This window comes from Cinclus cinclus, chromosome 6 (genome assembly GCF_963662255.1).
Source record: "Cinclus cinclus chromosome 6, bCinCin1.1, whole genome shotgun sequence".
Lineage (NCBI taxonomy): Eukaryota > Metazoa > Chordata > Aves > Passeriformes > Cinclidae > Cinclus > Cinclus cinclus.
Window position 1 is genome coordinate 26,612,550 of NC_085051.1, and position 288,358 is coordinate 26,900,907.

General features: G+C 38.3%; 7 protein-coding genes across 13 annotated transcripts; 3 read left to right on the top strand and 4 right to left on the bottom strand.

Moving 5' to 3' along the window:
* Positions 1–3,953: 3,953 nt before the first annotated feature.
* ZNF106 (zinc finger protein 106) lies at positions 3,954–33,277 on the bottom strand. Of its 5 annotated transcripts, XM_062494925.1 has the most exons (20): positions 33,224–33,277; positions 31,875–31,936; positions 27,554–27,751; positions 21,847–22,462; positions 20,861–20,930; positions 19,129–19,283; positions 18,968–19,028; positions 18,297–18,638; positions 14,148–14,925; positions 13,698–13,753; positions 13,079–13,224; positions 12,651–12,785; positions 11,615–11,731; positions 10,954–11,145; positions 10,245–10,307; positions 8,715–8,834; positions 8,171–8,242; positions 6,917–6,988; positions 6,137–6,283; positions 3,954–5,230 (listed from the first exon to the last, which is right to left on the bottom strand). In XM_062494925.1, exons 1-20 carry the CDS (start codon positions 33,275–33,277, stop codon positions 5,174–5,176), a joined length of 3,513 nt encoding a protein of 1,170 aa, XP_062350909.1. In that variant the 3' UTR covers positions 3,954–5,173. The 5 variants fall into 5 exon arrangements, with proteins under 5 accessions (XP_062350909.1, XP_062350910.1, XP_062350911.1 ...); XM_062494926.1 differs by lacking the exon at positions 27,554–27,751; XM_062494927.1 differs by lacking the exon at positions 27,554–27,751 and having other exon boundaries at positions 14,148–14,670; positions 18,288–18,638.
* Positions 33,278–42,257: 8,980 nt separating this feature from the next.
* Positions 42,258–61,935, top strand: SNAP23 (synaptosome associated protein 23). 3 transcript variants are annotated; one of them, XM_062494935.1, is made up of 8 exons: positions 42,258–42,351; positions 49,692–49,797; positions 50,339–50,380; positions 51,650–51,698; positions 52,093–52,210; positions 55,629–55,781; positions 56,325–56,469; positions 58,978–61,935. In XM_062494935.1, exons 2-8 carry the CDS (start codon positions 49,741–49,743, stop codon positions 59,041–59,043), a joined length of 630 nt encoding a protein of 209 aa, XP_062350919.1. In that variant the 5' UTR covers positions 42,258–42,351; positions 49,692–49,740; the 3' UTR covers positions 59,044–61,935. The 3 variants fall into 3 exon arrangements, with proteins under 3 accessions (XP_062350919.1, XP_062350920.1, XP_062350921.1); XM_062494936.1 differs by lacking the exon at positions 42,258–42,351 and adding an exon at positions 42,628–42,701; XM_062494937.1 differs by lacking the exon at positions 42,258–42,351 and adding an exon at positions 43,721–43,742.
* Positions 61,936–64,316: 2,381 nt separating this feature from the next.
* Positions 64,317–69,721, bottom strand: LRRC57 (leucine rich repeat containing 57). The gene is made up of 6 exons (XM_062494934.1): positions 69,668–69,721; positions 68,827–68,991; positions 67,516–67,651; positions 66,224–66,492; positions 65,571–65,756; positions 64,317–65,018 (listed from the first exon to the last, which is right to left on the bottom strand). Exons 2-6 carry the CDS (start codon positions 68,908–68,910, stop codon positions 64,977–64,979), a joined length of 717 nt encoding a protein of 238 aa, XP_062350918.1. The 5' UTR covers positions 68,911–68,991; positions 69,668–69,721; the 3' UTR covers positions 64,317–64,976.
* An 89-nt stretch (positions 69,722–69,810) lies between these two features.
* HAUS2 (HAUS augmin like complex subunit 2) lies at positions 69,811–74,395 on the top strand. Its single transcript, XM_062494933.1, has 6 exons — positions 69,811–70,086; positions 70,266–70,358; positions 71,992–72,061; positions 72,855–72,987; positions 73,613–73,721; positions 73,859–74,395. The coding sequence occupies exons 1-6, from the start codon at positions 69,811–69,813 to the stop codon at positions 74,006–74,008; spliced, it is 831 nt and encodes a 276-aa protein (XP_062350917.1). The 3' UTR covers positions 74,009–74,395.
* Positions 74,396–89,862: 15,467 nt separating this feature from the next.
* STARD9 (StAR related lipid transfer domain containing 9) lies at positions 89,863–170,783 on the top strand. The gene is made up of 33 exons (XM_062495368.1): positions 89,863–89,949; positions 91,180–91,296; positions 115,741–115,857; positions 117,820–117,852; positions 117,941–118,002; positions 118,471–118,583; positions 123,822–123,891; positions 126,144–126,216; positions 127,100–127,167; positions 128,092–128,189; positions 128,408–128,596; positions 129,007–129,104; positions 130,672–130,749; positions 131,481–131,555; positions 132,041–132,220; positions 135,510–135,561; positions 136,432–136,569; positions 137,370–137,452; positions 138,465–138,568; positions 140,662–140,709; positions 147,683–147,873; positions 151,049–151,529; positions 152,417–163,594; positions 164,422–164,619; positions 165,769–165,952; positions 166,403–166,549; positions 167,197–167,302; positions 167,876–168,018; positions 168,248–168,312; positions 168,400–168,605; positions 168,996–169,075; positions 169,476–169,634; positions 170,682–170,783. Exons 1-33 carry the CDS (start codon positions 89,863–89,865, stop codon positions 170,781–170,783), a joined length of 15,123 nt encoding a protein of 5,040 aa, XP_062351352.1.
* Positions 170,784–176,088: 5,305 nt separating this feature from the next.
* On the bottom strand, positions 176,089–206,425 carry CDAN1 (codanin 1). Its single transcript, XM_062494922.1, has 28 exons — positions 206,330–206,425; positions 203,036–203,736; positions 201,290–201,514; positions 198,412–198,605; positions 197,872–197,991; positions 196,916–196,994; positions 196,402–196,522; positions 195,279–195,388; positions 194,508–194,597; positions 193,371–193,446; positions 191,192–191,400; positions 190,445–190,559; positions 189,500–189,643; positions 188,722–188,888; positions 188,145–188,226; positions 187,371–187,460; positions 186,260–186,314; positions 185,124–185,257; positions 184,328–184,431; positions 182,723–182,872; positions 182,249–182,312; positions 181,681–181,759; positions 180,570–180,727; positions 179,533–179,640; positions 179,091–179,154; positions 177,808–178,010; positions 176,992–177,099; positions 176,089–176,229 (listed from the first exon to the last, which is right to left on the bottom strand). The coding sequence occupies exons 1-28, from the start codon at positions 206,423–206,425 to the stop codon at positions 176,107–176,109; spliced, it is 3,969 nt and encodes a 1,322-aa protein (XP_062350906.1). The 3' UTR covers positions 176,089–176,106.
* A 13,085-nt stretch (positions 206,426–219,510) lies between these two features.
* TTBK2 (tau tubulin kinase 2) lies at positions 219,511–271,692 on the bottom strand. The gene is made up of 14 exons (XM_062494923.1): positions 271,624–271,692; positions 267,675–267,822; positions 262,037–262,110; positions 260,957–261,097; positions 259,527–259,631; positions 247,425–247,490; positions 246,767–246,859; positions 245,647–245,772; positions 242,641–242,798; positions 241,472–241,688; positions 239,866–240,077; positions 238,091–238,691; positions 220,976–222,243; positions 219,511–219,979 (listed from the first exon to the last, which is right to left on the bottom strand). The coding sequence occupies exons 1-14, from the start codon at positions 271,690–271,692 to the stop codon at positions 219,511–219,513; spliced, it is 3,747 nt and encodes a 1,248-aa protein (XP_062350907.1).
* Positions 271,693–288,358: the final 16,666 nt, after the last annotated feature.

The following is a 288,358-nucleotide window of genomic DNA, read 5'->3' on the forward strand; positions in this document are numbered from 1 at the left end:
AATTAGTTTAATGGAACCAAAAATAAAATAAACTGCATTTTGTCCTAGGTTTTTCAGTTTTATTCTGAAAGAACAGATGAAGATGAAATATTAAGCAGTCTTCCATCATTCTCCTGAATATGCAGCAGCTTTTAGAGTTTATGGCAAGTGTGAAATTAGCTTAGTATCTCAAATATTTGCCAGTTTACTACCGGAATACACTAAAAAAAAAAAGGGCACTTGAAAGGTTCCCCTTGCTCTCAGCTTAAAGGATGACAGGTTTTCAAGGTTTTTACCCGTACAATATAAAAAATGGAAGGAAAACCAAAACATACAAGGAAGACAAGACTTTGTCAGGAGAACCTTTTACTTTGTTCTCTATTGGCAAAAAGCAGCAAAGCAATACACTAATGTAAAGCAAAATTTAAAAACAAATTGTAGCATCCATTCAAAGTTACTCCAGTGAGTAATACACTTAAATGAAAGGTCACTAAGAAGCAGAAAACCTTTTGACTATAAAGTTCTTCGTTTGCTTTACTCTGTAACTTACTCTGGAAGAGGAAGAAAATCCTACCATTTATCTAAAGAGAATTTTTTCTCCTTCAACTGTTTTTTTAGCCCACATAATTTTTAAGATGACTGGAAAACTTGGAGCCCTGGCTTCCAGTCATGCCTTACCACCACCAAGCTATTATTTTTCCATACAACTATGGCAGAGATGCTTTTAGTTGGGATGTTCATAGAAAAAACAAAATCTATCAGTCAAAGATCAAAACTGGGAGTTTCAATTAGCCATTCAATACTGGTCCTTAGAGCTCTGGTGAGTGAACTACCAATAAGCTCTAGAGAACTTCCCGTGCAATGGGCCATGAAGCAAGGCAGGCAAGCACATCTGGGAGGCATCAGTTGAGTAGACAGTTTCATTTCCCTGCCAAATTACTAGGTTTGAGGTTCCTGCATACCTGTAACATTCTTGCCAGTGCTGAAGCTTCAAAGTGACCAGTCTGATTTTATCCAGCACTCAAGAGAACAGGAAAAAAAAAACAGAACAAGTCAAGTTCTACCAAATCCTGTGAAAGAATCATTCTATTTAAAACAAAGGAGAAACAGACAAACTATAACAATATAAAGAACTTTATTTTTTTTTCATTTCTTCTTCTGTCGTGTAAAGTTTCATTATTACACTACAGCTTTGTACCAAAGTGAGAGAAGAAAACCACGATCAATCTGTGCACGTGTTCTACACAGCTTAAATTATTAAATATTCAATCAAGTTGTTTTATTCCACTTCCATTCTTTAAAAAGACTGTTTAACATTACAGCAAAATGAAATCTGAGAAGCTGGCAGGTGCAAATAACAGAATATATACCTACACAGATTTTTGCTCTTTGAGGATTCATTATTTTACAAAGAGTAGCTGAAACCATTTCCTTATCCTCCCCCTCACATATTCTGCAACTCTGGACAACTTAGACTGCTTGAACTGTAGTACCATAGAAGCTTAAGGGAAAAGTATTTTCCCAACAAAAATATTTCCCCTGTAGTTTATTGCAAGTTTGCTGTTATCATTTACCTTGATCCAGCATGATTGTACTGTTTGAAAATGTGCATTAAGAACTGCACTACTTCAAACACACCATACAGCCAAGCTCCTGCTATTTTGCAGAAGCCAACTTATGTGCTGATAATATGTCTACTAATTCACACAAGGTGACACAAGGTAAGCAGAAGCCTGGATATTTGATGCATATTTGTACCAAGAGATGCAGTTTTCTCTCCATCCCCTTCGACATACAGAAGCAGCAGTGTTAGGCCAGTGTGTTTTGCACTGCCAGACAGCTGTTATTTTTCTCTGAAAATTCAAGGAGAAAAGGAGAAACTAATATAGACTAATCCAAAAAGGCCCCTAAAGGGCTGCTGTATGTAATCAGATATAGTCAGCCATACAGCAAGTCCAGAACTTGTTTTTTAACACTTGACTAATTAAAAATCCACAGCTAACCACAAAATAAATCCTCACTCTACTCACTCTTCCACCCACAACTTTTACTTGCATAAAGAACAAACCAAAACCAAAAATACACACTCCTGAAACTGGCTTCAGATGTGCAGTACTAATTTTCATGCAAATATTACTGTGTTAAATGTCACAAACCACTCACTTTCCCAAAGTTATTACATTCTTCAACTAGAGGTATATCAGGAGTCAAAAACCCTAAGTTCCAAGACCAGAGAGAATCTGATTAATGAATACCAACAAACATTATTTTGGCATCTCTCTTCTGCAATTGCCTCCAGGAGAAGTCAATGGCCGGTTGTGAAAACTGCACCAAATTCCAGCTGAACAAATAGGAAACCTCTCCACAGAACTCCACAGAAGCCCAGGGATTTCCACAGCTGCACAACTTTATAGCAAATTCTTTTAAGATATCCTCATGACAAAACAGTACAGCACTTTCCTCTGAACGCCTGAGGATTTTAAAAAATTGTTTCTTATTTATGAAGCAAAATTTTTCACTCATGCAGCTCTGCTATTTTCCCACCTCTTACTTATTTTAGGGTTCTTACAATGTATCTGAAATGACCTACAAAGTAGCAAAAGACACCACTGCTAAAGTTGGACTGAATAAATATATATTTTTCAGGAGTATTGTTTTCAAGACAGCTAAGGAAATATCACAGACCACACAAAAAGAAAGGCCGCTTCCACCAACTAGAAAAGATAAACCCAACAAGCAAATGGGAATGCAAATAAAGTGTAGTAACTATGTTTGTTGCAATAGCTATTGATAAAGATCTTTATATGCTCCTGAAAACAGCAGAAAGAATGTAAAGAATCATAAGGAGAAGTAACAAAATCTACTCTCACACAGATTTTTCAGAATGCCACTACTGCCCCACAGGCTCCTCCTCAGGACACACCTCCACACCTTCACTTGCAGCACAGTCCACAAAGGACAGCTTAGGATGCCCACCCTGTTTATGCCACACTTACTGCTCCCTCACTGTGGTTCAAAAAACTCCCAGAACTCCTGAATATCAACACCTTTGGAAATGGTTTAAGTATTATGCAGTCTTCTGCTTTCAGGTCATGAAAAAACCCCCAAAAATGCTCCCAGACTTTAGAGCATTACACTCTCCATCACAAAACATCTATACTGCTTAAAGGCTTCCCTAAACTTGATTCTCTATTGAATTGCTTCATCCACAGCCCACAGAAAGAAAGATTAAAAAAGCCCAACATCAAACCCACAAACACACATCCCCCAGAAACCAAAACAAGAACACCCTCAGAACAACCTGAGGTCTGAGCCACATATTGGGGCTTTCTGCTATCCACAAACAGCTTAATAAAAAGTAAACAAACAAAAATCAATCACCACAAAAGCAGTAGAACCTCAGAGATTCCCATGTCTCTGAAGTAGGATGTTACAGCATCTCATTCATTTTACTCCTGTCTCACAAAAAATATTCATTAGTGTAAGAGCAATTCTGCTTGTCTGCTAAGATAATACAAAACCAGTGTGTTCCAGAGAAGGCCCTGAAGTTCCTTGATTTGATGGCAGTGGAACGTACATGGGCTTTCCTGAATCATTCACTTTCTTAGCTTAAAAAGGCTTCTTTACAGCCAAAGAACGAGGCTATAAAACTTATTTGGTCTGTGGCTGACAAGTCTGAAAGTGGCTGTGAAAAAGACACTCAGTAAAAACAGTCCACTCAGGTTTTATTGAAAAGCACTGGCTTTGTGTATAAGCAGCTCAGTTCGCTGTCCTCGCCTTCTCTTACAGCTGAGGAAAACTTCTTATTTTATCGTGAGCAGCAAGTTAGGCAAAAGTGAACACAAAGTCCCTTGCTAGATTAGTCTCAATGTTAAGAGGGTTCTTCACTAAATTAGTGTCATTAGGGGAGAGAGTGTCAGAAGGGCATTTCACCGAGCTCCACAAGGTGAGGCAATCCTGCTCAAGGGGACACCTGCAGGAGAACCTTGACAAGTTCAGTCTTTTCTTCTGCACTGGCCTCTCTGGTACTTGCTGTGCATTAGGAGAAATAAGACTTTTACATGTGATATGCATTTCATATCCTCAGCTTCTGCTTGAGCACTTTAGACTTTAAAATCCTGCTCCATTCTTTCCAGTTGAGTTTTTGTGAACTTCATATAGCCCAAGCCAATTATGCTAGTTCACAACAAAAACAAAACACTACCAAAGTGGATGCACTCAGACACACAGTGCCTCTGCATTTCTCTTGGTTTGCTATGCCATGAGGATATGGGACTGCAAAACTCAGTCACTAAGATTCCATAAAACCAGCAATCCAATTTTAGTGTTTTATCAAGACAGCAGCGGCGATTATGCTGCACTTTAATTAAAAGAAAAACAAACACCACTTACTTCTTTCCCATACATTAGGACCTGTACTGAAAAAGACAAAAGATTGCAAAGCATGTGAGTAGAGACGTGGCTTTGGCTGCTTTGCTGCTACTGGCATCTCTCTCAAGAAATAACCACTTTCTTCAAAATAAACAAAATACCTCAAGAGGCATGGTATCTATCACTGTATATATTGTGCCAGTTACAGCAATTTTTACACAAGGAATAAAAAATAAGTTACAATTAACATTAAAAAATTAATTTATTCCAGTCTCCATATAATAACTTTTCTTTTTATGAAGAAAGTAAAAATGTACACTGGATATTCAGGTTACATTGTTAAAATTTGTGATACTCTGGTTTGCAGAATTTTATTTAAATCAGCTAAAAAATTGGATACAACAAAACCAGACACATCTTCGACACTTAACAGGCTTCAAGCTGAGTTTGCAAACAGCAGCACCTATTGTAATCTAAGTTTTCAACACCCCTTTGGACTTCCCAAAGACTATGCTTCTTAAAAAAAAAAAAATAAAACCACCTGAAAAAAGACAACAAAAAACCAAGGCAGACAAGAGGAAGGAATATTCTTGTCCAACAATGAATTAAAAACTTGCAAGAACTTGGGCTAAGTCTTAATTACCAGCCTTATTTCTGCAGAGTGCAATACAATCTGCAGTCTCCGTAGCAATGCATTTCAGCCCCATTCAGTTTTTGCATTTCAAGTGGGAAAACAAAGACGAAAGACTGGAGTAAGAAACTGATGTTATTTGGAATAATTCTGACATACAAAATTACTTCCCAATGTGGGAGGTGAAAAGCTTCATGAGTCAATCCTGCTGTCATCCTCAGCATGTTTTTCAATGTGTCCTACAGCATCCTAGAAAAGAACCAGAGAAGTCAATTAAAAAAAAAATCATTATGATCACCACAAAAAAACTCACAAAAAGCTTTGCCAAAGATTCTAGAAGCCTCAGTGAAAGTGACATTCTAGATAATATACATTCATTTGGCTTAAAGCTTCTTAGAAGATTAATATTATCATTGTCAAGCTATTAAATCACATCCAGATACATACAAATTAAATAAACACATCACATCCAAAGCCAGCACTTAAGGAGAAATTAAGAATTCTACTCTTGGTTAATTCTTGAAGAAACTTCCATCCTTCCCCTATTTTGGAAAGCATTCAAAGGAAGGCAGTTTATATTGCCAAGGACTAAAATGCAGATTTTACCTATCAGTCTATTGGTAACACCTCTCCTTATACTGATCCCCCAATCCTTTCCACATCACTTAATCCAACTCTAATGCCTTCTTCATTTTTTCCCCATTCTGTGCCAATTTTATCCAGAATTTTATGCACTACTTATTTAAAGATTGGTTTTGCTAACAATCTCATATGAAAATAAACAGCAATGAAAGAGATGGCAATGGATAAAAATTAAAAGTGAAAAACCTATTTTCAAGGCAGAAATCTTATTTCCTTCAAAAATTTCCTAGTATATTGAGTTGAATATCTTGAGTATTTTAAGACTTCTACTATTTCCATGTAATATTTAAGGATCAGACTGTATATCAAATTAGCATAGCTGCACAGTTCATCTGCCACGGGCTGAACTGAACCCTGTTAAGTCTTGGATGACTGTCACCACATGCAGCTAAGCCTGCCAAAGCTAGAATAATTTAACCCTTTTTAAGAGAAGTAGGATCAAGTCCCATAATTGTGGTGATAAAAAGTACTTTGTATTACCAAATACAGCCATGTTATTTCCACACCACTTACCTGCTTGGAACCTTTCCTGGAAGTAAAGAAAGCATCACAGTTCTTCCAACGGCATTTCAGGGTCTGAAAATTTGGATTTGTGTGGTCAGTTAGCAGGTGTTGTTTCAGATGGTCCACAACTCCAAAGATCAGTGAGCATCCATGCCACTGGGAGAAAAAACAACACACTGGAATAAGCCAGGGAAATACAGTTTTTGCTAATGCTTTCACAATATTCTTCCAAGACTGTAAGCACACCTGCCAACTCTTGTAAATTTTTATCTTATTCAATTTTCATTTTCAGTGGTATTTCCATTTCCAATTCCTTTAATTACAGCTTTACAGAAATTTTTTCTGCTGTTATCCAACTCTAGATCATCAGCAGGAATGGCAGGAGAAAGAGAAGAATTAAGGCTTTAGAAGATTTAAGATTACCTGTGACAAAATAATTTGGAATTTATTTAAACTTATCTAGCACAGTAAATCAGCTTCTCTATGTCACTCAGCCAAAGTTTTTGGCATTAAACAGTTACACATCTAATAACTCCCAGAAAGAACAGTACATTACAGTAACAACTTGCCCCAAAGTGCACATATATATATACACACACACACAGAGCAATGACAACAAAAAAATGAAGCTAGTGATCTATAACCAACTGATATGTACTTTAAGAATACATACACATTTTAATAAATAATGAACTATGAAAAACCTAAGGTCAAGATACCCAGGACTAAGTGACTAGAGTCACCCCCAGAAAATTCAATAACAAAGGCTAAAAACAATTTGCTAATTACCCAGCATCGATAATTTTGCATCAGATTAAGCCTCACAGCTCTGACACTGCCATCATAGCATCCGGTGTAGATCTGTAAAAGAAACATTTATACATAAACAAGCTGGGAATAAAAGAAAAAAAAACCCAAAAAACTAAGAAGTAAAATTTTGAAGGAGACTTCAGTGTAGCTAAAAACAATGAAATATCAGCATGCAAGGCTTCTACATTTAAAAAATAGGTATAACCAAATTATCCTAATATTTGCATTCATAGTTCACAAAATCCTACTAATGAGTAAGAAATGCTTCCATAGCCTCTATTGCTGATAGTGTCACGTGTGTAACAGTAAGTTTAAATTATGGTACTATCCACTGAAGTTAAAGAATATGTAAGTGTAAATGTCAAGTTGAATGTATTTCCAGGACTAAACCAGTTACAGGTATATCAAAAAGGATGGAGAGGAAGTATGTGGAAGAACATCAGAATTTCAGAAATACTTAAATGCAGATCCTTTAAATCATCACTAAACTTCTCATTTGAACCCTTCTTCAATTTGAGAATGCCCACAACAGACCAATGATGGGGCACAGTTCAAGCCTCAGGTTGGACCCACTTGCGATGCAGTACTTAGGCATAATATATTCCATTTAGCAGGAAATCTGTTCCTTTGAACTTAACTTTTGGTTACTACAGATCACTACTCTACCTTTCATTTTACAACCTCAAAGAAACTTTGCTGCAAATTCCTAGGCATGCAGACAAGTAAGCACTTTTAAAGACCATTTTAAGAAATATTTATCCAGAAGTGCTTCTGAAATTTATCTTGCAGGCAGATGCATGAAGAAACCTGTACACCTGAATCAACTGCACACCTTTGATTATGTTCTGTCAAAGGCTGCTAGAGGTTTGGCTGAGGGTGACGTTTTTCTCCAGCATTTGAGTGATTCCCTTTAGTAAAAGTCAAACACGACTGATACTTGAAAAAGCAGAAGTATTTTATTATTTCTAGTGTCCTCACTGTAATCATAACTGCAAAAAGAACTATTGTTTTAAGACTACAGTAAGCTGAACAGTGATTTTTTTTCCCAGACAATAATATTACGTAAGTATAAAGCTGTTAAAGCCACTCGATTTTTTGACTGAGAACAACTTGGAAACACAGCCAAACAGCAGGCTGATTTCTTTATCTGAAGAAATTAAACTGCCTCAGCCTCATATGCTCCTGTGGCAATTACAATTTTCTCTTTAAGAACAGTGAAAAGAAGGGAGTTACCATGCTCTTATGGATAGTCATACACATGATCATATCTGTGTGTCCTCCATAGACTTGCAAGCGGTCATGTGACTTGAAAGAAACAGAAACAGACATTTAATAGCACGACACTTTTTAAGAGCCATTTTTCACAGACATGTAAAGGATAATACTTCCAAGAGCAGTTTCCTTGGTAGCAACTAGACTGCTATGGTGGATTCCAAATTTTACAGCCACCTTGAAAGCCCAATTTTGCTTACATTGCTTATGGGAGTACTTTTGTCCAGCTAAGCACTTGTTTTCTCAGCAGACAAAGCTAACATTTTCCCACTTTTCTGAGCTGTCATTGTCTTGGAATAACCCCGGTTCTAAAAAAAATGGTTTAGGTTATATTCTTTAAAACCCATGTATTTTGATTGGTGAGACAACTATATACATATTGACTGACTGGAAAAATAAGGATGGGCTAGAGACCAGAAAGTACAAAGATGACTTCTAGTTGACTTTAAAATCATGAATTAACACATATTAGATAAAAGTCATTAGTAACCACCTCTTTTCCTACCTGTAGTTCATAAACACGAACAAATTTATCCAGACATGCTGTCACCATGACTTTCCCAAGAATGTTCACAACTGTTACTGCATGGTTATGGCCCTTATAGATCCGTACCAGCTCTCCAGTCTGCACCAAGAAAAAACAAAGGTAAATATGTGTTTGGTTTGTTTTTTCTTAAACGAAAGAACAAAATGGTTTTACCTAACCCATATAGGGTAGCTAGCTTCAGTGCTCACTACTCAAAAATGGAAACACCCCTTATTACACTTCCATTCCCTGTGAAGGCACTTAAAGATTATGATCAAATACTACTTATCCTTTTGTTTTCCCATCCTAACACAGAGCCATTCCAGTACAATAGAAATTCATGGGTCTGTGTAAAGTTCTCTTTCTTCCCCTCTTCTGCTTCTGAACACGAGCCACCAGGACCAGGGAAGTGATTCATCCCCTGTACTTGACACTGGTGAGACCACATCTGAAGTGCTGTGTCCAGTTTTGGGCCCCTCAGCTCAGGAAGGACATTGAGGTGCTGGAGTGAGTCCAAAGAAGGGAAAGAAGCTGGTGAAGTGTAATGAGAAGCAGCTGAAGGAGCTGGGGTTGTTTAACCTGGAGAGGAGGAGGCTCAGGGGGGACCTTATCACACTTTACAACTCCCTAAAAGGAGCATGTAGCCAGAGAGGGGTCAGCCCCTTCTCCCATGCTACCAGTGACAGGACAAGAAGAAATGGCCTCAAGCTGCGCCAGGGGAGGTTGGATACCAGGAAGAAATTATTCACAGGAAGGGTGATTAGATTTTCAAATGGGCTGCCCTGGGAGGTGTTGGACTCACTGTCCCTGGAAGTGTTTAGGAAAAGACTGGACGCTGACAATTCCATGGTCTAGCTGATGTTGTGGTGTTTGGTCACAGGCTGCTCCCTGTGATCTCAGAGGTCTTTTCCAACCTAATTGATTCTTTCTATCATAAATTACATATTCCCACACATCCTGAAACTAGTACCATGCTATTAGCAGTATTAATGTAACCACAAGGATCAGTTAGCAAATCCAGCTAAATACACAGAAGTATACTCTTTTTATGTCAACTAAAATTTCCCTCTGATCAGTTTCTTAATCTAACTTATTGCATAACTACATGAATGCTTCTGCTAGGACAAAGGTGAACCATCTAGCTTGGAACACAGTATTCCTGAAGTTCTTCCAGTAAAATAGAAGCTTTTACCCCACCAGAATATCTCACATGGCTTTTCTCTGAACCTTTTCCAAATTATTAGCATGTTCATAGTTATATTTCCAAAAGCAAGATTCCCAGATAAAAAGGCATTGTCTATCATGTGACAAGAGTCAGCAGATTTATGTAGCCTCCTCATGCCTCCAGAGCTACCTACAGTGCATAGTCACATTCACAAAATCATGAGACTTCCTTTTCTGGAAGCGATTTGCCTCACCAGTCAAATATTCTGGAAAAACTGACTTTATAGCAGAGAAATACAGTGCCTTAGCAGCAAAAGTCATTCCATTTTTCCGTATGAGACTTACATGGATGTTGTGGGCATGGACAGACTGATCACTGGAGCCACTGAATACCAGATCATTCACAACCTTAAAAAAAATAAAAATCAAGACTATGAAGGAAAAAAATCAGAAAAATCACGCAGAGTTCTTCACATAAGAGCTAGAAAATGTATTACAATGATTTTTGGCATTTGTCAACTGACATAAGAAACTGTTAACTTGCAGCCCAACAGGCTAACTCATCCTACCTATGGATTATTCTCATGGACAGCTCAGCAGCAAATCCGGGACCATGCAAACTGAATACAGAATGCTGCTCTGCAGGTGCTCAGTAAACCCCAATGTTTCCTGCAAATTTCAGATATGCTGCATGCTTATATGGTGCTCATCTAAGAAAAATGATGCTCCTAACCCCTAACAAGTGACAAGAGGAAACAGCCTCAAGCTGCACCAGAGTAAGTTTAGAATGGGTATTAGGAAAATTTCCTTAACTGAAAGGATGATCAAGGCTGCCCAAGGAAGTGATGGAAATCACTATCCCTGAAGAGTTCAAAACACAGACATAGATGTGGCAGCTGGGAACATGAAATATGGCAAGGAAAAAGAGACAAATTTCCCTACCAAATTGCTCAGTTTTTGTAATTCAAAACAGAGAAATCCTCTTATTTCCTGTCACAATCTGCTCATCATTTTAAGCATTCTTTGTCCAAAATGTATTTTCAGAGACACTTGCCTTCATGCAGAGAATAGTCTTGCTGTGACCTTCCAGTGTTCTGAGAAGCAGCCCATTCCGCGCATCTCGCACGCTGATGGTGCAGTCATAGGAGCCCACTACCAGCAACTTGCGTGCTCCTTCCTGAGCTGTGGCTAAACAGCTCACTGCTCTAGGGCCATGGCATTCAAAGGTATCAACCTGTTTATTATTCTGGTGGGGGAAGAAAGAAATGGTATTTAAGATTTAAAATTTCGCTATGACACTGACTAGACCATTGAGTCCTTCTGGTGTTGTGCTTGTTACAGTATCTGACTTCAGTTTAATAACACAAAATAGCAGCAGTAAGAATTGCATCTTAACAATTAAGTTTCCAAATCAAATAAATAACTCCTTATATTATGTAGGCAAGGAGGAAATTTAAGGAATAACATAACAATACAGCACCTAAAAGAAAGGTAAACAAAAAAGACATGTAGATAAGACAGCTTCATGTACAGACAAAATAAACAACCGAAAGGGGCCAATAGTGACCATTTATACCAAAATACATTCATTTGTTCATTAAAAATACATTTACTACTGTAGACAAAGAATGGAAAGAAACACAGAGGAAAGAAACACAGAGGAAAGAAACAGCATCCCAACAGGCTTTCAGGTGCCAATATTTAAACAAACTAACCTTTATGCTGAAAGTAACCACAGTGCCATTTGCAAGACCTGCATAAAGGATCCGCCATCTACTGTGTAAACAGAGCACCCGATCTTCCAATTTAAACTGTTCCATGCACTCTTTGGTCTAGCAATAGAAAGAAGCACTTAAATATTTTCATTAACTGAAAACAACTCAAGAAAAAAAAAACTGTAAAGAATGATGATTTTAATTTTTAAACCAACAGAAATGGAGAAAAACATTTGAGAATCTGGTGTCACGTGGCCGTGTGATCCTCATTTTAATCAGGACCAACTCTAAGGCTTGACTGTAGTTCAACAACTAGTCATAACCCCAAATACTTGGTTCTGGTCACAACCTTTCAACCTTTAATGTGCACAGAAATTTAGACTACTGACTATATATATGTGTGTGTATATACACACACACACACACACACACACACACACATATGAAAATTATCTCTTAAAGGGTTGAGGATTCCCCATTGTTCCCCACAGGGAACTTAAGGGTTTAAAACCTCTGGCATTTTGCTCCCTGAAGCAGAAACTTGCTTTCTAGTCCTTCAAGTCACAGGTTGGGCAAATCTTTTTATTATTTAGCCTCAAATATCCAGCTTCAGGAAGCCTCAGTCTGCTCTTTCACATGCCTACAGCATAACAGATACCTGTTCTCTCTATGATTGCTCTAAAGATAGAGCAGAGAGCAGTGCCTTCCATAAGCAATGAAGTTAAAAATACAGGAAGACAAGTAAGATTCATAGCCAAACAGCTACCCTGCACTTTGGTGTTCCCAACATTTGGGGATTATGTCATGCTGTTCTGGCAAAAACTCTACTGACAAGCAAGTCAATAGATTAGAGTAGTAAATCAGTTAATGGTTTGTTTGGTTTGAGGATTTTTTCCCCACTCTACTCTAAAGAGGTATGAAGTGGCTGGTGTTCGTGTCCAGATCATATGGGCTTAAAAGGCTTTTAAAATTTGTATTTGTAAATAAGCACTTGCACAAAATGCAGCATCTGTAGATCAACACAGAGTTAGAGTACCTTGATATTGTAACAGTTGATAGTGTGGTCACTTGAACCAGTGTAGAGTGCAGCATTCTTCCCATTGGTCTGAGTGACCAGAAGGCAGTTCACTTTCGAAGTATGTCCTTCAAAGATGGCCACACACTTCCTGCTCTAAAAAGAACAGCATAGAGTCTGTCAGCATAAAGGCCCATAATACCTCTTGGGATATGCACCTAACAGAAGAGGGTAGGGCAGCTAAAAAAATCAGGATACATGTGGCAATTTATCTCCCTCTCATAGGGAGAAGGGGTTGGGGAGGTGAAGAGTGGTTTGAAGAAGAGAATAGTATAAAATTAATTAGGGGCTTGAAAAAGCAGCTGCTTCCTTTACTACACAGTAAGGCATTACAAAAGACAACTTTGTGACTGAAATAAATGTATCACCACTCCCACAACATTACTTACAACAAGATTGTAGGCACAAACTGTTTTGTCTGCTGAGCAGGTATACAACAAATTCCCAAAAATCTGAATAGCATTCACTGCAGCCAAGTGTCCCTCAAAGGTTCCCTCAGTAGGTTCTTCATCCTCACCTGGCTCCGAAGACACTTCTATGGGACAGAGACATGTACTTTCAATTATGAGAACACAGTCAAGAAAGCACACTGCTGTGGTTTAACCAGCAGAACTATTTCCTGGACTCAGTGCCTTTAAGTTAAATTGTGGATTCCAGGAGGACTGTGAATATGACAGAGGGCAATATAAAGTGCTAAAAATACCTTCATATGACTAAGTCCAGAATTATCTTTAAAATTAAAATGAGATTGTAATATTGTTTGTCCTAGAGCTCTACAGAGACTGTGGAGCAATAGTATTCATGTGGGAGGGGCAGGGGGATGTGGAAGAGTCAAGACACAAAGCATGCAATGTAAGATGGTGTAAGTGAGTATATGTCACTTCCCACTTCAGTTTTGAGTGAACGCTTTTATCTTCAAGCCTATGGAAGTAGGCTGATCAAAATTTAACTCGAAGTCCTTCAAGATACTACAGACAAAACATCAGAATGAAAGCTTAAAAGATATACCTGAGGAGTTCTTTGATCCTTTTAGGGATGATGTGAACGATTGTGTCTCAGCCACACTGCAAGACAAAAAGAAACAGTAGTAAGACTGGACTTCGCATGTTCATTTCCAGACAGAATACTGGGGTAATACTCCAAAACACAAGACTCTACGCTTCGTAGAAAATATGCTGTGACAAGTAAGCTCAAAACAAACTGGGCAGCCCTGTTCTTGTATTAAGAGAAATTAGTAGGTAACAAGACACATTCACTTGTTGACCAAAAAAGCCAAGTCAGTTTTTATTTTCCCTTTTATTTCACTCCTGAAGCCACTGATGTAACACTTTCTGAATGAAAAAAAAAAAAAAAAAAGAAATGAAAAAAAGTAAAAGAGGGGCCTCTTATGAATACTATGTAATATTAATAATTTCACTTCTCAGAGTGAAATAATTTCACAATCCACAATAAACTCACCTTATTTTCCCATCATTTGTATAATTTGTGCCAATCTCACTGGTGGAGCTCACTTCATCATAACCAGAGCAAGATGCCTCTAGGACTGCTTGATCCACAGAGTTGCATGAATCCCTCTTTGATGGACTGTCTGGTTTCTCATCTCCTGACTCTGATGAACCAACATCAACCACCTCACACTGAGGTGCTGAAACTTCCACTAGTTCCAGAGAAGCATCACTATCATTCCCATTTTTGTTCCTTGCTGCTTGAGCAGTAACTCCACCCTCTTCTCTTGGTGGAGTAGATGTAGTAACTTTTTCTCCTTTAGGAACCTTTCCACCCTTGACTTTCCGGACAGGCTTGAAGTCAATCATATCCTGCTCTGTATCGCTGTTGTCTGGCACATGGGCTGCCCTCAGAGTTTTCTTCTTCCTCAACCTTCTCCTCCTTCTATTCCCTTTCTCTGCTGGGACTGCAGCCGCTGTTAAGTGTTGCTCAGATGGTTCTGTTGACAATATGGGGGTTTTATCCACTGGCATTTCTAGAAGGACCGGATGCTTTGAAAGAGAAGTGCTACTCTGATCCAGTAAAAATCTTTCAGCAACGGTATCATTTACTTCTCTCTTGCTGAAAACAGACACTGAATGAGGAGAAGAGTTCTCAGGAAGTCCAGACTGTCCCATGTCTGCAGCAGGCTTGTGGACATCTTGATTAGTGTGTTGGAAACAAGTTGCCAGCCCTGCTAGGGATATGGTCGCAGTGATAATTGGATACACTGAAGTTTTCTGGTTGGTCTCTTCTAAAGAAAACAGCCTAGTATTACATTCAATCTGTACAGCAGTAATTATTTATGCAAAGTGTCCCTCCCTGTATTTTCTGTTGACACTTAATTGTGTAAAGTACATATTCCTACATGTTGAAAACTATGTGCACACGTAGATCTGCTATTTCAGTCAGCTGTGCAGCCTTTATAAAACATAACTGGGGAATAAAATGTTTATCCATGTACATAGAAATAAAAGAATGGGGCACATCATTTAAGCTGCTGGCTGGCTATACGCTTTTAAAGTTCTGACAATCTTTGGTGAATCCTACATTGTTGACTTAAGATACCACCCCTTTCAGTGTGCTCCCTTACCAGCTGTCATGACTGCTGTAGAAATTACATTAAACAATGCACTGTACAGCTTGAAAATCTTGGGCTTAACCCATCTGAATTCTTACAGCTATTATAACAGTTATTTCTACCAAGTTACTTGGACCTTACTCAAAGTGGCAGTTATGCCACTCTGCAGCACTGTACCTTATCCTGGGAATAGCAGCACTGTAAGCCATGAGGGTAGGCTTTATTTAGTTAGTTCCGTTAGCTCATCTGTGGTGGACTATGCAATGGGATCAACACACTCTCCTTGCCATTTAATTGTGACTGAATTAATATAAACAAAATGATCCAACCTCTCAGCTGAGATAGATTAAGGGCAGCATCTCACAGCTGTTCCCACTCCCTAAAATTCCCCAGTTACACGTCCAATAAGTACAATCCAGGACAGGGTGTTTCAAGGTCACTGCATTTCTGGGGCAGGATCACACAACGCAAATGGGAAGTTGGCAGTATCTGAAACACTTCCCTCCTCCAACCTCTCAGAAGCCAGCAAGTTACACTAATGCTTGGCCAAAAGCACATTAAACATCACAGGACAAATCTGATGCTTTGGAATTACGTGTTTAGAAACAGCTAAAATGAGAACGTATCTTGCCCACACCTTCCTCAGATGGGGAATTCCAAGATAAAACTAGAACTTGCTGACAGCATAGGATATGTTGCATTTAAAGTGAATTAACTGAAATAAGCTTTTCCCTGGACATGTAACTGTCATGCACAACTGCAAAACCTGCTAGAAAAACCTCTGTTTGGAAGAGATGAATAATTAGATGAAGTTGGAACAAGTTACTGTGTTGAATTATACTGGGAAGAAAGCACACAAAACTTTAAATTCTGAATATGCCTGTAATATCATATGCTACTCATTTCCCACTGGAAAGGGGAAAGAAGTAAGTTGGTCACTTTATAACAGGAAAATAATAGCAACCAGCCACTTAAACTGAAATTTCTAAACACCAAAATTATTAATTCTCAGCACTTGGAGTGCTGTGGGTATTAGAAAAAGAAGCAGAAATCACCATAGCAATGTAAGATGACAGAATCAATCAGTTCCACAGGTGGGACACACTGCTGTCATTTAGGGGAAATCAAATGCAATCAGCTCCCTCAAAGCAAGGCTGAGCTAACCTCAATGGGAAGCTGACAAGGTAAACATTCAATCCCAAAAAGTAAACAGTCTGCCCCACAGTGAATTCCTCTTCCTCAAATTACAGAATTTACCTGAAGGTAAATGCTTATTTTCCCCCAAATTACTCAATTTATCTCAAGGCAAACTCATTTTAAATGTAGAACATAGAAGTTCATCAATACAAAAACTACGGTAACTTAACAAATGAACATAAAAAATTATTGCTTTTAGTACATCAAAACTAAGTTTGTAGGAAATGGAAAAACAATGCGATTAAAACCTTTCAAAAGTAAGTATTTAAGTAATAAATGTAGCTACACACTGAAGGTTCATCTTCAGAAGAAAAAAAAACCCAAAAACCTCTTCAACTTCTCTCTTGTGAAGTTTTGAGATTCTGCAAGCAAGACACTTCATGCCACTGCAGCTAGTGAACACTTAAATCTCTCCTTAGAGTTGGAAAACTGAGAATAAAAATGACACCGATACAAATAAAAATAAAAATTCCACTGATGTTTAGGCACAACAGTATGGCATATGCCAATAAAAACAGAAAAGCAAAGGGAAGCTGGTGGCTTCCTAAAAGTTGAGTCTTAACAATGCAAGCAAACAAAAAAGCTGATTCTTCCTCTGCCCCAAGTTCACTCTAGCGAATACCCCTAGAGCCTCACATTCCTTGTCAAATCCTCCAAAAAGAGATGAAGCAAAACCCAGAATAAATGTATTTTTGTACATTAATGTACTCTAACAGAATGGAATACAGGCAATGCAATGTTGACTAAAAAAAAAAAAAAGGCACAAAAACCACTACTTATAGGCCATTCTACAGCTGAAGCAAACTAAAAACCAATAAAAAAAGCAAATTCTTTTAGTTTAAGAGGTCTAAACTTCAATTCAGCCAACATTCACCTTTTGCTTGAGGAAAAAAAATGCTTAGAAAGGTAGAGCATGACTTTTCCCAATAGTATTTTGTACCTCAGTTGGAGGGGGAAAAATTGTGTTGGCTATCTTTAAAAAGGATTAATCTTTCAAATGTTTTTTCTCAAATTATCTAAGGTGTCTGTTATGGCAGACAACTGTCATTAGAGTCACTCTGCTTGACTTCACAGGCCCTTAAGAAAGCATGGCATGAGGTTTTAATCTTCAATCTTTACCTTCAGTCACAGTAGCAAGTTGCAGAGGAAACTACCAATAGCATTTAATCCTTTGACCACAGGCTGAAGTGCACAAGTTTTATGGGGTTTAAACTGTCTAAATAAAGAGTTGGCTATTTCAGCTGTAGTCATAAGACCTCATTTTGCTGAGGCAGGAGCTCTGCCCTTAGCAGTTCAATTAATTCAGCAGTTTCTCCTTCAGATAAAAGTAAACCCCTATCTTCAATGCTTGCCCTCCCATTCCCCTCACATGTGTGAGCAGTGCCTAACAGTCAATTAGCAGAAGATGGATTGTTACTTCTAATATTACAAGTCATACTCTTTGTGCTTATCCAGCAGAGCCCAAGAAGAACACAGAATAATCTTGATGTAGCTGGTCATAATTTTTTAAAAAATATTTTCAGGCACATCTTTTTCCTTTGTGGGCAGACTTTTTACTACCAGTCCTCATTTAATGATGCAGACTAGAAGACAAAAATTATAGAGGATTCTCAGGTTTGTTGGTTTGTGTCAGTTTTGGGGTTTTTTTTTAGTTAACTAAATTATTCTAGGAAGATGTAACCTTCAAATTCATGTTTGTTCTATTTTCAAAGCAAAACCAGGAAGTTCTACCCAATTTAATGAGAGTTCAACCCTGCCTGACACACCGCAGGTTGAGACACAATTTACATTCTTTTTGGGAAAAAAATAATTTCCTTATTTTCTTAAAGCGAAACTAGAAATACCTTCATTCTGTTCCACCTCTTCTGTTTGTGGAGCACATGGAGAGCTCTGGAGCACAGAATCCACATTTAGTTCTGTGCTTTTTGGAGACACAGGTTCTCGTTTAACTTGCACTGAGGAGTCAGGAGTATCAGAAGATGTACTGCCAGAAGACTGGAATGGCGAGGCCATGGTTATGGGAACAGAAGCTACTTGTGGAAGTACAGAGGAAGACAAAGTGTCCAAAAGGGGCAGGAGAGAGCCTGAAGGAATTGAGTCAGCTGCCATTTGAGATTTGCTGTTTTGTCTCTCAGATAGGGCACTGCAGGAAAGTTGCTCTGAGAGTTCAGAAGGTTCATATGTTTCTAATGGCAAAAGAAGAGATACATTAAACAAACAAACAAATAAATAACAGAACAACAATATTTATATTTTACAATAAAATTTAGTGATGCCAGGAGCTCATTTCTTGTGGACAAAGAGTTGAGGAAAAGAAAAATTTGAAAAAAACCACACTAGAGGGGACTATCAAAACTGACAGTTCACACTTGACAATAAAGTCCTCATTTTGAGAGTACAATTTTATTGTAGCTTATATGAGCAGATTCAAGTTACACGCAATTTTTAAAAGATTCTGAGTTCAAAGATTATGAGAGTAAGCATTTCACTGTTGTAGCTCTATAGTATCCTGTACCTTGTAGCCCCTGCAAGATCTGGATTCTCTGACTTCTCAGTGTACTCATTTCCATAGTTATCTGCAAAACAGTTGTGGCTTGTATCAGTCCCACTGATTTAACAGGCAGTTCTTCATGCTGCTAACTTCTAGCTCAGACAGTTTCCAAAGCCCACTGTTACCTGTTGCTTTAACACGAGGAACCGTTGAACCTCAACATAGGCAGCCTGCAGGGCAGCCCTCGCCTGCAAGAGGCTGCTGTCCACACTCTGCAGGGACTTGCTTAACTCTTCTTCCCTCAGAGAAATAGCCAACAACTGGTCTACCTGAGAACGTTCTGAAAAAGAAATAAAATGTAGGGTCTAATTGCACTGAACAGTACATTAAGATGCATTACTTGTGTTAGCACAATAAGTAATACCACCTCAGAATGGAAACATGACATAAATTAGGCCAAGCATTCAAGCGTCGATAATTATACAAGCTGAAAAGGACAGGACTAGACACGTCTACATGGGTGAAGGCCAAAGTCAAGTATTATCCTTAAAGGAATCTCAACCTTGACTCTAGTAATTAATTCCATCACAGCTTTGCCAGCACTGATTTAATTTAAATAAATGAAGCAATCCTCTTCCACAAAGATTTTTTTATTGAAGTACATGTGTATAAGAAGTACAAATACACACCTGCCATTAATGTAACCAAAAAGGCAAGGGCAACTTTAAGCTAAAAAAGATTTAAATTATTCAGTGAATGCAAAGGCCAAGGACAAGCTTTTTTGGAGAAAAACAACCCAATGATTAAAAAAACCAGCTTACTACTCAATATAATTTTGGACCATGAGACCGGTGTTTGCAACCTCTAGAGAAAGACAGCACTGTACTCAGTAGAAGATCCTCCTAGACCATCTGGCATTACAGAGATTGTCCAAACAAATTTCCATTTGGGCACTGCTAAATTGCATTGAGGTTATAGCTTCCTTTAGCAAATTTACTACAACAACAATCATGTTAAAGCAAAGTAATGGGAAAGAGATTTTACTAAGTAGAATGTGTTATTAGTCTCTATACCAGACACTGGTCATTGAAGACAGAGGCTGATAAAATCCCCCACCTTTTCAAGTAGAGAAATATTCATTCCCACAGAAGAGTCATATTATTGCCCTACATTACAAACAACTCTTAATACAAATAGATAAGGAAAATAAGATAAAGGGTACATTTGAAAGCCATCTTCTGAAGCACAAAGCTCCTAGAAATGATTTAGTTACCAAAGAAAATATTACGCCTAAAACGCCATGGCTGGATGCTTCATTTTGAGACATGGTGATGAGGATGTTTCAGGAATGTTTGAGAAAGATTTGTCTAAGGCCAGAATAAGAGTTTTCTTGGTCAGGAGCAGGAAGGAGAGAGGCATTCCACACTCATTTCCACTAAGGACATTAAAAAATAAGAAGTATTGCCAGAAATGTCAAAAACAGAACACAGACCAAATTAAGCAGAGTACAGTTTTTCTGGTGAGACCACCCAGAACTAGGAAGGGAAAGCTGCATGGCAAATTAGAAGGAAGTTAATTGGGGGCTGCTCCCTAAAGAACTTCTATCCAAAGAGGTAACAAACCTCACTACCCTGTACAGGGGGAAAGTAAAGGTCCCATTTGTACAATCAGGAATATGAACTGCAGGCAGAAATGATGCACATAACCTTCTGTTAGAAATAACTTATGATAAATTAAGATAAAGGTCTTCAGAGAAGAATGTGTCATAGATTTGTGAGCAGTCCACACTGCAAACTTCAGTAAAAGTCCAAGAAGCAGCATAGTAACATTAAAGAACTACTACTTCAGCCAAGTCAAAATACTACTGGGTGTTTACAGCCTCTACACCACATGCACACATGTATGATATTCACTCACCTTTTTTACCTTTGATTTTTCTTCTTTTATTCTTTCTTTCTAGACTAGGGATTTCAGGAGAAGATCCCTCCTGCAAGTAAAATCATCTATTAAAAAGTAACAAGAATAATTTTGCCTAAATCAAGAAGTCGAGCTTCCATCATCTTTTCAATCATTAGTTGTAAGCACAGAGAAAAATCCACAATTTGCTTGCACACCCTTGTACAATTCATCATTTGCTCTGCTCTTAAAAGAGGAACAACAACCTCCCTTAAAAGAGGGAGTGCCGTGTTTTCATCTCAACCAGGAAGAAATATTAAATTTGCCAACAGCCTTCTTCTTGCTCAGATGTTCAAGATCGCACTTGAATCAGAATTTCTGCTCTACAGTTTCACTTGAAAGTGTAGAGGATTAAACAGTGAGGAATTAAAATTATTGCTTTCTGCAAAGCCATTTTGTGAAATTGATCAACAAGATTTTTTTAACCTTTGGGTAAGTCTAAGACTGGACTGTGAAATAAATCCAGATTTAAGGATAGAATTTTAGGTATACAATTTTAAAAAATGTTTTTATTTCCTTGCTTAAAAATAAAACCAGAAGCATCTAAGGAAAATAAGTTTATACTACAGGCTAGCTTACATTTAAATTGTGTTGTGAAACACCATGGTTCTTGCTAAAAAAACATAGTACTTCCACAGAAATATTTTAATAGCTCCTGTTTATCAACATAGCATGCCAGGTACCGAATCAATTAAAGATTTTATCAATCAAGATTTAATCAATTTTTCATTCCTACTAATTACAAAAAAATTATCAAAAGTCCTGCACTGTGAAAGCAGAAATTTAAAGAAAATTAAGTCAAACAAGAAATTAATTTGATGTTATCAATGTGCAAGACTATCAGATGGGGAAAGTCCTCCTTGCACAGATCATTCCAAAGCTGAATGACCATTGACAGGCAAAGAACCTTTTCAGCACATCAAAGCTGGACAGAATCACACACTTACTCCAGTTGCTCTTCGCTTCTTTCCAATTCCTTGGCTGTCATTCTGTTCAGTACCGGATGTGCAGCTACTGTCTGTAGCTGCGTCGATGTTATTAGACACTGCCAGAAATGAAGTATTATTTGAAGTTGGATGATTTTCTTCTGAAATCTCTAATACATTTTGTTTTTCAAGAAGAGGCGTTTTCTTCTCTGGGCTCTCCTGGTCTTGCTCTATGAGGCCCGTGATCTCAGAAGTGGCCTGTAGGCTGTGACTTCTCCTGCTAGCCTCAGTTCTTTCAGACATAAAAGGTAACAACGCAAGAGGTGGTGTCTCCTCTTTCTGACCAGCCTCAATGTCAGTGCTTGCCTCATATCCAGATGGCATATGATGTGAGTGGCTGGCTGCAATTACTTGCCTTTGCCCACTTTCTTTAATTTTGGCTTGTTCGCTGAAAAAGCTGTAAGCAGAAGGATTTCTGTCTGCTATGACACTGCTTTCAGAAAAGCTACGTTTTCTGGCTGAGCCAGACACTGCTAAAGAAATCCCTTCCCACTGGAATCCTTCTAGAGTAGACGGATCAGATTCTTCACCAAGTTCTTGCTCATTTTGAACAAGAGGCACCATTTCTATACCAAACCTTTAACAAAGATAAAAAGAAAAATAAACAAGTTACAAGCCTGCTACACATAGAGAAAAGCTTCCCCCTTGCTCAAATGTACATTACTGCTTTAAGCAGTAGGTTTAATACCATTACACTGGTACTCTGTGCTTTCCACCTCATCTGGCAATGGAACATCTCCTGTATATCACATAACCAGACTTGGTGGCTAAGAGCTGGCAGCATGGTTTTCAAGTCAGAAATCATGTTGCTATAAATTATTCCCAAGCAAGGCTGGAATAATCAAATGTGACATGTATTCAAAACACTTCAAATACTTCAGGTTTAAAGGAAGTTTCAAAAATGCAGTATTATATGATTGCTTCCTTAAATACAAAAGCAAACTGCATATCAGAATAAAAGATTAACAAATGAAGAGTGAGCATTTACACTGCTTGCAGGACTGCAAGCACATCTTGTAGTCCTAAATAAATGAGGAAATAGGCACCTGTCACAGCATTGCTCCCATCCCGATTGTATTATTACATTCTTCCACTACTAGAACTTGAAAGGAAACTACACTGTTACCATCCACATTCAGATATAAAAGCAACCATTATGAACTGATCAGAATCTTTTCTGAGCAGATTACTTTTATTTATCTGTGGACGGACATTCATTCATAGCATTCATCAATCAATAGAAACACTGCATTATTTGCAAAAAATTGGCATCATTTTCAAAAACTGCAAAAGATCATGGTATAGCAAGCTTCAGCATGAACTCTCAGTTTAAGGATTTTGGAGTTAACTTCAGATACGGTAAAAAACAACCCTCCCCCCTCAGCATGCCCTGAGAGGCATGGTTAGACCTGAAAGCTACCAACCTTGGTAAACCTTTGCCAAGCTCCTGTTTCTTCTTGGTTACCTGCTGGATGACCTGATCCCAGTTAACATTTCGCCGGGAAGCACTAAGAATCTGCCTGAGGGTAGGTTTAAGCCCTGACTCCTTCTCTGTCTCGCTTTTCCGAAGGCAATTCACATTCCGAATGCGACGTGCGTTATTGAGATTGGGCTCTGGGAGATGTGTCCCGACTTTGCTCTTCAGACTGATATGCCGTGTCAGGTCTCTTTGCAGAGAAGCAGGCAGGCCAAGTTTGCTTAAATCTGAAAGAAGGAGGCCTCCTGACTGGCTTCCTCCTTTTTGAAGCTCATTATCTGAGGGATTTTCAAACCCTTCTATTTCAAATTGACCATGTGACTTGACACACTCTTCATTCCCTTCCCCGTCCCGTGAGGCTTTCAAATCCACATGCAAACGGTCCTGACTGCTTGATGAAGAAACTGTAGGTTCTATCCGAAACGTAAAATTTTTTAGCTGAGCAGAAGCAATACTTGATGCAGATGGCTTTTCATCATCTTTTTTTCCAGAGGTGGTAGTTTTACCTTCAGGAGTGTCACAGGGTAAACAAGAACTAACAGAAGAACCCAACTTTTCAACTCTTGCTTCTGACTTCTCACTTCCCATTAAATCATCACCATTCCCATCTTCTAATGAATGTAGTCTGAATTCCTTCTTTGGCAATGCTTTCCCAGTTTTTTCCCTATTCTGGTCACTTGTATCTTTGCAAGAGCATAAGGGAGTGTTTTGTAAGGAATTGTTGGACTGAACACCTTTGGGATTTTGTTCTGCTTCACTTAAGTTATTAATAGGCTCTCCAAGCTTGCTACGAAGCACATCTTTGTTGTCGTGTAAGTTACCAACACAAGCACCATGCAGCTTTGATGAATAAGAGAAACTGTTTGTTCCCAAGTTCACTGCATTCAAATGATTCTGCTCTTCTCCACTAGTTGAACATAACAGAAGCCTGACATTTTTTAAGAGACTGTTCGTGTCTTGCTTTGTCAAAGATAATTTCATATCTGTGATATTCAGAAGAGGGGATTTCAGTGATGGCATCCTATTACTTCTGCTATCATCTTTGTCAGGCTTTTCACCACTGGGAGAGTCTTTCATAACCTTGCAAGAGTCAAGGTGATCTGAGGTTCCATTAGAAGGGGAAGATGATTCACGTTTAAGTTTTGAAAGGCTAATACTGGCTTCACAAGTTTTTCCTTTCACTGATGAATCAGTAAGAGGCGTAAGAACAGAATCCATTTTATCTACATTATCTTCACACCATGGTTGCTGCTCTGCAGTTTTCTGGGATGGGTAGGGAGTCCAGCGATATGTTTTATCTCTGGAAGGACTGACACTTTTCCCATTGGCTCTTGAAGTTTTGCTTTCTGTTTGTTTCAACGTACCAAAATCCAATACCCCCTCAGTAGCAAGCTTATCACTAGTAAAATCCAGACAGTCATCCCTATTTCTCTGATTTCTGTATGGCAGAACATTGCCTTTCTCTGGCCGCTGCCATGCATACCTTTCCTTACTGTACATATTTGGCTGTGACAGATAGCTTTGAGAAGATCCTGAGTTTCCAAAATTCCAGCCATTTGCACCATGAGGTTTCCAGTTTCCTCCATAACTCTTGGAATTCCAGCTAGAAAAATGACCTGTTTCTTCTGAGTGCCAAGTAGGATTTCTTTCCCTGGCACCATGATGCCAATTTGATGTTCCTCCTCCCCGCCCACTTAGATGCCAAGCATTTCCAGAATTCCCATAGTTTTGTCGATTTAAAGGGCTTCCTGAAGCATTCTGGTGCCTCCCAAGGCGCCCCCTTGCACCACCTGAATGTCTGTTTATATTAAGGTTCCTCTGAGAGTGTGAAAATTTGCCTTGTCTAGGACTAACATAATCATCCTTTTCCCACTTCCAGTCCCTTTGTGATGCATTATGATGCCAAGAAGATTGATCATAAGCTTCTCTTTCTTTGTAAGCAGCTCTATCTTCTCGCCTTCTCTGTGATCTCCTATCATCACATTCTAATTCTTGGTTTGCACAACTTGGTTCAGTTTGCCTACAAAAGAATTGAGAAAAGCCTAAATTCTGATGCTATTCTACTAAAATCCAATCATGAATTTTATTTGCACTGGGGAGAAAATATTTTAAAAAATATTTACTATAAAAAGAAACAAATACTTTTTCAGCATCTCTGCTGTGCAAACTTCAGTAATGTTTGACTTTCAAAACTAATGTTGTACCTTCACTTAAACATGCTAATTTCAAAATTTCTCTTACAAGAACAACTGATGTGGTACAGGGACAGTTCAATAGACTAATTCTCAAATATTTGTCTCTACCTTGAAAAGTAATATTCCCTTATATTTACTATTGGACTAATAAGAAACTAATAAAAAGAAAGCTTCTTTATAAGATCTTCATAATTTGATCTATCTTAGTAGATAGAAAACTCAATAGTGCAATAATAATTTTTTCTGAAGATTATTCTGCTCATGTTAGATGGTGTAACTAGAGTGAACTGACATAAAACAGGAAAGTTAGGCTGAAAACCCCTTATCCTTCCTGGATGGAACAATTGACGTGATTGCTCTGTTTATAAAGGTTAAGTTAAAACACAGATGTAAAACATCCGCAGAAGATGTACCTAGCTACAAAAATAATTTGTCTTCTTTTAATCAGGAGACTGGAACAGTCCACAGCATGCAATGCTGAGTCTGTATGAGCCTCCCAGCAGCACTATCAACTGCCCTTTGGATAGCACTTGTGCTTGGCAACTTATCACAGACACGTGGTAAACTATCACATGTACATTTAAAGATAAACGCTACCTTAACAGCTACAGCTATTCCCAGGGATCAGCAGTCTAAACCTTCTAAATATTTATCCTACCAAATGAGAAGTTTTCATTAAAAGTATTTTCCAGAAACTGATCACAGAAATACATCCATTCTAGATCCCTGGACAAAAAAAAACAGTAAACTTTCACATTACTACTTAAAAACAATTGATTTGAGTAAACTGAAAATTCCTATTGTATCATACTTCATGTTTTTGGTACATTCCAGTTCTGCTAAAAGGTTCACTAATAACTGCTCTCTAATGGAAAACAGTCTACTGTGCAAAATAATCTGAGTTCTAAAACAAGAATTCCAAAAAAACAATGTCTAAGTGATACAGTAAATTTTAAGAGCTGACTCAACTAGATTACGATCTAATGGAAACAATTTTGCTAAATTAGTAACTTAATCCTTGTACTTTCTGGTTTTCTCCCTCTCCAAACCAGCACCCAGCAGACAGATTTTCTATGGTTTAAGTTGCCTCAGAACAACACTGCACTGACAGCATTATTCCTTTTCCATAAAGCAAAAAGGACAAAGAGACATTTTTGCTACCTGCATTAATCAGTATTAAACCTTACCATTGCACAGTGCAGGGACATACTAGTATGACAGAGTCATGTCAAAACCTAATAATCTCCATAGATTTCAACATCTGGAAACACTAATTCAAATTTCTAGCCACAGAACACAAGAGCTTCTTTTAAAAATTACATGCCCTGTTAGTACCATCACCATGCCATAAATCTAATCAAATAATACACTCCCAACTGGAACATCACGCAAGCAACGCACACGTGCAGACTGCCATGTAAAATTAAAGACAAGACTTAGTACTTACTACAGCCTTCTATTTCATAGTGAACCACTGAAACTATGTTTAGCTAATGGCAAGCAGCAAGGTAAAACAGGTAAGAAATTCCATTCAAGGATTAGGGGATTTCAGTGTGACATTTGATTTCAGTGTGGCATGACACAATAATCCAATTCATTTTATTAAAAAAATGTTCAGTTTCTTAAAGGCCAGGTTCCTACAGACAACCTCCACCATAAACAATAGCAGCTCTACTGTCCATTTATTAAGCCTTCAGTAAAAACCTATCAAACATTAAAATAAAAACATTAGGGTTCTCACAATACAACACTGTTTTTACCATAATGGAGAATTATTGTATTTCTGTACTAGTAGTAGAGGAACAGGACAAGAACATTCAGCAGAGTTGTGTTTGCATGTTGAAACTACAATATCCACACAGGTCTCTTGGATTGTTCTCACAGCAAGTACACTGGCTACAGGCAGTTTACATTTTGTGAGCACCTAATCCTCGGGAGTGCATCTTCGCTGTGTTAAAAGCAATTCTATGATCCAAGTGGAGAAAGGAAAACTCACCAGTTCCGTTCCTTCTTTTGCTTGATTAGTTGAATGAGTTCTTTGTCAAGGTATTCTTCTTCTGCCTCTTCTTTCTCTTCCTGTTTTCTGTCATGGGCATCAACAGTCTCTTTGTGCAGCTGACTGGAGATGTGCTTGGCATATGCTGACAAACCCACCACCGTCACCCTGCACACCCGGCATTCATGGTTGCTGTCCCTAGGAAGAGAGGCAGAGGGTGGACTTTCAACTCTGCCAACTGGCATGGCAGATAGCTCTGGTCTTACTTTGTTTCCTCTGAATGTGCTTGAGTTCAAGGCAACTAGGTTTTGATCAGTATATTTAAAATATTCAAATTCTCTGGCTTTTTCTTTCAAGGTTTAGTTTTTTGATGGTTAGTTTTTAAAAGATTTTTTTCCAACAATCAAGAGGTAAAGGACTTGGTAATAAAGCTGTGTTAACTGCGAGGAGGAATTCTTCTTGAATTGTTGTACTCAAAATCTATTCAGAGGAAACATAGTGAGCGAGGAGGCAGAATGAAAGGCTTCCAGAGCTAGTAGGAGCTCTGAAGCCCATCCATACTGCCAGCTGCACTGAGGAAGCCTGGTGACAGCTTCCACATTTAATCCTTGCCTTGAGCCTTCCCCCAGTGAAATTTAGAAAAGGGAGGAGGGCAGTACATGGATACAGCCAATCCTGATACAACATAACCTAATCTGGGACAGCTGAGACTGCTGCCCGGAATCCAAAGACTCCACAGCACAGTGATGATGGCAGGGTGTCTTCAGTTCACTGTACTTTATTTGGTTCAAGTGTGCACGAGGTTGGCTTTCTACTTTAGAGGACTTATCTTAAAAAATATAGAAATAATTTCAGCTGGAGAAAATTGACAGCTGTATCAGACAAATGGCTTTACTCATGTTACTGGATTAAGGTTGTAAGACTAACTTTTTTTTCTTTTTAAGAAATTCATATTTCTAAAACCACAACATTTGTTCTTCTGACAAACTCTTTCAATACTCCAATGTACTTAAAAAAGTACATTGTTAGCTTCCTAAACAAGGAAAACATGTTCACCAGATTTAAAAAAAAAAAAAAAAATTTAGCAGACCATAGCCCACTACAAATAACTCAGCAGGACCAAGACAGGATTCACTGACTGCCTCCACAATGCTTCTTTCAATTCTGCCAGTTAATTCATAAAAGCAGAACTGTATGTCCCCATGGAGCACTTGACACAAAGGTCATAGAACAGAAGCATTATAATACAACACACAGTTCATGACTACTGTCAAAAAAATGGGATCCAGAAAGGAAAAAGACAAACATGAATCCTTTTTTTTTAAATGTTAAAAAAAAAAAAAAGAATCAAAAGAATCAAGAGAAAGATGAAAAGATGTACATTTACTCAAGGTATTAAGGCAACATCCTTATTGGAGTGGTCAGTCAAGTGTCATCAGCTATGTTTTATTTATCCTGGACATCAGTGGTTTTCCCTACTAACATAGCTGAGATATTTAATCAGTGCAGACCCACCTAGAGAGATGGCTTTATTTTAAACAGCTTAAGTATTAAAAAACCAGAATTTCTATGCTTAATTTTTCTGTAGGTTGTAGCCTAATTAATTTCAGAATAAACATTAAGATAAATTTCATTTATGATGTCAGTAGCTTCCAAATTTAGCCTGTACTTTCCAGAACTATGTGTACTTGATTTTGTAGACCTCACACTCACTAATAAATATTCAAAGCCCATATCCTATATATTGTACTTTGAGCTATCTTATTAATGCCATAAAGGTAACCAAACCAGTATATTTTACTAATGTCATTGGAAAAATCCTCTTCACACTCATAAATGGCACAGCTATGCATAGCTAATAAGACTTATTTTTAACTTAGGTCATCACACAAGGCAAACTGCAAATAGGAAGTTGGGTTCTCACTGAAAAAGATGTTTTGACATAACCTTCCACTTCACTCACAAGGACTCTCAATGATAAACACACCACAGTGGTTCTAACGTGGCAGTAATTAAGGTTTTGAAGAACAATCCACATCCTTCATAAAACCCATGTTTCAATTCTTTCATAAAACTTTTACCATCCTCATTTATAGACTAACTAACTAAATGCAAAGTTTTATTTACTTTGGACAAAGCCAGTGAGTTAACAGCTGGACTGATGACAAAGAACTTGTTTCTATCACTTCTAACTTGCAAGTTATTCATTACAAAACTGTGGTTCTTGTACCAACTGACAGCCTGAAAAGACAAGACTTCTCTGATCTGCTGTTAATCTATAAGAGCCTAAAGAAAAAAAAGAGCACTTCTTTTCTTTATGAACAACTGCTTTAATTGAAGATAAACTGACTAGGGAGTTCAGATAGCTACACTTAGGGGAATTTAGATTTCCTGCAGTTCTATACTTTTCCTATACCCATTAATGCCATCCAGAACTAGCACAGTCCATGATACACACTGACCATGTCTACACATTCCCCTACTATACAGGAAACACCACATAATCTTAGTTGTTCAACAAGAGGACCAAAAGAAGTTTGATGCAAACCTGACAAAAGCATTCTCAATATGAAGACATCCAAGAGCTTTATTTACTGCATGTGTACTTCAGACTGTAGACTCAATGTCCCTTGGAACAAGAGCACTATTTCACTTTCAACTAAAAACAAAACCCAAAGATGCTACAAGCTTTGTACTTGGCATCCAATTCTCCTTACATATCACACAGAGTAAGACTTCAAGAAAAGGAGAAGAGTCTTAAAACGTTTCCCAAAAATTATTCTAGCCCTTGAGATTGCTAAGCTAACTTCAAAAGGAAAAAAAAAGTAGGAATCAATGTGTGCATTTCCATTACCTCTTCCAGGCAGTAAGTCTGAAATGTGACTGCTATTTGGATATTAATTTCAAGGCAGTAAGATGCTGATACTCTACACATTTCAATGGTAATATCCTCTGTTACACAATTCAGCCACACTCATGAGGCTGTTGCTTTTGCTTCACATTTTCTTTTTGAAATATATGGCTGTAAAAGACTCCTAAAAATCTTCTAATTACATTTAAATGGGAGAAAGAAGAAGGGGCACAAGAGAGAACAAAGCTGCTATTGCTCAGTGAAAAATTAAGTTCATTATTTTGAGAACAAGCATCTTCTATGCATTCTTCTGAAAGAGTAATGAAGACAGTTACATTACTAATAAAAAATGTAATGATGATGAAAGAAATTTAACTTAACATCAGTCCTATGGAAATGGAAAACCAAAAACTGTCCAACCATTTGCAAGCCACTGCAGACACAATATACAGCTTCTAGAAATCCATGTAATTTTCCAGAGCCATAACTAAAAAAAAAAAAAAAAAAAAAAAAAAGCATGTAGAAGGCCAGAAGAAAGATGTCAAAATAAGTGAAATTGCAGAATCATTGTCAGAAGAAGACAGTGCAGAACAGAAGTGCTCCACAAGTTAGCTGACCAGAAGCCAAAAGCCACTTTCCAGTGCACAGAGCATTCTGGCTTTTCCCCATGCATATAGGGTATCTTGACAAAATTAATCCCCCACATCGAAAAGAGGATTACTTTTAATCCTTTGAAAGGTGTTTTAAACAGATTTGTTATTTGTAAAAGTTTGTGCTGCAAGATGATTAAAAATTAATTTGTAGGTCAAATACTCAAGTATTCAACAGCATCTGATCTCTGTGGCTACCTCAAAATCCATACACCTGAAATCACTTTTAAGTGTACTCTGGTTGCAACCGAATTCCCTACTATTAGGATGATATTTGAATATCCTTTAAGTCCCCTTTCTACTTTCTAAAGGTTCCAAATAAAACAAGGAAAGCTTAAAGAAAACACCATCCAGCACGGTTAGGTCTCTTAATCAAGCAAATGGACCATGGTGGCAAATGACAATCACACTAGTAGGTACCATTCTGACAGTGCTTTTAATTTTTCATCATTGAAAACTTAAAAAAAAAAAAAAGAAAAAAAAATACCACTATTCCTAATTCTGCAAAGGCAGAAACCTAGAACTTGAAAAAAAAAAAGAAGAAAAGAAAAAAAACATGCATGTAACTGCCAATGAAGTAGTTTTATTTCACTGCAGTCAAAGCAAATGCAGGTGAGCTTTCTTCCACATTAATTACCTCCTGAGTTTCTGACATCATGGGAACACATTCATTGCCAGCTGTACAACAAGGCATGCTACTAAAACAAAACATAAAAGTAAATTGTGCAATTCAGCTTGTATGGGAAATAGGTCAGGAGCTCTTCCAGAAAGTAACATACAAAATGGCACAAGGAGGAAGGATGCAAGATTATTCTCATACCTTCCCTTCAGGTTTTCCAGTTCTCTGTGGTGAAGCATGCTTCTCATGTGCTCTTCCATCTCCTTCAACATGCAGGGGGGAGGAAAACAAAAAAAAGGTCAAAACAAAATGCTGTCTCGTGTCTGAAAACCTAATTTTTGAGAGTTCTCCTGCCTTGCACAAGGGTGTGCTCTACTCCTATAGGGCTGCAGCAGCTGCCATTCCTGTTTCTGTGACTATTAATGCACAAGAAGGCACACCTGCAGGAAGTTATGTTACCTCTCCCAAGAAGAACACACATGTGAGTCATTAAAACTCAACACAATGGAAGCAGAATTCCAAGAGGAAGTCAAATAACAGTGCATATAACAAAGTTTATTAGACTGATTTTTGACAAATCACTGTTGAGAATCATTTTAATTAAAAGTCTCATTAATACTACTCTTCAGAACCACAGTACTTAAATAGTTACCCTGTGCAATCTGAGCAATTTCTCTGCATTTGTATTATAAGACAGCTGTAAATTCATCATCACATACTATTTTATTCAGCTAGATACTTTAGAAACCGAGATGTACATGTCAGCTTGTTGTTTACAGCAGCCCTGATCCATAAACTGCAGAAGTGTTACAATTATTTACTATTGAAAGGGAACTGCCAAAAGAGAAAGAACATTCATCACTTAGCAAAAGGAAGCAGTCCAGATGATTTAACTTCCTTTCAATGCTTGACCAAAAGTGTTTGGAAATCTTCAAAGACCAGATACTCATCACTGTCCTCTTTAGCCCTTGAAATCCTATCTGCAAAGGGAAAACCTTGAAGAGTTCTGTGAATTAAAACACTGGCATTTGCCACATGTCCACATGCCATGTAGCTAAACAGTACATGAAGGCCCATTAAGAAACACTCAGTTTCAATGCAGTCTTTGCATAAATACACAGCATACAGAAGACAGACACCAAGTTGACACATTCATGAAAACATATGCTGTGCAACACAGTTTCATTTGGTTCTTCCATATGGAAACACAGGCCACTCAAAGGAATCTAAAAAATAGTGTACTATAGCATTCTTCCCATATCACAATTTACAGCCAAGTAAGTGTGAGTGCTTTTCACTTTAGTAGCTTTATAAAATAATATAAAAAACCTCACTATTTTTAACATTCAGAATCAAGCATACTGCACAGCTCACTTCAAGAAAGATACTCCAAAGCACATGTAAATATATTCTTTAATTTGAGATTGACTTAGGGAATATATGTATTTGGTAAAAGGAAATTGTACTTTGCAGAATTTTAAAATGGAAGCATTTCTCACTCATACTTTGTGTTAATATCTACTGATACATGTCAAGCACTAATTATTTACCTTTTTTGAGTTGTACACAATGTGACATAATGCACATTTTCGTTGCTGAACCATGCTTATGACTCTGGAAATATCTTATTCCATACCTGCAAATAAAAACAATTTTAAAATAACCACCATTCAGGATTACTTATTTTATTAAATAAAGTAAGCAAAGTTACTGTTCATGAAAACTCTTGTGCTGATCTTAAGAGAATACATGCCTCTCATGCATCATGCAGAGTTGATATTCTTCAAAAAAAAAGATAAGGTAGTTTTGAACAGTCACCTAAGACATCCATCATAAAAAGTAGCTTTCCTTTTCTTTCATTTTGTTCCTCGTCATCCAAGGCATAGTACTCATTCAACAGCCAGAGATCTGTAAGAATCTTCTCAGCTACTCAAATCAGATTAACAAAACACTTTTCAACTAGGATGATGATGGGGAGATAAGGAATTGTGAAAACCAAGCAGGGCAAACTCACATCTTTATTTTAGTACATAAGACCACTCAAAGAATATATTTAAGGCCCTAGGAAAATGAAACAGAGGCTATTTATTATATCAAAGACCACTACTCTTCAAGTTTTATTGACCCATTTACTCACCATAAAATAAAACCTGAAGTGATTTACATTCAGTATTTCTCTCATTAGCCTCTCTAAGATGTACACATATGTATGTATGAAGTTACTCAATTTAGACAGCATTTTGACACTAATCTACTTGAGACTTGCATATATACAATGAAAGCAGTGGCAGGTCAAATTAAATGCCGTGTTTTTTATCATAATGTTTAACTCATAAGGAGTGCAATGAAATTAGAGAGTCTAGGTTATAATACAAAAACAGGTATGTCTGCTTAAATTACAGGGTATAATCCTTGCACTTTTCTTTCTCTTAAAATACACTAAAATGCAGAATGATTGAGCATCATTGTCATTTTTTATTGACTTGGCAGAGGCAGTTCCTAACCCTAAATTGGAAACAAATATATTTTTTTAATACTTGTCATTTTTGTATTTGCACAGAAAAATACAAATCAAGTTTTGCTATCTCACTATTAGGCAACTTCAGAGCTAACTTAGCTAACAGCATCAAACTTAACCTGCAAGAGGCTTCCTCAAGAACTCTTCTTCACAACTGACCCTACAAAGTTAATTCTAATTACTCAATATTGACCTTCTCTATCAGGGGCATCAAGACCTCCAAATCTGGTACTGACTAGAAGCTGTGAGCTAAGGGCAGGAACAGGATTTTTACCAAATCCAGATTACCTCAAGTAAAACCACAACCCTCTAAGTCCAAGACATAGTTATTTGACAAGTTACTCTTTCCCTACAGATGTGCATGTCCATTTACACAAGAGGTACCACCATCTGTCCAGGTTAAAGAGGTAGAAATTGAGAGTTGCCATAGCCTTTTCATCATTAGACAACAGAGAAAGAATTTTCTCCCTAAAAAAAAAATCCACATCATCATACTAAAACAAACACACTGAAAACACAGCAGGAGATTCAGTCATCTTGTGTTCCCTAACCACCATTCTTGATCTTCCTGACACACCTGATAAATGTTTAAATATGCATTTTTTAGCTTCATCATGGGCATCTGATATATTTGAATCATTAGTAGCAACTATTTATTTGGACACATAATCCCCAACAAAGGTATAAGATTATTCAAAACTTTGCATCAGCCTGCATATAAATTTATATGGTATCAATGACGTCCATGCATGCAAAAGCACCTGCCTTCATGGAAGGTCAGGATACAAAAATACTATCTTTTGGAACAAATTATTTTGAAAGCATTTAAAAAGATCATAACTTAATTTTAAGCATGTTTCAACTGAGACAGCAGTTACGGAAAATTTAAGGTAATATGAGTAGAGACAGAAAATGAGATATTGCAGACTCCTGATTCTCCTGTGAGTTATTAGGTGAATGTAGCAGCACATCATCAATATACTGTTTATACACAGCTCTGCGCAGCTGCAACAGATCTAAAGGAATTATTAATGATCACACACAAGTGACAAATATTTAGATGCCTATCCAACATAGTACAGCTGGCTTAATGCAATTAATATGGAAGTACTCATGGAAAGCAAGGCTGCTAATCCCTGCACCAATTTCAGACACTTCCTTTTGCATTTAAATATTCTGTACTCCCCCAACATTCTTCACTGGCACTACTTTGTAGTTTAGTGGAGTAATACCCTACATGCGCACAAGATCTTGTTCAAGATTACCCAAGTATTCAGAATATATAGTATATATTCAGTATATATACAGAATTCCTTCTGCACTGGGCTGAAAGCAGCATGGGACTTAAATCAGGAAAAGCGGGCCAGTTAGCACGGAATATTAAAAAGCTTCCACCAGCAGAGCTAACATTACACCTGTTTTGGCTAATTAAAACATATAGTAACTATACACGATCACAGGAAGAGCTTTAGGCAAACTGCCCAATCAGCTGGGCATTACTTATGACAGAGTACTAAAAATACTACTAGAATTCAAATGCTATTGGATGTCACTATGAAAAGGGAAACTTTCAACTCTATAGAGAGAAGCCTTCAGAGGCATGGATTCAGAAATAAAGAGATTTGGTAGATGTTACAGGGCCTGGGAGAACACAGACACACATTCTATTTCCAGATCACCTCTTGACTTGCTGTCTTACATAGATATAAACCACTTTCCATCATCCTTAGTTTTGTCCCAAATGCTGCTAAACCTATAAGCCTCATGGTTCACTTTAATTGAGTACTTCAATTTTACTGTAAAAGAACTTCCATGAAGTAGTTTGAATAACATAATAAATCAAAAGTATTTCCTAATCAACAAGAATCAGACAGCTTTTAAGCCATGTAGTCACTGCATTTCATCTCATCATATACTGGTCTGTATAATCTCAAAACTTTCATGCTTCATGAAGAAACTTCAGAAACAGAACTCTCTCTAGATAAAAGGAGGCAGATTTGAATTCTTAAAAAAAACCTCCACATACTTCAAGCTTTTATCAGCTTTAACACCTTTTGCTTTTGAAATCATTAGCTTGGTGTGTAACACAGAAAATTACTTTTTAAAGGACTTGAGAAGGAAGATGAGCTACTTTAAAAAATGAGCACACTGCAAAGAAAGATAAGATTTTTCCAAAAATACCCCACCACCATATAAAAAGAACACATCTTAAGAGCAAAATGTTTCAAACAAATGAGATGTTACAACAACTTAGTCATTTGAGGGAGTTTAACTGTTCCATGGGTGATTTATTCATTTGTTTTAAAGGCAAGGGATGCATTTTACTACGTGATGTAAACGCAACCTGCCTGTAGACTGCACCCATACAGAGCTTGTAAACACCACACAGTTTTCATTAAACTAAGCAAGTCTGATACAGAGACTTTGGAGAACCTTCCTCACAACTAAAAGTAGTCTACAAAGAAAATTAGGCATTAGACTACTTCCTGCTACAACATCCATTCGTCCATAGTTATTCAATCTTACCAGATAACATACATTAAAAATGTACGTCAAGATTAAATCTGCTACAGATTAGTGGCTGAACACTCTGACTATATAAAACCACCAGTGCCATGGAGTGGGGTGTGCAGCCTGGCATTCCAGCTGCCTAGAAATCCTCAGGAGGCTTCAACGAGATCAGCAGTGCTAGCCTGTCTAAAGGCATAGCTAAATGCTGCATGTCCCTACAGAGAGCAGTGGAAACTCAACACTTGAGAAGAACAGGAGGCTACCACTTCACCGTGTAGAATGCCCTGCAGCAACATGCTGAGCACATGTTCAGATCCTTGTGGAGATGTCACTACTCAGTGCCTTACTGACTTCTCTCCTGCAGCAACCAATTGCACACATACCAGCTGAACTGTAGAACAGTAATAATACACAGCCCTATGCTCCAATTTCATCACCTTCAGCAGAATTTACATGGAATAAAGCACCAGCATTCACAGACTATCTTCCAAGATTCATTGCCCCTGAAGCATCTGAATTCACCATGCATCCCCCACTAGACCACAGCTTCTACTAATTACCTTAGTCCTCCTTCTGGGCCCATGTGTGAGGCACTAACTTTCCTTCTGAGATGTTGACCTGTGCAACCAACCCAAGCAACAAACAAAAACTTAAGGACTTACTAACATTAAGTCATGCCAAACAGCATGATTCTCCTCCAGCACTCTGTCAGGCACTGTACAAACTACTTTGTAGCTGGCTTTTTATTTTTACAGGGCAAAGGAAAAAACTGTATTACACTCCAGAAGTTAAAATACTTATACCAGAAGCAAAACTTTTAAGGTAAATTTCTCCCTGCTTTCCAAGATTTAATTTCATCCATGTGAAAAACTAAGGGTAGTCTAGACCCCTGAGCACTGAAGCAGCACCACTACACAGTAAATGTTATAACTGGGCAGACAAGTACTCAACTGTTTTGACATCAAGCCAGGAAAGAAAATTTATTTCACAGATCAAAGATCTTTAAGCTCCTGTTTAAAGCAATAAAATTTACCTCACTAACCGGCCTAGAAAACATCTAGCAGACTGTTTGAATGCTATCCCATGAGTATGGCTGGGATTTTTACAATATGCAGGGATAGTCTGCTGGAGATAAGGACACTACAGAGAAATAGCCTAGACTAGCTAAGGCACAGACCACCTGGCAGGAATACAGAGTTTTCACCAACTTCTATTTTCGTTTAATGTAAATCTAAGGACAGGGCACAGACAAGAAGAACATACACACTTTAAGCCACAACCAAATCACATCTTTCCAACTCCTGTACACAAGCAATGCTAATAATTTCCTAATATACAAAGTAAGTTTCCTTACTGTAAATCAAGATGATTTCTCCCTAGCGAAACTAAAAGTCTCATTCACAAGAGGTTTCCCCACACCCTAAGATTCAGGAATGTATTCTCTCCAAACTGGAATGGAGAGCTGTATGTTGTCATTTTTGCTGTATTATTGCTGTATATTGTCATTTAGAACACCTAAAATCCACATACCTGGGAAGCTTCTGTTTTCTCCTACACTCCCTTTTTGGTTTAAGGCATATGCAAGTTTTGTTTTCTTCAGATGTTTTCCTCAGACATCACATTTCCTGGGCTTACTAAAATAGCTATCCCCTTTCCAAACTGCCCAAAGCACTTTAAATGAATCGTTCAAAGCAAGACACAGTACTCCAGCTAACACCCCTATAAGCACCCTTAGGAGAAGGGAGCTGTCTGTGTATCCCTACTACTATTACAACCTCAAACATAATTGATAATCACTGAGACAAAGTCTTACTAAAAAGCAACATAGTGATCCACAAGATGTGGGGAAAACAACCTAATTAAATATTATGTTTAAATATTTTAATATAATAATTTAAATATTTATGTGACTTACAGAAGAATTCACATCAGCTTATTCTGGCAACCTTGCACCACTTTATAAAGGGTCTTCACTATACAGACCCTTATAAGAATGACAGAGATACTCATCACTTAATTTTACATTTACTTGTGACATTTAGTTGTATCTTTTTTTTCCCCTTCCTAGGCAATTTAAGATCATAATATGCTTCACAGGTATGCATATATGACGTCTCTTTCACTGATAAGAAGGGAAGAACAAGGACTCAAAAGCCACATCAAAACAGATACATCCCATCTATTGCAGTTCCACAGAAGCAGGTACCTGGCCTTGTCAAAATAACTCAGACTCCCTAAAAAAGATCTGTAGATACAAGAGAACAAGCAGGGAGAGTATTCTGTAAGTAACTGGGCTTCTCCCATTTATAGTGTCATTACAGTCTATGAAGAATCACTGGAGAGTGGTATGAAGCACTCAAACCAAGGCACTCCAGTCACTCCCCAATATAAAGAGCCTTAATGCCAAGAAAATTCAAGATGCAGATCAAAGCCATTAAGATAGTAGTCATTAATGACCAGGTAATAGAAATACAGGGCTGTGCCTAAATTATCGTATCTCTGTAATGCACTTTGTCCCAGGGCTGAACACCAGCAGCTTTACCACAATAGGACCAAAATGTAAAATAGTCTAGAACTTGATGATAGAAACAAAAAAAAACTTACATTACAAATATAAAACACAGTATTATAAAAACAAAGAAGTTACTCGTAAGGTACAGTATCCTCTTATTTTGCTAGAATCAGCTCAAGTCAGATAACACCTCAAATGTTATGACACCATCTGGTGGCAGACTTCATAGAAGAGGATTACCAGATGTTAAAAAGAGATTTAACATTTTAAATTTGATTCTGAACAAAGTTAAATTTTATCCTGGATAACTTATTATTTTTTTACTACAAATTGTAGTATCTCTGTACACAATTTACATACATTTAGAGGATAGTGACTGCTGTTATGTTGTACTGGATTCACAGCCCTCCGGGAATTAAGATGTCCTTAGCTGACATCTCTTCAAATATGTGACATTTTTGAACATTGAGAATATAAGCTATCTGAAGTTTGGTCACAGTGACCAAACCGACTTAGGTAACACACAAACATAATTTGGGTAAAACTGATGTCTTGTTCCAAATTGAAAATGCCACAGTACAACACCTATTTACACCTATTTAGCTAACTTTACATACAAAAATCAGTCATTAGTGGAACATACAAAGTAGTGCAAGTGCAACTGCCTCACACTGCCAGTTCAGCTGAAGTCAAGCAAGGACTTCAAAAAAAAAAACCAACAAAACATAATTCACTTGCTTTTAACAGGAGAGACTTCAGGATAGCAATCTATTTTCCAAGGTAAAAAGTTACAGAAACACATTGCATTGGCCTCAGAGCCTGCAACAGTAATCCCAAATACTGCAGTGCTAATGGGGATAAGATTCTAAACTTCAGAAAATCTATTGATCAATTTTTTAGAAGGATTAAGTGTTTGGGGGTTTTTTAAGGCCAGGATCTCTCAGTCTGGAAAAACAGTCAGTTAGTTTAATGCAGTAATTGAGGCTTAACTGAAAGAAGCACCAAATAACTGAAGAACAGCAGTAAGAAGCAGAGATATAGGAAATGCAAGCCTGGAAACTCATGTTGAAAACAAAGTCCACAAATTCTCAGTCCTCTTCTCTCTCAGGTCACACTACCTCAGAACCTACCTGTTCCTTAAAGTTGCACTTCATAAGGTGTAGGACAGAAGGTGAAAATTTTTTACTTGCATGAGAAGACTGTCACCAAACTTCCATCAACGAAGAATACTGAAGTATGAACTTTAATCATCATGCCACTTGTATCCAGTGTTTCATAAACTTTTACGAACTGATGTTCACATGCACCCCTGAACAGTTCTTAATATGTTTGGATTTGAACTACCCTGTGTGCAATGATGAATGATTACCTCCAAACAACTCATATTTCATCATAATACTATGACCTGTTTCACAATGTCAGTCCCACTCCTTTTAAATCGCCAGATATTTGTCATTAGACTCATATACTTTCACTACAACACATTTTCAGATATTTGCTTATGAGGAAGGCAGCTAATCAACTCTACTCAGTCACGCTTCATCCCGCAAACACTTCTGGCAAGCATGAAGAGGCAGCAGGGCAGCTAAACACCTGGGACAGCGCCCTCCACTCTAAAGAAGCTGTTCTACAGCAGGGCATCAAAATCCAGCACTAGGGGATGTTCACAAGGCAAGGCAAAGCAAAGCGCATGCCCGCCCCAAGGCGATGCCCGCTGCCGCAGCCCCTCTAGGCCGGGCTCGCCCTGCTGCCCTCCATAGCCCACTCACTCCCCATCGCCCCCAGCCGCCGGCCACCGCGCTCCCCAAGCCCACTGCCCCGCACAGCCCCGGTACTCACGGATCGCACCCCTCTCCAGGGCAGCGGCCCGGCAGCCCATTCCCTGTGGGACCGAGGAACCCCGGCCACCACCGCCCCGGGACCGGTGGCCGCACGGCGCCCGCACCGGGCCCACCCCGCAGGACCGCGCGCGGTTTGGCGGGGCCACAGCACAACCCACCAATGGGGCGGCGGGAAGGCGGCCGCGCTGCACGTTGGGAGGCACGCCTGCGTGCCCCCGGGGCATGCTGGGAAATGCAGTCCTGGCGGCGCGGGACAGAGGCGGACAGTCCACAGGCGAACGAAATTCATGGCGAGGGCACCGGTACCGGCAAACTGGGGACATTTACCAACAGGCAGTGATAATAGCCGTCATTGGTTTTGTGTGTGAATGAAGCGCTTTAAACACGCATAGTGCCACGTGCTCTACAAATCAGAGGCAGTAGACGGCGGGTACCTCAGCAGCGAGACGCCGTGGACATCACGCTGGGCCGGACCGGCCAGGGCGGCTGCGCCTGGGAAATCGGCTCCAGGGGCGATTTTTAAGGCAGGAGGAGAAGGGCACAGGCTGTGCAGTGTGCATTACTCCACCGGCACCTTTCACAGACTCAAAGTCCGCAGGGGCTTGGAGAATCCCGAGATGCTGAGAGAGAGGAGGGAAACCAAGACCTAGCTCTGAGACCGCAGGAGTTTCACTGGAAGAGGGACTTTAGGAGCCACGTAAGCTGACGCAGGTACGGGATCTGACAGCAGCCTCAGGAAAGAAATCCGCACCCGAGAAAGAATATACCACAGGAAAGGTTGCGCGGCTCAGCCACAAAGGATGAGGTCGGTGCTTGCAAACAGCAGCTTTCCCTTTCTGCCCTCCTTCACGCTGGTCACAGAAGGGGGCTGATACGCATCGTCCTAGTAGAGAGTAGTAACCGGATAAAAACCCCACTGATACAAATAGCGCCACTTCTGTGCTGCGTTGTTTGCTGCCGCAGCTCCGGGCAGCACGGCCGGACCGGGGGCCGCCACACGGGCAGCCCACAGCCGGCACTGACACCCCGCACACGCCACGCTTCCGCACCGTCTGTCCCAAGGGGAGGGAAGGAGGCACAGCCGCCCTCGCGGGGCGCCATGCTGGGTGTACGGCCGGTTCCCGCCTCCTGCCGTGTGAGGGCGCCGGGGGCGGCTCCTTTCCGCTCCACACTGGGAGTGGTGGATGAGTGGGGCGGGGCCGGCCCCGCTTCCGGGGCGGCGGGGACGGGCGGGACATGGGAGCTTAAAGGGGTGGCTCGGCCCGGCGTGAGGGAGCGGCGGCGGCGGCGGTGCCGGTAGGTGTGTGACGGCTTTGGCAGCTTGCAGTGCCCCGGGTGGGGCGGCGGGCTGTCCGTTCCGTGTCCTCCTCCGTGCCTTGTAGCGCCATGTGCGGGGCGGGCTGCGCTGCGCTGCCGGGGCCCTCTGTGGGGCGGGGCGGGCCTGGCGCGGTCCGGCCGCGCTAGCCCAGAGGTTGCTGTTCTGTATCGGCTGCGCGGGGTAATGGGGCGCAGGGGGTTCGGGCCCAAGTCCTCCGAGCCCCCACCTCAGCTGCGGGCTGCGCCCGCCCCCCGTGTGCAGAGAGGCCTCGTGGATTCGCCACTGCCAGGGGCGGTAATGCCATGTCCGGGTTGTTTTTATTTACTTGGTAAGAGCCCGTGAATTGCCCTGTTAGGAGAAAACCCACTTCTTATTGCTTCTTCTTAAGTATTGTGTCCTGCTGCCTTTAGACTGATCTGTAAGATGCTGTAGCGTTAATGTAGCAAACAATAAGCGTCGAAGAGCTTTTGTGCTTCTTTCACATGTACGTCTCGATATCCTTGGTCTTTCTGGGAAGCTACTGACAAGTCAGCTTTATTTTTCGCTTTTTTTTTTTTTTTTTTTTTTTTTTTTTTTTCCCCCCCTTCTCTTTCCGTTTGACTTAATGTGGAGTCAACACATGACTTGACACTCTTAAGCAAATGACCTAAAGAAACTTCGGAAATTTCTTTATGCAACCTCTCTAACTATTTGCTTAACTTTTTTGTTGTTGTTCCCTTAAAAAGATTGCTAGATGCTCAGTGTTCAGAACTAAGGGTGTTGGTTTACTTCCCCTTCATAAACAAACGTGATTCTGTGCTGTAGGGGGAACAGCGATGTAGGAAGGTGTTTAGGGACAAAGGAAAAGCCACTTGTGTTATCAGTTGCTTGCTTGATTGATCTTGAGATTGCCTAGTAGGCAGTCTATGCCTGACCTCCTCTGCTCTGCAGTTTTGAAGTAGGTTATTCTATAGCACAGTTTGTGTCTTTAGGAGAAATGGAATTTGTTATTGTCAGTAAGTGGCTCAGAGTTTGACTGTGAATTATATTGGCCAGTACCTGATTTGAAGGAGGTTTCACGAGGCTTTTTCAGGGACAAAAATGAGATGTCGAGGTGAGTGTAGAACTGAATGCAGTGCACAGAGGAGGTGGCGTTGGTAGTGCCTGTTCTTTGTGCTATCACCTCTATGCAGTGTGTTCAGGAAGCTGATAAGAGAAAGCAGGAAGCATGCAGAGTAGTGTCTTGGTCGTGGGCCTTGGCCTCTTCCTCCAGGGTCACAGATGCTTTTTTCATTTATCTTGTAGACATAATCATCTGGATGAGTACATTCTGGTGCTGTTACCTTGTGCCACCCTACATTAGCTGGGCTGAATTTCAGCTAACTAGCAGGTAGGATATCTGTTTGTGTTAAGGAAGGGTCTTAAAAAGCCAGCTTTTCTGTATTAGTGTTATGAAAAATTTGAAAGAACGAAAAAACCTCCATTGCTAAACACAAAGCTGTCTAATAAGCTGTCTAATTTTGACTTTTGCAAGCATGCACAGGAAATTCATACTTAGCATTCACTTATCTAAGAATATTGTTTCATTAATTCTTCCATCTTTTGGAGAAAGCATCAGCTCTCTTTACAATAGTAGGAACTGAGAGCATCCACAATCACCTGAGGCTGTACCAATTCACTGACAGCTAAACATACACCTCATGAGATACTGAATTTCAGTCAGTTGCTGCAACAGCAGGGTTCTATCACCAGCTAGTTCCTATCTTTATGGTAAGAAGGCATAGGCTGTATTTCTCAATCATACTTGTAGATGTACTGGATAGGCTATTTCCTTCCCCCCTCCCAGTTTATAGGTTATCAGTGAAGGAGGATCAGAAGTTTGTGACACTGATTAAAAGTATAAATTCACAGCAGAAGGGGTAGGTGCGAATAGAGGACCTTCAGATGGTAAGTAAGGAACTAGTTTATGATATGTAGCAAATGTAATGGATATATGACAAATTTCTGAAAGGCATTCAGCCTATCAGTGGGAGAAAACTGCTGCTTCTCAGACAGAGATGCAGGACAAAAATATTTTTCAGGGTGGGTCTGTGAAAGTGCTAGTAATCAAAACAATATTCATCTGGTGCAAGTAGACCTGTCTGGCTTTAGAAAACTTGTTGCTTTTGTCAGCTTCTCCCTGTCCAGATGTGAACAGTGTAATTGGAGTTGAACAAGCACTTGATTAGGCCTTGTGGCACCCTGCAGTTAATTTAAGTTCCTAAAGATCAGTAAGGGTTTTGAGTACTTTGGACAGCACAGCCTTAACGTGCTGTGACTGTCATAAAGCAAGGAATTAAGTTCTCTTTTTTTCTTAGCGACAATAAGCATTAAAATGGCTTCTTAGCTGAGTGCTGAAGAAAAACATATTTAAATCTTGTAACTTGCCTACTATGGCTTTCATTACCGTGGAAGCATCTTATAAATCCCAGAAGATTATTGGTATTGAAAAAAACCTTGAAAATGCTGTGCAAAGTCACTTTGTAATGGCTTTTGAAAATTGTTTACATTGGAAACTCAGTATGTTGGTATAAATAGCTGGCTTCCAGTAGGCAAGTAATTCTGAATGAAAATGAAAACACTTGCAAGAAAAAACCCTTAGTGGTGCAGTGGAGTATATTAGGCCAATGAGAGACACAACAACAGAAAGATTTCATGTTAATTTTTTGCTGTGTGCTCTGGGAAGGTGGGTGGTAGAGGTGATTATGTTGTTGCTGGCTGCATACAGCAATGCTTTGATTTCAAGGGTCTTTCCATTCAAATGCTTTATTGCCTCCTTTACAAAGCTTTTAATGTTCCTGTTGTCAGGAAACCCAGCCAGTGAAGTGCTGTTGGATGAAGTGATACTTCTGTAGCTTTCTGATCACATGCAGATATTTAAAGCTGAGGGTGTGTGCAACCAGTCAGGTCACCATGGATACCTAACACTGAATTTCCTCCCCTCGAACTATGAAAGTTCTGCTTTGGTAGATGTTAGCTCTCGGTTCAGTAGCTGGGGTTGAGACAGAACTCAGTGCTTGGGACTGATCCACCTCAAATGTGGCAATGTGAGCAGTGCTTTGCCCAAGCAAAAATTTGTACTGTACTCTCACGGGATCACCCTCCTGCTAATAGAGACATAGCCATAGCTCACATCAGTCTGTCACCTTCCAGCTTTTGCAAGTTGGACAAAGAACTCACTAAAATGCTTCAGCTCTTCTGTGAGTGTTGATTAACAAAATTAAGGTCTCTAAACCAGTGATGCTTTGAATGGACTATGATAAAATCAGTGCAGAAGTGCATGTTGTGTCCCTCATTATTTTGCAATAACCTTTGCTTTGTCTTTTTCTCAGTTCTCTTCAACCTAACAACTTCACATAGGAGAGTGAATTGAAAGGTTTTCAGAGCTGTGATTAAATAGATAGTAACTGGGAAAAAAGGCTGTGCAGACTTAAGTTTGTTTCCTCTTGTTTAGGAGGTAGAAGTAACTTAAGCTTAATCCATCCTCAACTGTCTTGGGCGGCAATGTCAGTGTTATGATAGGTATTATAGTGGTGAGTTTATAGGATGGCTTTTCCCAACATGAGTAGTCTTGTGAAGAGATCTGAAACTTTAGGTTGGAATTGGAATTTCGAAGAACTCTTTCTGTCCTGCACAATCTCCCAAATAAAGCATGGCACTAAAAATTAGGTTCTTATGGTTTGCTGGCCATGCATTTATTCCTTTGCTGCTCAATGAATCTTCCTTTTTATAAGGCAGTGATAGCTAAGGAAATGAATGTGTTGTAGTCTGTTTCCTGGTAGAGAAGTTTAATGAGCCCAGTTACTTCAAGAAAAGGTTTTTGTCACAAGTTTAGTTTTGCATACTCTGCAGGTATCAGATCTTCCTGTGAAAGGGACAGAAGGGGAGTTGTACTGAAATGTGTTTAACTGAGCAAATACTGCAGAAAACTGATAATAAAAAGTAAACAAAGCTGACATCACATCCTTCCTTAAAGGAGTACTGCTTTGTAATGAGGCACATTAGATTCTTGTTTAAAACTTGCCTGTCTAGAAAGAAAACCAAACAAAAATAGCAGAATAGTTTTAATTATGAAATACTTTCATAGGCTGTTGTCTTTTTTTACTTCGGTTACTTTATGGCTAGGATTTTTTAAATGGTAAGGAGAGGGAAAGCAAAGAAAAGACATTGAGCATCAATGTTAAACTAAATGCTTGCCTTAGCAAATGTTATCATAGCCATATCAAATTTTCTCTGTATATTTTTTCTTCAGTAATCTTAATGCCTCATGTATAAAATAGTTTTGTCATATACCATTAGCATAAGAGCTGAATACCTCAAAGGATGCTTTATGATTCCTAGGCAGAAGGATGGGGAAACAAGTATCCTTTCTTTATGTATGTATACTGTGTTTTGTTGAACAGCTGAGTTATTTCAATACAAATGGCCTCATCTTGGCTGTTAAAATTTCTTTTAAAGTATCTTGCATGAAAGGCATCTCCTGTGTTCAGCTATTCCAATTGGGCCTGCAACTATTGAGTGTGTGTTTACGTTTTTCAGAAATAGCCTATTTTGGAAATGTTTTGTTTGTTGTGTGCTTTTTTTAATGTTTTAAACTCCTGTGTAGTGAGAAGTTTTTATAGCCTAGGGAATGTGTTTCTTTTCTGCCTTATGACACTAATTGCCTCTCCAGAGCTACCATGTAGGTTGTGTCTGTGCTTACAAAAGCAGTGCTGCAAACTAATGGGAATAAAACTGTGGGGTTTTTGAGTCTAATGCATTTGACTTGGATATTCACCTTCAAAAAGACATTTGAAAAGCATGCTTTCTTATGCCCATCTTCATAAGGAATTCTTAATATGGCTTGTTTTACATACCGTAATGGCAGTGTCTGAAGAGTAAAGGTGGGTGAGCTTGCCAGAAAGTCGAGAGAAAGAAATGTTACTTTTCAGTGACATAAGATGTCAAGAAATTATCAGAGAAGTTCAGTAAATAGTTGAATCCTTTATCTATGCTAAAAGGTTGTCAGAACGTTTCTCATAACCAAGTGTTCTAAATTGTTTTACTTAGCTTACTCACACAGGTAATTTATCCTAGCAATTTATATGAGCCATCACTTTAGATTGTTTTCATCTCACGAGAGGCAAAGCACTACAGGTGTCCAAATATGAGCATCAGAAGATAAGCACGTGCACACCTCAGCTTTGAAGAATCCTGGAAGTAACTTTTTTTCCCCCCCTCTGTGTTGGAAGGGTTTTTCCTTCACATCTTGAAACTGGATTTCTTCATTGTTAGGTCAATTTATAAACAGTTTCAAGACTCAATACTATTGATTTAGGGCAAAAGTGAGCGGAATGCTGTGCCTTTCTATAGAACTTCTTGCTGGTTGGCAGTGGAGGTATTCAGGCAGATAAGAGCAAGCTAGGGAATCACAAAGCCTGTCTGTCAGCTGTTGGAACTGGTTTGATGATGACACAAAACTGGGAGGAGTGGCTGATACCCGAGGGCTGTGAAGCCCTTGAGAAGGACCTCGACAGGCTGGAGAGGTGGGCAGGGAAGAACTGTCTGAAATCCAGCCAAGGCAAACACAAGGTCCTGCACCTGGGCAGGAATAACCCCAGGCACCAGCACAATCTGGGGGCCAACCTGCTGGAGAGCAGCTCTGCTGGGAGGGACCTGGGGGTTCTGGTGGACAACAAAGTGCTCCTGAGCCAGCAGTGCCCTTGTGGCCAAGAAGGCCAATGGTGTCCTGGGCTGCATCAGGAAGATCATTGCCAGCAGGTCCAGGGAGAAGATCTGCTCCTCTGCTCAGCCTTGGTGAGGGCATCTGGAGTGCTGTGTCCAGTTCTGGGCTCCTCAGTACAGGAGAGACATGGAGATTCTGGAGTGGGTCCAGGGGAGGGCAAGAAGGATGAATGGTCAGCTGGAGCATCTCTTTTGTGAGGAAAGGCTGAGGAAGCTGGGCCTGTTCAGCCTTGAGAAGAGACAACGGAGAGGGCACCTCATCAATGTCTATCAGTACCTGAAGGGAGGGTGTCAGAGGATGTCGGGCTCTGCTCAGTGGTGTCAAGCAACAGGACACAAGGCAGAGGGCAGAAACTGATGCACAGGAAGTTCCACCAGAATATGAGGAAAAGCTTCTTTACTGTGCAGCTAACTGAGCACTGGAACAGGTTACCCAGAGAGGTTGCTTAATCTAATTCAGTGAAAATGGATGCTTTCCTCCCTGTCTCAGGTTTACTGGTCCTTAACTGTGCAAATCAGCTTGAAGGGCGTTCCCAAATTCAAAGCTGGGACTGCCTCAAGTAAACCTTATGAAAGGAGCTTAAGTCTGTGAATGGAAAGATTGACTGTACACTGAAATTGGACTACTGAGTACAGTTATTTAGAGGCCTTGTGTGAGAATATCTACTCGTGTGGAATGTCAAGGAGGGAAATTTTGGGGGGAAAAATATCCTCTTATTTCTCAGCTTATGTGCTATCTCATTAAATTCTTGTAGAGCCTGTGAACTCTGTTTTTCCATTGCTAGGAATGCTGGCTTTATTTCCATTCCTAAAACAGAAATGCAGACTCTTAGCTCTGAAAAACCTGTCTCTGATAGGAATACACTTATTGATGGGATTGTTTATTTGCCTTGTATTTTAGACAATATATGTATATTCTGTTTATAACAAAAGGTAAATCATGGTGTGTTGGGACTTCAGTTATGACCCTGTGTTTATTATGAGAAAGGTAGATTAGAAAACGTTTGCTACAGTTGCTGACGTACTAGTTAAAACTTTTGTGGATCCTCTTGCTTTTGAGGAATTCACCATACAATAACAACAACCCTTTCTAGAGTGTTACTTGGTATGATTTTGGGTGGTGTTTTGTCTGTGAAAACATTTCATCTTTTTCTGGATATTGAAATTGTCCAATGAAAAGAACATTGAAAGTTTATTCTAGTAACTTAAATGTCTTAATTAATTTCTAGATTCCTGGGCAGATCAATGTGTTTTTCCAGCACAGAGAAGCTTGTTATTTTAAGACTTAATTTCTTGGTTTTTATCCAACTAACAGTAGAAGCTTTTCAAAAATATTTAGGAAGCCAATTCTTGGAAAGAAAACTGCTTCATATACTGATTGTTCTTATATTTCTTTTAGCTCCTCAGTTAGGTCATATCAGCTGAATAATTATTTTAGTGTCTCTATTCCTAATGAAATGTTTTGTGATGCAGAATGAAATGTATAGGCTCTCATTCTTTGAACTACCTTCTAGTTTCAACTCAAAATACTGATGAAAGGGTAATTCTGATGCTTACTTGTTATCTGTTATTACAGGGGGAAGGTTCTCATTAACGTGATTACTTACAAGTAGCATTTCCTCATCATGGATGAGCTATCACCTGAAGAAATTCAGCTGAGGGCCAACCAGGTCACTGATGAGGTAAATACTACAGGAAGACATCTGGGAATACAGTACTTGTCCAACAAGATCAGAGTATCTTTTAAAAATAAAGGCAGACCAGGATAATGATTCTGCAAGGTTATAGCTGACTGTTGTAAATTTTCACTTTAGTTGGTGAATACTGGAGTGAAGACTACTCCTAAAAATAAGAATTAATTTTAACTGCTGAATTTTAAAGTCACTTACTTAACTGAATACTGACCACCCAGTCCTGGTTACTGATATGATAGAATTTGGTTACTACAGCATCGTTAATCATACTGATACTTCATGGTTTTCTTACTTATTTAAAATTCATTTGAGTGAATAATCTTTTATAATGACTTTCCAAGAAAAATAATAGCAAGGACTAAAAGCCAAGGAAAAACTAATGTGCTGCCACTAGCATGTATTAAATATAGACGAGGTGATGATCCTTTTGTATGCTATTGCCTTACTACAGTGAACTGGCAGAGAAGACTTTTAGACACTAATGTGTATAAAAGCAATTAATGCACTTATATAAAAATTCTCTTTCTAGTCTTTGGAAAGCACAAGGAGGATTCTTGGCTTGGCCATTGAGGTAAGAAAAAGCTTTTGAATTCTCTGGATTTATTAAGTATAAAAAGCAGCATGTTAACTGTCACAGAGTGATTTTAAACAATTTTGTCTTAAGACATATGCACTTCATCATTAGAAGCTGCTCCTTTGATTCAGTAGTAGCGTTAGAATGACATAACCTTAATGATTTTCACATTGTAACAGATTGCAAAAGAATCAATATCCTTTTTTACTTGTTTTAAGCAAAAGGATCTAATCTTCAAATGCTATGGGTTGGTTGTAAAAAGTCTTCTGGTGGTCAGTTATGTCTTTGGCTGCTGCATAATTTGCTTTTCATGACATATTTGGTCTTAGTCTTTTAGCTCACTTTGTGAACAGTGTGGAAACATTTTGCTATGAGGACAGTAGGTGTGGGTTGGATGGGGTAGTAGGGTACAACTGCTCTTGGTTCTAAACGAGTAATTCTACACCCATCTTACAATCTGTTCATCAGTTTTAACTGATAATGAAACTGTTCACACCCTTTTACATGATTTGAAACAAGTCTGTATTTTGGGTTTATCCAAATGAAGTTGTATGAGGATCTACTCTGCACAGTTCTGGCTTGCTGAAGATGCTACTGTTACCAGAGAGGCATTTGAATCACCATAGCCTGCTGAATACTCCTCATACACAAGTGTTAAGTACATATTGTGAGCTAACATAACTTATCTTGGAGTCGTAGTTTGGTGATTCATTTAATGCTGCCAGTTTCCAATAAAGCATGGGTGGAATTTGCATGCTAGATCCAAGACTGAGCTCTGAGAGCTCAAAGAGCTCTAGTGTAGTAGATTCCTCACTGCTGAATTCTTAGGAATGGTTTTGCAGGCTTTGGTTTGCTTGCTTTCATTCTGGTTTCCCAGGACTAAAGGCCTTGTAAGCACTTCCAAAGGATGTAGAGATGAATGAACCAAATGCTACTTCTCAAAATGAAGCACAGCTAGGCTTACTTTTCTAGGAGACACTGTCGTAGTTCAATCTGAGTATTACAATAAATATTATCATTTTGTTATAATGTAAGAAAAACCTCATAAAAGCACCATGAAAACCCAACTTATTGAGATAGTGTAACAGGTAAGGTGCTTATCAGCCTAACTTATAATTTGAGATTTCTAATGGCTTTACTACTGAAGTTATTTAAAGTGCAGTGTTTTATAATAAAACTTGCTTGGCTTATCAAACTTGCTATCCAGACATTCTGATTTTGTACTGCAATTTCATTTTATATCTGCAACTAAATTTCTTTCTGCAGTCCCAGGATGTTGGCATCAAAACTATTACCATGCTGGATGAACAAGGAGGTAAGTTCTTCCAGTGCAAATCAGATTTTTCTAGTTGGTTATTCCTTTATTTGTAATATTTAAGGGGTTTTGAAGTAGTTCAGAGGTAATGATAGTTACAGTGTAATACAGTTCTGCTACAGAAGCTGCTTCTTTCCATGTAACTATCTGCATTTATTCCAAAAGTAACAACAGAAATGCTGCTCTAAGGATAGGGAAGATATTTGCAAAGTAGTAACCAAAACCTCTCACTGAATTTTTTAAAAATTAAAAAAATCCTAGAAGGCAGGAAAGAAAAAAGTTGTTAGTCTTGGTATAAAGACGGAACTGAAACTTGTTCCTGCTATGAAGAAATGCTAGTTTTCCACACCTTCACCCAATCCCTGCTGATTCAGGTTACTTGTTTCTCTTCTAGAACAACTAAATCGGATAGAAGAAGGCATGGACCAGATAAATAAGGACATGAGAGAAGCTGAGAAGACACTGACAGAGCTCAACAAATGTTGTGGGCTCTGTGTCTGTCCATGTAACAGGTCAGTTATATTGGTACTTGGGCATGGAGTTCTAGAATATTCCTAATATCTACTGTACCAGGAGATATTAACTCATAAAAGAGCTAATTGAAACATGCTGAATCTCTACCAGAGTTGATTGTTTTGGTTTGTAGAGCTGCATCCTTTTATAACTGTATGAGTAACTGAGGTTTACTTGTATCTAACCAGACATTGTGCCCCTTTTACTGTAAATATAGCTGCTATGTAACATCCTGCACCATTGTGTCCTAATCTCTTTAAGGCTTTAGTAGAAGACTGTCCATGTCTATGCAGATGAGACCAAACTGGACTGCAAATAGCTGTATATAAGTGCTTGTCTTGTTAGAAATCTGATTCCAAAATTATTTTTTTTTTTTTTTCCCCACAGCAGTACTTTTGTACTAATTTACAAGCAACACAACTTATGTTTTGGAGAAGGAAATTAATATTGGTTCTCTAAGCATTTGAAAAATATTAATGCTTTAGGGACGGTGAGGAGAAAAGAGCAGACACTGGTGTTAGAGCTTTTAATCTCTTCCCTAGTGACTACATAAATTCTTGCAGACCTGCTTCACAGTATCTATAACATCAGTGTTATGACTGCCATATCTAAGTCAGTTGAGTAATCTAATCTTTAGTATGGCACTTGATTTGTACTTTTAAACAAATAAATAGCCCAAACAATGTCAGAATTATTTCTGATTATGTCCTAGCTTTACCTTTAAGCAGTGAAGTATCAAATTGCTTGTGTTAATTGGATGTGATCATAGTCCTTCCAAATGAAGGAAGCACAAATTGAGTATGGCAACTGAAGTGAATAGTGCATGCATTTGTTGGTTTTTACTCTTTAGTGTGAGTAAAACCAATTATCATTCAGTGGAGAAGTAGCAGAAGTTTTGGTAAAAACCCCTTGGAGTAGCTGAGTCTACTTAACCAACAGAATAGTACTTTAAGAGTCATTTAGGATAGATGTGAATGTGAGTTCTAAGCCTGAAAGTCTTAGAGCTTTAGTCCCTTGAAAATGCAGTTGTCCTGACCTGTGGATAGGTCTACTTACTGCTTTATATTAGCTGGTTCAAGCTAGTGGACTTCGAACATTTTGACACACTCAGTCTGTTTACTGAGTAGTTGGTAGTCTTAGTTCACTGAAGCTAAGCAGCTTATTGACACTGAGCAAGCTCAGAATCTGGAAACTATTGTAGCACTCCAAGTACACAGATAGCGAGAACAGAAATAGTTGTGTACCAAACTGAACAGTAATGTACAGAAAAAAATTGGATAACTAGAGGACAAGAGCAAACAAGAGAGTGAATGTCTTTGATATACTATTGGTACAGATTTGTTTGTCAACTAGTCACCTCCATAGTTTTTCATATTTTTCAGAAAAGCATGAAGCTAAATAAGTCAAATCAGAACACTTGCTGAGTTATTGTTTTGTTTTTTTTTTTTTTTTAATTTCTCCTAGGCTTAGGTAATTTATAAAAGCTTTGTGAAAACAGAAAATACTGGTAGTTCTGTTATGCAATCTATGTACTAATAGCAATTTACATTTTTGTTGATCTTTACTACTTTCTTCTCCATTCTCTCCTAACACTGATGCTTGCTTTCTAAAAATGAAGACTAGGATAAGAAGCTGTATTCACTTAAACTGATGAAAGTGGATTTTAGGACAAGGTCAGTGTTAGTAGTGCAGATGCATATTTAACCAGCTGTCTGAAGTGATGTTTCTATTGCATTTGTGCTTGCATGTGCATGATGTCTGTCTGCATGCTGTTCTCCTTGTGACTGTGATGTTTTGTAACACTGACGTGAATAGAAAATGTCCATTACTACCGAGGGTATTATTAGCTGTGGAAATGGTGAACAACTGCTTGAGCCATTGCTGGTTTGACAGGTTGTGTAAATTGCCTTAGTTTTGCAGAAATGAAATTTGAGAAATGTGACTGTATGGTAATTTGAAAAACAGCTCTTAAAAACAGGTGGTGAGAGGTTTTCTTCTTAACTGTGCTTACTTTGAACAATAGTTCTTTTCCTAGCTGCCTACTTCAGAGGTGCAACACAGGTAATTAATTTTTTGTTAATGAAGTCCTCACAGTTGCCTCTGGCACCTAAGACTTTGCTTTTCCAGAAGCAAATCATACAAAGATCTCTTCTGGTTATGGCTTTAATAATATAACACTCAATCTAGTTGCAGTAAACCTAGAGATCTTTAGGCCTGTGTATGTACAAGGAGCTAGAATTTACTAGTTTAGGTTTCTTCAGGGTTTTGTTGGGTCCAACATTTCCATTATGAGCTGAGAAATGATTCTATTTTTTCCCCCTCAGTATATTCATTCTAGATTGCTTATTGTAGGATCTGACCTATGAAACATAATTTCCCATATTGAATACATAAACACCAGTAGAATGAGGGGGAATATTTGTTCATTGCGGCTAATTTCACAACTCTTCAACCATGTAACATCCAGGTTACTGAAAGGGCATCGTATCTCTAGGAACTGATTGCCTGTGATTACAAAGTTAGATGTACTGAGAGATACAGCTTTCCTTTCACAGGTGTCTAAAGAAGCAGAAAAATGGCAGTGTCTGGATTGTCTAGCTTAAACTGAAAATACCACAAAACGAGGTGAACATGAGAGTAATCTCAAAATAAGATCTTTAAGATTCATGAGAAAAGACCCCAATTTAGATAAGTTTTTGTTAGATTTTCTTTCCCTCTTGCTTTTGTGGCTCTGCGATTCTTGCGATTGCTTTGTGCCGGTGTGCTTTCTTGATTGGTTTTTTTCTCCTATGAATTACATGGAAAAAGCATAATGGTAAATTGGTTTATTTATTTAACAGCGTTAGTACAGTTGAATTGCAGAATAAAAGAGCTACGTAAACATGAGTACTGTTAGTTCATAATCAAAGTTAACATGAGAAACATGAACTTTTTCTGTTGCCAAGTAATTTTTTTAATGTTTGATAAAAAACAGTAGCAACTAATGCTTTTCTTGCATAGTATAGGTATTTGTTTGAGGGAGTTCTTGCATTCATCCTCATTTCTTCCTGAAAGGTAACTAATATCTTGACTCTAGATTAATTCCTGTTGTAAATGCAACTCTTATTTTATGACAGGATAAGCTTTCCTGTGACTGTCATAAGCTTCTGTCCTCTGGTAAAGTATTGCTTTGAGCAAATGACTAGTCTTGTATTAAAGCTTAAGACCAAAGTAATCACTGTCCTTAGAGTAACTCACTTGTGTTTGTACTATCAAGATACAAGACATTATTATATAGACAAAGCTTTATTTGTACAAAATTTAATCTCTTTTGGTCACAAGACAACTGTTTCTGAAAACTCTAGATTAATACTGAATTTCAGTCAGGAAACCATATTTCTGATGTAGTGGTTCAGATTTTTTGCTTTTATGGCATAGGACAAAGAACTTTGAGGCCAGCAAAGCATACAGAGCAACCTGGGGAGATGGAACAGAGAACTCAGCAGATCACGTGATATCCATGCAACCAAGAAGTATAAATCGGCAGCAGCCTCAGACTTCTGGAGGACCAAGTGGTGGATATATTACAAGGTTTGCTTGCTCATATTCCTCAATCTCAAATGCACAAATCCTGTTTCTAGTTGTCAGCTTCTTTTGGATACGTTTTAGGTCAAGTTGCTAAATAGAAAATTTTTTACTATTGTTTAGAGGAATTGTGAAGATGGCAGATACCTACATCTTCAGTTGTTGTGCTCAGCTTACGCTTCATTTTTTTATGTAGTGGTGGTATTGTCAGTCTCTTTCTGGTTGTGAGAACTATAAGGCTTAGTACTCAGTTATTGAGGGTACTGTTAAAAATATCAAGGCCTGTTACTGTCATAAAGTATATTTGAGAGAAGCTAATGTCTTAAACTTGTGGTGACTATTTTAATTTTAAAGGTTATTTTTGTAGTAGTGGCTAGCTTATCACCCTTTTTTGGTGAATGCTTGCTTGAAATACAGGGAGTTTTAAAAGGGGAGAAACATACCTTGGTTTTGATGCATGGTGTGACAAACAAGTTCTACTAAAGTAAATCTGGGCTAGATAAAAGCAAGTTTTTGATTCTTGACACATTGCCTTGTTTGTTTGAACAGGATAACCAATGATGCCAGAGAAGATGAAATGGATGAAAATCTTGCTCAAGTTGGAAACATTCTTGGGAATTTGAAAAACATGGCTTTGGATATGGGCAATGAGATTGATGCCCAGAATAAACAAATAGACCGGATAAATGTAAAGGTAAGTGTCAAAGGTGTTCTCTGCTGTAAATTCAGAAGCTGTAACTGACAGGTTATTAGGAATGTGTTCGCTGTTTTTGCAGCAAATATGTGGTAAGGTTATGCCATTCCCTAGGTTGCAGTGATTTGAATAAGAGATACACCTTGATATGTACAGTGGTATATAGCTTAAAATTCAAATGCTTGAGTGTCAGGAAACCTAAATACACAGCACAGATAACTACTTACTCTGAAAACCAATAAACTTCATGGGATCAAAAGTATAAACATTTACTGGAGGTATGCCTGGGGGACTGTTTCTCACAGGAAGTCTTTTCTATCTTGTGATACAGAATAGGTGTTTTTAGCAATAGCAAGTCTCTTCTGGAAATCCTAAAAAGTCACTATAATGGATGTAAAGTAAAACACATGGAATTAATTGCCCTAATGCTGTGGACAAATTAATACTGGAGCTGGGGACGCTTTGAAATAATGGAGTATGTAGGTGCACAGGAAAATGGTCTGCACATGAAGTTAGTCATAGTAACTTCTTTTTTCTTTATATATAATTTTATTACATAAGTGTTAGCTTCTCCAAACAGATTAAGCATATATAATATGTTTTGGGGATGTTTCTTTCGAAGGGCAGCTTAATGAGAATGCTAAGTATTTTAGAAATGCCCATATTCTGAAATGAGTAGAAGTTATTTTATAGGAATCTGGTTGAGAAAGGAAGTAAAACTTCTAATGAGTAGTGTGTATTAAAGTAGAAGTGAACACCAGTTACTGTGAAGTTATAGTATTAAGACAAAATGGGAATTTAAAAATCTCACTAAAATGTGCAGTAGGGTTAAAAGCAAGAGGAACAGAATTCCTCTAGTTTGACAAAAATGCTGGTTGCACCTGTGTCAGCATCTCAATTTTTGTCTAGCAATTAAGGGATTGTGGTATTGATAAAACAAATCATCATAATTATATGGAGGATACCTTAACTGTTCCCTGAAATTGCACAACTGATTACCATGTTAGAAAAGTCAGACTGTTTAAAGTACACTAGAAAATTTCTTGGGAGTTTAAAATGAGGTGTGAAATTCTTGTAACTTAGGAAGTGGATTGAAAACTGCCTGGTTGCTGCAAGTGGGAATTACTCTTTTTAGTAACAGTGTTTCTAGCAGATTCAAGCATCTGTTTGGCCTAATGCGCTCTTGGTTTAGTGATTTGAATAAATCTTGCTGCTAAAGTCTTACTAATTATTAAAATATGGTGCATACAAGTTAGAATTGCTTTGCAAGCCAGAATAAAAATGAAAGTGCAATTCCTGGCTTTGAGACTGGCAGCTTGTCTCAGGATATTTAAACTAATCCTTTTATGCTGATAACTTCTTTAATGTAGTGAACAGTACAGAACCAAACCAAATGTCTGTGAATCTCCAAACAACAGTGTCATGTACAGAAACAAGGAGCAGTATTCAGCTCAACTTCAGAATAGAACTGATACTTTTATTTTTTAAAAAAATTCTGACTCACCTGGGAAATAGACTTGTCTGGGTGAATTTTGGTAGTATCGTGCAGGACTCTTAGTCTGAATAAACCCATAATGGAACTTACATGACTGGATTTTTCTTAGAAGAAGATCTAATAACTAGATAAGTGTTTCCAAAGCGTTGCTAACAAATTAGAGTCTCCTTTTTCTATAGTAGGTTTTTGTCCCTCCTCTCCCCCTGACCCGAAAGGCAGCAAAGAGGGAACAGGGGGAAGAACTTGAACTGCAAGTGTGTTCTGCCTAACCTATTGCAAGACAAAAGTGTGAAATTACTAATACTTGGCACAGGTTGAGCTTCTTAGGAGTTCCACTCAGGGTGAGGGCAGAGGCTGGTGTTGTGCTTATTATACTTCCTGCATATTCCCCACAGCACACTGCATAATTGGGGAATTACTTATAAACTCCTAATCATACCTTTCAGTGAAACTATATTTTGACATTTGTTCAACCTAGATACCCTGACCTGACTTTTCATGCTTTACTATATGCTTAAATTAAACAATAATCAAATCTAAAGCTTGTTCTTATAAATACCATATTGTTACAGCACTAGGACATTGGAAGGGATGTGAATGAAAACTATGGATTTGCACTAAGCAGAATAAATCTGACTTCATGCCCATAGGCTCAGTTTTGACTGTTACTTCTAGATCAGAGCATCCTTGTTGCTCTGTAGAGGTCCTTAAGGTGTCTAAACACTGCAAGAGAATTTTTATTCCCTTGTTTTCTTAACATGCTTCTTGACTAGCTGAGACAAGCTGCTGTGTTTTGAAAGTCAGCTAAAGAGTAAAACCTTTTTCTCTTGGTTGTTTCTTCCAAAATTGACAGCATGTGCTGTCTAGGGGAACAATTACTTCCACCATATAGAAGTTGCTCCCCTTCTATCTAGCACGATGATGATACGTTGCAATTCAGAATTTCAAGTCAGTTTGAATTTTTAAATTGTTTTGCGTTGTCTGCAAATGACCTATGAATTTCTGTCTTCCAGGCTGATACAAACAGGGATCGCATTGAGCAAGCGAACATCAGAGCCAAGAAACTAATTGCAAATTAATGCCTGCTGTCATTAAACAATGACAGCCCCTCCAGCTGCAAGCCACCATATTCATGGATCTGTGAAACTTTTATTCTGAAATAAAAGGGGCTGGGGAAAATGAAGCAGTACCCCTTCTGTAGGGATTAGTTTTCTTATATTGCTTCATGTAAACATGGCCTTGACTCTAAGAAAGCAGCCAACTTCCTTCTACTCATCTGCCTTCACTTTCTTAAAACTGCTCAGGGCTTAAAGTGTTAGGGCTTTGAGAATCTTCTTGCATGTTTTATTCCCCTTCCCAATTTCTTTTTTTTATTTTTAATTTTTTTTATTTTCCTGCACCGAAAATTCAGTCCTTTATTTAAGTTGAACAAGCAGGGTAACCTGAATTCAGTTGTGGGAAGTCGGAGAGGGCACTTTGCACTGTTTGAAATACCTCATAAGTTGAGTGTCTTCACTAAAATAGGGACTAGGTGAACATTGTCTGATTTGTGTCTCTGGCATCTAACCACAGTCTTACAATCCAAACCACACGATTGGTTTAGAGTTGACTTTGTGAATCACAGAATTGAAGAGGCCCATTACTTGTAGCTTGTGGATTGAGGGCTTTAAAACACTTCTTAACCACACGAACTTTAAGGTAATGGTAACCAGAGGGATAAAAGGTTCCCATTTCTTTACTGTAAATTGACATCGGTTTAGATGCCATGACTAATCATGCTGCATTATTCTGATATTTGTTGTGTGTATATATATCTGATCTAAACCCCATGCACACAAGTAGAAGATAAAACTATCTCCCCAAGGTATTTACTTGATAGAAACTTTTACACCTCTCATCTAAAAGTTAACTTTTCTTTGAATGATGCATCTGAACTGGAAGAAACTGAGTAGAAAAGCATGCAGTTTGCTTGCTTCCCATATCTTATTTTCTCATGGTAAATTTTCACTGGAGTTCAGTTAATGCCTTTCTCCAGTGCAAAATAATGATTGAGATCTGGTGCAGAGTTTGTTCTCAGCAGTGACTTTGGGGGTGCTTCTTAAAACTACCAAAATCAGAGAAGGTTATTGTGAAACTTTTTTGTCACAAGTCTGAAGGAAGCAGTAGTTATTTAGGAACTGTATGCTAGTTCTAAATAAACTAGTTCTAAATAGATTCCTGGCTGGTTTATTATTGCACACTTTGGGACTAGCAGTTGGAAATAGTAGATATCCAAGTTGCTTGCAAATAAAATGGTCTTACTTTGTTGCAGAATAGAGGTAAAGCACTCTCCTATGAAGAAAAAGTTTGTTTTTACTGTAATAGAAAAAGATTTTCTTGAAATCTTGATAGTAACAAAATTGCAAGTGACTTAGATTATTGTAACTCCACCCAGTAATATATTATGCCTGTTTTAAAGCTGAAAATGATACTTTAGACTAACCTGTGATACTTGGTGTTGGATGGCAGAAATCTTCAAACCAGATTGATAGGAATAATTAAAACTGATAACATTATGGGGTGCTCTTTTGAAGGACAGTCCACAAATACCCTGTAGCCACTAATATTGAACTCCAGAGTCAGAGATTACACTAATCCACCAAAATACAAGACAGTGTTTAAGTGTTCTGTTTTCTTTTCAGTTGAAATACAGTCAGTGTTACTAGTACATTTTCAGTTGGCTTCCAGGACAACTTGATATTTAAAGAAAAAAGAAGCAAAATCAAGAAATACACGCACAAAAACCCAACCAAAAAAAAAACCCCAACAACTGACCAAAGGATGGGGCAGATGCATGTGAAAATAAGCCAATGGCAGTTTACCTTATGTGAATAAGGTAAAGTCATTTTTAGGGGACTAGATACTTGGGTAGTGTGGGTTGGCTTCTCTCTAGCTTCCAGTAATTGTTGGAATGCTAATGAATGTCAAAAGCTCACTAGCTACCCAATCACTGAATGAAGATTATGTGCTTAAAAATGCAAGTAGCAAAGAAGTACTTTTAAGAACATAGTATAGTAAACTTTTGAAACACCCACCTGCAGAGGGACTTTGTATGCCCTTTTTCCCTTCTTAAAACCTTCAGATTAATTTAAGGAATGTTTGCTGCTAGTTGCAAAAGCAAAGTATATGTTAATTAATATTATTGTCTCCTGGAACAGAAGAGTGAAGTGGTTACCTTATTCTGCTTAGACAGTGCAAGCCTGCTCTGTAGCATTTGGACATTATAAACATTGGAATGTTTTTTCCCTTGCCATTGCAAGTCCTTGTTCTTGACTTGCCTGAGCTCTAATAAATGAGTGTTTTGTCTGTTAAAATGCTGTGATTGGTATATCAAAATTGTATTATTACAGTGATTACTACGTGAGGAAATAATTTCTGAGACTCTTTAGTATTATAAAAGTATCAGTACAATTTTCTGATGCAGCAAGAGCCAAATCTCTGAGGGAAGTGGTGCCTTTATGTTAGTCAAAGACAGTTTGCTTCTTGGATGTCTTACTGTTGTCTACAGAATAGATGCTTAATTTCTGTATCTATGGTATGAAATTGACACTTGTACATCTTTGTCTGAATGCTATTAAGAATGAAGGTTTACAGTTTCTGCTTTTGATTGTTAAACTATATATTGTGCACAAAAATACATACTTTTATAACTGAATGTGTTTTAAAACTCCTTTCTCTTAGAAATGTCTTTGTTTAGTTTCCTGTTCTTGAGAAACTTGGCAGAACTAGTTGCTACTATGCAACTAGGAAGTTCTTTTTCTATTTTTATTTCACAGAAATCCCAATGCTAAGAAAAGAATGGGTGTGGTTGGGAGGAGTATTGAGGTCTTAACACTCTAGTTTTTGTCTCTGCATCATCAGTGTCTCTTACATTCAGACAATGAACTGTGTCCATCTCTTCTCCGAAACACCATGACCTACATGGGAATGTACTTGGGGATGATGAAAGAGCAAAGTCAAATAAAACTTATAACTTAAAAACTTAAAGCTTTCTAGTTAAGTACTGGTAACAGATGCCTAGCAAATAATTAGTCCAGTAGATGAAATGTAGTGATTTAGCCTACTGTAAATGCACTTTCATTTGTGAGGCAGTTTAAATTGTATTCTCACTCATACCACAACCTCAGATTCCCAGAACACTCTTAAGGGGGAGGAGGTATGGGGGGGGAAATAAAGACTTCTGTTGACTTGCAACAGTTGTGAGCTGTAAGAGACTAGCATACCTAGGAACAGCTTGGAAAAAGTACTTCTAATGTACTATTTAATATACTAGGAAGCCATTTCCAGTAACTAGGAAAAGAACCTAGGAACAGTCTGCTTACATGATTATTAGGAGGAGGCAGCACATGTCCCATGGGTACTCTTAAAGGACAATAACTGGTAAATTCAAGCTAGTCTACTCCTTGATAAAGGACAGCTCTTTAGCACAGCAGTAACTGTACTGTGAACTGCAGCCCATGCTGCTTGTACAGCTCCTTGCAGAACTCAATCCTGTGAAGGCAATATGCTGGAACAACTCACTGTTCACACCACAAGGACTGGCAGTTGCTAATTCACCTTTGCTGCGCTTGAAGCAATGCAGTGTCTAAATGCTGGTGGAAGAGATGGATGAAATGGGTGCCTTACTGCAATGGAAAACTGGAGAGCAAGTGATACAGGTCTGAAACAAAATACACAAGTGGTTTATATTGCTAACTCAGGTAATGTTCTACCTCGGTAATTCCAAAATTAAAAAGCTGCAAGAATAATTGTGCACAGAAATAAAATTCGTTTCTAGTTTCACTTGTTGCAGGGTGGGGCTGATGAAGAGGGAAAACAGGAAGTATAAAACTACTAATAGGTTAGAGTGCTGAAATACCTAGAACAGCATTCTACTATGTGACTTAGTCACAGTTCATTTCTGTGAGTTAAAACAGGCAAGGACATCGGTCAGCTATTTTTTCCTTGCAACGGAAATAAGTCTTCCTCTGTTCTGAAACAATTTTAGTTAATTAGTACTAACTCAATTCCAATCAGTATTTTATGTGGTGCTTTCTTGATTTTGCTCAACAAAAGCTTTGATAGCTGTCATAACTCCAAGGCAGTAAAAGTGCCTAACACTGAGCAATTGAAAGGTTTCTAAAATATACTAGAAATCAAAAAAAAGAAATGTTAACTTACTTAAATATTTCCCACAATAGTAAGATTATTTATAGCTATGCTAACTCTGTAATTGTCAATGGTTCTGCTCTACAGTCTCTTACACATTGTTGAATAGAAAAGAACCCTGATAAACATGTTAAATGAAAGAAGCAGGATCTCTGAGCACAGGTACTTTCAGCTAAAAAAATGGAGAACAAAAATGCCACCACAGCACAGTATTGCCAAGTGTGTACATATTGATGATAGATCACTCCTTTGGTGAATGCAGAGGGGGAATCTGCTAACTGCTTATCTGTTCTGTTGATGTCTCATGTACAGCAAAGCTCTAGGAAAAAAAAAAAGCTTGTATTTCAAACAGGATTTAGGTATCAAGTAGAAGGAGCTAAGATTTAAAATAGGTGTGGAGGCATTATTCACTACTTAATTCACAGGTTCTAATATGTGGAATCTATTAGTATGAAGTTGAATAGATTTCTGACTACAGGGCTTTGCATTATGGTAACACATAAGGGTTCTTAAAGCACTTCCCTGGTGATGTCTTGCAAAACAAAGTAGTCTCATAAACATTGTCAGCTGTCAGCTACTTCTGTCAAGAAGCTAGTAGGTTTTTTATGAAATGACAGATGTAGTGGGGATTCTTGAGTACAACTGGTTCCCTGTAAAATGCTGAACTGCATCCATTCTTTGAACAAGGATCTGATGCCCCCTAAAACACTCTTCTTCTAAAGTATTACTATGTAAGAATGGAAATAAGATGGCAACAGGGTCAGGGAAATAAATATCTATCTGAGCATCTCACAAAAGAACCACTTATTGTTAATCATAATTATGGGTGTAATATTGAAGTGTAGCTGTTACTAACAACTGACAGACACAAGTAGCTAAGTGAAGGCTTTCAGAGACATCACAGTACTACTTAATAAAATGACAACAGTTACACGAAATAAACTTGAACTGATTTTTTGAAAACAATTTACTAAAATATACATTTTCCTTTTCTGTATAAGTTACATAATTGCATACATTTTTAGATCTTTCTAGGTGCTTTTGGTAATAAGGCAGCAGCAGTGGGCTGACAACTAAAACCTTCAGCATTGCTCTGTACACAAAGAGTCAGTGCAAGGATATATTTTCTAGCAATATACATTTTTACTGAATACACTGAAGATGAACCTAATTTTTATTTGATACAGCTCTAGTAAAAGTGGATTGTAGTGCAATTCTTGCTTAATGGGAAACGAAAGCATGTAGGGTAAAATATAAATTAAGGATGGTCAAACCACTATTTGTTTACTGGAAGCTGTTAATAAAACATTTAACTTAATCACAACTATTTGTGCTTCATTAAAAAAAAAACTTACACAAATTATAAACTAAAACCTTATCTATAAAAGTTCTTCTCTACAGAACAGTGCTTACTGCAAGACATACCGTGCTTTGGTGGTAGGACTTCCATGTGCCATCACAGAAAAATGTTTCCAGAAGAAATAATCCTCTTACAAATCAACAGTCAGCTTCCTGACAAAAGGGAACTGGCAACTTTGAAATGCTTGTTCCCTTTCTCTGTGAAAGAACAAGCCCTGACAAAGGAGAACATGTACTGTGTTAAAAGCTATTGTGGCACAAAAATCAAAACTGGCCCCTAGGCAGGTTCATCAGTTCAATACCTATATTCTCTAGTTCAAGTTTATTCAGTGTGGTCTTAACAGGCTGTTTGAGACTACTAGGAGTACTCTGATCATTTCCTTCATCAGTCTTGGTTAAGGTCAGTGAAGCAGATGCTTCTCATCTAAATCGTCTCACTGATAAATATACAGGGTCAGAATAGTGATCATGCAAACTTCTTCTTTGTAGCTGTAAATCGTTCCATGTACTACAAAGAAAAACCAAAGATTTTTTTCAGAAATTAATAGAGGATTCATTACTACTAAGAGCAGCTGAGCTTCTGCTCTCACACTCAAAAACATTCTGCATCTAAAGCATATTTTTATATCCCAGACATAACTATTAGAGCTTTAATTTCAAACAAAGACACCCCCAAAACATTTCTGGCATTTGCTGCAATTCATATTAATGGTCAAATCTCCAGTGTTAAGGATAAACTAATATGAAATACTTGACGAATGCTGTATAATTTGAAGCATTTTTTTGTCGCCTCAAAGTGAAGACACACTTGTCATTATTAGCTACCCTTCAAAAGATGCTGATGATGAGACACAGACCCCAAATCCTACAAGGAAGTTATCTTTGAAGAACTCCTGGAGTTGTTTTCAGGTTAGTTATGAATCCAGTAGCAATGACAGCACCAATGGACTATTTAGTGCTTTTATTCACTGGCATTAATGCTTAGTATTCTGAGTAAGGACTTTACCAGGAGTTTCTTTTTTTAAAAAAAGACAACCCCAACACAAAACAAAACACAAACCTTGTCGTAACCTTCCAGTTCTCTGAGTTTCTTGATTTCAAAGAGGTTGCCTTCTACTGCAAGCAGTGAAATCTGGGAATCACTGAGGATACTCTGAGGCAGCATGCTGAGTTCTAGACAGTTTTCTTCTAAACGCAAGACCTTGAGGCGGGGACAGTGGGAGATCTGCACTGAGATCTGGGAAATCTTGTGGAAATAAAAAGAAAAGAGAAATGGGATTAAAATGGTAGCGATCCATGACTATTAAGTGATCTGTTTCCAACTTACACAGAACACCTACCACATTGTAAATATAATCTACATTAATAGAAAGTACTTAAAAACAATACGTAAGTAATGAATTATCAAAAATCAAAATAACTTCTTTTTATTCCATGATGACAAGCGACCTACACATCTGTTTATCATATTCCTACTCCATAATTGTTCAAATACTTTACATGACTAAATTCAGGATTTTTTAGTTAATCAAATCAGGCAGTTGGATGTGTTGGTACAGAAATTCTATTTATGATTCCTCATTTGTATTGTGTCCAGGAGATGTCTTTTAGCTATAAAGTTCTGATGGTCTCATCTTATGTTCCATGGCTGTACTAAGTCCAAGATAAACCATGTCCTAAATCTACATTCTCAAAACATCTCAGTTACCAGACCTGATTCTGATTCAAATTGAGCTCGATAGCCTGCAGTTCTCCCACAGTGTCAGGGACGTTTTGAATCTGGTTTTTTGAAAGATCCACCACATCCAAATGGCGAAGACCAGAGAGTTGTGTAGGCACAGTCCGAAGCTGATTTCCAGAAAGGCTCAGGGTTTTCAGAGCTGAAAGTTGTCCAAATGCAGCTGGTAGCTGCCTCAAGTGATTGCCATTCAAGTGCAGTGTTTCCAGTTTTTTCAGTTTACACAGGTCCTCAGGTAAAGCAGCTAGAGAAAAACGAAAGAATAATATATGACCTAAAGAGCAATAAAAATTCATACCCATTTAATTCAAATAAGCTTCTGCAGGGAGAGCAGTGCTATATTAAGTAATTTCTCACTGAATTCCTCCCCAATTTCCAGTGAAGGCACAGATCCCTGCACAGAAACTTCAGCCCACAGACAACACATGCTTTTTAGCCATCATCCATAAATGTATTAAAAATAATCTGCAGACAAGACAGACCTTCAAATCACAGTCCGAAATCACTGTTTGGAAGATTTTAGCCTGTCAGTTATAATCCTTACTAACATTCTGCCAGTGTGTTCCATGACACTTGAAATACCACAAAAATTCACAGCTTCATCTTAGCCCTTTAAAAGTATTACTCAACTTCAATAGAAGTAAGTTAGGAGCTAAATCATACCGTGTCATACCAGCATACAAACATCACCAGGTAAGGCTGCTGGCATCCATTCATCCCTCTTTCCACCTACATGTGTGTCTAACCTCTAACACCCCTATGCTGCACTATAGACTCTATAAGGTTTGTTAATTATCTTTGTTTTTTTCAAAAAGACAAAAAATACATACTTAATGCATAAAACCCCTGAGTTTCTTCACTGTGATTTTTCCATAATGATGGATGTTTGTTCAACAGAAACAGTAACAACAGATGAATGGTCAGCAACACTGTCTACATGTCATCTTCATTACCTGTTCCCTAGGCAAGTACTAAACTATCTGGCACTGTCAAACCCTCGTGTCAAGTCAAGACACAGCACAAAACCTCTATGGGTTTAAGTAGTCATTTGTCATTGCAAAATTGATAATAAATGAAGCAGCAACTAGTTTTGTAGAATTTATGATTTAGAGGTTTTTATCCTGTACATGAATTCTGAAGATTTCAGTTTAGGTGACTAAACTCCCCATTTACATCCTATGAGAGTTAAATAATTAAATGTAGTTTTTGATAGAGAAAACTAGTTAATATTTTAAAAATCAGTGGAGATATTAATTAGCAGGCATACTCAGTTTGTTGTTGTTTAGAGCAAGGCTCTTCAAAAAGGAAAATTTTCCAATGAGAGGTGGCAAGAGCTCTATTTTGTTGTTCGACAAGTCTATTGTCCGTAAGTTGCTTGCTAGCTTCTGCAGATCTTCAGGAAACTATGGGGGGGAAAAAGATACAGCATTTAAAGAGTTGATACAAATTTAAATGTTCAAGTTGTACAATTAAAATTTCAATTGTCTGACTGTTACATACTGTCATATGTATCACAACGTCCAATCAGCACAGTGTGATCAGCAAATTTAACACATTTTTAAAAATATTTTTTCATCTGGGGAGGGGGAAGGGGGCATAAAGAAAACACTAACATCTAGAAGGAGTAGTTTTTCATCCAAATAAGTAAAATTAAAAACATCACACTTTCATCCTCTTATGTGCTTCTCTTAAACATGCCAGACATTTAAAATACTCTACAGCCAGTTAGTAACTCTATATTTTAGCAGAATATGATGTGAAAAGTTTTTTCCTGCTTTCCTTTCTAAATAATTATGTATACCATTTTCCTTAGTCTTATTTGCATCCCATACCAATGTGTTCTTGAGTCAGGTGAATAAAAGAAAAACCTGACAATGACAATCAAGGAGTCCTGGTGAATAAGCCAGTGGTTTTGATCGTCCTTTGGCTTGACAGACAAGAAGTGAAGAGAGGAGGTAGGACAGTGGAAGAAAGTATGTTAGAAAAGGCCTGGAAAATTACAGCAATGTAGAGTAATTTTTGGCTATCCTGTGAATTGTTGCTTGACTTACGGTTCCAGGACATTCTGTGTTTTTCTGCAGTTGAATCTAAGTTATGATAATTTCCAATATAATAAACTTTCAGGATGCTTGCTGCCAGCCCAATGAACAGCCAGTACAGACTATTCATATGTCTACATCTACATCTACTATTCATATGTCTACATCTACATCTAAATCAGACTACCCACATGGCTACAATTAAATACAACATAAGTACCTAAATGTGACAAATTGTGGAGTATCTTTCTAAGTTTATAATACAGTTATAAAATTTTTATTGTCCTCCCCAAATTTACAGCCATTTTCTAAAAGCACAACACCGTAACTAGTATTTATTGAACCTGTATGCATTATAAAGCATAGGCTCATAATCATACAGATAAATCCTCAATCAGAAGACAAGGCAAGCAAAGATGAGGGAAAAAAAAAATCTTGAAATATTTTCAGTGACTGCTTATAAAAAATACATGTATGACAATAAGTGGGAATTTCTCTCCAGAAGTGCCAGTCAAACACACAAATAGCCATGTTATTACCTCAGTAAGTCCTTTTCCTGTCAGCTGAAACACACCAGTTTTCTGTGCTGTCTCCAGGTGGGCTTTTAGTGCACTATTTCCCATCTTAACAGTTCTCTATCAAGCACACGGAGCCCGAGCAATGGTGTCAGCCAGTTTTACTCTGGGCTAGAGAACTGCAACTCTCTGTGTAAAAGCAAACGTAAAGTCAATTTATGTGCACTGTCCCCAACACTACAAGCATTCCGACACAATGAGCAATTCCACTACTGTGTTCTCATCTCCCTCATAACTAAACCTTAAAAGTCTAAAGGTTTACCTAGACTAAGGTGTCTTTCTTACAGCAGTTTGATTACTGAAACTATGCAACAAGCACAGAACTAAGTGGGAAAAGAGCACATTTTCTGTATTTTTCCTCTTTTGAGGCCCGGCAGCATAAGGAGGTACTCCACGGAGACGGGCTGTGATATCTGTGGCATCTACCAGCGCTACTGTGTTATTTGCTTTTTTTGAGACCTTAACTCTATTGAGAGAACCGACTCCTCCGCCGTGCCAATTAGCAGACACACGACACCCACCTCCGTAACCCCAGCGGGGTTTAATCCCAGGGCGCACGGGTCACAGGCCCGGGATTAGTGCCGGGCTCGCAGCCGGGCGGCGGGAATGAAGCCTGGGGGACAGCTCATCAACAGCCGCGACAGGCGATGCGCTCCGCTCCGCGCCGCCGCGGGCGCCCCGGCAAGGGGCGAGGCCGGCACTGACCCGCGGGAGGCCGCGGTCCCCCCGCCCCAACCCCGCCCGGCTGCTCCGGCGCGACCCCCGCACCGCCGGGAGCCGCCGAGCCCGGCCCGGCCCAACCAACCTGTCCGGGCGCCGCTGGCAGACGCTCCGCGGCGGCGGCGGAGCCCCGGCCCGTGCCCCGCGCTCCGCCCTTCCAGAACCGCCGCTCCGGCAGCGCCCGCCCGGAACCGGACGCGTGTCAGCGCCGTTCCTGCCACGCCCGCCATGGCGGCGCCCAGGCGCTCCCGCTCCCCGCGGGGCGCCAGCGTTGTGTCCGTGGCGGACGCCAGCCCCAGCCCCGGGCCCCGCGGGGCGGCCGAGCCCAAGGTCGGCTGCGATTCCGAGATCGATGGCCATGCCGAGCTGGTGTGCAGCTCGTGGCTCGACGTGGAGAGCGATGAGGAGCAGGGCGGCGGCGCGCCCTGGCCCTCGCAGCCCGGGGAGCGCTCGGCCGTGGCCGCGCTGCTGGAGCGCTGCGTGGCGGCGGGAGCCGTGAGCCAGGTACAGCGGGGACAGCGCCGCCGGGCAGCGTCACTGTCGCCTTGTTCTCGTGGATGAATGGTGCTGTGCTGCGGAGCGCGGGAGAGGAACTGCTTTAAACTGCTGGGAGCCGTTATGGAGCATTTGCTCGGTATGTTCTTGCTGCTGATTGCATTTTTTCTGTTGTCTTACCTTCAAAGGAGACCTTGGATTTAACTTGCAGAAGAATGCCATGCTTTCCGAAATTCTCAGAGATGGAAGAAATAGTAAACATGGAAGCTGAAATCAATGAGGTACAGCCCTTACTGTTGTCAGTGTACACACAATACTTTGATACGTGGAGGTAATACAGGGCCCCCATGAAATATCAGACTGCCACGTGTTGTTTCATGTTTTGAGGGGTTTGTAACAGTTTGTTAACAGCTGTTTATCAGTTGGCACTTTTTTCCCCAGTGGACTGAGTTGTCATAAAGAAAACAAAACTATGAAAAAAAAGTTTAATGTATAAGTAGAAGGATTCATCAGGCTGCACCTTTGACTAAAGTGTTACCTGAAGTTTCTTGAAGAAACTGGACAATAAAGAAGAATTTGTAGAAGAATTTGTATCTATAGGCAATTTTGTTGGTTAGCAGGCAGTAACGTAAGACATTTCATCCTGCCTTAATCGGCTGTTGCCTTGTATTTTGTAATGTTGGTTTAGACACTACATAGACTGTGAAACTGCTTTGTAAGAGATGTAAGTAGGAGAGACACGGGTTTGAAGAGTAGACTATTCAGTGATTAAGGAATTGGCAGGAGAAGAGCAGTGGACACAGCAGAAGGATGGAATACCTTCCAGAGGGACTGGGCAAGCTTGCAAAGTAGGCTCAGAAGAATCTCCTGAGGCTCAACAAGACCAAGTGTGGGGTCCTGCACCTGGGTCAGGGCAATCCCAGAAGTGAGTACAGACTGTGAGATTGGGAGCAGCACTGTGGAGAAGGATTTGGGGTTTCTTGTGGATGAGAAGTTGTACATGACCTGGCAATGTGCAGTCACAGCCCAGAAAACCAACCACGTCCTGGGCTGCATCCAAAGCAGCATGGCCAGCAGGGGAAGGGAGGAGATTCTCCTCTTCTGCCCTTGTGAGACCCCACCTGGAGTGTTGTGTCCAGGTCTAGGATGCTTAGGACAGGAGAGAAGTGAACCTGTTGGAGCAGTTCCAGAGGAGGGCCATGAAGATGATCCAAGGTCTGGAACGCTTCTTACAAAAACAGACCGAGAGAGCAGGAATTGTTCAGCAGCCATCCAGTACTTAAAGGGAGCTTAAGAAAAGAGGGAGAGTGACTTTTCCCACAAGCAGATAATATTAGGACAAGGGAGAATGGTTTTAAACTAAAAGAAAAGAGATGAGATGAGATTGATATTAGCTATTAGGAAAAAAGTCTTTACAGTGAGGTGGTAAGACACTGGAACAGGTTGCTAAGAGAAGTTGTGGATGCCCCATCCCTGAAAATGTTCAGGGCTGGGTTATAGGGGCTCTGACTCTGAGCAGCCTGGTCTAGTGAGTGATATCCTTGCCCACTGGCAGGGGATTGAAACTAGATGATTTTAAGGGTCCTTTCAACCCAAGCCATTCTATCATAAGTTTTCTGGTTTAGGAATGAGTTGCAGGGTCTGTCTTTTCCAGCACAAATCTCCAAATTATTTAAGTAGGTCTTTTTAAACAGTCTTTCTCTTATTGATCAAAAAAGTCCCACCTAGTAGTAGCAGCTCTCCAGAGAGCAGGGTAACATGTTCCTGTGCTAGTGCTTGCTGTCTTTCACACACGTGCTCTCCCTATGCTGCCACTTTCTCCCTTTCTACTTCCTCCTCCACCCCAAGAGAGTCAACAATGTTAGAATAAGTATGTTAAAAATGCATTTTCATTTGATGTTGTTATTGTTGTAGATAAAACTGAAAACTGAAATTATGCAGTTGGAGAATGAGACAGCAGACATTACTCACCATTTTTACTTAGGTAAGTGCAGTTGTACTGTAGAAAAACCAAGAGTCTTAAATTAGCAGCAGATTAATGTTTCATCTGAGTACATGACAGTTCTAGAAGCTATTGCAGCGGTCATCTCTGAATAACTTGTTAGAGGTGGTAGGTGTTTTATTAACACCTAAAGCATGTTTCCGTACTATTTGAATTTTCACTCTGAACTGTCTCACAGAAGCTCCATGTGTAACTCATTCTCCAAAACAGTGTGGGAGGTGTGGTCAGCTCCCCGGGGTCAGTGGATCATCAGTTCTGAGATCATCAGTAGCCATTGGCCTGCATGTGCTACTCTGCTTCTTTTCCAGAAACTCGGTGTATTTCTGTTGGATCTCTGTCCCCCTAAACTTACTACATTTTTAATTTAACACTTGGAGAGCACATGCATTGATTCCTTTATTATTATGCATTTTGTGCACTATGGTTTTATGTGTGCTTAAAAGCATTCTAGCTTGCTGCTGTTGTGCTAGAGTAGTGAAATCTGTTGTGATACCTCAGTGCTAGTATAGGTATAGTTGACTTAATATCAAAGAAAATTTACTTAAAACTATAGATAATGTAATTACAATTATATCTATCCCTAAAAAGTAAATATTGTGACTTTGAGTGTATGCTGATACTAAATCATATATCTTCCAAGAAAAGCCATTCTGATTAATGCCTCTTGAATGTAAGCTGTCCACTGTAATAGATCAGTATTTTCCTTTCAGTCTTCAGGAGAAATTTTTCTTTTGTTTTAGCAGGACAATAGGTTCAACTTTATTTTATTTTATAGGGAAAAAGTGTGAGATTTTGCAAGATATGAACAGGCACCTGGAAGCCATACTGAAAGAGAACAGGAATCTCAGAAAGAGGTTGATGAAACACAGATGTCAAGAAAGCCTGCCTATTGAGGCTACTTTTCACAAGTAGGTACACAGAAAATAATTTTTCTTGTTTGCATGAGTCCCAATTAATTTGAACTAACAGACAGTAAAAATCATATGTTTTCAATAATCTTTCCACTGATGAAAATAGACATAAAAAATTGTATCAGAACGTCAGGTAAAAGCTGGTGGTTTACTCACTGATAAATTCATAGAAAGGTAGTGATACATATTTTATGAAACCTTACTAAGATTATAGGTCTTGTCTTTAGAAGACTACAGAACAAGTTATGATGTATTGTTTTGAGCAAATGTGCTTCTTGCTGGATTTGTTGCACTTCTCCCAAGCAGGAGTTGTTACTGTAGCACTGTGTGTCTTCCTTCCACTGTTGCTTGCTTAGAACTAAGCATGAATGATTCCCAGACATGCATAGTGCATGTTTTAAAAGGGTAGTCCTTCTTCATACAATCTTAAAATCTAGCCCAGGTAGATTTACTGAAGGAGTGGCTATTCACGTCTGTAATTCCTGCCCTGCTTGTTGCTAAGAGTCATACAAGAAGTGTAATTGCAGAAAAATTGATTAGATGGTTAGGAACTTGCATAAGAACTTTTAAGTGTTAAATTCTTGTTGTTTAGCACAACTTTTGAGCTCATTTTTGGTTGTAGGTGTATAGTAGAGTTGTTGACTGAGGCTGTGACTTTCATTGAGAAGCTTGAAAGCCATTTGCAGTCTGTGAGAAGCGTCCCTCAGATACCAGATATGGTGAACAATATGGTAAGTAGTAAAAGAATTGAGATGGCTGTCTTCTCCAGCATGAAAAATGCAATGCTGTTTGGTTGTTTAGGTTACTTCTACGTCCCGACAGACTGACGGGATGTATGGAGACTAAATACAACCCTTTTCTGTTTCAGGACACCACTTTGTCAAAAACAGAGGTGCTCATGATAGAATTGGAGGAGCTGACACAGCAAATACTGAAATGGAAAGAAGTGCAAAAGGAAGTGTATTCTAACCATGTGTGCAATACTGCTGACTTGGACTTCGGTTTGTCTTTAATCTAACAAATCATTTTCCTCAGATAGGATGACTACTCAAAGAACTGCATTCCTAGGGTCTTCTGTGAAAATTGCAACATAGGAGTCTTTTAATCCAACAGAGACTTTGTAAATAGTTAAATTTCTGTTATTAAGTAACAGTTCTCCAACTGTTTACCAAAACAAAAAAGGACGATGACCAGTAGATCATGGGAAGAGAGAGTACTGAGAAGCCTGTTAAGGAGTTCCTGTTTGAAATAGCTGGATAGGAGTCCCTTGTAGCCTGTATCTTCAGTGGAAAAGTGTATTGATATTTTTTTGCACTTGCTATAGTATCTTTATTCATTTTTGTAAGCATCTTGATAAAACACTGTATTTTGTATGTCACCATAAAACTTTAATAAAAGCACTAGATTTCAAAAGCTCAGTCTCTTGTTTTTAATTATGTTTAAAAATCATATAATTAAAATTACAGAGCAAAGTCTTAGGTCCAAGCTTATGCTTCTATAGGAATTCCTATCATGAAATTTAATTAGATTTAAGTTACTCTTTATTATGACTGGTGTGGTTTTGTTTGGGAAGGAGGAAATTGATTTGGTAATATGTGGCACGTCTACTGATTTGCAAACCATGCTTCAATGGTAGTGATAAATATATTTTTCAGATTCTATTTTTCTGTTGCTTGCCCAATTTTTGGTGTCCTACTTAGAATAAAACCCTTGTTCCATTAGTAAGATTGACAGTTTATCAAAAGCATTGATTGTTCCAGTTTGTAACCCTCAAGAAGAGGCTGGTTGGTACAATGTCACCAGTAAGACATCTGTAAACCAGGACAGTTGGTTTACTTTGGAGGGTGCCCAATTTTGTATTCAGGATAAAGAGTAGACTGAAGTGGTGCAGATGTATTCCTTTCTACCGCTGTATTATTTGTTATGTGAACATCCACCTGATGATTTCTGTTGCTGAAATAAGAGCATTTTGCTTTTGCAAAGTAACCACTGGGTGGCCCAGTACCACAAAGTTCACGGGTTTGTCTGATTATTGCATATAAACTTAAAGCAGAATTAAGGAAAAAATCTTTGGCTCTTTGTTGATCACACTCTTTTATGACTTACTTGTATTTGGTCTATTTTACATTTTAACTTTTCTGAGAATCTCATTTTAATCTTTGCAACCATTCTGCAGAGTGTGATAACAAGACATCCAATTTAACAATTCTCTAGTATACTGTGTAAGCTGTAAGTGATTTTCCTCTGCTGCTGCTGAGAAAAGAGCATAGAAACAATTTGAATTAGGTTTAAGCAGAATGTCACTAGGTAGAATCTAAGAATATAAAGTGGTGTTTGAGTCCCACAAACATTAATGGAGTCTTTGTGTCAACACTTGCTCTATGTCATTACAGGATCTGAGTCCATGTCACTGTTGTTTCAGATGTGGAAATGGTCTTCCACACACCTGCAGAGAACCTGACATTTTTATTGAAAATGTTTTGCACATTCTGTGACATGGGAGAAAACAGGACAATAGGTGATCATAGGTTGGGACTCAATGAGCTGAGTCTTTCCCAACCTAATTGATTCTGTGATTTATGTGAATCAACATCCTCTACATCTGTTCTAGGCTTCGTCTCTTACTCTCAGTGTCTTAACAGTGCTGACTTAGATCATGCACATTAAAGCTGTTGTAATTTAATAGTTTTAGTGCACAATGAAAGCATTCTAGTCAGTTTGTTAATTGGAACTCTTTAAAATATGTGGGTTTGCCATATCCCAAAGAGTTGAGCATATTTTCTTCTTTTACTGTATCTATTTTGAAGAGTTGACTGGAGTTGGTAGAGTTTATCTAATTGCCATTTGCCAGTGATGTGTCCATTCTTTAGAATGATTTAAAGGGATAACTCTATTAAGTATACAGCAATTGACACCTTGTAGATATTCATTTTAGCATCTCTGCGGTGAATGGAGTACTGGGTCCCAAGGATCTATCCCATTCTTCACTTGGGAAAACTTCTGAAATATGGTACCTTTTTCATTTAGATACAACACTTGTGGAGTTTAGGTCAACCCATCTCATGAAAAGAACTGTACAAGTTCAAAAAGTACAAAAAAGCAGTTAAAAGTCAATTTAAACTGAAGTTGTTTAAATATAAAAACGACATAGGACTCTAAAACTCCCATATATGACATTCCGATATAACTCAGTTTATCATATTTTGAAATGCAAAACCAGAAGTCCATTTAAAAATTGGCAAATGGAATTGTCAAAACCAGACAGGATTTGCCTATTCAGCCTGGCATCTTCTTCATGCCAGTGCTCCTTGCTCTTGCATCTTCCAGGTAACGTCAGTAGCTGACAGAGACAGTATCCTAAAAGAAATTTTTAAAAAAAACTTTCAGTGATTTTTATATTACTCTAAGTACAAAACTTTTATCAATGCAGCAACTAGATAATGAATTCAATTAAAAGTTCTTTGGAAGTTTCAAAATTTTCTCTTAGATCCTAAGTACGACACACACGAAGATGGGATTTTTCCAAAGGCAGCGAAAATACTTGAGACCTCTCTTTTAGCACTTAAATTCCTGTCAAATTAATGTGGAGGGCTTACAGTGCTCGTCCCTAGTGGCGCTTTAATGGCGGCACCCTTAATCGGGCTGGCGGCACTGAACTCTTGGGTGAAACCCGCGCCGGTTTGCCGCGGAGCTAAATAGAATTTGGGGGAGAGCACGAAATCCCGGTCTCTTTCTGTGGGAGTGCGGCTCTCCCGGGCAGACCCGCCTGAGGCGGAGAAGCGCGGTTTGGATGCCGGAGAGGCTGCGCACGGCTGCTCCGGGCAGGCTTCCCCCGGAACGCTTGCCCTCCGCCCGGGGAACTTTCCGAGCATTCCGTCCGCGGGGCTGCCTGGGCCGGGCTCTCCCCTGCCCTGCCCTGCGGGCCGGGCCGGGCCGGGCCGGGCCGGGCGGGTCCGCTCCTCCCCGTGCCGGGCGGGGGGCGGGATGAGGGGCCGGGCGCGGGCGGCCGCAGCTGCCGGGCGTGAGCCGAGCCATGGCCAACGTCAAGGTAGCCGTGCGGGTCCGGCCTCTGAGCAAAAGGTGCGGAGGGGCACGGGAGGTTCTGGGCAGCGGGCGGTGGTGGGGAGCCGCTGGTCTGCCGGAAAATCCCCTGGGACTGGTCCTGCCAGCCGGGACGGGATCGCCGCCCTGGGGCGGCTGAGCCGGGACTGAGGGAGGGAGGGAGGGACGGCGGGCGCTGGGGAAGGAGCTCGGCGGTGCGGCAGGAGGAGCGGCAGCCTCTCGCCGCCTCGCTAAGTAGCTTGGAAAGTTCGCTTAGAAAAGTCACCCCCTGGAGCTGTTAGGCTGACTTCCCTCTTCCTGAGCTTCCCCAAACCAGGACAATTGTCATACAAGTGTCCAGGAGTCTTCCCTTCCCCTCTGTCGTTGCTGTTTTTTCCAGCGGGAGGCAGAGCCGGATATTCCCATTGTCGCTCAGCCCCGCTCCCTCCCCGGCTTGCTTGGCTCCGGTGGAAATCCCAAAAGCTACATGTTACAGCTTGAAGACAACTCCCACAAACAAGAAGATGCCGCGGCACAATGCTCTGGTGTTATTTGTATATAATACGTGCTTAAAACCTTGCAGACCTTGGAAATTCGGAGCGGAAAAGAAAGAGAAAAAGCGAGCAGCCCGAATGTCAGCCCAAATGTTACTCCTCCTGCTAGAGAAATGCTATAGCACTCCAGACAGGATGGTTTGAAAAGTAGTACAAGCTCCGAGGGCCAGTCTTTGATTTGATGCTGCCTTTCTTTTTGGCACGAGTCCCTCACGTTGTCTTCTGACTGCACGGACTTTTGCGATAAATAACTCCTTCATGCAGTAGAGAAAATGATTCTTGAAGAGTTGCCCAGTCAGAAAACTAGCCTAGTCATTTAGCCAGAAGTACACTAACATGTTTTGGACTCCTTTGTTCTCATTTGGCCATGGTTTATTATTTTATTTTATTTTCAAAAAAGGACACCAGAGGACTTTGAATAAAATTTAAAATTCCACCAAAAGCATGCCTGCTAGTATTAATGGAAAAGAGAAATGTGCAAACTAATTTACAGGTTTTCAACACATTTTGCCTTTAAGTCAAAGCTAATTGATTTTACAAATACTCTGTCCATAATTTTGTTTAAAATCATGCTTTGGTTATATAGCTCTGATTTGTTGTACAGCTGTGAATGGAACAGATTTTAATAGATACTGGCCTATTTTAGGAAGAGTTGTAGCCTTCAAGTAAGCTCAGCTTAATCTTTATTGCTTGGTGTTGCCTTAGTGGTGGATATATTATTTGATTTTTATCACTATCTTCCCTCTCACTAGAGAGCGTGGTGTGTTGCCCCACATCTGTCTTAACATTTTTCCTGGATGGGTAGCTTTAAATAGTGCATGAGAGTGAATATGTCATTAGAGCAATAAACAGCACCTGCAATTGACAGATAAGGTGTGATAAACAGGAAAACCTTTGGTGTAGTCAGTGTGGGCCAGCTGTTTGGTGAGGAATGTAGTTTGGAGAAGAGGGTAGGATGGCAGAGGTGGGCAGCTTCTTGCACATGGGAGGAGTTAATCTGAGGCTGAAACAGATATGTTTATGTGAAGATGAGAGTGGAAACTCAGGGGGTAATGCAGGGAGAAACTCTTAAGTAATTCCATCTACTCAGCTCGTGATGGTGTAACAGCTGGGATGGGAAGGTAGGCAAAGATCAGTCTCATGGTGTTTGACCCCAAAGGCAATAGGCCAGTTGCTCCTACTGTGCTGCCTCAGTTGAGGTCAGCAAAAGCATTTTAAGTTGGATTTTTATATTTTATAAATGGGAAGAGGAAGTGGTTGTATATTCTCTGTGAGGGCTCTGACATGAGACCTTGGTTTCTAGCCTTGAACAAAATTGTTCAAATTTAATGGCTTAGAGGCAAATACTAAATATATGAAGACTTCAAGTAACCTCGAGAGACATTGAAAAAAACTCTCAGGGTTAAAGGTCTTCTCTCTTCCAGTTTCTTATACTGTTTCCTTACTGTCCTCACACAGATCTCTTGCTATCTCTATACTCACACTCTGCAATTGCCTCAACAGGGTGCCCATATTGCCACAGCTTCTATGATCTTTTAGGTGTTTTAAAAAGGAAGACTTCCTGCAGTAAAATTTCAGTTAAATGGGATTGAAGTACTGTAATTTGTGCACTCTCAGTTCCAGCCAAAAACACTAAACCTGGCTTTTAAGAGTATCAGAAATTGAAAAGCTGTAGGCAAAAGCTAGAACTCATGGGTCAGTTGGTTCTTTCTAGACTATCATTCAAAGTTCCTCACTGCTGCTGTTCATTTAATTTTTGAATTTACAATGGCAGATGAACATTGGTTTTGCATCTGAAAATTTACTGAAAATTCAGATGTTAAAAAGTGTTAATGCAGGAGCTGTCAACATTTTTGTTATTTAGCATAAAGCAAAGAGTGGTCTTTTTGTTCTGCATCTGTATGGTGTCCATCACAGTGTGTTCTTTAACAGAGAACTTCTGTGGCCAAATAATCCATGACAGATATAAAGCAAGCATAGTTCCACAAAATGCAGACATTTTCCCATTGCCTGAAGTTTAAACAGCCTTTAGCCAGTGTTCTTCATAATGCTATCAGTCATTCTGTAACAGACTAATTTTTTTTTTTTTTTGGTCACCATAATATAGTATTGGGCATAAATTCAGTCAAATATTTTCCCCGGAGTAACATTTAAAAGTCTTTATTAGACATTTACTATTCTAATACTAAAAAAAGATTTGTTGCTTTGTGGTTACATGGATGCTTGCTCTATGTAAATGCATTTCCCCCTTAGAATGAAATATGGAAGCCCTGAATGGGTTCATTAAATTGTCTATAGCCATAGGTAATAATCAGGTATTAAACAGGAACCGGGAACTGATGAAATCCCTTTATGGTTTATTTCTGGACATCTTAATGCTTGGTCTACTAGATATCAGACTTTGGTAAAGAAAGTGTAATGTTGTTTTCGGCTGTCAGTCAGAAGATGTTGATGGAAACACTTTGAAAACTAGCATGTAACTATGTGAACTAGGTATGTTGTTCCTCTTTCTTTTCTGATTGCTCTGTGGAAGATGCCAACGCTGCAGTCTGCAGTGTGGTGCTATGGTAGGAGACCTTACCCTCCAGACTTGGAAATGGTGTGACTGTCTGCAAAAGTATTCAAGTATTTCAGTACTGTGTCCAGGGCTCTCCTTGTGCCTAGGTAGCTCTCTTAATATTGTGTTGTGTTGTGTTTGTATGCTACAGAAACCCCTGCAGTGTTGGACATGTCCTTTTACTTTTTTATGTAGTCCAGCAGAAACAAATGCTAGTTTTAAATGCTGCTAGGTTCAAACTTGTTTGTCCCTTTGCTGTGATTGCACTTATTGAGAATTCCAGCTCTGTTTTAAATAAGAAGGGGGTGAGGGGGCTGTTCGTGCATGGGACCCCTCTGGGAGGGGAGTGACCCACATGAGAAGGGCAGTATCGTGTTGGGACCAGGATGGAGGACAGCTGCCTCATGCCTTTCCCTCCCTGATCCACTACATCTTGTGCCCTCTATCCAGCTGGTCTCAGTTCATTTGTGTGTACCCAGGATTCAATCTGTTATCACAGTGTAGTTTGAGAGCTGTTATGTAGGTCAGAGATAGGAAAGAAGATTTTTTTTTTTTTTTAAACAGTGCTCTATACCACATGGAAGAGTCTCATGCATTTCTATAGGATTCTTTCCTTAGCATGCACCAGTGACTAGAAGACATTACATTCCTTCATGAATTGTGGATTGAGACCTGGATAAAATCATTGACAGAAAATTTGTTGTAAAGTTGTAAAAGTTATAATGTTATTAGTTAAAAACTTGACACTGAGACATTCAGGTTACCTTGTGAGGCTTTTGGAAACTTTAAAGTACTTTGCTTCAGGGATACTACCCTGAAGTTTTGGAGTTACTTTAGTTATGAGTAAAACGTAAGATATACTCTGGTGTTGGAAATATCATCTCTGCCTTTCAGCTGATTCTCTGGTCTGGAAAAGGAGAGGGCTCTTACTCGAGAGAGTCTTTCCTGGTGTCTTTTCTAACTCACAAATTAACCTTCCCCTCCTCTATGACCCTCATAGGCATGTCACCTGAAAGAATTGCTAAACAGATGGATTGATCCAAAAGCTGCCCTTTCCTTTTCTTCTGCTTTGCGTTGTTATTGAGCTGTAACCTGAAGCCTCCTGCCCAGCTGTGTATTCCCCAGTCTCCATTCTTGACCTTGTCCTCCACACTCTGGCAAATGAAAGCATCAAAGAAATGTCTGAGTAATCCCACGTGGCAAAGCTGAGCCACACTTCCAGTTGTGCAAGTGTTTACTATCACAGTCTGAGCTGCAACAGTTGTTTTCCTCATTACTGCTGCTCTGCATGACATTTTTCTTTAATTTCCTTCCTGCAATGCAGCAGTTAATGAGGCTTGAGGATAGTATGGGAAGGAGGAGTTAAGCTTGAGGTCCAGAGAACTCAGGTGAACAAGCCCATGCCTGGAAGAGAATTTCAGGGAAAGTTTCTCACTCAGAGTTTCCAGAAGATGGCTTGGAGTGGGAGGCTGACCTCAGCAGTGTGCTGAGCATAGCTTCACTGAATAGCTGAGAAAGGACTTCAACTGATGGGTGCATCATGATGTATTTTAAATCTATTTCTATTTAAAAGGAAAGCTATGTGGAAAAATAAAATTACTTTCAGATAATTTTAGAAATTTTGCAAAATAAATCACTATTGGTTTTACTTTGTTAACTGATCTCTGCTGTGCTCTATCTCCTTTGTTCTTTGTAATCATATTATAATAAACAAAGGAAGGATTATTTTGCAAGGAATACTTACTGCTGTTTTATAGACTGTGCTGTTAGCTGTTCTACATGTTTGTGTGTAACCACAAGAGCTTAGATACAGCAATGTGGTCTACTGCTGACAAGAGTGATAACTTGTAGTAATGTTTGTAGAAAACATTTGTTGGGGGACAACATTCCTTGACTCTTGTGCATAACAAATATTAAATGCTTTATCAAAATAAAATTAAAGTAACAACAGATTGGAGCTTGTTGTTGTTGTCTTTGAATATTTTCGTGTGTATATATATATATATATATATATTCTTCACGACTTTGCTGCTGTTGCCCTCTCACACATAGATAAATGGCATACTTTTATCTACTTGTATCTGCTGTGGTAGTTGAGTGAGTGTTGTTCCTCTGTATCCCTCTGTTACAGAACAGGTTTTTCTTCGAACAGTGATAGTTGAACTGTGTCTTAAAAGACCTGGGTTTTGGGATTGGTACCTGATGCTGGGAGAGAGCTGTCTCAGACCTCCAAGAGTCTTTTGCTGTTTGAAAGTGTGAACAGCATTGTTTAAGCATTGCTCATAATTTCTTTGCCACAGCAGAACTAGGATTTTTAAAAGAAAAGTTGAGATTTTAATTTTGGTTTTGTAAAGAAAGTCTCTCTCCAAACAAATGTATTTTAACATTTGTGGATCCTATTAAGGTTATATTGACATCTTTTCCCCCCTCTGTCAAGTTAGCTATTTTCTTTTACTTAGTCTATTATTTAAATTTTCATTGAGCTATTATTGAGATATCATTGCTCTTTTCTCTTAGCATCTGTACTTGGAGTTAGCAAGTGGTTTCCATAAGCCACATCTGTTACTTTATAAATGGTACTGCATCAGCAGCTTTTCCCAGATGTATTTTTCTTGAAGTTGCATGAACCAAGTTTTCTAAGTTTGATAAAGGGCAGACCTTCTAGCTTCTTAAAAGAGCAGAACTCTGCATGACCCTGAGATGGGATCAGTTGGTCAGAGCATGGTGCTGATAACTCTGGGGTTGTAGGTTTGATCACTATATGGACCACTCACGTAGGAGTTGGTCTCAAGGAATGAAAGCTGACTTCTGTATCCACATTCTGGATTGCATGGAAAACATGGCATTTTTACAGGATTCCTTTGATGCAAAAGCAGGATTTATACTATGTCATTGCTCAGTAAACAGCTGTGAAATCAAGGGTGGATGAAACTTCACTGACTGGACTGTAGCTTTGTTTTAAATCCTTATTTCATGCTTCTTTAAATGCTGGTGGTGTGACAGATGAAAAAGACTCTTTCCTCTCCTCTTCCCTCCTCTCCTCCATGTCTCTGCATGAAAAGAAAACATCATTATTCCACAATTCAAAGCACTTCTGTATAATGAGGAGTATTTCTGACTTGGATGTATCAAGGAAGATGTCTCATGTTTATATCTGCAGCAAATGTTCATATTTTTATTACTATATAGTATTTACAAAGGAGAATGGGGAAAACCACACAAAAATAATAGTAATCACTAGGGCTGGGGATTTTTGACTTTCAGATTGTGTTAGGCATTATGAGAGCCAATGAAAGCTCCATGCAGCTGGGAGTAGCCTCAAAAAATTACTTGAGCAGCATGTCTCATATAGCAGCATGCTGTCTTGGTGAACTCTGTGTACTTGGCTTCAGTAGAGAGTTTAGAATTATTTATAAACATCTGTTCTGAATTTGGTCAGAGGATTACTGACCAGCTGTGACCCTCCCATTTGCAAGACACAGTGGAACAGTTTTGACTTTAAAGATAAATATCCAAAATGGTATTGGGTAATAACAATAATGAGAAACATTGATAATTAATCTTAGATAAATTTACTTGATTGATGATACTTTATTTTTACATATTAAAAAATCCTGCATTGGCCCAAGTGAGGATGTTCTTACTATTAACACCTTGACTTTGGCAAGTCACAGCAGTGGGTATAAGGATACATATGCTGGAGTTGTGGAGGGATGCTGTGTTTGGGTAAGTTGTGGTTCGAGGTACCTTGACTTGTCAGTAGAGAGCAGAAGCTCTAATGGATGAAAGCTCTGACATTCTCTACAATTTTGGATGGAGCAGCATGTATTCTTGGTGGTGTTCTTATTGCACCCTTGGTCTCCCAACAGTTATGTCCTCAACCCATTTTCCTGGGACAACATTCTCTGAAGACTGGCAAAGATGAGAATAAACCCTGGCCAAGGTTGGTCAGATGGCAGCTTCTCAAACACTTCTGCCAAGGCTGCCAATAAACAAGAGTCAGGGACACTGTATAACATACTGTTAATGGAAATAAAAGATAAATCTGACTAACTGAAGTTTTCCCCATAAAATCTTTAGACTTCATGATCAAGGGAATACTTGGACAAGATTTTCTTCAGGATTATACATAAGCTGCTACTGGCATGGTGTTTGCATAGGTGTGCTATTAGATGGAACAAAGTGTCCCCAGGTACAAGTGGTAAATGTCTGCCTTATTTATAGGCTGTCATAGGTATGGGTCACATCCTGGGAGATGAGTCCAAGAGACAGCAGGAGTAACTGCTGGTATACATCCTGCCACAGAAGGCTACTTTTCTTTCTGGAAGAGCCTCTGCAAGAGGGGAGGGATTGATATTCTTGACACACGGCTTTTGAGGGGCTACATTTCAATACAGGTTGAGATTGGCTTTGGAGTTAGCTTGACTGGTGGGAACTGGCAGGAAAGCATTAAGTTATTTACATCATTACTTGCAATGATTACATTCAGGGTTATTTTTGAAGCTTCTTTAAAAAATAATTTAAGAATTTTCTTGTACTTGAGTTGGATATATTGGCTTTGATATGTTTGATTACTTTGGTGAGTACTTTGCTGCCCTGTATTTGTAGAAGCTGTTTTGTTGCATGACATGCCTACTGCTAATGACTACAGTATTTTTGCTTTATCACGTGTACATGTTCCTAAAACAAACAGGCAACTTTTTAAAAGTCAGCTTCCTTTGTTCTCCAACTGCCTGTCATTTGAGAGGGTGGAAGAGAAGGGGAGCAAATTTTAAAATGTATAAAAACCCAACTTCCCCCTTTCTTTCCACTCACTGCTTCCTCCAGCTCTGCATACCTCCTTGCACTTCTGTGCTCTGTGTCTGAACTCATCTCACTGAGATTCAGCAAGCTATGGAAGTGTTCCTCTCCAGGGTCTTGATCCTCCCATGATTCTTTCTCACTGGCTCATTCTTGCAGTGCCTTTGTCCCTGGGGAGTGGCATTTGCTTTACATCTTGAAAGCAAAAATGGTTTTTCATAGCAACAGCAGATGGTATGAGATTCCCTTTGGGCTGCCAGTGTTTTCTGGACTGCTGCAGCAGCTTTGTTTCTGCCAGGTCTCTGTTGTAGCTCCCCATTACAGCCCTGCCACTCCATTCTGTACTTATGTCACTGTTCTATTGCTGGGTCTGCATTTCTCTAGAGCTTTCTGTGACTGAGAAGATGCAGGTCTTTCCTGGGACAAGCACCATTAAGTGGAGTTTCTACAGCTTTCTCTTTGTACAGGTAATTTGTTTTCATGGATGGTGATTTAGGAGAGCACTTTCCCAAACACAGAATGCATTTTTCAAGAAGTCGGGGAGACGAGAGGATGGGGAAACCAAATGTTAGGACCACAGTGACTTCTGAGCAGCAGAAGTCAAACGTGTTACTAGAGAAGTGTAGTTTCAAGTTGATTTTATTGGTACAAAGAACACAGGTCTGTTGGTTTTTTTTTAATAAATGCTTTATCATTCAAATGCAAGCTGTTGCACTTGTGCGTAAGGCTGTACTGACAAACAGGTTTTGCTGAGAGAGCTTTTGTAGTGTTTGCAATTTGTAGTTAAGGTAAAAATATCTAGAACAGCTATGAGCCTGTTTTTCCTCTTGGGCTTTAGATAGGAAACTGTACTTTCTTTCCCCGAGTTCTCTGTTTTGTACCTAAATGAAGCATGATATAAATGTGTATTTACAGAGAGTTCAAATGCATAGTCTGTAGAGCTGGCAGCTACATGTTGCTTTGTTCTTGCTCCCTGGTCTCTGGCTGTAAGTTGCAGCAGAAGGGAAGGGTCTCCATTCCCACCACCACATGCTCCTGCCCTCTCTTGCCTTGGCTCAGCAGGTTGTGTGACTGCTGAGCTCAGTGCTCTGGAAGGGCTTGAGAGTCCTGTGACATCTTGATTATTTATTTTGGTGTGGGGTTTTTTTTCTCCTGATCACAGCTGATCTGAGTCATTGCATGGGTGTGTGATTGCTAGAAAGTAGAAACATGTGGGAGGTTGGAGCAGCAAAGAGAAATTGTATCTTTCAACAACAGTCTGGAGTTAAGATAAAAGTCTGGATGGTGTGAATATGCACCCAGAGTTAGGGGAAATTTTAGTTCTGTTCCTGTTCTCTGGAGGCTTTCATGTTTTGTGAGACTCAAAGGTATTTGATTGCTGCATTAAGTTTTATGGCTTCATAGTGTGGAATCTTTGCTACCCTCTGGTAAAAGGTGGCAATGTCATTTTATGTTGTTTATATTTTGCTGGGTTTGTGTTTATTTCAATATAAATAGATATGTAAATGTAAGTATACATTTTTTATATTGAGAACTTTTTTGTATCTCAAAGATTTAATGTTTGTAATTTCTTCTTTAGTAATGACTGTAGCCTGTGAAAGCATCAGTCTATAAGAACCCAAAGAATAAAGTCACTTTTTCATTGCGTTATGTGTAACACGTGTGGACTGAAGGCAGTGAGTTTCATGTAATTATTATAGCTTGTTGTTGAGGTTCCCTTACTTCTGCAACTAGAATACCCTGGCATTTAAAGAGATTAAAAGCTTTTCCAGATTTCACCCATTTGAACACAAATGTTCTATTCACGAATGCCTGTTTCAGGCTAGGTTGCCTAAAATTATTTCTTAGCTTCACCCAGAACAGTTCAGCTTCTGCAGGAGATAAGGTTATAAAGAAATTATGTTTTAAAGCATATAAAAGCTACTTAGGGGAACCTTTTGTTTGAATTCTCCAATTGATTTTAAAATTTGAAATCTGATGTGATTCCCCATTTCTGCCCAAATTCTAAATCATTAAAACCCTTTAACATGCTCACTGAAGACTTGTAATAATGTAGCAGGTAAACATTTTAAGGAATCTGCTTTTTCTCAGCTTGAATTCTCTAGTGTTGATCAAATCATGCTTGCATCATCCCCTTAAGTAAAAAAAAAAAAAAAAACAAAATAAAACAACACACCTCATTGTTTGAGCATTGCTTTAACAAGTTGAGCTCGGTATTGTCCAAGTCACAACTGAAGCCCAGGAATGGGACCTGGGTACAAGGTCTTTGCTCTCATTTATTCTCAGCAATCTGTTTACTGACCTCTGCACATGTCCAGGAAGAAACACTAATTTACTTGTGGAGTGTACAACTAAACTTGGGTTAGACACTGGAAGAACTGACAAGAAGAGCAGGTTTATGTATCTTTGGAGCAGAGACATCAGCCTATGACAAGCTACAATGCAGTAGGAGAAGGGACACAAGACTTGCAGAGCAGTTGTAGACTGCTCTGGGCAAGATAGACATGATGGCAGTGAGAACACAGCAGATACATGTAGGGAATGATGTGTGAGCATAGGAGAAGGATAGGAACTCAGTGAACTATTTAGGCTGGTAAGACTGGAACATTAAGGACTGAAAATTAAGGATGCTTATGGGATTGGGAAGCGGGATATGGCCAAGATAATACTTGGTTGGGCAAGGAAGGAAAGAATATGTATAACTGAAGTAAGCTCTCTCCTAAACAATCCCTCTCATTTTCTCTGTCTTCTGCTGTTGTCAAAATGTTGTGAAATTCTGTGAAAATGTCCCATTGCCTCTTAAATTAGATCTGCTGTACAGGGTAATTGTCAGCTTTGTCCATTAGCTCACCTGGCAGAGATTTGTACATGGATATCAAAGTCCCCTAAGTAACTTACACTGGAGAGCATTTGCTTGTCAAATCATCTATAAAGCTATGCGTGTCCAGGTTAAATGCATCAGTTTCACATTTCTAGCTTAGGTATTTACAGTCTGTGTCCTTAGGCACTGTTCCTTGTTCATTTGTTCTTTAGGGAGCCTTATGAGCCCTCCATTCTGTACTCAGCTGTAAGCAATGCAACATTTGGTACCCAGCTGTACATAATGTGTTTCCCTTTCTCTTGGGATCTGACTTGGGGCTCAGATGACTGATGTGCTGAACAGCTGAATACTCACAGCTTAACTAAAATCTCTGGGAGCTGTCCTTGTATTTTCTATGTGAAGAGTCATGTGTAAGGAAGTACTACAGGAAATATGAAGTTCAGTCTGTCTCAAGGAGGGTACCTCAAAAATCCGTAATGTGAAGCAAGACACTTTAAGGTAAAGCATTATTTCTATGTGTGAAATGGGAACAGGTATGCTCAGAAATATGCTTACAAACTCTTTATGCTTGGAAAGTTCAAAAACCACAGTGATTGTCTTCATTGCGGCCTTAAGTGTCCTAAGATATTGTTTTGAATCTTGTTTTGGAGCAGAAAGGATGGGGTAAAAACTGAGAAGTAGAGAGACCCAAAGGCAGGAGATAATGTGCTTTGGACCACCTGGAAGTTAGAACCCTCAGTGAAGGCAGATTGTAATTGGCGGGGGACTAAATACTTCTGCACACATATAAAGGAATCTGTTAAAGGTCGAGGGCCAGGAATGGGCAGTTGTCAGCTGGGTTGGAATTTTCCAACTCTTGTTTCATCTTGCCTAGTTTCTAACTGACCTCAGGATACTGATCCAGCTGGTTATCAGGAGATATATATACATCTAACCCCAAATGGCAGTGTGTCTTCACCTCAATTTTGATAAAATTTAGCAAAACCGCACTAAGGGCAAAATTGGTTTTATTTCTAAACCAATTTCTTACACCTTTACAAAGCTGTTATTAGGCTTCATCAAAGCTTTATCAAAAAATTGCATCTTACAAGATTTGTCAGTATCAGACCACAAAACAAAATATAGAGGAAATATAAAACACCTTTGTCTTGTTCTTCTTGTTCTTAGCTTCTTAGTGCCAAAGTTGGAGAAATAGGACACTGATCTCTTCTTCTTCTTCTGTATTAAAAAATCCATGATAATTATTGTGAGGGATAAATAAAAACATCCTTATCTTCAGGTAGCTGTTCTGCAGTCAGCCCAAAAATAAGATTAATTTGGTTTGAGGTGGGTTTTTTTGTTTGTTTTTTTTGTTTTGTTTTTTTGGTGTTTTTTTTTTTTTTTTTTTTTGTTTTTTTTTTTTTTTTTTTTTGTTTGTTTTGTTTTGGTTTTGTTTTTTCTTTTGTTTAGTCAACATCCTTCTTTCATTCTTTCCTAACATGACTCATTTTGGATGTGGAAGTTGTCTGTAACAGCCAGTCATAGCTGCTTCCCATGACAAGTTTAGACACTATATATGGGTGCATGGTCCTTTGCACTTAAATCCTGTCCATTTACATTTCAGGACAATTTTTTTCTTTATTGTTAGTTTGGCACATTTTTTTCCTTAAGAGTACTTTCTTTGAGGACTACAACAAACATATTGGATTAAGTGGGAAAAATCAGACGGTGCAACCTGATGCTTCCTGTCTCTCACAGTCTGTGACGTGGATGGATCCCTGTCCTACAAAGCACAGCCAGTCTACCAGTGCTCCACTCTGCTTCCTTGTAAAAGTAATTTAAAGCAACAACTCTTAGATATAAATAAAATCCTGACAATGTATTTGGGAAAAACACTTCAAAGCTTTTCAGTCACCACAGTCTTGGGTTTTTTCTTTAGCCCCTTGCTACTGAGATGTCTGAATGCAGATCTGCAAATGGTATTTCATGTCAGAGTCTTATCTGTTTGTATCTGTTTCATAGCTCTGATTTGCAGTTTTCTAAAATAAACACAAATTTCTGAAGTTTAGAAATTTGACATTCACCTTTCTGTTTCTTTATATTTTAAATGGATTTTTAAAATGTGTTCTCTTTCCAGAGAGAGAGCAGAAGGAGGGAGAGTGATTGTAGAAGTTGATGACAAAGTGGCAAAAGTCAGAAATATAAAGGTATGCTTTTTGTTGGCTCCTCTTTCCCATATAAGAATCCTGATATCCTGATAATTTTCTCTGTTTTCTTTGGCTATTTGATCATTCTAATAGAAATATTAAGGGAGAAGTTTAAACTGATACAACCCTAGAAATATTGCAGTGAAAGTGTGGGGAAGGATTGTTTTGGTATGGGGTTAGTTCATGTGTTTTGAAGGGGGAATTGGGAAGGGATGTAACAGGTAGTTGACTTGCCTGTATGTTGTATTTATTAAAGCTTCTGCAATTCTGTTGCATGCCAGCATTCAAAGCTGTTGGTAAATTGTTTAGGATTTTTGCATATCTTACTAACATCTGGATAATTTCCTTCCCTGTGTCTCTCCTCCTTTCATATTTCCCCTCAGAGTTCAACTGATTTGCGTGAAACAGAGCAAATTGTGTAAAACTACACTTCAGGCTCTGGTAAAAGACTGCAAGAATAAACTGAATGTAGTCATCATCTTCCTTGAGAGCTCTGGAGCCTGCATGCTTTTCTTCTGCTTTAATTAGTGTGAATGTTGAGGTTATAACAAAGTTACCAATTAGATCAAAATTATATGTATATGGTCTCCTTCTTTGAGTGTTCATAAGCTTATCTGTTTTATTACCCATACTTGGGCAAGATTATATGGAAAGACTTATACAATTCCTTTAAATTCAGTAATTGTTGGCTGCTGTGCTAGAAAGGCTTCACTGTCATTGTTAGTAGCCCATAAAGGTAAAGTTTGGATTATGCAGTCCCAGTGACAGAAGCATTAGCTTGCAACCACGACAAAGCAAAGAGGAAACTGGGGAAGAGACCTGCATATTCAACTATGCAGTGGGAAAATTGTTTTCTTCTTATCACCTGGGGCCTCATTTCTGTGATGTGGTTCTCTGTGAAACAGAACAGGAAAATAGCAAATTGTTTATAAAGCTTTCCTGTCAATACATAGAATTTATGAAGATTAGCTGAATTATGTCTGTTGCCCATGTCTTGGGGAGCCTTAGCTGTAGTTAATGAACTCTTCAGTAAAAATGATCTAGCAGGTTTGTCATGGGTGTCTCCACCTCACTCTAAGCACCAAAGAAAATTGAATAAAGAGGTTAAACTCTTAGTCATTCCTTTTCCACAAGACGGATCCTAGATCAACTTCCTGTTAATTTGGAAAATGCTTCCTTTTAGGGTCAGCTTCAGAATGACTTGATCTGTCTTTTTCCTTTTATTGTCAGGTTGACAGTAGACTTGATAGCAGTTGGGACTCCAGAGAAAAAACTGTGGCCTTCAGCTTTGACTACTGCTACTGGTCAGTTGATCCTGAAGATCCAAAGTATGCATCTCAGGAAATGGTGAGTGATGCTTCATGTCCACATTTCCATCCCATTTTGTCCTTCATAACCACATCTTCAGGAAGATATTGAGAGTAGAATACATGACATCTCCTATTTGCCCCCATCTTTTTCTTAATTTGTTTGTAAAACCACTGTACTCAGTCCTTTTGTCTGAAGTAAGTGCAGAAGGAATGCAATTCCCTTGTTTGTCAACCAATGCACACTTTCCTTAGATATGTTAAGTTTGGTAGTGATCATTAATGGTGATAATCTGAGGACTCTAGCTTAGAAATGGGAATTTTTTTCAGGAGCAGGTATCAGGATCTAGAGTGAGAAAGCTGTGAAAGAAAATAAGAGTGTTGAGGTGATTCTTCTGAGAGGATTAACAGTGAAGTAATCACATTTCAATGGTAGAAAATTTTACCCTTTTGTTCAGAGATATTTTCCTTGATAAAGCATCATAAATATCTTGTAACTAATGGCAATTCCTCCTATGTTATTACAACTCTGGTAATAAACAGAGGAATTATTAAATCTACAAATAAATACAGTGCAAAGCTACCCAAATATTTCATTATATAAGCATACATATTTTGGCATTAAAATCAGATTTTACTACTGTTTTTTTCTTTAGAATTATACAAATTTCATTTCTGTCTGTTGTCAGTGCTACTGTTCCTGAAATTTTGACCTGTATAATTGTGTTGTTTTTCACAGAGTTTATAGGAATAACTTGGTCTTAAATGATAAAGTTTGTATTTCTGGTAGTGATGAGGACAGGATTGTTCTTACTTTTGGGAGTCAATATTTGAAAAACTGTCACATTTGGCTATTACCGTAACTGTAGATGAAGTTCTCCACTGTGCTTTATTTCCTTACTGGTACAGTAGTGTGGAAGATGCTTTGTGAACTTGGGGAGTGTATTTAGTGTTTAGAGAAGAAAATTGTCTTTCTGAAGTACTTGGCACTAGTTAAACTTCTGTTTTAGGGATCACAAAAACCAAGTCTTTAACTGTTTGTTCTGTTTGGGTTTTCCCCCAGCTCTGCTTGCATTTTCTTGTTTGTTTTGATTTTGTGTTCTCTGTGAGTTTGTCACATAATACAAGTAGAAGCTTGCTTCTTAAAACCATTGACAATATAGTTGGCTTTCTAGCTGGAATAGTTTAGCAGATGAAATGCTGATAAATCCAGCCTGCCAAGTCAGTTTTAGCTCTACTCAGTGAGAGAAATTATGAGGACTGCCAAGTGGAAAACACAAATATTGGCTACAATTGTAAATTTTTGTTCTTGTTGTTATTAAATAAAAGTGTGACTGAAAAATAATGTAAAATGCAACAGTGCAGCTTCCTTGCTGAGGTTGAGTAGCTATTTCAGACGCTGTGGAGAACTTTGTGTTATCATGCAATACAGTTTTATCTGATAAAAACAGTAAGGGGGAGACATGAACTCCTGGGCCATAGAAAATTGAGAAATGGGCAGTAATGTCTTTTCTGATGCCTGATGCTGACTGAAAGGACATCCAGGGCTGCTCTGTGTGACTGTTGGGTCACTGAGCCTTAGACGCGTCTTACGTGAGATAAGGGAAATCAGAAGATGGACTGGTGTTTTGAAAGGCCTGGAGCCATGAGGGAGTGTCTTGGGCTTTTTGCCTGTCTTTGTAATTGTAGGACCAGCGAAATGCACTTCAAATGTCCTTGAAAAGAGGCTGCTGGGATACTGCAATTTTGCCATGCTTTTGGGCATTTTTCTGCTCTCTTACACTGCATGAACGAATTTATTGTACTAATGCCATGTTTGGAATCATTGCTTCAGTGCTGAGCTGACAACAACGATGTTATCAGCAGCCAAAGGGGGCTCAGTACCACTGCCATCCTGTAAAAGCTTTCTTTCATGAGCTGACCTTGGATTACTTTTCCCTTGAAGATGTCCTGCCAGCTGTTATCATATGTGATTGGTATATTAGTTGAGGATGAAAAGGAGATAAAAGTATCTGTCTTGAGATTTGTTTTTGTAGAATGTTGTCTTTTAGTAAATTTTTCTTCCCCCTCTAAATTAATGTATAAAAATCAAGTCTTCACAGTTTCTTTGGTTAAGGAGTCTGTGATAGTGCAACAGTAGTGGAAGGGTTGCAAATCCTAGTGTTTAAGTAGGATTTTAAAGAAACAACTCTGCTTCTCTGAATACTTCTTGCACTTTCTTCCAGACGTTGACATTGTACACTTCAGATTCTTCTCTCTTGCATTTGAGACATGTACACACAATACATTTTATTCCCTATATATTTTGATCAAATACTTCCCAGGCACTTATAAGAGGCTTAAGCCACATGTGTGTAAGTACTTTCAAACACTGTTCTTTCTGTGCCACCTGTATTTTGTTGGCATTTTCCAAAAGGAGACTACATGTTGCCTATCTTGTATGTTTTTCCCAATACATTCCTATAAGTGTTTTGTGGGTTGTTTTTTTTTTTTTTTAATTAGGGAAGGTATTTTTTCACTTTAATTTGGGAAAATCAGACCTTGCAATGCAGTTAACTGAGAAGGAACTGACCAATGTAGTAAAATCTGTAATGTTCATGTGGCAGATTATATGCCTTTACTTTTATGTTTTTAATAGCATTAAAACCAGAAGTGCTTTTCCCTTCAAAAAGCTGGACCAAGAAGTCAAAAATATGAATTATTTTTAAGAAGTGTTATTGTATGCATATTTTTAGGGCTGAAATTAAAAAGTAATTATTGTGTGTGTATATGTGTATATATATATATATACACAGAAATACTATATACAGAAATAATGTAAGCCACCTTCTGTCTCTGGAAAGAGGAAAGTTTGCTAAATTAAAAACAAAGTTATTTTTGACTACTTGTAGAAAAACCCATCACTGCTGGTGCCTGGGAAACAGGCTTCTTAGCAGATATGACCTATTGGATAAAGGTTGGTTTTGCAAGATGGCTTCAGGAACCCATGGATACTGTTATTTATGATTATTCTCTCATTTGAAACATTTGAGGACCTAGGTATGAACCAGTGTTCTAGTTTCTTTATTTTTCTCCTAACTGTAGTGAAATATGAAGCCGCATACTCTTTCTAATGATCATCCAGTAATTTGTAATCTTCATTTATAAGTCCAGTGTAAGTGGTTTGAATTCCTAGATTTCCTTTTGAAGTTGTATAAATTCTTCACGAAATATAAGATTTTTGAAATAAATACATAAACATTATTTCATCTTCCAAATAAGCTGAATTTTACAATGTGACCTGTGGTTTTTAGGGAGCCACTTTGGAGATCCTTGGGCCTGTTCCTTTTGATTTCTTATTGGGAAGTTGAATGCTTTGTGTTGACAGTGAGCTGAGGTTTTCATCCTCTTTCACTGAAGAGCAATTCTACCTTCTTGTTTTAAAGACAGTTGTTTTTTCCTATGTGGATTTGTTGATGTATAAGCAGAGTAAGAAATCAAGAACACCATAAGGGAAGTCTTGTTGGCTAAACCAACCAGACCTATTAGCCACTAAGGGAAGAGGAAAAGGAAACAGGTCTGCTAAATCCTTCTAAACAGGGAGAGATTTACCAGGCACCAGGGTTACAGGCCAGAGAGAAAGAAAGAAAGATCAAAAAATTTGTGTGGGACCAGAGAAAGAACAGGTAACAAATAAATATGGAGAAAGGATAGGGACAAAACATTTGTGCAACGCATGAAGTGAGAAAATAAAAGAAATTCTAAAATAGTATAGGCATTTAGGAGAAAAAGGTCATACATGTTTTTCTGATCTTAACTCTAGAATTTGCTACATGGGTCTTCCATCGCTGTAAAGGAGTGAATGGTTTTCCAAAACACCATTGTCAAAATACAGTTATAGTCTTAAAAAAACATCCCTACATCCCTAGAAATACCAGAGGGAAAACAAAACAAACCACCCCAATAAAACAAACAAAAAACCCCAAACCCACAAAAAAGTGTAACAGTTCAGGTGTTGTTCCTTGTCCTGCCAGTTTAAAGACAAGGTGTAGATTTCCATTGTCACAGGTTGATGCAAGATTAGATCAGTCTCGCAGAGGGAAAATGCTGATTGTCTACACCTGGACTTTGCCACTTGCAAACAATGAAGTAGTTTTGTCATGTCTCCCTGTGTTCTTGAACTATGGGTTTTTTGGGAAGTGATTTTGTTTTGGTACAAAACCCTCTTTAGTAAAGGGGGGCATTTTGTGTGATTATTGCTTCCTTCCCACTCCCTTCCTCCCCAGATGTCTTCAGGAACCTGTGTGTAGTACAGGAATGTTTTCTAAAGACAGTCTTGGAAATCCATCACTCTTTGGCCATTATATAATTATGGGACTATCTTTTCCTGGAGATTCATGACGTATTTTCATTTTACAGTAAAAAGGCTGTGTGATAATGTGTGATAATGTTATTTAGGGTTATAATTTTTATTCTTACAGGTAGACCTGGGCTTGCTGATTCTTTCTGTTTGTTGAATGTGATAGCTATTATGTAAGTGCTGGAAGACATTTATGGCTGTCTCAGAAACAAACATCTTAATTTAAACTTACTCAAATTTTTGTCTGGCATAGAACAGTATGTTTCAATCTTTTGAGCTTCTCTTGTAAAACCTAAAGTAGCTCTTACTGAATGTTTCCCCAAATCTGTTTTAGCTCCACTAAATAGAGAAGGTTTAAAAAATTCTGCGAAACTCACGTAACTGCTCATTTAAATCCTACTGATGAAAAAATACATTTCAGCTTGACAAAAAATATTTAAACCATAAGGGTATTTTGCAGAAGAGTAAGAAACACAGGAACACATGCAAGCATTAAATGTTCTTGTAGCTGGTTGCTATAGCTTCAGTGCTCAGCTTGCCTGCAGCCCCGTTTCCCATCCGGGTATTGTCGCGCTCAGTACCCGCGGTGGGCAGAGTGACCCACAGGATGTGCCAGCAGCTATTTACACACACAGAGCTGCCTCAGATAGCTGGTGTGGAGCAATCTGTTCCCTCTGATAACAGCAGCGTGCTCCATGACTAACAAGCTTTGAACGGTAGACAAAATGAAATCCAGAAATGTGTTTAAAGTTCCCAACCAGCACTGGTTTCAGTGGGATCCAAAACTCTGACTGGGTTTTCCTAAAACGCTTTCTGTAGTTTAGTTTTTGGTACCTTAGTGCAGTAGTTTAATGAAGATGATAGTGTTTATAAGGGATATAGTAATTTAGATTTTAGAAGTTTTTCCTCAGGCTTTCTAAAGAGTTAAATAAATTACATTCATATTGGTCAAAGAATTTTACACTTCTGGGCTTAACCTGAGAAGGGTGTCATTTTGGTTTGACACAGTATGTTCGGTTTATGCCAGTGTGAATATTCCTTCAGTCTCTCTCTGAATGTTATAGTTTTCAGTAATACTGTGACTCTCAATGGCCCTTCTAAGATATATCCATAAAAGCCCTTGACCAAAAAGGCTATGGCCAGACAAAAAGATAACTCTCTTTGAGGTAAATCTAAGAAACGTAAGAGTGCACGGAGGTTAAATAGCTGAGTAATTGCATACTCCTGGATATTTTTCCCTGAAGGAATACACTGTCTTTTTTGAGGAGAAGTATCTGCCTATCAAAGAAAAAAAAAAAAGTATAGTTTTTAAGATTTTGTTACAGAGTTCACTGTATGTGGATGTTGCACTGTCCTGTGTCACATGTGAAGAGTATTATCTTAATATATCAGGATGGTTTTACAGTAAGAAAGCAGTAAGAGTATAAAAACAAATCTAATTGCAAATCTAGTAATTGCTTGTAATTTCTTGACCTTCTCACCCTGCACCTTTCTATTCTTAAGCACTGATTTACTAATGTGTAAATGAAGGAATAATAATGATCCTTTTTTTGGTGCACTTCCACTGTGCATTTGAACCACTGAGTTTTAAAAGATCAAAAGCAAAACATGTTCAACTAAAAGTTGTTTATTTCCAAACTTTATATAGCAAGTAACACAGGCTCTCTTTGCCTGTTGGTCCATTCCACAGGTGTAGCTGTGGAATGTAACCTTTCTCTTCAAACACTTTATCTAATGATTTCTGTCTTTGGTTATAAATATATTAATTGGAAAAAATATTCTTTGGTCTGAAGGCAGAAATGGGGATTACTGATGGCTCATGTGATAGAATGTATATGAGCCCTGTAAAGAGTTTTTTTCATTTCTTATTTGTTTAAAAAGTATCTTAAGTGCTTTTCACCATGTCTGGCTTCACAGCTTAGTTGGGTTTTATACTATTTCCAGCTAAGAAAAGTTGTTGGGGAAAGGGGCAGACAGGCTTTTTCTTTAGTTGCTTGTCAGAGTGTAACTGAAAAGTGAATAAAGAAACAGATGTTTAGGATACAAGGTTTCCAATACGGCACTAAGTTTTTTGGTTTTTTTTTCCAATGGATTTATTTGCTTTAAATGTTAACTGCAAAAGCTTAGAAAAGTTACCCAACAGTATTGTTTGGAAGGAAAATATTGCAACATACTTTCCAACTCTTCCTGAAATTAAGTCACTGAATTCCTCTTTTCTTTTATTTTTTCTTTTTTTTTTATTTGTTTTTTTTTTGTTTTTTATGCAAACAAAGTCATGTTTTGAAGTACTTTACCTGAGAGACCATTCCTCTCTAGGCTGAGCTTGTGGCACTTCCATGTCTCTGTGCATTTCCTGCATGACTCAGTTTTAAATTGTCTTGTAAATTATCAGGACAAAATCAAAATCTGCTATCTGTGATATGAACCTAATTATAAAAAATATAACATAATAAACTTCTAATTTAAATATCTTGAAAAATTCTTCAGTTTTTTTTTCTCTCTTTCTTCTCCCCCTCCTTGTCTTTTAAAAGAAGAGAGAAAGAGAAAGCAGCAACAGCTGTGGGTGTAAATGGCATTTTCACACGAAATATTTGAAAAGCAGTAAACATTCCATCCACAAGATTTTTTTTTTCTCCAATCCAGAGTGAGAAAGCAATGAAAAGGAGAGTGTGCTATAAGAAAAAGGGTTTTTGTGCAATAATTGGATCAGTATATAGTGGATTATGATGGAGGCAGGGAAGCCACCATGAGTGCATGTTATAGACCTTCTGCCAGCAGCACAGCTGCTGTGTTCAGTTTGTGATCGAATAAGGTCATTCTTTCTGACTGTACCAAGACTTCTTTGCTGAAAACTTCTCTGGGAGCTATTGCAAATAATTGCAAACTTCAAAGCAGGCTTTGATGGAAGACAAAAAGAATCAAGTTGATTTTCAGTTTATTGTGGCATTGAATGAATTGATAGAAATAGTTGTATAGTTGCAGACACTCATAGGCAACGATGGCCTAAAGCAGATACATTTCAAACATGAAGCCTAAACTGCAGTACACGAGAAAGAATTAAGCTGAGGGAAAGCAGTAAACTGTTTAACAAACAATGAGATGAGACATTTTTTGACTGTTCAATCTGGTAATGCTCATGCTCACTGATTGTTTCCCTGCTAGGCACTGAGCACTGCCTACCAGATGCACAGAGCACATTCTTTACCATAGGCACTCAGTATAACCCATTAAATAATGTTGAAAGGGTCTGTAAGTGCCTTCAGCAATTTTAAAAAAGAGTCAGGTTCTCTGGGTTGTCAGGTGTTGTGCATGTTTGCAGTGAACCTGCACATTTGCAGTCTTGGGTTACTTTTACAAACCTTGTGATTCTTGCATGTCTTACAAGTAAAACCAAGAACTTGTATAATCTGCAAACTTTCTGAAGTCACCTGCAAAATATGCTTATTTGGACGGACAGTATTGTTAAAAATATATTAACTGTGGTTAAGATGTGAGATACAGATGTTTTTAAGAAAAAAATCTCTTATATAGATAAGCTATATGTGGATATTGATTGTTCTTTCTTACTTGCAGATGGACATTTGCAGTTTAAATTCTGCTATGTAATCCCACCACAATTTTTCCTCCATGTTCATAAAATAGTGGCATTTTTCCCTTTCTTTTAATCTAATATAAGGACTATTTCCTACTCTTTCTGTTTTGCAAACAGGTTCCCTTGTTCCTCTCTAAGGATTTCCACAGCATGCTACTCACAGAAGGGAAGGTCATATTCATGGTACTTACAAGGTTGCAGATTGATCCAAGATTAGCCTTTAACTTAGAGTCTTTAATTTAACATATCAATGCTGTGTGAATAACTTTGGTTAGACATGACTTTTGGGAGCTGAAATTATTGAAAAATTAGTCTGAACTTCAGCTAAGTCTCCAAGATGATGTAGGTCTGTAAGTTCTATAGTCACTGGATAGAAGGATGTTGATAGACTTTTGCTGGGAGACTGGGCCAGGTTTGGAGATTTTATTCCCTGGGTGTGAGGTTTTATTTTCTCTTAGCAGCTTCCTTATGAAGGATTTTCTTGGGCAGGACTGTGCTAGCATTGAATAGTGAAATACGTTTATTGCAACAGCTGTGATTGAGTTCCACACAGCCAGTTTATTTATTTCTGAAAATGGGGCATGTTTCTGACATGTTGGAGGCCTGATATTGGACTTGCACATATAAGTAGCTGAAGTCTGCTAAACTTAAACAATGTGCATGTGTCAAGTTTCACTGTTTATTACACTGTTTGGTACGATCAGCACTTGTTCCTTTTACATTATAGCAAACAGCAACCCTTCCCTTCTATGAAAATTTGTGCTCGCTTTATTTATCTTCAACAGTAGCTGACTTTTATATTTTTCTGTTAACTAAGATATGCTTCAGGGAGATATGTGTGTGTGGCCTTGAACACAAATGGAAGGAATCATCATTTTGGCTGTTATCTGAGCACTTGCATGTTGACTCCCTATTCAGCTTTGTTTTTAATCAACAAAAAAGCCTGCCCTTGAGACCTTGTGTGTGAAAAGCAAAATTAACACCTCCGATTAATTGTGGCTTTTCTGACAAAGTAGTTCCTGGTGGCAGTTCCTTTGTGTTAAGTAAGACAGAGTGAAGGTGAATAAAATTAATTCAGTCTAGAAAAGTTTACAAGTAGCCTCAGCACATCAAAATCCAAATTCTGAGTGCCAGTTTAGGTTTCCTCGCCTCCAGGTGTACATATCAGTATGGAAAAGTTCTCACTCTCTATAGCTTCAGTGTTACATTATTAGGACATTCTCATCTGAAGGAGGGGAGATGTTATTCTGTCTTTTACATTTGCAAATGTATTTTGAGGGATGACTTACCAAACTACATCACTGTCACATGAAATAGTTGATAAATAAGTTTTGGAGTGGACCATTTGAATCAGTCCTTGCTGGACAGGTCTTATTCCTGAGATGCTGAATGGCAACGAATATTTTCCTCAATTAATTGGGTTTGTTTATGTGGACCTGTAAGGATTGGTTTTTTCAAATTTCATCCAATATTGTTAAAATCTCAGCTTTTGTTCTACTGTTATTGCAAGTGTTTTCCATTTTCAGCCATCCCTTTCCTGCACACACACGTGTTTAAGAGTGTGTACATGGGTTGTATCATGAATAGTTAGTACTTTCATGGTATTGTTGGCACGTTTCCTTATGAAGGGTCAAGTCTCCCTAAAGAGTATGCAGACCTACAAATATAACACAACGGGTCTGAAAAAATGAATCTAACAAAATGTGAGGATCCAGACCAGAATTAATTAAAGCAGTCTCTCTTTTTTTTCTTTTTTCTTTTTTCTTTTTTCTTTTTTTTTCTTTTTTCTTTTTCTTTTTTTTTTGTATTTATGGATTTTTATTTTGTTAGGCTCTCATAGATAAAGGTGGGTAAGGGAAATCTTCTCTAGTTAGCATTAGACAGCTGGAGAGAAAAAATGGTAGTAATTGTTTATTCAATGTAATGTAGACATAATTTCAGGGAAGTTCATTTTTGTCAGTTCCAGGTGTCATTTTGAGAAATGTCTACATCTCTGGATTTTCTTTCATTTAGAATGTGACTGAAAGGGAGAGCCCAAATTACTGGCGCAAGACTGCTTTACACTTCTTGTTTTGGTACCTCAAATTTTCTAAATCCATAAATGTTCTACAAGTTTTGTCTAGATCTTGATTTTAGTAAAAGATCTGTCATGGTACATTTAAACTGGGCTTCAGTAAAGCATCATCCATCAAACCAATTGCTTTGCAGAGGAACAGAACAAAGGGAGACATGTCTTATCTTGTGTTGGGTTTTGCTGAGTGTGTCTTTTTATGGTAGCAGAAAGTGAATTTGAGTAGCTGCTTGTAGATTCAGGAATAAATAAACTTTTTTTTTTTTTTTTTTTCCTGGAGCATCAGTGTTGGAAGTTTCATGGGTAATACATGTTGTAATTCTCCCTGAAAAAATGAGATTTCCTGATGGATTTTAGAAGTCAAAACCCTCTGAGCAATGATACACAGCTTTTGAAATAAGTCCTATTGGGGCAGTCCACGAGCAGGACAGTAAAGACCACAATAATCACTTTGCCACATGACCAATGAATAACGTTGAGTCCTTGAAAGAACGACCAAAAAGCTTGCTTACATCATGTCCCTGAAAGCTGTGGTGTCCTTTACATGGTGTCTCCCTGTCCTTTTGGGGCAGGAGAGGTGCATCTATGAGTTCCATCTGCAGGATAGGAAAATGCTCCTTCAGCTGCTGGCATTGTGGTCCTCATGCTGGGGCTTGCTTCACTTGTGCTTTGGAGCTGTACCTGCCTGCACACACCATCTCCAGCACCCCCCTGCACAGAGGCAGCTGCTGGTGATGGGGGATAACTAAGGTTACCCTGCATCCTGTGTGCCATGCATGAAGTTCTCAAGCTGCTTTAGTAAGTGCTCTAAGGCTAGTTTTTCCCTCCAGTCCCTCTTATTTTGATGGTCTTAGTTGAATCCTGTTTCTCAATGACTGGAAGCAATGGCCAGTGTAGTTCACCAGTGACTAATATATTTCTTATTGAGGTATGTTGCAACCTGATTTTTAACAGAACACAAGTTCTGCTTTGAAATGTGTGACTTTCTGAATTTACTGACCTTTTCATTACCTTAGCAAGGTCTGAAACCTACTTGCTTTTGTCTTTTTTATGATTTTTGTTTTGTTTTGTTGATTGTTTTTTTTTTTATTAGAAGAAAGAGCATTTCTCATAGCTGTTTTGAAGTAGGAGAAAAGATTGAATCATGTTAAAGATCTAGAGAGAGAGTTAGTAGGAATTTATCATTGAAGCAGTGATGGATTTTTTGTATTCTAGCACATTCAAATTCCAATCAAGTTAAAGAGTTTGGAGGAACTAGCTATCATATTAAAGCCAAAAAAAGAAAAATCTCATTTCTGTAACGACTGGGTAGTGATCTAGTCCAAAGCTTGAGGCTGTTACTTTTTCAATTTTTTTTGTTTTGTTTTGGGTTTTTTTTGACAGTTTACACAGCTGTATCTTAGTTATCTTCAATGTGTATTATAACTCTAAACCAAGAAACTGAAACTGAATTTTCAAATCATATTCAAAAAATTAACAACTGTTTTGATTTTTATGAATGGAGAGTAAGATAATTTAAAGCCTGGGCTCAGGTAGCTTTTATATTTTTAACTTAAACTCAAATTCAGCAGAAACTCAAAAGAACTGTCAATGTCTTGAAAATACATTTAATCTGAAAACATCAAGATTTTGGAGGATTGCAGAAACTAGCTTTCAGCTATTCATGTCCTCCTTTACATAATTTCTGTGCGTTTGACTCTGCTCAGCACACCACAATGCTTTTATTGTCTCATTTCCTACTGCATGTCATTTGCATAAATTTGTTGCTAATTACAATATATGGAATGTAATCTTTTTCTATTCCATTTATTAAGAATGCAAGAAGCTTTCTGCAACTGAATTTCATTGGCGTGTTGACTTGAAAGAGGAAGAAAAAGAGATTAGAAGTTCATCTTGTTTAGAATGTATCTTTCGCCCCACATTTTATCAGCTAAGAGTTGGTTTTATTTTCTTTACCTTATAGGAAACTGGAGCTGTATCTGTACAGTCCCTACTTGAGGTCAGGGAATATTCCATGAGCACAATATTCCATGAAGTTTGGTCATCCCTAGTGCTAAACTGTTAGAGTGAGTCTTGGCGCTGTTTGGCCTGGGATAGCTGGTAATTCTTGTAATGATTTGTAGGCACAGCCCAGAAGCTGGCAGGGACCAGGACCATTCCTGACTGGCAGTTTTCATGTGGCCACCCTGCCCCGGAGGCTGAGAGTGCTTGATAGTCTGAACATGGGCTGTTCTGTGCCATAAGGGCTGGGCATGTTTAAATTGCTGCTGATGGGAGCTGGATGAAGAGTTGTGGGTTCGGGAGATAGTTATGGGGGCTGAAGCTTGTTGCATGCAGTTTGGCACATTTTTGGATAGCTGTTTTTCATAGTGAGTAACAAGTAATCAAGAACTTTGTTTTTTTAAATATGCAGTCCTCAAAATAATTAGCAGCAGGCACGTTTTAATGTTTTTCTGGGGCTGATACAGTTGGGAAAGAATCTGAGTCTACCTTTCTTGCAGTCAGACTCTGGTTAACAGATTAATTTCTAAAAATGAGGGAAAGTACTTGGGGAGAAAAAATATTTGATAACAGAAATAGAAGAAACAATCTTACCTAGAGAATAATATTGTGTAAGTATGCCTTTAAAAATCCTTTTCAAGCCAGGCTTTGGCTTTTTCAAAGTGATTGAGGGACTAATAAAAAAGTGTTTGAAGCGAAATGCTTTAAATTGTACAGTGCATTGTGCTACTTTGACCTCTTTGGGCAGCTTTGATTAAAGCAGGCAAACCATTTTTAAAGAATTTGCAGATGCTGTGGCCTTCTTTTGCTGTGAGAGCAACATACACAGATCTTGAAGGTAAGAAATACCCAGTGCTTCTGCTGAAGTCACTACACTGAAAACAGAGAAGTCTGCAATGAATTCCCAGGGAGATGGATGGTTACCTTAAACAGCACAGCTGTTTGGAAATCATCTACTAACTTCATCATGGGGTCATTATATTCAGTAGTCTTTTGAAACAGAAACAATATTCTCTAGTAACTGAATTTCTAGCTGAATCAATGATGTGACTGTTCTCTACCTAAAAGAGAAAACAGTGCAAGTAGAAATATAGATTAATAGGATGTTCTCAAATATGCCAACCTGAGGTTTTATGTGAATCTTTTTCTGAATCAGTTTATTGTAATAAGGTATTTGTATTAAAAAAGAGTTGAGATATGTTTAAAATTTATTGATTTAGCATGTGCTCAATACAATAAACTTGCATTGGGATAGAACTGACAATTAAGTTGTAACTGTAAGTGATAAAATCCATACCTCATTATAGACTATTGTACCCATAAGCTGAAAAGAATATGTAGAAGGGTGGCTAGTTCCTTAAATCCTGCAAATGCATTAATGTCCTGCATTTCAATCTATTGTAACTGTGTTTTCTGAACATCTAGCTACTTGCCTCTGCTCATTGCTTGTTCATTTCTTGCCCATTTTAGTGTGCTGCATAGCATAAAATCTTAATGTGTAGAGGAATAAAATTTAATGCATCTTCAAGATCTTTTAATGCTGATGAAATTCTTTCATTCCATCTCGTTTTTCTGTATCACAGCCTTCCATGTATTTTATTAGTTTGGGGGAGGGCGGGGGGGGAAGATTCTGGTTTTCTTAGCTGATCAAATGTGTTCCTCTGAATATTTTTAAAGCTTTGTTTTTGTTTTTTCTCTCCAGGAAGCATCATGTCTGAGAGGGAAAGTCAGTATTTTCTTCACAGGCAGTGCCATGCCATAATATTATGATTTCTTTTTTTAAGAGCTTGCCAAATAGTCTTTATTCATCTTGGTAGTACCAATGATTTGGTTATTACTAGGTCTGTAATGACACACAAGTATATGACCTTAATTGGGACATGGAGATTCCCTGGTTCTGATGCCTGTGGGTTTTAACTGAATTGTAGAAGATCTGCATGTTTCAATTTTTGAAAATATACGGTGTTATCTTTTGCTCTGTGGGAGTATTGGGATAGTTGGGTTCTTCTGTATTTTACAAACATTTTTTAGAAGTTTTACAGGTGATGTGAACCTTCTTTCTTTTTGCTTTATGATAGTTAAACAAAGCATGTATGAACTATTGAACCATCTTCATAGTATGCCTTGCCCAGTTTTGAGGCTGGTGTGGTATGAAGTGAGAGCGGAAGAGAAGGACAGTATGAAGTAGTATTTCTGTCCAGCCTGAGCAATTTCTGCCCCTAGGAGAGCTGAAATAAAAGAAACTGATGTTCTGCACTTTATTATTTTTTTTCTTTTGTAATATAACATTTCTAGTTAGGTAAGCTGTGGTTGTTCATGGTAGCTTTGGTTGTTAATATGCAGTCCTTGTAAACTGGAAGTGAACAGAAACCTAACCACCTTGCAAAAGAGCAGAAATGACAATTTACTGAACCATTAGCCCTTCAAACTTTATTCTTTTTATATTGTTGAGAATAGGATGCCAAAACCTCTCTCTATGAACTTATTAGTCACCTTAAATTACCTCCCACTGTTTGGATTCTCCTGGAAATACTAAAAACCATAGAAATCTAGAAAGGACTCTTTTCCAGAGGATTTTTTACAGCACCAAAACATTTGTAATTTCATTTCTTTTTAAAGTTGTGGGACATACCATGGAAAATATTATCCTTTTTTTTGCACTAAAAGAAACATAAGTCTTTCGTATGGCAAGAATTTTTAAAGAGCTGAATCACAGTCAAGAAACTTGGTTTTGGGGATTTGACTGGTGATTCTTGATCTTCTCAATGTACATTGAAGCAATATCTGAATTAATAAAAGTGTGTAGATTTTTCCTTCACATTCTTTTTGTGGACATCAACTGTACTTTTAGTTCAGAGCAGTCAGGTAGATGTTACGAGAGACAGGCACAAAATTAGTCCTACTGCTGTAAAGGAGTTCACTTAGTGGAAATGTCACCGTTCCCTGCTTATTGCAGAATGGGTGGAGTAGATGACCTTTAAAAGTCCAAGTTGTTCTACAGAATTGTTAGGGTGGGAAAAGACCTCTAAAATCATTAACTCCAACTGTTAATGTAGCACCAGCTAGTTCATCACTAGGACATGTCCCCAGCTGCCACATCCACAAATCTTTTGAACACTTCCAGGGATGGTAACTCCACAACTTTCCTGGGCAGTTTTTTCAGTGAAGAAAATTTTCCTGATAGCCAATCCAATCCTTCCCTGGCTCACCTGGAGGCAGCTTCCTCTCACGCTGTCCCATGTTACATGGGAGAAGAGGCTCACCCCCGCCTTACCACAATCTCCTTTCACCTAGTTGTTCAGACTGATAAGATTTTCCTGAGCCTCTTTTTCTCCAGGCTAAACAACTTCAGCTTCCTCAGCCACTGATCATGAGACACATACTCCAGACCCTTCACTGGCTCCACTGTCCTTCTCTGGACCCACTCCAGCTCCTCAATGTCCATATTGTAGTGAGGGGCTCAAAAGTGAACACAGCACTCAGGGTGCAGCCTCGCCAGTGCTGAGTACAGGGGGACAATCCCTGCCCTGCTCCTGCTGGACACCTGGGCACAATCTGTCTTGATAGTGTCATTGTGCTGTTGGCTGAGTATTGCAAACAGCTGTTAGCCCTTACTGAATTGCTGAAAACTTTAAATCACTACTTTTTCCTACTACCTCCTGGAAATAAAGTCAAGGAACAATGTTTTTTCCATCCCCATCCTCAGTCTTCTCACAAAATTAAGGGGAAGTTGTTTTCAGAGACACATATGAGAATTAGTATTTGTCTCTGCTGTCTTGTACAAAAAAAAATAGTAATTTTATGTTGTTTTTCTTTTCTTTCCTTTCACATGGAATCACAGACATCCGCTAATGACCTGGGATCTTAGCCAAGAGCTGGTGGCAGTGAGAGAAAATGCAGGATATTTATAACTTCATTATAATACATTATTTATTCCTTGCCTCTTCATTGCAAGAGAGATATCATTCAGTATTAAAAAAACCCACTTAACTCTCACAGTATTTACTTTGCTCATTTAAAGAGAATATCAGTAAAACTACTCTTCCTTTTTTAAATTCTTTTTTTCTTTTCAGTAGTCATTCAGGCGCAGATAACAGAGGTAGCACAACATTTAAAGTGACAACTTACATTATTTTTTTTTGCATGAGGTGATATTTGGGACAGGGGAATGAGATGTCCAAAACATCTGGCCATGGAGTAAAATAGTGTGACTGTAGAGAATATTGTGTTGCTTCTTCCAGCTGTGACATTAGCCTTTGCTAGACCTTTGGAAAAGCTGAAGAATTTATCTTCCCCCATGGTTCCATTACTGAGTGGTCTGGCCCAGAATTCACTCACTAAAAATTTTCCTTCATGGGGTATTGCTGGGACTGGTCTAAGTCACAGTGTTACTGTTCTGCTGTTGAAGATGCACAGCACAGGAATTAAATCTGTTCCTCTGACATCTAACTCAGCACTCAAACCTGTAGTCTCAGGTTTAAGGACACTTTCTCATCTGCTCATTAAGTGATTTGTAGACGGTGGTGCGAGTTGTGGGGGGCTAGCCATTTGCTTCCAATCTTCTTCCTTTCCCTAAGGACGCTTACTGAAATTTTAATCTAATTTTAAAGACCTCAAAACTACAAAATGCTATGTGTGAATCTTAAAGTATTCATGAGTAAAGCCAAAAATTATCAGGTGTTTTTCAGCGTAGAAAGCTTTATTACGACAAATATAGCTGGACTGAGCTAAATCAATATTGATGTATTGTCAAGTGCTGTAGTGTTTGGATTATATGGCTGTAATATTAAAATTGCTCTTCTGTAAATCAGTGATAACACAATAGGATTTCCTGTTGGAAAGAAAAATAGATGTAATGCATGTGCTTTTGTACAGGTAGATGAAAATACACAAATTGATGTTTACAGCAAAACACCAGAAATTTTATAAGAAAGGTAGAGGTTGGAGTTGTGCACTCTGTGATGAAGCAGTTTAGAATTTTTAAATGTTCAAGTTCTCTCAGAACATTTATAAATTAGGCTGATGTGGTAAGCACAGATTTTTTCCTTTTTTCAAAATGAGAGATTTTTTAAAATGAGTGAATAAGGTGTATTTTCAGTATTATATAAATCAGCGATTAAAATGGCAGGAATGTAAAGCTAGCACTCAGCCTAATCAGAACCTAATATTTTCCCTCCTGTTCTCCCCAGAACAGTAGATTTGTCACATGTTATCTGTGACTTTCTCTAGTATTTTTATTTTGTGGTTTCTCCTAAATACCTTAATCAAGCTTGAACTTCCATGCTGTTAAATTTAGTGAGTATATGTACATCACCACACAGAGCACAGAGTTTTTCCACTGGAAAAAAATTACACCTGATAAGATGAACAAAGAAATCATTGTTGTCTGTCGCAGGGAGAATTAAAGCACAAAGAGATTTAAGGACACACAGGAAGTCTGTTGGCAGAGCCAAGAACAGAACTGTCTCTTAAGTTCTGCTGCGAATGCCTCTGCCAGGGGCCAGGCTTCTTGAGCTGGAGAGAAGCCGTCCCTTTCACAGCCTTGCTTCCGGTTGGACTGAGAAAAAGAAACTGAAAAGGCAGGATGGAGAGAAGGAAAAGAAATAATCCTGGTTGTGAAGCTGTGGCCCCTTGTTAAGAGAGAAAAAGCTTTCCCAAGCTCACCAACCGATGCCTTCCCCCCTTCCGCTTTATCCCATTCAGAGCAAGAGGTAATGTTGCTGAAGTAATCCAAATGTCACAGTACAGGGTTCTGTGCCGCTGATCAGCATAATGTGCTTCCCTTTGCTTGTGCTTTCCCTGGCCATGTACACAGAGCCCTTCGGCTGACATTGGTTTGATATTTGTTAAGATAAAACACACGCAGGAAAAGCCTTGCATTATCGGAACAACCGCCTAGATTTGTTTTTACATATTCCTTCCTTGCATTCTCTTTCTGCCCTTTTATTTAAATTAATCTTGAGGGATTTGTAAAGATTATGGCATGAAGGCTTTCGGTATTTTGGCAGGAATTGCTTAGTTCTGTATAACTCCATTTAATGAAATATTTTTTCACCTTAAATCTGAATCTTGGATGCTACATTTGAGATGTGGCAGCAATTTAATTAAGCACAATTCAGTTGTAACAGCAACAGCTTGAGGCTGGCAAGACTCTGGAAGGAAAACACACCAAATATGAAATGCAGCATATCTGTAGTTCACTTTGGAGACTGTGGCAAACAGATACTGCAGGACTGAGCCTCTTGGACTTCATGCAGCTACTCAAGCTGCCCTGACCTACAGGCTGAGTATGATTTTATTTGTATAGTAAACAACAGCACCTCTTTAATACTTAATTCTGCTGCAGTTGTCTTGATACTCTGAAGCTTTCTGTCTACTGATGAGGAAGTTTTCCCTTGTTTGCATAGCAAATCTTTAATGGAAATCAGGTTGTTGAGTTTTTTCAGCATTTATAAAGTCACTTGTTGGTTCTGTGGTTGAAAGTAGCTTTTGGCTGTGTGTCTTGCTTCAGTTGAGTCTTTTCCACTTTCATTGAACAGAGGTATTTTAAATGCTGCTTTTAAATTGGGCTTTGCGAGAAAAAAATTGTCTTTTGATTTTGGTCCTGGTTATTAGCTGTGGGAATTTATCCTGGGATTCTAACTTTAGCCTAATGTTTTGCAGTAAAACTGGATTGGTGAGTTGTCACTGTGGTTGTTTTTTGTTTGTTTGTTTGTTTTTTTCCTTTACCAAATAAACTCTCTTGAAATTTCTGAGGTTTCCAAGTTCGGTTTAGTGTCCTAATGTTACTATTATACATTGACCATTTCAGGCATTGGCAAATAAGAAAGTAAGTGGTGTCCAAATAAGACTTGATAAACTATTTCATTAACTTGTTCCTCCTTAAAGTTGTAGCTTCCTCCTCCTGCTTTCCCCTCCCTTTTCCTCTGCTTCAGTCAAAGCTGGTCCTTGCTTGTTCATTGTTCTCAAAGCAAAATGCAAATTTTATTTTCCAGAAATTACTTAGGGCGAAAAAGCCCCAAGTGCCAGAAAATGCTTATTTATCAATATTGATCCCTTACATTTGCAAACTTGGCATTACATGCTGTACCTGGATGTTTACTGGATTTATTTTTCATGTGACTCTGAGACTTGGCTTGAGTGACTTGGAAAAACATTCAATTTCCCACATTATTAAACCCCAGATCATAACAGTCAATTTACTGTCATTTAAAACAATTGTTTTTTCTTTCTTCTTGAAATCCAGGTTCTGATTGGATTAAGAAAGGGAAGTTTTATGCTTAGGAAATTTGTACTGCCAAACCTCAATTTCTGATAGAATGACCCCGTTATCTTCAAAATTAAAACGTTTAGTAGTCTAAGAGGGACACTATCAGAGAATAAAGAGAGCCACTTCTAATTTAATATATGTATTTGTTGTCATCAGCTGTGCTAGGTGTGTAGCTATTCAATGCATAATAATTCAAATAAAAGTCAAAGGTACTGATATTAACTGAGCCTTGTGTTACAAAGTCAGTAGCATTAGTTTGAATCTCATGCATTAGAGAGCAGATTAATTACCTCCAACCTTTTTTGGAGGAGCAAAGGAAAAACTGACAGTCAACACACTTTTGTCTGTCTTAGTGTGTGTCACCGAGAGTTTATAGATTCAAGGGATTATCCACAGGCCATTGGTTTGATAATAACTAAGGAGTCAAAGAATATAGAAGGAAAAAAATCTTTATAATATACACAGGAAGTTGGGAGAAATAGAATATGCTAAAAGTTTTTTCAAAAATAAATAGGCCTTTTTAAAAAGAAGAATTTGAAAACAAAAGGCTTCACACTTTTAATATCTGAGCAAATACTTCAATGTAAACTAAAGTCCCAAATCATTACTGCTAATACAAGAAATATGAAAATTCCTTCACTTTTGGTTAGTAGCTGGATATGCTCCATGCCATATTTTACTTCTTAGCGGTAGAACAAAATATTATCCAGAAAAAAATATAGTCTTCTGTCTGCTAATGCATATTTATACACAGACGTGCAGGTCTAATATGATAAAATGTGATATAATCTCAGGTTTATAAATAAGGTATTTTTCAGTGCCTTGAAAATTTATTATTCCAGAAAGATGTAAAAAACCCATTATAAATTTTAACTTTTAAGCTAGCAAAGGAGAGCTGAGAGAAGATTTCTGATTCTGCTGTTCAAATGAGAAAGAATCTGAACAGATTACTGCTTGCCTCTTATAAATCTCCTGGTAGTGAAAAACATTATTATGCTTACTACTCATGAATCTAATTGCAGAACATGTTTCCAGTTTCAAAAAAGGTAGAGTTTTACTATTTTAGTATGATGAAATTCACTTTATAAAGGTTCATGCAGCTGACAGAAGAAATATCTTCTGTCATTAGGTCATCACCATTTTTTAAGACAGGTGGTATCCTTTGAAATCTCCTAGACTCCTCCAATTTTTTTATCTTTTGGTAAGATAAGGTGCACTTCCAATTGACATTCCTCATATATAGTTTTAAAAATGGGCTCAGTGGAAAGGTTAAAATTCATAAGCATTCTTGAAGAAGCAACCCAAAACCATATCTCCCCTTGTTCTATCAAATTTTATTTTGTTTTGAATTGAGTAATAAATCCTGATCTTCTTGTCAAGGGTGACCTGGTACTAACTGCAAATTTTTTATATGGATTTACTTTGTGTTCCATGCTGACTTCAGTTTATACTTCATGATTTTTAATTTCCTAAAGAGTTTCAGAGGTTATTTGCGGAGTGGCACCGCAAATTTAACCTCTAATACATTTGTATTTCAAAAGAAATAAATAGTCTTTCTAATCTTCAGTTTCAAATAGTATTAACTCAATGGTGATAATTTTACAGTTGTCTTAATGCCTTCTCATAACTTTTTCAGAAAGGCATGGGTTTTTTCCCACCTTAGGACTGTTGACAAGTGACAAATTGTAGAATATTTCACAGATCACCATGGGATGTGGACCACATACAGCTGGGCAAGTGCAGGGAAAAGCCATGGCAAGGCCAGTTAGGGCTGTGTTGAAAGGCTCATTCTTGCATGGAACAAAGTGAACAGTGCCAATCATGCAGAGCAGCCATGCAGGGAAGACAGAGCTGTCTCAGCCAAATGGTGTTTTCTCTGCAGGAAACCATATCCAACTCGTGTTCCTTGAAAAAACCTCATCTTCCTGAAGCTTCATTTCAAATGTGAGACATGGAAGAAGTCTCTTTTCCCTGACACCCCCACCTTGTGATTAGCAAAATCTGTCATTAAATCTATTGAATCATGAAATGTGTTAGTACATATGCCAAGAATGATTCATTAAAGTACTTTTTGTATAATCTGCAACTGTTATTGCTAATGGGTATTTGGACTAATGCCTCTGGTATTAGAAAAAGCTTTGATTTCAATTACTCTCTTTCCTTTTTAATCAAGTAATAAATTCAGTGCTGTGTTTCACTTCTCCACTTTTTCTGCTGTACACCACAACAAAGAGGCTTTTCTGATTAAATTGAGGCAATATTCAATTAACTGTAATTTATCCTCAGAAAAGGAGAGAGAGAGAGAGTAATTTACCATGAAGAACTAAAACAAGACAAAACAGATCAGCTTTTAATAGAAGTACAGTAAATAATTTTTTGAAATTCTGATGCATCACCATCCTAGGGTTATGTCTCTGCTTTCAGAGTATCCAGTTTTGCTTGTATTGTGTCTTCTCTCAAGGCCTAATTAAAAAAGGTCTGATTTAAAACATACTTGAATTAAAGTCTCTGAGTAACCATGTGTGTTTAATACAGAGTAAATGTAACAGCTTTAACTGAGGCTGTGGAGTTAGAGGTTTTCTTTCAGAGAGTCCAAGGTACTCTTGGAGAGAGGGCCTGCCAAATAATTTGGCTTAAACTGCTATGTATGTTCTAAAATTGCAAGGAGTTTTATGAACATCAGTGAGAACATCCCACAATCTTCTATTAATAGATAGCATTATTCTTACTTGGTCTACAAGAAAATTGAGCCATAAAAATGTTAAATGAGTCACACAGTGTTGTACAAAACTTTCAACAACAGAGTAAGAAGTAAAATGCTGTTGTTCTTAAATACCAGCTTCATTGTCCAGATGGCATTGATTAGTGTTGCTATCCTGAAAGCTTGCCACCTGTGAAGATTTCATTTTATTATACTTAGTTCAGTTACTAACTCTCAAAGACCCATTGTGAACCTTCAAACAGGAGGACTGCACTTAATGAGGAAACTATCACAGAATCAAGGTACTTCTCTAGGCTGCATTTATTCCTCTTGTAAGAGGTTCTGCCATGTGGAGTATGGGTTTCTAAATTGATGAGGAGTCCTCCAGCTGCTTTTACTACGATGAACCATGCAAAATTCCTGCATTTATTCAATGTTGATACTCTAAAATGGGCACAGTATTGCCTTGCTCCCCTTACTTTAAGATAATTCATTCTGTAATTTCTTAGTCTTTTATACTGCTCGACTCTGGTCCTCTATCAATCTTCACAACTTGCCATCTTGAATTTAGATCAGATTCTTTCCCCCTGCCCCTTATATTCACATTCCCAGCTACTGATTTCTTTGAGGTGCTCACAAAGGGGGAACTTTCTCCTTGAGCTTAAGTGACCCGTCTTAGAAATGTTTTTTATGCTGCAAGTTTTTTATGCTAACCAGGTAGGGAAGAGATCCTAGTGGTGCTTCTACTGAGGGAAAGTTCAGTGTTCACTGGAGAATTCACATGAGAATAACCTTCCCTGGACCCTGAGCCCTTTTAACCTCTCTGCAGGGCTTCTACTTGCCTGATAGCCCAATTTGCTGCTCACAAGCAAATATGCCTGTGCTCAGAAGCACCCCTGCCCTGAATCCTTTGACTATCAGCTTGGACTCTACTCCTAATTACTATTCCTTACCTTAATACTCTTCACCTTAAACATTCCTTGGTGAGTTTTACATAGCCCTGCTGACCCCATATATCCCATATTCTCCAGTTTCTTTTTTTCCCTCCAGATTGTTGGCTGTGAAGTCCAGGTTGGCCCTCTCCAAAGTTCTGCTTCAGTTTCTAAATGGCCTCCACTAGTGACTGGAGAGTTTGTGTCTATCTTTTTTTTTATCCCGTATCTATTACATTTGTATCCCTGTGATTTGTTCATGGCTTTCTCTGTATGCTTTGAATGGAAAAGTTTCTTGAGCTGATAATCCTAGTGAAGCAGATGCTCTGACATGCCACATACCCCTACAGATACAAACAGGGGTAGTCAAATTTCACCAAATAGGAATGTTATTGGTTCTTCAGCTGAAAATTAGCATCTTGTCCTAGTTTGAATTGAAATATGATCAGAAAACTAAAGTCTTTGAAGAGGATTTTCAATCTGCTTTCTGGGCAGTTTAGGTAAAGTGGTGAAATCTGATTTTTTTTTCTATTGATTTTTGCATCAGTTTTAGTGCATTTATCTGTCTGTTGGAGAATCAAATGATCTGGCAGTGGATGAGATTTCACAGCACTGAAACACTGAAATCCTATGCATCTCTCTGTATATACTAACAAGCTTTCTATGTGAACAGCAAAACCATGAATGCTTGTAACAGCTCTTCTGCAAGACCAAAGTGTGCAGAGGGGTTGGCAGCCTGCCTGCTGGAACCTTTTGATCCACAATGCATTTCCTGGCAAACCTTACTAGGTGTCCTTTCAGCTGGTCTAGGGCAAGGCGTTGATGTCCTGAGAACATGATCACAATATGGGTGACCTGTGGATCAAAAGAAAAAAAAAAAAGAGAGATCAGGGAAAAGAGAAGGAATAACTGGTCAGATCTTGCTGTATAAGTAGTTTTGCCCAACTTTACAACTTTAGCAGCCACAGTAGAACCAGTGCAATCTTTGGCAGTCCTGAGAGGCTGACAAGGATTTGGTGGTAGCAGATCCTGGCCCTATAATACAATGAGCAGAAAAAGACAGGTCACTCTGTGTTTGTTGTGAAGAGAAGATAAAGCATGTAGCTTCTGGTGGTGTCACTTGCTGACCAGATGGGTCGGATGGAACTGCTGCTTGGGTGAAATCTGCATGCAGGTTACACTTTGCTTCTGATCTGTAATTTTGATGCTGAATTTATGTAGTGGCATCAAACATCCTTGATCATGCCTTTCTGTCACATTTATGATGAGAACTGTAAACACTCAGAGTAGGAGAGATCCTCAAGAATTCACATTGTCTGAATATAAAATAAAAGATAGCAGGCAGGGAAGCACTTAAACACTACTGCTCCTTGTCAACACTATGCTTGGCATATCAGTGTCTTAAGGAAGGTCTAACAAGTGAATGCTGAGCACTGAACATGGAGTCTGATAAAATAGAAAAACAAATGTGTGAAGATCCTTGTTCCCATGGAGTTACTAAAGGAGCAAGATTTGCAAGCAATGAAGAATGTTTGCAGTGTTGTTCATGGTCTGTTTCATTTCTCTTGGTCTTTTCAGGTGTTCCAGGACCTTGGCACTTCTGTGTTGTCTGGTGCATTTAGAGGATACAACATCTGCCTCTTTGCATATGGACAGACAGGTTCAGGAAAAACTTACACAATGATGGGAACACCTGTGAGTTACACCATTCATTTTAAACTTAGGGTTGAGGGCAGGATTTCTGGCAGAAACGTTGCTTTATTTTTAAATGGTGGCTGTGATGCTTGTTGAGCAGAATGCTCATACGTGTTTTATTCAGTTTTTAAATGTATAAAACGTAAGCCTTTACATTTAGGTTTAAAATAGAGTATTATGTAAAAATATTAGAAAGTATGGTATAGTTTAAATATTTTTATTAGATAATCTTCTTACTGGATATGAATCTTATCACAGAGTTAGAGGAGAAAAAAAAATCAATACCCCTAAAAAGTTGTGGATTTTAGAAACTGTAGCCCAAGATAATACGAAGTATTCATTCCTATATGATATTTTGGCAATCTGACCTATGATAAGATTAGGTTACTTTCACAAATAAAACTGGATACAATTCACAGTAGTAGTTTTGTAAAAGGCTTGATTATTACTTGTTATACTGGCCTATGGAAAGTAATACTTCATGTCCAGTTTTGAGATGCATTTGAATGGAATTTACAGAAGCTGTTGCATTTTAAAGTTGTCCACTGGACATTATCTAAAGTACATTTTAATCTTGCTACTCAGATTGATGGAGTCAGTTGATGATTTCCTGTATTTCACTGCAACAGAAGGCAATTTGATTTTTATCAATGAATATTCTTAGCTGTTGGTGAAACATACTGCTAAAAAGCAAAACAAATTAATAGTTTGCATAAGTGGACCAGTATTTTCTATATCCATGGGATTAAATTTTTAAGGTGAAACAAGGGCAAAATGTTTAAACCCAAAGATAAGAGTCCTGTTCTAACATAGTTTGTTCTTTTGGCAAGACTTTGGATTTTTGAAGTTTTGTTTTCTCAATAGACATCAACAATAGGATTTAGTTACATTATTACCAGATTCTCCATTAATTTTATGTGAAATCAAGTTTTATGTCATAAAAGCCTGAAGAATTGTTAAAATTTGGGCTAATATGTGGCAAACTAGGATATTTATATTATCCTATTTTGAAAATATCTTAGCAGTTCAGAACAGCCACAACTTGAAATTATCATTATTTTCAAGGAAATTTCTGGATGTTGTGTTTCTAAGCGATTTCTTGTTTAAAAAATCATTTCTTTCTCCAATGAGAAAAATAATTTCTTTCTCCAGCTCCTTTGAGCTGATCTTTAAAAGCATGTTCACTGTGAAACAGTGTTCCAATGTTTGGTGTAAACTGAACTTTTGTCTGTGGTGGTCCACTTGATGAACTGGGATTTTCTTCTTTTAACACAGTTTCAAGTGTGCCTTCTGAAAAAAGTCCTTCATGCTATTCAGCAAGCAGAATCCACCTAAGCCCTGGTGTCTTTTCCAGGGTGTGTTGGCACTGCAGTCACTAAAGTGTGAGCAATCACATCATAAGGAGGGTTCATCACAGAAAACCACACTGTTACTTCAGTGATGTGTAGACTGTTTTGTCAAAATTTAAATCACCTAGTCTAGGTATTGTTAGCAGCCTCATATCCTGTTCTCTCTGAGAGACAAAATTTATTCATCTAGAATATAAAGCTGTTCCAAGGCTCCTCTGTGATACCATAGCATGAAGAAATAAAAGTAGAATATGGAAAACCCAAAAATATTCATGAGCAATCATGCTAGTTTGAGTGTTGGCGTGGCTTCATTTAGTCTGCAACACCTCTGACATAAACATGTCCACTATCATTGCATCAAACAGCTTGGATTTGACCAAAGCCTCTAAACTTCTCATCAATGCTGTGTACATTGCTCTAAAATTACTTTTGGTGTAAATAGCCTGCTGTTCTGAACGGCACTCCATGGCTGTTTGTGTTGTAATCCACCATACAGTCCTTATGGCACTATGATTCTGTCCTTTTCTTAAAATTTGGCTTTTGTTTAAAAGCAGGTTTTGCATGAGTGTTAGAAAATATATTATTTATTTTATTTCCTGTTTATTATTTGAAGGCATCCATTGGGCTGACACCTCGTATATGTGAGGTAGGTTTTTTTTCTTCACTTGCATTTGTTTAAGCAGTTAGATTTTCTTAATGTATTTTAAATTCACATAAACTTCTCATTTGTGAAGGGCCTCTTTTCAAGGAAGGATGATTACTCAGACCAGATGGCATCGTGCAGGGTAAAGGTCAGGTAAGTACGTCACTGATTTAGACAACAATATGAAAGCTTTTAACAGCACACTCCTGTGATTGAACAAAGTAAAGAGTAGTCTATTTTGTTTCTGTTTTCTTAGAAGATAATAGTTTTGGAATGAGGGGAAAAACACAGATGAATTATGAGAAAGTACCAGGTTTAGTTTCCCATCTAAGTATGGTTCTTTGGATGCTGTCTGTTTGCTTTGTATAAACGACAGAAGTAGGAATGCAGTGAAAATTTACTTGCTGTGTTGAACTCCTAAACTGAGCCATAATCCTACATTTTCGTTTTATCCATCATTACCTTAGACCTAATAAAACACTGTTTGGAAATCTGAGGATTTGAGCCCATTAATGCAAAAAAAAAAAATCTTTGTAAGAGTCAGTTAAGTTGTTTAAATATACATGTTATGTATGCTTTTAGTTGAGTGAATTTAACTTTCCTTTTTCTTTTTCTTCTCAGCTTTCTTGAAATCTACAATGAGCGTGTCCGAGACTTGCTGAAACATTCAGACCAAAAGAAACCTTACACACTTCGAGTTCGAGAGCACCCTGAAACAGGACCATATGTACAAGGTGAGAGTGGGCTTCACAATCAGCATCAGAACTGCAAGTGAATGTGTGTCAGGGGTCTAGGTATCCATGCATGTATCCCTGCAATGGTCCTAATTGCCTCTGCTCTTCAAGGGTTACTTTTCACAAATGTTTTTCTTGTTGTATGATCACTGAGAGCTTTGCCTCTGTTATCCTACTGGCTGGGTATCCTGCACTGTCTGCCTTTCCTGCCATAGGTCATATGGGAGCCATATTATTTTTCTTTTATTTTAAAGAAATATTAACCTGTTCAGGAAACCTACCAACATTACCTCTAAATGGGTTCTCCAGACCAGCCTAAGGTCACTTCATACCTGTTGTATACCTTGGCAGCAGAATATTCGTTAAAAAAATAAAAGTAGATAAATGCAACTATTTGATGCTGCAGGGCTGGCCATTAGAAGCAATGAAAGCCTCATCCAAGTGAAAACCTAATAAGCTTGATTTTCAGTTGTCAGCTTTTTCAGCTGCCTTTCTTACTTTAGTTCTTACCTTCTCTCTCATTGTTTTTCTACTTCCAGTTTATTTTCAGTTTTGTTTGGTGCTTTCACCTCTCTTACGGCTTTACATTGCAGTTTGGCCTTTGGTGTTTTGCAAATTGATTGGCTCCTGGTGTAAAGTTTGCCAGCTACATTGCCATGTATCTGCCCAACAGCTGACAAAAATCACATCTCAAAGTCAGTGCGCCAGTGTAAAATCATCCAAAGTAGATTTTCAGGGGAGATCAGAAGGAAGAGGGTTTTCTAGAATGGGGGTTTATTTAGAAAGTAAATGCATACATTTCCTTTTTTTCTTTCCTTATATCCAGTAGACAGAATTCTAGAGTAGCCTCTGGTATCACTGACTCTGCAACTGTTTGGCTGGCCACCAAGTGAGTAGTAACACCTAGGGGTATGCACTTAGTACACAAAATGCATATCACATAGAATTTTATGGACCCACATTAGAGCAAATACTTATATGTCATGGCTTCTAAATAGAGTCCTTGTCTCCATTTAGTGAATTTGTCTTGCTCTCCCTGGTTGACTTTTCTCCCTGCTTTCCTTTACTACACATCATATGGCTATCCTTCCTCTTGAGGAAGATGTGACAGCAGATAGAGTGACTTGACTCTGTGATTGAGTGGAGCCTGACTGAGCAGAGCCCAGCTCTGACTCCTTGGACACCTGCTGTATTGGTCATTGTACATCTAACAACCCATGGTTGTTACCAATTCCTCCTCTCAGAATTTGAAATCAGCACCTGCGAAGTGTTGAACTTCCATGGTCCTGCACACAAGGGCCTATCAGACATTCTGGTTGTTTTAGCTGTGCTTTCCCAGAACATCAGCCTCCTGTTTTAGGAGACTTGGAAAATAATAGTTTTATTGATGGTCTCATTAGTATGGCAAACATAATTATTTGAAAAGCAGATTCATAGACTTTTGGCTTTTATTGAGGGCTTTCCAAGATACTCTTTCTACCTGCTTGTTATTGGAAAACTTAATTGTTGGTGGAGTTCAGATACCAATTATTTTCTTTTAGCAACTGGTCATTCACCACACAAGAAAGGGTCTTCAAACTGCTTCCTTCCTTGGCAATTTCCATCTCTTTTCTCAGGCCTTATATCTCCAGTGATTCCTTGGCTGAGTATAATGGAGTTTCCCTGTTTTAAAATAAAATAAAGTTATAGCTTCTGCTAATGGGCTGGCTTGCCTTTCATCACTGTTTTGTCTTCATCTGGAGCCTTCCAGGCCAATTCTGTCACTTCTTTTTCAATTCTATTGTGGCTTTGGTTGTTTTTGTTGTTGTGGGGTTCATTAGTGGTGAGGGGGAGGAAGTGGGTGTGGTTTTTTGTTTGTTTGTATTGTGCTTTTTTTTATTTACCCAATTTGAATAAGGATTCTATACTTGGACGCAACTTAAATTTTTGACTGGAACAATTTTATGCTAGAATTCTGAAATATACCAATGAAGTTCCCAGTTGATTAGATTTTGTAAACTAAGAGGAAAAAACTAATGGCAAAAGAGTAACCTAAATAATATTTGCCACTTTTTGCCACAGTTGTAAATTCAGTTTAAATAATTTGTTTTTGATTATTCACTCCCTCTGTATATTAAGATACCTCCAAAAAATAATTGTGTTAATGACTGTAAGAAAATATTTATTTTCAGTGCTGTTAATTATGTTTTTTTAAAAAAAACTGATCACATGCATGAAAAATGAAATAATTTCTCTGCTGAAGACACCATGGGGTACAATTAGGTGCTGTTGTGAGGCCATAAAAATTGGAGTAATTTCAGGCTGATGAGTCAGTGCCTTGGGCAACAGACGAGAGGTTTTGTTTTGTTTTTTTTTCCTAGACGTGTATACATATATATATTTTTAAATTTGCCTGTGCAGTTTATGCAATTGAGAATGTGGCACTGCTTTACTTGAGACAGCCCTGGTGTCTGTTGAGGAGAGGGACTAAATAAAGTGTGGTGGAACTACATTCATTAGCTCTCATCAAAAATAAGCAGCAGTGACTTGAATGCAAGTTTGAAGTAGAGCTGTATACAGCTTGAATTTAATAAGATCAGCTTTAAGAAAGCCTCTTGTGAAGAGGTTCACAACACTGGTAAAAATGCCCATCTCAGCTACACTAATGTATTCCTGCAATCAAAAATTGCTGAGCTCTGTAATGAGAGTTTTCTGTGTGCTGAAGTAGTCTTTGGCAATTTTATATGTAGTCTCTCTGTGCAGGATCAGAGTGCAAGAATAATATTTCCAGTGGCTGGACAGCTAAGATCAAAATTATCAGCAAGTTTACTGAGAGCTTGGTTTGTGTTTCACTTCCAGACAATTTACTGTATGGGAGAAATTAAATTGGTGAACATCAGCCCAGCTCAGAAATTTTACATTGTTTTCCATAGATCAAGCATGTTAGGGACTAGCATCTGTATTTGCATCATACTTCTTGCAAGCAATCAGCAATTTTAAGATTTGCTGACTCTTATGAGGAGCTCCTCAGTGTACATTAGTTTTAGTTGTGTGTTTGGTGCCAATGACATCCACAGCACAGTTAGCTGAGGATGAAGAACAGAGAGAGGGGAAAATCAGAAAACTTAATCCTTTTAAGGACACTTAGATGCTCTGCAATGCATTTTCCATTTGTAAGTCCAGTCAGAAAGTCCCAACTCTGAAAACCAAATATTTAAAATGTTTTCCAACTCATTGTTTTTTTCACATAGAGGTTGAGAGATTGTAGCCTTTAAAATGCTGGAAGTGTTTCAGTGCTTTGGGTTGGAATTGTTTCAAACTTCTCCCTCACAGATGGTTGCGCTGTTAAGGAATCAGCCTCTCTTAAATCAGGAAATGATGCAATCTATTTTATGACTCTGAGACAGATTTCTGGGGGAGATCCTTTCTTACTCCAAGGCAGATTTCTAGACGAGCAAGTGGTTTTGATCTTTCTATGGGACTTGAAGATGACCTTTATTTTTTCAGGCAGCCAACAGAACGCTTCATCATTTCTTTTCAAGAAACATTTAAAATACTTTATTAACCTTATTAAAAAGTTAACTGTTTTAAACTCTCTGCTAGATTCACAATTCCAGGGCTTAGGGAAATGTAGGCGGGTAAGAATTTCTTCCTTGCCTTTTTTTTATAATGGTATTTTTATTCAGTTAAATAAGACCCTGAAAAGGGGTCTGGGAAAACAATGTATGATAGTTTCCATATTCTGAGCTTTGAAGATCCCAGTGCGGCTGGGAAAATAATGGGCCTCTTTCTCAAATGGAAAATATGATGACTTCTGGAATAAATGTGTTGTAAAGAGACACTAGAGAGCAAAAGAAATGCTTTTGTTTGAAAATCATCCTATACTTTGTGTGTGTGCAAGTGTTCATGAACGCACTCTGCGGTAAGGGTTTTTTTAAGATGTGTGGGTGATCCAAAAATCTTTTTTTTTCTTTATTTGTATCAGTTATTAAAGGTTCTAAAGTAAAATTCCTTCTTTGTCTTAGGTTTTTCTTTCATTTAGAGTTAAGCAAGCTGTTATCATGAAAGGATAGACTCTAACAATATCAGAAGTACCTGCTTTAGTCTTGAATTTAATATTAATCTTGACTTACATTCTAGCAGTAGACAGATTATTGGATCCAAATAATTCTATATTTTTTTCAGTACTTTTCCTTCACCCACACTTTTGTGGTCCGTACTAAAATAATCCAAACCTAAATCTGTGGAGGGAGAGGAAGTTGCCCTGGATTCCAACAGTGAGATAAAAAAATTCTGCGCAGAAATGTTCTGCTGACTGTGGTATGACAAAGACTTGCTTCAAACTCAGGTGTTCTTTAAGGAGCCAGTGCAGCACAAATGATAAATAATCCTCGGTGATGAGGTATATTAAACTGGATTTTTGGGAAATAGGAGCCTGCTGAGGATAATTTCGTGCTTGTGCTGGAATTTGCATTTTGCCAGGAGCTGGCAGTGCCTCAGCACAGCAGCACATCGCCCTCCACTGGGCCCCTCTTGGTCATGACCACCCCTCCAGCACAGCAGGCTCTGAATGTGGGTGGGATTCCTTCTTTGGGGGGTTTTCCCCCTCCTTAAAGATAAAAATCAAAATTTAAAAACAAACAAATAAAAACCAACCTGAAAACAAACTGAAAGGAGAAGACAAGAAAAGGTTAGATGATTCATATCATTATTTGGGGAGATCCTTCAAAAAGCCCTCTGAGGAGAAAATTGCATGAAGATTCCCAAGTGCAGGCTAAAGCCTATTTAACTAAGTGGTAAATATTCACTGGAATTGGTTCCTACTTCAGTTAGTTGTGTGAGCAAAGCCATCACCCAGAGGCAATGCCCAAAAAAATTTTTATAGGGTCTGTACCCGAGCAGAAGCAGTGACATAGATGAAGATTTATTATGGACTTAAGAGTTATACTGGTTTGTAAGTACCATGGTTGTGCAGATGGAAAAGTTGTTATCTTTGAAGGTATGAGGTGGGGTTTTTTTACACGAATGTCACTGCATCAGAAGAATGAACTAGGATTTTTTACTTAACTTTTTAAAAAATGAAATAGTTGTGTTTTTAAATGAAATTTACTCTAGTCAAGAGACTACTTGTACAACAGACTGTCATCTCCTTAGATGAACAGAACATCCTTATTCTCCTGATGTTGGGTAAACTGTTGGATAACTGAATGAAACTTCCTGGGAAAGATAAGTATTTAACTCTTCTTGAATCTTTGGCAGGTTTGACTCAGCATTTAGTTACAGACTACAAGCAAGTTGTAAAACTTCTAGAAGAAGGAATAGCTAAAAGGTATTTTACATAACAAACCAGCTCCATCTGTATTTAATTCTTTTTTCACTGTGTGTTGATGTCATTGATGTTTATTTTACTGACCGAGTTGCCAGGGTTTTGTGATGACAGGGTGCCAGAATTGGTGATCCTGCATATGACACACACATGAGATGCTACCTGTCATCATATTGTCCAGAGCAAGAGCTACAAGCACTCATGAAGTTGTTTCTTCAAAACTGATCCTGTGTTGACTTACCCACAAAATTCCACCATCTGTCTGTGATAAAAAATTCAAGCCAAGAAAACATTTTGCAGTAAACAAACATCTGTTTTTCCCCTTTGCTTGCTCATGATACTTTAGACTGGATAGCTTTCAACTCACTTCATCCTGTAATTCAGTGATTTAAAACTGCTGAAAGTGTAATGTATAGTTATTTGTTTTCTAAAAGTACTTGGTTTACAATTATTTTGTTTTATTTCTATAAGTTCCTAGTCCAAATTGTGTGTTTGCTGTCAGTGAACTGTGGGATTTGGAACACTGGTGAAGCCAATGATTTTGGCTCTCATTAGTTAAGACACTTTTTAATAAGGAGATTTAAATATCTTTACGGGTACCATTACAGTAATGGAAAAGAGTTATATTTGAAATGATCCTCCAAATTATAATCACAGTTCCAAAATTGATATTATATCTTATAATATTAGTAGACAAGATTTTAGAATAACAATGATGCTGAGAAGTACATGAAAACTAAGCTGCATTATCACAAAAAAACCCCCATATAATATACGTCTGGGTTAAGTTTTGCTGTTTCTCCTTGTAGCAATTAATAGATGCAGCTTTATGATAAAAAGAGACTGTTTCAGTACAACAAAAGTCCAGATGAATACATGGGTTATGTGGGTTGTGAGTAATTGAGATGTGAACTTGCTCTGTAACTGCCTTGTGTATTGTTGGAGGTGAGGGGTATTAACACTTCCTCCTCCAAATCTTGGAGCATTATCTTTTCTTCTTTTACTTTATAAACTTTGGCGCTGTGCCCTTACATTCTCTGCCCACTGTAGAGCTGTTTTCTGTCTTCTGCCCTTTACCTACTTGTTTGTCTTTCTCCTCCAACATCTGGAGACTAGTTCATGCTCTCCTGCTGCCTCAGCTTTGGCTTGCTTATAATCACAATGTGCCCAGCTGCCTGCAGCTTTTGTCAGTGGCCACTCACACTGTGAGTGTGACTGTGGAGGAGGTGTAGGAAGCAGAGAGCCACGGGGAGGGGAGTCCTGACTTTGCCCTCATGCCCTGGGCACTCAGCAGTGTACACACAGCTGCAGTTCTCTGCTCTCTCGCGCTACTGGTCTTTGCAGTGCTCTGACAGCTGGCCTTGCATTGAAGTATGGTACCACAGTCCTTTTCTGGCACTACTAAAATTACTATTGTTGAGGGCAGGCTTGGCAAAACTGATGATAAAGGCTGCAAATACAGCTGATGCTCAAGTCAAGCTCAAAGGAGAAAAACCTGTGTCCTTGCTTTTGCCCTAGACAAAATCCTGCTTTCTTTGGGTTTTTCTAAATAAAACAATAAAGATGGTAGATTTTCCAAAAGTTTGCATTACAGAGGCAGTGGGAGAGTCCTGCTGCTCCTCATTCTGTGAACAGTTCCTGCTTGCCAGAGTGCACTGGGTCAGAGCACGAGAGGCGTTTGACTGCTTTGTCCATGCCAGAGAGTCAAGAAAGTGCCACGCAGAGAATTATTATGTAACAGTATTCATTTTCACCCACTCACATGGGTGGACTGGTTAGTCTCATTGGACTCCTCTAGCAGTGTAAAAGAGCTTTATCAGGGTAAAGGAGACCCAGAAGCAGTGTATGAAGGTTTTTTAACCCTTTGGAAATGCCAAGGGATAAAAATGGGGACAAATGGAGGAGATGTGCTGGGCTTGTACACTGTGTATTGGGGATGAGCTGTTTGATGCTGTTGCTGGCTGCACTTCCCTGCTGTGTTCCCTGCTTATGCCACACCTTATACCCGTGCTGTAAGGCTGCTTTAAGATATCTCCTCATAGTGCTGATGGTGGAAAAAACCACCTCTAATTGATCCTCAGTTTCCACCCTTCCTGTTCTCTGCCAAATGCTCAGGGAGCAGATCCAAGAATGCAGCCTACCATATTCTCCAAGTTTCACATTTTTTTAATTTATCTGCTATATTTGTTGATTTTGATTTCCCTGAATACAGGGAAGTAACCCTTTGTAATTGAATGGTTTGTTCTTCTTTCTAGAATCACAGCAGCTACACATATTCACAATGCCAGCAGCAGATCCCATGCTATCTTCACTATCCACTACACTCAGGTTAGCTAAAAATAACCCGACTTCCTCTTCACTTTCAAAAGCATTGTTCACTGTGTTGTGCATTGTTTACTTGTCACCATTTTGTGTGGTTCGTAGTAATGGTGGAAGCTGTTACTTACTTCCTTTGGATCACGCTGCAGATGTGTTGAGTGTTTATTGAAGCATTCTGTTCCTTTGTGCAAGCTTATGGTCAGATGTGATGCCAAAACCTCACATTTGAAAGAAATGTTTTCAGTTTTAATCAGCCCTTTGAAATGCAATAACCCCTCTCAGATGCTGTGAAAATTACATGTGAATATGTTTGAGGTTATGTTTTATCACACTTGTTTAGGATTCTTAATTGAAGTACAGCATTAGTTTACACCAAAATTTTGTATCTGTCCAGCTTTTTAGATGTGCTCATCTCTTTAGCATTTGGCATCCAGTACTCTTCCTGAGACAATGCAGCCTTTCTTTAGAAGAATTACATCCTTCCCTGGCAGGGAGGTTGTTCAGTGATCCAATAGACCTTTTCTATCTCACACTTCTAACATCCTGTAATCACAGAACATTTTGGGATATTTTTCCTTAGTTTCACAAAGGGCCTTTGGAATACATTAGTGGAAAATAACTCTGCAAGGTCTGCAGGAAAGCCTTTCACAGTCTCTAGGCAGTAAAGTTGTTTTTGAGAGGAAATTGGCATAAGAGGGTATTTTCTCTGTGGGGTGAGAAAGCTGTTGAGTTAGTGGTTTGAACATAGTCAGGGGGTCAAGGTCACAAACAAAGGCAGTGAGACAGTCGTATGTACAACTCAGCTTCAAACTATAGAGCACATCAAGTTTATTTTTGTTAATTAATTAAGGGGAATAATCTTCCTTATTGATGGGGTTTTTTTTCCCTTCAGGCTATATTGGAGAACAATCTTCCCTCTGAAATTGCAAGCAAGATCAACTTAGTGGACCTTGCAGGCAGGTAATAATATACTGAAGGGAAAAGAGGTAATTTTCTCTGAAGATGCTGGCAGTACTTAAAATATGAAGTTTAATATTTTAAAATTTCATTGAACTAGCAGTAAGCCTGACTTTCTTATAATGTAACAGGGAATATAAGCTAATATTGTCTTTGTCAGTAACTCTTCTGTACTGGGTATTGGTTTTCACTGGGGAATTCCTGGGTCCTCAGAACCAATACTGTGCTGTTGCATACATTTACGGTAATTCTATTCAGCTCTGTATTCTAGTAGCTGTTGCTGTAATTACTGAATCTGAGCTTGAAAAGAGAGGGGGGAAAAGGAATGTGCTCCTCATGGCTGCCTAGCATGGGCAGGAGAAAATAGTTGTATCTCACTGTTTATGTTGTTCATATTCCAAAAGTTCTGAAGCCTCTGATCTTTGCTATGCATTTCAGTGGAGAACATGTGGTTGTGCTGGATGTGACAGAAAACAGAAAGGTGGAAGTTGTGCTGAAGAATTATAGAACAGTTATAGAAAAGGACTTTTGTTTTCTCGAGAACATAAATTACCATGCACGTATGGTCAGAGAAAGTGGCATTGAGGGAATATACAGACTTTTGTACTGAGCCAGTCTACCCTTGTGGAGTTGTGAAATGTATGTTGTTTTTTTAATTCAGAACCACTATGATCGGGTTGCCCAGCTCAGACTTGAGTTTATGTTTTTGCAGTATCTTGCACCAACAGCCTTTGCTCATGGTTGTTTGGACTTTCTGAAACAGAGGGCAATATAAAATATTTGAACTATGTGGGTTTTTTAATTGCAAATCTCATAATTTCTGGGGTTTTTGTATTGCTTGACAATACATAATGTTTTCATTTTGACTGTATAGTGATAATCAAGCATTTTATTTTACATTGTCTTTTTCATGCTTGCCTACTACAGTGAAAGAGCTGATCCCAGTTACTGTAAAGATAGAATTACAGAAGGTGCCAATATTAACAAGTCATTAGTTACACTTGGAATTGTCATATCCACTTTAGGTAAGCACATTAGTTCATTATATTGAAGGGTATTGATAAAAAGCATATGAGTCACTCACCGTGTGTTGAGTGCAAATGTTAATTTGCATTTACGTCAAAAAGCTCAACAGAGCAGCTATGCTGTGTCTTCATAAACTGTAATGACATCTCAGAAAATTAAGTAACCATGACGGAAAAAAACGACCCCTTTCCTGAGCTCTGTGGTATTTCTCCCTCAGCACAAAATTCTCAGATGTTCAGCAGCTGCCAGAGCATTAACAGCGTGACGAGTGAGGGGGAGAGCAGCCGTGTGGACAGCAGCAGCAGTGGGAGCAGGCGGCCGGCTTACATCCCCTACCGTGACTCCATCCTCACCTGGCTGCTGAAGGACAGCCTGGGGGGCAACTCCAGGACCATTATGATAGCCAGTGAGTTTGGTTTCTGTTAATTGTTTTGCATTTTACAGTACATTGTGCCTTTAATATACGCTTCTACTGCAGTGAGAAGACAGCTGTAACACTTAGAATCTGTCCTTGTAAAAAATTTCATAAATACTTCATAGAATACTCAAGGAAACAAAAATGCATGCTGATTGTGCATTAAATTATGTTTAAGAGTCTTACCAAGGTCATAGCTTTGACTTTAGGTGATTCATTCAGTTATAAATACAATCTGGAGAAGACATTCTCTGTGAGCTTAATGAAATAACCCTAGGGTTATTTTTATGTTTTATCTTTTAAAGAAGCAAGACAAAAAATAATAAAAAAAAAACTTTTTGAAAAGTGATGGGTTGAACTGAATGCTTTTAAAAATTGATTCATTTGTTTTCTGTCTGTAGCTATCTCACCTGCCAGCTCCAGCTACAATGAGACCATGAGTACCTTGAGATATGCTGCAAATGCCAAAAATATTATTAACAAGCCCAGAGTAAATGAGGTGAGGCCTTGAGTTCTGCCTAAGGTAGCCTATGCAGTCACAATTTGTCATCTTCTCAGTACACAAAATAATGAAGCCTTTAAATACATGGGAATAATTTTGGCCACACAACTCAAACTTCATTCATTGCCTGCTCTAGGAATGAGCTGTGACTTTATGGCAGATTCATTTGTTTGATTATGCAGAGGTCCTTCACAGGCTGCACAAGTTAAAGGATGGCAGAGTATTAAGGAGAGAGTCAGGTGCTGCACTGGAGGCCTGAATTCTATTGCTCCCTCTGCCATCCCATTCTTGTTCAATACTAGATGTTCAGATGCTTAAGGCAAATTTTCAGTGTGTGCTTTTTTCTCATTTTCCACACTTATGCTCAGTCCACATTTATCAAATGTGAAAAAATGTAAACTCTCTCAATCAAAGACATAGTGTTAAAACAAACTGGAGATTTTAGATATCATATTCATAAGAACCAACATTAAAAATAATTCCTGGGGAAGTGCATAACTCTGTCTTTAGCAAAATTCAAGCAGCGCATACTGACCTAGATCTACAGTCACATATGCTAGAAATTCAGAACTCTAGAATTGGTGCTCTGTAACTGAGCATTCTTGACCTGGAATTCTTCATGAGGCTTCCTTTACACATGAGCTCATAACCTAAGGACTGAATCTCAGTGCATGTATTTAAGGAATACACAGTGAATTTAGGTTTCAAAAATAGTCTCGATTCCAGGCATTTCCTAATATTTAATACATTGACTTTACAGTTTTAGTAGTATTCTTTTGTGATTTGGCATGACAGTTTCAAGATTTTATTTTGTAGATGGAAGGATAGAATCTTAGAGTTTTACTTCACTATTTGTTTTCCCACTATTTGCTTTCCCAACAATACTCTTAAATTTGAGCAAAAGGAAACCCTTCTAATCCTAGGTTTCCCAAATTTAATTTGCATTTTATTTACCAGTGCCTATAAGTAGTTTTCACACATCAGTAGTAGCAGCAATTGTGTGCTTGGTTTTGCCAGCAGCAGCTCTCAGCTGAATTTGTCTGAAATATCTGTAAAAGCTGTTTTCCAGAAACTGCCAGTGCAGAAACGCTTACTCTGAAGTGAGATAAATGCCTCCACACCAAGCAGACAGGAAAATCTTTTATGTATAAGCTGTAAGGGCTTTTAATATCATCCTGGATGACATTCTGACTTCATCTCCTCTAATCGGATTTTATATACTGGAATTAAGTAACAGCATCTTTCTTATGTAATGTGACTATTCTGAAGGTAAATCCTTAGAAGTAGTGATGTATCCATCTAGTCATGATGGGAACAAATGCTATGGTAGGTCTGTGTTCAGAAGAGATATGGAAAAAAGTTTATGGTAAAAGAGAGTCTATCAAAGATGAGGACACCTGTTGCTAGCTGTACTTCTCAAGGGCCTGGCAGAGTGAAGAAAGGAGTCTTGCTGTGAGTTTGCCTATTCTCTCTTCCTGCCTGTTGGAATATTTCTACACCGATTTCTTCAGCTGGAGTTTTTTTAAGACTGATTTTTCCAACAGTCTGTGTCTCAATGTTTCAGGATGCAAATGTGAAACTGATCAGAGAACTGAGAGAAGAAATTGATAGGTTGAAAGCTATGCTGATGAGCTTTGAACTGGTATGTAGCAACATTTCCCTACTGGAGCTTTTGTGTTACTTTAGGTAGCTTACTTTCATCTCATCTGTTTATCTTTCCATGTTTATTGTAACTAGAGAGAAATGAAATTGTTCTCCAGGTGATTTTCCAATTATAAGGTTAATTGCTTTTCTGTAATTTCTTCTTTCTGTCACTGTACTGAAGAACCTGAAGTATCAGTAGCCATGTAATGATTCAAAAGGATTTCCTTGCCTGTCTTTCATCAAGTTGGATCATTTACCTGTCTAGAAATACCATGAAATAGAAATATTTTATTTTTAAGGGTATGGAAGCTTCAAGAGATTAATTGATGTTTCACACTTCCTGTATGCTCTCTCCCCTCAAAAGAGCTGTGAACATCTGAGAGCCTTCTCAATGCAGCTGACATCCCTGGTGTTGTTCTCTGTTGGAATAATAATAGTGTCTTGGTTTTCCAAACTGTGGAGAGAATGTTTTACTGAGAGAGACAGAAACTACACTTCAGGATTTATTTACTCAGAACTATCTCTCAGTTATTGCTTTTTCACCAGTTCTTTATGCCAAAAAAATTGTATGCAATAGCTAGAGAGATGCAGGCTAGATACTAGCATGTGTATTTTGTCTTTCCTTCTCTTGACTTCCTCACCTTGAAATGCTGCAGAGTGAAAGAACATGCCTGCCAGTTGTGAGTAAGAAAACTAACCTGTAGATCTTGGTGGCTGTTGTTTGTACAGAGAAATTCCAGTCCCTCTTGGAGTGATGACAGGGATGGCAATCTGACCGAGCTGGTCCTTCAGAATGAAATGAAGGTGTGTGTGATTTACCTGATGCTGGAACTAGGGGATAGCATTGCTGTAGTTGTGAAACTACAGTGAAAACTCCTTTGTGTTAATCCTTTCCTTTTTGCTCAGCAGATGCAGGAAACTGCTGTCCTTAATTCATGTTGAGTGTGCTTTACCAGTTTGTGACAAAAGTCTTGTGTCCTTAATGGGACACAGTCCATTGTGCATCACTAAGCCTGCACAATCTACTTCTTGTTTGAAAGCTGTCTCAAGATATATCACAGCAGTCATTATACACAGTCTCTCCCTTCTAACATAAACTCCAATTTATTCTTATGACATTATTGTACACTTACCAAAATTACTGAGAATATTTGATCACTGCTAACCTGGAGAGGTTTTGCAGACTTTTAAGTTTTGCCAAATGACAGGCAAAATAATTTTTTAGCATGATCAGAAAGAAAAATTAGCTTACTTTGTAAGTGAAACTGTTCTCTATCCTATTCTTTAAGATTGAGCAATTGACCAAAGACTGGACAAATAAGTGGACAGACAGGAAAGCCATCATGAAAGAATACAGTGTGGACATCAACAAAGAAAAAGCTGGAGTAACAATAGATTCTAATTTACCTCATCTAATGGCCATGGATGATGATATCCTCAGCACGGGAGTGGTGCTGTACCATCTCAGGGTGAGATATGGTCACTTGTCTTATTTTACCCTTTAATTTGAAAATATTTGTCTTCTTTGGAAATGTAGGGTGGTTAGGGTGACATTACAACAACAGCTATCAGGACATGAAGGTTGCAGTTCACAAGGCATAATGGGGGGGAAAAGCAGAAAATGACTGGAAATGGAGAAGAATTCATATATGAGTATATTTTGACCTTTTATGAATGCATGTGCAAAGTATTTGAAATTGTATTACAAGAAAAGCAAAATATTTAAATTAGTCCATGAAACATGATGGCAGTTATTTGCTTGTATATGTGGAAACATAAAGGATGGTGCTTAAAGTATTCCAGACACGCTGCTCCAAATTTTATTATGCATTTTTATACTTAAGTCTGGAATATTTTGATATAGATTTTATTGTTGAAAATTAAGTATCTGTCTACTAATAAAAAAATCTTTATCTAGATTTTGTGGTAGCTGACAGTTTGAGGACACAGGGTTTTTTATTCCTCTTAAAAATGACAAGAAATAGTTAAAACAGAAATATTGCATTTTGGAAGAGAAGACTGATTTTTCTCGTGCCAACACAAAGAAATTGTACCAGATAATTATTAGGGACCAAGTATTTATGTCCAGTCCTGATCAACATGCAACTTCAACTCCTCAACATTAACAATAAATATTTATTGAAAGAACTATTAAATGCTAAGCTACTACTTAAATGTTTTTCTGTCATGTGCCATTGGGGGAAGATCAAATACTTTCCCATGCTAATTTTGAGAAGACCTAATTTAAATGCATTCATTTTAATGGCATAACCTGGTTTGAAGGGTCACCCTCTGAAGTCATTCTTTACTCTTCACACTAACATCACTAACATCTTTGTCCCTTCTTTCTTTGTTTCTAGATGCTGCCTTTTCTTTTCTTTGTGCTTTACATCTTTTAGTCTCTGGTGTCTGTTACCTTCATCTGAACAGCAAGAAGGTAAAACATTAGTGATTCCTTATAAATTAGGGCTTCACCATATAACAGTTCTTTACATTGTACTTCTAGAGAGAGGTCACAGCAGAAGTTTTCAGATAATGCAAAATAAATATTGTGTTACTCTTTTACTCCCCTGTTATTTCATAGCATAAATTGCACTAATCGATGCTATGCCTTTGCTTAGCTTTCTGGTTATCATTAATAAAAGATGTATGTTTTCCAGTGATCTAGCTGACCTTTTTTGCATAGCTTAAAAATATGCAATTTGTGTATTGTTTCAATAAAAGGTGTACTTCATAACCTTTTTTGAAAGTTGGAGTATTTCCAGAACTGAAGGGGTAAAGCAGTCTTACTCTCTATGGCTCTGTAATGTGCCTAGGAATTCTACCCCTAGTCATGAGACTGGCCAGAAAAGGCAACACTGTAAAAACACTTCACCAGATGTGGAGATGCAATTGGGATGTGCTCAGGTCAGGTTTTGCAGTCATTTCATCTGAAACATCTTTCCCTTTTCCAGGTGGAACACTCAAATGAGGAAAGAGTATAAATAATTATCTCAAGAATAGCATTTTTTAAATGAAATCGTCATGGTTCTGGGATATGGTTATTGTTATTTTGTTTTCTCAGGCTGAGTTGGATTGCTTGTATCATATCTGTACCCTTGGTCTCACCTGCAATTTTCAGTTGGATTTAAACTTACCCAGAATGACTCCACTGACTGGGATGCTGCTGTGAATTTCCTGAGCCAATACTGCTGTAATGCACTTTTCTAAATTAAATTGTATTACCAGAGAGTTAATTCAGCAACTTGGAAAAGGTTTCTTCTGGAATTACAATAACTATTTCATACCAAAGAAGAAGATAATTGGTAAAGAGAACTTTTAGGAGTTGGTTTAGTTCTCTCTGAATAAAATACATGTTGTTAATTCACTTGATTGAGTGACACAAGTCAAAGGCCATATGGACCATCAATTTTCTCGAAGTTGTGGCCAACCCAGCTGGATATTTTGCAGTTGAGTCTGCTGAAGGTTAAACTGACATGGGACTTGGTAATTGCTTCACAGCAGAGGCACAATGCAGCCTTCAGCCTCTCCAGCAAATGAAGTCTCAGCAGGGCTGATGCCTGAGGGATCTGTTAGCTGGTTCAGACAGCTGAGCTGTGTGAGGAGCTTTGTGATAACCATTCCCTTTCTGTCCAGTGCACAAACCCACTGTGATTTACCCATAATTACCCAGAACTGGGGCACCTTGAACAAGTGCACAGCTTCTGTTTTCCCAGTCTTCAGGCTTCCAATTACTACTTCTTTCTTGATCTTTAGATCTAGGCTTTGCAATAGCTTGGAGCAGAGATTATATTCAATTGGTTCTAATTTGAATGCAAAATTACATTGTTTACTGCCCATAATTAATTTTAATATAACCAAAAGTCTTGCCAGTAAAGTAATTTTAGACTGCATTTATCAATAACTTTAGCATAAGTAATTACAGTGTTTCTTTGGAATTGGGAAATTATCTTGCTTTGTTTTCCTTTGAAAAAGCATAGAACTGGTCAGGGAAAGTAATAGACAGATGGTAAATTAATTGCCCTTTTTTGGCAGTTTTTTTCATGTGGTAGTGTGTAAATTACTCTTTTTATTGGTATTTGAAGGCAACCATAAAACTACTGTCTCACCTCCACTGCTGACCTATAATATGGTTCCTAGGCAGTTCTTTTCTTGGAAGTTCCTGAATCTTCAGGCTTGGGAACCTGCCCACATAACATAAGAACCAGGATGACTTTTCATAGATGTCATTTAAGTTTCAGAAAAAAAGTTCTTTGTAGTTAGGATGAAGAGTTCAAAATGTATGACAAAGTGCCCTTACAAATTAGGAATTCGTTTATTTTTAAATTTGAAAAGCCTGGATAATTGGAAAATAATTTTGCAGCTTCTCTCTTTCTGTGTGGATATTTATTGAAAGAATGTTCTCATTTCTATAAACACCAAGTCTCACTGTAAAAGTTCAAAGCATCAGGATGCATGTTCATATTCAAAATATTGGTCCCAAGCACAGTGCAAACATCATCCACTGAGGGTTACTTTGTCTACTGGATTCATAGCAGCTGACTTAGCTGCAGGATGAAGAGTAATTGCAGTGCTGAGGGGGACAGTGGGCTGAAATATTACAAGTACACAGCGTTTACTTGAAACAATTTAGTTGTGTAGAGGCAATTTATTTTAAGTGTTTGCTAAAATGATGTACCAAAGCTTTCATAAGTAGTAAAAATAGTCTTTTTTTTTTTTCTGTAATCAATTTTTAAGTTAGTTTTTTTCTTGTTTTAGGAAGGAACAACCAAAATTGGAAGAAGTGACGCGGACCAAGATCAAGACATTGGTAAGAGAATGATATGACAACTTATTTTGTGATATGGTCTGGTCAAACAAAGGGTTTATATCTGTCATGTGCAATAGCTAGGTAGTGGAAGGTAAGTAGAAGACATTAAATATTAATGTTTGCTAAAATATATGATTATTTTTTTTGTTTAAGAGGCCAAAAAGTCAGCAGACTTAAACTAATTGGGATCTCTTTAGAATTTTCTTCTCACTTGTAAAATGCTACATTGAAGTTTAAAATGGCCATACTCTTTCATCCATATTCTCAGATATTCTATCCTAAACCAGTGGCACAGGTAACCACAAGATATTTCAAATGCTTTTCAACTCTACTTGTTCAGAATATTTTAGATATAAAGTCCAAATTATTTAGAATTTGTCTTATTTAATTTAGTTTCTGCTTTTAATTTTAGCAGTCCATCTCAGGAGCCAGATACTGTGATAGAGAACTGAAACTTTATACTGAAATTGGAAAATCTGTGGAATCTCACCTTTTTTAAGTTCTGCTAAGCTTGCTTATGTTTGATTATTTATTGCCAGTAGGTTAGTGAATCATGAACAATTAGTGCCATTTTTCACTAAGAAAATTCAACATAATAGAAGAATATGCATGTCAGCTCACAAATGCAAAAGTGATATGTAGTTCTCCAGTAGCAGAAACAAACAATCTCGCTATTTTCAATAGTGAGTTTCAATAGTAAGTATTTTCTGTGATTAAGTATTTACTAGCAGTATTTAATATGTCCTTGTTTTGCACATGATATGGTTCTCTGGGGTATGCATAGTGTCAAACAGTATGTGGTACTCCATTCTGAGGACAGGTGGGCAAACCCAGCCCCTTCACCAGGTGAGATAAATGTCCACGTTGTAGTTTTGCAGGGACAGTGGATTGAGAGGAATCACTGTTTGATAGAGAACCACTGTGGGGTTGTGACACTGCGGCCGGTCCCAGGCGCGCGCTGCTCTGTCAACGGGTGTGAAGTGTCTGGATCCTGTCGTCTGTCACAAGGTAAGGTTTGTTTTTTCTGGGAATGAACCCACCTTATCACTGCAGTTTGGACCTAGAATTTACACAACTTGGGCAGATCTACAAAAGATACCTCCCTGCTGCCAGCTCCACAAGGTTTGCTCCGTGGCTAGAGCTGGGACAAATAAATTGAGTACCCCACAGAAGTAAAACTAAAACTTTGGTGACGATGTTCTGCCTTCTTTTGGCAACAGTAGTCTGTAGGTTTCTGAAAAGGGAAGATGTGTAGTCAGAAACATTATTGTGGAAAATAGACTGACTCTAAGCCAGCTGGCCACTAAAAGGGGTTTTGGCAATTAAATAATATGGTTGAAACAACCTTCAACTTTTTCACAGCGTATTTAGATGGAAGGTGGTAGCCACTAAGTCATAGGCTATGATGAATGAATTCAGATCAAATGGATTGAGCTTTCATACTTTTATGTTCTTTGAAGTAACAGTCCAGCTTCTGGGAACTTGCAGTGATCTAGATTCTTAAAAATATAGTGTAAGAAGTTTTTGTCAGTGGGTTGGTTGTGGTTTTGGCATGAAGTCATGCTGGCCTTCAATCTGAACAGGGAATTTAGAGTTATGTTTAGTCTGAAGAAATCTTCAAGGTTAGTTTGCATGGATGCTGTCATTACAGATTGATAGCTCTGCCATTCCATAGTGGCAAATTTTAAAAATAGTTCTCTGTTCTGTGATTTACAGAAGGTTGTTGGTCAGATTTTTCTTAACCTACTATTCTATAGCAGTTTGATGAATTATGTCTCTGTAAATGTCTAATTATTTTTGTTTCACAGGGGCCCTTGTTGTTCTTGGCAAATCTCATAAGTTTAGATTCAATCACCCAGCAGAAGCTGCTGTCTTAAGACTAAGAAGATCGGTAAGTTCTTAAACTGTTTTTCTCTCCTATTTTTTTTCCTTTTTTTCTATTTTCTTTTCTTCTTAAAAGCCAGCCTGATAAAGATAATATTTCATCTCATCATCATATTCACTTGCTTCATTTCCTCTATCTAATGGTCTGTAGTGACACTAAAGCTTTTGTGGGAGGACATTAACACTTCCTTCAGATGTGCTTAGCAAAAGATGATGCAGATCCCTTGAATAATTTAGTGTTTCCTATTTCTAGTCATGACTACAGTAGGATTGAAACAAAAAGGCAGAATGCTGCAGTGAAAAGACCAGTTAAGAATCTTTCCACGTTTTTTAATTTTTTTAGTTATCTTCCATCTCTGTCATTTCACTGTCTTGAATGAAGAAATGGAAAATTATGGGGTTAAGTACTTAAGTGTTGATGACTCTGAAAGCAGTTAATTGTTACATACATCAGAAATAGATAAAATGTTTCTTGGTGTGTTACAATCAGGAACTAATTGCTATTAGATATTATTTGGTTGGCTAGTTCAGTAATGTTTATGAAATTAGGTAATTCTTAAAATGGCTGACAAATATAACTAAAAACCTAATTTTAAAAAAATACAGGTTTTCTCATTTAGGAGTTAACCATATTAACAACTGATATCGGCAAGGGACTACATTTAAAATGGATTTTCATTTACTAACGTTTTATAATTTCCACTCTTCCATCCTTTTGTAGTCACTTCAAGATAAGGCTCTTAACCTCTGTTTGTTTTCACTCTTAATTTCTTGATTAATGAAACATGCAGTACATTCAAATAGAACTGCAACAAGAGATACACTCAGTGACAAATACTTAGCAGTTTTGCTAACTATCAAAGACTAAGCAGAAGTGTGAGATTATAAACTCACATGGGAGGTGTTATGCAGCTTTGCACACAATACTTAACAATGACAGTACTAACGATACCTTGGCAGTTCCTGGGTTGCTGTGATTTTTTTTAAAATTCCTCTCCTGTGTTTTGTGCTTTCTGTAGATTAATGAAACTCCACGCTCTCTGAGCTGTGGAGCTTTGGACTGGCTCAATTTGGATGGAAGTTCAATCAGTTCTCCACACTATATCCTTTCTTCTCTCTACAAGTAAGTTTAAAACTTTAAAAAAAGCAACTGAACAAACAGTGTCTCTCGTGGGATGATGTCTGAAATAAGGGACTTGGTTCAGACAAAAGTAAACTCTATACAAAGTAAGTCCATCATATTTTTAAGTAGTCAAATAAAAATGTCAGGGAAAATCCATTGGCCAGCCAACAAATACAGAGCATTAAGATTTAAAAGCAACAAACCTCGAACCTGCAAAATCATTTATTGATGCTCAATTAAGAATATGCCTCAGATGAGACTGTCAGCCTTAATTCAGTTCACTTGGACACCTGCTTTACAGCTAATCTATAATTTTTACAATATCATTGCTTCAATGCACAGAATGGCCTTTTCAGGATATGATTTAACCAAGGTAGTTATTGCCAATTGACTTTCACTGCTATTTTTTTGTGGAAATCAGGTTTGTTCATAAATCCCCTTTAATTCAAGTCCTCATTGAGCCCTTCATCTCAGAAAGCCAAGGTAATTCCTTCTTTGTTTCTTTAACTCAGCAGTAAATAAGGTATATATTGCTTTCAAAGTGTTGAAGAGCTGCTCATACTCAGTGTTTATTGTATGTTTTTATAGCAGAGACTTTATGAAATGGAAAGGATTGGTTTGATGAAGATGATGATTAACATGTATCAGGAAAATGAGTTATGTTCTGTGTTTCAGTTCACAACAGCAAAAATAGAATATTACAGAATTAAATGTAATTAGGTTATTGTTCTTTTTTAATTCCTCTCAGCCTGGAACATTCAATTAAGCTTTTAAAGGCAAGAAACAGTCATCTTCTCATTCATACCTGCTGATGGTTCTGCTTCTTTCTAGAGTGTTTTTGGTGTGGTAACATACTGGGAATCTTTAATCTCTTTCTAGATGAAGTATTTAATCTAATTTTTATGAGCATAAAATATCTCTGTTTTAAATATCCTTCATGCTTCTAATCAAGTGGCTTGCTTTCCACCTTGTGGATAGTGTGGTTTTATATGTTCTCTTTAAGGTTTCTAATCTCTGCATTTGCTTTTCATTTGCTGCAGTGATACCTGCCTATACAAAATATTACTTCATTTTTTTTTCTTTTCTGAGCAACATTTTACACTTTACTGAACAACGTTTTACACATCATTGCTATTCTTTTTTTAGGAAAAATTACAAATAATTTAAAAAAGAAAGGTTTGTCTAATGACCTTCAAATGTACATACTAAGGTGTTCTTTATGTTGCTAAAGCATTAGTTGTGGAGCTCTTGTCACAAGTTTTTTGATGAACCTAGAAAAACCCAAAGAAATCCAGAAGCGTTATGTACAGTTTATCACACATTTGGACTTAGTTTTCCCTTTTTCTACCAGACAAAACTGCAGAATATTTTTGATTGAGTTTTTTTCCCAGACCATGTTCAGGTAGACAATATGTTTATATTTAGCAATTTTTAATCACTTGGGCAGGATGTTGCAAGCATATTACATTGCTTAAAGTTACCCTCATGCTTACGTAGAGGAATTCAGATGGCTACTTGAGTAAAAATAAAAATGGTATTTCATTTGATTGGGTTTTATCAGCATCCATCTCTTACAGGATGGATTACTTATGGTGAAAACCAGCTATTATTAGACAGTTTACAGGTCATCCTGTACAGACAAGTAGTTTTGCTCATGGAGGGGATTATGGTTGAGACATTTAGCCTAAGATCTATATTATAAGAATTAAATTATATATGTTGTGTCTCATGAAGAAAAGTCAATGTCAAGTACTAAAAGGTGTGTGTGAGATACTTTGCAAAGCATAATACAAGACTAAGTGGAGTACAGAGAGTGTTTATTTGACCACCAGTAGGAAGTCCACCCTAATGCAGGGTCTTTTCTCTGTCAGAAAAAGGTGCTTAGAAGAAAATATAAAAACAGGGAAAGCTCTGTGTGTGTGTCTTGTTCTCTGTCCCCTTCTCACTTGAAAGTTCTTGGTGCTGTCCCAGCTGCTAGAAATCTGCATCTTCTTCTACTGAAAATTACAATAACATGGTGTGCAATAGGCTTCAGTGAAGTTTTCTTGCCTTTTTTCCCAAATATTTATGATTTCCTATTTTTATTTTTGCAGTCAAAAATGTAGAAACTGTGAAGAAAACAAATGTTCTCTTGAACCAAGGTAAGGATATTAATGTGTCTAAATCATGCTGAAATTTTTCACACCTTTAGCTTTGCCTTTCTCTTGTGCTACACTGATTTCCTCCAGAAGAGATGGAAGCTAACACTTAAAGCTTTAATCCAAACTATTTCATCATACTGGAACAAGAATCTGTACATGAAGCTGATTTCCAGGCAAGGCTCTGCAACCATGTTCTTCATGTGAGATCTTGTGCACATGGTTTGCATCTTTGTTGCATGTGTAGGGTGCATTTAAAAGCCATAACTAGAGTGAGGCTTACTCTGAAGTTGCCACCAATTTCCAGCATATAAAAACCCTAAATGTGTTAGATTTTGTGCCAATAGTATGTACTAGGAATACTCATTAGTATTTGAAAATTTCTTGGATAAATTGGATTCTCTTCTGGTAAGAATAAAATCACTTTAGGGAAAAGTAAAAAGAAAAAAAAGAATACTTCCTGGGATATAATGTGGTTTATTCATGCAAAGAAGCACAGCAGCTGCAAACAGAAATAATTCAGAAATTGTTGAGTTTCTGTGGCTTTAAGTACCTTTTTCATCAGGAACTGATTGTATTTTGCTTTCTTCTGTATTTTTTATTTCAGATCATATCAATATATGTATTACAGTAATGATTATTAATTATATGAGTCTTATCTCCCATGCTGTCAGTGTGATGACATTTTTCTCATCTGCCTTTTATGGGTTGAATTACCAGTTCAGCCTTTAATTGTACTTAAAATATTTCGAGAAATGAAAGGAAAAACTATTTTTTACCACTGTACACAAATATTAAAACTTTAGGTATTGTGAGTCATTATACTCTGGTTGCTTGCTCATACACCCTACTCAGAAGAGCCCTAGTACTGCAAATTTCTGTTGCTTGCTGTCAGCCAGCAAACACACAGAAGGCTTGTGAATGCCATCAATCACCATATTACACCATCACCACAAATAAGTAGATAATCAAAGTCTTTCTGCTGCCATTGCCTTAATACCATACTGCATATAAATAAAAATTCTGATTTTATTGTCTCGCTGTTTTAAAAAAAAAAAGCCCCACAGGAGTTTTTCCATTAGAGTTCAGTGGTATTCAGCAGTACACTGAATTATTTAGTTGCTTGGAACATGCTTAAACTCTCTTTCCTTGAAAATACCAACACTGTTAAACTGGGGGGGAATTCAATACAGCATAACCAACATATTTATTAATCTAATATGGTATAGTTAACTTTTCCAACTAATACCTGTAAAATACTCTGAGTTCTCCTTAACAGCTTTCATTTGAGAATTTCAAAATGCTCTACCAAAAAACAAAAACAGGTTAAAGAAAACTTTTGCATCTATTAAAAGATACCTCAAATATTCTGTTTCACAGGGAAATGCATGGTGCCAGTTACAGCAACTCTACAATTTACAGCAGACTCGTGTATAGTGGATTAGATATTAACTATTATTATTAGCTATTAACTAACTAATTCTATATATAACTGACATTGTGAAGGGAGAACCTGTGTTAGCTGTACTAGAATTTAAAGAGGCAGCATTGGCCTCTATTGGAGAATGTGGCTGTGTCTTGTGCCTGTGACTCTTGGCCAAAAAAAAAGGTCTTTTTTAGAGATGTATTTAAAGGGGTGTCCTAAAAAAGTCATTGTTTTACTGTTATTTTGGGGGCTTTGGCAAAGTAAAAGAGGTTTTGCATAGAAAGGCTAAACAAACCATACATGAAACAGGACAAAGTGCTTTTGCTATAAGCAAACAAGGTAATCTAAAATAAAAATCTAAATGATCCTTCCCTCGATGGTAACTTCTGTGAAGGGGATCAGTATGTGTGTACATTTCCAAAGATCCCTTATTTCTAAAAGTTTCTGACTCTACTGGGCATTTTGACTGATTCCTGGCTCCCACCTCCTGCCCACCACTCCCCGACTTTTGTTTTGAAATCTGTGAGTGGCATTCCTTCGGGATGCCGGAGGAGGAGGAGGAGGCGACAGCACAAGATCTTCCTATCTCCTTCCTTGCTTTTCCCTTTGCTTTAGGGAAGAGGAGGGCGGTGTTTGGGTCCCTGTGCTGGGCAGAAGCAGATGTGGATCCTGGGCTGTGCCTGCTGCTGCTCCGAGTCCCTGCGGGAGGAGCCCGGGATTGGACACGAAAGAGGGGGTGGATAGAGCTGGAGAAGGTGGGGGGAGCTGTGTAGATGTGTATTAGTAGATAAGGCTTGTAACTCTGACTTGTGACTGCTCCCAGTGTGGGTTTTGCAAGGGTGCAAAATGCCTTGCCAACATCTTTTATTCTGCTTTAACTCTTTTTCCCTTGGGAAATGTAATTTGTGAAAGACAAATAGGACTTGAACGCTAGACAGTCGAAAAGATGGGGATGCTGACTTGACGGATGTTTCCTTTGAGAAGACTGGCAAATTTCAGCTTTTACCAGAAGTAATTGTTTTTCACTGTAGTTTCTCTATTTGAGCCTTAGGATTTTGTTGCAGCAGGTATTCAGCCTCACCACAGAGCTATTGCTGCCATAGTTACTGGAAGCTGCATTATGCTGTAGCAGCCGCCAGCCTCTGCATCAGCTGCAGAAGTGTTTGGGGAAGAGGGGAGGAGAATTGCACAATAGGATCCCAGAGAGCTGACAACAAAACCGGCTGGGAAAAATGTGGATTTACAGATGTTTCATTTAGCATGCATCGTGCAAACTTTGGAGAGAAAAATGGGATGGAAAAGCAAACCGGCAGAATTGGTATAATATGTATGTTTTCTCAGTAATTTGTCATTATCTTTAGTTTAGGGTTGGTGTCTTTTTGTTCTCATTTTACTTGCAGCTTTTAATGGTTTACTTGGAGGAGGGGATAACTGTTGACACTTCTTGCTGCGTTTGGAACGCCCATAAATCTATATGCTTTTATGAAATTCTCTGCAAAACTGCTTTTTTTTTGTATGCTGTATGCTAGAGTATGTTGATCCTGTAAAACCAAGACTTCATGTATGTCTTGATACATACAGAAATGAAGTTGTTTCACTCAGGTTTGTCCTGAGATTATTTTATTTCCTGCTAGAACTGTACTGAGTGTAGATGGCTTGTGTGGAAAAGCAGGATTATGAACTATGGCATGCTGTGGTGCTTTTTTGCTGTATCTCATAGTATTCCAGTGTTTCATGTCTAAATTTTACAATACATCTGATTTAATATGTTTTAGATGAAAAAAATTTGGAATCTCTCCTACTTATAACAAAATTTGGCTAAATTCCTATGTTAATTGGACTGATACTTGTTTTTAGTTTAGTCATTCAGTCATGTATTACACAAACTGATTGTTCTTTAAATTGCTTATTAAAGCAGTGAGGTGTGCGTGAATCTGTTGTTTTCTTTCTGGACCATTTTCATGTCATTTTTTAGTTTATTATGTTATTTCCATAGATTAGCAGAAGTGTGCTGTCATGACTTAACGTGTTCAAAGGTAGAAAGGGAGCATACTGACTTTATGTTCTTGGTTCCAGCAGTTTCTGTGAGAGACAGATCTGTATCCCAAACTAGCCAGTCATTCTGCTCTCAAAGTCAGTATTTCCCAGCCAGAGGGAAAGCATCCTCTTGCATTTGAGTATTATGTAAGTGGCTCTGTGTGGATTATCATTATCTTTTTGTTCCACTTCAGAAAACTCTCTGTAAGAAGCAGCTTCATAAAAAGGTATTTAATGTTCCATCTCTGTATTCAGACCTGGCTCTACTGTTCTGCCTGATTTTTGTTTTGTACTAATAAAAATCAGGAAATGAAGCAGAGACTGAAATAACAGCAGAACTTCAATCTGTATATATACCTGGAATAACAGGTATTTTATTACAGAGACTTAACCTTACAGAGGGAGAATTGTACCAACTAGCTACATCACCTGAACAAAAGCAGACAGAACACTGCAGTGATTGCTGTGCTGTGTTAGTTTATCCAAGGTTTAAAGTGGAGTATGGCTGTTCCTCTGTACTCTGCCTTTCTGGGGTGTAGTTATTATATGGAGCTGTGATTAATACCATCAGTTTGGCCTGCCTTGTATTCTGCCCTGTGTGCAAACACACACGGCTGTTGGAAAGGATCTCACAGTTTTGCGTTAGTTCAGCAAAAAGCCATTACCACACACGTGAGGGAATATGCTAGTGCTGCTGAGAGCAAACAGCACACTGCCACGTGCATTGCTTGTATTGCTTATTCTCTTACCCTTTATAGTGTGGGGATGGGGGTGGTTTCAGCAAGGTTGGAAAGTATGGGAAAACCTTGTGACCCTCTCACGACTGTAAACAGATGTTACCTAACCACCCCTGCGGGCATTGTTAGGTCTTTGGATTGAAACGCAGCACTGAGCAGTTTCATTTACTTAAATGTTCTGGGCTTCAGTTTGTAAACACTTTGAACTCTGGTAATTTTATGGGAAGATTGGCTGAGAGCTAAAAGTCATGGTTAGGAAGAATGAGAGACATTTTATCAGAGGAATTTTATCTTATTTTACGTACAGTTGCAGAACAAGATTCTTTCTCTACTGTTTTAGTATGATGTTTCTTTTCAGCTTGCTGTCAATGATTTACTCGGTTTCCTCAGTCTCATACAGAACAATGCTGCTGCTGATAAATTAATAGAAATTAGCTCTTCTGATATTTGACTTTCTGATGTTTGATAATGCTAATGGATCCCCATCACTTCTCTTGGATGAATCTACTTTGCTTGTGTCTCAGACTGAGCAACTCGCCCAAGGTCATGTGAGACCAGTGACAAATTTAGATTCATATTTTTCAACTTTCATACGGTCAACTTTTGTAGGAATCAGAGCTTTCATATGTCTGCTAGTAGAACAGGTTAAAGAGTATCCTGTCACGAGGCTCTGCAGAGAGGCTGTTAGCTTTAGTACATAGGCATCCAGAGGCACTCCTCCTCCTGAAGACCTTACAGACCAACATGTGAAAGCACAGAGGTCATGTAACTGCTCCAAAATCAGAAGTGTTTTGTCCCAGATCAGCACTTCAACCTCCAGATTATATGGCCGCTCCATTAGAAAACATGGAAGACGACCTCAAAGCTGCATTTACTTTAGGGCAAGTCTTCCTGGGAGCTACCCTTGAAACCACAGCTTTTCCTAAACAAAATAACTCAGATTTAATATTATGTTTGGAAAGTGGTTCTTCTTTAGTGAAACAGTCTTGCTTTAACCTCTGAGTTTGTCCCCCTGGGGTTGGTGGTGTTACAAATACCTGAACAGCTGGAAATTTGTAATTGCCATAGGAGCCTTTCAGTGCTGCAGTGTCAATTCAAACCTGCTTCAGCTGAATGAGAAATGAGGCATCCCACTTCTATTTCCTGGAGATCAATAAAAGTTTATCTTTGAGAAAAAAACTGCAAATCACAGGGTACTGGTATCTTTGTAGTCGAGTCAAGGACAAATAGATCTTGGACTTGCATATTCTCATAATTTGTCTGTGTGGGTGATAAATAGACACAAACTACTTAGCAGATGGCAGCAGCAAAGTTTGTACTGTGTTTGCACCATGACAAACAAGTGAACAGAAGATATTCTCTTTCAGCTACTCTCAGCATTCCATTTACATAAACATTAAAACAAAACAGAATTCTCTTTTTCTTATGTGAGCAAGGTTCATAGTAATATTGTGAATTAATGAAAATCTAAAGCTTTTATGTACTGAGGCTTTCCTGCTACTTCTTATGAAGTGAAATGCATGTACCATTTAAAGGTATTCCAGGAGTTTTGTAGATTTTGGCTGCTTGCTAAATTATCACGCATAATCAAGTTTTTGCTGCAGGAATGGTTGCTTTCAACACATGCTTACAGTTCCAAATTGAGATGTTAAATTATTCCTGTGTAGCAAAGGTCAAACACTCTTTTCATACAGATAACCTTGTATTGGTAGTGATTTTACAAACTGCATAATATTTCCAAATATTTCCTTTGAAATGATATTTTTGGAGGTTTTTTGACCTTAAGAGACTCTCTAGATTTTTTTTGTGCCTTTGATTGCTCTAGAAGTATAATAAATACATTATTCACTTTCTTAGTAAAATATAATCAAAGCATTTTTTCAAGACTCAAAGGTTTAATTTTCTGAGGTCATATATAACAATGCAGTGTTTAGCAGGCAAAGATCATATATCACCTTTAGAGATAATCTAACTTTAATGTTAAGAATTTCTTGATGACAGTATGTGGAGAAGTAGAATATATATTCCTTTCAGAGGGCTAAGGTATCTTGAATATTATAATGCATTATGGTAAGAATAGATAATATTTTAATTGTTGTTCTGTGTGTGCAAAATTTGGGCACACAGTCAGGAGCCAAACATCTTGGAGAAGACTGTAAAGCAGTTTTTCACAGGCTAGTCACCTCTCTGATCCCAATTCTGCTCCAAATATAGAATCAGTAAACTGATACAGTTCTTGCATCCAATGGAGATTTGGGTGATCAAGGTCTTTCCTTGCCACTGCCAGGGACTGTCAGTGTAATCCTGACAATGCCTGTAAATATTTCTAGGTTGGGGTTTTTGGTCTTAAAACAAAGAATGTTGGTCATTTCTGTAAAGCATTTTGAAGCACTTAGATGACAAGTATCTTACATAGTGGTTATAAAATTTTAAAATTTAAAAGTAACCCCCTCCCCAGTTTCATTTATGGAAGGCTACAGCAAAATGAAATGTGACTATATATTTTTTTTTTAATTCTTTTTGCTATTGTATTTCCGGCAATGGACTTAACCTGTTTCACTACTAGAGCTTTCATGTTTTTCTGGCATTTATGACACTTAGAGGGTTGCAGCCTGCTGTGACATGTATATATACAGCTATGAGTTTTTGTCATAATGCACCCTTACTGAACAAAACAACATCTTAAATGTCGTCTGTCTTTCTTTAGTAAGATGACTTGTTTTATTACAGATACTATTTGTTTTTGGTTTAAATTCACTGTCAGCATTTCTAGCAGCAGAGAAATAGATGCTGTGCATGAAGAGTACAAGCAGAAACTGAGAGACCAGGAAGCTTTCCACAGAAAACAAATTCAACGACAGCAGCTCTTTGTTGAGGATTTAAAGCAGCAGATTCTGAAAGGACAGATCAAAGCAGAGGAGGAACTAGAAAATGACCAGGCACTCATCAACCAGCAAATCCAAGAAAGTGAGTACCTGCCTCTTCCCCTGCTTCAATTCCCTTCCATTTCTGCATGCTTTCATCCTCTCAACATTTTTTGTCCCAATCATGATTTTTTTTTTATGAGTGGAACTTTTATTATGGCTAATTACTGGATTTCTCCTACAATTGCCTTTCCCTTGAGAACAGTTAGTGAGCTTTGATTAAGAGAACTAAAGGGCCTCCTTTGCAGTGCTCCATCAGCACTGTTTAATTAGCACTGCAGGTCATTGCTGGGAGGGACAGCACCAGCTACTCCCCTGTGGCTCTGAGCCTCTCTTCTCCCAGGCTGATCACAATCCTGCCTCCCTACAGTAGTGGTTCTCATGTTCTCTGGTTTGTCTTCTAATGAATGATTTGATCTAGTTTTCAGTTTCTCAGACCAAAACTTATGCAGTCAGCTATCTTTTAATTATGCCAGCCACAATGAAGAGATGGAAGGGAAATTGTTTTGATGGGATATAGCAGAAGAAGATGTAAATAGAAAATCAGGAAAGCTTCCTATAGAAAATCAGGAGAGTTTCCCCAAAACATCTTTATTTTGTGGCTCTGTAGACTTGTTGTCTGCTTCCCTCTAGTTCTGCTGTTTTCACTGTGCTGATGCAAAGCTTAGCCAGGCAGGTGTTTTTTGCCAGCCAAATACAATTCTTTACTTGGCAGCCCACCAAAGTTCTTCACCTTTTCTGTGCCCTCTGAGGCTCAGCTCCTGACAGAGGCAAGTTTGTGAGCAGAATTAGAATCTTAAGATTGCAGCTCTCTTGCAGGGAAACTGATCTGTCAATTGGCCTATTATGCTTGCTAAAATCATGCTAAAGAGAACATGTCTGGAAAAAAAATGAGGAAAAAAGTTTTGTATGTGAAAACTAAAAACATTATTAAGAAAAATTAACTAACATAATGACAAAGATGCTTCCCTTTTATCCATAGGGTAACCATAGAGCTAGAATTCCTACCTCTGTGCATGTGCTCTATGCAGAGCTGCCAACATAAGCAGGACAGGAGACTCATTGTGGTGGGGATCACTGATGAAGTATGTTTAACAAGATCAGTATTCATCAAGCAAGTGATACCTACAATGTCTCTGCACTAATGATTTCTTGCATTAGGGAATCTTCCAGAGCCCCAAATTCCTCTCTTGCAACTCATCTGTGCAGAGCTGCAGGTAGCCCTCATTTATCACATGAAACTTAAACACCTCTTAATTCCTACACCCCTGAATAAGCAGTGAAATATTATTTATTTAGTAAATGACTGCACATTGAAAGCAAGTTAAGTTAAAAAAAAAATGCTGCTAGTAAGACAGCAGTGCTTTGGGAAACTTTGGTTCTTTAAGAAATGCTCCACTTGTAAAGGAACCTAGCCTGAGATTTTTACATTGCTTGTTCAGCAATGGAAGGGGGGTTTTTATTTGCTTTGATAACTGAATGTGTATATTTTTATAGCAGCATAAAAATTCTGCTTCATTAAGAGAACATGTTCAAGCCATCAGATACAACCTGGTCACGGTGATCTCAATAATCCCTTCTTTTGTTACAGTTCATCATAGCTCAGATTGAAGCTGGTGTGCTCTGAAAAACCTCTAAGCACATCCATCCCTTGCATGGAATAAAAGCAGTCTTGCATCCAGGGTTTAGAATAAATCAGCCTGTTTGTGTTGTCTACTACATCCTCACTGACTGCAAAGATCAGGTCTGAATATTTAGAGCAGACTAAGTGTGTAAGCAGAGGCAGCATATTTTGTTATCAAGACAGTTGAATCACTTGGTACATGAATATATTTGGCATTTATGATCTGTAGGGGTCAACAGAGGAAGAGAATCTAATTCTTTTTGTGGAGTAGAGTGGTAATTCTGTGAAAAATATATTTTGACTGGTGGTATGAGCTTGTTTTTTTGAATTGTTTGTCATAATAGCTAAGGGTTGTGTTGGCTTCACCTGCATCTTTGCCATGAGAGTATTTGTTTTACTTCATGCATGTTTAGCTAGTTGATCTTTAAAGTCCCTTCCAACCCAAGCCATTTAAAGATTCTGTAATTTTATGATTACATGCTAAGATACAGGAGTTCCCATCAGGCTGTTTTGGCAAGTGCTCCCTGGGGCAGCCACAGTTGCCAGAGACAGCAAATTTGTGGTTGTTGCTCTACCTCAGCCAGGTGCCACACAGGGATTGCTTTGCTGGAAAAGTTTTCATCTGATGCATTTAGAAAGGCTATCAGAGCTCTCTGGCAGGTACCCATGTGATGGCATCCTTGTGGCCTTGTCTGTAACTCACCTGGAAGGCTGCATTCCCATCCACAGGACTGGTGGCTGTCAGCTGCCCTGCAAATGAGACCCATCTTCAGTGGGGCTTAGCGAGGTCCAGCCTCCAGGCTTGCTGAACTTGCCACCAACAGTGAGCACAAAAATTGCCCTTTCCTGTGCTAAACAAAGTCTATTCGTATGACTCTGGGCTCCCTCATTTTCCATTTCCAGCATGCCAAGGTAAGTGGAAAAAAAAAATATTTTGCAGGTGGGTTTGTTTTCATTTAGCCAAGTTAAAGAGGAAAGGATAGGAGCAAAAGGCACAAAGAAATGTTTGGTTTACAAACATTTGTGCAACTTTTTCCTCTAGTTCCCTTGTTCAATCCACTCCCAGTGCACATACATTCTTTCCCATACAAAGTTTAGCATATGACTTCAGAATAATTAAAGCAGAAGTAGTAGCATATTTCACAGAAAAAGAGCTAATGAAGTCATGCTTCTCTACTGTGAATATATACCCTGAAAAGTACGCAGAGTTGAACTCAGGTCTTTTCATACTTCCACTGTATTTTACCAAAATTGAGGTGATATTTGAGTGTAATCTTTGAGAAATTGACATTTGTTCTACATTTTTTCTTACAGAAAAGGTCTTAACCACCAGTCTCTTTAGCTGCATTGGCCAAACCCCTGCTTATATTCTGCTATTGCTACCCGAGTCCTTAACCCAATGAAGAAGCTTTTAGTTATCAATGAAGTAGAGCAGCAGTGCACTTTTCTTTAAATAGTTTGTTGAGTCTCTACATGCATAGAAATTCTGTTTTCAAATTACCTCTAAAGGCTGATTAGATTAAGAAACAAGATAGTAAAAACTAATGTTTTTCCTATGATTTTTACTTTCTTTCTATCACTGTTTTATTTACAGATCAGCAGTGGCTTATAAATGAGAATAAACGTCTGTCTGCTCTTCAGCAGCAGCAGAGGGAGTTTGCAGTGCAAACAGAGTCTACACTGTGTGCAGAGGCTGAGGTGCAGAGCACTACTGGGCTGGAAACCTGCCTTTCTCTGCTACAGCAGAACAAGAAGAGACTGGTGCAGCTGGAGCTCCTGCAAAGGTACTCCTTAAAAAAGGCTGAAAGAAACATAAGAAGGAAAAAGGTCAAGTTCCGGCTCGAAAGGATAGTCAAGAAGCAGAAGCTACTGGAAGCCAAGCAAAACCTAGAGCAGCTGGAAGCTAGGTGCTGGCTCAGTGAAGAGTGTATGAAAGAACCCCAAGTCCTAAGTGACAATATTTCTGTACAGTCCTCTTTGGATCACCACTTGCAAAAGAGACAGAAATCGTTGGGTTTGAGCTCCTTGCAGCACAGACATTTGTTCTGTAACTTGTACCTGCCCCAAGGACCCAGGTAAGTTAACATCTGCCACATCCTCTGCACTTTCAAAAGTAATGTAAATTCAAGGTATTTTCAGTGGCCACCTATAATCCTGAATGCCTTTCAATGTATTAGAAAAAATCCCCAGATTTGCAGTATCGGTGAACCCACTATATTGTACATCAAGCTGGAGCTGTTTGTCCTTTCCTCTGGGTTTGTACAGTACGTTCCCTACTTATCTGTTTGACATAGTCTTTCTCACTTTTTTACCTCTCTCAAGCCTTTCTGCACTTTTTACCTCTTTGAGAAGGCTTTTTAGAAGTGGCTTAACTTTAGTTGTTGCCTTGTTCAGACTGCTGATAAATACTAATTTCTGCAGAATTTTATTCTGATTATCATCATACTCTTCAGAATACCGGTATCTTTGGGGTGATTATGGATAGGACTTTTATACTGGTCAGTATAAAAGCCTTTCTCAAGCCTTTCTCAAGCTAAATAAATATCTCTATGCAGTGCTAAAAGGTTGGGATGCTACAGTGTCTATCACAGCATGGTCTTTAGCTATTTCCACAGCAAGAAATAGCTAACTCTACTAAGTGGATTTCAGTGACTTAGAGCTATCTTTTATTTCTAATTAACATTTACAGCTACTTGAGTCTAAAGAGATTCAATATGAAGCTATGTCTCGTAGCATTGAGCTATTTCTTAGTTTGCAGAGCATCTTTCCAGGTAGCAAGGGGATTTTATAATTAGTCACAGAATTTATTTTTTTTTTATTTCCTGCTAGAATTGGATTTGGAGAGACATTAAGATTGTTGCTTCATAAATTGTTATTCTTATTTGCAAGATGTTACTGTGGTGGAAATGTTACTACGTTATTCAAGCAAGGATTGGATTTTATTTCTTCTTTATTTCCACAGCTGTTTTTCGAAGAGGGATTCTGCCTCAAAGTTATCTACCTCACCAAATACTGATCAACATTGTAAAGGTACAACAGGGACATTGTCACATGTAGAATACCTTTACAGAAGTGGTAAAGACATTTCTGGAAGTGATGACCTTAATGATGAAAAGCCTTTTCAATCCTCCTTCTCAATCCAGAGGCAGCTAACTGAAAAACAAAAAACATCTTCAATTGAAAATAAAAAAGGAGCAGAGAAAGACTCTAATGATTCAGCTATCATGGCTTATATCAATAAAAATTGCAAAAAAATTGAAAAGTTGGATGACAGCCCAGGGCAAGCTGGATCTCAAAACCAGACCTCTAAAGGTTCCTCTCCTGATCTTTTTAAGGAGAAAGATGAGCCTAAAACCTTTATTGCAGGGAGAAGAATGACAAAATCAAAGGTGCTAGGAGATTTAAGTCAGCCTGCCAGTAGCAATGTAGCACAAAATAGAGCTCAGGTATCCAATAAAAAGATTAGAATGGATATCAATGGAAAAGGCCACAGGTCTTCTCCAGAAAACTTTCCTAAACAAATGAAAAAAACAGTGTATGGAAACCCACCATCACTGCATCTAAACCAAACAGTCAAGAACTGGAAGACAGAGGAAAACTTAGTCTTGCCAAGTCATGAAAAATCATCAGTTGAACAGAAAGAATTTCTGATAACAGCGACATCAGTAGGAAATCTCACTAAGATGAACTCACAGACACCACTCTCTTATGTTGAAAGAAAGTGGCACAGTGCTGAGATACTAAGTGCTGGGGTGTCTAAGACAGCCACAGATGTGCTGGGGAACTGGCAAGAGGATGATGAAAATGAGATTTCTGATACTGACAGTTCCTATTCTGTAGATTCGCTCTCCTGTGCTTATGTAAAAGCTTTCCCGGAGAAACTGAAACTGGAAGATTTTGACAGAAATAAATGTCTTGCCAACCCAGAAGATTCTGAGAGTGATGACAGTCAAATGTCACAAGACTCTCTGATAGAAAAGGAAAGTAAAGCCAAAAAGCAAAATACAAGCCAATTTCACAAGTTAAAGGCCCATCATGAGCCAGCTAAGCTTTACAAAAGCAGAACTGAGAACCGTATTTCATCTTCAGTGACATTATATGCATCTCACAGGAGACTGGGAAAGGCTGAAAGAAGCTTTTCTCTGGATAGCTTAGCTGATGGAGAAGAGATGCCAGCAGAAGATCTGGTAGAAGAATCCAAATCTGACTCATCCGATGAAGTGCCAGCAGAGATTTTCTGGAAGTTACAAACTCCTAAATTGCTAGCTACACAGACTGAGGAAGACCATGAATCCAAGACCTGCGACAGAGATACAGAAGGGACCAATTATGATCTGAAGTTGAGCAGTTCCTTTTATTTGAACACCAAGACACAGACTGCTTCCAGTAATGCTTGCGAGCAGTTGCTGAAGGGGACAAAAGTCTCTTTTGTAGAACAAGAAAGGTCACTTGAAAGAAGACTCTACTATACAAGTGGAATTCCTTTGATTGCTAATGATGCCTGGTCTTCCTGTGACTCAAAGGTTGACATCAGCAACTCCAGAATAACAGCATCTTCTTCCCATGAAAACTTGGAATTTCAAGATGCTGATCTGTGCTCTTTGAGCAAACCAGAACTTTGGCTAAAGAAAGATGATCTGAAGCAGTCAGCTGCTGAGGTTTCCTTTGTTTCTGGCTCTAAGCAGATTCACAGCATTGCTCACAGTCCTCATCATGTAAACCAAATAAACTCAGTTTTCTCCTCTGACACATTGGAAGTACCTTTACCTGAAACAACAACTAAAACTGCAAGCAGGGCTTCTGAGAGCGGATCATTAAGTAAGACTTTTAAGGGATGGACAAACTCTAATGAAAATTCTTCCTTAGAATTTCAAAATGTAATGTCCTCATTTGTTAGCTCAGTAGGACCAAGTTACTCTTTTGTTCCTACTTCAGCAGAGCGTGATTATTATGAACACTCAAGGTCAAAGCATCCTGAACAAGAACAACTGGGTGAATTGTCTACTTACAGGTCTGCTACTGAATGTACAGAAACACTGAGCTGTTTGGAAAGCACCTCCACTGCAGACTGCTTGTCACTGGTATCTAAGGAAGAGGAGAAGTCTCTCGCCACAACTCATCCAGAGTTGCCAAAAGATAACACTCTGAATAAACTACCTTTTATCTCTGTGTTGCCTGTGCATATTGTGGAACAGAGGAATGGCTGTGTCGATGCAGATTTAGAAGATGACTTACTACAAACTTTTTCAAAAGATGAGCTTGACAATGACTACAAAAACTTGATGACAAAATCAAGTGTGACAGGTGCATCTGTCAGTGCACCTACTGCTGAGTGTTCTATGGGACTTGCTCATAATATGACCTCAACACAAACATCTGCAGTACAACACATCCAATTTGGAAACTGCGGGCAGCTTTTTCCAGAACAGAAAATACCAACGTGTTGTGATGAAGGTTTCTTTCTCAGTGACTTAACAAACAAGAACTGCTCTCTAGTGAGCAGTTACAAGCTTCAGACTCTGGCTGGACAAGGAGCAGAATCAGCTGATACAGAAGAACACCCCAAGGCTGGTGAGAGTCATCTGGAAACAATGCAAGAAACAGATCGTGAACAAACACCTGCAGAAGTAACAGCAGAAACAGATTTTTCCTCACAGAAGACAACATATCAATGTCACCCTTTAGTTGTTGCTACCAGTGCAAGTTATGACCAGTCTGCAACACCAATGGAGATGTCTCAAAAAGAGAGAATCTGTATGGAAATAAGCATAGATAGCTTGGCAGACATTGTGCCAGAGGTGTCTTCATTCAGCGATCATGAAGAATGCGTATCAAAGGATGAAGGCTTGTCTTCACTAAATCATTATGAATTCAAACACAAACCTGGTTCAAAGGATTATTCCCCTGGGTGTGCTCTAGCAGACAATCAGGCAAGTTACTTATCCCACCAAATTTCAGAAAATTATATGTTATGCACTGATAACGTAAGAGAAGAAAGCAGTGAAGGCAAAGAACACAATGTATTGAATTTTCAGGCTGTAGTTCAGAAAGAATTTTCATCCAAATACAAAAACCTAGTGGTAAATGAAGTAAGTGATTTTCTGCTGAATGTAAATGAGAAAAATACCAAGTCCTTTCCTGCTTCTATTTGTGAGAATACAAATGATTTTCTCCCAGAATCTAATTCAAGCCTATTTTACGAAGTTTCAACAAAAGCTAATCTTTTTCAAAGTGCATCTGAGACTGAAAATTATGATAAACTATTGGAGCATGTCACAAGAGTGAAAGGAGATTGTGATACTACATCTAATCTTGCTGTGGAAGTCAGTGTCACAGAAAGTTGTTCTGATGCACATTCTGGCTGCCTTTGCCCAACATGCTCTTCAAAATCAACAGGGCAGAAAAACACTAAACATAAGACAACTGATATTTCTGCAGAATTTGATGCTCCTGTACTCTTGGAAACAGAAATACAGAATGAATATTTACTTGAATCTAGAGAAGAGAAAGAAGCATTTTTTGAAAGTGATTGCCCAGAGGACATCTTTCGTGTTGAACATGAGTTGGGAAGGGTATTTGAATGCAACAAAAATGCATCAGCTGCCATTTCTCAAGAGGAGAGTTCATATAGAAATAAAGAATCCACATTTTTCAGAAACAAAGAAATGGGTACAGAAGAAACCATGGCTCCTTATCAGAATACAGGGACAGCCAGAGATGAGGAAATAACAAAATCAATCAATAATCCAAGCAACTTAGAAAAAAGTGGATTGGAAAAGTGCATTAAATCCAGACACACTGAAAGTTTACCTGACAGACCAGTAGCCCGAGTCCAAAGTGTAACTGAAGACAGAAGTAGAAATTATTTTAAAGACATCAGGCTAACTCAGAATCCAAAGAAACCTCCTGATATCACAACTTGTGAAGTTCTCTGTGAGTTTAATACAAATCTGTGCCTGACACATGAAGAGGTGGACAAAGATGAACTGCAGGAAGCTGGCACAAGGGCAGAACATACTCAGGAATCAAAAGCTCTTGTGCATTCTGGCAGCCAACTTGAAACAAGCAGCTTTTGCCAAAAAGAAAAAAGTGAGAAAATAGAAATAGGTATTTATTCAACAGAGCTTTCTGTTGCTCCCAAAACCACTGCTTCACCTGTGTGTTCCCACACAAAAGATATTATTCAGAATACTTTGGGATTCCTTGATACTGACAAAGGAATTTTACGGATGAACGGAACAACAGAGAGTGTAGCTGAAACAGTACTAATCCCAAGAAGGCAAGGAAATATTTCAACAAAACTTGAAAATGAAGGACAAATAAATTCTAACAATTTAATTAAGCATTGTGTACCAAACTGTTTGCCCCAGGAAGACAAGGTTAATGAGTGTGAAGTGACTGGGAGTGAAGAACAAATTACCATGACAAACACTGAGGAGCTGGTTAGTATGAAGCAAGACGACACATGCACAGATGAAAATGATTATTTTAATGAACAGTCTCCAGCTCCGCATCAACTGTATGGTGACAGAGGTGACAAAGAAGAAATTTTAGATCAACTTAATATCCCTGAAAGGTACCTGATGGCTTCTGAAGTAGAACCAAATATACTGTTAGAAGATGATTCAAGATACCATGACCCTACTGAAATGAGTGAGGATGGTGATTCAGTGGACTCTGCTACAGAGATAGGAAATGTCATTGATGCATGTGAATATTCAGTTGATGATGGTGCTGGTATTGACCAATACAGAACTGAACAAAACTTTACAAGTCTCGACAGACATACATATGTGAGTTGCTCTGTGCAAGCCCCTGAGCATGGCACTTCAGAAAACTTGAATGTAGGTATAATTAGAAAAAGTTCTGATATTTGTGAATTGGATCAAGTAGGCTCCAGAGCTGAGGAAGAGAAAGTGCAATTGATGAAGCTACTAGAAATGGCCAAAGCAGACAAACAAAAGAAGATATTTGTAGAAAACACAGAGGAGGTAGAACAGATCATTTTGCAAAACCTGGATGAACTCTTCCCTGAAAACAAAGGCAGCTACCAAATGACCCATGATGACAGCAGTTTAAATGAAATATTAAGAGAAAGCCAGTGGATATCTACCAGCTTTTCTGGAAACAATGAAGACATTAGCAAGCAACAAAATCTACCAGCATCACAGATGTGTACAGAAAAAAACCGAAAACTTCAAGACTCCCCATGCCAGTCTGTCAATCAGCCTTTATACCTTGGAGGAAGTGATGATTCCCATCTTGTTCAAGATGTTCCCACTGCACTGAAAGGATCTACAAAACCATCCAACAGCAATCTTGGAACTGGAGCTGTTCTGGCTTACTACAAAACATTAATGGAGAGTGAGATTGGTGATGGTACATCTGTTACAGCCAACAAAACAGGAGAAGATGAACGTCTTCCAGGTAAAACACGAAGTAAGAGTGTAGCTGTTCTGCAAACTGGAACCATGCAGCAGAGGCAGGAGGAAGAATCCTCTGCATTTAAAAATGGACCCGATTATGCCATATCTGTGCAGCCTGCAAATGAGAAAAGCTCTCTCACTCTCTACAGTGCAGGTAGTCTTGAGTCTGGAACTGTTGTACTTCATCAAAGGGCTGAAGGAAGCTCATTTTTCTTGGAAAAATTGGATTCTTCTGAAGATAAAATACAGGATATTAATAATGCTTCTGAAGAACACAGTATGGATTTAATGGTTAATAAATTATTAAAAGACTGTCTTAATTCCATAGAAGATACAGCCCAAGAGGTAAAGGGTACCATTGTGCCTGATTCACTAGTGTTGGATACTTTAAATCTGCTGTCTTCCTCAGAGAAAGAAGTGATGGAAGACATAGGGGTGGGAAAAACCCATTCTTTATTAGAAAGCTCTACCCAAAAAATATTTCAGAATATTAATACAACTCAGAAAGTACCTCAGTTGGGAGGTTCATCACTGCATGATGAGAAGACATTTTTAAGTGCAAGCTATCCTCCAGCAAACAGTAAATGTGAAAACACTGAGTTTCCTGGTGTAGCTGGATATCAGCATGAGCCCACAGAAAACCAGGAATATGAGGCTTCTGAAGAGTGCTGTGTAGACCAATTAGGCAACACTGTTTCTGAGAAAGCTTCAGCACTTTCAGAAGGCCTGAACAAGTCTCCAAAGGAAAATCCACATTATACTAAAGACTTTCTAAATTATAACAGGAACTTAGGCACTTCTGGATGTTCTCCTGGTCTTCTGAATTGTCGAGCATCATCTGCAAATAGTTTAATTGTCAGCAATGGAGACAAAGGTAAAAATGATACTGTTCTTTCTGAAGAAACAAAATACTTTGAAAATGAATCAGCTGATTTGAGCATATCTGTAACTTTTCCTCGTGTTTCTCAAAAAGGAGATGGAAAGGAAGATAATTGTGCAGTTGCACAGGCCACATATGATCAGAGTAATAAACTCCCTGAAAAAGTTGTAGGAACAGAGCAAAAGGAGAAATATGTTCAAGGTTATTTCCAGAATTGTGGTGATGTAAAAGAAGATAAAATTAATCAGTTCTCAGAACGCTGCAGTAACACTAATAGTGTGACTGTGCCAGAATCAGGTCTGCTCACTTTCCAGAGCCAAGGACAGACTGTCCATAATGAATCAAAGGCTCTTCCATCACACTCTGCAGAAGACACTCCACCTGGGACAACATTTCAAAGCTCCAAGAACTTCGGTGCTTTTAACACATCTTTACTTGGGGACTCAAAATCTCTAGTATTTAGTCAGCTTGAGGACTCACTTCAGGACAGTTGTTTGACTGAGGAAGTGTCCTGCAACTCTGCAGATGTGTGCTCTGTAAAAGCAGGAGATTTTTCCCAGTCATTTGCAAGAGTCAATTACCCAGCCTTGACATCATTTTCAGAGTTTCCTTTAACTGCAAATATAAGCCATGGTGAAACTACCACATGTGATACTTCACATTCAAGTATGTTGAAACAGTCTCCATTTGCTGTTTTGCAAATACAAGACACTCAGTCTGATAAAGCTGTGGTATTTGATGAGCCAGCATGTGCTTCAGGAAGTATTTTACTTTCTCTTGCAAAAGAAAACAGGTATTTTCCAGTGTCAGACATAGATTTTACTTCATATGAAAATTCTGCTTTAGATGGGGGACCTGCATATGGAAGTAAAATACCTGACAGTGATACAAAAATTGATCAACATCATTGGGATAAAGTTCCACCACAAGAAGCTTGCAACAAACACATAGAGAAAATACCAAATGATAACTCTCTTTTACTACCATCATTAGCTGTTTGGGATACTAGAAGGGCAATTCCTATGAAAGAGGGACAAATGAGAAATACACTTAACAGAAGTAAGGAAGAGCTGCATTCAAATATTGAGGCTGAACATTTTGCAGTAAAGGCAGAGCAGAGAAAAACATTAAGTAGAGAACCTGCTGAAAAGCAAACTAATGTATCCTCAAATTCTCCAAATGAATTAACAGGCTCAGAAGTTACAGTGTTGAAAAATCTGTATCCAAGAGATGTTCAAGTGGATCCTGAATACACCTGCAATTCATTTAGTCCAGCATTTCCCACATACAGAAGCCCTGATCCCAGACTACCTTATCACACTGCCCTGGGTTTTGAAAGAAACTCTGCAGATCTGCAAGATAACTGTCAGTATGTTCCTGCAGGTGAACAGATAGAACAGGTGCCAGATAGAAAAAATACAGATGGTAGAAAAGAGATTTTACTTTGCAAAAATAATATATGTTCCAGCATTGATAGCCCTGCTGCTGCTGCTGAGGAAGACATTTGTTCAACAATGGGGGACACTATAATGAGTAATAATACTCTGAAATCAGAAAGACTCGATTTTTCTGTAAAAAATAATGAAACAAGCTCCATACACTTTTTGCCAGAAAACCAAGATTTAACTCCTCAAGAATCCAAATTGGTGCAATTCAGGAGCAAAAGATCATATTCTACGGCACAGAGTACAAAGGGCTGTAAACAAAGTGAACGGAGACCTTATTTACAAAGTCACAGAGTATCAGCTCCAGCTATTGTTGTTTTCTCTGATACAGAATATACTTTGGAAGCTTCATCTAAGGCAGATTCTGTGTTACATGCTGCATCTAAATCACTACAAGATTTGAATATGAGTGTAGAGCCTCCGTCACCAACTGAAGATGATTTTTATGGAATTGAAAGATTTTCAAAGCAGGAATCAAAATTTCTACAAGTTAAATCTAAATACAGATTTCAGCAAAAAATGGCACAAACTAAGAAGCTTGCAAACTGTGGTCCCAAAAACTTACAGAATTTTGCAACAAGAGGTCAAAGTAGCCAGTCTTTGAAAGACTGTACTAGTCAATCTCCACCATCCTTACTGCCCACAGTTCACAGTTCCATGTGTGCAGAAGCAAATGTCCATTCAAAGAGCGGTTCTGTAGCTCAGTGTAGTGAAGGGAAAGGAGAAGAAGCTGGATACCAGACAGAAACTGATTTATTTTTGCAAAATAATAAAGATGCGATGCATTTTAGATCAAGTGATATCAACCCGTACATTCACCCATGGCAACAAGATAGAGCCTGCAAGATTGGCTGGAAACAGTATGTTTTTGGAAGTGCAAGTGATGTCTCTTGCAATCAAATTCCTTTGAATCTGGAAAATCGTAAAGTTATGAGATGTTCCAGTGTAGACAATGGATTGAACTCTCAAAATTCTCCTTTTCGTTCTCATCTAAGTTCATATGCAACAGCAAAAGTTTTGTCAAGCACTTTGAGTAGCATTGAAGGTCTTCAAGAATGGGACAGTGTCAGACAAGACTTTCAATCAGCATGCTCGAGTGACAGTACCAAACAGTACAGCAACATATCCAGTGAAACATTGGAAAACAACTCAGAAAATAACACTGCTGAACTTGCGAATCCTTCTGCACAACCTGGTAATTCTTCAATGCAGGTTGATGAAATTGTACTACTATACCCTTCAGAGTCTGAAAAACCTTCCAAAAAACCACCAGGGACTACATGTGAGCAAGGAACACAAACAGCAGCTACAGGAAGGTATAAAAGGCAGAGAAGACATCAGAGAAGCTATACAGATGTTTCTGCAAAAAAGGAGGAAACAAACAGAGATTTATTTCATCAACCTTCTGCTTGGACTAGCATGCACAACCTGTCCATGCATCTGTCACAGCTTCTTCAGAACACTTCTGAGCTGCTGGGAAACCTTTCCCAACAGAGTATTATAGATAATGAGCAGAATGCCAAAATCAACCAAAAACAAACTGAAGGTGCTTTAAAGGCTATTAGATCAGATAGCTGTACTCAGACTACATCAGATGTAGGCACTCAGACTGAGATTTTGGAAAAATCTCAAAGCAAACATGAAGAAAAACAAGTGGAGGCAAAAATGGAGAAGGAATTGAGGACAGCTCAGGTAGTAAATGTTGATTGGAAAGAAATTGATGCAGATATAGTAGGAGAGATTCCCAAAAGGAAAGAGGAATCACCTTCTGTTGAAGAAAGAACACAAGAAAAAACAGGGATGAAAAGTCTGGGCAATTCTGACTTCCATGACAGTCTTGACAGCATTTTGGAAGACTCCTTTATGCATCTGCCTTGTTTACCCAAAAATTCCACCCCCACCTTACATTTTCAAAAAACATCACTAAATGCACAGCAGAATGTTGCTTTTACTAGTACCAGAGCTTCACCTCTCACATCATCTTTGCCAAGTTCAGGGCAAGATGGTTCTTCATGCACTCTAGTTAGCAGCCCTACTAATAGCACCTCTCATTCTCCAACGTCTTACACTCAGGACAAAAGAAGTGTCAACGAAACAGAGACTCCAGCGGAAAGAAAATTTTGGTACAAAAATATCCTGCTAGTCGATAGGGCCTCTTCCCCTATTCTTACTCTCAGCGCTAGTCCCAGCAGCCAGACTGCTTTTAACAAGTCTGTCTGCCCTATTAAGGAACCTCTTGGATACTCCAGTGTTGCTTCAAGTCCCCTTCACACACAGAGAAAGATGAGGGCAGGTCCGCAGTTCAGCATGCAACATCATGTGGACAGTTTTTCACAGACAGAAACAGAGAGTGAATCAAGTACCTCTAGAGAACACAAGAGCATCAGAAAGAAATCTGGAACTTTCTCAGATAAGAAAGCAGCCAAAGATCTTTTAGGACAGGATGGTTCAAAAAACTTTGAACAGCAGCACAGGCTCAGGGTTGACACCCACACTACCATTTGTGCAGAACAGCTGTATCACTCCAGCAGCATGTTGGAGGTGTCAGGCCACAGTGGAGTTGTAACAGGTGATGTCAGAGACCAGGGCTCAGTTGCACATTCTCTTCATTGTATGTATGTTACAAGGGGTGGAAGAGGTTCTTCAGGTGGAACCGGGCATGAAAAGTACACTGGGAATTCGGATACTGCTTTGATTCGTAACTACCCTTCTCCAAATGCTGAATTATTTTTTAATAAAAAAATTAGTGCTCCTTGTTCAAGTAAGACAAATGCTGGCACATCCTCAGAACCTCTGGTAGAAGCATCTTCTCTACAATTTCATGATTTCTTCTGGAAGAATGAGAACAGCTGCCCTCCCCCACCCTCTGATGTGAGTGATGTGCAGACTTCCTTCCGAGATGACAGTACAGGATCCATCACTGGAAGTGAATGTGACACTGAAATTCCTGTCAGCAAGAACACGACTTTTGCAAAGCCATACAGGCCTCGGAGCTACAGTCTCCGTGACTTACCCATACACAATAAATTTAGCAACTGGTGCGGTGTTAAGAGCAGCCCTCCTCCCTTGTTACTCGGCTTGAGTGGCAGCGTGACCGACTTAAGAAGTCAGGCAGAAAAGAAGCCTAGAAGCACAGGATCAACAGAAATGGAAGGGAAATACCAGTCCTGTGACAGCAGGAGCAGAGAGATTAAGAGACTTCAGAGAGAGCGTGCCCAGATCATGTCTAGCATTCACCTGGATCTGCATCAGCATCCCCTCACAGTGGAACTGACTGAAGCAAAGCTCAATTATGGCATCGGGGAAACAGATGCCTTGCTGAGGGTCCTCCAGAGAGGAACTGCAGATGAGCCAGGGCCAATTCCAGTGAAGCAGCAACTTTATGAAAGGTAAATTACTTGTAACTTGTAGTGTTGTTACACTACAACAATGTAGTGTTGTTTTAAGTATTTTTAATACACTTCATGCAGCTTACATAACATTTAGCAATGAGCACTTAATCATTTAGTCACACTGAGCGAAGTAAATGTGAAGAGATACACTATCAGGCTTATTTTAAAGACTGTTAAGAAATGCGTTTAGGACAAAATGTTTGGGTTACTCCAAGAAAATGGGAAAGTGATTTTGTGTAGTTCAAATCTAGTGTTAACCCACCCTTAAAATTTCTAGCAGCCATGAGAGTTATCATGTGTATCCAGTGATGTGGGAACATATTTAATTGATTTATTGCAATGTAAAAATAATTGATGCATCCTATTTATGGAAATATCCCATTCATCCTTCTGAATAAATGCTGCTGTATGAATAAACAAAAATATTTTAACCCCCCATAAATATACTCCCATAATAAAAAAATTAAAATTAATTTTTAAAAAATCACGATACTTGATTCTTGTGATTGTGGAACTCAGTTTGGAAAACTGTTGCAACAAAAAATTGTGAAGCAGCTACATTAATCTCCATCCTCAATTTGCCTCTCAGCCATAACCAGCAGTAATCACAACCCTCTTGCACATTTCCTGCTGTCAGAAAAGCAGTGGCATTTTAGAATTTCTACATTATCTCTCAGCATGTAGACAAAAGGGTATTAGACGGTATTAGATTCCTATAAAAATTTTACATTACAAACCTGTCTAATATTTAAGTGCTTTAAAAAAATCAGTAAATGTAATTTTGCAGGGTGCATTTTGTCACTCTTACCACTTTTCTCTAACAGACATATGAGAACTATTGAAACTCTGAGGAAGGAAAGAGCAAAAAGGCTACAAAGGTACCAAAGAAGCCGAAGCCTGAGTCCCCAAAAGCATTTGAGTCTGTCCCAGACTCTGGATGCAAGTCAGAGGGATCTGGATCTCCCCAGCAGACGCCGGGAATATCTGCAAAAGCTGAGAAGAGATGTGGTGGAAAACACCAGGTAGGGCATTAGAAACCTCTCTTTAGGCCTGGTGTTCATTAACAGTGTCCACAATGGGTGCACTTCAATGGTTCTTACTGACATCTCAGACTTTGGGAGCAGGATTCTTCTCAGTGTGGGTGCATTAACCTTTGGGATAGAAAATGCTTCCAGGAAAAACACATGCCTGATTTTAGAAAACATTCATTAAAGACTTGGGTCTAGTTCTATTTCAGTCTGTAACAAGTGCCTAATTTATTATATGTGTATGATGGATGGGGACAGCCAATTATTCAATCTGGACTGATTAGAGACCAATCTGTCTTCTGAGTCCTTGTCGTGATTTAGGAATGGTATTCTCCAATTTAGTACTCCTGCTAAGGGATGCTTCTCCTTCCCCTCCAGCTGGAGGAACAAAAAGTAAAGATCATGGGTTGAGATTAGAACTATTTGCAGGAAACAGCAGTAAGATAAGAAAAAGAACAGCAACAGCATTAATAACAAAAGGCGTAAGAAAAGAAATTATTCAAACTGAAAGCCCCCTGACAATAGAAAATATGGGATGACTCCCTCTGCCACATCTTGGCTGGAAGGAACCCTTCTCCCCAGAAGAGTCCCTGTCCCCAACACAGCAATGATGTGAGGTGGTTCAGAATAACCTCTGTGTCCTGGCCATGCCCACTGTCAGCAAAATTAACCCTGTCCTGACAGGAACCAGGACCTTCCTTCACTAACATAAAAGTCACAGAGTTCAGTTTCATTTTAAATATCACAAAAGCCCTGCAGTATTTCACTATTTAGAATTTCAGTTTCTCGTTCCCCAGCATATTCCCTAAATTACTTTAGCTTCCTTTGTGGTGAGGAGACAGTTATTTTCCCAACACCATAATCTTGTCTGTGATATGCCAAAGCCATAACCTAATATCATGTGGAGACCAGATTTAGAAACCACTGTAGTAATCTCAGTAGTAAACTGGACTTGCAATCTGAGTCATTCTCCAAGGCTTATGTCTACTTAGTCTTTAGTGAGAAAGAGAAGCTTTCTGGATGCTGATGTGGTGGGTTTTAATTGCTTTTCTGGCAGGTTTTACTGTTCTAAATTGAAATATGATTTTCTCATGGTGTTTCAAGTAATTATGTGTGTTTCCCCTTACTTGTCCATTCTTACAGAGTTCAAGAACCAAAAAGAAGAAGTGTTCAGCACCCCTCAGACATTGAACTGTTGCTCCGAGACTATCAGAGGGCACGAGAGGAAACCAAAACTGAAATTGCAAGAGCTAGGGACAAACTCAGGGAGAGAGCAGAGCAAGAAAAAAGGCGCATACGGGAACAAATATTTTCTCAGTTACAGAAGGTGAGCATTATATTGAAAGTATGCATAATCTTGAAGCTCTAAGGATTTTCTTCATATGTAATTTTTATTTGGTCTTCTAGCACTGAGTAGTTGCATTGGTAAAGTAAAATCTCCAGTCTTTAACAGCTATATTTGATCAGCCAGTTAAGTCAGGGGCTTGAGGAGTAGACAAAGAGCAACAAATGAAAATTCATCTTTTTATAAAACTTCTTCCTTTTAAAAGCATCTTAGCATTAGTTTGATAGTCTGAACTCTTATATGTGAAGAAAGCAGCAAAAGCTGCATTTTCCCAGACTGCCAAGTTACAAACCTGCTTATTTAATGCTTTTTGTATGGCAGGTTTGTGTCAACACTTCTTGAGAGAAACTGGGTTTCTTTAGATTCCTCTTTCAACTTTCAGTGCTGGGGTGGTTTATTTGGGCTTTTTTTGTTTGCAATACTGTGTTGCAGGAAGAAGCAAGACTGAAGACTCTTGCAAGTACAAGCACTTTATGTACAGACTCCAGCCTGAGCCTCTCCTCTGGCCCAACATCTGGTTACAACAGCAGTAACACTGCCACATACACTGCAAGTAACTTCAGCAGCCAGGAAGGGCAGGTGAGAAACCACTGCTGTGTGAGACTGATGTCTCCTGATGCTTCAAGCACAGAGGCATAATGTAGGAACAGAGATGGTTTTTGAGATTATTTGAATTCTGTCACAGCTATGAAGCAGGACAAGTTTGCATTACCAGTACATAGATGGGTGACATGGGGTGAGGGAGATTTTTGTAATGTGATTGCAAAGGACAGTGACACTTTTTGGTTGTTTTTGTTTGTAATTAATAGATTAAAAATCAGATAGTTACTACTGCCCATGTAACGATCAGAGATCTGTCCAATTTCTTAGAAACAACAGGCCATTCCTTCTTCCCTTGTGATAAATCTGATAACATCTGATATTCTGTGTGCCTCCCTCAAGGATGCATGCATTGAGTTTCCACGTATGAAAATGGAAATTTCCTGAAGTCACTTTTGAAGTATTCATCCATGCATTCTTACACTTGCTTTGCTAAATTTCCCAAGTCAAAGCATCATTAAATATCATTTCATAATTAGGGGAAAGGCAAAGGGGTTACCTCATGATAAAGAGAAGCTTCCAACCTTGTAAGGCAGATTTGCTACTATTATTCCACTGCCTATGTAACACAATTTATTTTTCCCACTTCAAATGAATGATCCCACTTCTGCACTTTCTTAAACCAGGTTTCTTCTGGAAATACTTTGGTTTCAAGAGACACTCGAGGTCGCTCAGCTGTTAGAAATAGTCAGCTTTATACATTAGAGCAATTGCATAAGGATTCAACATTTGGTAAGTAAAATATACATTTGCTTCTTTTGAGTTGTCTCCCAAAGCCTAATGAGATTTGTCTTTTATGTAAATTCCCTACCTTTACATGACTTCAGAAAAATACCACCAACCAGTAGCCAGAGCTTGCTTAGAATTTCTTTAAATATTAAATGGTGATTTGCTTCCTCTGAAGTTGGTCTTTTGATGTGGTAACATCAAAGTACAGCTTTTTGAGATAATATGAGGATAATATTTTGAATGGAGGAAGGAAGCAAGGAGTGTGGGGCCCAAATCTGCAGTGAGTATAGAATTGTGCAAGCAAATTCTTATTTTAACCTCAAGAGTTAAGCTATTTTTCCTTATTTTGTTTTCTTTCATGTGGCAATAACCATTTAAACTTCAGTACTGCAAGGTATAACTGCAGTGTAATTACCAACACACAGACTGTCTAGGCAAGGGATGTTATTACTCCTTCATTAGGATCAGATGGACTGGGGGCTCCAGTGGAGAGTTTAAGTCCCTATAATTTAAGAATAGTGGTGGGATTACATTTTAATTTTTTTATTCCTTCTCTGGCTTTTTTATTTCCTGCAGAAGCCAGCGGAATTCAGCCACCTCTTCTTTCAAGTGGCACCAGCTGTAGGTTCACTCATGGATTAACTATTTCTGTCAACTCCTCTTCAACAAAAGGATACCAAGATTTATCCAAGCATATCTTGGCTAATGCTACTACTGAGGTGAGTGAAAACAGTTTTCACTTATTCCTTCTGGAAGTTGCAGCAAAAGTGGGTGGGACAAGTCTCGTTCTACATCACAGTTACCTGTTTGTCAGGTTCAGACACACTGAACAATTTTTAAGGATGGGTAAAAGTGAGCCAGGCTGCAGCCATGGGGTGCTGAAGAAAGTGTGGGGTGTTAGCTGGAATGTTTGAGTGAAGTTGGTGTAATTTGTCATTGTTTTCTAAGGTAATGGCAGCATGCTCTCATAACCTGAGGAACCTCTACACGTGCCAAGCAGCAGCTGGGTGGAAGTAAGTTCATGGCATGTCTGTGTAAGGGGAGCCTTTCTCTGTACCTGGTCCTCTTGTGGGCAACTACTTTTTGTTTGCCTTTGACAGATATCAGTGTACAGAAAAAGAGGTGCAGGTGTACTACAAAGTCTTCCCTTCAGCAACAAGGCATGGATTTCTGGGAGCAGGAGTGATAGAAAGACCTCTTCCCTATGTGTGGGGACTGGTGAGAGATCCTGGCAAAAGGCACCTCTATGACAGCTCTATCAATACAGCTCGAATACACAAGAAGGTAACCAGCCACATTCACCTGGGTGAGTATCCTCACACGTAGCAGATGGCAGTCACCATCACATCTGGATGTAGGCAGCCAGGAAGAAAGTTAAAGGTCTCTTGTTCCATTTCTTAAGTTGCGAACAAACAATTTCATTATTTAATATGGGAGCTTCAGCTTTGACTTTTCAAGGCTGATATTAAGCACATCTTGCTGAGAAATGCAGCTAAAGACAGTGGTTTGAAAGTAAAGAGAAACCTGAGGAGGCTCAAAAAAGCATTTTAAATTATATATTACAGCATATGAACTAGAGCTCTGCGAGCAGGCAGCAAGCCAAAATAAAATATGTATCTGCATGTAAGGGGTGGGGGACATTTTGCCAAGTAGAAGTTGTCAAAGTCTAATTCCCCCCCCTTTTTTTTTTCCCCAGTATATTTAGTGACTGACGCCTCCCTATGTTACCTAAAGCAGCCCCGGGATTTCTGTTGCATTACTGTAGAAGCCAAAGAGGTAAAGTGAACCTTCTGTCTGCAGCACAGTGGAGGAGTTGTTCTGATATTCTGGTTCAAGGATAAAGGAGAGAAATAAGTCAATCTTCATAACTGCAGAAGTTCCAGTGTAGCAGAAAGGAAGGCCATGCCAGTATCACACAAGTGAATTATGTGTAAAACCCTCTTGTGAATGACAACTGCCAACCAAGGTCCATCAGACAGTAACACGGGTGTCACACAGTAGATTCTGATTGCAAACACACAGGATCTTGACAAAAACAAATTTAATAGATAACATGAAAAATTACTACTCTTTTAAGTAAGTAACGTGAGACATATGCGTCATGGCAAACAAAGAAAATATTGCTATATGCATAAAATTTTTCAAATTGTTCATCTTTACACCTTGTCTCATGCAGGAGAACTTGTCTGTCCTGGCTATTCAGTCCGTCTACGATGCATCCATGCCTCACCCTTGTAAAGAAGCAGTGAGAGGGGAGATTTTGCCAAGTGCTTGGATACTGGAACCTGACATAGTGAATGGAAGAGAGATCACCAGAGTTATTTACATGGCACAGGTAAGTATCTTTCTGTCTATTCAACTTTGAATGCAAAAAGCTGTTACACAGCAGAACACTTAAGAGCTGGTAAGCAACAAAAAACACAATCCTTATGCTGTGCCCCATGAACCTTATGAAGTGACCACAGAGTCACCTCTTTCACACTTCTCAATGCACAGACTCTTAGTAGGATTGTGTTTAAGCACATGTTCCCAAGCTTTACAGTGTTCAAGGCTGTTTCCTTGGATATCAAGTTCTTCTGTATAGGCTTACTAGCAATTTTAGTGTATCTTGTGCTCTCATGCAGTGGGCCAATATGGGGAGTCTTGTTTGCATTTCTGCCTTGCTGCGGACAAAGGAAGTCCACCTTGGGCTATACTATTTTCAAAATCCCTGAAAATACTTCGTGCATTTTTTCTAACCGAAGTCATTAATCCTTCACACTTAATAGATACAAAAGAAAAGTCAAGATTAGGATTTCAGTTAAGAAAATTATAATCTTATCATCCATTTTTTAGAGTAATTTAAAAAGTAGACTCTCTTTGAGACAGGGGTACTAAGTATTTAAAAATGTCCAGAAGAGCATGCCATAATGTGTAAAATTTATTTAAATGGTTATGTGGACATAAATGCCATTAGTAAACTCATCTATTTAAAACTTCAGGATACATTTTAAAATACATTAATTAGCACATGCATTTTACAATGCATAGGTGAAATGCATATATGCATTTAAAAGTTTTATATGCATTTTATATTGCCCTTTAGTGTATGCATATACATTTTCAGTAACACTGTGTTTCTCAAACTAGCAAACTTGAATCCAAACTCAAAAGCAATGTGGGTCATACCTGCTAGAAGCAACATCAAATAGCAAAGTTTTGGAAGTCTGTGGAGCATTGGGAAGTAAAAGATACAAACCACACAGTAATGATGGCATTTGGCTGTTAACTGCCTCTATGCCTAGCACATACTCGTTACATCAGAGCTATTCCAGACTGGAGAAGTGTTCTGCTTAAAACAGGTTCAAACCCCAACATGCAGCCTTTCCTCTAATCCCTGCAGGTGGACCTTGGTGCCCCGGCCATCCCTGCCAGGCTCCTGAGTTCCATGGCCAAGCGGCAGCCCCTGGTGATTGCTCGGCTGGCTCACCTGCTCTCTGCTTAGTGCTGCAGCACTGCTGAAGAGCCCCTGACAGCTCACAGGGACACACAAGTGCTGGAAAGGGTCATGGAAAATATTGCCTCCTGAGGCAGCCACCACTTCAGGAGCCTGGCTGCTACTCTTGGACTATATGGGATACAGTGAGAGAAAAGGATCATTTGTTTTAGCCAGCATCGCTTATAAGAAATGCAGCAAGTTTAGCTGGGAACCTCTCCTCCTGGAAATAGCAATGGAAAACATCCATAGAAGAGAAGAAAGGTGTGCTGCTCTATAAAGAGCAGAGGAAGAGACCCTGCTTTACAATAGGCAGAATCTTAGAGTGTATTACCTAACTCCTGTTTCCAAGCAGCTTCAGAGATCAACTTCTTTCTTTAAGTAAGCTTAGGCTGGAAGCAGTATCTCTGTATGGCTTGAGACCTTTTACAGGCTCTTGAGCAGAGCTGCAAAGCCACTTTCTACTGATAAGTACCAAATGCAGAAGTCCTGACTGTGTAGATAAATCATTTATCTTATCTGGCTGCTTGTTCCCTTCCCCTTGAAGAGGGAAGTCAAAGCAGTTGCAATATTCACTAGACATCCTACACCCTGGATAGATTCTTTCATGTATTTGCTGACTGCAGCCAGTGTAAGTTGTTTCAGATTGCCACTACACTATGCAGCATCAGTGGACACCACCATACCTCAGGACACAGTTTTACTGCACTGCAGAATCAGGTGCTTTGAAACCAAGAAACCAAATCGTTCTACACAGTGACACTGTCATGGATAAGTTAGTACTCAGTAATCAGCTTGTTTCTAGAATTTGAATCCTGCAAGTAAGAGTAGCTCCAACATTTTTCCATAATGGTTTTTTCCATCAGCCCTTCTACACTTCCACCCAAATGCATTAGGAGCTCAAACTATAGCCTGATCATAGTCTCATAATGTGACCAGCTGTCTCACTGTAGCAAATACAGACTATTCCCATTCAATGACCTCATGGGACTTCTGTGGCCCTTATTCCAACAAGAAGGAATGCTGTCAGGCTTTACATTGATTCAACACAGTCCCTAGCTGGTTCACATATTCCTAAATTTATACAAAACCACAACCACCTCAAATATCCAAATAACTTCATTTAATTCTTCAGCACAACAGTACAGAATCACTTTAGCTATATCTAAGCAATAAAAGCTGCTATGTTATGCTTTCATTAGCTCAAAAAAGCCCACGTTGTTCAAGAAGCTCTTGCACTTTGAATTTGTCAAGTGAGAAGTGTGTACTCAAGCATCCACCCTACTGCAGTCAGTGCCTGCTACTTTAACACAGTTACTTTCAGTACAAGGTGCATTTTTCCAGCACATGAGGAAGTTACTGCGCTTCCCACCTTTGAGTTAGAGCCAAGATCTAGTTTTATCTTTTCCCAGGTGTAATTTTGGCTCTCAGCTTCTATGTTACTTCCTGTTACTAATATAGTGAGTTTTAAGTAAAAAGACAATAGCTATTTTAAATTGATAGTTGAGAAAATAGCAGTTTTGATACATACCCTCCCAAGACCTCCTCCTCAAACTAGATCAGGGAGGAAAACGAAACCTTTCACTTACAAATTTGCTTTGTTCCATCTTTGGATAGTCATGGTTACAATTTTAGCACCAATACATTAGTGGTTTTTTTTTTTTTTTTTTGGTGAGGCGCAGCCTTTTGCTAAAAGCCTGAGTCACAGCATGGTTCACTTTGAACATCACACCTGTTACACAGCCCCTCAAGGAAGAATGGGTAACCTGTCACAGAGCTTTCTGCAACTGAGTAAAATGACAGATTTCCAGATTTGTAATGTCCTCCTCCCTTCAGTGGAAACCCAGAAGGAAGAGCAAACAAGGCAGTACAGTAATGCACCAGGAAAAATTAGCAGCATGGGATATTGGCTCTGGCCCCAGTGCTGCTTCCATACATAGTTTTCCAGAGGAAGTTGGGGAGGTCTTCATACAACCCACTACAGATTTGCTCAGTACTTTGCTTTTTTTCCCTTTTATTTTGGACACGGCACTAGTGCTAAAGCAGTTTTTGTAGGAAAACCATCTCGGGGGATTCCTGTTGATCAACGATGCCAGTGCCTATGAAGGATAGTGTCTTATTGTACAGTGCATCAGATGTTTATTTTTATATATACTTAATATTTTTTTCTACGTTTACAAATTAAGTTATTTATATATGCTTGGTTTGAAGCGTTTTTATATGCTATCAAAGCTAAGTTTTATTTTTATCAGTATTGAATTAATGTAATTTTTTTTAATACAATCTCCAATTGATACTAAAAAGCCTATTTATATCAATGTTTTCTTTTGCAAATACAACATTTTATGGTACTTGCTAATGTATGACATTGGTTTGTTTGGAAGGAAGGAATAAAAGCCCAGCAGATATCAAATTTGGTTATCTACAACAGGCAAAAACCAACTTCGTCTAAGTTACTGCTGAGCAGCAGATGATCAAACCAATTGTATTGTACCACCTAGGGTTGCATGTCTGCTCCTAAATCAAGGTTGCTATTTTCATATCCACAATAAAATGGTATTTTCTACACAAGAAAACGTGCCCCACCTTATTTTGCTCCAGCTAAGATACCCATCTATGGAACAATGCTGGATAGAAAAACAGCACAGACAGAAGTTTGTGAGAACATACGTAGGTCTCTTGTTTACCTGCTGAGGAATGGGCATGGAATATGAACTTTTGGAACTAGAATCAAGAAGCCACTCACTGCTTAAATTTGGGTTCTGTGACAGTGCTTTCTCCAAGCAAAGGGCGTTTTGTTTGGGTCTTTAAAAAAAAAAAAAAATGGGTGGAGCTTCTTCCCGAGTCCCATTACACAACTCCCTAGACCAGCACATTGAGAAGGAAGTTAGTCTAACAAACACCATCTTTCCTAATTCTCTTTTGAGATCTGTGAGTTTGCAGTAGGAAAGACAGGCAGAAGAAAGGCCTCAGAGCTGGCTCTCAGTGAGCTCCTGCTCTCCTGCCTGCAGCACCTCTGGCACCAGCACCAGTGCCTGGGACAGAGGGACAATGCCCGAGGGACTCGCTCTGAGAGAAGGCCACCAGCCCGGGGGCTGCAGGGATGTGTCCTCAAGCATAGTCCCATGGCCAAGTGTCCACAGGCAGAAAACCTGTGCTCCACAACTGCACCTGTGCTTTGGATACATAGTGGGGCTGTCTGGTTTCACAGAGTAAATGTGCCTGGGATGCCCAAGAATCAGATTTCTTACCTGCTGAGTCCCACTGCAGAAGTGTCTTCTGCCCCATAGGGCATAACTGTGGTCTCTGGTTGATGGAAATTGCTCTTGGGGTTCAGTCACCTTTTAAAGAAAAACTTCCAACAGAGAAGGATAATTCCAGTACGCTGAGTTCATAAAAATGGCTGTTGCCATATGATACCCAAATAAAATCCATGCCAGAACCAGGAGCACCTTTTTTTTTTTTTAACTCTTATGGATTCCAGTTTCTTCCCCTTCCACCACCCTCCCCTCCCTTACACAACAAAGTAGATTTCTATTTCCTCAGAAGCTCAACAGGCCAGACAGGAGGTCTGTACTGCACTTTGCCCCATGCTTGGTGGCAAGGTACCTGTTTTGTTCTTCAGCATAGTACCAAGAGGTTCTATACTGACAGCTTGAACACAAGACAAGACATTTAATGATGTTTATTATGACAGCAATTTCAAATGAGATCTGCAGCAAAACATGATGTAATACTCAGCCTCAGAGAGCAGGTATGGCATGATACGGTATACTACTTCTTCAATTTGTATTGAGTTGTTCCATTTGTGTTGCAGTATGCCTACTTTTGGGAACGCTTTCATTCACATCAGAAAGCCCCTAAAACGAGGAATGCAGGTGGAACCTGCCAAATTTTCAATACAGTGCTTAGAAAACAAGACAAGCAAAATTACAATATAGTTTGGACACTAACGTGTCTCATTTCTCTTTCTGTATCACATTTTTAACAGAAGCCACAGTTATACCTAGTGAACTACAGTAGTTCTGTAGTAGTACTACATAATTTAGTCCTGTCTGTAGTTTTTCTTGAATCACTAACTCCAAGATGTTACCTTTTCTCACCTTATACAGGGAAGAGGTTAGTTAATGAGTAAGCTAAAGAGCCCTGGGCTTCACCTTGTCCAGAGGCTGTTCTAACACAGAACTTGCTTTCTGGAAAAAACCTACACTAACAGGACACTCATAGACAAGAGGAAATAATGCCCTCACTGCTTTGGAGAAGGGGCAAGCAATCCCATGAGACAGCTGATGAGCACCTAAACATATTCTGCTACTCACCAGCAGTCCATGCCCCAAACCTCAGTTCAAGGAAATACTTGGGGAGAAGGGAGTGACCAGGAGGTCATACTCCCAATGACAGTCTGTAAGGGCAGAAAATGCCCACTGTCCTCCAAGAAATGGGCCCCTTTCAAAACCCACTTTCCAGGGAACATGACAGTGCTTCTTCACTACTTTGTCTGCTCTTCCAGGCTGTAGTTCTCTTGCTGCAGCACTTCCTGACTGGTAAAACTCAAACTCAAGGCAAGAAAAATGATTAAAAAAACACTGAATAGCAGCCAGATGCCATTTATGTTCACAACTATAAAAGTGTCTCAAAAATACTGTCTTCAGTAAAAAATATAAACAGATATTTTATCCCTTATTTCTATTAAAAGCCCTGGGAAATTACAAGTTCTGTTTCCAAGAGATGGAAAACCACTTAAGCATCTGCATCCTTTAGGAATAATGCCATTAGTGGTCTAGTGGATTTATTTAATACAGTTTAACTTTTAAAATTTGTCTTAAAAAATTAAAATCAAACTTTCCACACTGAGCTTACAATGAAAAATAAATATAGGCACATCTCTGTGTCTTACAGGTTCACCCCCTCCTTCCCCTGACTGTAGAGGCTTTGTTAAAGGACAACATAAGAAGTCACATTGAGTTAAGAGACAGTCACCCAGAAACCATCTCTCTGATCACAAAGTAACTTGAGTTGATTCCTGGGTTTGGTCACAGCCTGTTGCTGCACAAATTCAAAAAGTGTCTCTGAGTCCAAAGAACAGCTGCTCTGAGATACAATCAAGGTGCTTAAAAAAGACTTCTGACTTGGAGATCCATTTGCTGATGTAAATCCTTCAGCAGAGTCACCATGGCAAAATGTCCATGACAGAAAGCCCAGTGCAGGTTTTGCATAAAGTGATCTCTTATCTTCATTATACTCCCAGCAAAGAGCTCCCAGTCCTTTCAGAAACACTGAAAATTCCATTTGCATCTTCATTAGTAATTTTTGTCCACAGAGTCCACCTCTGCTAACTTTGCGTGGTCACAGTAGCTAGAGATTGTCTGGTCAGCTCACAAGGAGCCTTGGGCTCCTCTATCTGATGCTCTGATACAAATACTTGGGACAGCCTTTTCAGGTCTTTTACAAAACCCTGTAATAAACAGATACAAACCAGAGAACCCTTAGTAACGTAAACAAAAGAGGCTGACTTAATTTTCCATAAAGAACTTTACAAGGTTAAACATGCTGATGGTTTTCCAGTGTAAAAACCTAGATGAACTACAGAATTGACTGCAATGATGAACACTTGCAGACATGCTCAGTTCTCTGATTCCCACACCCTTCTCAGATAAGATCACTGCCACAATTTAAATGATTAAAACAGCTCCAACGTGTAAGTGCTCACCAGCCTTGGAATACTGTCCATTTTTAGCAAGGCATTTGCATGGATTCCTATATATTTGATTGTGGCCAGAATTGTGAGACTCCTCTAGAACATTCTAACTGCTCTCACAGTCTGGTGGTAGGTGGCACAGGGATTTAAGTGCAGGACTGGTCAGTTAAGACCCTTCCCAACACGTAATTCTCAGCTGGAAGGCAGTAAGCACACTCAGGCTAGAACTGAGAGCTGGTAACTGATAACTGAGCCAGCTGGTCTCCAAACCGGTTTACAATTTCCTTGGAGATATGTTCACTGTATGGGCAGTGTTGGATTCACACAAGTACAGCTTTCAGCCAAACACTAGCAACAGAAACAAGCTTGCTGGAAACCAGTACTTCCTTTGCATTAAGCAGGAACAACAGATGGGAAGGTTATGGGCCTTATCTATATGAAACAGAAATACAAGGATTGTCTGTTTATATAGCTTTACTTTTTATTTCACTTATCGTTCATGCATATCTAATTACTTACTGGGGGCCAAGGGAGCTCTTCAAGGCTACGCAGGCAACTCTGGATTTCACTAGTTCTCATTAGTTCATGTTCTATAAGACCATGAAGTAAGAAAAGGAACAAATCCCACTGCACAAGAGAAGAAAATATCAACAACTCAAAAAGAAATGCATTGTGTGCTTGTTTCTTTATCCATGTATAATCCACACTTTTCTTTTTCGATCAGAACATGGAGAAAAGGAGCAAGCACATTATCCATCTGTGTGTGACAGTGAAGACAAGAGCAACATCCAAAATGAGTGAACAGAATTCCTTAAGTTGTATTGCATTATTGATCGTGTCCCATCATGAATTCTCAAAATTCTGAGTTTATAAACACACGGAGAATTTAATTCCTGTCTGATCAAGAACAGCATTAAAAATAATTTTTTTGACTTTTGAAATTAGCTGGGTTTATCCTGCAACTACATAGGGTGATTTGCAGCTTTGGCTGGGGGCCTTGTAACACCAACACACACACAGAGATGCAAGCTGAGAAAAGACACAAGAACGCAACTGATGACAGTCACGTGTGTCCAGTCCTTGCAATACCCCAGGCCAAATGGGCCATCTTGCCATTGGCTCCTAACCAAAAATTCCTTCCTGAGAGCCCCCCAGGCAGGTACCAACCCCTGACAAGCTGTACACATCCCTCTCTTTCGCTGCCCTCAGAAACAAGGCCGGCCAGCAGTGGCCAAACCCTGCTGGCCTCAGTCACACAAGCCACCAGTAGCACTGTGGGCTGGCAGAATTCCTACAGGAGTGCCAGCCTGCTCCACACATGGCAGCGAGCCTCACCTCTCGCTGCTTAGCTTCTGCAAGGTAACCCATGCTCTTCTTGCTGAAGATCAGCTGCACTGGCACAGACGTCCCAAAGTCCTCCTTCCAGATGGAGAACAGTAGTTTTAGGAGGCCAGAGGTGGGATTGTTCTTTACATGCAGCCTCTCAGGGCTCTTCTCTGGGGCTTTGATCCCAAGACTCAGAGGAACATGATCTGAAACTAAGAAAAGGATGAAAAAAAACTCCAATAACTACATTATTTCCTCTTACAGTCATCGTCTTGGTTCAGCAGCACACCTAGGGAGTACAAACCCGTGTACCTAAGAGGATGGTGCTTGGAAATATAGAAAATTATGAGCTTTGAAACTATACAGACAGTATGACATAGGGAGAGATTTGGTTGGAATACAGCCCTGTAAGTCAGCCTAATACTTAGTCTAAGAGAACCTAGATGTTACTGCAATGGAGAGAAGAGCAACACAGTTAAATATTTAAGCCTATAGACAGACTGAACAGTTGCCCATAGTTTAGACTATAGGCAGAGTTACATGACTTCACACAAGTGAAAGTAAAGCTGAACAGTGCTTAACTGCAGATGAACATAAAGAGAAGATACCAGTTCTTCCTTGGTACAGTAATGGAATGGGACAGGTTGACACTGCTGCCCCCAGAATAAATTTCAAAATATTCAGATGTGAACTGCCCTCTGAAAAAATAATTATGTGTAAAACTTTTAAAGCTGGCTCTAAACCCATGAAATTAGAAGGCTGTCCATGAAGAAAACACCTGCATTGAGATCACAAGCTCCTGCTCAGAGAAAAGCTGGGCAAGAGAACATCAGAGCAAGAGAAAAAAAACCAAACTGAAAATGTTTACAGGAGTCATAATACACAGAAAACAAGTTACTTCCATTCTTCCCACAAAAAAAGCCATAAAAACATAATTTAATGAAAAAGGCCCTTACTTTTAGGAAAGGAAGCCCAAGCTCAACCACATTTTTTCAGAGGCAGAAATACTGGAAAGCATCCCATATTTAACTGAAGGTGTCAATAAATAAAAAACAACAGAGATGTGAAACAGATCAGAGGGGTGGTTAGTCATTGTACAATTCTGTTTTGCAGAATGTAAGAGGGAATAAGAGCAACCACCCAAACTGACAGAAAAAAAATCTGCAGACTCAGTGACACCAAAGAGAATTAAATATCCTCGAGCTCTAAGCACTTAATTCTCTGACCTCAAGGATCTAAGAGAACTATAATAACAGATTTCAGTCTTAAATAGCTTATCATAACTCACTTACCCAGCAAAGCCGCCAACTCAACCGTGCACTTGGCCAGCTGCTGTTCTGCTGTGGGACACATGAACTGGAAAACATGAAAAAAAGCTCTATTCTTTGTCCCCATGCAGCAGACTGGACAAAACTGGGCTTCACAAGGGTTAAAAAATATCTGAGAAGAGCAGGCAATTTACAGCAAGAAGCACAAAGCTGTAATGAGGAGACCACTAAAGAGTGAAAGGCAAAAAGGTCATATATGAAAAGGGGATTCACAAAGGCAAACTGAATTAACAAGCAGATCTACACAGTATAAAAAAATGCAGTGCAACATTGCCACACTTGAGCTCAAATAAAAGACCCTCAACTGAACTCCACTGTCAGGCAAGGCAAATTAGAAAGCTTACAGGTATCAAGACAGCCCAAAGTGACTCAAAGGGCAGTTTTGTTGTTTTTTTACATCTTTTACCTTTCTGCATCGAAGTGTCTGACTCAACCTTCCCAGCAAGCACTCCAACCACACGTAGTCAACCACTTCATCCTCATCCCGTGGGCCCACAGCAACACAGAGCACATACTTGAAGACAACAGTAACACATACATTAGCATCCTGCTCTTCCACAAACAGATCCTTGGACCTGTGACAGAGCAGTTCATAAATAGTTCTTGAGTCCTCATTAAAACCAGAACCCAAGTTAGTATATATATTTAATAAGACAGATTGAAGCTGATTTTTACAACTGTACCAAGATCTCATTTTCTAGCACAGTTCTCACTAATGTTATTAAGTAAAATTCAATGACGGCAACAAATTCATCTTCCTTAAAAGTACTAGCACTGAAAGCTCTAAATAAATTTGACAGCACAGCAAGCAAGTTCAGGGTAGAAGTGTTACAGAAATCCAGAGCCCTCTTATATTGTCAGGGAAGCTTCAGTGCCAACCCAGAGGTTGCCTCACACAGCTTACCTCCTTTTTTTTTTTAATTTTAGCACAAGCAAGAAAGCATTAAAGGATGTGAATTCATTTTCACACAACTGCTGGGAAAGCAATGACAGTGACAACCAGCATTACTCATCTGCCAAGCAGACAAGCAGCTGCAAATAACATAGGCAGAATACATAACGGTAGAAAAGTGAGGTGTTCTTTTCCTTATGGACTACATAGGTTAAAAGATTGCAAAATTGTACACAATATCATGCTGCCCACACTGTGGTTTCCATCCTACTCATATCAAAAAGGCCACACTTGCCATGCTACCAGAAATCCTGTATTTGAGACAGCACTCGTAACAGGGAACTCTGATCTAGACACAGCAAGCGGGGGTTGAATAAAACCTGAAAACTTTACACTGTGCTTCCTAAGCACTCCCCACAGCCACCTCCTCAGAACCAGAATATTCTCTAAAAAAACACCCAAACAAAACCCCACAAAACAACAATAAAAACAAACCACAAAACACCAACGTGAAAAACAGAAAGGCAAGCCAGGAAGTGCATACTGTGTACCTTAATCTCATTGATCATCTGTGAGGGAAATGGAGCACAGTGCTGACAGCCTGGAAGACAGTCCCGTCTCAACTCCAGAGCATCCTCACCTGGCAAAGGAAATCCTGGGACTTTCAGCATTCTGTTGAAGGTTGCCTTCACTTCCCTTTTGATGAGTGCTACAGAGAAAAGAGAACAAATCCTGTCTGCTTCAGTTTTTGTCTCCACTGAAGCAAAGAATAATTTCCACTCTTAGCCACTCATTCCAAGGGCCACAGCAAATAAGGAAAAAAGACAGTTTACATTTTCAACCCCCTCTCTCTGACCTCCCACTATATTTGATGTGCAGAGGCACATGTGGAGAGGGCGTACTAACCCACAGCTGTAGGACTGGCAACTCATCTCACTTCCCATAAAAATATTTCCATGGGTTTGACACAGTAGCTAAGACAGAAGGCAATGCCAAAGTAGAAAGCTGATTCAGTGTGATTATACCAGTTCAACCACTGTGCCCATAAAACCCATATGTCTTCTACCAAAATACATTTTGATCAGCATCCAAAACACTAAACTCCTGCGGCTGCAAATGTAACTTGGACATCCTTCCCTGGCTTTTGGCACAACCTCTTGAAAAAATGGGTTTTCAGAGACTCTGAAGAGTTGCCAGAGCAGTATTACAGTATAAAAGGACTACATTTGCCTTCAGCCTACAGAAAGCACAGCCAGTCCCAGAAGTGTTTGTTTTACAGATTTCAGATGCACTCTGTACATGTGAACCATAAGGTGGTTTGAGAGAGCAGTTTTCTGTATACACTGGAAGTGCCAAGAGAACTTCAGCCTAGATGACATTTCCAGAAGAATTTCCACAGCATTTACTCTCACCATCCTACAAGACTCCATAACTAAAAATCACTACCATGGGCCAAGCTCAAAAGATCACCAAAGAGGGTTCTTAGAGCTAGACATCATTCTTATTATTCCTAAGCAAGGAGGGATAGAGCAACTGCATTCTTTCCACTAAAAGAAAAACTAGTGGGGCCAAGTACTTAGTAACAGGGTCTGTCCCTTGATTTCAGAAAAAAAGAGTACATTGCACAGGTTAGAAGCCTCAGTTCAAGGTAAAAAGACTCACCTGCAATGTTGGCAGACAGCCAGCCACAGGCTTTCTCAGTAGCCAGTTCCACCGCAATGCTCTCTGCACTACTTAAAACCTTTACAGGGATGATAATAAATGATAGGAGATTTACTATCAGCCACAGCACTGCAGTCAGTGAAAATTCAGAAGGAAGTCTAGAGGAAAAAAAGCTTAATTTTGGAACGCGACAATTAAACTGAGCACCACCACCTCTGTGGAAACTGCTGGTTTGAGCAATACAACTGACCCGTTTTAATTTTCCAAACCTCATCAGCTCTTGTGGAAGTTGCTAAAACAAATGCATTATCGTTGCAAGATAAATGCAATTTATGTAACATTCTAGCCTCATTAGTCAGCTATGCGCTGGAGTATCACTTTACCCAGAATATGCAAGGCAGCCCAGTAGAAATTACTCTCCTTAGCTATCTCTCAAGTCCTCCCACGAGGGCATCAATAGATTCACTTGACCTGAGCTATTAAGGGATAAGTGAAGCAGCAATGGAAAAATGGTAATGATCCAGACTTAAAGTCAAGGCTTTTAATAAGTTTTAGGGAAAATACATACTGCTGCAGATGTCTCTTCTGGCAACAACACCCTTACTGCTTCAGGACCTTTTTTTCTGCAAAATCTGCAAGAAATGGAAGAAAGTGTGCCACGGGATTAGTTTAAGTTCTTGGACAACACTCAGATGTTCATTATGTAGCAATGCAATAAATCAGACTAAGAAAACAGGACAAGGAAAGGGTAATTACAAGCAACTAAGCTGCAATATCAATTTTCGAAAGAGGGGAAATACAATAGCTGCAGTGGATGTGTGTTTGGAGCTGGATGAAGAGGGACACACAGCACCTTTATTCCTCCTCACAAACACACTATTAACTGGCTGGAGGCACAGCAGACACTCACCATAAGAAGAGCAGAGGGCATGGTTTACAATTACCAGAACCTGAGCAAGATAGGCCAAGCTAAATTAGCCTTATAGATTCTGCAGTAAGAAGAGATGGAAAGGCACAAGTTTAAATAACTTTTCCTCCTTACTCTCTGCTTTTGATGAGTGCCTGGGCCCCTTCCTCATACAGATGAGTGCACACCTCTTCAAGCAGCTTGTCATGATTAACGTCCTCCTCCTTCACTTTATCTTGCAACATGGCTTCAGCCCTTTGAACTAGCTCTGCTACCAGTGTTGCCCTGCAACAAAACCAAGAACAATCAGTTAGACTGAAATCAATACAAGAAATAGTTGCACACTAGCTGTACCCAGCTCTCCTCCCCAGTTTAGGGGGATACCCAACTCAAATGCAGTAAGTCACTCTGCTAAAAACGAATCAATCGTGATGCATTCAGTACTGTATTGTCTCCTTATTCTGTATGTATGGAAGAAAACAACAGTGAAGACACCAAAAGAGTAGTAAGACTCAAGAGTCAAAAGCCTTTAGGTTTTGCTAAAAACTTATTTGGTTACAGGTCTCCTTTCTGGCAGCAATACCCTTGTATGCCCAACTGATAGCTCAGAAGTCAGCAGCAGCCCACTAGAACCACCATTCCTTAGGGGTTGGCAACATTTCATGGATTCAGCAAGCTGGACAACAGAACACTGCAAACTGAGCAAGCTCATTGGCTGGAGGACAGGGCTGCCACACAGGAGGGCTGTGAAAAGAGGGAGAAATGGGCTGGCTCTGCAGCTGTACAGGCTGGGGTCTACTGGCTACAGAGCAGCTCTGCAGAAAGCTGGATTCCCAGGGATTCCCAGAACACAAGGTAAGTGAGTTAGCAGTGTCCAAAGAAAGCCAACCTTATACTGGGCTGACAATAGCAACAGTGCAGCCAGCAAGTCAAGGGAAGTTACTGCTTCCCTCATCACTGTGAGGCTGCATCTGGAGTAGTGTGTCCAGCTTTGGGATCTCAGGACAAGAAAGCCATTGACAATTTGAGTAACTGCAGGAGAAAAGAAAAAAAATATTAAAATAGCTGGGATGTTGAAGCACACACCTGCAAGGGGGAGTCAGTTTCACCTAGCCTGGAGACAAGAAAAAGCTGAAGGGAGAAGGAAAATTACAGAGAAGACAAAACAAGATTCCCAGGAGAAACACTTCTAAAGACTGACAGGAATATGCACAAGCTGGAACAATGGATATTCTGACAGGATATAAGGAAACATTTTCACTAAGCCTGGGAAAATTAAGCACTGGAACATGGTAGAAAGAGGTTGGCTGAATCCTCATTCTTAAGAGATGGAAACTTTTCCAACTGGAAAAGGTGCCAATAAACCTAACCTGAAAGCTGGGCCTGCTTTGAGCAGGAGTTTGGATCAAGTGACCTCCAGACATCATTTCTGATATGAGATTTTTTTTTATCATTAGCAAGAATGTCCTGAACAGGCTATAAATCCTCAACACCGCATTATATTCACACAAAGTGTCCCAGAAGCTGTATCCCCTTCCTCTTGACATCCCTTCAAAAATTCCTCTCTACAACAGCAGATGTTGATGGTCACAGTCTTACAGAGCCTTGGTGTTCTGATACACAGCACACCCCCAAGGGAAGCTTCTCTCCCCCACACACACATGTTTAAAGGATCAAGTCTTTGCCTAATTATAACATCAAGTTACTTCTTAAGCCACAGAACAGGTGACCAGCACTTACTTGATGTGCTTAACACAGTTGGATCCCACTCTCTCTGCCACAAATTCAACTGTTCTCCGTAGGGAAGGAGGCTGGTTGTGGAAAAAAGCCTGTTCCAAATCTACCTGTTCAAGAGAAAGCACTACAATTGATTAGAGCACTCCACCCAGACTCTCCACTGACCAACATAGGAATGGACAGAACTACCTTCTGGAGATGTATTAAAATACAATTTGCTTCCACAAAACCTTCTGCTACCGTAGCATTCATCATCCCAGTTTTACTCCCTATTCCCTTCTAATCATTTAACCCAAAGCTCATTATCAGGGTTTCTGAAGCTACAAAAGACCTGTAAAGGGAATAGGAGAGTTTTGACAGTGTCTACTAGTAGTGAGTCACCACACAGGGCTTGTTTTGGGAAGAACAAGCCCTTTAAACTACCAGCTGGTAATCCTGTAGGCTCCTACACAGGTCCTTCTTCCAGTAGAAAGCATGGCTACAATCTAACCAAAACAAAGTATGAGAAACATACCAACATTTCAGGTTAAAGAAAAGGGCAACAGATAAATAGGACTAGTTGTTCCAATTGCAATAATGTTTACTGAGGTTATCTGGATTTCAGCACCCACGCCATATCCCAGCCACATGACTGTAACAGAAAAATGGGAAATAAAGACACCTGACTGTTAAACACAATGTTCCCCTGCCAGCTAGGTCCATTCTTTCCCTGGCATTAAGAGACCACTGTATAACCCCACACTCACACAAGCAAATTTCTCCTGCCCTTTTTCCGCTTGTAACTCCCTAATTTCATTACCTGCAGTTTCTGCTGTGTGACAGAAGCCTTGGGTACTAAGGATTCTGCAGCTGTGGGAGTTATTTTCCTTATAAAACCACCATTTTTTCCTCCACTACCAGCCACAAAAGAGGCAAGTAGTTTACGCAGTTCACCTGTACAGGAAGACATGAAAAGCAATCATCAACCTCATAAGCAAGGAGAAAAAAAAATTAATATTGAAACTCAAGAAAGAGAATTTCACTTTTCCAGTCCTGTTCCCAGAGCAGACTCTTTTAGCTTCTACAAAAAGCAAAAGCTTCAGTAAAGCAGAGGGGGCATCCCACACATAGAACAGACAGGGCACAGCAAGGCTCTGAAGACAGGAAGCTTATGAAAAGCCCCCTAGCACATGGGACTTGTTCAGAAGGATGAAATAGCAGAAGAGCAGTTACTTTTATGCATTCCCTTATAGTGTGGCAAGCAAGAACCATAAAGTCTATAAGGACAACATGGCAAGCAGTTACACAAAATTCCAAGAGTCAGGAGCAAACACTGGGGGAAAAGCTGGACAACCTGTTCACCCCTAGAAGCTTTTGTGATGCAGGTTTAACATACAGTTTTCCTACTAAGTCCCAAAAAGAAGAGCACTGTCTCCCCATCTGGGACTCTATTGTCTACAGAGAGGAATTTTACCACTGGTAGACAGATCCAATGAAAAAGCTATCTCAAACAACAACCTGACAAAACACCAGGGCACAAAGGGATTCTTCTGCTGCCTGGCAGCAGAAACACGCTCAAGGATTCCTCACAGTACAAACACCTCTTCCCGTGCTTAGGATGGAGAAGTTGTGTTGTTACAATGCTTCCTTTCCTTACAGCTTGTGAGGGATGGCTTTCCCTGGTCCTCCGAATTCAAGCTCTGTGGATCAACTATCCTGACTATGTAACCTCCCTCCCCTCCAGCTCCACCAGATACTATCCACAGCTGCAGGAGCTTCTGCATTACAGCTTCTTCTCAAGGTTCTTGCATACACAACTGAGACCTTAAGTTGTGAGAAGGAGTAAGAAAGATCCAAGGACTTACAGTACCAAACAAATATAAACAACTGACTAAATAAAAGTAATTACATACTAATATGTTTTATGTATTTAGCAAAAATAAGTAAAATACTCACCGAGATAGGGACAGCAGGTATAAAGTAACTGCTGATCCACTAAGGGTACAAAGTCCTGGTGAGAAAATGAAGGAAATGCTGAAAGGATACAGCACAAAAGATACAGTCTTCAAGTCAGAAATCCCATACATGCAGTCACAGGCAGGTTTCAGGGCTATCTTTCCATAAAAACAATAGCTGGATTTCAAATACACAGTAAAATTATGAACTTTGCAGCCCAAGTGTTCAGTCCAGCCCTGTGACACAGAATGAGCTGCTCTTCATTTTATTAGTGTAGCTCAGCCTTTGCTCCTCCTAATCACTACCAAAGCCCAGCTGAAAGCAGAGTTAAAGAAGGGAACCAAGACTGTTGTTACAGCTTCTATTCATAAGGGAGAAACCTTTCCATGGAGGAAAATAAATGAGGCACATCTGCTATGCATTACACCTCCACAAGTGCCTTCATCCAGACTCACTGGAACACCACACTCTGGGGAAATGTCACCTAGTATTAACACAGCACAGGCAGCACCATGGGAGGAACAGGAATTTCAGATCCCATCCACCAAGACAAGGTATCCTAGCATTGAAATACTATATATCCCCTTGCATGTCTAGGAATTATCTGAAACATCACACTTGCCATACCCTCACCTCCTTTCCTGCTTGCTCATACCATTTTCAGTTCAGCCTTTCAGTTCATACCTTTATCATCACACTGGAAAATAAGTGACCTCACAAACAACAACCTTGCTTTTACAGTCCCATCTTTCCATTTCTGTTCACCACTACTTTTGCTTATTTCTGGGAAGAGTTCTATCAGCTCACCTTGCAGGAAAACAGCATCTGATCCTCCAGCATAACTTGGCACCTGTTCTGCAAATTATTGCAGCAGGTGAGATGGCTCCTGCCTGACAGAAAACCCAGAGCTGTAACACAGAGTTCACAACCCGTAACGCAGATTGCAATTGAGGCACTTGGACAAACTGGGCATCACATCCATTGGTCTCCATATGCTCAGTGCAGTTGCCCTGAAGCCAAGTTCCTGATAAAATCTTACAGCTCCTGAGGAAGTGGTAGATCCCACATATTCCCCCACAGATTCAGAAGACATGCTGCTGCACTAACTCACCAAAGCCTGAGCAGATGTCACAGTATCCATCACAAATCTCTCCTGCCTGTCATCAGTAGTAAAAAACAACTCTTCAGGGACTGATGGAACCTGAAACAGAAATCCCAGCTGTTGCAACCCAAAAGGCAGTCAGTAACTTCCACCATTTCTGATAACAGGACAATAAAATCTCACCACCTTACCACCCACAAAAGAGAACCCCTAAGTACTAAGGATCCTCTTTGTCCTGAGGAGAACTTTCCATAAAATTAAAGACTTATTTTGATCACAGTAACAAAAGCCACCTTCCTTACCCTCCCCAGCATCTTTCACATTTCCAACAGGCTCCTGCTAAAGTAGTTACCTTGCTTCGAGCAGGAGGCACAAAGAATTTTAGAAGTTCATCATACACCATCCCTCTACAAGACAATAAATTCCCCAGTAATTCAAGGCTGACAGCTAGCACACCATCTCTGTGACAAGAGCTTCCAGTTCTAAAAGGAATCAGCTGCCAATTTTCTTATCTGGTTGAAGATTAATATGTACAGAATGTGTTTCAGATGCAATTACAATTCCTAATGGAAAAAAAATTGTTGCTTCACACAACTCCACTAAAGGGAAATAATTCTCCATTAAAATACAGTTATTCTTTAAACCCCACATCAGTGTAAAAAACCCACAGTAAAACAACAAACTACTGCATTGAAATGTTTTAATTCATTTCAGTACTATTTTGTATTGAGTTCTGTGCCCTGCTTTTTCAAGGAAGAGTTACATGCACACAGGAGATTCTACCTGAAAAAGCCAACCGAGAACTGCAAGGATCAGCAGTTTGTTCAGGAAACTCATCTCCTTGTCTTCAGAAAGGACCATTAACCTGCCATGCAGCAGAAGCAGCAAGAGAGAGTGTCAGTTTTCAGCAGCTCAGCTTTCATTAAGGAAAACACCCCCAAACCATTCACTTACCAATTACACTATCTATCACCATGAACACATTCCTTGCATGTCTGCCTAAAGAGAGAGTAAGCTCTACTTTTTTGTATGTATCTGCATAAAATCCTGTCTTAAGTTTACACTAGACAAGCTATTCTCTAGAATGCGCTTCAAATATTCCTCATGTATATAGAAAAGAAAACTAGAAGATTATTTAGGCATTGGAAACCTTGTCATCAAACCCTGGTCATCATTCAAGCTGCAGCTTGAAGGTCAATCCCAGCCGCAGATGTAGAGTGATCAAGTGGGATCTAAAGATTTTATTTACTTAATAAAATACACATATTTGAATCAAGTATTAATTCCCAAGTTTAGGCTGTGTCCTCTTTGCAGCTTTATATAAGATAAAAACTACAGATATAGTTTCCCAGGTTCTTACCTGTACACCTGCAGCAAGAGACCAAACACTTTCCTGTAATAATCAAGGAAAGGAGCAGTATGATCCACAAGGGAAAGGTACTCCACAATCCAAGGAATAGTGAGGATAGAACGTTGATCCCGAATAGATTGTCTCAGAAGCTTTAATATATCCAGAACAGGCAGGGTCTTAAAGGACAAAAGAAGTTAAACCAGCAGCTTGAAGTTATCTTTTGATATTTATAGAAGAACTTCAATCTGTATTTTTGCTTTTCATTCTAGGATTTCATCTTCTGTACTGGTGACTTCTGGCTAATGAAAACACTTCCTTGCCCATGACCAGAGCTAAAAAACAAATTATGACTGCAATCAAAGGTCCCACTGGGGCTTTCAAAAGCAAGGCTAAAAGCCTGACTATGTACAAAGTGGAGTTGAGCTCTAATTATCCCATTCAGTGACACACTGCTGGGAGATGGATGCAAAACTAACACAACCAGTCGTGGTAGCTGCATTTTACACTATAAATACAAGTTGTCTTAGCTAGGTGAAAGTTTTGGAATGGCAGATCCAGATTAGCACCTTACTATAGGAGCACTGCACCTTACCATTGCTCCCTCTTTTTGAGGTTACACAAAGTCTTTTTACCTTCGTTCACAACACCAGAATATGCAGCAGGGACACAGAACCATACAACATCATCCCAGGAACTACTGGCTAACTTGAAAGTGCATGACTACCCTAAATCTTCCTTGGGCTAGAAAAAGTGCCTGTCAAGCAAAAGGTAATGCTTGGTTCCTCACTTGGTTTCTGAGGGCCAGTGCAGAATCTTGCAAGTCTCTGGTTGGCTGCTCCACAGTGCGATAGGGCAGGAAAACAATAAACCCCAGGAACTTGGCAAGGAGTCGGAGACTCAACAGGGCCACAGTGAAACGCTTCTTTTCATCCTAAAATGAAGAAAAGCAAGCTGAAGTAGTGCTACCCTACACTGGCAAAACAAATACCTATGCTAAACTTCCACTCATGTAAAAGGGGAGCTTCATCACTGCTTTTAATAAAGGTAAGTTTCCAAAACACATACTTAGCAGGTATTTTAAATTGCTTCTGTCTCCATTGCTTCACTTCTCCAGAAGAAGGAATAATTCAAAAGATTTCTAAAACAAGCAGCTGCTCAATCATGTCTTCACATTAAGAAGTTTTCAGTCAATGAGAGGCAGAGCTGATCTCACATTGCCTCCTTTATAGCACTACCACTCTGCAAAGCTCCATGAACCTTTGGCTGCTACTTTGCTAATAGACTAGAAGCCGTGACACCTCTGATATGTAGACTTGGGTGAAGAAACACCTGTACACCTATGAGCAGGGATGACTACAAATTCAATGTAACTAAAATCTTTCTATATGGAAAAGTAGCAAGGAACTTATTGCAATGGGGTGCCACAACTGGACTTGGCTATATCATTGACTTAACACAGTTTATAACAACCTGAAGAGGAGGCTTTCACTTTCACAACCATTGTGCACTCATGACAGTTCCATGAAGCACCTCCAAGCATGCAAGTAAGTGGCAAGGGGCTCAGACAAATAAGCAGATTGCAGAGTTATGACAAAACCAAATGAAGAAGCTCTTGTCCTGTAAATATGGTGGTGGAAGCTCCGAGCAACTCACAATCAAGCCAGTAATTGTTTGACTACTGGAACAGCTCAGCAAAATTCCTGACAGATGTGTTTGCACAAAGCAAGCCTACCTGTTCCTCCATATCTGTTTCCCCATCACTGTGCTCATGCTCCACCAAAGTAAGGCCATTCAATTCAAGTATCTTCAGGCACAGACTATCCACCAGGTGCTGACTGAACTGGTAACTTCAGCAAAAGATGATGATGAGTCAGACTGGGCTGAAAACAGCAGTAAAACCTCAACTAACGCACTGCAAAATTTTAAACTTGTCTGGTGAATTGTAACAAGCATCAGCAGACATATAATGTAACAGACTGACAGAGAAGAAAGCAAGAGAGGAGACTTAGGACTGGCTGACCACCTTCATTTCCACTCTTCTTTTGTACTTTTTCAGAGATGGTATGTAACAAGTCTCAGCATAAGGATAATAAAATTGATTTGCCAAAGGAGGAATCTATAAAATAACTGAATTTAAGACTAAAATCTCCCATAGATGACAATTCCCCCATGCTGCGAATTGTGAAAAACTCATTGAACACAACCATGAACTTGGTTTTGTCCTGTACACCTTGGCTTCATGCACTGTCACACAAGAAGCATTTGTCCAGTCCAGTGTCCTTGCCAGGTAGCACTGCATGCCTTCGCACTAGGAAATACTGACAGTTCCAAGAAAATATTGTGGGTTTACAGAGGAAAAATCATTCCCATACAAACTAGTCCCAGTCTTTCTGGAAAACTCCCCGCTGCAAGAGAAATGTGCTGGTGCTTCCACTTCCCACACATTTCACAGAGGAAACAGCTAGCACAGGCTGCTCACCTTTCAGCACTGAGGATGAAGTCCCTGAAGAATTGTTGGCACCCTGGGAATGAAGGGGGTGGACAAGGCCCTCTGATGCTCTGAGGAACAACAAATCTTTCCTGCAGCCTCTTCAGACGGCTCAGATTATCAGAACCCAGCATATTAAGGACATCCTGGTCTGGAGTGTCTCCCCAGCTTGCACCACCACCAATAGGACCTTTGCACATCTTTAGGAAACAGAAAGAGTAGCAAGGTGGAATATCTTTAACAAGGCATCATTCACTTCATCTCTCACCCAGCATATTATCCCTTCCTCACAAGACTGTTTTTGGAGTAATCCAAGCATGCCCTTTCCTGGTGCCCACATACAGAATAACTATTCCCCATGCCAAAACATGCTACTCACCTTGGCCATAAACAGCCTAGAGGTCTTGTGAGATGGAATTCCAATCCTACACATCTAACTAGGGCATATCCAGCAGGCTACATGTGGATGTGTGGAGAGAATACCTATCACTCTCATGATCTTCATGAGCCACCCAGTAGGATCTTTAGCTCAGTCTCCCTAAGGCCCATGGTGCTTCACTACACATTCCCAGAGTGGGTTTTCCTGGAACTTCCAGAAAGTTAAATAAAATTTAAAAATTAATGCCCCACTGCCTCAAACACACAGATAGAACTCAAGACTCAAAGAATTACACAACTGCAGAACTTTTTAAAAGGAGCCTCTTGGATCATCTAATCCAACCCTCGTGTTCAGTCAGGGTCAGCCTCCTGACCTGTCAGTGAACACTACTGAGAAAAATCTCACTCCCTCTTCTTCATTGCCTCCCAGCAAGTACTTATAACAGTGCTAGGACAGCCTGGAGCCTTCTCTTCTCCATGCTGAGCACTCCCAGCTCTCAGCTTCTTCTCATACAAAAAATGCTCGGCGCCTTAATCATTTATGTGGCCCTGAGCAGGGCTTGCTCCAGTAAGTCTGTATCTTTCCTTCCTTGTGCTGGTGAGCCCAAGACTGGACACAGCACTCCAGACGTGCTCAGCAACAAGAAAAGTTGACTGCATATTCCTACACCTAAATCATGATAGTTTTAATGAGAGAGATCATAAGAAAAAGGAACATTCAAGAATGTCTATCAAGTGAGCAAGTACTTGGCCTGTTTGTTGCACATGGAGCATCCTCACTTCCCCAAGGGAACATCTTGCTACACTTCTCAACCTCTAAATTATCAGGCCTTGACACAAGTCCTCAGCCTCAGTTCATTTCTGCAACGGTATCATGATACACACAAGATTCTGCAAATCACTTTCCAGACAGACACATTGGATCCATTGAAGACACCCAGTTACCAGTTTAGATCTTTGGCTACCCTTGTGAGATCCTGCAGTGTTCATTAAGAAGGCACAGACACAAAGAAGAAATACAGCACCTAGGACTCATTAAATCCCATGATGTAACGAAGTTAACCTTACCTCTTCCCCACAGTTTCCATGAACACACCCATACAATCAGAGAGGACACTGATGCAAACTCGGAGGTGACAGTAGAGGAATTTACAACAAGATTGCAACTTTCTGGCAATGTGTGTGGGCTAATACTCAAGGTGATGTTTTGTGGCTGTTTTGGTCTCTAAAAGAAGCCCACCAGTAAGCCAGGCATTTACAGAGAATAACAATGAATCTTCTCCTTCTTCATTCTTTACTTACAGTGAAGTCAGATGATGCTTGCAATTGGCCAAACCAACCCTCTCTAAATTACAACAGCAATACTGTACCGAAATGAGCCTGTTGGGTGTTACGCAGAAGAACCAGAGATTTGTTGCACTCATGCTGCTAACAAACATAACTGGGAACCTCTGCACTTGACAAATGTCAAAATACATCCCTAAAATTTCCAGAAACCGTAACTGTTCTAAAATTAGAAGGTCAAAGTAAATAGCCATGAAGAATGAATGCTTACAGCTCATTATGTTCTCAGTGTGCCTTATTCCTGATTTAAAGAGACCTCTTTGGTAATTCATCACTGATTATTTCTGAAGAAGGAAACAAATTCCCATCCTGAAAACTTGTCTCTTCCCAAAAAATTTTCAATAGGAAAATCTCAAAGCAGCTAACAAGACATAGCTTGTTTCTCAGGCCAAGGAAGAATCAAATCAGCTTAGATGTATACAGTCATAAAACAACCCAAGTAATTTACCTGGATAAGCTGTTTCTGAAAGAGCCTGGCAAAACGGCTGTGGTTGCAGGTTGCAGATAGGTGAGCCATCATGGCCCTGGGAAGGAAAACATTGTCAAATTCTGACTGGATGTTAATGGTGCAAAACCACAGTTTTCTAACCACAAATTGTACCAAAAGCACAAAACACTACTTTTAAGAAAGCAATCTCCAAAGGCCATGGAAAAAAAGCAGTATCTTTATAACCCAGTTTCCCAAGCACCGAGCCCCACCTGCTGCTGACATGGAAACAAAAATTCTCCCTGAGCACCTGTGGAGTAAACACAGCCCTAGAGATAAAAAGAATCTCTTCCTTTCCTTCAAAAATGTTGTTATTTAGAAAAAAGAATCAACTTATTCAGCTCCTACTCTTCCCTGCCCAGAACAGTAAGTTGAGAGTTCACACATATGGAAGGAAGGAAACAGCAACAGTGCTACTTCTGATGCCACAAAATTTCTGTTTAAGCCTCAGCTTTGTTTTACTCTTGTGGTGAAAAGCCACCTACATAAATGTTACTTGAGTAGGCTGGTGGTTGAGACTAACACAGAAACCCACAAGGCAACTGCTTTCAATGCTATAATAGTTTCTTTTTATATACTGCATTTTGATAAAACAATAAATGAATAAAATAGTCTTCTTGCCACAGACAGCACGAGACACAGTTGGCTTGTTTACAGAGCCAATGCACAAGACCCCCTGAAATAATTAGAAGGGCTAACAGCTTCTGAACACATAACAGACTTCTCCTCACTTAAGAGGAGTCAGACATGGGAAAACAGCACATGCACACACAAGTGTATATAATAACAATGTTCAGACAACAATACACTGGCTTTGAGAGTAGCTGCTCCTGTGATTTTGAAAGGGAAAAAGCAACATCAAGACTGATCAAATTAGGGTCTTGCCACTTATGGCTTGTTTCTTTAAGATAACGCTTGATACTTTTAAATTCAGAAGCAAGTGTACCTGGGCAGTCTCCCCCAAGCAGCACACAGCCCCCTACAGCCCTTAGTGCAGAAGACCAGGCAGAACATGGAACTAAGGATGCCAAGTGCAGTATGCTGCATCAACAAATCAGCCACATTAAAGAGCTAGCTGAAGTTGCATAAGACTCCTACCTGATCTTGTTGCCCAGAACTCTTTCAAAGTCCCAGCCAGTTTTCTCATGGTTATCCTCCCATTCACGCAGAAGTTCATAAAATATATCCCTGTGAACCAAGATATTTAAGGGAATGAATTCCCACTCTTCAAAATTTGAAGCAACAACTGAATATTAATTGCTCCAAAAGCTCCCCAGCAAGAATCTACCTCAGATGAAATAACTCCAGCCTCCAAGCATTCAGACACCTTTGAAAACCTCATAAATGTTAGCAGTACTTCAGTGAGTTTCCATTTCCATGTCTTTGACAGCAAGTGCTTAAACTTGTTATGCCAAATCTATGATGGAATGACCAAAACATCCATTACCAGACAGACACAGTGAAGACTGAGAGGTAGGAAAGAATAAGCCATATAAAGTAATACCTATGAGAAAAAGAAAAGGACCAAGACAACTCATCATTTTGCCCTCACCCTGTGGCTGCATGCATGGAGGGAGGCAGCAGGAAGAATAAAAGCATACCAGATTTATATGCAGAAGCAATCCAGTAGGGTGACACACTGTACTAGCATTATCAGAAGTCTCAATGACTCCTGAAGAATTAAGCTATTCTTCTCTAAAGAAATTAACCATTTAGCTCCTGCAGCCAATATGGACAAAGACTTTTTTCACTTAATTAGAGCAAAAAAAATCAGCATGTAACATACATGAGACATTCTTAATATCCTTTGTTCACAATCATGCAAAGGTTATACCCTGTGAGCATCCAGAAAAAGTAGAAGAAACTTACCTCTGCTTCTTAAATATGTGAAATGCTCTGTCACTGGGAAAATTAGAGCGATTATCTGTTTCTGGCTGAAAAGAAACAGACTGTACAGAGCATGGCAGCAAGAGAGACACCTGTTAAAAATATAAAGGCAGATGTTAAGCTAATGGAAGTCTCTGAACAATCTGAGATTCAGAAAAAAGCAGGGAAAAGGCATGATGAGGAAACAAGTATCACTAGCCTAGTTGTTCAGACATGCTACTTCTCAATTGCTAATTACTAGCAAACACCAACAGTTTCACAGTCTACATTAGGGGACAGAGGCAGTCACTCAACTTTAGGAGAGAAAGCATCTTGTCTTCTTAAAACTCTGCTGAACAGATTGCAACCAGTATTGATAACAGTGTGGAAAGACCCACAACAGTTGAAGCATACCTTCAGTACAGGGCTTGAGAAAATTCAGGATCCTGGCTGGCAATTTCTGTTTCCTTACTCTTTCTCCAATTAAAAAGCTTGTTCTTCAAGTAACAAGGCCTTTATTTACAACTTTAACAGCTTTAAAGCTCAGCTACTGAAATGTCCCAGTCTCAGTACACTATCCTTTCTTTACCAAGGGTAATTTCCATTTTTAAAAGATGGATGAAATGAGATACAAATCACATTTTTATCATCCAATTGCTACCAAACTGGATCCCTAACCCAGCTGATCACATGAGGGAACCATTTTTCCCAGTCTGGATTGTCTCCTGTGAAATGTTTGCCTAAAAGGAGTCCATATCTATGAAAGAAATCCACATCTTAGAAACTACCTTCTGATACTGCACCTAACTAATAATTCTCCTGGGATCCATATTTTTTGGGTAAGAATTTCAAAAGCAAAACTTGACCCTATCAAAGTCTCTGGCTGAAGTGAGGGCCTGGAGCACAGCACAAGGCTAGCCAGCAGTGATTCACAGAAAACAATCACTGGACCCAGCAACTCACCCACTGACAAGGAAAAAAAGTAGACAGTTTTTTAGACAGTTTCTAAACACAACACAACAATATGAAGTAGAAGGAATGAGATTTAACATCAAAGCCATTGCAAATAAAAGAACAACAACACAAAGGCTTGAAACAACGTCACTTGGGGTCTGCCAATTTTTACCTTGGCTGTGCTGCTTTCATAAGCCTGTCTGAGCCTCTTGTGCAAGGTGGGAGAAAATGATGAAATCCGTTCATTTTCGGCCAAAAGCTTCAGCATCCCCTTTTCTAAATGGGAAATAATTCTGCCAAGATAATGGGGATAAAACTCAGAGAGACAGATAGACATGAATAACACATGGTCCCTTCTAAAGAAATGCGTATGCTTACATTTTATGATGCTGCTAAGTAAAGAGTTCTAAACAACGTGTACCCAGCAGGAAACCCTACTGGTATCTGTATTTGTTATCATCCTCATCTCATGACTTTCCCATTCTTGCACAAATTACAACAAAGTTCAGTGGACAGATCAGTTCAAGGAAACCCACAGACATCCAAATCCAGGTCAAGTTCTATGTTTTGAAGAAAAATTAACAACTTTGTTCCCATAACTGGTAATGTTCTAAAACAAAAGCCCACTTGCTTAATCCCACACACAACTGCAGACACAAGCAGATGAAAAAAAGAATTCAACTCACTCATATTGATAATCCAAGACTCGAACAGCAAAATAAACACAGTTGTGTACACTTTCAAAATGCTGTCTCCCTGACACATCTAAGGGGAAAAAAAGAAACATGAGACAACAGTACCTTTTACCATTTATAAACTAAAGAACCAACAATTAGCTTTAAAGGAAAGTAGGAACTAACATATCCAAAAACAATCTTTCAAACCCCTATTCAATTTTCAGAAGTTCCTATTCCCTATCCTTCCTATACTAAAGGCAATTGAATTGTTTAATGCTTTATGGGAAAGAAAAGACTATTTCTCAGTGTTCTGAACAACAGTAAGCAGATACAGGACAAGAAAAGCAGACCGACTACAAACAATCATCAAATGGTGCTCCCATAGCTGAAGATTTCATGTTCCTAATCTCACCCCTAAGAGTCAATGAGTAGCAAAACAAAGCTCAATCAAATTGAGGCATGTGGGGTGGAAGAGGGTGTGGTGGGTCTCATCCTAAAGCCGCTCTTTTGTTTGCAATATCCATATCAAAGTACTAATTGCATCAATCTTAAGGCTGAATTTGCCAAAAAACAAATTCAACAATATGGCTGGATTCTGCGCACTCAGATCCAAACCTGAAGCTTAATAAACGCATAGCAGGTCAACAGCATCTTTGAGTTGCAGGACTGATGGAGAAGCAACTCAAGCACATCTGTCCTTCTCTCTAAATGTCAGTGCTAGAAAGCAGCTACAGCAAATCTCGCACAATAGCAGATAACTAGATTCAAACAATATCTAACAATCCCAGTCTATCCTACTGTAGAAGCACATCCCATACGTGCGTGACTCTTGTCAGCATCTCAGATGAGTCCCACAGTGGTAATAAGGCATTTTTATGGAATTTAAGAATACCTGTCCAAGCTACTTTAGAACACCTTCTCATTCTATGGAAGCAACATTCTTTCCCTTCATTACTACTGCTTACCTCTATTTCTTTCACTGATTTCAGGGTCACTATCCCCATCTTCTGCAGTAGAAGTGCCTTTAGATGTCAACAGTTGCAGAACAAAAAACAGTTCCAGAAAAATATTTGGTACCAGGTTTTCTGGAAGAGAGTAACTGAGATGTTAAAGGTGAATTATTCAATACTGTCCTGCTTTAATATACAAAGGTTAAAATATATATTCCTGTTCTGTGGTAGTCAGCAAAGAACTCTCTCCCCATAACACGGTCACAGTGTAGATCAGCATGGGAAAGATGTGTTAGGGAATAGCCTGGTTTCAGATGGGACATATGACTTCAGCCTTCTGCAGCTCAGAGTGCTGCATCAGGCTCACCTCCTTCCCTAAATTTTTACCAAGTATTCATTTATTTTAATAACTGTGTTGGCTTAGTTTATTTTTCCAGATGTCGTTTGTCTATACTCTATCCCACAGCTTCCACTTCCCATCTATCTCCCTCTCACAACACACACGCAAGTTTAAAGCTCAAGAAAAGGCCAATTTCACATCTTCTGCATCCTCACCTGCAATACATGATGAATAGAGCTGTGCCAGACACTCCAACTGTTTCTTGCAGGAAACCTTAGCAGGATTTGCACAGGTCACCAGATGGCTTTCAGTAGGAAGGCTAGCACTGCGAGTGTAGCTAGGCTTAGTTGGAGTACCAGGATCAAAAGATATCCCTGCAGGAGAAGATGCCTGGTGCAGCAATTTGCATCTGAAATTCAAGAGCAGCAACATAGCCATGTGACTGAGGATGATCTACAGCAGCCATGCAGCCAGAAGAGGTCTTTTCTTCCAGTGTAGCAGGAAGGAAATCCTGCAATATCATTTACACTGACTAAAGCAGCATTCAGCATTATAGTAATTTAAGTCATCTTTCTCTTACTGAGAATAGATCTTGGGGTTAGCAACCAAAAGACTCTAAAGAATCCCATTCAAATTCCAACTCTGTTAAAACAGTGCCGCACTTTGACCAAGTTAACCAACTAACCTATGTTATTGCTTCTCTCATCTGAACTGGCATTTGTTAAGGACTGGGAATCTGTTAGAGAGCGGGTCCTAAAAATCTTCTTTGCATGTACAATTTTGGACAGCTAGACATTTTAAAACATCTATGTAAGTAAGGTTCACGTCCATCCCTTTGGTCCAGATGTAAAGCAATGACACTGAGAACGCCCAACACTTAAGTGGAAGGGCAATGCAACAGCTGATGAAATCCTGTACTGGCAAGTTAAACAACAGAAGGAACAATGTAGCAATGTATGTTAATAGTTTAGGACATAGTTTATACCAGGTGCACCAGCTAAGCCATTTTTAGCTGTTCTTCTGCTGTTTTATCAAACACTCTGGAATTCATCAAGGCTACTGAAACATAAATTGTGCTAAATTGGGAGAGAATAAGCTGAAAAACAGAATACCAACATAAAGTTGGGTGGTGCACTGGACTGTAATCAATCACATTTCCTGCAAGGTGTGTGTAGAGCACAGGGACAAGACAGAGGCACCAATCAAAACATGTGTGATCACATGGACAGTAGTTTTAGGATGTATAAGTAGGGTATAAGGCAACAATAAATCAGCTTTTGCATAATCACATTGGTTAGTTGTTCAGAAGTCCTGAGTTCCTGCAGAACAAACTACTTTGTCTGCTGGATTCCAAATCAACAATGATCACTCAGTTAAATACTCAGACATTGTACAAAACTATATCTAGAAAGGTTGTCCAAAATGCAACACCAGAGTGGCATACATAACACACATGAGAAACAGGATGCAAGGCAGTAACAGCAATATCAAATGATTGTCAAAGATTTCAATGGAACATTTACACTTGGAACATCACACTACAGCTTGCCACACTGTCTCAAAAGTGAAAGATTTAAGTCACTTCAAGGATTCTGGGAAGTCAGAAACATTTTTACCTGCAGTTAGGAACTTTTTCTATTGGCCTATTTCTAGCAGAAGTTTTCTAGCGGAAAGTTTCTAGTGGAACCGCTGTGCTGAAGAACAGTTGACCCCAAAATGGAAGTAGAAAGATTACCAACAGCTTCCTTGCAAGGAACAAAATCAACCAACTGAAGAAAATTATTCATTAAGTACTTTGTGATCCCACCCAAGGGATGAGCCCACCATTAAGTACTTTGTGACCCTACCCAAGGTAATGTTCCAATAATGCAGCTAGACTCTGCTTCACTTCTGCTTCAGTGTTGTCATCTACCTCAGGATGGAATTCACCTGTTGCCCTTGCTCAAAGGGACCCAGCTGGCTGAACGCTGCCTTACTTCAGTACCTCATCACCACCGCTACTGAGGACACAACAGCAACTCCCAGCTTTCAGGTGTGATGGGTCAGCTGAGAATATCCCTTCATGGGCAAGATCCAGCCCACCACATACTGCTATTTCACTGTATCAGCCTCAGCTGATACAAACTATTGGGCCATTTCAGGTAGAATTCAGACTGGAATAGGTGACAGACTGAAGTGCAGAGAGGCAGGTTTAAATCCTGAGCAGTTCTGCTGCAGGTTCAGTACAGGCAGTAATTCATTAGACTCCACTGCATGTGTTTTTCAGCCAGTTCTGGTCCCATTGAAGTGAACTGCAAAACTTAGCAGGAGATAAGGACACTCTAAGGAGATACTGAGGAGTAGCCCCAAGAACAAAACCTACAAAGAACAGCAACAGTTCTGCCAGGAATTACAAACAAACAATAGTGCAAACTACTGCACTTTGGTTTATTTCTAAGTATCAATTTTCACAGACTAACAGTGATACCATCTCATAAGCAAGGAAAGTCACGCACTAACCAAACAGCGGAGACAGGATTAGAAACTAGTATTCACCTCATCCGACAGTAATTTTCAACAGATAACTGCAGTGGTAATCCTTAAAACAGAATCTCATGTGCCCATGTCCTGTTTTCTCTGACTGCAAGCTTCTGTTCGTCTACCTACCTTCCAAGACCATTAACAGTTTCCACACATTTACATCACTAACTCATTTTCTCCAAACCAATGTGCCTTGGTGCAACCTTCAAACACAGTCTAATTACACCCAATTGCTTCACCTGTGCAATCTAAGGAAAGATGCACAGGAGATAATAGTCACACACACAACTCCATGAAGAGGAAATCTCATAAAAGCAATGAGGACTGACTACACTTTTGAAGTGAGGGTCATTGTTCCAGAGTCAGCACACCTCTAAAATGACAAACATGAGCTAGGTGCATTAATATCCTAGTGGGATACCAGAGACACATTTGGCTTATCTCTTTTGGATTTTCTTCTGTAATTTTCACTTTGTCCTGGCTACCCCTTCTGGCTACTGCAAAAATTAACCCTGTCCTGAGCAGAAGCAGGACACAAGGGAATTAGGAATCACCCCCCTGCTCAGACTGTACCGTTCTTTCTTCAGCATCTCCCTCTCCTCTTGAAGGCTGTTGCTTATCACAGATGAGAGGTTTCCTTCCTGGACAGCAGTAAAGGCCTCAGGGCCTGACCCAGCTGACCAGCGAGCAGCTGGAGAGCGGCTGACAGGAGTAGAAGTGAAACAGGTCTTTGGTTTCGAGAGGGGCCGCTCAGCACTCACAGGGGTTGGGTTGATTCGCCTCGATGGTTTGCTTTTGCTGAAAAAAAGAGAAGTGATTCCACTAAAATCAAGCTAAACAACTCTTCAAGAGGAACCTAATGCTAAAACAAAATGGATTTCGAGTTGGGATATTGAATTTCTAAACTGCACGTACAGTTACCAATTTTATTCTGCCACTGGAAATAAAAAGCCACGGAGCTATAGCCTGCTAAAAACAGCCTGCTGAACCTGTAGCAAAATTAATTATTAAATATCAAGCCATCTAACAGATAATACAGTGCCACACAACCCTTCCAAATGTTTCTAAATTGAAAGGACAGGCTATGACACATTTTAGTAAGAAACTAAATTGGTGAATTCCTTTCTAGCATGACCACCAGAGAAAAAAAAAACCAAAACCAAAACCGATCAAGTTGCCATTGTCTATCAGAGAGAGTTCAGGTTTCCAAGTTACCTCAGGCCCTTTAACTTCGGGGAAGCCCATCCTTCCTGCATAAAATACTTGGATCTGTCCTTCAGGAAGAGACTTGTTAAAGTAGCAAAAAACACTAAAAAATTGGAAATGGATACAGAAACATAAAGCATCATGGAAATGCTGGTTGCTACATAATAACTGCTAAGGTGTTCTCAAAATCGTTGTAACATTGATTTCCAAAGACTTGTATCCTCTTTCCTCCTCCTTTTTCTTAGTTGAACATCAATGCAATTGAGGAACAGAGACTTGCTGTGTGCGCTGGAAACTTTATCTCCCGCGGTCAAAGCATCATCTAAAGCATCACCCAGACCCTGCATTTGGATTTGCTGTACAGACTTACATATTTTATAATTTTCAGCTGGCATTTTGCATATCCAACTAGAAAGTCTCAATTTCAGAGACCAATGACTGACACATAGAGCAAACAGGCCAACACAAAGGCTTTATATTTGGTAATGAGGATTTTAAGGAGCAAAAGAGAAAGTTTGAAGGACTGAGGCAACCACAGCACAAACAGCTGCCCAGAAGCTTAGCCAAAGTCACCAAGGAGACGAGAGCTTGCTGCAGACCAAGAATACAGCCTGCTATTTTGTCCACAATTACACAGCACAAACGAAGGTTCACACTAACATCTGCTACCAGAAGCCACAGAAGGTCAATCCAAAAGCTTTTTTTGCTAGCATCAGTAAAGCTGAAGAGCGTTCCAGGACAGCTCTTCCTTACCGACTGATACTGTGTTAAATGAGAAACGTGAAGAGCCAAGATAACATAGACTCGTTAGAACATGCAAGGACAAAGATGTGCTCAGCTTTGTAACAGCTGGGCTGTGCACTGGCAGCACCACAAACAAGAGGCTAAAGAGGTGTCTTGGGTGAGTCCACAGAGGGGAAACCTGACTCCCTGTTAAAGCAATATTCCCCTCCCTACATGGTGACCAGAACAAAGCAGTTCTGACCACGTTGCCCAGAAGCCAGGTATTGTGTATAACAGCCTCTTCTGCATCTGGACATGCAAAACAGCTGGTCAAGGAGCTGCAGCCTGCAGCACAATGCCAGTGAGACAGCGAGGCAGACTCGCTCTTACTTTGTCCAGCCAGAGGCAGCACCCATGGGCGGAAACTCCTCCAAGTTGTTAAGGTTTAGCTGGCTGGGCGGAGATCTGGCAGAAACAAGAGGTGCTTCACTCCACTTCCTTCTCCCTCCACTCCATGATCCACTGTCACTCTTTCCATCCTCCTCTTCAGCAAGGGAATGCCCCAGATCACGAGCTACCTGCCGGCCAGAGGCACCGACCGAGCTGCTGCCTCTCCTCCGGCCTCGTCTCACGGGCAGGGCTTCAGGCGTGGCTGTGAGGAAGCTGCCCAAGCTGGCCTTCTGGAAGGACCGCTTCTCACCATGGTGGAGCACAGGGCTGTGCCCAAAGCTCGGGCTGCTGCTGGAGACCACGCTGGGGAAATCACCACAAGGGCTGGACAGGTTTGACCCAGAAAAGGAAGAAGAACCACTGGATGCTGCACCAGGAGAAAAGCTGGTATCTGTGGAGCAGGTGGTCACTGAAGTCCTTTGAGAAAAGAGCTGTACTCGGCTGCTGGTAGCATGGCCTGTCCTCCTTTCTGATCCTGTCCTTTGGCTCCCATGGGCCTTGGAATTAGGAGTCTTAGCAGGAGTAGAGGGTCCATTGGTCAGGATCTGGCTGGTCTGCTCCCTTAAAAAATTTAGCAGAAAAGGCACAAAATCTTTCTGAAGCGAGCTAAGAGATGCCAGCTTGTCATGGATGTGGTTCTCCTATGACAGAAGTAGACAAAACATTAATATAAAGATGCTGCCTGATTCTTTCTGTCCAAATACCCAGACACGTCTAAGTAATAACTATGGGATTTCAATACAAAATAATAATGAACATGACTTGTCAAAGTAGGTTCCTGAAAGTCAAGCAACCATGGTGCTGATCACAGACCTGAAAATCAGGCTACACACAAGCCATTTTGGCACAAGTGTTCAGATGGAGTCATTCACTTTGGTCTCTGACTGGAAAATAGCGGAAATGTTCCATGAAACATCAGTAATACTCATGGATGCTATGGCCAGGGAGGTCTTGGAGCAACTGACACTCCTAAATTCAACATTTTGAAAACATCAATACTGAAAGCATCTAATTCTAGCAGAAAAATCTAAAATCTGCAAGGTCTCTGTGCCCTATTTTTCTCTGAATGCCACCTGCTCCCACAGAGGGGTGCTATAACAACAACCGCTGAAGCACTTGGAGCTGTGCAGCGCCAAATACAAGACCAAAGCTGCTCTTCCATTTCAATGAAATAATTTTGGTCAAGACCTCACAGAGGTCTAAATAGAGCCTGTGCAACTTTAAGGTACACGAAGTTTATACCTGAGAAACTTTGACGAAAACCTGGCCACTGACTCAACACATATGAAATGTAAACAGGTGGTGGTGATCTTACAAGGGTAAATCTAGACAAAAATGACTTCATGTTACATGTACAGTTTGAAGTTTTGTACCCTGGGTAAAAATTCTTTTGTTCGTAACGTTTCACCAGGTTTCTGTTTCCTCTCAATGGGATTCAGCAACATTTGCAACAATAGAAGTTCTCAAAGACAGTAACTTTTTCCTTACTAATACTGAAAGCATTGCAGACATACTCAAGTGAAGTTATATTCACAACCCTACTAAATGAAAAGTCAAGAAAGCAAACACTATTTCCAAAGGTGGTTTCTGCATGAAAGAAAGCAGTGAAAGCATACCTGTAACTGGACTCACACAATCCTCAACACCAATGCTAAAATTCATATTTGAAAGAGTAAGACCAATTCAGCTCCTTGGAGAAGTGTGAGATTGTGACACAGCCTGGATAACAAGCCAAGCAGCCAAAAATCAGTGAAAAAGCACAGGTCAGAATACAACCCCCATGAGGGGTCAGAAGACCATCTCCAGCCCAAAACTGCTATGAGAGCTAGAGCAAAAAGACATAGCCTAGCATTTCCTTCCCCTGAAACTAGCATAGGGGAACAAAGATTATTACAGCCTATGGTACGCATAAGGTTGGGTAGTTTCTCCAGCTTTTCTGAACACAACCTGTCTTCACTCATCTTTACCCAAGTTAACCAAGGTTTGCTTCCTCCACAACTGGGCAACAGCAACCTGTCTACAGCTGCCAGCTGAAAACCTCCCACTTGCTTTCTCATGCTGAAGCAACTGCACTGCTCCCAGCAGCAAAAGGCAGCAAGAAGTTTCCTTGCAAGGGCAAACTTTTTGACCTCCACACCCCTCAACCGTACAGTGCTAGCTGAGCTGCTGGGATCTCAAACTTCATAATGTCCACAGGTCTGCTTCTGCAACTCACAGCTGAAGAAATACCACACAACATAAAAGTGCTGGTCCATTCTTCCCACTGTTTAGGATGACAGCAATACCCGACTAACTCATCTGGGTGACACCAGGGAGTTCTGATTTTAATACTAGCTAACACAATGTAAGTGGCTCAGGTAAAAGATGCTTTAAACACCAGTTGTTTCTCTGTGTTATTCTCTGCGAAATACAAGCACTCCTAGTCTATCTACAGTTACAAATATTTTTTATTTCCACAGGAATCCTAATCGTTTGTTACAAAACTCAGCCAACAAGCACGCTCTCCCAGCCCGCAAAGATCCTCCTCGAGGTCCAGGCGAGACGAGCATCCAGCCGAGTGGCGCGCTGGCGCTTGCACAGAGCCGCCACCAAGCCCCGTGCTGACAGCCGCGTCCTTCTCTCGCCGCTACCTTCCCCTACAAATCCGCGGGAAGCGTCACCCCTGGTGTCACCGCGGTCACGCAGGACACCAGCGGTGCTCTGCGAAGGCACACGGCAGCGCTGGCACACGGAAGCGCTGGCACACGGCAGCCCGGCCTCCCTGCGCTTCGCCCCGGGCTCACGGCGCTTCCCGCCCGCGGGACCCCCCTTGCTCCCGCCCCGGAGCCGCGCGGCGCCACCGCCCGCCGGAGACCGTCCGGAGCCGGCGGGGCTGAGCTCCGGCGGGCTCAGCCCGCGCATTCCAGCGGGTTTCACACGCCCGCCGGGCAGCTCCCGGCGCAGCTCCCCGCCGGCGGCCTCGCCTTCCCGCCGCCTTGCCCGGAGCCCGCCCGCGCCGGGGGCGGTGCCGCCGCCTGTACGATGGCAGCTCGGCCCCAGCCGTAGCACGGCACCTGACGGGGCCCCGGGCTGACCCCACGAGGGGGCTTCGCCTCTCACCGCAGCGCGGGGCGGACAAACTTTCCCGCACGGCCCCGGCCCGCGGCAGCGGAGGGCGCTGGGGGAGTGGCGCGGCTGCGGGCCCGGCCCCGCCGGAGCCGGGGCGCTGAGGGCGGCCGACCTAGCGCGCGTTACCTCAGCCGGGCGGTGGCCGGGACCGCGCCGGAGCCACCGCACCACGGCGCTGACCGGCACCTCCTCCTGCAGCAGCAGCTCCAAAACCGCCGCCATTCCCGGCCGCGCTCCCGCCGAGCAAGCGCACAACCCGCGCCGGGGGCGGGCCCGGCGTATCCCCCCTTCCCGCGGGGGCGGCGCCGAGCGGGGATTCCCGCCGGGGAGGCGGGCGGGGGCCGCGCCCCCTCCCCATGTCAACACGCGGGGCACGCGGCGCCTGCGCCGGTCCGTGCGCGTCTTTTCCTCTCATGCGCGGTATTTCCTTCCCCAGCAGGGCTCGGGGCCCGGCCTAGCGGCGGCGGCAGCCGCGGGCCGGGGTGCAGGGAAGGGCAGCGGCGTGCCCCCGACCCCGCGGCTCCCCGCCCGCCCGCCCGCCCGCCGACACTCGCGGCGGAGGATGGCCGAGGACTCGCCCAAACGGCGCAAGGCGAATTTCAACGAGGCGGAGACGGAGGTGCTGATCGAGCAGGTGCTGAAGCACGAGCAGCTGCTGTTCGCGGCCGGACCCGGCCGCGCCTCCGCCGGCCAGAAGCGGAAGGTGTGGGAGCTGATCCGGCACAAGGTGAACCCGGTGGCCGCCTGCCCCCGCGACGTGGAGGACCTGAAGAAGCGCTGGCGGGACCTGAAGCGGCGGGACCGCAGCAAGCTGTGCCGCCTCTCGCAGGGCTGCGGGCCGCCGGCGGCCCCCGCCCTCGGCCTCCTGCTGCCCTCCGAGGAGCTGCCGCCCGCCGCCGCGCCGCCCGCCCGCCGCCAGCGCCGCGCCTACGGCTCCCTGCTGCCCGCCGAGGCCGTTCCCATCGTGGGCGGCATCGACACGCTGGAGCTGCCCGGCGCCGTCGTGGGGGACATTGGTGAGTGCGGGAGCGACCCCTGCGGCGCCCCCCCGGAGCCTCCGCCCGGCGTCCCCCGCCGCAGCCGCGGGAGCCCCGGTCCGTGGGGAAGCGGCGCTGCCCGCCCGTTGCGTGCGCGCAGGCGACCGGCCCCGCCGGAAAGCTCTGGTTCGGATGCTTGGAAAGGCAAAACGTACATGTACGCACACAGAACTGTGAGGCTTCATGCTCTAGGTCATAGAAGTGCCTGAGAACAGCACCCGAGAGTAAAAACTGTGTCTCGTAGCAGATGCTGCCCAATCACGAGGCGTTAGACCCGGCCACCGATCTTCACTATTGCAGTAATTATTCTTGCAAATGCAGAAAGCCATGACAGCACGCAGGTCCAGCCAGTACAGTACGTGCCAGAGATATTGTCCTAGCACGCTGGAATACCCAGGGATTCTTGCAATCACAGTATTTCAGCAATGCTCTTACTGTTTACTGCTTGCACGATAGAGCACGGAAGAGCTTGCAGTGAACTTTGTCTCTGGGATCCTAAAGCTTGGCTTCTGTGGTGATAAGAAAGGTGTAGTTTCCAGATACATGATTAGCTGGTGAATGCATATTTATGTTTTTTTTACCACCTATCGAGGTAATTTGTATTCTAAAACCAGCAAAGATAATACAGTGTGAGTTTGAGAGTCTTGTTTCAAGGACTAATGTTAGTGCTTAATGGATGAGAAAATATGTCACCCCTGAGGTTATGAAGTTTCTCATGGGCTTTACTTTGCTTTTCTTCCCCCTGCCCCCCCACACCTCTTCTAGGGTTTAATGGCAGTCCTGGCCCATCTCATCAATCCAGTCTTGAGCAGATGAACCTCAAAGAAGAAATAGTAGTGAAGGTGGTAGAGCCAGAAGAAATCTCTGAGGACATGGTAGTGGTTCCACCTAGTCAAGAACAACTGCCTTTTCTGGGGTCATCAGATGGTGGTTCCTCTGGGAAAGTAAAAGCCAAAACAAAAAGCAGGTCCCAGGCAGACCAAAATGAATTGACTGAAGAGGACCTACTGCAGATTCAGCAGACCCAAATACAGGTGATCCAGTCTGGCTTTGACAGTGTCAACCACAATCTTCGGCTGCTGCAGCAAGGCATGCAAGACCTGAGTAACAGCATCAGCATCATGGCACATACACTTGTTGCTATCAAGAACGTCTATGTGAAAAACAACACTGGCCCAACCACACATGCCACTGCATCTACTCAGACCACAGCTGGGTACCTGAGCCCAGGATCCCCCCAGATCTCCCCTGCTAAGGACAGAGCTAGAGCACAGGGGGCTAGAAGCAGCAGCAGAAGCAGCAGCTGCTGCAGCTCCAGCTCCATGTCACAAGAACCGGGTCCTTCTGAGTTTCCTAGGCCGCCCCCCCTGAGAACCATTAAGAAAGAACATCCAAATGGCTGCTACTACTTCTGCTTTGCAGATGTGTAAAAACTTGAATATATGTAAAATGACTGTGTTGTTGGGTGCTGATGTATGTTCTGCTCCAGCCTGTGACTCTGAAGGAGCTAAGTGGACTTGCCTCCTATGTTTTTCCCAGTGGGAAACATTTTGCTATAGATGGCATTAAACACTAATTACCAGTCTCCAGTTGACTCTGTTGCAGTTGGCTAATAAATTTCTTCTCTTTTCTTTATCCTCTTATTCTCTTAACCCAAACATTTATTTTGACTAAGACTTTTGTCTGTATCATCCTTTGTTTAATGTCACCTTGTGAAAAATAAAAGGCATGAGAGTGGGGTAAAAAGTAACATTATGGTTACTACCACCAGGAGCTATCTTACACTAATTACTTAGTTCTTGGCTTAAACAAACCTCAGAAGTAGCTGTTTTTTTAAGTACTTCCCTTTTCTAGTAGTTAATGATGTTGGTGAGGGTGTTTGCTTGGTTGTTGTGGAGTTTTTTAAAGTCTGAGTTGTGCAAGGCATCACAGGAGGAGTTTGAGATACTTGCTTATTCTAGGAATGGTTTAGGACTAAGGCACTCATGAGTGTCCTCCTCAGAATTTATACAGCATTGTTCTACTTGGCTGTTCATTCCCAGCTTGTCAAATGCACCTTCTCTTCAGAGACACTGTGTTTTACTGCACTAGCAGGGTAGTCTCTTGTCACATACTTAAAATAGAAGAGTATAGAAAAATGAGGAATGGATGAGTGATGCCTGTTTCTGACATACAGGTTATACATAAGCTGTATCTTCATTTGATTTTGTAAGACTTACAGAATCAATACCACAGTATTTGAAATACAGAGAACAAAAAGCTTTGTATTGTTTTACATGAAATGGAAGTCAGATTTTCTGTAAAATTACAGGAAGCAGGGGGTCACTTCATTCTGGAGAAATGCTCCTGCATAGTTTAGGAAACTCTCCTTATCATTTCCTTTCTCGCAACTATATAGCCAAGGAAGAAGAAAGATGAGGAAAAGTTGGAGCAAAATGTAGCCTGGTTTCAACTCTGAAACAAGCAAAAATCATTTTATCTTCATGCCAAAAGAAAAATCGCCATTTCACAGTTAGATAGGGAAAACTATTGTCACTGACACTAAGTTGTGTTTCAGGGTTACATATTAGAGCCCTTCTACTTTACACAATTCAGAAGTAGCATAGGTGCAATGTTCTTATATCTGGCATCTGTACTGGAGGGAAAACAAAAACATTCTCACCTGAAATTTAGTCCAATGACTTGAAAAAATCACACAGGTTCTCTTCTTAATCATTTTGTATCACCAACATTAAAAAAGTACTACAGATAAATTTATAGCAATGACTAGCTGCCTCTAGCGGTAGTCAGTTTGCACAAGCATTCCTGCTACAGGGTTTAGCAGATACAAATGACATAGAGAATCACAATTAAAATGTCCCTGTCCTAGAAGCATAAGAATTTGTAATCATAGCATAAGGTATGCCACTTTTGCAGTCAGCTCTGACTCAATACCACTGTATGAAAATGTACTTCATTTCTGCCCTTACACCATTTTGGTGTACTGAATTACTCACCTGCACTTCAAAACCCAGCCACTGCTGCCTACTAAAATGTGAATACAGGGTAATCAGTTGCTAGCATATGCTTCCCTTCAGTATCACAGATGGAGTAAAATATGCAAATATCTCACAAAAATAAAATGTATGCATGTACAGCACAGTGTTAATTTGGATTAATGCCTTGAAGAAGAGAGTTCTCTTTTCCAGGTTTACCTTAACAAAAGAAGATGGTATGGATGACATGTACTAAGAAATTGCTGAGTTTAAGAATGACAAAGAATTAATCCTAAATCAGACTTTTGTGTCTGTGTTGTTAAAAGCTTTCCAAAATATCCTGTTGAAAGCATTATTTCTCCCCCATCAGTACAGATGGGCTCTCTTGAGCAGGGTTTTCTGTATTTTGTTTTCATTGACAAAGAAGCTAATTCATGCTACCGGGACATTCCAGGTAGATTAGCAAACGTGATCTACCTGGTCCTTCTGGGCAGCAGTTTGAGCTTGTCCCGGTTACACCTGGCGGTTCTTACCTGTCTTCCCTTTGATGTTTCAAATGTTTTTGCAACTTTTAATTCTTGAATCTCACATACTGCAGCATTTCTTGGAAGAGTTGATTTGTGTCTGATTTCTCATGTTCCAGTAGTGGTTTACGTGAGAGACAGCTACAGTGGAAATAGAGAAGTGCAGAAAGATTCTGTGAGCAGCATGGGCAGATTGGATCTCCTGTATGAAGGAAGATAAGCCAGGCAATGCTAAAAGATACTGTGGTGGTCAGACAACAACTAGACTTCAACATTAATCTGCCACAGCGTGTTTGTTCTGATCTTGCTTCTTTCCCTTTGTTTCAGTTGTACCACTAAAATATCTTGGAATCAGATCAAAATCACTCTTCCACTTCTGATACATTCTAGATTTACATACTTGAAACAAAGAAAGAAACTGAGCTACCTCTCATCACTACAGAGTAGGAAAAACTGTTATATTCATCTTCAGATTAATACAGTTGGTTGCTATTTCTTTACACACCCTTTCTGTGATCATATTATGTTCGTGTTAGGAGCACTGAAATCACAGGCACCATCCAGAAGCCATGCCATTAAGTTTCTGGCTGCTCTTAACAGAAGGTGAAACATAATTTTCTTGGACTGTTACTGAGTAAATGAATTCCCAATTTGTTTCCTCTCCTGTGAAACTATCTGGGTTGTTTGTATAAATGACAAGAGCTAATGACCTGGTCACAAAGCTTAATGAAAATAGTGCCAATGATTTGAACAAAGGCAGACCTGGCTTTAAATTTGCCTGAATGCACAGCATAACAGTGGTAATACTGAGAAAGAGATCCAGGGAATTTTCTCCAATTCTTCTGTACTTCCCTAAAAAACATGTCCCACTTTGCAAAGTGCAGACTATTTTCTGGTAGCACAGGACTAAACATTCAAGCACACAAACCACAAAAATAAATTGTGATGATTTTACACTCTACTTCCACTTAGTGTTACTAGAAAGAGAAGTAAAAGGGTCTTGGAGGAAACTAGAGCAACTGGTAGATTAACACTGCTTTTTCCTCATAGCACTCAGATTCAGTAACAACTTGCATTCATTAATTTCTCTGCTATCTGCTGCTTAAGTTTATTGTACAGAGGGAGGCAAGTCTCCTCAAGAGACTATAAAAGCTCAGTGACTACATCCAGACACCTGATTATCCCCAAAAGAGGTAAATTATAGTGACCTCTGACTAAATAAAAAAACTACAATTTTGAAGGGAAGAATGCCATCAGCAGCTGACTTTTCAGGACCACCATATTGTTACTTCAATTGACCTGATCTGGCTGTGCCAATCATTTATTGTTTAGATGAATACAGACAGAAGGGGTAAGAACAAATAGAAACTCAGGTTTCTGAGGAGGCCCATTTGGATTTTCTGCAGTTATTAATATAAAACACACGAACCTACTAAATCAGTTAACTGATCCAATCACTTCAATTTGCAATATAAACATCTGATTCATGTTGCAGTAGTACCAACACATGCTTGTTTTTTACCTTCTTGAAACAGAGGAAAAAATGACTGCCAAAGCACTTTATACATTTAAATTACAGGGTTACAATAGCAAAAAACACTGAAAAATATTTCAGCTAAAGCTTTTTAAGTTAATGAATCATTACACAAACACAATCAAGAATTGAAGTTCTGCATGCTGAATGAATATTTTATTTAGAACCAGTTTATAAAAATAAAATACAAAATAATTTGAAAACAAAACTTAAACATTGTACAAAGCCTTGATATGGTACAAATGAGAAAATAAATAATTACAACTTTATGTACAAATGACCATTACAAGGGCATTAACTCTTTATGCTCTTGGGTGCCTGAGCAAACTTAAATTAAAAGAATGGCTTAGAAGATTTCCAAGGAGGGGAAGAGAACTGCAATTACTGAGTAACAGAATTTGAAGGACTCAACATTTTTCTTCCTCAATGGTAAAAAACAATCTTGGAAGTACTTTCCATTTAATTTAATCATGCTGCAGACTTTGCTATTGAGTACTTGATTTCTTATGGGGTTGCCAACACTGTATTTTCAATTAATACACAGATTTAATTCTTTGTGGTATTGCCTAGAGGTTTTAGATTAGCAGCCATTGGTTGGCCACTTCAAGAAGTCAGTACTTGTCTGAAGGCATTGCTGGTGATTTCCTTAATTTACTAGTTTGGATATTCATAGGAAAGCATTTGGAAATTGGCATCTGTTAACACAAGCACTGCAACTTCAGTCTGGGCTGACTCTATAGAAAACAAAGTTAAGACCTGGGGAAGAATTTCCTATCTTGCTTTCTAGCCAATGAAGGTAAAGAAAATGCAGAGAAGGCTGCTTGGCAACACATCCAGATCTCCAGTCAGAGGAAAAAGATGTGAAATTGCCAAAAAAATCCTACTTCACTTTGCAACAAACCTGTATGACCTTACCTGTCATGCAGCAGATAGGGGTTTAAAAGGATTTGAAGCTAGGCAGACCAAACTAATTACACTGCATCTTTTGGAGCAAGCTGTTCTGCTGTTACATAGGCCTTTATATAAAAGGTCAAAGATCAAGTGATCTCAAAACAAACATCAAATTAATTGCAGCTGAATTCCCACAGATACTTGTGGATAATCAGGACCTCACATGAGTAGCCCACTTGTAGTATTGTTTTAAAAGAAACCACATTGTATTCTTGGCCAAAGCTGGCTCTCGACAGTAATTCTGACAGAAGAGATCCATAGGCATGTCATGTCGTAATAATAACAACAATAAAAAAGAAGCATTTTCCAATTTAAAATACTGCAATTGCAGATTTGATATTGAAAGTGTGAGTTTATCCTTTCAGTCCCTAATCAGGGGAAAGAACCTTAACAAAGCAAGACCTTATACCAATTTTAATGAAGTTTCACCTGCACAAGAACAGCAAGAACTCCCATGGGTCCAAGCTCTTCATGTAGAGGAGAAACAGGAGCACAGCATTTGGGTTTGTCATTATTACTATTGATAGAGAGAATGTGTTATTATCAATGGAGAGTAAAATCAGCCTACCTGTTCAAACCTGGATGGCAGGACTCATTGCAAAGTTAATACATCAGTCTTTGAAACAATGGACTCCTGTACATTTTTCCTTAAGAAACCCAAACAAACAAAAACCCCTCCTTAAAGATAAATATTTGAAAGCCTGATTATTTTAACCACATGAAAATGAGTGATAAAAACTTTTTGGCAATTGACAATATCTCAAGATAATTCCTGACAATTATTATATAATCCAGGCTGACTTTCTGTAATTTCTCTTTCACAAATATTATATGCAGGGAAAAGGAAGACTGGCTTCAAGCAGACAGGTGAGGTATTCTTATGTGAGGTGCATGTGTATGCAATTTAATGAGCTAAGAAATGTATGACCTATGCCTGTGTATTCCGTGTAGTCAAAACATTGAACCTCACTTCCTTTTACCAGCATTCCTTGTAACCAAAACTGTACTAATTACAACCAAAGACATTTGAGCCAAAAGCAAAACAGCAAACAAACTCCATCAGTTCACTGCCTACTTGATTAGCTAAAAGAAGTTCAATAAAAATATTATGCCCTGTTCTATAAATTTCAGAAAGAGGAATCATAGAATCACCAAGGTTGGAAAACACCCCAGGATCCAAGTTCAACTGCTAACCTAGCACTGCCATCCAACGAGCACCCAAAGCTTTTACCAGTTGAAGAGAGGGATCATGGATAAACATCAAGGCCTTTATCCAGCCATCAGTTCTCTGACCATTCCCAAAATTGGAAAAGCATAGAGAGAATGCATCACAGGAGTCTTGGTGTTAACCTAAGTTGACCCTGACTCACTGAGAATGACAAGACAGACGTGGCTCTTGTCACCTCACAGCATCAGTCCTGCATGAAAAAATACACATATTATAGGCCTATAATGAGAAAGAATTTGACTTTGAGCTCTCTTTTATTCTCCTATTCCTTTTCAGAAGGCTACTCTTTCATTTAAGATATATATAAAAACTGGAGGCACAAATTGTTGGTTTTCCATTAGACCCTTTTAAGAAATTGGAATAATCATATTCTTCTTACCAGAATTTATGCCTCTTAGTGTTCCATATAAATGTTCAATTCATTACAGAAAAATTCTGTTTACATGAAAAAGACTGCACTGTAAATCTGTATTTATCTATATTCTCATCAAAGAGAAAAAGAAAAAATTTTAGAAGCATTACAGTCAACCATTGCATAAATGTCACTGCAATAAGAAGGACTTATGGGAGTTTTGCCCAAGTAGGCCTATAGGATCAGGCCTTGTAATGGAAAAGAGACAGAGTCAGGGCATAGGGACATTGCATTAGATGAAAAGGAGACCAGAGTAAATCAAAGCAAAACAGGCCTTGGCTCACTCTGGCAAATGAATTCCAGTGAACAGGATGGAGTAGCTGAGACTCTTCCTACCTAGATGGAGTAGCTGAGACTCTTCCTATCTATATGTATATACACACATAGGCATGTATATATATTTCTATATAATATACAGTATCTATATAAGTGTATATGTAGATACACTTATGTACAAATTTGTATTTATATATACATATAAAATCAAAATTGTGAGTTTTTCCAGCAATAGTTAATACCATAATACTACAAATTGTAGATGATAGAGCTCCAGCAAGTCTTTTTCAGTTGAAAAATATTTCAAGCTATTTTTAAATATATAGGACCAAATCCTTTCTTATAAGACTGTTTAGTGAGGTATGCAAGAAAGCTTGATCTCAAACATGCAGACTTCAAGGTAAGAATATGTCCAGATCTCCCAAGACATGTGGCTGGTGGCTGTAATGAATGCCTTGTGTCACTCTGCAGGTGTTTGCCTCCTGTATAATAATATATAACTAGCAGTTAAGATCTCATCTTGCTCCTGCCTTTGAGCAGTGAAATTTTCTATGCTTACTGATCCTGCCCAAGCAGTAGATAGGTGCTTAGCATCATACAACTTGCCAACATTGCTCTACTGTATCACACTTTCTATTACTCTAGCAGGGTTTTACCTAAGCAGTAATTGACATTTGTAATTAATAAAGAGGTTAATTAATATTGATTTTTGAGATCGCAACTTAGATTGATTTTACCATGCATTATTGTAGCACAAAAGTCTGTGAAATGTTTGGTGATTTCAAGTTCTATTTTAGTTTAAAGGCTTCATGCCTCAGTTTCTCTAAAAAACGCTTCTAAGTGCTGGCCACAACACAGAATACATCATAAAGGGGAAATGAGTGTGCAGCATCTGCACCTGCTACATGCCATGGCTCCGTTGCACTGCCCTCCAAAAAAAATGGAGGCTTGAAGACAAAGCAACAGCTCCTTGAATTTTATCAATTCCCAGCTAATATTCCTATATAAGCTGCTGTGTGCTATGCAGAATAACTTTAGTCATTTTGTACAATGGAGAAAAATCTTCCCCGTCCCTGAAAATGTGTTGCGGATAACCTGCCATAAACTATTCACACACACTCTGCACAAGGGTCACACACAGGTACATTGGTGGTTTTCTGTAGAGCCATTTCCACATTCAAATACTGAGGCTTACAGAGTCCTTAATGATTATATAGGCCCTCTAGAAATATTAAGCTAATATTTATGTATGAGTTGATCAGCTGACCATTACTTAATAACATTAACTGATTGCTATGTTAGACTACAGTAAGCAATTCTGTAAACTTTTTGGGAGAAGGGTATCAAGCAACAAAAAACTCAAAGAGCAGGTAGTTCAAGCTAAGTTATTCACAATTGCTCCTCTATTCATATCTTCATTATTTTCTCCTTAGATTCTGTTGAAACTACAGCAAAAAAGCAACTGGGAGTATACACCATTTTCATCATCAAAAGAAGCCTGTGTCATCACTCACAACTGATTTCTATTTTTGGCATAGTTTACTATTTTTACATTGGCAAGTAGTTCAAGTACAAGTGAATTTCTACAGCATTGGTTTATTTTACATAGTAATGTATAACAATGGATAAGCCTGCACTTTGAAGACAATGTAAAATAGGTGTTATATGCTTTCTCACCTGTAAAGCAGTTACCATTTCTGGATCCTGCTACTCTAGAGAAAAAAATATAAACACCTCAACTTCAGCATTTTCAGGCAAGGATGCGTAAAGTTAGTACTTATGAAAACTGACAATGTTACATAGGAATAAACTTACATGATGATAATAAATGCTTTTCAGAAATAAGGAAAAATAATCATGGGCTGTCACACCACCTTAACAAATAATTCCAGCAAGTGCCCAGACAAAAACATCACAATGTGACTAAATTCTTTTTTATGGTATACTGTAAGGAAACATGTAGAAAACAAGAAGGAAAATATGGAATTTGTTGTTGTCACATTCATCTGTTAGGTATTCATAGACTGTCACTATTCATATATGACAAGTATTCACAATTAAAAACTCACATTATGAAATAAAAATGAGTAAGACCTATCTGTAATAAGAAATAAAAATACCTTTTGAGTCTTTGTTCTTGTTCCATATGCAAATATGCACATGAAATTAGAAATTAAAAAAGAAACAAGCTGCAAGACAAAACATTGGCTGGTTGAGAAATCAGCAGTCCTTCAATTTTGTACCAAGGTATAAAGGCTATTAGAATTTGTGCATTCCAGATTTTTTTGGCAGGGGTAGGGGGGAGAATAGAAGAGGTAAGTATAGAGGAATTAACAGAAAGGGAACTGTATTATTTGTGGTCCATAAATTACAAATGAAAAATGAGAAAAAAAATGAGTTTATATAAGCATATACATATATGTATATATAAATATTTATATTATATTATTTACCATGAGGACATGCAATTATTGGTATAGCACCTATTGTACAATATAATACAAAGGAATAGGACTTTCCAATGGTACAGTTTCTTCAGAAAACGCAGGTATACCCTACCTATTGCATTCATCTGTAGTGCTTGAAACCTGAATGAAATTAAGGTTCCACACTGTGCTACATTACATATGGGAAACAATATAGATAGTCATAGTAAGAAAAGAAAAAAAATCAACATAGTCTGACAAAGCAAGTGGAATTCAGTGCAGCTCTAGGGCAGCTTTAATGCAGCATTAGAATGTGTTAGCTCAGAGACAAAATATTCCCTTTTTAATCCAAAGGTATTCACTTGGCAGAAGTTAAATAAAAAAGCACAGATGCTGGCTGGAGAGGCATATGACTACAGCAAGCAGATCAGTAATTGACAAGTCTCCTATGCATCCAGAGTCCCCACAACAGGAATCATTAGGGAGGAGAGCTGGCTGCATCTTTCTCAGGCTTGTGTTCTTGTGTGTCCCTATTCTGACTCACTACACTTTTCTGAATATAGCAAAAGGTGCCGTACCTTTCCTTCCCTACAGAGTTCCTGCAGAGAAAAAGATGTTACTAAGTAACTATCTAATACAGTTGGAGGAATTAAACACCATGGACTTTACTGAGAGTCAACAAAGCTTGGCTATCAAAAACACATCTGGGAAACAGAATGATAAGAAACCAATTTTTAAAATGTTTCTATTTCCTTCCGTATATTTTGCTTTGATGATTAATATTCTTACCCAGATTTTGTAATGGTGTTAAGTATATTTCTGTCACTCCTAAACTATCAAGTTCACAAAGTAGTTAATCTCCTCATCTCTGTCTCATCCTTCATGGTTTTAGAACAGAGATGACTAAAAAAACAAATCTTGATTGGTAATCATATCTGTATGGTAAGATCTGTGGTTTAAGAGATCCATAACTAATGGAAAAACAGAAGTCAGCAATAACAAAGTTCTTTTTTCAGTTGAATTAAGGGAGTAAAGAAAGGTTCTTATTTTCTGATTTAGTTGCAGTTTACTGTAAATCTGCAACATCCAGTGAAGTACATATATCTACTCCTTTCTCTCATTTCCCAGGAAGAAATGCTTTTCCAAATCCTACAAAATGTGGTTTGAAGAACCACACTATGACTCCCAAAAATTGTATGTTATAGAACTGAGAATCAGCTTCTTGGATCCTAATTACTGCAAAACAAATTTCTAAATAACTGTTATAAAAACATATTTTCAAACATTAATTTTTAAAATTTCATCAGTGTCAAAGAAGGGGTAAGGTATATGATACTTAGGTAAAAAATCTGTGCCATGATAGATATGGGACAAAATGAGCACCCAGTGACTCAGAGGTGAGTGCACATCATAATGGAAGAAATTTAAAAGGTAGAAATACCATCTTCTAACTGTGTGCTTTTTTAAAACTGCAAAGAAACCCTTGAGTAGTACTTATCTCCTGAGTGGTGACGTCACTTTGGAAATAACCGTTTCAGGTATTCTTACATACTCCTTGAATATGTAAGGCCTTAAATAATTAGGCCAAATCTTCTAACTAGGGAAACTAAACACATCGAGATTAATAGAATTTTAAAACATTCACCTTCAAGATACTTTTTCACCCTAAATACATTGCACCTCTTTGACTACCCAGTCATTCTTATCCTGGCCTCCACTTCCCATCTTGTGGATCTGCTTGCTGCCTGCTCTAAGGCAAAGCCTGGCCACTTATTTACACAGAATGCTTTCTCATGAATAGTTTACAATGGCTACTTTCTTTAAAATGTGCAGATTTAACACCTTTTTTTAATATACTTTTTTGATTATTTTTTTTAAATACACAGTACACAGACACAACATGCATCGGATTTAGGAGACTTTATACCTGTCAAGGCCCAGTTCCTATCTGCTAAGCTTAGTAGTTGATTTGCTCTTTCCTGTGGAAGTCTTAGTGTTTGGGGAATGGTGGAAAGAACTACCAGAACCTTTCAGACCATTCTTGCTTGTTTTGTTGCAGCAGTGCTCTTGTTGGCAGGACCTCCTAGAAGATGAGGAGCCTGAATGGCTAGGAGGTGATTTACTCCTCCCAAAATGTGGGGATGAACTCCTCTGATCATGATGGGATCTCCCAGCCCGGGATGGAGAAGAACTGGCAGTACGGGGTAAAGAAGAGCTCCTAGGGGAGGCACTGGGACTGCGGCGGGGGATGACAGGGCTCTTGGGTGGCGTTTTTGGACTATGTGGAGATCCAGGACTCTTACACTGGGTAGAACTCCTTGGTCTTTGAGATCCATTCTGTAGGATTTGAGCCAGACGAGAGATAAGATCTGAGTCCGAGCTGCTACTGCCTAGGACTCTGTATCTGCGCAACCTTAAGAAGAAACGAAGAAAGATTATTTCTATTTCCACCTATTCACTAAAATTCAAACAGAAACTCAGCACCACTAGAAACTAAGGAGGAGCTTGCATTCCTGAACAGATATGTGGAGCTCAACTTTCCCATTAGGTAGAGGTGTTTGGTCTAGTCTTTGGCTTCTGTGTTGTTCAGCTGAACACAGTATTTATATTTACATAAACTCACTCACATAAACAGCCTCAGTGTTACAGGACAACCGGAATTTCCTGGTGGTGCTGGAAGAAGTGCATTGAAGAGCAGTGCTTATTGCCGTTGCTTCAGAGGGGTACATCCATTCCTGCACACCATCAGTACACTCCCATACACAATTTAAGGGATGACAAGGCCCAATGCAACTTCCTTCAAAGGATTTTGCACTACTGTATCAAAAGTATCCTTATCTTGGGAATGCAGACACTGACAAAACTAGATTGTGGTTGTCTGCATACAGACATGGCAAAGGGGAGGTCTTCTAAAATCCACTCTGCCCTCCTTTAATTACTTGGCTGATTTAGACATGATCTGAGCATAGCTAATTGACTCAATGCTGATGGCTGGAATCTCCAAATATTTACAATGTCTACAGTAAGAACAGATTAATTTTCAAGGGGGCTGAATACAACAGCTCCTAAAAATTTCTATGGGTTTGTAAATAACCAGCAGTTCTGGGAAAATAACCCAACTCTAAAAAAATGTGTAAAGATTTCATTACAGATAGTTAGGTTTCAAAATATTGAATACACATCTATTGATGTATTAGTTTTAACAGTGAACCAGGCTCATTCTTGTGTAACAGCTTCTCCTCATTCATTCTCCAACAATGTAAAGTTTCTCAGAGAATTGAAGCCCAACATTTTTTAAAACATTACTTAAAGGATGGAACTTCTACAGGATTACATACTGCACAGTAACTGCAGTCTAGCTCAAATCCATTTTCAAGCTGAAAATCTATTTCTATTTCCTCTGCATTACCTAGCTTCTACCCCAGGTCTAGTAGGCGGTTTTCCTGGTGGTGGCCGAGGAAAGAACTGAGCTGAACTTGAACTGGTGACTTGATCAGTGGTTGCCCAAGACACCGGCCTTGGAATCTTGCTTTTTCTGGACTGAGGGCTGCTTGGAGATAAAGAGCTATCTTCATTCTGCTTGCTGAAATGAGCATCCAGTGTCAATCTAGAAAATGAAGCTAAGACATCATCCTCAGAAAAAGGTACTGGAGCAGCAGCCATTTTTTCCTCCAGTGACTTATCAGAGGCACTTGAGAGGTCACCAAGGAAAGATTTGAGCTGTCTCTTTTCCATAAGTAATTTGACCAAGTCTGTCTGATGGGCCTTTTTTAGAAGAAGCTTTTCCTTTGCGGAAACAGAAGAGGAATCTGACATTGAGTCTATCTCTTGTGCTAAAACCGGGATACGACTCTGTCTGAATACAAAAGAAGATTTAACTGAGTCCTTCTTAGATCGATAAGAATTCTCATTTTCTGAAATGCAGTGGAATAACTCTCCATTTCTGGGAGCATTTTTCTCTTTTTTATTCTCCTGCTGCAAAATAGTAGTAAGGGCCACTTGGTGGCATTTCAAGTCTTGGCTATGGACTTCTTCCTTATCAGAATGAAAACCATTTTCCTGAATGGTTGTTATTTTGCTTGCCTGTCTATTAACATGTGCATTATTAAGTCTTGAGGGAGACAATTCTGCTGTTTTAGGTGCTATTGACTTCAGAACCTCATCTTGATTTGGCATCAAACAGACAGGCCTTGACTTTGATTCTTGAGCTGCTTCCGTATTTGTTAGAGGTTCTTCCTCTGCAGATTTTGAGTTTCCTGGCAAAGAAGAATTCTGTTCTTTGCTTAGCATTTCAATGGCACCCTCAGAAATCACTGGAAGCCCTTCTTCCTCAGCCTCCTCCATAAGGATATTTGCAAGTTCTTTCTCTTCCTGTATCCCATTGTGTTCAGGTAGGTCCTTTTGGTCACAGTCCAGGACACTAACAGATTCTTTGACAAGTCCTTCCCTGTCAAGCACCTCCTGGCTAATATTAAGTATCAAATCTGGTCTGCTGGCACTAGCAGGAAGTGTAACTTCTGTCCCAACCAAGCCTGGCAAATTTTCCTTTGGAGAGGAAAGCTCAACAGTGTGTTCCACAGACTGACCATCCTGCTCTCTTCTCTCTAGTGGGTGGCCATAGTGAAAGCTCTCTGAAGCAGATTGTGTGGATGCCACTGAAGGTCTGGGTATTGTTATCTGCATTGGAAAATTAAAGAAAAAGGTGAGAAACTCAGGCATGTTATTGAAGGAACATCCTTTAAATAGCAGGTTTGGTTCCATGTCTTCAAGATACATCATAAATTCCTACGATTCACAATGGTTCAATAATACCTGACTTCATAACATACATGGAGATAATTAGAAAAAGAATGGTCTATCATCCCAAGACAGAAATACATAATAGGTAAAACCAAACACAATGTCAGTGAAAAATGTTGCAGTTAGCAAGTAACCCCCTCGGAAATGAGAACCAACCTAATTTTTTTTAATTTTGTTGCAGACTTTTTTTTTTTACTTTAGTTTGAATACTCTTAGAATAAGTTGTATATAAACATAAAATCTTTAGCAAGTACACAGCAATACTTATAGATAAATACAGAAGACAGAGAACACAATGACATTTAGATTCAGAAAATTCCATACTCATAATATATTTGTCTCTGGAAAAATAACTTTTCTGAGTATCCAATATTAGTTATTACTTTTTCTACTGAAGCTTATGCACCACTTTAACTAAGTAACCTGGTTAGGATATCTCCTTACCTAAGGCCATTAAGACATTCAAAAAGTAAATACTTACATATCTAAATCCCCTAACAGATCTGATCCAATAGATCAAAGCACTCTTAAAACTTATATATCATTAAGTCAGATTCCCTTTGAAAAACCATTCAGTTTATGATGAGTGCTGTCTCTGGCACAAACCTTAATTGTTAGAGTACATGTTCAGGAAATGGGAAACCTGCATTCATGCCTCTCCCCTACCTGAAGGACATAAATCCACTTCCTCCTGTTCCCATCAAGTAGGGAAAAAAACCCAAATGCAGTTGTTTCTTACCTTCCTCATTGGAGACAGGCCACTATACAGACACAAATGCAAGAATCATGAGTTGAGGGGGTGAAAGAGCACATACACAAGAGAGAGCACATACACAAGTTTTGCCTCTGGGGACATGAGAGGAATGCACTCTTGCATGAAGAGGAGTCCTACATTCTGGCTTATATATACTGGATGAAGTAAGTTGGTGTAAACAATAAAAATAAAAAAAATTACAAATCAAGGGGCTACTCTTACACCTTTTTCTACATGGACAGAGAGTTCAGCTCTGGTTTTCTTTCTATTTGGTAGCTTCATGAATCTGACAAAATCTGTACTCAACAGAAAGTGGAAACTAGAGTCTGAGTTTGGTTAAAAACACTCCTGACGCACTACTGGTAGAAGAGACAACTAATAGAGTGTTGCTAGGATTCTGCTATATTAGAATACAGATTTTACTTGATTTTGTTAGAGAAATTATATACAGTGCTGACCTTACTGGGCTTGTGCAAGAGCTAGTACATTGGTACTACTAGCAGTAGAAACCAAAACAAAACAAAAAACCAAGCCAAAACAAAAACAAAACCAAAAAACCCCACACAAACAAACAAAACAAAAAAAACAATCAAACAAACAGAAACAAAAAACCCCACAGAGACCTACAGTAAGATTCTACTTTTTGTCTCCTTTATAATTTGTTTTCAAGTTTGGGCAGTACGGTCCTCCATGTTTACTGAATTAAAGTGGTACATTGAGCAAAAATCTGAGGTTACTAAGTTTTGGCAAAACAATCCTCCTCATCTCCTCTTACTCTCAGTCCAGGTTCTTTCATCTGAAACACACACTATTTCTCTTTTGAGATAGTGAAGGGTTTCTTAGTTCAAAAGACTTCTGAGAGAATCCAAGAATATCAGCTAGAGAAAGAATAGAAGAAACAGATTTGCCTTTAAAAGCACCTTTCCATGATTTGATAATTTAGTGCCTAAATCTTGAGTGTTAAAAAACAGTTTAGCAAGGACTCTGCACAGAAAGAAAAATGGATAAAACTGGTGGAAAAAAAAAGCAAACCAAACCAAAACAAAAAGGTCTAGGAAATAGGGCAGTTGTCCCATAGGTTTTCATACATATATAATAATTTGCCCTAAGACAACACAGCTCCAGGTAGCCTATGTTGAAGGACTTCCTTTCATATGACAGAGGAACTTATTTTGGATGACTTATTTCTGTCAGACAAAAATCATCAACTTGCTTAAAAATTCTGATCTACAATCTGGGTAAAAGTGGGTTCAGGAAATTTTAACACAATATTATCTGTGGAAGAGCAGGTTCGAACTTTGGAGAGATCACTTGGGCGTTTGCTGTCCACTGAGGTCTGTCTTTAGCTTGTTTCAATACCTTGTTCTCCAGAGCTGCAGATGCATCTCAAAAGTAAGGATGCACAAGATACTTCCTTTTTCAAACTTTTCACTTGATGAGCTACTCTAGTTGCCAGTTCAAATAACTCAGGATTGAAATACCAGAGTTATCTTCCACATACCTGAAGGATGACTTCCCTTAGAATAGAATGATCCTGGTGCCCTCTCAACTTACAGAGATGAGACAACCTTGGGCATTTGCTTTCAGAAGGGTATTTTTCTATTTCATCTATTTCCAGAAGAACCACAACTACATTTAAATCCTCCTTTGCTCAAATATGTTTACATGAAAACTCTTTTCCTTGTGACACCTCTCTCATATGTCAATTCTTTGCTAGAAGAAAGCAGCTCTGATATGAAGTTAGTTTACGTTTTTCAACAGAGAACTGTTGAAATTCTGGAGAGAATTTTCTAGTCTTTCAAGTACATCTTAGCCAAGCAGATTTAACCCTTACATTCAAGAAAGATGAGACTAGGCTTGTTGAACCACCTACAATCAAATAGGCAGGAGCTATTTGTGAAAAAGAAACATTAAACAATTGGAGAAAAGAGAAGGATACTGGATGACTAAGTATCAATAAAGACCCAGTGCTACTGAATAATTTATAATTTCAAAAAAGGCTTTGTGAACACATATATCACTTTCTTGATTTGTACTCACTAACAAACAAAAATTTGTTTACTCACATGGTCAATAAGCCTCTTATTAGTCTTCTCAAAGTACAAGAACTAGATAACATCCCTGTTGGACTTGACATTTCACCTACATGTGCAAGAATTTAAATGGGTAGTCATAAACAATCCTCATATTTTTATTTCTTCTGCCACTAAATACACTCTTATCTATGAGATTTTTATGGTTAATCATGTCAATTATGTAAAACACTGAACCTGACGAACAAATATTACAATTAATCTAAGAAGTATGGGGAATACAACTTAAAATCCTACCTTTCAGCTCACTATGATAACTAGTTTATAACACTGATTATTGCAGTTCCCATATTTGAACAGGAATTATGTGATACAACAGATGACTAAAAGTCACTGAGACAATATATAGAACAATGAATTCAAAGTTCTCCTTTCATTCCAAAATATTTGAAAGAAATTACTGCTACCGTAGTCTTGAATTTTTTGGCCTTCCCTAAATAATCTCTTAATTCCTTTCTGTTTCCCCAAATTCACACCTGAACTGAGATGAGAAATTAGCCTGCATTTCTTCAAGAAATTTTATAATACAGTGAGTGGGATGTCAAAAAAGAAAAAGAACAAAACAACAACATAAATATCTCTCAGACAGCCTTTATATTTTATAAACTTTCCTCCTTTTAAATCTTTGACAGGCTGCACTAGTAAGTGATATGCTTGCATGAATCCCCTGTGTACATATACAGCTAACTGTAGTGGAATAGGTCTGCAAAGCTGCTACATCTGAAAGACGTAAAGGCGTGAATATGAATTATTGTACAATATCAGCAATAACTTCTTCATTCCACTCTTGATGTCTGATACTTCTGCATGTCAAGGGCTGTCGGGACTTTGAGCCTCTTAGAGACATGGTGTGCAGATCTGTTTCCTGCTAATCCTTTCATTATTTGGAATTTCTCATATTAATACACCATCATTCTATTACTGGACATTCTGAAGACACTTCACCTAAGCAGTTTACTCTCTTCAGAACATCTTTCCTTACCTTGAAGTAAACCTTGAAGCTTTTGTATCCAGGAGAATAAACCTCACACGTCTCTTTTCCCTGCTTCTTTTTCACCTATGGTTAGCTCTATAGCCAGCAGGAATAAAGCCAGTGTTAGAACAAGTCTGCAATATTGGCAAGACAAAAAAATCTCCCTAAATCTTTCCAGTTCAAGAGCTTCCTCTTATTTCATGAGCTTTTCTTTACTTGCATCACTTAGTTTCTATTTCCTTTCACAATATTATGCCTCTGCAAATAAATTTGAACTGCAGGCTGTATGAAAGTGCCAAGGGTATATAATGCACTGCCCTGTAATTTACTGCCAGTGCCATTCTCACACAAGTAAACCGCTGCTATGCTTTATGCCTCAGGAGACAGCTCACATGTTCCTGATCAGAAGAGACCCACTTCCCAAAATCCTCCCTACCTACTACTATCACTCCTACTGACTTTCTAGAGTGCAATCCTTTCTATCACTTACATTCCAAACCCAGATCCTCACAGCAGGGAAGCTAAAGATAATTTAATATTTGTTTACTGAAGTATATTGGCTGTTTTTACAATAAGACTAATATGGGGATAAAGAGGAGAAATATATGGCTGTAATTCAGTGTCATGGAACATAAGACTAGAGATGATAGCAAATTTAGATACTGAATCCTTATCAACAGCCCCATATATATATAGTACTGAAAGAACTGCAGGCATTTGTAGGAACTGCTGGTCCTCAGGACACCATCATTTTTTGGTAAAAACTCACATGTGGCAGGCCCTAATCCTAGACTAAAGAGAAGTAACATATAAAGATTTTTTTATATCTATCTGAAAAGAGTCATGTATTGAACTCCACAGCTCTACAGATATATTATTTCTTCCATAACACTAATTTTGGCATTGATTTACATGGAGGTTATGAGAAATGGGAAGAGGATGGAATAAGATGCAGAGCTATAAATGGACAACTATGTTTCCAAATTATCTAATATAGGTAACTTTTGAGGATAAAGAACATAGAGATCTGTGTGTACAATCTTTCTCCAAGGCTTATTAGCCATGGCTTAACTTCTGAATTTTTCAAACATCTTCCCTTTTCAGTTATTCCTAGACCACTTACCAGACAAAATTATATATTTTTTTTGTTCTAACATAAAACTATATCCTCAAATATCCAACAGGACAAATACTGAATACTCTAAAAATGGTATCTTTGACTGCTTTTAGAGAATGACTCTAACTGTTAATAAGTGGCTAATTAGTTTGGTAACATGATTAATACAACTACTTATTCAATTTGAAACTACTTTTATATAATGCATAAACCAATTGAAGAACATTGTTGAAATTTACTGCTGAAATGGAAAGCAGAGGTGCTTACAGATTATTACTTCATAACACTCACATAATACTCCTGTGATACTGCCATTAAAATGGTCACTATCATAGTATTTTTCGCAGTGCCAAAGAAATGGTTCTTTTCAAAGAAAACATTAACTTGACTTAATGCACAGTTCAGAGGTGTGAATTTTTTCCCTGTAATTACAGTTGCACTAGAATCATATATAATTTTAATGATAGAAGGCAAATATTTTAAGAAATAAATACATCTAAATTAAAGATTATCTTATGGATGATACTATAGACATTATGTAGACTTATCTACAGGCACAATGTTAATTATATTAATTAGATCAATTATAACTTAATTACAGGAGAAATAATCATTAGTCATTATGTTCTGAACTGTAACCACCTATTTATTTCAAGATTATTATAATATGAAGTGTCATCATGGAAATAATCGTTGACCCCAGAGTTAATCAGCTCTCCATGGGAAATCCCATAGACCACTTAGCTTTCCTTTTCTTTACTTATTTTATGCTGATGAAATTATGAGGTTTGAAAAACATAATAAATCATACATGTTTTGGATAGGATTTGCATGATAACAGAATAACATTAAAAAGAAAAATGATAACTTCAAGATGGACAAGAATAGCTGCAACTTGTGATTACAAATTTGGGGAATCTTAAAAGCACTGTTGACGCCAGAAACCACAAACATGTGAAACAACTATAATATTTTATATGTTTGGGTTTTTTTGAATCAATGTATGCAGATACTATTACCACAGCTAATTCCTTGTCCAGACCTTCATGACTTTTCTGCTGCTTCTAGTAGAGAAACCTGCAGAAGCAGAATGGCCAAGAATGGTTCTGTCACTACAAATGGAAACGTTCTCTACAGCAACACACTATTCAGAAAAAAATAAGTCATTCATGCTGACTGCTTGTCCTCAACTCTTAATTACTTAATTTACAGCTTGGAAAGTTATCATTGGAAGAATTTAACATGATGCACTGTTTAGTTCTTCTGTACACCAAAGGCAGATGTGAAAAAGTATGCCTGAAGAATTTCCTTCAGACAAAAGACTGCCCTGAAAAGGCAGCATTTAGATTTCTATGTATCAAGCAATTTTCTGTGATTACTAAGATAAAAGTAACAAATAAAAATTTTTACATGTTGGCATTAGAAAAAGAGTGCATAGAAGAAAATTCTTCTAGAAACATCATTATCAATATAAAATCCAGTTGTTTAAAAGAATGTGAGTAAACCAGGATAAAATCTATTAAAAAATTAACAGTCATTAACAATTACCCTGTCATGAATGAGATGGTACAAGATCTGCACATTTTGTACTTAACAAAATCAAATCTACTGTGTATGAAACAGTTCTAGTAGCTGCAAGCTGGACTAGTTCCTTGAATTTTTGCCTTGATTAAAACAGGGAAGAACCTAACTGCTGACTCAATATAGTTTCCATCAGGATAGGTAACAAGAGGTGTAACGATTTTGTAAAATCTGAAATTAGAACCTTTTTTCTACAGACAAACCACGTTTTTAATCATGGCAGCAGTAAAAACAGACTCACCAAACAGAAAAAAGCTTTTCCCTCTTTTCTTTCAAGAACACACCTATTTGATAACCTGACATGCCTTGAAAATGAAGTTCAGAAGAGGATTTTGGACTAATGTATCCCTTCACAATATTTTAAACTATAAACCAGAGTGTTAACTAGCTGAGTTTATAGAGAACTAGTTTCCTACTATACATGACAAGTTAACACCACTGACAAATTTCAAAAGAACACTTTGGGGTTTTGTTTGTTTATTTGTAGTACTAAAAGGGTTTGTTAAATATCAAAACCAAAGTAAATGTTCATTTGCTTGCTATTGCAGACTAGCGAAACCTACTAAAATTAGTTAATACAAAAAAGCAAAATTTACAACAACTATTTGCACTCCTAGCTGATAAACCTGAAATATCTAAAATAAAAAAACAATTATAAGAGATTTGCATTTGTTCTCTAAATAACCCTTGAACATATCAAGAAGTCTTATCTTATTCTTCCACAGGTTCCTGAATTTCAGTGAGATGCTGAAAAATTAAGGTAAAATTTTCAGCTCAAATCAGTGTATTATTTCTCATCTTGGATATGAATATGAAAGTGATGGCTTGCATTTCCATAGCTTCTTGTGTGGGAAGATTTCAGAGCATTTTGTAACTAATCACATAAGTATATAATTACAAAATATTTTTAAATGTTCCAGTAAGGTAGAAATTTGAGAAATTTAAGACAGAAAATATTTGTATAAGTGCCAACTAATTCTAATTGCTTAACCTAAGATACACAGATTAGCCTTCCCTAACACAATGAATAACAATAAAATAATTACATTTAAATTAGCCTGCTTGCACATACCTGATTAAGCACATGGAAAAAAGAAAATACACCTGAATGACAGACAAAACTGGAATCTACCTTTTTAAAGGGTTGTATCATATTGTAGAGCAGCCAGTTTGGAAGTATTCTAGGCTGCTACTGTGGCTAGAAGTGGTATTCACTAAACTGTTAGAGAATTAGAGCTGAGAAACGCGAAATAAAAATCTGCAGTTACTGATTTAGAGTCTTTCTTAAGATACAGCTACACATTTAACACCACAACTACTGAAGCAGTATCTTCACACACAGCCCTGGCCAGTAGTTGCTGCACTGACATCATCTTTACCACTGACCATCACACACCACCTGATGCACCTCTATTAATGAGCAGAGAACTCATCTAGTTGAGAAATTCACAGAAAGAAAGAAAAAGGTTAGGTTTCAAGAGGATTTGCTGTACAATTTGACCATGCTGTAGATGAGAAGGATACTAATAGCACTCCAGACACAGTCTTCAGACCCAGGTAGAAGAATTAATCTGTTTTTGGGAGCTGTAATGCTGCCACCCTCTTTTCTTTATGCTGCAAGTTGAATAACTAAGAGCTGAAGCAAAAAACTCCAATTCCCTTTCATAATTTATGTATGGCAAGACAAGAGTCCTCTATTGAGCAAATATAGACTGACCTACATCCTATAGCCCCTCTGCACTAGTAAGCAGAGAATATACAGAGATTTCATGACCTCCTCTGATACCAAAGTACAGGAAGATGGGTAAGAGTTCCTGAACCCTCATTCATCAAAAATCTAGAAAGTCACTTTGTTTGATTTTAGAAACAAACATATCATTCCTTATTTTTTAATACATTAAACTAAATTCAACAGTACAGATCCCTGACCTCTGCAATTCATTAGTTATGTAAGCTGAACCAAATTGCAGACTGCAGGAAAGACGTGAAAATATATTCAGTACCAAATATTTATAGAGATACACAAATGACATTAAAATTATTTAAAATATGTTAGAAAAAGAAGGACTTGCAAAAGTTTTTTTAATTCTTCAGTGAGCCATGAAGTTCATGAGGCTTTCATTGTTGGAATCAACTAAACAATTGTGCTTTTTTTTCAGTAGGAAATGACAAGCTGGAAATTCTTAAGATAGTTAGGACTTTGAAATCATAGCTCAAAAGGTAACACAGCAGTGAAGCACTCACCAGCTAAAAGGAAAGAAGAGGCTTAATGTTCACTCCACCAAGTAGCAGCACCTGGCACAATGCCAGGCCTTCATATGACAAAGTACATCACTTTGCAGTCCTTATTAATATTGCAGCTGTATTTATTTCTTGGGTACTAAGAAAGCCAGAGAAGGACCCCTGTGCCAACTTGCTTTTTCTGAGCATTGTGCACATTTTGCTAAGTTTGCTAATCACAGCTGCAATAGATCCTGATTGAAAAACTTAAATTGTAGCTATAGAGACCGAAAAAAAGAAACCAAACAAACCAGAAATTAAGGTCATTTTGCATCCTAGGATACAAATCAATGCTGAAAAATATGGAAGCTTAACTCCTAATGAGTTAATTTCTCCTAGGTCCCTTCCCTTACTCAATACATCAGCCATCATGAAGATACAGTATTTTGGTATCCCATCGAGTTCAGAATCATGAACATTGGGAAGTTACTGTTTGATTTTATACATCGAGCACAGATTTATTTATTTTTTATTTTCAGCTAAGAAACAGGCAGGAGTTTGCCTTGTTACCAGACACCAATGATCCTATAGAATTTTGAAAGTAACTAAGCTTGATGAATTTTAATATCAATACTCCTGCTCATTCTTCACTAAGAAAAGGAAAACTATCTATAATATAGAAATTTTTGTACTGAAAAATACATTGGAAATGAACGGCAACACAAAATATAATCCAAATTAAATATTAATGGTAAAATGATGATGATATGTTAGTCTTGTGCATTAATGCTATGTCATACTGCTTTACCTAACAATGCAAACTCATGCTACTTAGCAGATCTCAATATTTTTGTGACTCATACAAAAATTAGACTTAACCTCAATTATGATTGCAAGCCTTCCTCTTTCATATTGAAATGAAACCAGAAATACAAAACTATAAAAAGTCCCCTTTCTCTAGTGACATTTTTCATTACCTGTGACCCTTGATAATTGCCATCTTTATTTTATTTACTGTAAGCATGGGAAAAATTTATTATTTGCTAATTTTTGAAGAAACAATCTGACTGTTTCTAGATCCCTTTCTGTCACATTAAAATCTTTTAGGATAGTCCAGATCTTAATATGTGTTCCTAATTTGAAATTCAGCTGGTACTGTGATTATAGGAACCCATTATTCTTTGCTTTAAAGCAAGGTCTTTTCCTGTTTTATAATCCTATCATTTTTGAGGAGTAAATCTCTGAGGAAGTGAATCTGTCTTCCAGAACATCCAGAGAGAGATGCAAACTTATCCAGATCTTAACCTGAATAAAAGCTCTTTAAATACTCCCCTCTTCTAAGTGGGACAATATATCTTCCTCACAGAGTATTCCCAACTCTATTCCTGGAAAAGATCCATTCTTACTCCCCAACTTGATCTTTCCCAGCATTTTTAGGATGCTGTGTATAGCAGTACGACTAGCATATGCCTACTACCAGACTGGGCAGAGCAACTGAAAATGTTAAACTTTGCAGATGACTGCTACAGTGCAGTCACTTCTATGAAGACAAGGCTTATTCACCTGCTCAAGTTGTGCTTTTGAGATGCGAATGACAGGGGGGAGCTTGTTGCCACAGGGAATGACAGGAAGCTGCCTACGGCCAGTTGAGCGTGAGGAAGAGGAGTGGCTCTCAGCTGACTGACTCCTTGGTAAACCAGCCTCCCTCAGAGGGTCCAAGTGGATGGACAGATAGGCTATAGGGCTCATGGTGCGGAGGATGGGACTTGAAATTCTTGGAGTGGAGAAATGCAGCATATGACATGAGTTGAGCTGTGAGAACAACATGGTGGGGAAGAAAATAAGGTTGAATATATTTTAATGATTCTTGTTTATGTCTTGCCTATATCCATTCCCTAAAACACCATATTCACAACTCCCTAAAAGGCTGAAAGTTCATCGTTTAAGAGGTGTCTTAAGTCTAATATTCACATTTCCCATCAACCATTTTCAAAAATCCAGTCTCAAAATCAAGACTAATTCATCATTTCTCTAGCTGGACTCTTCATTCACTCAGTCTTAGAATCATAGAATCATTTAGATTGGAAAATAAAATCAGATTCTCTATGTGCAACCATCGCAACTCTTTTAAGTAGTCAGTAACAGTCTAGGGCAGAATTTAATAACTGAGCAGTCTTTTTCAAGGACATTGTGTACATCAGTTGAAGCTGGGTAGTTGATCATTGCCTGATCCTTTCAAACACTTAGCACATCTGCACAACATCATACCCGTGCATCTGAGATTACTACATTTATAGCATATACACCCATTGGAGGTTTTACAGCTGTGTCAATAGCAGCAAACATTAAGAACTGCACCTGAAAGGATTAAGCAGTAAGGTTAATACTAAACAATTCTGATGAAATTTCCAAAAATGGGACCAAACTAGGAGATACAGTGGCCTGGAGAATTAAGGAACAATTGCTTCATCTTGAACTACATTAATTAAAGCATTTAGATAAGAGGTAAGGAAAAAAAAAATCTTCCAAACTATTAATTTTAGACAAAGTGCATTTTTAAATTGCTTATTGATGATTCTAATAAACCTATAGCTTGATAGACAAAGCTAAAATCAACTGGTTTTTCGCAAGACCTTTTCCAGCACTGAATAAATATCTGATGGTGATACATTTAAGTATCTGTAAATGAGATTGCCGTACATAGTTTGCAATTCTTTGTTCCAATTACAGTTAGAGAAAACCATGAAGAGCAGAGATAAGGAAATTTTCTGCAAGCTTCATGCTTCATTGAAGGTGACTTTTTGTTTCCTACCATGGCATTTGCAATTCTAACCAATATCCTTTGGAAAGTAAGAGCATCTAGCAAGCATTTCCTTTTCTAAGGAAAAAGTATCTTTTAATTATGCCAGTACTAGAGCTTCAGTTCCCACAATGCACAGCTGACTTGCAACTGGAAATAAAAAAGATTATATCCAGTGCCTCATAAAATCAAAAAATGAGCATGGAAGGTACATGAAAATTAAATTACTTACAACTCAGAAATAAATAGAAATTTAAGAGCAAGCTTTTGGTAAGACATAATAGTACCTTGACATACAAAATTTCCATTTCAGCAGTATTTCTAAATAATAAAAATCAATACATTCACACAGTAAACCCTCTTCTATAACACACACACAGATATATATACATCTACCTGAATTTCTGTTGTCAGCCAAGTGGGACTAAAGCAAACTCTTATTTAACTTAAACTGAAGATGAAGATGGAAAGACTTATTACATGTTTTATTACTTCAAATCCATTATTTCTTATTTACTAAAATATCTGCTTGACAAATGTATGTTGCAAGGTCTTGTGCAAGCACTGTATGGAGTACTTTGCAATTCAATACAAACACAAAATTTTGTATTTTTGTACAAAATTAATGAGGCTGTGGGCCCACAACATGGAAAGTCCAGCTCTAGCCCATTAGTACCAGGTATAGGAAAAGACAAGTAGAGCTGTATGACAAAAACTGCTGCTTCAGTATAAATTCACTATTAGTGTAGATCAGCCCAAATTCTTCTGACCAATTAGCTTCATGCCAGGAGATATTACAGCAAATCACACACTGTCTGTCCTGCAGCCAAAGTCAACATACAGCCATTATTAAACCATAAATCAGCATGTATACCCTTAGCATGCTTTGAGCAACTCGACAGATATGTGACCATGTGCCTACAACTAAGCCAGATCAAACTGGTCTTTTCTGGCAGCACACAGAATCTGTATTGCAACTGGAAAACCAAGACTGATAACATGAAAAATACTTCTCTTACCTGCAGGCATTTTTTCATAATAGATAGCATAATTTGCTGTATTTTTTTATGCCTGAGATTTTCTCACTCCCAAGCCAATAACTTACACATTTTTCTCTTTTATTTTTGAGTTCAAGTTTCCATTCTTAACTGGTGCAACTTTACATTTTTAATAGAATGCTGCTGCTCTGTATAACAGGTGAGAAGTGATATTGTCAACAATTACAGGAAGTCCACATACACACACAATTTCAGGTAGAATATTTATCTATAAAAGGAAGGACTGTAGATCAGAGTTTTCTTTCCTTCAGGGGAAAACAAAATTATGGGTGAATGTATGAAATATTAGTTTCCCAAGCAGAAACATCCATGTTACTGCTTTCTAAAACAGTGAGCAATAAAGCCCTGAAAGAAATAAAGAACAAAGAAGAGTCATCAAGTAAAAAGGAAATACTAAAAAAAATTACTTAACTTATGATAAGAAAACTATTTTATTCATTCACCACTGAAGTAACTGTTTGCATATTTAATGAATATATCAGAATAAGACCAAAAAGCAAAACCATACTTTCTTCTAAGTGACAGTGAAACAAGTCAGTAGAAACCCATATGGGAGGTATATTCATAAGCATGATGATCATGAATGCTGGCATGTCCTAGAGTTTCAAGCTGTTTGAAATAAGTGAACTATTTCAGTAATTATATTAAGCTTCTATACTCCTATAATTTCAATATCTATTTTTAACCCCTTTTAGTAACACGCATTTGATTTATAGTCCGAAAATTAACACTCTTGGATCTTAGCCTGCTCTTTAGTAACTGGTGCAATATAATTAAATCAGCAGAAAAGTGAAGTATGATTTTTGCCTATTATTTTTATTGTCAGGAAAGTGCTACCTAGAAAAAATTACTAAAAGAACAGGAACATCTGACGCACAATTAAGGATCATATTGAAAAAACAGTTTCAGGGTAAGTACTCTGAGGAAGAAAGGACTCTACCAAACAGGTCCCTAAGGTCACCAGACTTTTGAACAGAGAGAATGACACTAAGAAGAGGCATATACACACAGTTGCTCCCAGTAAAGTGACAAGAACACCCACCTATAAGAACTAGATTCTAGTACCCATCGCAGGGAATATTTAAGTATCCTTTATAAAGTGGAATACATTAATGAAGGATAAAAAGAAAACCCCTGAAACAGTCTCTTGGACTCTGTGTGACTTTCAAGGCCTAATGAAGTTACATGGAAGACTACCACAAACTGCCATCACAGCTGGAGTACACACACTGTTGAGACATGCTCTGTTCCCAGTTCCTAAACTGGCCAAATAATTTCCATTTTCTTTATTCACAGGTCAGTTGATATTTTCTGTTGTACATCATTCACCTTTGAAATAGTCAGTTCCTTCCTGCCATTCATCTTGCACTCAGAACACTACTTGCCTTTCCAGCATAACATAAACCAAATTAATTTCCCCCTTTTTTGAGGTCATGACAAATACCACTTATCTCCCTGCAAAGCTAAAGTAAAATATAATTTCACTTGAGTTTCTACTTCAGCCAGTATTTCTTCCAATGCATTTTAATAATTAACTTCATTTGCAGCTGTTTCTGCTCCCATGTTCTGAAGCTTCTTCCTTTTCAAACAAAGATATTGTCCATTATTTACACTGTAGTATATAATATATATATAAGTACATATATTTGTACCACCTCTACTTTTTGCTTTAAGTAAAACAGCTATTTCCCCCAAAAGAGCCACATAAAATAAAGTGTACAGTTGTATAGTGCATTTGCATATAAAATTACAAGCTGCTTTTAATGGCTTTTGAAATAAAAACACATGATAATAAGTATTTTGTACAGGACCAAGTGCTGCTCTTTCTTGTCTGTTTTACTAAAACTGACCTTAAAATATGAAAGCAAAAAAAGCTTAAAAATTTAAAATAATTCCTCATCATTAAAGGTTTGTGATCCATCAAAAACTTTTTCATGCAACTAATATTTCAAAATAAATCTCAAAAATCTGTTCTTTAACACAGTCCTGTATTTTCTGTCATACAAAACAAATCTTCTATAAACTACATAACTGAAAATATGATTTCTAAATATAAGCTCATATGAAAGATATGATCTTGCCTTTTCCACGAGAACCTAGGTGTAGTGGAAATTTTACTGTGTTGCTATAATTAATTGCACTGAGTAGTTCATTTTCACTATAAAGAATATTCTACACCTTATAATAAATGAGTTGTTGGTGACAAGTTTCTTTTTCTAATGAGCTGGCAGGAACTTTCACAAAATATGGTAATACATGAAGAAAAAATATAGCCTGGTTTCTTGGCTCAAGGGAGCTTGAAAGAATTGACCTTTAGACCATAGATGCCACAATATCTACTTTAAAAAGTAGAGAAATAAAACCATGAGGTGATTCCAAATCACCTAACCATTAATCTTACTTACTCCTTAAGTAAAGGCAATAAAATTTTAGAAACAGTGACAGGAGAAAAAAATGTTCAAAAACCATGCAACTCAGGATTCTTCAGAAAAAGTGAAAAACAAGAATATGAAATAGAACAATCTTAGTGGAAAATACAGGAGTAAAGTAGGAGTTGCAAAAGTATTTTAGAAGTGAAAAGCATCAACACTTAGTAAAAGGCAACAACAAGTTGTTTGTATAAGGACTATTAGAAATTTCCGAAGGAACAGGAAGAAACAAAGTGAATTCCAGAAGCAAACATTGCAGGAATCATAGTGAGAGGCAAGAGCAAGTAACTTATTAATTTCAGCCACTTAGATTTTTCCTAAAACACATGAAATACTTGAGCACGGTATTTTACATATTCAATTGTAATTTTATGTTTGTGTACTGCAAATATAATAAATGTTGGCATGTGTGTCTCTGACTGATTAGGAATCACTGCACAAGGAGCTTCTTTAGATAGGCAGATATACAGATAGATAACTCTTTGTTAAATGCGGCCAGTTTCGTGGATTACACCTGTAGAAGAATTAGCACCTACAGGGGTGACTGCAAACAGCTGCGTAACAGAATATGGAAGATCAGTATTAAAGAATCAAGTCCCATAGCTACTGAAACTAGGAATTTCTGCTCCACTGCTGTATTTTAGTCACCACCTTTACCATTTCCTCTTATAATTCTGAATAAAGAAGAGGTTTTCTTACCGGCGTGAGTGCTCCCTCTGCTTGAGCTTCCATAGGACTTGTAGGGGTGGCTGCAAGAAGCTGTCCTGCAGCTCCAGACAGAAGTTCCAATTTATCTGTAAGCTGTTCAGATGCAACAGGATGACATTCCATGTCTAGAACAAACTCCACCCCTGAAGTTTGGTTCTTGGCATGGACATTGTTTCCTGCCCAACCACCCTCTCTGGACTGCTCTTCTGGAACAGACTCCTCTAGAACTTGTAGTACCTCTGGCTCTTCATCTGACGGACTTCCAGTCATTTTGTGTCCTAAAGCCTGATTTGTCCTGAAGTCCTGCAAGTCCCGTTCCTTATCTATTATCACCCATTCCTTAGAATCAACCTCCTGCCTGCAGGAGCTTAGGTTAACAGCTACAAATCCATTGCTCATAACACCATCGGCATGGTCAGGAGAATTAGCTGACATGGGCTTTGAAGCATCTGGAAGATACTCTTCGTCATAGTGCCAAACATGGTCTGTGCGGGCAGTCACAGGAGCAGGAACAGATGTTTTCTGAGAGAGAGGAGGAACAGCAGCAACAGGAGTCTCTGCCAATTTCAAGTCTTTCTGCTTCTTCTCCAAACTTAGAGAAAAGAAGTTAATATCTGAATTAGTTAAGAATTAATTAAATAATCTAAGTTATGTTCGAATGTTTTCAGAAAAAGAAAACTAGATTTATATAAAAATTTGTTGTCATGTTCTAGAACAACCTGCAATGGTTCCAAAATCCACAATTTGAGACCAGTAAGTATGATGTCAAGTAAAAATGGATGGATGGTCTTAGAAATATACACATTTTTAATTTTGGTTGTAATGTATCACGTTGTATTGCAAATATAATTACCAGAAGGGAGAAATGTGAGAAAAGAAAAAACTCAGTAGTGAGGTTACCACAGATGCCCAGTGTATTTAATTTGTTAGAAAGCAGACTCAAAGAGGAACAGAAAAAACGGATGTCTCCTGCAGAAGCTATTATGTTTTCAAGAAGAATGTTATTTATTGCTTTTACTGATTCCTTACTTATGCTTTGCATAATTTGCTTCATCAAACAAATTCAAATTCCTAACTCTGCTATGAAGCATTTAGAAGGATTTTGCCACTGTCATCACCCCAGCTCTCTTCTACTGTCCCCAGTCAGTCTCTGCCTTTCAGTTAGATTTCACTGTGTCCCTCTCCCCTCATTCTTTCCAGACATAGGCAAACTGAATCCGTTTTCATACATCTGTCTCTTCTCTACCTTCAAATTCCATTTTAAGTTCTCTATCTTTGACCAAGATGTTTTATGTTGGTGCAACACCTTTGGGCATAACTAAGCCTGCTGCACGCAGGTAGTTTCTAACTTCTTCACTCCACTTCCTGTAAACCTCCCTTCTCATGTCATATAGCCTAATCTCATGTTACCTCTATTGAGCACCTGATGCCAACCTTCTTATTCAGGATGAGTTGTACTGACTGTCAAGAGTATGGCACTAAAGAAAAAATTAATAAATACCAGGGTTACAACCACTAGGTCTTGAAATACAAAATTGTCATGTGTCAAAGTCCAGCTTCAACTGTATTTTAGCAATAATCATTTTCTAAAGTAGCTGCCAAGTAGTGAAATCCATTGATTGAGCAATATTATGAAAAATACTTTGCTGTAACTTGCAGAAGCATACTCAACAGGTCCATTCCTGCTCTTCACACAGCAAAGATAACAGTATCCTAATCACATATCCCCTAAAGATCCTAGCAAAAGGATAACATAATTTCTTTACCAGGTCTCAAGAAACTTATCAGTGTCGGGCTTAGACTCCAACGTCATACGCTTCTCCAGCTCAAAGCTGTGAATGGAACGTAACTTTCGCACCAGTGGAACATCTCTGTCTAACTGGGTGGTCTCTGAGCGAACTCGAATTGGAGAACCAAGACTCGGGGCATTAAGCATTCCATTCCCTGGTCCATGGCTGTTTTCTTCCTCTGTGGCAGCCTGTGCAAAATGTAAAGTAAAAATGTAACTCACTAGGAGTGGCAAAACAAGAAGAAGACAAGGTACTACATAGTAAAGACCCTCCAAGTTTTTAGAATGTGAAAAGCCAATTTGTATTTGGAATGGTCCTTAAGTTCATGCCATAGTTAAGGTAGTTTAGATATGCTCTTCAGCACACATTTACGGCAGACAAACTACTGGCAATATACTGGTTCTGGTAAGTCTGAGAAGAGGAGTATCAAAGACACAGAAATACAGTTACATTTCTTCTGATATTTCACACCCATCTCTGAAATTTTCTTTAATAATAGTCTGAAACCTTGCATTTGGTAGCATCTTTGGTCTGCTTTACAGTCAACTGCTCTTAATAAAGAGAAGTCAGCTTCCAGGCTCTATTTTTGATTCTCTGGAGCATAGAACAATATTATATGCTAAATCTATTAAATATTGGTGTGACTTTAAACTGTTTTAACCCAACTCCATTCTATCTTAATAATGACTGAACATGATTTAAAATAATAACTGAACATGATTTAGAGCTGGGAAATCATGATCATCCTTAGTTTCTACAGGTGTAAAAGAAAGTGCTTTTCTTTGAACCAATCTCCTTTTTCTCTCTTTGGTAAGAAAAACAAACAAATAAGCACATTTGAAAACAGGCAACATGCCTTGGTCTTTCATACAACACAATTTTCTTCCTAGCAAATAATGAGTAACAGCTTCAAAACTAGACAGCCCTCCTAGATAAAGAACATTTTAGTACCAGATCTATTTTCATGTTAAAAACACTGTTATATCAAGAAACAGGCTACATCTGTCCAAGTATGAAATACTGTGATTGTGAGTAAGGAAGACAGGAATCAATTCTCAGAGACCCCTTTTGAAAATAAAGCAGCATTCTCTTCTAAAGACCAGCCAATGAACCTCTGAATCAGTAAAAAGGTGTCATATCTTATGGAGAAAAAACCATCAAGTGAATTAAATGGATACGGCCAATCACGCTGATTATTTGTCAACTGAAGAGCATCAAAATCTTCTTTTGTACATTTAGTATCTAGCTTCTACACATGCAAGATGAAGGAGAATTGTTTTGATTTCATTCAGTGGGCAAGAATGAAGATCGTGCCTGAAGAAAACAAGTATGAGTAAACTACAAAGAGTCTCAAATTATCAGCAAGCTATTCATCATAAAGACCTGATAAAGTGACAAAAGACTCAAAAGCCTGTCTGCTTTTTCCAGTATATAAAATGTATTTTCTATACCATAAATCATTTTCTTACATGATTCTGGCTAATCAGTATCAGTATAAGTACCTTACTAATTTTATCTTATGTGCACTATGAGGACAAGAAACCGTCCAAAAATGGTGTTCACAATGCAGATTTGAAAGTACCTTACACATCCCCAGTTTTATTTTGTTTCTGTTTGCATCCATTTCTTCCCAAACATCTTTTTCCTGAGGACGCTGATGTCCAGGGGACCCAGGTAGTTTCTCTGGTGATACACCAACAGGAATAACATTCTCTCCATCACTGAGCTGTTCATCAGGGAATACTTCATCTGTATTTTCCCGCAGCAAATCTCCTGGGATAGGAGTGGCATTGGCAATTCTACAAAAGCAGTTTCAAAACAAAATCAGAAAAGTAAAAATTTTTATACTCTCATTTTTTTTCAGAAATTATTTTCTATTTTGAAAGAAAGAAACAAACAAAAACTTACGAAGAAAATCATGTTTCTGCAGAAAAATAAATCTTGGAAATTATTTAATACAAAATCCCCTACTTTCTGGCTTTCACAACTCATTTAATTTAGGTACATAATAAAATACATAAATAAAAACAACTATCACATAAAAGCTGGGGGTTTTTTAATGTTTTTTGAAGCCACTTCTCAGAAAATTTGTTAGAGATCATGTCCAGGCTCAACTTCCCTCCTGACTCTTCTGTGTGTATTCTTCCATTAAAAAAAAATAATGGCACCCATAAACACTTCTTACATTCATCCATAAACACCTCTTATATTCTTCAGTCCCCTGAGACAAGTATGCGAATTATTAAACATCACATCTTGTCCAATTTACTTCATTACAGAATGTCTCAAATAACATATTAAATATTACTTCAAACACAATCAAAATCTATTTTCAAATTTCTTATAAAGATTCATTCATTTTTCAAACTTAAAAGGAAATTGCAGCTAGAATTTTATTCCAAGCTTACAGAAAACAATGGGTTTATTTCCAGGCAGTTAAATTTCCAGGCACTTAAGCTCAGGACACATTATTTAGCTTCACAAAATACAATTTAGCAAAGGATGGATGAGCAAATTTACATGCAATTTCCTGGAGTACTATTTTTATTGCTATAATTTTTGGACTGCACTGCTGATCTTCCAGGATAGTATAAACTGGAACCCTAAAAAGGGAAATACTTCAAATGCTCCCAAACCTCCCTTCCTCTATGCATTCAAAATCCTGCAGAAAAAACCTAAATTATGGAGATAATTTCCCTTTGGTAGGAAGCCCCTCTGTGGCAGCCATTAAAGAGACCACACCATGCATACCCAATTGCAGCTGGTGTAAGACGAGTGTGCAGCTGAGGGGTGGTTGAAGTTGTTGTTGTTGTCAGAGAGCCATCAGTTCCACTCTTCTCCCAATCAAAAGGGTCACTTTCAATAACCCCAAACGTTTTCATGCTGTTGTCAAACACGGACATGAGAAGCTGAAAACAAAGAAGAAAGGTAATAAGCTTCATTGTTGTCTAAGAGGCCAAGCAATTAAGAAATATCCTCCTGTAATACAAACAACAACATTAAAAAAATACCTTTTTAAAAGAAACACTTCTCATTTTTCAAGACTTTGAGGCCAAGATATACAAAATTCCATTTTATTTAAAAAAAAAAAATCCAGTCAAATCTGTGTTTTTATCAGACAGGAGAAAAAGATACACCATAGACTTTTACAAAAAGACAGAAATACACGCACACACACAGAAGCATAACTACATTGCTGCAGAATACCATACAATGGCTCTCTAGCAAAGGAAAAGGATACATTTGGTAACACCATGAAAGCAAGGAAATGAATGAGATGTAAGGATACTGATCTGCTAATTCATGCCTTTCTGTCATTAAGAACCACATATAATTTACTTCATATAATGCTGACATTTATACTACACAAACGTCTGAGTTATCAATTCTCATTTTATGCTATGAAAAGGCCTTTAGAAAACTTGTGTCCATGACAGAGAAACAAATGGCATCCCTTTCCTCTCTGTGAAATAAACTTTGCCTCATTCTAGTCGCTTATGGGAAGGCTGTGTCCATATAATTATCTTACTCTAACATTTTAAAGTTTTTTTCTTCCCTAGAAGCTAAAAACTGGGGTTTTTTTTCCAATCCAGAATGCTGAAAATTTTTCCACACTCTCCTCTGGCAAACCCTTTCACAACTTAAAATAGATGGGAAGTTTGGATCATTTCTCTTGTATACAGTAGTCTCACCCATTTAATCTTTACTCTCAAGAACCTTCTGTGTGCCACCTGTCCCAGTCATTTCTGTAACCCTACTGATGAGCACAAAGCCACACAGTTCATTCTGTCCCTGATGTACTGTGTTTAATCCTTCCCTTCCTCTAAACATTAAGCAGTGTCTCTGAAGTAATTTTTAAGATCATTCTCCTCTAAATCCTTTCATCGAGTTCTGCTATAAGGCAAATACAAACTCTCAAATGGTTAATGATATCAGAAGGGTAAGGCAATGTATGCACACATACCTGCATAAAATAAACACCTGACATTGCCAAATCAATCATGGCTTCTTAGCCTAGGTCATGAACCTTTTAGACTGTAAACTCTTGGAAGCAGGGATATACATACATTCTTGTTCAGTGCCCACCCATAAATACAAAGAATACAGTAGGTAGGAGCAACACCACTACAAACCCAAGAGAGACCAGAGTTTAAAAGCATAATCTCACTGCTCTAAATAAAACAACCCTGCTCTGGTCTAAAGCATATGAGCAAGACTGTAAGGGTCAGGATGCAGCAACACAACTCCAAATGCACCATGAATAGCCACAGGACTGTAAATTACCGGACAGTCTCTATCATGGAAAACCCCTGTCCTTGTATCACGTTAACTGCTGAGTGCATGTGCTGTGTTAGATACAAATAGACCACAGAACAAGGATTTGCAAAAATATTACTGTCTATATGCTTTATCATTCAGGTTCTGCAATGTAAAACATATCTACCAGTCTATAATCAAGGTTTTTCAATGCCGCATCAAAATTTCTGCAATAGTACTTTCTACCATAGGGAAAAAAAACAACCTGATACATCTTTATAACCAGGCACACAAAACATTGATAATTTTTTCCTCACTTAATTGTAAACTATAGGACAAATTTCACGGTGATTTGTAATGGGTGAAGGGGAAAAACATCAAGTATCAAGTATCAAAGTATTTATTTTTCAGGCATACCGAACAATTTTTGTATTTGGAACAAGTTGGGGTTTTTTTTTAACGTACAAATTTTTTCACAAGAATTGATTTGCTTTGCAAATGTGCAGAATCATATACCAGTGTATTTAGGGAAATCCACTTACTAACAGGAAATCATTTATTCTTTGAGATTTTCAGTTCTTATTTCAATTACACTTGAACACCAACAGAAAGCCATTCCTTCTGATCCCACTGATTTAGGGTGTTGAACAAAATCACAGAGGCAGACAGGTCCTGCAAGTGGGAAGCTGACAGGAATGTGTGTTTCTTGGAGCCAGAAGGAAGGCACACAGGGACAGCTTGTCATGGTGTGCAATTCCATCAGTACAACTTCTCACAGTGTGTGAGACTGAAAACTCTCAAGTCTCTCCCTTCCTGCTTTCCCTGAGAATTCCTCTGCTGATTTCCACAAACTGGAAAACAATTCTATCTTTATTTATTGTTTAATCTTAGGTCAACAGTGAGTGAGTTAAGACACATTCTACAGCATATCCTCTTGGCACATAACACCTTACCACTGAGCAGAGGCTGCCCATTTCAACAGGCAATATTCTCTTAAACAAAGAAAAATGTCTGGTTTTCTGTGATCTCTGTACACAATACTTAAGTTTTGAAAACGCACCATGAGTGTAGGTTGTACCCTAGCTGTAGGTGCTGAGTTCCAGACTTTGGAAAACTGCCAGAATGACAACCACTGAGAGAACAATCTGATCAATTAACTTACAGAGCACCTACTAGGGGTTGTGATAGTAGGATAGCTCCCAATCCTAACAGAATACTGATTGAAAAGCAGGTTGCAATTGTTTTTAGAAACTTAACAGCCTTACACTTCCCAAATGGAAAAAAATAAAATAATTCAAAATAATAATAAAAAAAATAATAAAAATTCAAATAATGTTTGAACCACAGTTTCCATGGCACTAAATGATCATTAAATGAACTTTGTGGTGGCACAAACTATAACACCAAGATTACACAACGAAATCAAAGTAAATTAAAGGTGAAACAGCATAAAATTCTCTTCTTTATAAAATAGAAAAAAAAAATAGTACAAGTGTTTACCTGGTAATCAGGCTTTGTGAAGTAATCCAAATTAGAAATGTGATCCAGAAAGACACTGAATTCTTGAGGGAGGTGTTTCAACATAAGTCTGTGTTCATACCTTTCTTTAATGGAGCCCACTTGCTCCTAGGAGTAAGTAACACAAACATTGGCATACCTTCATTCTCTATTACAACATACAGAGAATGTGAATTCTCAGTTACAGCCATACAATACACTACTGGCCAGAGAGACAGGTCACTACATTAACTGAATAAAAACTAAGAAAGGGCATTCTACACCAGATAGCAAGATAGGAGATTCTGTTTTGGGCCTCGGTACACTTGCAAAATAATGTACAAACTTCAAATTCAATATGAAAAGCCATTTAGTTTTCTACTGTGTTTGAGTTGTTTGTCTCATTTGTGTTTGGATGCTGACTGATACAAAGTAATGTCATTAAACACACCAACCCTTTCTAATAGTATATTTTAAAGATTTAAACATCCTGTTGCGTCACATCAAGTTCAGTCACTTTTTGGTGTATATTCAGTCACATAAGATGCATAAATCAAAACCAAAAAAGAGATGCTACCTATATACCACACTGTCATCTACCAATACATAAACTATGTCAGAGAGTAACCCGGTTTCAGTAGCATTTCAAAAGAAGTTGCAAGAAAACAGGCTGATTAGATATTGTTTCTTGGCATACTTCACCTATGACATATGACTAAAGGCACTACTGCATATTGCCCAATCCACTTTCATTCACCAGCAAATAAGAAATGCCTATTTCACAAATAATCAAAACAGATTAGAAATTGTAAGTGTGTGATAGGTGAAATAAAGTACTCAACTGATAACAGGAGTAATGAAGTAAGTGGCAAATATACACTTACTTCTGACCTTTACAATAATTTCAGTCTAGAAGGATAATCTCCTTTCTCCCTAGAACACTTAATAAGGTCTGACTGCTTTTTATACTATGACACTAGACACAAGAACTAACACTAGAAAACACTGGAAAATGTAATGTTAAAATTAATTAATAATTCTAAGAGGAATCTTTATCACAGCATTTCCCTGGAATCAAGTAGTAAACCTCCCTTATGCTCTTTGGTTTCACCTCCAGGTTTACCTTATCTTTTATTTTTCTCCAAGGCAGTTGGCCAACGACAAATTCCACCAACATGTAGAAGAGAGACCAGAGGTCATCATGCCGCCCCATTTCCTGTAAAATGAAATATTATTTTAAAACATATTACAAATACCTAAACAAACAGGAAGGTAAGTTCTTTACTGCTCAAAACTTAAATTATTATATAAAATTTGATATAACCTATGCTGCAAAAAAGTAAATTAAATCCAGTGGTTATTTTAAGGAAGAAACATACAAGTAAACTTCCACAGAAGACAGAGGGAAATAAAATAAAAGTTGAAGTGTATTAAAATAAAATTACAAGTCTCTGTTTATTCAGATTTCTTTAAAATACATTGTTAAGATAACATATTGGGCATTACATACCTCAAGAAATTCAGTAGATTCACTTTTTAAACTAATTAACTAACAATACAATTGAAAACCAAAGATAAGTATTAGAATCACTATTATTTGTACAAGAACTTTTTTATCCTCAACTAACATAAATTACATTATCTTTTCACAAAACTTATAGCTATTAATGTCTACATAATAAACGCACAGATAAGAATACAAAGAAAGAAATGAACAGGAACTGTGCTACTGACTGCTTCCAGCTACATGAGATGGGTGTAATCCAGACTGTGCTACTCACTCTGTTTCTGTGAGCGTTGATTGATGCGTACCGTACTGTTCCTCGAAAACCAGCAACAGCTCGTGGCTGTCAGAGAATAGAAGAGATTCTCATTGTCAGGAACAAACACTCTGACTACTTAACTTGGCATCTACAAAGTGAGTACAGAGCCACAACATATCTCATCTGAGATTTTATTTCAGTTTACTGTGCTTCTACAAGTTCTCAGTGGATATTCAAGTGGACACTAATTGGTTGAGCAATAAATAGCAAAGGCTGCAGTAGAGACACAAATTTAAAATATATCTTTCTTTTCCAGTTTCTGAAAAACAGCATTTCTTCCTTGATACTCTTGATATCTTGTGATCATAAGTCAATTTATGTTTTATAATCATAAAATGTATTTTCCCATCCTTCTTTTATTCAAATAAAAATATTACAGAAATAATTATATAATTGATGAGTCATAATTAGTAGATATTAAAAAAAATTTACAAACTGTGATATTATTACTTTGCCTAAGAGAGATATCCAATCCATGTTATTCCCTTAATTAATCATTATATATAGGGCTATTGAATTTGCTTTATTTTATGCAGTCTTATCTTCCTAATCAATAATTCTTTCTATTTCCTCTAACAATGAACATAAGGAGCTTGAATTAGCTACCTCATCTCTGACTTGTACTTAGAGAGGTATTGGTGATCTGTCTGCTCGCCCAAGACTCATGATAATCCTTAAGATTTTTTTAAAACTTTGCCCAGTACATTGAAAATCTGGTTTGTTATACACACAAAGATAACCACAATACATAATTTATACCTTATTAAGATAAAACACTTCCACCACCTCTCTTTATCTATCTATATGTGTATAATTTTTCTTATCCACCAACAGATGTTATACAGAGGTATCATTTAAATAAATCAGGAACTGCCATTGCTGTCAATAAATCTAATGATTAAACCCAGCAGGATTATGCAGCAACATCTTTAAAACAGGATTCAACAGCCCATATAATCAATGTCTGCTAGAGTAGTACAATGAGAGCTGAATCAATGTTAGTTTAGGCAGAGAACATTTTCTAAGATGTTCTTAACATGAAGAGGTTCTCGGATGATATTACATAGGTCTTAGACTTTGCACATCATCATACAGTTTAAATGGTGCTCAGAACACATTTCATGTTCAGGCAGGACAGACTCAACTGTCTGAATTATCTTTAACTTTATAAGCATATCATATTCCACACTGAACATTACCCTGAAATGAAACATAACACTGTAAAAAAATGTAGTTGCAGAAATTTCACAGTACCATGCAATTAGAAAAAGAATAGCTCTAAATGCTTTGGAACTGCTAAATTTCAGGAGAAGCAGTTTCATTTCAAAAAGCACTTAAATCTCCTTAATAGGTCTGCAGGTCGGTAAATCGTCCAACTAAGAGTAATATAGCATCACTGCTAAGACAAAATACTGTTTTTTTAGTGTGTAGTTTAATGCATAGTACTTTTTCAGGAGAGAACTGAGAGCATAACTTTAAAACACTTGAAAATACAAATTACATAAATCTCAAGAGCATATAGTTTCAGAAGATGAAACCAAATTTTTGCTGTATCTTGCTTCTGGCATAAATATTAAAAAGGAAGGACTATATTCAGTTTTACTTAGTTAAATATTTCTGTTCTTCTGAGAATAATGGAAAATATGAAATCTAGAATGGAATACTGCTTTCATTTCTAGCAGTACAACTTCAATTTCTACTTGATAACTAGGAGTGAAATGCTTTGGTTGCTGGACAAAGCAAGAGAAAAAGACTAAGAAATGTCATATGGAAACTATATTATCCCATTCAGTTTACAAAAACTGAAAATCTGACCTATTCCACTTATATGAGGAAATTCATTGTGTACCAATTCAAATGCTTTTGAATGTTAAAGTCACAGCCATCTTTATTTGCCCTAACATGATTTTCAATTATCTGAGAATCACCTGGATGAGAAGGGAAAAAAAAAAATTTCTATCTATAAGCTTATCATGAAGTGAATTCTGAATTCTTTATTTCAGCAAGGACATCTAAAGCTTTTCACTGTCTCTTGCCTTAAAGTACAGTTTCCATAATCTGAAGTACAAGCATATGTCACTCTGTTTCAAGATGCCATAAAATACCTTTTAGTAATGCAGTTGGTTACTATTCAATAGCAGTATTACAATGTCACACAACAATAATAAAATAATTCTACCATGTCTCTCTTGGCTTGAGTGATGCTCTGTAGGTCAAATAAAGTTTGCCCAATTCAGAACAGAACTTCCAGACTTCTGAGCATTTGCATAAATTCTGAAACTGTTTCAGAACTCTTCATGCATCTCAAATCTCATGTTGCAAAAGAAAAATACTGAATTCTTCAAAATTAAGTTAAAAAATATTTTGAAGATATATGCAGATGAATTAAGCAGATGCAGTGACTACAATTAAATTTTCTACTTATAAAGGTACTTTTTTAATGCAACATCAGTTTTCTTTGGAGGTGTCACTGCCTGGAAACACTTGGCAATGTCTCAGATAAACTACATGCAGGAAATTACCAGTTCCTAGCAAAGCAAACTATTTCCACTAAGCACAACTCTTTGAGATTCCTGGGAGACACTATGCTTACAAACCTATGAATGTTGCTTTTTTGGAGTGGCTGTGGAAGAGGCAAAACACTCCTTAGCTCAGTTCAGTGTCTCTAGATGAATGAGCTGGGTTTATCGCCCTGGGCAACATTGGAAAGGTTACACAGAGCAAAAAGGTCAACTTATTGCTGCAGTCATGGAAACCAGAAAATCAACATGAAAAAAATAAATCAATACTGGTTCTTTGCAGTATATCTGAGACACACCGCGGTGCTCCCAATCAGTCAGGCCATGACTGAATATTCCTAAGTGTCTAGGTTTTGCACTGAGAAGCCAGCAGTGCTGCCTCAAGAGTAGGGTTCAAAAGCCAGAGGGGATGGGTAGAGAAGCAGCTGCTTATGTTACCCTTTTTTCCTTTACTAATGGTAGAATTCTCCTTTTCTATCCTTTCCCTTGAAAAAGACAATTTCCTAGTTCAAATTCCACCAGAAATATAATTCAATGATTGGAACTATGAACAGTTTCAATTCTTTGAAGTCTTTTTTCATAGCTTCAACAATTCACACTCCAATCCTTCCCTTTTTGAGCACATAAACTTTGCAATCTAATGTAATGCTTAGCACATGTTAGCACCAGTTTAGAACAAGTTAAAATTTCAGGGATCATTTGAGTAAGGAAAGATCAAGCAGATTAAATACAATTGCCATTACAATACATTACAGATCTCAATTGATTTTCACTGCATATACGGATCTTCAAACCCACACTTTCAGCTCTGTCTTAAGATCCTTATCAGACACTGAGTACTTGCACTTAGACCCCCTTCTCAACCCCTCCCCTATTAGTTGTTAGTATGACACATTACATGGATTCAGATCTACCTAAATAAACATGATTTCCAAAAATCTGACTGCAGCTGTGTGGTCCTACACTACCTAGCCCCAGCAGAAGCTGAGTAACAAGGTAAATTAACAACTAACAACACAATTAGATTTTGCTATTGTGAGTTCTAACAGACATGTGGTGACAAATGAAAATTTGTCTCTTACTGCAAGTGTTATAAAGAGCAACACCATCTCTGAGCCAGCAGTACTTGATACACTAAACATCTCCTGAGCTACTCAGCTTTCAGTCTGGAGTACTCAGCCAACGTGATGCATGAGCTAAAGACTACAATTGTTCCAAAGCTGATTTATGAGCAGAGGAAAAAGTCTGGTGGGCTGAAGAGGGTAACAACCTACTAATGACTGTCACAAAACTAAACATACTGCAGTGAAAGATTACACAGGGTAAGTCTGCCACGTGTATGTTTGCTTTGCCTTGTGCAATCTCTCCTCTTCCTCTTATTCCATGAGCTGAAGCGGAGATTACTGGAAGAGGAAAACTATCTATATGAACCAGCTGTGCTCTGGCAAATAATTTCCCAACAGAGCAGAATATTGCTTTAGTGTTTTATTTATCTTTCTTTAAGTAAAAATTTTACAGTTGTTCTGCAGACTGTTCAGCAGACTGAAGAATGGAGGCCTTAATTTTTTAAAGTTATGTGCATATCTAATTTAGTATTTCTAATAATACCATATATTTAAGAGTTGCATAAATCCAAAAGTAACTTTCAGTAGTAGGCTTATTTCAACTATGGATGGAAAGCAAAAAGTCTCAAGGAAGCTAATGCACATAAATGTACCTCCTTCTCAATTCTCTCCCCGATCTCACAGGGGCAGGAGTGGCTGAGGGAAATGAGAAAGAGGCTCGGTGGTACTTGGTTGCCAGCTGAGGTCAAACCACAACAATAAAATAACACATTTTCCTTCTTTTAAATTATTCAAAATATTTTTTCATAACTCAGCAGAGAATTTAGTCCATAGCTCAGAAAGAACTGGAAACCAGAGTTTCCTGTTTGTTTTTTGTTTGCTTCTATTTTCATCAGAAAACAAATTTTACTGGACCAAACCATCTGTCTTTCCACCACAATAGCTTTTAATTTCAAACAAATAGGACAGCTCTCAGAGACTTTCAGTTCCTCCAAATTTAATGAAAATTGGTGATTAAAGACAGAATCCAAATTAGTACACTGACACAGAGACAAATAGTTAAATTCAATTAAAATGGTTCACATCCATCTTAAGAGACACCAATCAGCTGGTCAACCAGCATTAATTTTAGATGGCATGTAAATACAAGCCTAGTCCCAAAAATGCAACTAAGTACTGGTTAGAAAGGTAAGCTGTAGTATGAAACTGAAAAAAATTTGGAGGGCATAAGGAAAGCAGTACACAAAATAATAGAAGAGCTGTAAGTTTCACCATTCATAGAATAATTTCTTTCAAAAATAAGATCAAATATCACTAGAAAAATTATTGCTTTTCTTTTATGAGGCTGTTACAGCCCATTCCCCTGAGCATCTATTAGCTGTATAAAAAATAAAGGAACTGCTGAATCAGAATACAGAGCAGCTATAAGCACCTTTCAGAAAGTCTAATTTAAATTTCTAAGGTAAATTGTTTAATGATTGTTTGGATATGATATCAGTGTTCTGCACACAACATGAAAGGAGAAAAAAAAAATATACCCTAACAAAGTATTCTATCATCATAATTTTTCATATCTCAGCTATTAATCAAACTGTTCCTTCAGGTAAGTTATTTATTTAGTTTTATTTTTCACACCAAAACCCCAAACTCCAGGTCATAAAGAATCTTCCTCTCAAATATAACCACACATTATTTTCTTAAGTTTTTGATTTAATTACTTCCAAGATTGTTCCACTGAGATGTTACACTGCAATGTCACACTACATGAAATTCATATATCCATTCAACTTTTGTCATCAAGTCAATTGATAATGCTCTTCTTTTCATCTTTCATTTTAATTCACCACTTGCCTTTTCCACCTTGTACTACCACACACCAGACACCTGCTGGGTGTCTCTGTAACACTGATTTCCTTCATTACTTTGTCAGTAATACAACCAAACTTGCAAGGATCATGTCCAGCAATAGCCTTAATAATCACCCTTTATGTCCTTGAAGGATGTTTTAGCAGACAGTAATTAATGTTACACTGGTAGGTGTAACACTGCTGCATCATTACAGTTGCACAGGTCCCTGTAGGTGAATCACAGCTATGCATTACTTAAAAACCCTTTGAAACCCAACAGTCTAACAGCTATTTTAATCTTTCTATTAAAAATAATGTCTCCACAAACCTCCACAAATTAATAATTTTTAATTATTTTTTATTAATAAGTATTTTTATATTAGAAACAAAGAAAACTGTTTTCAGGAGCTTAGTGCATTCTATTTGGCAGCTGAATTATACCACATACATGTTTATTGCTTTTTATTCTACATTTATAAGTACCATAACAGCAAAACTGATTTTGCTAATAGCAAACCACAAAATCAATGCAACAACATATTTTAAATAAATTCAAAGATGTACACATAAAATTTTTTAAATATTTGTTTGCTTATGATTTCTTGTTCATTCTATGCCTTTCTGCTGATCTATAGAGAGTTCAGTACAAATGTACTATGTATTTTTCATGCTTTACAATCCCAGCAGTTGCATCTTCACATGAAGTGCTGAAGAGAAGCACAGCAAGGTGGCTGTTAAGAAGGCTGGTCCCAAAATACATGGTTAAGATACCTGCCCTGTCTCTGCAGAAAGCTTGTAACAATGAAAAATTGGACATTGTTTTGCTTTGTTAGGAAGAAATTCTTTTCTCAGAAGGTGGTGAAGCACTGGAACAGGTTGTCCAGAGAGGCTGTAGATGCCCCATCACTGGAAGTGTTCAAGACCAGGATGGATATGCCTTGAGCAACCTGGTCTAGGCAAGGGAGTGGGAGCCAGGTGACCTTTAAGGTCCTTTTCAACCCAAACCATTGTACAATTCTCTGTGTTCAGTGCTTCTTCTCCTTACTTTATGCCTTTGTTAGACAAACAATGAAGAAACTAAAACAAAAAAAAATTGTTTTAGGATTGCCCAGTTACAGACATTTGATCCTGGGAACTTCTAATGCCAAATTTCAGCACATAGAGGTCTTTGCTTTATAAACATTGGTGCAGAGATGTCCAATAAATCATGCATAGCTTACATGCAATGCCTGATGAGGAAAAGTAACTTTTTGTCACTTCCTTGTTCCAAACAATTATGTTGCAAGCTAATGGCATATTCACTTTGAGAGACAACTTATAAAAAGCCTCCTCTGAATATATTCATGTGTAAAAACCTCAGAAGACTATTACACAGAAACTTATTAGCATATGTTTTTCAAAAAGCTCTAAGGAAAATGAAAAATATTTCAAGAGGAAAAATAAGTACTCTGTTCCTTGTTTAGGTGCACACATGTAATCCTCATCTAATCATATTCCCCTGTAATGTACTGTTCAGCACTGAGAGAGGCCATTACTGAGAAGAGATAGCACAAGGTAAATGCTAGCAACAAAATGCTTCTCAACAGGATGAAAGAGCAACTGAACAGTGCATTTAACAAAATGACATGGGCCATTACCCTGCAGCACAGGGCTTTCAGTGTTAGTCAGCTATGGAAGAGAGGTTTGTTCAGAACAGTTAACGGGTTTTAGCCAATTATTTATTATATGCATGATACAGTGTCCTGAGAGATCAAACAGCTCTCTAGAATTTTTTTGTGCTATTTAATTATTTTCCATGAAATCCACTACCATTTAATACTATACTCATAAACATGTCCTGGTTGTCCTTGGACATTGCTTTAACCTGTATCACTCAAAACAAAGGTCAAAAAAACTGCTAGAGAAAGAGTGTATCTTAGTGCTCTTCAACTAAGACCAAAACCAGATCAATTTCACAATTTTCTGGAGATGACTGAGATGCCAATCATTTAAATTTGATGGATTCTCTCATTTTATTCCAAATTTTATTCTGACTACCCTGTTCAGTAACTATTCTTGAACAACTTCCAGTATACAGCCTCTTATTTACAATAAATTCACACAGTCACGGGATTATTCAGTAGTAACCAGCACAAATTCTAAATCATGCGGGGCACTGGGGCAAACAAATAAACCTGCACCAGTTTTAGTCAACACTATCTGTGGACCACTTCTGAGTCTTTATTTCTTAAAGTCGTGTCCATGTTTGCTATAATATCATTTACTTGAAAAGGAGATTGAGAAGCAATATATAGAAGCAAAGAAGATATATATAAGCAATCCATCTTTAAGCAGTCCACGGGTCCAAATGGCCTTCAAAGAAGACAAAAAGACAGTAATTATTTTGTTTACAATAGTGTAGTTTCACCACTGTTCCTCTAGTTCTTAAACTATCTCACTCCTTTTCCCCATGATAAAAAGCATTTAATGGATATAGCTTTCACTATTTCACACCATAAAAACAATGTTCTCTTCCAAAAACAGAAATTAGCAGTCTGCAATTCTTCTGCCAAAATGGCAGAAGGTGTCCTGGTTTACAATACAAGATATATATTCTATTACCATCTGAGAAGGGTGACCATCCTTATCTCTGTGGGAAGTATCTTCTGTTAATGGGCCATTAGTCCTACTGTATAACTGATAAGATTACATCATCCCATTGGGAGATGCTCCAGCCAGGAGGACGAGCCAAGCCTTTCCTACCTAGATAAAACCTGGGGTTTAGAATGCCAAAGGCAGCCTTTTCCCACTGGATTCCAGAGGAAGAACCAGACTTTTTTCCACATCACCACTGGACCCTTTGGAGGAAAACTGCACCTTCTACAATACCACTGCTTCAACTGAACCACATCTGTAATCCAGGAGGACTGCAGCCACCATTTAATAGGACTGCACCAACACCCTGACTGACAGGGTATCAGGTTGTATTCTGACTCTGTCAGTGATTTTATTTTTTATTATTGCATGTGTTTTGTTTTTCCTTTTTTCTCTTCCCTATTAAAAACTGTATTATTGACCTGAAGTCTCACTGGTTTTGCTTTTAAAACCAGTACAGAAGGTAAGGCAAAATAACATGGAAGTATTCTTTACATTTCCTCAGCAATCTAGATAATCCAGAATTTTACTAGAAGAAACACCATGTAATTCAAACACATAACCATTCCCAAATTTTCACAAGTAAAAAACCAAATGAAAATATGAGTATACAAGAAATGTATACCTTCTCTCCCTGTATGCAATTGAAGTACAATCAATTTCCAAAGCTTTCAAAATGGATATAATACTCTGCTTCATTATCTACCAACACATTTTTGTGAAGTATTCTGTGCAGGATTGTTTTGGGTCGTTTGGTTGTTTGAGGGAGGGGGTGCTCCATCATTTTACTGGTTCTTGATTGTTTTGTTTGGGGGTTTGTTGGGTTTTTTTTTGTTTTTTTTAAGAATGCAGCTTCTTAAACTACATTTCTAGGACACCACCTGTACCTGAAAGTGAAATCTGAAGATAAATCCTCATTTGTTAGAAAATCCTCAGAACCTGAGGGCACTGAAGAAAGGCAAGGAACACTTAGCTGATTTGCCCAGAAACACCTGATATGGAATAATATGCACTGTTTGATGTGAACAGATTTGTAACTGCTTCCCTAGATAATAACAAATTTAGACATTTGCATTCACAATTGCTTTTGCAGCATTTTTCTAAGGGTCAGACTGTACAGCAGCTGGTGTATCTTCTGCTTTAGCAGAAGTCACAGACAATTTTTGCTACTGACAGGTCACCAGTAAAGAGCATGAGTAATGCCTCTGAAAATTTTGGTGGATACTCTGTCACCTTTGGATTTGAATATTTCTGTTAATGTTCAAAGTAAGCAAATGCTGTAAAATACTTTAAACCTACTTAATGTTAAAAAAATGTAATTTTGTTCTTTTTACTTGTTTTCAAATAAATATAGAAAAACTATACACTTGAAATTAAGACCATGATAAAATGTCCTATGACAATGAGAATTCTGATGAAGCTCTTCATTTTACTTAAATAACCACTGAAGAATGACCTAAAATATAGTCACTGGGAAGAACAGGAGAAAGGTGGTGAGATGGGGGAATGCAGTCATAGGGTAGCTCTCTCCTTGACCTAAAAAGCCTTATTTATCAAAAACACAACAATTCCACCAACAAAACATTCTCCTCTGCATACATTTCAACCACCTAGTCACAATACTCTCAATAAAGGAATCCCACATTCCAAACTAAGTACCAAATTGGGCAAAAAGGAATTTCCTCCTTCAACTATCTTTGCTGAGTCCAACTCATCAGATTCAGGTGACTGACTGTTAATCTGAAAAATTCTTTAGGCTGCCAGTCAGTAAGACCTGTATACTGAGTAGAAAAGCACTGATATCGATTGAAAGGTATTCTCTAAATGCCACCTTCTTATGGATAGGTTTTTAATTCTGTTACTCCCTAGCTTTGTCATCTCAGCTTGCATACACGTTATACTATCTTCTTCATAAAACAAATAAAATTCTGTTATTTATAACTTGCAATCCACATAAATAAAAGACCAGAAAACTCAGGCCCATGATAATACATGATGGTTGAATTTATGGATTTTTAAAAACTATGACCTAAAATTCTTTTTTAGAGGTAAATCTTTTTAACAGCTACGACTAGTGGTTTCTTTTGTTATTTTATTTTGCTTTCTTTGCATTAAATTTAATAGTACCTCAAAAAACAGTTGTGATTAAGGTTCACTTTAAAACGGAGTGATGACAACTGCCTAAGAGCTAGCTGCAGTACTGATGATGTTAAGAATGCAAATGTCCTTTGCATTTTGTCCCTCAAGGTGTTCTATTTCTGTACCACAGCTGACACCTTCACTTTCCATTTTCACTATGTAAACAGAGACATGGAAATTGATGACTGTATGAAGTTAGGTTTACAGTCAAAAAGAATAATTTATTCTTTGTCTCAATTAAAAAGCAAAAAGATACTAGTATTTACTTCAGCTATCTCTAAGACAATAGCAAACAAAATGTTAGGTACTACACCTTCAAAAAGCAATAAACTGCAGACTATGAATCTCATAAATATACTAAATTTGCATCCTGCTAAATGTATTTGCTTGATTATTAGAGTATCCCTACAATTAAATTCTGATTACCCTGCTTTGCAGTAATCAATTCTTATCTACACCATTAATTCGCTTATTGGCTTCCTCTCTCCAACAATTTATTTGCTTGCCTGTGTTTCATCCTTCCTTCTTTTAACAGCCTATACATCATCCCCAGCAGTTTTTGATCTTCCCACATTCAATCTTCTCTTTTCTGATATTTTCCACCCCCAGAGAAGGCTCCTCCCACCCATTAGTGGTTTCTTATCAACTTCCATTCTCTAATTTAATTCTACATAGAAATTCTACCCCAAATGCCTGCGTCCTAGTATTGTCCCCACCACGCAGAATTTAGTATCAGACGCCGTTACCTTTCATTCATCTTTCACAAACCTACAAAATGCAATAAATGGTTGTTTCTGATTTTTAAGTTTTAGCCAGGTAATAGCATCAGATCATGCAACTTAATAAACTGCAGCTCTTCACTATTCTCATCAACATGCTTATAAATTTTACACATAATTTATTACTGAATACAAGAGACATATCCCTCTCTCCTTGAAGTCAGCTCCTCACAAGCATAGTCATTCAGACAGCTGGAAGACAGGACAAATTCGGTGAATCCATGTCAAAATTAGCAGTTAAAAATGTTTTATTTTACAGTAGTAATTCTGAACTATCTGTAGCATGAAAGTGTGAAAAGACTTGTTTTGACTTTATGTTAACATGTTGAAGGTTTATATAGACCACCATAGTAAAATGATACTACAAGAAGAAAACTGCAACTATAACAAATTAATTTGAAGGCTAATATCTGGAACAAGTGGGAAATTGTCTCTGCTAACTGAATAACCCAAGAGAATGTAAAATCCCTTTATCCTTCAGATGAGCAATAAAGGCATTTCCTTTACACAGCACACTCAGACACTGGGGCAGACAAATAGAGCAGGAACACATTTTCATTACATAAAATTGTCCCTCAAAATACTCCTTCCTGTAAGTTTCTGAAATAACCTTTTACCTCTCGTTATTAAGAGGGACAATATTTTTCTGTAAGGAAAATGCTAAATTTGAAATTACAGTCCAGATAATGATTATGGAATTTAAAAAAAAAGATTAGTTCTTTTCTAGTTTTTGGGTTTTTTAAAATGTAATATAAAACTTCAAGTGAAATTCAGCTCTGGTATATATGATTCTGATATTAATGAAGACCTATTTATCACATGATTTTCCAAATCAAATGACAGATTATCGCAAAATATCTTAGATGCGCACCTCTGTCTCAAGCCAAAAACCAGAAACCTGGCTCATTCCCTACTGCCTATCTTTCAACATGGCATTTCTGGTCTGGGATGGTGTTTGTCAAGCTTACAACAGTTACCAGTTCAATGCAACTCCCACACTTCTCCAGAAAAAAAAAGACTATATACTACCACATTCAAGAATTCAGATTTCAGCTGTAAAAAAAAAAAAAAATCTTACTGGTCTGACATCCCCACAGGAGTTGGTAAATTGTCGTGCTAAGCCAAAATCCAGCATAAAACACTTCCTACAGGTGCTTGGAAAACGTCCCATTGCGAAATTTGACTAGAAAGAAAAGCAAATACAGAATGATAGATGAATACGCACAGATTTCAATATGTTCACATATTAATGCTATAACAAAACCAGAAAATTTATATTCTATTTCTCTATCCTTCCTTCCATGTTTTAACTTCTATTGAACTCCAAATAAATTTGAAGAAAATGTTAAGAGAAACAGGCCTCCAATTTAGCATATCTGAGCAGAGGCCTATATTGTCCATAGAGATTGTCATCTTACTTTATCACTTAGAATATATTAATTTTAAGCAAGAACTTTCCAATCATGTCGCCTAATCACAGAATTTCATCACTGCCTTACTGGTCACAAGGAAAACTAACAACCAAGGAGTTCAAGATTTGAGTTCAGTACAAAGCACAGTTAGCTCCAGATAATTCTTTATCACCAATTTCACTTGGCATTCACTGCCTCTGTGCCCTTTTCCTATTAAATGAAGGCTTAAATGGGGATGGGTCAGGAAGAATATAAGTTTTATAAAAAAGTTGCCAGGAAGAAGTGATGCAAATGAAATTTTCCTAATGTACAGAAGTTTCATGTAGGTTTGGAAGTTTCATGAAAGCATCATTAAGTTGATCAGAACCTCAGTAATATGTGTAAGATATAGCCAACCATATTTGCATTTATTAGAAAACACAAAGATTCACTTATTTTTTCCTCATATACAAATTCTGACATGTCAGAGTTCTAATGATATTTGTCATACAGAGCAATATTAAAAATAGGTGTTTGACGTTCAGGAAAATAATTCAAAGAAAAATAGAAAATAGTAAGAACAAAAGAATGATACCATTAGGAAGACACTTGCCTCATACTGACATACTAACAATAGATCGAATAAGAATTGTACAATAAAACAACAGTTTTCTCCTAAAGTCTTTCATTTCCTTGTTTGTTGAAAACATATTAAATACATACTCTTGAAGGATTTACAAATACACTCTACAGTTATTATCTATTATTTTACATTTATTACATGACAATATTAATTGCCATTAGTCAAGCACATTATGTCATATCTCATGGCAAATACTCTTGGTTACATGATGCTAAAGATAAGAGTTAGAAGTTTTAACTACAGCACATTGCAAGGAGGCCTTAACTGGGGATAATGAAAAAGATCAAAGTTACTGTTGTTGCAGTCCAACATTGATTAATAGAAAAAATCTGCCCTACCTGATGATTAAACATACAATTTTCCATCCCTTCTCATTTTTGTATTTTAGCATCTAGTATAGAACCTATTCTTACTTACACAGTCATCTAATGACCACACCTTACTTGCCTGTTTTCATTTAATGGGCAGACTTACTGGTTTTATGTCCCTGTGCAGGAATCCCACAGAATGAATACTTTCAATAGATTCCAAAATCTGTTTCCCAAGCCGCAGAGTGGTACTAATGGTGAATGTTCCCCGAGATTGGCTACGCCGCAGGTCTGCCAAGTTCCGACCCTGATAAAATTTTAAAATATAAAATAATAATAAAAAACACTTAATAAATTTAATAAAAAATACTAATACCAAGATTCACGGATGCTGTAAACTTTTCCTACTTCTTCTTTAGTTGTTCATGATTAACTATGAAATACTCTCAACACCTATTTTCACACTCAAGAGTAACACATCTCTCCTAAATGTAATGACTGTATGTCCCTGAGTATCTCCAAATTTAGAATTTGTTTTCAAAATATGAATCTTAGTACCTTCCTAGTCCTAAAAACATGGAACAAAACTAATCCCTATTAGAAAACCAGTACAAACACTATTATTTAAAATTTTATTTGTGTCACACCCAAAAAAAGGCCACTGAGAAAATGCTAATTAAGACTTCACACTCACTTGTTTCAGGAAAATACATAATTTAATTACATATTATATCAAACAGATGAAAAATACATTATGTAGGAAATGCAACTCCATGATGTCACAGAATTGTTGCTCTTCTAAAATAACAAACAACAGTATGAACTACAATACACTCTTTCATTATTCATATTCATAATCTGCTTTTACTTGCATAGGGTGATTTTTCACTTTTCTAAAAAAGCCAACAAAATGCAGACAGTAATGTAATACGTTTTAGACTATCTTCAGGTGAAGACTTAAAAGGAATGTAAAATATCTCAGAAGACATCACAGTTCACTCTTCCAACAGTCAGGTCTTTCTCAGGATGCAAACTTTCTCCTCTTTGAGAGGATTATGGAAAGGATATAAAAGGAAAAATACATAAGGATATGCTCAATTTAGGTTCACTTACTACAATGCATTTGTGATCTTTGGGGGTTTTTTTGTTTGTTTAGCATTCTCTAAAATCTTGCTGCTATTTTCATATACACTTGGCTAATAAACCTAAACACACAAGCAAATGTTGAGCACTTTGATACACTAACCTGCAACTGCATGACCACATAGTTAAATCTGTCGTTCCGTCCACATCCTATGAATCTACAGACATGATCTTTTCCTAAGAGAAAAAGAAGCAAATTAGCCAATAATAATGAAATTTTGTTGGTTATTCCTGTAAATACTTAGGAAATTACTGGAAAATATGCAAAATAATAAACTAAGCCCCACACAGGTCAACAGCAATAAAACCCAAGTTAGTTCAACTTCCAGTTAAAAAGAAGCTTTCTCCCATACCACAGCTCTCACTCTTCCATAAGAAAACATGTGCAACAACATGCCTAAATGTCCACAAATTTCAGGCATTTTGGACTGGAGAAGGTTATTTTCTTACACAGCTAATGGTTTGTAATGGACAATATTCCTAGCCAATATTCCTCTTTTCTATAAGCTGCAGCTGCCATGATGAAAGAAAACAGTAGTATTACTTTTGAGTTACGTTTTATATTTAAAAATTGTAGAAAATGTATTTCAACTAATTCAATTTATTAATATCTTTATCTAGAACAGAATTCTTGCTGTTTAGCTACAGAAGATAGATTCAGCTCAGGCATGCTGAAACAGAAAAAAAAAAATCAGAGTTTTGTTTAAACCAATTTTCTTTAAAGCTTCCTCCTGTCCTAGGAGCAAACCATGGAGAAGACAAGTCAAAAATAATCTCCTTACTATCCTGCAGTTGTAAGTCAAAGCAGAAAATTCCCCAGGTACATACAGAGGAAAAGGCAAGCCAAAGGCTGCAGTTGGAAACAGAAGGGGAATGAAAACCTGTCATTTTGGTACCAGTGTTCATTGACTTGGAGAAAAGCTGGGACCCCTTATGATCCCACTCTGCCCCACTCTATGACAGAACAGGGAACTGTAGGATTAAAGTTCCACAGGCCATTTACCTTCCTTTCTCACACCAGTGGAAGCTACAACCAATAGAAAGCTGATGACCCCAAGCAGTTGCTAATGATGTCACCTAATATTTCTATCATTAATTTCTTTACCCTTAGGATTACAAGAATGTCATAAACAGAGAACGCCCACCCCCCTCATTACTGTTTTCAAAACACCATAATGTCTAGCTACAGACCTGAGGGGACTTTTAGCTACTGCTGGACTTGTTGCCCCATCAAAACCTTAAAACTTGACCCTACAGCTTTTAAATATTTTCGATTCACTTGACAGAAAAGTGGTTGCATGTTTCTTGCTTCCTTAGGAAGCTGCTTGCCACATCCAATTAAAACAGGTAGGTAGGCCATTTTAAACAAAGAAAATCTTACAGGATTCATCAAAATTATTTATTTTAAAAGAAATCTCTACATTTCTGCAAATACATGAGTATTATTAAACTTAAATTATCATTTTTTTTCCTCAATTTTTTTCCTTCCACCCATTTGTTCAAGTAAGACAGGCAATATTACAGGCAGTATAATTTTATGAAGAAAAAGGATTAATAGCAAATTTATCAAGATGAAATTTTGGATATTCATTGCTGCAGTTTCCATTAATGAAGTTTCATCTCAAATATTTGATTAATTTTGCAGCCACTTGTGGGTGGTCTGAAGGAACATCTTCAGAGAAACATATATTAGTCAGATTTTATCTGACAAATTCTGTAAATGTCAAAAAACCTCAATTTTGTCAGAGAAATCCCATTTTGACTGGAGCATCAACTCAGTTTGTGTGGTAAATTCCCTAGAAACTTTTACATAAAACTGAGGAAAGAGGAAGGACAGAAGTAGAGCCTGAATACCTTATTCAAATGGACTGATCCCCCATCACTCCAGTGAGGCTATACACACTTACTACAGCCTTTTCCTCAGCTGGAAAACACTATTTTACACCTGTGAACTACACTGCTGGGCTGCAGGGTGAGAAGGTGATGGCAAGAGGCTGTAGGGAGCAACTCCGCCCTTGAAAAACCTCCTAGGGTGGGTGCTAAACCTGTGTGCCACTCCTCAGGCTGCTGCAGTGCAGCACTACAGCAGCCTCACAGCCTACACCAGACACAGCCACCACTAAATTACACTCCAGAGCTGTAAATGAGTGAGGGAGAAGTCTGTAAGGTTGTGTGAGACAGAAACCAACCGAGTGAGTCTCACTCTAACTGAGTGAGATGTGATAAATCTGTCTTCTCCCATCTGACTGTGGGAACAGATGGCCTAACAACATGGTTAAACAAAACAACCATCTGTTGCAGCAGATTCTTTTTTTTTAAAAAAAAAAAAAAAAGCAAAAATAAGGAACTCAAAGAGTTAAAAAATATTCTTCAACAATAATTAGGAGACAGCAGGGAGAAAAAAATTAAGATGTAATTGATACTAAGCTGTAATAAATGGCCATACCAGTGAGCCTAGTCCTCCTTCATAATTAAGAGAGAAGTCATGCAACTACTCACATATTCCAGCACGTTTTGCTAGCTCGGAGTCTTAAAAAGGCTTATTTGAAGTTTTTCATTAGTCACTGTACCATATACAAAGTTACTACTTTTATATACTTCATAATACCACATAGTTATTACTCATTTTAACCCCACAATAATAACTACACTGTTTTAATTTTAAAATTTCTGAAAGTAAAGCATGGTAAGAAACAGTGCATCCCTGTACTTCTGCCAACAGCTATTCTTATTTCAGATTCACAGTTTCTGTGAAATATGATTCTAACACAGATACATTCAAAAGCATATTTTTAACCCTGAGAATGTGCCTAGGCTAGTATAGACTAGAAGAGCTATTCTGCTCTAGACATAGTACACCTGTTCATTCACTTACTCTCTTCTAAAAGCCTGTTTCTTCATAATATTCCAGAAACTGTGCAATATTTTTTAAAAATCAGATCCACACATCAAGAAAATTCTTATCAACAGTGCGAGATCACTGTCTCTCATTACAGAGGAAACTTTTCAAATATTTGAAAGAAAAACTGTTTTCATGGCAATTCTATTCCTTCCTCTCTATGTCCAATGTAACTCAAACACCTTGCAAGAAGAGAACCTAAGCCCTTTGAGAAAAGGAGAATAATTATACATATATATACATACATACACACACCCACCAAAAAGGGATAGAATAAGATAAAAGTTGGTCTCAGAGGACATATGAAAATAGAAGGTTGTTACAAAAATATCCTAGAAGAACTGTTTACAATTTCACCTGGTTTTGATCTACATGCAAAGAAAAAAATTGTCAAAAATAAGACTAATTTCTACATAACAAAAAAATTTAAGAATAATAATAAAAAATCTTTGAGAAGCAATTATAAAGTTGTTTTCCATTCCCCATTCTCATCCAGTTTTCTTGATTCTCCCTAGGCTTCAAATTTTTAGCTCTTCCATACTGAAAATGCAAAAGTAAAGAAATTAATGCAAATGGCTCCTAGGAGCAAAGATTTTCTGTAAAACATGAAATGGTCCCTACCATAACGCTATTTGATAAAAAAATCTTCCAAGTATGGATAAAAACAGGTGCATGTAAAATGGAAGTACTGCATCTGTGCAAATTATGAATTACAATATATACAAAAGGTTCATTTGACCCATCTCTTAACTGTGTTTGCTTTACTGATCACCTGTAACATTCCTTATCTAAAACCAGAGCAGTAACAGTGTTAACTTCCACAACAATAACTGGAGGTCACCTCTAGTGATAGTATCACCACCAGCTTCTTTTTCTTAATTTTTTTTTTTTCTTTGTGCAAGAGAGCAAGATATAAAATGTAAGGAATAATACATTTAGATTGTTTTCTCATAAGAAAGACTGTTAGAAGTGTTCTTTCTAAAGATCTTGTACAGAATCTGGGTTTCAGTTATATAAAAGCTTTTATTTATTATTTGCTCAGAGAAATAACACTGAGAAAATAAATAACAGAACTATTTATTTTGATTATATATTACGTGGATAATTTGCCTCAGTGAATGTGTTGCTCAGATGTTTCATTGTTCTGTTCTTTTTATCTAGATGTTTCCCATGATTCAACAGAACCAAAAGCTCCTCTGCAGGAAGACTTGGGCTGTTTGGAATTAAAGTTTCCTAACTATTCCTCTGAGAATACAACTTCTGTAAGGCCCTATGCCAGTTTTTCATACATAAATATTTTAGTATTCCATCTTTTTTTTTTCCACAAATGCTTCAAAAGATAAAGTTTTTACTAATAAAAAAATCCCTTTTCTAATATCTTAACTGAAACTCCATTATACTGTAATTTACAGCAGAAAGTTAAAATGCATTTGAGTTACACAGTCCTCTATAAGGTCATGTTTTCATAAATACATTGGCATTGTAGTGCTACCACTGCATTTGTAGCTCCAAATTCCAGTGTTTTCTTTCAGATCTATCAATATTCTTATAATTTAGTTGTTTCATAAATACAATTTTAAAGACTCAGGGTTTTGTAAAAATAGAATCAATTCATGTGTGCAGAAAAAACCTACAAGCTCTTGCAAAAAATTAATTCTGAGCGTTTAAAAACCCCAGGAGTTACGGAGTATTTTGTTCTTCAAAACTCACTTTCTTCAGGATAATTTCTTTCAAGAGTCCTGACAAATGTTTTCCAAACTTTCAATTGGCAATACTGAAATTTACTATTCATCTCTGAGCTAGAAACTTTAAAATTCAAAGAAAATCCTTGCTCAGCTATATAATGCTAGATGTTGTAGTGAAATCCTTGAAACAGACAAAAGCGTAGGAACAGTTTATTAACATCATAACATGTGACATGCCTGCCCTCTTAAATCTATAGAGGCTGTCAATTCCTGCTGCAGTGTGACCTTTACAGCACATGAGGCAGCACCATATGTCATGCAGACTTAGTTTTATTCAAACTAAGAGTTTGGAAAAATTGGGCTTCTGACAGGAGTGCATATATTATTCAAAACCTTCCAGATTAAAAATAATAATTTTTAAAGAAAAAGTCACTACTCTCTTTCTGTAATCTTGTGTTGTAAAAAGCAATTAAGAGAAGCCACTGCATAGTTCTCTGTATTGATAGCTTCATTAAAGTATCTAAAAGTAAAGAGAGTGTGACTATTCAAACTCTGATTCAAGGAATTAAACCCTGGAAGTATTTCAGGATTTTACACATCAGGATTTTACACTGTGATTTTTCTCATACAAGTTACAGTACTTAAAAGTTGGGGCTTTTGCTTGTGGGGATTTTTTAAAGTACATTTCCCATTTCAGTATTAGAATTCTCAGCAATACCTGCACAGCAAAGAAAACAAATATTCGTATCACATATGCTATGTTTAGGACTCTCAAATATTCAATGCTACATACTACAAAAAAAAAAAAATACCATCTTAGAAGAAAAAATAAAAACAAGAATAACAACAAAGTCTAGAACAATAAAAAATGAGAAGAGATATGGATTCAGAATACAGTAAATCTGAATCAAGACTTTTGCAGCAATTGAATTATTTTTGTTGTTCTTTTTATTTTCATGTCATTCCATTTCAAACAAAAGTTTCACTGTAGTAAAACTTTCAGAATCTAAAGAGCTTCTATTCCACTTTTAATAATCATTTACCAAGAACATGCAGAATGTAGGAAATATTTACTCAAATTATTATTACAATTACAATTTTTTAAAAAGAAGATACACTGACATTGTGCTTCTTGCATACCCAAGATACAGCCCTACCTTGCAGCTTCTTCAACACAGCTACTTCCATTTTCAGCACTTGCTTTGGCTGCTGAGCTGATTCGACCTTCAGTGCAACATTTTCCCGAGTAAGCAAGTCCAGTGCATCGTAAATTTCTCCAAATCCTCCACCTCCTATTTTCCTCAACTATATTGGGGAAAAAGAAAGAACAAAAACGTATCTTAAAGAGGGGAGAAGAAAGAAAATAAAACAGAAATATTCCTTTGTTCCGTCATACTCTAAATGCTGTTGTATTAAAATAGATTTTAAAATAACAATCATATCCTTCAGTACATAAAAGAGCTACTGAATAATTGACCAAGGTATGAACTAACCAGTTTGGAAGAGAACACACCTGATCCCCATCTGCACTATTGTATATAGCATAATAGAAGAGTGCAGTAGTATTCCCAGCATGAATCTGGGCAAAGTCAGGATGCTGAATAAAGTCTTTCCTCAGTCACACACAGCCTAAAGATCTTCAAATACAAATGCACAGTGACATTTTTAAAATATGTCATCTTTTTCTCTTTTCAGAAATATGCACACTGAATAATAAAGGTATAAAGTTATACAAGTTTTTGGACTTCTTGAAAAGAGACAGTATTTTCTATTATATGGAGTGACTTAAACATAGCAGCCAAATCATAAATTATAAGAACTGGCTAAGATTATATTTGAATATGCAACTCAAATGTTACTCACTTTCACTTACAATTCACCAACAGCATTCTTATTAACAGACAGACTCAATACACTTGCAGCACTGTAAGTTTCAGTGCGAGTCTTCTGTGCAACTAAGAGGCAAAAAGAATGCTCATGGCCTACTAATTAGTTTGCACTACATTCAGAGCAAATATTACTAGGTGATTTTTCACTCTGCTTTAAGTGGTCACAGGGAACAGACACTTCTTTGATTTTCAATATCAAAAATGTCAATGTTTCACAAAATGCCTCCCCAGGCTAACATTCTAAAGCTGATAAAAGAGAAAAGGAGACAAAAAGAACTTACCCTAAGACTGACATGGTTTTCTAAATGTCACCTGAAAACATACAGCTGCTACCATTATCTGACTACACCGTACAAAATGTCATCTAAACAGTCCAGGATTGTAGAGAGCAGCAATATGCTGACATATCTTCAGATTCTGAAAACTTGCAAATCCAGACCATCAGACATTTGACTAAGCAGGAAAAACATCTTTTAAAATAGCCTAGGCTCTACAAATAAGGAAGAAGATAACAAATAACACATCAATTTTCATCATAGCACAAGCACACCAGTGAGAATGCATGGTGAAAAAGGTGAGAGGAAAAGGAAAGAGGTGACACAGCCATCCTCACCCCCTTACAAATGTAGAAGTTTATTATCTAACTGCATTTACCAGCTTTGAGAAATGGCCAGACCAAGAAAGACTGCCTTTGAAAGGGTTGTTTCTCCACTTGTATGCTTAAAATCTTTTTTCAACAAACAAAAACACCACCACAACTAATAAAATAAACAGATCTATTTATATCCTCAGCTAAAGTACACCAGAATCATTAGTATACACCAAATAATTACATCACTCAGTAGTTCCAGGCACAAAATAAACTCTTCTTGATTGAGAAAAAAAAATACTTTCCACGTCCTTTGTCACCGAGTCACACACATTGAACAATGAGCCCGTATTCTCCTTGGTCTTTTTTTTGCTGCCAACATCCCTATAGAAGTTTTTCTTGCTGCTTTTCACATCCTTCACCAGTCACGACTGCCAGCTGAGCTCTGGCTTTTCCATATATTCATCACACAGAGGCAACATCTCCATGTTCATCTTGGGCAGCCCATCCCTATTCCCACCTCCTGTTCACTTGCATTTTACTTTCCAGTTCACACAGGTGTCGACCACTCAACCATACTGGCCTCCTGCCATATCTATTCAACATCTTTTACCTTGATGAGGACCACATTGCCCTTGTTTACATCTGCATTACAATTTCCCATTTTGTTCATTAGTTTCTTCTTGCATTCAGCTTTTCCCACCCCAAACTCTTTCTCCCCATTCTCTCTTTGATTTCTGTGTCTCTGTATCCTTCCAGGCTAAAGCATACAATTTCCAACAGGTTTTATCTTAGTACCTTTCCTTACACTGCAAACTGAATAGCATTCTTGAACATATATGAAATCAATTATCATTACAAGTCTCTCCAAGTCTCTCTTAAACATTTCAAAGGCAAAAAAGAGGCATCAACAAAGGATAAAAGCAAATGTTATCAGACACCACTAGAGCAAGAGGCTATCACTGGGGGGGAAATATGTCTTTTTTACGGTTAACTTTTCAAAATAGAATCACCCTAAATAACATCTAGGTTAAAATTAAATTTAATTGAACATGTTTTTTTAAAATGTTCATGTACAAAAATTTTAGATATGGTTTTCACAACTGCAAAGAACAAGGTCCTCAACAGCAAAAAAAAAAAAAAAATCCAAAACCAGCATTTCAGTTTCTTCCACTGGGAAACTGTCCTACAAAACCCTGAATTCAGGAAGTCTATCACCTTAGATGCCATCAAGAAATCCTTAATATTAGCAACAGAAGACAAGAACTTGAAGACCTACTGGCAGGAAATACTTGGCCCTCATTTACCTGTAATATTTGATCTGGAAAACAAATAAATGAAAATGTATAATTACATGAAATGAACTTCAGCCTACTTTCAAAATTTTCCAGAAGACACTTAAGTCATCAGCAATCTTCATTACATAGGAAAGAAAATAAACCTGAAGAAAACAACACAGCTGTTGCACACATCAGACAAGTAAGTAGTCTTGTGCATAGTAATATATTAGTATGTTATTATCTACTGTATTTTTTATATTATTGTATAGAAAATGATATTTTATACTATTTGATCTGATTCAAGACTATGCTTTCTGGTTTTGCTTCACTGTTGTATTGAAAAGGTAATAAGAAGGTATTTTACAAATAGCTATACTCCAGAGATAGCTATTTAGGTTCTATTTACCTAAAAGGAAATGCAAAGATTTCCTACACAAAGTTAGTATCAGCTTCCTGCATATTTAAATGGAAGATAGGGCACAAAACAGTTGAAATTATTCTCTCTTATTAATTTAAAATTAATAATGAATTTGTATCTTCTATGTTCAGTCTTACAGGTCTAAAAATCTTGAAATAGAGGAGTAATATAAAGCAAGCAATTCAGAATCCATTCACAGCCTACTGCACACACACAGATACTCTCAGATACTCTAAATGCTCTAATGTGAGCTAGCCTTTTTTTTTTTTTTAATTCTGAGTTAAAAAACCCGAAGTGATGGAGACCCAAAGCGAAATGGAGAAGGAACTAGGAGAACTCAGCCTGTTTCTCCCAGCAAAAATAGCTTCAAATAGATACTGTTTCCCTTAAGATGCAAATCAAGGATAGGAACGGCAAAAGGGAACAGAGTTATTTATGGTAAGGCCAATGCTGGCACACAATCAAGTGAATACAAATCAGCTGAGAATAAATCTATGCCATAAAATCCAACACACCAAAGGAAGAGCAGCAAGGTCCTGAAAGATCTTCCTATAAGAAGTAACATATCTCACAAACTTACTAGCTTCAGTTTTGGGCATCTGACTGATCTCTGAAACAGACTGACATAATCACAGATCAGGTTCAATATACTAACAGTACTCTCCCAGCTGTGCTTGGATCAGGCACTACATTGGGAATTAAAAGCTCTCCTAGGTCCTCATCAGGAAAAATAATAACCCACTTTAAATCCTCATAACTTCTCTTTAAAGTAGGGTAAGAGAAACAAGTAGTTCTAAAGCTCATTAACGATTTCATGTAAGTATTTAGCAAAATATCACAAGAATTTTCAAATTACTTCCAAAGCACAAACCACTTCTTTCTAAAAATGTGACTCAAAGAAGAAACAGAATTGCAGAAAGACATACTCACCACCTTCCATCTTTCTTTGACCAATATTCCCACACTGAGGATGTCAGGCTGATCCCCTCCTCCACTCATTGCAGCCTCCTGAGGTGATGGAGCTGCTATGCAAAGTCTGCGTCAGTAGAAACCATCCAGATCCCAGGAATGGCTTCCATTTAACCAGTCACTGCAGAAAGACAGCAGAACGTGGGGTCTCAGTGATTAACAGAACAATAAGAAATACAGCAAAAGTCGTGTTTCTCAGCCAGTACCTTAAATAGTTTTTGTATCCCACACTGAGTAACACTGAAATTTTAGTCAGTTTCCAGTACAGAAAAAAATTCAAGGATATCCTTCCTTAATTTTTTAACTTGCTCTCTCTCAAATCTCCAGCACCAATATAGAACTAATGAACTTAAACATTTTCAGAGGTATATTCCACAAGCAGTTTCAAATTGCTGCAAGGCATAATTACATTTAAACTTAATTTTAATAATCCCCTTAAAATCTAATTGTTTAATTAATTAATAGTAATATATAACAACATTAAAATAATATTAACCAAAAATTACAATGTTAAAAATAGATACTTAAATTTCAGTTGCACTGGATGCAGACTAATTCACATTTTACAATGTGTTTCACATAGCCAGGATTATTTCTGATTAAATACTTCTAAAGTACATTATGTCAGGCTATAAATAGCTGTCTTTGGTGAGGGGAAAAAACCCTGTCTTTGGTAATTTAGACAGTTGGGGTTTTTTATTTATTTTCTGGTTTTGGCAGTCATTCTTGAATTGGATTACAGATAGTATCATAAACAACTGCACTTTGGAGATTAACATATCCATAATGACTCTCACCAGCAACTACTACAACCAATTAAAAGCTGATTTCAATTCTTTGAGCTTTCCTAGAACTATGCTTATTATTACACTGGTGTTATCATACATATGTAACTCTTTGTATGAATACTCTCATCCAAGGACAATACTCTTCAAAAAGTATATTTGCTTTAGGTTATTTCTATGGCTTGCAAAATAGCATAACTGCAAGTGAACAATGCTTTTCTCCCTAAATCAACACACAAATGATATTCAAAATTAGTAAAACCATTCTGATTTAAATCAGCAGTATGGCCTTCCATGTGGTTAAATGTCCATCTCACGACTGGGACTAAATTATGCTCTTTTAATAAACAGTCTGCTGCTTAAACAACCTGCCTTTTTAAGACAAACATTTGTTTGAAACAACAATAACTGGGGTTTTTTTCGTGTTCTTTCATATTTCTTTTTCATATTATATTTACGCCTTTTTATTTCAATTGGACATTATGATAGTTGAATTAACTCCAAATAAAACAGACCCCTCTGGAAAAGTATTAATCTGGATTAGTTGAGGATCTAAATTTACACCCAGTGAGAGTGGATTACAAACCTGTACAGGAGTGTTCATTCAGAATACGTAGCCTAAATTGGTTTAATTCAAACAAATGAAAGGAAACAAAATTAAAAGTGTATGTTCTGAGTAACAGCACCCATCCTGCAATTTAATCAGGTTGAACTAAACCAATTCAAATTCTACCAGTGATAGCAAATTCTCCCCTGCAGATAAGGTCAAAATTCTAAAAAGAACTAGAGCCATTTGTGTGAACCCCTTAACATTACTAACCACTGACCTCACTTACTGTCCTTTCTAACAGAATTATCATAACATAGTAAGGAACAAAGATGAAACAAGAAATCCACTAATGAAGGGGAAAAGGTCTATTTCCAAAATTACATGCTTAAAGCACATACACTGGCTTCTCCATTAACTCAAATGTGTCTCTTTCCACCACCTGCAAGTTACAACCAGACATAGGTTGGTCTTCACAAATAAATAGTCCACTTCTATACTGGAACTTCAAGAGGGTTATTTTTCATTATATTTGCTTAAAACAAGTAATGGTGAAACTATTCATCTCACCAGACAAAATCTAAAATTTCAAGTACAATTTTTGCTGAAGCTTTCAAACAGAAGCAAAATTCATCACCTGTAGGAAAATAGATGCTTTATTAAATCAAAGGTATGACAGTTCAGAGTTTTTTGTTAATACTGTTATAAGCCTACTGATTCCTGATTTGATACAGTACTTTTTTTAAAAATACATTTAAATTTACAATTCAGAGTCACAACTCTGACAAATATTTCTGAGAACTATTCATTTGTTGATTCTTGAGCAGACTAACAGAGCATCAGCAACTGGCCCAGAATGCAAAGGTCCAACACATACATTAAAAGAACCACCCTGTATTTTAAGAATTGCCATAGAAGTACTCTATTATTGCTGCATGTAATATCTGCATGGCCAGGGTAACAAAATCTTCATTTGTACACAATTCCTCAATCCTATTCTAATACACTAATTCCTTTTTAAATCTCTTGTCATCCTAGATCATTATAAAGCAACAATAACTATTCTATATCATCAAAACCAGGCATTCAAAGCAATAAAACAGCAAGACCCATTAAACTGTCATGCATGGCAGGCAAAAGTTCTCTCTTGAGCCCCTGAAGACAACATGCTAAGCTCCTCATGATGCTTAATTATCAACTGCAAACATTACAAACACATTGAAGTCAATTTGAAGAATCCTGTTTGTTTCAAGACTTCAAGTAAAGCAAAAGGATTCAGTGACAGATTTCAAGGCCAGAAGGCTTGAAATTGGTTCAAAGCTTTACCTGATCAGGTCACTTCATAACTTCAACCCCTTTCAGTGAATTAGCACGCATTGATATGTAAGATTTCAAATGTTCTTCACTGCCAACATGTTCCAGTATATTTCTTCCCTCACATTAAGCATAACTTGCTTTGTTTACATTTAATTTTAACTTTTTATCACACAACATGGTTTCAGTTTAGTAACCAAATTCCATTTACGGTAATTTCACTTCATTTAAGCATCTAAACATACTTTTTTAAACTTCCTGTAAATTAATACATTTAGCTTTAAGCCTTCCTTCACAACCATGGATCTTTTACATGGTCCTCCTTCAAAACTCCTCTCCTTGCTCCACATTCTTCTTGTGGTATCGACAGCAACTATGAGTTAGGCATCCACACTGAATTAGACTCTATCATACCAATTCCTAATATGGAGAAAATAGGTTTTCTTCTTATTCCTTTGTGATAGAAGTCTTATTTTCCTAATTTAAGTCTGAAAAGGCTTTATACTTTTGCTAAACCACAACTTTATCAGATGCTTATACACCTCCATCCTTACACTCAGGCATTGCTACAAGAATATGGTTTTTAAAGGCCTTATTCACAATCTGATCTAGTCAGAGTTTCACTCTTCTGATGTGTTCTCTAATGGTCTTAGCACTGTATAATCTGTAAATTTGTTAATTATTGATGTACTGCAGCAGATAAATATCTTTATATTCCTTACCTAACAACAGATAATGTGTATTCATTCTAGTAGGTGCAATTTAGGTTATAATCACCTTCCCCAAATCTATACAGAAGAAAAGAACATTATTAGAGATTACTACATTTAAAGGACTTTTGGACAGATAAAAGTATGCATTCTTTGGAGATGGTTCTCAGGTCGAGATTGAAACTGAAATTTCTCTGAATTTGGAAGAATTTTAATTCAGACTGTTTGGCCTATTCCAAATTTCACAGATTAATTAAAGACTCATAAAAGTAAATACAGCTGCATTTGTATTACTGAAATACGCTGTTTTCAGCATAGCTCTTTAACAGGCAACAATGATAACAATTTAAGAAAGCTCCAGCATGTTCTGTATTCTACTAAAACAGATGAATAATTAATGACACACAGTTAAGGTGCAAGATTTCCCTTACTCATTCAGCAGATGAATCCTTTAGCAGTGAAGTTTTTTTAGGTGGCAATAAGGCTATTTTCAGCACAACAAACACATCTTTATAATTCTCCTAAACAGTAACAGTGACTGCAATTGCAATATATGTCATAAAATTCTGTATTCATTAACTTATCAGTTTTCTTATCAGATCAGTTCATTACTTCAGAGGAACTTTTCAAGATAACACAACTACCACCACTAAAGACAATTAGCCTTCTGTCAAAATTATTTCCAGATGACAGGTCATGGAGTAACTAGGACAACACAATGAGGATAGACTGTTCCATAATGTATGCCTTTGCTGGGAACTGATTACAGTATAAAACAAGAACAGGGGAAAGAACATTAGAGCTAATATCTAGAATACTGTACAAATAGACATCCATTATTTAAAATGCCCCTATCCACTTTAACTGATTTTAACTACACATCAGCCCTGCAAAAGATTAATTTACCCCATCCAAGTACACTAAGAGATCATATGGTATTAGAAAACAACAGTGCAAAATTTTCAGAAAAAACCACAATCTTTTAATGTAATTTGTGTGCATGTATATCATTCCCATAGAGATAGCCTAAACTGAAGCCAACCTCTGCTTACCAGTCTTTGTAGATGTTTAAATTCAGACCTAAAATTGAGAAAGTAGCACAGACAATTTTGGCTGAATGAAGGTACTGTAAGTTCCAGGACAAAGCCAGGGAGCACAGAGGATTACTTCTGTTCCACAGAAAGGAATACATGTCCTGTTGCCTCCACTATGAAATAGTATCAACCTTTTACTATTTAGGAACTCCCTGAGCATATTAGGAGCTCTACCTGCCTGCCTTCAGCTCATTAAAAAACTAGTAAATTAACTGGAATCTACCTCAGATGGTTTCCATTTCTGTATTTTCTGTTTTTAAGCAGAACTTAAGGAACAAAGAAAATTTAAAGGCCAGCTTAAAATCAGGGCAGGAAATGTTCAAAGGTCCCAATTTCACATTTACAGTGAAGTCCACTGTCTTAGAAAGGCTAAGAACATGTTCAAATTGTTAATTCTAGGGATAGAAATTATTTAAATATGTCTATTTGAACATCCAAACTAGAAAGACATCTTGCACTTAAACCTGAATATTTTCTAAATACATCGATTAAAAGCTGGTGTTTTGAAAATTGTCATTCACCACACCAATGAGAAAAGTTAAGACCCTGACTTAAATTTCCAACCATACTGGTCATGAAGAAAATATTTTTAAAAATTCAACACAGAACCAATGTCATTTTAGGTTTTCCTTTCTCAAGCGCTCACCAAAAATACTCATCACCACTTGCAGATTCCAGGTGTGAAAAGCTCCCAACTGTCTTGTCTGCTACTGCCAAAGAGTCTGTATTTCCTTCTGGCAACTTCTGCAGTTGTTATTACAAAGGTGGAGATATTTTCCTCAGTTTGAAGAGAGAGTTAAAAATATAAGGTTTAGTTTCAAGTTTTATTTTTAAAAGATGTATTTTTCAAGCTAACACACTATTTTCAGTTTCCAAGAGAATTCAGTACCAAAATATTATGAAAACCCAAGTAAGGCAAATTTATCAAAGGAGTGTATTATCTTTCACTAAACCAACTAATTCATACAGCAAATCCATACAAGTTTCAGGCACACAAAACCCTCATCAAGTCCAAAATAGAATTTGCAACTTGAAAATTAAATTTGGCTTAAGAGTATTTGTATTTAAGTAAACTTCAGTGTTTCTTGGTCAGACCAACTTAGATAAAGGGCACTCTATATCTTGCCATGGAGAAAGCATCTGTGTGACACCTATCGGAGAAACAGAATGTATTTATTACCTACAGAAAACCAGAATATTTTGGTGAGGGGAGAATTAGAATGAGTCATATATCAAAAACTCTACTTAATCCATGACATTTTTACCATGGTAGTTTTCACAAGCGTGAGTTAATTTCCTAATTTGATCTGTTCCGCTAGGACCCAAAGGCTTATGTCAGAAAAAGAGTAAGAATGGAAGTTAGCTGTAGGGAACAGGAAAGGGCTGGACAACTGTGTTGCTTTCAGCTGAAACCAGTTGTTGAACTTCAACCTCAGGTGCAGAGCCTTAAGTACTAATGTAAAAATCTAACCCTTGGGGAGGTGGAATCCATTCTCAATTTTTTTTTTCCACAACTCCTAGTGAGTTTCAAATCAAAAAGCTGATTGTGGAACCTTTTTAATTACTCAAGAATTAATTTTAAAACCCTAAAAGTGTCACTTGTTTGAAATAAAAATGCTGTATTTCTGTGCCTTAGATTCACTAAGACTGTTGTGGTATTGACAGCAAACCTAAATGGAACTAGAACCATGAATTTTTGCTATAAAAATTTGTTTTTCTCATCAAGTCTTCTTCAAAGAAACTTGAAAATGGAACATCAGTTCTGCAATCACATTAACTATACAAGGTTTTACAATAATAATTTGTCAAGATCCTAGGAAATTTTTCATTGTAGGAAAGTCATAGTGAAGTGTGGTTTTGAACAAAGACAGCTTGAAGTCAAACAATTGAGATATTTTAAACAGTAGCACAGTGTGATAATATCAAACTACTTATAGTCTGGATTTATCAGCAAAATTAAAATCTTTGCTTCCATTTTTTTTGAAATGTCAGAATAGTAAGATATCCTCTTAGGATTAATGCAGAATATTAATAGCTCACCCTTTATATTCCAAGGAATAACATAAATTGATCTTTTAAGATGCTCCAAACTATCAACCTTGAAACTAGTACTATCTATTTCTATTATTTCATAAACCCATTTTCTCAGCAAGGAAAGACAGAAATGTCCAGCACATGCATACAACACACAACTAGAGGAAACAAGAAGGTAAGCAATACACTGCTCTGAAGAACTTCTCCCAAAACCTACAAAACTTTTCAGAGGAGATACCTGGCAGTTTCCAGAGGAGAAGAGCTGCTGCTAAGGACAGTGTGAGAATGGTACAAAGGCATATACACAGTTAAATGCTTAATCCAAACAAGTAAAGTTCAGGGCAAACTCTAATTACAAATGGGAATAAGACTTTTTTGAAAATACAAGAAAATTGACAGAAAAATTTTGATGAGACATTCAGATGGATGGCATGTGAATGGCAAAATGTTGTCTGCACTGACAACATTCAAGTGATCAAGAGGGCTGCCAGTGGCACAGACCCACCCAGCTGGAATCAGCACAACTGCTCTCACAGCATTGTGCTCAGGCTGCAGCACCAGCCATGAAGTGACCTCACTAACAAAATCTGAAAATTCTCTTGATGTATCAGTGGATAAAGCACATCACAATAACACAGTGAGTGAGACCTGACAGCTTGCTAAGCAGAACAGGAAAAAGTACAGAGGAAAAGATCTTTTTTCAGTCTGTAATGTCAGATCTCTTAGCATCCTTATCTTCAGGGCATGTAACTAAATCTGTTGCAGCACTGTGATAAAGAGAAGGCACTGGCTGTGAATACATAGGTATTCCACCTCCTTAAATACAGCTCTTAAATAAAGCTCCTTTTTTTTTTTTGTTAATGTGTGAAATGAGGACAGCAGCTACTACACCAAGCAGGATGACTCCAAAAGAGCCTAGCTGACAGGAAGATGGAACACGAGGGAGTCCACAGGAGCACAGGACACGTAGCAAACTCTGACAGGCCTTCTCAATGAGGGGAACGTACACCCATCCTGCCAAACAACACAGCAATCCCTGCAAGAGTTAAGGAGGAAAGAGACATCACCACACTACAGTTTGTGCAGGAGATACCTACGTTGTTCAAGGAGGATTGTACTTTTCAGCAGCAGATCAAGAATGCTAAAAATGTCAGGCACAAAGAAAAGATGAAAAACCACAGCAACACTCATGCCAAGACCAATTCAACACTGCTGTCAACACCCCTAGCACCAGAGGGTAGGACACAGCCACATAAGAGGGTCCTTATGCATTGCCAAATGACAGGAGAGGTGGGAAATGGCTTGGTGCCTGGGTCTGGCAAAGGAAGGTGGCACTAAAGCAGGTGAATAAACATATGATATACTGCCAGCAGAGCACATAAGTTACTACTTTATCTTCAGTTTGTCATGGCTGTAAGAGAGAGGTTCTGGGCAGTGCCAGGAAGTCTCTCTTGTTCACAGAATATTCCACAATGATCACATGGGCTCAGGCAAAATCAAATCTACAAATACAATACACAACAACAAAGGAAATGGGTATATATCATCTAAAACTGCTAACGAGTTTGTCCCTATAAAACATTGGTCCTGGAAACTACAAAGGGACAGGAGCTCCAGTCAGCGATGTGACTTGGTCAGAGTATGCATTTGTTTTATAGCTGCAGTTAAATGTGGCTTCAAGCAAAAGTGACTGAAACCTGAGCTCCTAAATCCAAGGTCCTTCAAGGTTTGAAATGGAAGATAGGTATTAAAGAATCAAAATGGAACTTTGGCAAAAGTATTTGAAGTTGGGACAAATCCAAAAATATCAACTTAATTTGCAGCAGAAAAAAATAGGTTAGACAGAAGAAAAGCAGATAGCATGGACAGCTAATCAGAAGAGGAGACAGGCTGCATCAGACCAAAGATCCACCAAGTGCAATCTTCTGTCCCTGGCTATTGCCAGCAGCTCACGTCTAAGGAAAAACACAAGGACACAGGGAGTATACGTTCATCCTTACCAGAATATTTTCTGGGGATATAGTAAGCTGGGACCCAAAGCACAGAGCCAAAGATAGCATTTAAGATTTTTTTTGTCTCTAAGTTGATTGGAATTTTTCTGAACCATGAAAACTTTACCACCAGGAACACTCATAAAGCAAATTGTAACGTAATTCCATGCTATGGGAAGCACATCTTTGTTTCAGATTTGTCTTCTGCTACTTATGTTTGAGGTTCACTAACCCTTGCACAGGAAGGCAGTGTACAGTTGCTCCCAGTTCACCTTTCAGTCCTACACAAGGAATACACCCCTACCATATGCCCCCTCATTTACCTCTTCAGCTATTTGGTCTTTAACTGATTTTGATCACCACTTGTGTGCTTTTTCCAGTTCTACTATATCCCCTCTGAGATATGAAAATCAGTATTGTCAGTAAGCACTAACCTGTTATTTTCACAGAACCTGCAAGACCACATTGAAAAGAAGTTCATTGCTGTAAATTTTAAAATTACTTATTATGTGTGAACTGCTTTATGATCATTTTCATTCATCATTACCTCAGAGTAGCAAGGTCTTTCTCCAGTTCTTCCATCTTCATATTTGCTAATTTTAATACCCTTGTATCACCAGACTATGTAATTTCAGTATTTGCATCTTCTCTAGATCTTCTGTAAATAAACAGTACAGCACAGAGAGCTCCCCTTTTTAGGCTGATGAGCTATCATTTATTAAGATCAATATTTTCACTCAGGTTCCATTAAAAGTATTTTTGCACAAAGTGTTCATATATAGAAAACCTGACTCATCATCTTCTGTCTAGATCATTAACAGCTCTGCTTTCAAATTTGGAATGGATTCCTTGTGTATCTAAACACAATGCTTCCTCAAAAGGAGGAGCCAGACTGGATGGGGCCTTGAACAGACTGGCAGCCATGGCAGGCGTTGGATCTAGATGATCTTTAAAGATCCAATCCAAACTATTAAAGGGACAATTGAGAAGAACTGCTGGGTGACTTCATGGTACTGAATGACCAGGAGATAAAATGGTAAATGAGCTTCTATGTATATACATATAAAATTATGTATAAAATAATAAATTATGTATAAAATAATTAGCTGTTATTATCAAACACATGGGAAACTACTAGCAATCAAGAATAAGATCTTGTTATTATGATACACAGTAAGAAAAGATGGTGACTCAAGCAGTCAAAAAAATCAAATCTTAGGAATTCAGACAAAGCAGATAACACAAAGATCACATATATATCTATTCACTAATTCACTCATACTGATTCACTCTGTTCACTAATACCTTGAGTATTGTATACAATTCTAGCCCTTCCTATCTCAAAAAAAAACAAAACAAAACCTAAAACCAAGATAATGTGGAAACTAGTCTGTATCCCTGATTAAGTAATGACTTAAATTTTTTTCAAGGGATGATGGGAAGTAGAGAGGGGTACTTGACAGAGGTCTACAAAATCATTAGGGACATACAGAAGTTGGCTAGGAATCAGCAATTTATGACTTCATTTAATAAAGGAATAAAAAAAAAATCAGAATAGGTCAGCAGGAGCCAGACTCAGAACAAACTAATCTGTGCAACTTCTTGCCAAAGGATACTGTGAGTACTAAAAGTTTACAATGGTTCAAGTGAACAGTCAACTATATGAAAAAGTATTGTCAGTTACTGAAAATATATATTAAGTATATTTTGTGCAGGAAGTCCCTTACTAAAAAATTGAAAATATTTAGAAGGAATTATAGTTTATATTATCTGTGGTTTTGTACTTTTCCTTAGGCATCCTGATATGACCACTGATGAATATAGAGCTTTACTCCAGAATTTTATATTCATACATTATGTGTGGAAAGATGGAGAGAGAACAGAGAAATTATGCTCCCCGTAACAACATAAATTCAAATTATTTGAACTGAGAGATCCAACTCAATCTTTTGCATGATTTTCTGTCAGTTACTTGAAAGAAGATACCACCCAAAGCCTGTTGACTAGCTAGCTGTTGTGGGAATGGTATCATAAAGCAAACCAATTCAACTCAAGTAAACTGTTCTTTTCTAGCACTTATGTGAAGTTACTTTGGAAAAAAAAGATGAATGCTCCGGAACTCCAAATGCCATTTGTTCTATTAATTCAACTATTCAACTTCTACTTTACACATGTTGTCCCTTCCACTTTGTGTTGGGTTTAGCATTGTCTCAGTGTTTCTGTACAGATTTTATTCTTTGTACCTAGCTTCAGAAAAGACTTGGAAACGTGTCTAATTTTTATATTCAAATAATTTGATAGCTTGAATGCAGAGAAGAATGCTTGAGTCCTAACCATGAGACTACCTTCTTCTTAATAAAGTTGGTGCAGACATCCAGGGTCAGATTTTTGACAATGAAAATTAGCAGAATACATTTCAAAACACTGACAGTCAGATACAGCAATGCTACAGTTTGAATAAAAAGAACACTTTACTGTAAAAACTGGTTGTTACTTCTGGTAGCTGCAAAACATATGACAGCGATTTTTATATTGGTGACAGGACAAAAATTCTAGACTTCTAAATGTCAGATCATCAAGAGAAACAAAGGTATAAAACCCCACAATAAATGTGATTTTTGTATCTACTTCATTACTTCAGGGAACTCTCAATACTTTGTTTGATTTACGATACTTCGTTTAATAGAAAAAAATATCTCTTAGAAGCAGCCATAAACAATTGCTGTAAAAGAAATGGAAAGACCTATGACTCTCTTTCCACAAATAAGTTACTATGCAAAACTGATGAAAAAAAGGACAAGAATTCCCATGATTTTGTTGCTACTTGATACAATATTCACATCTCTTAACATTCTTTTCACTTTTGTAAATAGTTTTGGTTAGCTATTCCTCAACATAATTTCATAAGGAATTTTAACTAAATTCTAGTATTTTCTACCTTTCCCACAGAAAACACTTTAGAGGCAAATCCTGACCAAATCCAATACCATGGAAGCTTTCTTTTTCTGGATTAAGGCAAAATTTTTCCCTAATTTCATTGAGCACATATATACCTATTTATGATATGGCACTACTTGCATACAAGAAAGAATTCTACAAAGATTTCTACATTGTTTGCTAGAAAATTGATCACAGACCTTTAGTGGCATAGAACTTCCCTCCCCAAGGGAATTAGGCTTTTACCACACCATTAAATATTTAAAACCATACAAGACCCTACAGCATGCAGAAAAAACAGGGCAGATTTATGCTTTTTAATCCATTTGTTGGTCACTATCAGTTGTCAAGGCTGACAAAAGGACAATCTGTTCCTGGAAATTTTGTTGAGCTAGTAGCTGGTGATGAGAACAAGAGAAGAGATTCAAATTTCAAGTGCATTTTCAGAAGTTTTATTTAAGTGTTGATGGCTGCAGCATTGAATTTCAAAAAGTGTTTATAATTTGCTTCCATCCAGTAGCTTTGCTTCAGTCTAGCAGCTAGTAAATAAGATTTCAATAACCACTACCAATCATTCAGTAATAATTTTAAAGCTGAAAACTTAAAAACTGAACTATGAGAGAGGCTTACTTCTAAGAGAAAAGAACACTCATTCATGGATACATCAATACTCATAGTCTCAAAATATTAAAATAGTTCAATCAACTAGCCAGAGACCTCTTTTTTGTGTGCGTGTGAACTGAAATTGATGTGCATATGGTGAGGCATAAGAAATGAAGCAAGCTTATCAAAACATGCCAAGGATTTTAAAAAAAACACAATTCATGGAAATTACTTCCTGTCACCATGTTTAGACTATAACATAAAATTCCCAGACATGAAGCCTAAATAAATAAACTAATCCTGTGTTTTTGCTTTTTATACATCTACAGCTGCCCCCTTCAGGTTCCTTTACATTTCAGTTCTGACACTCTGCTCTATCCTTTTGACTTCATGCTCCACAGTAGAGCAGCCATGTCAAGAAATCCCAGCTCTTGCCTGAGAGCCCTGCAGACTGCACAGCAAAAGGGCACCCAAACGTCTCAGCAGAAAGGGCTTGAGAAAAAGGAATTAAATGGGAAAAGGGGAGAAAGAGGAAGATGATAGATGTTCAAATATCTTCATGCTTCTTTCATGTTTCTTGTTTCTACTTCCTCATAATTGCTGAGGTGGCCATCAAAGAGCGAGCTTCTGCTCTGTTCAAGTTTCTCAGGTATAACTGCATCAAAGCAAAAATTAGTTCAGGGAATCAGAAACATAGTATTCTTCATAATGCTGCTATGCCAACATACTTTTTTATAAAGAATATGACACAACACCCTTTTTAATACGTCTATATACACATTACACATATATGTGATTTTATGATGTACACATATGTCCACATTATTTACATATCTATTCCATGTACACTACTTACATTTTCACAGAAATACAGAACTTTGTAATTGTATCGGTGAGGATTCATGTCTTCAACCATAACTGCTTACAAAAAATAGCAGCGAATCTGGCACTGTAGCTACAAATAGATTCAAATGAATGTGGCCTAACACTAAATGACCACAGTACTTTTTAAAGCGAATTAGTAAAATAATAGGAGAGGGGTATGTTTAATAATAATATTCTAAACTAGTGCTATCACTCATCATCTTTAAAATACTAAAGAAAAAAAAAAAGTGTTGTGGACAAAGACAGGACACGGGAATTTGTGGGTCATGTAGGAAAAAATGAAACTAATACCTGCAATAAGCTGGAAGTTGTCTATAGTTCTTAAGTCTAACTTTCCAGATTCATCTTTGGAGGCTGTTTTACAGGATTCTCTTGAGGTGCTTTGTGGAAATTGTTAAGCTACAGATAAAATAATGTTTCTTGCCTTTTATACACTGTTGGAAAATTCACCATAATGCAGTAATCAGTTATAGAAGTGCATTGGCAAAGGGTTATATCCCTTTCTTGTGGATGGTATTGGTGCATTTTGGTATAATCTGGACAGTGAAGAATCTGGTCCCGATGATGAGTTTAGCATGACTGGAGATGCTAAAAAGCCAGAAGCTGTGGCTCAGGGAAAACTCTCCCAGCAGAGTTTTTTTCTGATTTAAGAAGCAAAAGGCATACAAGTTATCTGCACAAGTCCCAGGGTACAGCGATACGGGAAAACGAGACGCTCCTGTGAGCGGCTGCCCTCTTTCAGTACCGAAGCCATAGAGTGGCTGCCGGCGGTCAGGGCGGCTCTGGGCAGCACGGGCACCCCAGGCGGGGGCTCAGCACCCTGGCCAGCTCCGGCCGGGCAGCGAGCGGGGCCAGGCCGGCAGGGCGACCCGAGCCCCCCGGCACCGCGGGGCACCTTGCAGTCCGCCACAAACACAGCGAGATGCCCTACGTCTGACCCGTTCAGAAGGATGCGTCTGAATCACTTGTATCTCAACAGGAATTTTCAAGGAGATCTCTGATTTAAAGGTTCCTGAAACATTGAACACTCCAGAAGATAACTGATATTAAAGTTTGGAAAGGATAAACGAAACTACTTTTGTAGCTATGGGCCATTAGCTTGACATCAGTTCCATACAAATAAGGGGACTTGACTAATAAAGACCTAAAGGAGGACACTATAACAACAGTCATTCAGTTAAGCTCCCCTTCCAACCACACTAACTTTTTACTACGGCATTACAAGTTTGGCCTATAAGGATAATAGTTATTATGCCACTTATGCTTCTGTAAGACATCTAAGTTAAAATCACACAGTACAGCCTCTTTCTGTCAGAAAATCAATTGATCATACATTAAGTATGATCCCAAAATGTAAGTTAACTGAACAAATATCTGTCTAATCACTTCCATAGGAATAAATTTCTTACTTAATATTGAAATATTTTTTACTCAGGAAGAAATTATGAAGTTTGTAGTTGATACTAAGATCAGGAAGTGATAAAGGACAAATAGCATCACAGGTTACACAGACAGCAATCAAATTATACACATGCCAACTTAGCTACAAGAAGACATTATCCATCAAGTACCAAAGAATAAACGAAAACATCACCTAACAAGATGCAGTAATCAGTCACTTCTGATATATGCATTTGCTGGAGTATTAAAGTTATGACAAATATGGATGAATAGGAGAAAAAATACTAAGGGAGACCATAATACCTCTCTGTGCTCATTGCAGGATTTCTGCTAGGATATTATATCTAGTTCTGATGTTCAAAATTATGAAGTTCATTTCCTTCAGATTATCTAATAGAATTTGCTTTAGTCAAGGAAATTGCAAAATATCTCCATTCTGACACACAAATCATACAAGTAAAAGTTGAATGTACAGATTCCTCAAACACATATAAATATCTCCAAGACCTCTAACTTTCATTAATAAAAGTACTCTACTAATAGAATTCTTCACTAACTTTTTCAGTAGATTCCTCATTACTGATAATTTTTAAAAGACAACACAATTATTTTCTGCACTATATGCTCTTACTCAACTACTGCTAGTACACACAATTCAGGGAACTCCTAGGGAAGTTGGTTTTACACAAAGTTAGCCTCAACAATCACAACAATTCCCTTGGTCTTCACGCAGTCAGATTGAGATAAATGATGAGGCTTTTGTCTTTGAAAGTTAATTATACAAGCATATTTCATTATGAAAATACAATTATCCTAGGCATATTTAATTTGCTGGGACTGTCTTAAGTTCAGAAGAAACATTCCAGGAATCGGTCAAAAAAAAAAAAAAAGTCAGAACAATGAGGCGTGAAAATCAGTAAGTTTATGTATTACAAACATGGGGGTCAAGAGACCCTCAAAAATTATATGAACTTCCTACACATCAGAAGAGTGAACAGTGCAAAATCAGATTTTAACTATCTTCCAAACAAACACACAATTATTCCTAAAAACAAAAGAACAAAGTTTCTCAGAAACCTTTACAACGGCTTTCATTTTATCCCTTACTTAAATAATAAGAAACATTGTATAATAATGTTACATGTTTTAGGAAATATTGGCTGTATGTAAATAAAGGCATTTAATTCCAAATATCTTCATATTTAAGCTCAGACCACAAAAATAATCCTGATTGTATTGTTGACCTATAACCTGCCATATCTGTATATTTTGAATGTTTGTGCGCTTGACCTATACAAACAATTTTTCTGAAACTAGAAGTTTTACTTCAGATGGACTGAGATGAGATTTAACTTTGTAGATATGGAAATAGTTACACATCACACCATAATGGCAAAGCGTAATAGCCCTACATTGATAACAGCATTCCCTAAGTTCTTGAATTTATATAAAGGAAATACAATTCTATTGACACAAATTGTAAGTATTTTTCTTTTTTTTTTTAAACAGCAACAGTCATTACATTTGCTTGGAGCATATTCAGTTTTAAACTGTGGTGAGATGCTTCTGCATTTTGAAATTAGTATTTAAACAACTAATTTCTACTCTATAAGAGCATAATGTGGATACACAATCATACGGCAAGAAGGGTTATGAAATTTCTACTGAGAAATAGCAAACATTCAATTATATGGGTGAAATCTGTGTAGAGTCAGGGATTTGTTTAGTAATACCAGAAGTTAGAATAGAAATAATACAGTTAAGAGTAGTAATAACTACATTCTTATTTATTGAAACCAAGATTCAGCTTTTATATATTTCAGAGCAAGGAGTATAAAAGCACTTTCTAATACATCAACACCAAATATGAGCAACACCAAACATCTACTGCATGGCTACTCATATGTCAGCCACAGTCCTGATTCAGACCATAAATCAATTCCGTCCAAACCTTTACTCCAGGAAAAAGAAAAATTTCAGTGAGCATTACATGTTGATGCAAGGCCTCACAATAGAATTGAAGTATTAACTGCCAGTTCCAACAAGCCAGACAAAGTACAGCTGCTCCCTGATTACAAGGGGAAAATTGACTTATCAAGGAAAGATACATACAGAAGCACTGCCACATGACTGAGGTATCCTAGGCTCAAAATGAATGAAATATATCAAAACAACAGGAAGAAATGCCCAGCCTGAAATTAGCATCCTACCCACATTGCCTTCCAATAAACAAAGAAAGTGCACCATCGCCTCAAAGCAGCCTTTCACATAAGATGTTCCTCTTTCTCTTGTGTCCTTCCTGAATTGACAACAGGCAGGAAAACATGTCAGCTGAGCACACAGGCTGCAGTAAAGGATCTGGTTATGACTACGTCAGCTATGTATCCAGGGGGAA

What these genes read in the sequence shown, in the direction of transcription:
- STARD9 (XM_062495368.1), top strand. Translation starts at nt 89,863, where the DNA reads ATGTGTTCTCTTTCCAGAGAGAGAGCAGAAGGAGGGAGAGTGATTGTA. An exon ending in AACAGGACCATATGTACAAG is followed by an intron (nt 118,584 to 123,821) that starts GTGAGAGTGGGC and finishes AATCTTTGGCAG; the next exon opens with GTTTGACTCAGCATTTAGTT. An exon ending in GGACCAAGATCAAGACATTG is followed by an intron (nt 135,562 to 136,431) that starts GTAAGAGAATGA and finishes TCCACGTTGTAG; the next exon opens with TTTTGCAGGGACAGTGGATT.
- TTBK2 (XM_062494923.1), bottom strand. Translation starts at nt 271,692, where the DNA reads ATGAGTGGAGGAGGGGATCAGCCTGACATCCTCAGTGTGGGAATATTG. An exon ending in TCAACGCTCACAGAAACAGA is followed by an intron (nt 246,860 to 247,424) that starts GTGAGTAGCACA and finishes TTCATTTTACAG; the next exon opens with GAAATGGGGCGGCATGATGA. An exon ending in CTTACACCAGCTGCAATTGG is followed by an intron (nt 241,689 to 242,640) that starts GTATGCATGGTG and finishes CTGCTTTTGTAG; the next exon opens with AATTGCCAATGCCACTCCTA.
- CDAN1 (XM_062494922.1), bottom strand. Translation starts at nt 206,425, where the DNA reads ATGGCGGCGGTTTTGGAGCTGCTGCTGCAGGAGGAGGTGCCGGTCAGC. An exon ending in TTCATCCTCAGTGCTGAAAG is followed by an intron (nt 190,560 to 191,191) that starts GTGAGCAGCCTG and finishes CTTTTGCTGAAG; the next exon opens with TTACCAGTTCAGTCAGCACC. An exon ending in GCACTCATCAAAAGCAGAGA is followed by an intron (nt 182,313 to 182,722) that starts GTAAGGAGGAAA and finishes CATTTCTTGCAG; the next exon opens with ATTTTGCAGAAAAAAAGGTC.
- SNAP23 (XM_062494935.1), top strand. Translation starts at nt 49,741, where the DNA reads ATGGATGAGCTATCACCTGAAGAAATTCAGCTGAGGGCCAACCAGGTC. An exon ending in AGTGGTGGATATATTACAAG is followed by an intron (nt 55,782 to 56,324) that starts GTTTGCTTGCTC and finishes TTGTTTGAACAG; the next exon opens with GATAACCAATGATGCCAGAG. An exon ending in TAGACCGGATAAATGTAAAG is followed by an intron (nt 56,470 to 58,977) that starts GTAAGTGTCAAA and finishes TCTGTCTTCCAG; the next exon opens with GCTGATACAAACAGGGATCG.
- ZNF106 (XM_062494925.1), bottom strand. Translation starts at nt 33,277, where the DNA reads ATGGTTCAGCAACGAAAATGTGCATTATGTCACATTGTGTACAACTCA. An exon ending in AGAAGCGAAGAGCAACTGGA is followed by an intron (nt 20,931 to 21,846) that starts GTAAGTGTGTGA and finishes TTTTACTTGCAG; the next exon opens with GAGGGATCTTCTCCTGAAAT. An exon ending in ACAAATGATGGGAAAATAAG is followed by an intron (nt 13,754 to 14,147) that starts GTGAGTTTATTG and finishes TTTGTCTTGCAG; the next exon opens with TGTGGCTGAGACACAATCGT.
- LRRC57 (XM_062494934.1), bottom strand. Translation starts at nt 68,910, where the DNA reads ATGGGAAATAGTGCACTAAAAGCCCACCTGGAGACAGCACAGAAAACT. An exon ending in CAGGAAAAGGACTTACTGAG is followed by an intron (nt 67,652 to 68,826) that starts GTAATAACATGG and finishes TCCCCCCCATAG; the next exon opens with TTTCCTGAAGATCTGCAGAA. An exon ending in TCAATTTGAATCAGAATCAG is followed by an intron (nt 65,757 to 66,223) that starts GTCTGGTAACTG and finishes TATTTCCACAAG; the next exon opens with ATTTCCCAGATCTCAGTGCA.
- HAUS2 (XM_062494933.1), top strand. Translation starts at nt 69,811, where the DNA reads ATGGCGGCGCCCAGGCGCTCCCGCTCCCCGCGGGGCGCCAGCGTTGTG. An exon ending in TGGAAGCTGAAATCAATGAG is followed by an intron (nt 70,359 to 71,991) that starts GTACAGCCCTTA and finishes TTATTGTTGTAG; the next exon opens with ATAAAACTGAAAACTGAAAT. An exon ending in ATTGAGGCTACTTTTCACAA is followed by an intron (nt 72,988 to 73,612) that starts GTAGGTACACAG and finishes TTTTGGTTGTAG; the next exon opens with GTGTATAGTAGAGTTGTTGA.